The sequence below is a fragment of the Mustela nivalis genome (genome assembly GCF_964662115.1).
Source record: "Mustela nivalis genome assembly, chromosome: 4".
In the NCBI taxonomy this organism is placed as follows: domain Eukaryota; kingdom Metazoa; phylum Chordata; class Mammalia; order Carnivora; family Mustelidae; genus Mustela; species Mustela nivalis.
This window is the reverse complement of record NC_139023.1, coordinates 149,242,010-149,527,323: the sequence shown is the minus strand read 5'-3', so window position 1 is coordinate 149,527,323 and position 285,314 is coordinate 149,242,010. Positions and strand designations below refer to the sequence as shown.

At 40.5% G+C, this 285,314-nt stretch overlaps 2 protein-coding genes and 1 long non-coding RNA gene across 14 annotated transcripts in view; 2 read left to right on the top strand and 1 right to left on the bottom strand.

Annotated features, from left to right (window-relative positions):
• Positions 1-75,825, top strand: part of INTS9 (integrator complex subunit 9) — a 106,512-nt gene extending 30,687 nt beyond the window's left edge. For 2 of the 3 annotated variants that reach the window (XM_082726881.1, XM_082726882.1), the window contains exons 2-17: positions 4,663-4,790; positions 13,181-13,241; positions 16,522-16,584; positions 20,168-20,307; positions 22,714-22,800; positions 37,794-37,914; positions 38,551-38,685; positions 54,353-54,464; positions 56,851-57,031; positions 60,786-60,846; positions 64,638-64,809; positions 67,693-67,817; positions 70,102-70,269; positions 72,331-72,429; positions 73,426-73,563; positions 75,078-75,825. In XM_082726881.1, coding sequence (XP_082583007.1) covers positions 4,663-4,790; positions 13,181-13,241; positions 16,522-16,584; positions 20,168-20,307; positions 22,714-22,800; positions 37,794-37,914; positions 38,551-38,685; positions 54,353-54,464; positions 56,851-57,031; positions 60,786-60,846; positions 64,638-64,809; positions 67,693-67,817; positions 70,102-70,269; positions 72,331-72,429; positions 73,426-73,563; positions 75,078-75,254 — 1,968 coding nt within the window. In that variant the 3' untranslated portion in view covers positions 75,255-75,825. The remainder of the gene's footprint in view (positions 1-4,662; positions 4,791-13,180; positions 13,242-16,521; positions 16,585-20,167; positions 20,308-22,713; positions 22,801-37,793; positions 37,915-38,550; positions 38,686-54,352; positions 54,465-56,850; positions 57,032-60,785; positions 60,847-64,637; positions 64,810-67,692; positions 67,818-70,101; positions 70,270-72,330; positions 72,430-73,425; positions 73,564-75,077) is intronic. The other variant, XM_082726883.1, reaches the window with a different exon arrangement.
• A 13,532-nt stretch (positions 75,826-89,357) lies between these two features.
• On the bottom strand, positions 89,358-231,915 carry EXTL3 (exostosin like glycosyltransferase 3). Of its 10 annotated transcripts, none has more exons than XM_082726870.1 (9): positions 231,787-231,911; positions 214,750-214,811; positions 211,760-211,913; positions 127,615-127,713; positions 123,413-126,041; positions 110,268-110,395; positions 102,565-102,709; positions 96,673-96,801; positions 89,358-92,560 (listed from the first exon to the last, which is right to left on the bottom strand). In XM_082726870.1, the coding sequence occupies exons 5-9, from the start codon at positions 125,558-125,560 to the stop codon at positions 92,351-92,353; spliced, it is 2,760 nt and encodes a 919-aa protein (XP_082582996.1). In that variant the 5' UTR covers positions 125,561-126,041; positions 127,615-127,713; positions 211,760-211,913; positions 214,750-214,811; positions 231,787-231,911; the 3' UTR covers positions 89,358-92,350. The 10 variants fall into 10 exon arrangements, with proteins under 10 accessions (XP_082582996.1, XP_082582997.1, XP_082582995.1 ...); XM_082726871.1 differs by having other exon boundaries at positions 214,750-214,829; positions 231,787-231,902; XM_082726869.1 differs by lacking the exon at positions 214,750-214,811 and having other exon boundaries at positions 231,787-231,915.
• Positions 165,034-191,962, top strand: LOC309862711. The gene is made up of 5 exons (XR_014310669.1): positions 165,034-168,676; positions 168,888-172,189; positions 174,458-174,547; positions 181,737-181,784; positions 191,396-191,962. It is a non-coding gene; the product is annotated as an uncharacterized lncRNA (long non-coding RNA).
• Positions 231,916-285,314: the final 53,399 nt, after the last annotated feature.

The window sequence follows — 285,314 nt, the reverse complement described above, 5'->3', positions numbered from 1 at the left end:
GTCATGATCCCAGGGTCCTGGGATTGAGCCCCACATGGGGCTCCCTGCTCAGCAGGGAGTCAACTTCTTCTCCCTTTCCTGCTGCCCCTCCCCCAGCTTGCGCACTCACCATGCGGTCTCTCTCTCTCAAATGAATAAATAAATAATATTTTTAAAAATATTTTTTTAAATGGCAATATTCCCTAAATTAACATATAGATTGAATGTAGCCTCCATTGACATCCTTGGGAAAATGTGTCTTTAGAACGGAAGTCTAGTCATTCTAACTTACTTGAAAATATTGCAAAGTATAAACATTATAGCATTAGAAGTAAAAATAAAAAACAAGCCCCATGGACAAAACAGAGGCTTCAAAATATAAACTGCTATAGGACCTGGAGGTGTAAGTTACACACTAAGGATAACTTAAAGGTGAAAGGAGTCACCTTTCATGAATTTTGCTAGGGCATTGAGGAATATGGGCTTAGGCTTTTTGTCCCAGTTATGGATAAGAGATTAATTTAAGACTATTTATGAAAACAGTATTTTCAGAGATCAGTTGTTTGTCACCATAATAACTATTGTGAAATTTGTTAATATCAAAAGAAAAGCAGCAAAGAAAGAATACAGATAGTTGTTAAACTCATCCATGTTGAGTCATGAGCATTTGTTATACTAATTTTGCTTACTTGTATGTTTGAAACTTCCCACAATTTATTTAATGAAAGTGAAGAATGGGAAAAATATGTAGTATGTTTAACTGAAAAAAAATTTTATCGAAAAATAAATGCTTATATATATATATATATATATATATACACACACATACGTATATATAAGTTCCATAAGCATATATATATAGATATATATACATATATTGCATAACCACATTCCATTTATTCCATATTAAAAGGAGATCAACAGGGAGACAAGTAAATGTTGATAGTAAATCTTTACACAGAAAAACCTGCAGCTTTGTTACTAGTTAGGAATAAAACTAACAGGAAAGCATTGCTCTGAGTTTATTAAGCTAGAAAAAGATTTTAAAACCTTATATTAGCTAGATTACTCATTTCTGTACTCGGTAGTGACTGTCTCTTCCTAGAGGGAAAACTAGCAATAGAAAGTATTTATAATTACTCACTTCTACTTGACCTAGTCTGTGGGATACACAAGTGTCTGAGACATTAGTGAATGCTAATATAGAATAGAATTTCTTCTCTAAAATGCTGTAAATTTAGGTGACCCTCCCAAATATAGGTGGCCTTTTCAGCCCTTTCATTGTTCTGTGACAACTAGCAGTTAACACATACTACAGGTCAGGTAGTTTCCATGCTTTCAGTCCTCCAAGCTTGAGGAGAGTAGCTTCTATTACGGTATCTTAGAGATGGGGGAACTCAGTCTTTGCAGAGTGAAGCGATTTTCCCCACATCACGCATTAATAATGAGCTCACTCAGGATTTGAGCCCAGGCAGTCTTACTTCAGACCCCCTGCTTTTTGAATCATTTCTCCAAACTCCTCTCAAAATGAAAGCCATGTATCAAGTAGTTGACTTTTCCTGTGTAGGGCCATTTAATTGCTTCAGGATAGCTACTACTAATATTTCAGCTTCATTTTACTATAGATTCTAGATGGTTTTGACCATAATTCTGATGGGAATAAGCAGTGAAACAGATCTTCTGATATATAACTGATGACATTGTAAATAGGTACAGCCTTTTTTGGAAAGCATTTTGGCAGCATATTTCAGGAGCCATAAAATGCTCATATTTTTTGACCTAGTTAATGCCACTTCTGGGAATCCTCTAAAGAAATAGTCTAATATGGAAAAAGCCATAAGCACTAAAGTGATCACCACAGCCATGTTTGTAATAGAGCAACTGGAAGCAACTCTAAATGTTCATCAGTAAAGGAATGATTAAACACACCATGGTACATTTACTTAGGCAGCCAATAAAAATGAAGTGTGATGCAACATAGACAAAGAAAACAGAGTCATCTTGAGCTTTCAAAGCAGCATACAGCTGTATGTTCACTAAAATTACAGCTTTTACAAATAAGAAAAAAGACGGAGGGGAGCCTGGCTTGGTCAGGTAATCTTCTGCTGTTGGTTCAGGTCATGATCTTGGGGTCCAGGAATCAAGCCCTGTATCCGGCTCCGTGTTCAGTGGGGAGACTGCTTTTCCTTCTGCCCCTTACCCCGCTCACGTTCTCTCTCACGCACACTGTCACTCAAATAAATAAATAAAATCTTTAAAAAAGAAGATGGCATAGAACAGTGGTAGTGGGTGATTATTTTTCAGGCTTTTTGTAATACAGATTTATTCCTAGTTTTAAGATTTAAGTCACATGATTACTTAATGTTTTTGTGTATTCATCTCCTAACCTTGACTAGATTATGAGCTGCGTGTTTAAAAAGAGCATCACTGGACACAGGCAAACTTCAAGCACCTTGTAGGTGCCCCATTTGCTGGTTGCGTGAACCTCCGCCAGTCAGTCAGTCTCAGCTGACTCATTTGACCCATGAAGTGAGCGGTGCAATTTGCAAGACATGAGTGGAATCTTTGGAGTGAGGAGACCTTGCTGTATGTCTTTGGCTCTTAGACAAGTGGCTCAAACTTTGTAAAGCTCAATTTCCTCATCCATAAAAATGGAGCTAGTGAGATCAAGGTCTGGCACTCCCTTAGTAGAAGCTCTAAAAATGTTCCTTCCATTTAGTCACAGCCCTTACAAAGTGCTCCTCACCTTTCTTTATCCTTATGTGACAAGAACAAATACAAAGTCTTCAGCTAACTCCTTTTGAGCAGCTTTTACATGTCCATCTTCCGGCATAACTTGTTATCTATAATTTAGAGTTAAGGATGAAGGACAAAAAGCTTTGTCATTCAGCGTGGCCCAGAAAGTTTTCAGTTTTGTTTTAGTCTTTTTTTCTTCCAACTGTACAAGTGTAGGTAAATGGTCATTGTCAAATATTTGGAAAATACAGAAAGCTGGAAGAAGAAAATGATACCATAATCTTTCCACCTAGAAGTAACCATTATACATTTCATTTTATTTCTTCTTAATTATTTCTGAATATCAGATTTTTTTAAAAGAGAAATAGAGGAAAGCTCTTATTAGAACATTTGTTATGTTTGGGGCAAGTTTAATATGATGTTTGTGTTTGTTTTGAGATAGTTTACCTTCAGTAAGTTACTCTTATATAGGGATAAAGACCAAGCTAGCAATAAGGAAACAGATAGAGGATGGGGATGGGGATTGTTCTGTCTTAATTAGTAGGACAGGTGTTTTGTTTTTTTTCTGTATTTCTGATACCTGTCAAAGAATGAACTTAGGTAAAGTCTAACTACCCAAATCATGCTTCCTGAACTTTTTTTTTTTTTTTCAAGGACAGTTCCAATTTTAAATAGCTTGTGATGTTTTCTTCATAGTTATCCTATACTTTTTCAGACCATGAGCTGTGAATTTTGGTTTGGAAAATATAGTCATCATACATAAACTTGGAATAAAGAAAAAGCTTACAGAATAACCACAATTTCTTGGCTCTTGTCCTTATCATTTTTAGAACATGCAATTTTTAAAAATTATCAGTCCCTGTAATATCCTCTGGAGAAAAGGAGGAAATGTATCCAGTGACAGAACCAACAGAGCAGCAAATACCTAGAAAGACAGCCTGAGCTACTGTGGCCATGTGGGGCCAGGCATTGATGTCACATTACCCAGACTTGTGTTGGACTTGTACTGAAATCAGAAAGGACTTGTACTTGTTGAAGGATTAAGAGCATTGATCCCTACGTTTTCTGGACTTTGCTGTGCAAGGGTGGCTTCTACAGGATGACTGTAAGAGTAGGGGAAAAGGTCTTTTCCCTCTCTTGTTTCTTTTCTTCAGAGCAGCAATAGAATTATGAAAGGTGACAGGGTACATCCCATATAAATAATTTTCAGTGTGGCATATCTGTCATTCCCACTACATCAAGGAGGACATGAGAAATGTTCGAGGTCAGTGTATTGTCTTGCCTCATCACTCTCCTTTGAATATGCTGCTGTGGCTTGTGCCCCTTTGACTGCTGAGGTCTGCTGCCCCAGGCTAGAGACTCTTGATTAGTTGGGAGTAGGTGTCCCTCATTCCTGTTTAAGTATCTGCACATCAGGGAAGTCACTTGTCCTTTTGAGTCATTTCTTCTGACAAAGATGGACCATAACTCCTTACTGATACTTGGCTTATTAGCCCTTTCCAGTCACTTCCTCTTTGAGGAAAATCACTTGACCTCTTCACAGGAGAAAAGCTAACCTATAGCACTGTTTGAGGATCCAGCTTGGACCTTAATGGACCTCTATAGCTTAAGGCAGTACTTAGGTATATTGGGACAGTGAGGATTTGGAAATGTCCTGTAGGGGGTTGGGGCAGGGGCAGATAACTAAACCGTGTAAACTTTCTACTTAGAATAATTTTGGTCCCTCCAAAAGTGTGCTTGCCTGAGATAGGACTCCGTGCCCTATGAAAAATTATGACATGAGCCTTTTGAACTGCTGAGGGAAGTAGTAGCCAGAAGCTGCAAAGAAAGTTAGCTGAATTTACACACTGTTCTTATAAGAGAAGTGATCAGTTTTACTTAATTCACTGGACTCTTTAGACTTTTTCTATAATTGATTATTGTTAAAAATGATTTAATTTTTTTCAGTATTGCCTGTCGGGGCACCCGACCTTACCGTGCAATGTGCTCAAATTCAAATCAACTACCATTATGTTGGACTGTGGACTGGACATGACTTCCACTCTCAATTTCCTTCCTTTGCCGCTTGTTCAGAGGTATGTGCTGCTGCATCTGGGACAAAATGAGCTTTAGTTTGTTGAAAAATGGTGCTGCCTAGCATAAAGATTACCAGTACCTTGTGTGTTGTCCTTAGTTTACTTTGTTCACTTAAAAATGTTCTTCATCAGAATTATTTCTTTGGCTGGGTTGATGGAAAGTGTTATATTGATTTATTGATTGACTTCTTTATTATAACTTCTTCTGAGCATCTGTAAAATGTTCCTGCAACTGCTCTGTGCAAGTGAGGTCATGTATATTTCATCTTTCTTGCTAATTCATGTAAGAGCTGATAAATGGTCAACTGATGAGCCCAAGAATTGAATTTTAGAATCCTTTAACTGCCTTTGCAGGGACTTGACATCACAGAGCCTGACATTTCTTTCTGATAAGTATCTATGTGTTATTTTCATAATAGGTATAGATATCATGGAATCACATATGAAGCCAAAGTCCTTGTCTTAAAACAGATTACCCCAAACCTATAGTCACCACTGTTTACTCTTCCTATGACTTTGTCTAAAAAATTGTTTTCCCAGCTTGCTGCTAAATTGAAATTTGTAAGGGAGGTAACTTAGAGAAGCAAATATATTTCCAGTAACAAAAAGTATTTTCACATAGGAGAGACAGAAAAGCTATCGAAAGCAGATTTAAGAGCTTAAAAGCATAGCAAACTGGGCAAACCCTAATATATCTCATTCATTTCTGAAGACATCACTGTGTGCAATGATTATTCATAATGATAATCTTCTAGAGAAAGTATAATTAAAACTCAACCTTTGATTTTCTTTCTGAGATAAGGGACATAATAAGGTGAAGGGGACAGAAGGAATTCTAGATAATTTCAGATTACATTTTATGCAAAGCTGATAAAATTCAGTTATCACACCCAACACTTAGAAATACATTTATTATCCACAGATATTATCTGTCTATATATATAATTACAGTTGCTTCAGAAACTGTAGGTATCATATTTCTGTAAAAAATGACTGACAGGTTATTTCTTACTGAAATAGTCTGATATTATTGTCTGGTTCCCCCCAGAGATTACAGTTTTAATTTATTTTGTGTTTATTAAGAATCTGCACTGTGCTGGACCAGAGGATACAGATGTAAATAAGACAACTTTCCTTTCCTCATGGAGCTTTTATTCTGTTGGGAAGGAAGTATTCCACAGCCAAAGACTTCATTACACTTGTTTTAAGAGAACAACTACATGCTTGTGATAATTATTAAAAAAAAATTTTAAATAAGGTATTACAAGAGTTTCCAAAAGGGGGCCTGCACACTATGCAAGGTCATGAGTTATCTTGCTGCTCCAGTCCTGAACTGGGCAGACAGTTCTTAGCTGCATATTTTCCCTTTCCTGTTCATTCTTGTCTTTACCTAATTCTTTATTCTCACTGACTCAGCATTGGAATCCTCCACTCTCTTCCCCTTATCATTGTTCTTCTGTCACAGGGAAGTTACGCTAGTGGGATGATTGGCAGCCCATATATATAGTTCCTTACAAAAAGTATTTTCTGTTGCTCAGGCCAGAAACTTTGGAGATGGTCTTAGCTAAAATAGTACCCCCAGTCCCTTCCTAACCCCTTGTCCTGCTTTATTTTTCTTCCTGGTACTTAAACTATTACATTATATGTATGTATTTACTTTATATATTATTTATTTTCTCCACTAGAAGTTTTTTAAGGGCAAGGATTTTTTCAGTTCCCTTCACTGAATCCCCAGGGCCTAAAATAGTTCTTGGCATGTAGTAGCTACTCAGTTAAGATATGTCATATGAATGAATCCTTTTATCTTCTCCAGATTCCAACCCTTCTTGATAGCAGTTTCGCTTTTAATTGTAATCTTTTCTTTATCTTGAACCTTTTCATCTTGATTCAGTTCTTCCCATTTAATTATGCTTGATTATTTCTAACTTAGTATTTAAAAAAAAATTTTTTTTAAGATTTTATTTATTTATTTGACAGACAGAGATCACAAGTAGGCAGAGAGGCAGGCAGAGAGAGAGAGGAGGAAGCAGGCTCCCTGCCGAGCAGAGAGCCCGATGCGGGACTCGATCCCAGGACCCTGAGATCATGACCTGAGCTGAAGGCAGCGGCTTAACCCACTGAGCCACCCAGGCACCCCTAAAAAAAAATTTTTAACCTTCTCCCGACTCCACTTTCCCCTTCAGCATTACTAACTCCTCTCCAGTCTGTGATTTGCCCATATCACCTATCAGAATGCTGCTCTCTAGAGTCACCAGTGACTGCTATGTCACTAGATGCAGTGACACAGTTCTCATCACACTTGGCCCTTTGGCAGAACTGTCCTCCATTATCATGCATTTCTGCTTTTCCTCTTTTCTGACTCTTTTTTTCTATCTGCTTTGGAGATTGACCTTTCTATAACAATAGTCACATATCAGAATTCTTCAATATCCAGTGCTTGGCCATCAGATACTCCATCAAGGGAATTTCCTAAGTGCTCAGGGCTTTGATAATCATCTAAACAATAACCTACAAATGTGTGTCTTTAGTTACTAATTTTCTTCTGAGTTCTAGATTCATGTACCCAAAATGCCTGCTGAGTTTCTTTCTCTCCTTGGATGTGCTTTGAAGGTTCTTCAAAACTCAGCATGCCCCAACCTGAGCCCATGAGTAGACTTCATTCAGAAGAGGAGAGAAAACCCTCCCAGACCTAGGTTTCCTCCACAGTGTACCCTATCTTAGTGACTGACATGCTGATATGAGAGCGAGAAAATTGGAAAGTAACTTAGATGTGCCACTCTTTCTCTTTGCCCATATCCAATCCTATATGAAGCCTTGTTATTTTTACCTTCTCAAAGACCCTGGAATCCAGTCTTTTCTCTTTAGTCCTCCTGTAGGCATGACCATCTTTATAGGCATAATCGTCAATGCTTCCTAGTCAGTTTCTTCAGTCCTGAACCTGCCCTTGTCTGAATCCAGAGCCATTTTTGTGTAACTTTTTTATTTGAAATCATTTCAGATTTATAGAGAAGTTGCAAGAATAGTACAAACAACTCTCAATTACCCTGGTTAATATTTCATCACATGTACTTTATCACTTTCTCTTGATATGTATGCATGCATACAATTTTTCTGACTCATTTGAAAGATTTACTTTTACTGCCTAAATACTTGAGGGCCTATTTGCTAAGAAAAAGGCAATTATTTTATATTACCACAGTACACTAATCAAAATCAGTGAATCAAAATAATTCGCACGGACACTGTGCTAGTATCTAAGCTGTATACCTCTTTCATATTTCCCAAGTTAGACCAGTTTTATTTCACTATAATGCCTTTTATAGCAAAAAAGAAGAGCAGTTCTGGTCCAGGATTCAGTCCAGGTCACAGATTGCATTTAGTTATCCTGTCTTTAGTCTCCATTAATCTGTCATTTTTAGAAGTATGGGTTAATTATTTTATATAATGTCTTTCAGTTTGGGTTTGTCTGATGTCTCCTCATGTTTAGGTTGGGGTTATTTTGATAGGAATACCACACAAATACTCATATACATTATCAGATTGTACATGATGTCCATTTTCTTCAGAATCATCTTTTAGAAATAGACATCTAATCTTGTCTCTCACCTGTTTAAAACCTTTCAGTGGTTTTCATTGCTCTCGGGATAAATACCAAGTTCATCTTGGCATATTATGGTTTATGCTTACCCCTGTAGTATCTCACTTTTTATTTCCTTTCAGTTTCAGAGAAAGCCTCTCTCCTGCTCGGGAGCAGTCACGCAAATTTTTCCTTCAGCCATAAAGGCTCTTTTCCCCCTCCTGCAACCCCCCTTCCCTTAGACTACTTAGCAAGAGCCTTTATGCCTCCAATTTCTATATAGGAAGGAGCTAGAGATAGCGCCTGGTTGGATGTGGTGAGAGAGGGTAAATGGGCCTCTTCTTCTTTTTTTTTTTTTTTCCCCAAAGATTTTACTTTTTTTTTTTTTTTTTTATAAACATACAATATATTTTTATCTGTGAATCGCCAAGATTTTACTTTTTTATTTGACAGAGAGACAGCGAGAGAAGGAACACAAGCAGGGGGAGTGGGAGAGGAAGAAGCAGGCTCTGAGATCATGACCTGAGTGGAAGGCAGATACTTAAGGACTGAGCCATCCAGGCACCATAAATGGGCCTCTTCTTGAAACTTCATTTGAATAACCTTCTATGTAAGATGTCCAGGACAAAGGTTGGTCAGAATGACTTGGAGGAAAGTATGGGCCTTGTAGCTGTCTTTCTCTCTTCCTGCCAAACCTTGCCCTTTGACTTAGTTTCCCCTTTAATCTAGAACTGTCTAGATCTCAATCATCATAGACCCAGAGAAGTCTTTTGATGCTGCCTTGACCAGTCCCTCTTTAGGGAACTTTGGACTAGACTGCATCATCATTTTTAACATCTGGTGCTCTTCTTGTGTGATTACTTAGGAGGACAGGTATGTTGTGTTCATGGTCACATCACCAGTACCTACATGCCTGACACATAAAGAAAGATTCATTATTGAATGAGTGAAAGTGAACACCTCATTCTCCTGTAGTACTATTATTACCACATGTTGAGGCTATTGCCTCCCTGTTCCCTCTTTATGGAAAACCTCCTCCACCCTCACCTCCTAATTCCTATTCCCAGCTCTCCCACAGCACCCCATGCTGTCAAAGGTGCCCTTTCTGTATGAACCCGTAACATTTCTGCTTACCCCATCATAGCTTTTATTTTATTCTGTTGTGATTGCTTTTTACCATTTCCCTGTACTAAAGTGCACACTCCTGAAACTCGAGGGTTATTTTACGTACTGTCATATCCTTGCACTTTGTATACTTTGTTCAGAGTAAGCTTTTACAAATATTTTTTGAATGAATAAATGTAGTCATGCCTCTTACATTCTTTCCTGATTATAAAAGTAATGCATTTCAAAGTAAGAAGCTGGAAAAATGAAAAGTTAAAAGAGAAAATGAGTTGCATACCATGTTTTTTCTACCTTCCATTATTTTTTTTAGGCTATAGATTATTTTTAAATGCCTTAGGCTATTTATTTACTTATGAGAATATTTTATCTATTTTTTAAAACAATAAGTGGGAAAGGGGATTTAGTAGTCTGGATATGTCACGGAGATGAATAGTACTGCATAAGGAATATGGTGATTAATATTGTAATAATGTATGGTGATATCCAGTGACTACAGTTATCGTAGTGAGCATTTAGTAATGTATAGAATTGTTGAATCACTATGTTGTATACCTAAATCTAATGCTGTATGTCAATTGTACTTTAATAGTGTAAAATAAATAGCAGATCTTGTATACATGTGTTTTGGACTATAACATTTTTAATGGCACTTTTCCCTAAGAAATTATTGTTAATAAGAGATGGAAAGATGTTTTATCCATAATCATAATTTTTCTAATATATTCACCTACCATATTTTTTTTTATTGTGTTATGTTAGTCACCATACAGTACATCACTAGTTTTTGATGCAGTGTTCCAAGATTCATTGTTTGCATATAACACCCAGTGCTCCATACAGCACGTGCCCTCCTTAATACCTATCAGCGGACTCACCCATCCCCTCATTCCCTTCCCCTCTAAAACCCTCAGCCTATTTCTCGGAGTCCACTAGGAGATGGAAAGATTTATCATCTATAATCATAATTTTTCTAATATCTTCACTTCCCATTTTTTATCTAAGTAGATTTCTGTAGAGACTTCTGCCTCCTAATTTTAAAAAATTTACACAGTTGAAGGCCCCTGGGTGGTACCATCAGCTAAGCATCCAACTCTTGGTTTCGGCTCACATCATGATGTCAGAGTCGTGAGATCAATTCCCATATCAGCTCCACACTGGGTGTGGAGGCTGCTTAAGATTCTCTCACTCTCCTTTTGCCCTCTCCAGCCCCCATGTGCACATGCACGCTTGCACACTTGCTCTCTTAAAAAAAAAAGTACACAGTCACATTCTGTAATACTAAAAACAATGTAATAAATCCCTTCCCCTTTGGTAACTTAAAAGTATACGGACTCTATGATGTAGTCATTAACTGATCAGAACTCAGTCACCAAATATTTTTATCTCTGTTGTCAGCATCCCTTTGCCATTGGTGACATGTTTCTGTGGCACTTCATCTGTGGCACTCTTGTTACAACATGGTCATTGCTCTTCTTTGAGCAATCAGTCCCATCAACTGGCAGTCTCTCAAATCCAGAATAACTACAGGTGTTTTGTAGAAGGCTTTGATGTTATTTTAAAAAGCGCTTAACAAGAACTAAAACTACAGTATCTGAGGGGCTCCTGGCTGGTTCAGTTGGAGGAGCATGTGACTCTCACCTCAGGATTGTAAGTTAACAGCCCTACGTTGGCTGTAGAGATTACTTAAAAATAAAATCTTTAAAAACAAAACAAACCTACAGCATCTGAAAATTTTGCTTTTTACAAACTTATTGTCTGATGAACAGTGTAGCATTCTAATCAATTGTTGGTAGACAGCTAACTGAATCAGTCATCTGTAATTTGAAGGCTGATTTGTGGGTGTATGATAGGGAACAGACAGAATATCATGTCCTGTGATCCAGTTCTCGTTATAAAGGGAAGTGGGTATTTACAGCCTTCCTTTAGAGAATTAGTGTGCATGAAATGAGAGCAGTATTCACGTTGTTTTGTCATTATACTTTCATTTGAGTGCTTGGTTTTTTTATTTGATCTGACAGTAAGTATATTTTTCAACAAGTCTGGAAGTGAAGACATCCAAGTCTGAAAGAAGACATACATGTAACTATGAAATGAGATGGGAATTAAACAGCTAATGATAGAATATTTTTCTGAGAGGCTAGAGCAGAAAGCTCCCAGAGTTTAAAAAACAAGTTTATCAGGTATAACTTATACAAACCAAATTTACTCTGCTACTGGTAGTTTTCATTCCCAAGTATGAAATCCAAAATTCTCACTTTTTGATAAATAAAGAGCAAAATGTAAATAGAGAATAGAGGCAAGGGACCTGTGGGACTTCATTATCCTTATATTCGTACAACTTTTCTGTAAGTTTGGAGTTACGACAAAAAAGTTATCCCCCAAATTCCTATTTTTTTTTCTAAAATTAGATGAATATGTATTTTACGCAAGTTTTTAACCTTCCTTGAAGATTGGAAAATAGTCACAATATTTATGGGTTTTTTTAAGATTTCATTGATTTGAGAGTGAGCTAGCGAGCACAAGCAGGCAGAGCAGCAGGCAGAGGGAGAGGAGAAACAGACTCCCCACTAAGCGGGGAGCCCAACATGGGGCTCAGCCTGAGCCCAAGGCAGGCATTTAACCGACTGAGCCACCCAGGCACCCCAATATTTATATTTCTATTTGACTTTCATACCCTTTCACCTAACTACAAAGTCAGAACTTGATAAAAAACTATTTTGGCAAGAGGATGAGGGACTGTATACTAACTTAATTTCTGATATGGAGTCTTTCAGTCCCACGCCATTACTTTGCCCTTACTTTCACTTTACAAACTAATTTTGGGATGAAGTGCTAACATCCTCTTGCCATCCAGCTTGTACTTCCGATGTGCCTTTCTTCACATAACACCTTGGTCATTAAGGTTTTCTTTTTATCAGCATTTTTTTCCCCTAAGTTATTTGCATTTTCAGCCTTCAGCATAATTCTAGTCAACTAATAGCATACACTCAAATCCTGAGATTGCCAGAAGTGAATGATTTCTGAATCTGGACTTTTTTAATGTAACATATATGTGAAATTAGCCTCATCTTCTGGAGATTATTCTACCAATGTATGTTGTCACTTTGTAATACTTAGGAGAACTAGGTTTATTTTCCAGAATTAGAAACCCAAGCCACAGGTGAGAAGTGACTAATATCTTTATAAACAGTGAATCCAGAATGTGGACTTGACTGAAATTCAGGTATTTTTATTTGCCTTGAATTCAGGCTGATAAGCAGCTAAGTATTCTTGTCAGAGCACCTGACCCCAGCTGCGTCTGTTTTCTCATCCACAATATGATGATCCTGTTCAGCCCTCCCCTCAGGCTTATTGTCAAGCATAAGCAAGGGGCAGTCAGGGGCAGTCACTGGGAAACGATAAAATGTTGTAGTGTCTCATCTTTCTTTTTTCTCTTTATTATTCTGCATAGGAGTCTTTTAATTTTCCCAATTTAGTGCTAAACTACTTGTCATTTTAATGTTCTGTTGCTGCATAATTCTTAAGCTTGTTACAACATGGTTATTTTTCATCTTTTCGATTAGTATTTTGGGTGGACATTGCCGCCAGCAATTTCAAACTCTTTTTAACTTTATGGAGATGATACAGTCACCATGAAATCACTGAGGACTATAATCTATTTAGGATAATTTAATCTTTTGTTTTGCAGTCCCAGGCTGTCTAATCTTCCTGGCTGGTCCCTAAAGGATGGAAGTGCTTTCTTGGACAAGGTAATAATAACTGAGGCATATCTATACCCAGTGGAAGCCATCTTGTCATACCAGAGCCACCCAATAAAAATGTAATGGATGGGCTCATTTTTTTTCCTTTGTATTCTCTGAAAATTCCCAAGATCCATGTAGGGTCTTCAGTACTTGGTGATTATTTTTAAGAGCCTTTTAGGGAATCTCAGTGTTCAGATTCAAGTCTGTATAAAAATCTAAGAACTTCTGCTGCAAATACATTTTATCACCACAGAAAGAAAAACTATTATTTTTAGAATTGCGATGAGAGTTTCAAAGGTATTGCCTATAGAGACTTCCATCCAGTTCGTTCTATTTTCAGGCTGTTACTGACTCCATGACGGGAAGGAGTAAAACTTTTTTTAAAAAACAACTTTAAAATCCTCAAGAATGTGAGTTTTAAACTGCTTCCGTCAGCAGTTAGGTAAGGTAGGGCTTTGAGAAGAGTTTGGTTCTCACTCTTTGGGTGAAGAGAGGCCATGGAAGGAGGGCAGTGTCATCGTCTGATCAGATCACTCTGGCTGCCATTGGAGAACAGACTGCAAAGCCAGTGTTAACTTTCCAGGCGATGTGTTCTTGGGGGAGTAGGAAGGGAAACATGTTCTTGGGTAAATTTAGGTAGAGGGCCTTCTAAACTATGAGCTATCATCTTCTCATTCCAACCTTTCCCAGTAGCCTAGAATGGACAGCCTTATATAGGTCATGAAAAAAGAGCATAGTTCTAGGAATCTAGGATTTGGGATTTTATTGTGACGAGTCACTGACTAGGCCTACAGTAAGTGACTTAAATAACTTTTTTCTTCGAGGCTGTTGAATTTTTGACATTAAATTGTCTTCACAGTAATTCCTTCTTCAGATCAGTTTTTAGGCAGTTAATTTATAAAGAGAGACCAGAGGTATAAAAAATTTAAAACGATCATCTAGTTGCATTTTCTACTAAAAAGATCAGAGGTAAAAGAAGGTTGAAAACTGTAAAGCTCATCCATGCCGTTCTTAGTCCTCTAAATCATTCTTTCTGTCTCAAATTTCACAATTGAAAGACCGAAGAAATTTAAAGATCCTTAAAAAGAATCATCCATGTAAGGCATTTCCTTCTAACAACAGGTATTGTTAAATAAAGAGTTGCTCTTCTTACAGAATTAATTTCTTTAACTGCACCCCAACCTCCACTGTAGGGCAAATGCATAATTTGAAGCCAGATTTCCCTCCTAGCTAGTCACATAAAATTATGTGACATTCAGGAACCTGTGCACCTGATTTCAGTCTAACTCTCCTGCTGGCTATAAATCATTGTTCCCTGAGAAAGACTCAGAAGCATCCCATTACCGGTGCATTGTGAGCGAAAATGACTTGCATGTGTATGTGGGAGCATTTCATTAGAAGGGAGTGGTGAATAAAATACAGAGACACCGTAAGTGCGGGGAATGGCAAATATGCTTCTCCAAACCAGGAAGGATGAGAGCCTCAGAAGAGGCTTGTCACGTGAGGTGGACATGCCCTGATGTGTAGCATTACGGGGAAGAAGGTTACATGGGCAATTTAAGAGCAGGCAGGACTTTGAAATTTCCATGATTTGTCTTTAATCATATTTAGCCTCATCCTGAGGGAGTTGGGAGTCTTTTCCCATTAAACATAATTGCTCTTTTGCTTTTTGCTAGCAGGTACATTGTAATTAAGAACTGTTTTCAGTCCGTTTTTGGCTCAGTCTTTCACTGTTTAAATGGTAGTCCTATAAGAAGAGGAATCTGTTTATTATAGTGAAAGACAAGGAGATGAAGTCTTCTGTCAGGGTTCTGATAGAAGACTTGTAAAATTCAAAAGGAAAATCACATATAGTTAATACCCTAATTTCAGATAAAAATTGAGAGTGGAACCATGCAGACTCTAAAATATAAAGACATACATAGACTATATAGACATACATGTTCATTGAGTAATGAAAACATGATGGAACAAAATTCTAACAGCATTTTTCTTTTTCTGGAAAGAGCAAACTATCAACCAAACACTGACTTTTACTGGTTTCCTTATAACGTCTTAGAAAACTTTAACCTTAATGATCCAAAAAAATCCTCCACAGATTTCAGTGTAAAGTATGAGTGAGGGAAGACAACAACTTTAGTGGCCTTCAGGAAGCACTGTAGCAGCCCCTGTTGGCGGCCCTCTCATGCCTCTTCTCTGCATTGCTCTGTCATAATTTCAGATGCCAATACCTGTATGAGTCTGCCAGAGAGATTTTCTCCCTGAAGTCGCATGAAATGCAGGAGCTGCCATGTAAATATCCCTTATCACTTGCCCCTGAGAATGATGACACCAAGGTGTATGTTTTATACCATTTCTTCGAGTTCCCAGTGGGAATAAGTCCCAGCTGTACGCAGTGGTATGTAGCTCAATAACATACCATTGTCACCCCTCTTCCTTTCCCCTTATCACTTGCCTGTCCTCCAGCTTTTTTCTCAGCACTTCCTCTTAGCTCATACTCACCCTTTTCTTGAGATCTGTTAGGGAATCCAAACTAAGGCATATTAAATATCGTAGGTCATGAGCAGAGTGGGAATTGTAGTATATCTCTTTCTATATAAATATACTTTTTTCTTTTGATTGAATACATTTGGTTTACAATCCCAAATAAATTATATGCTCTGCAAGGACAAAGATTATATTCACAGAGGTGATAGCGATCATGGTTGTTTAATCCCTACCCTCTACTCTTAATTTCCCTCCTTGTTTGCCCCTTGCCCCTCAAACCTTAGTAGGAGGAGGAAAAGGCTGTAAATCATTTGTCTGGGGCCAAGACTCCTAAGGTGATTACATAACAACATCACTTAGAAGTGCCTCATCCCCAGATTTCTGTTCTCTTGGGTCTTAGATGGGACCCAGGAATGTTTATTTCCATCCGAGTTCCCAGATTATTCTGGTATTGCTAGTATGAACTGCAAAACTGTGCTGGAAACTCAAGATGCAGTGCTGGAAAGCACTGCATCATGAGTTAGAAAGCAGCATATGTCCATACATGCCTTAAAAAGGCATGTACATTTAGAGAATGTACATTCAAATTCTGAGTTAGCCACCAACCAGCGTTTTAAGGCACTTAGCCTCCCTGAGCCTAAACAGGAAAACAGTTGACCTGAGTAACCTTCTGGCTGCCCTCCAACTCTTTGGAAGTCTGTGATTCTTCATGGAAAGTTTGATTTGGGAATGAAGTTTCTTTGGTGCTGTGTCTGTTGGATATCTCTTCCTAGAATTTTTTCCTTTTTGTACCTTTTAGGAGCTAAAAGAATGCTCAGGTCATGTATTTGTGGATTCCGTGCCTGAATTCTGCCTGCCAGAGGTAAGATGAAAGTGATTCTTATTGTTGAAACAAAACATCTCTCTCAAAATGAAATCAAGAATTAATTCTAAGGGGCTTAGTAGCTTTCTGTTTTCAAATTGAAATGAATCTCTTATTCTGGTACAGTATTATACAACTAAAATATAATCATTTAGGAGCTTTTTATATTATCTGTAAGAAATTTAACTCTCCTTTTTGCATTCCTTGCTCCTTCTACAACCCCACTGACACTTTGTACCAGGGCATAGTTTTGAGCAAGGTACTGAAATAACTCAAGTCTTTCAGCTTTATAATTATATGCCTGTGCCTTAGATAAGCCGTACTTTTTGTAGTCTTACTTACAGTAGGTAATTGGGAATTGCTGTTATTCAGCCAATACAGTAAACTGTAAAAATTCTTGCTGACTTGAAATATCATATCAAATATTGCTTGAAATTCACAGATTCTGAATTGAGCCATGGATACCTATTGCTTACATATTATTATCACAGTGAGACTTGTTATAAGAGTCTGGGGCCAGTTTTATCATTTTAGAGAAAATGAAGATCAGTCACCATTCATGTTAAAGGTATTTAAGCCCAGCTAACAATCCTCATCTCTAGAGCGGCATAGATGGCATTCTCAACAGACAGATAATGTATAGGGAGGCCAGGTTCCTGAGGAAATCCATGAGAGAAGCTACCATCCTGTTTTTTCCATGCACCCAGTGGATTACAGTGCTTGTAGGAGATGCTTTCACAGTTCGATGCCAAAAGAAAATTTGGAATACTTTTTCCCCTATTTTTGTACTCTCTTCCTGCCTCTCTTTCCATTTCAACACTCTCTGTAGATAAACTTTTTTTCTTCAAAGTATGTTTATGTGTCCTTTTGGGATAGTGGAATGAAAGAGAAGAAAGATAAAGTAATTGAAGGTGGCAGTTCAGGGAACAAGTTTGAGATAAAGTCATAAGAATAAGGGTGAAGATAAAGCATTACCAAGAATCCTGAGCTCTTCTAACTGCTATTCAAATCTTTTGTCCCCTTCATTTGTCATTTAGGAATTAGTGGGGCAGGTCCCCATCTGTTCAAAGATTCCTAATCCCAAGTGCTACATTTATTTTCAGTTTTCTACATATGGCACTGACTGGTGCAACCTTCAGTTTATGGACAACAGCGTAGAATTTATGAATTGTTCTCTAAAGACTTTCTGACCTGCTCCATGGAGCACTAAAAAATCAGAAATTGGAATTAAACAATGACCATTTCACAGTTCATCTTTCATTGTGCTAAAGGATTATCAATATATTTAGGCTTCTAGAGCTGTTGTGTAAGGTTTTTCAACTTGTATTGTCTTGTGGTTGGTATCAAATTAATAATAGTCACTATTTTAAGGTAGAGGTAGGGTATTTATGACTGGGAGAAAAAATAGAGTCACAGGATCAGGAGAGAGGTACTTACTCCAGTCCAGTCTTCACAGCCTTGTAGGTGAGCCAGGCAGACCTACTTCCAGCTTCAGTGAATTTATAATCTAGTGCAACTACCTGAAATATTTTTTGTATCCCCCAAAGTCCACACTGTAGACTGAGTTTGAGGTTTAGGGCAGTATAGTAAGCAGCCAGTAAATTATGAGTGTTTGACCCAGTTCATGGTCTGTAGAACCCAAGTGTATCTGTATACAAGTTGAATATTAAAATAATCCTCATTGGATTTCATCAAGTGAAAGAATATAAGCAAATATATAAATGTGGGTATATAAACATGGATTGGATGTTAAATTTATTTCTCAGAGGAAAAATGTTTGTATAGGCACTCTTGATAGATATAGATATATATAGATATAGATATAAATTTTTTTCCCCCTTCCAGCTGTCCTCACCAGATTTCTCATGATTCTAGACTCTGTGGGCTGATTCTTACATATTATAAAGAAATTTCAAACTCACCCAGTTTCTATACAGAAGAAGGAAAGTGGAGATGCTTTTGAGCTTTCTTGTTGCTTCAGCTATTGTTCCCTTGTTTTCTTCTGGATCTGTCATCCTGTGATTATATCTTGATTTTCTTATTTGTTTAAAAATGGTTCTAGAGAGGTTGTAGGGAACAGAACTAGTGGAATGTTACATGACCCTTCGTTATGAGGGTACTGTCTTGGAAGTGCCATGCACCATGGACTTAAGGGTGGTATAAATTGGCTATTACTGTCATTAGGCATTTTATTCACACAGATTGCCATTGCCCTAGCAATGAGTAGCTTCTGACCTCTGATCTACATGCTGTCCTCAAGAGCTGATTTTGTCTTGGTGGCTTTATTAAATTAACTTATTTCATATGTGAAGCCATTGAACTAGAAAATACCCACAGCCCAAATGGCACACCGTCTCTATTATTTGCAAAGACGGAACAGATATCTTTGTTACTACCTCTCTGTGGGAGACATATTAGCTCAATAACCCACTCTCCGAGCTAAAACATTTCCGTGGCTTACCCCATGCTGTCCTTAGTGCACCATGCAGTTTCTCAGAGGGAACTTCAGTGATCAAGATGATGTCTGTGAGCCAGAGTGACACGTTTTCCCACAGAAGGTGCAGTTAAAATGCTGCATCGCTCCAATGACAGGGCACCAGGCCTTGCTTTGCACTGGCTCCCACAGCTGGGAGGGGACAGAGATGAGTCACACAGGATCCTTAACCTTAGAGACATTTAGTGCTGGAGGGACAGAGCAGTACTTTGAGGAGCTTTGAGGAACTTTTGCGTAGAAACTGTTGTGAGAGGGACGTCCATAAAATGCATTAGCAGTTCCGAGGAAGAGATGTTGGGTTTTTTGTTTGGTTGGTTTTTTTTCCTCACCTGGGCAAATCAGGAAGGCTTAATGGAAAAAGAGAATTGAGCCTTAAAAGACAGAAAGGACTTAACTATATGGGAAAACAATCTCTTCTACGCAAAGAGTTTTTATAAAATTTACTAACCATGACTGGCATTTTCCCTTTTCATGGGACCTTAATAAGGGAGTAAAAGGTAAATTTGTGGTGAAGGCTAGGGCAGAATATGAGAGTATAGTTTCCTTTTGTGATTCTGCCACAAAATTTTTGTTGTTATTGTTCTCTGTCCAGCACCAGTAGTCAAAAGTTATCTCAAAAAAGGAAAAAAAGTTTCCGCCTGCCTTTGACTTGTGAAGAGCTAGTTTCGGCCTGCTTCTCCCGCTGATACCAGTAAATCCATGGTGGTCGTGCCTTATGTTCTCATTCCCCTCACAGCTTCTGTTGTGCACTCTCTGCTTCATGGTAACTGGTTGCACTTGCCAGGCAGCAGCTGCTGGAGTGTCCTGTTGACGTTTACACTCGTATGTCAAACTCAGAGCTCTATTTTAGTAAAATCAGAGTGCTGCCAGAGCACTCCTGCGTTCTCATTAGCCATCCTGCCCTGCTACTTAATGTCAATATTAGGAAATACCCTAAAATGAGAGAACAGAAGTGTTGCAGGAAAGGCATCATTATTCTGTAGTACAAAAATGACTTCTCTGCATTCTGACAGCATCATTTTTCAGTCACTTCTTGCTGATCTGTGTGCCCTGAACAGAAATGTATCATTCCCTCCCCTTCCTTTGCAGACCGAGCTAATAGATCTGTCTACGGTAGATGTGATCCTCATCTCTAACTACCACTGCATGATGGCGCTGCCCTACATCACTGAGCACACTGGTTTCACAGGCACGGTGTACGCCACGGAGCCCACCGTTCAGATCGGCAGGTGAGAGCCATTATTCTTACCCCAGGAGAAAGTGGCTGAAGCACTCCTTTCTTCCCTGGGGACCGTGTAATAGTGTCCTGCCACGAGTGATTGCTGTCTCCTCCTGAGTAGCTAACCCAAAGAATTAGTATGAATAGATGACTCTCTAAATAAAACAAGTGCTCACCGGAATCGCCTTGAGGTTAATGCAGTGAGTAATCTTGGTCTTTTTGTTGTTGTTGTTGTTGTTTTTGAAACAAAGATGGGAGGAAGGTGTTGGCGGAGACAGCTCCTCTGTGCAGGTGATACTAATTAGGGAAGGTAATGTTGAGTAAGACACCACAGAGTTGCAAGGTGAAGAGCTTCAGGAGAAAGCAGCATAACACATTTAAAAAAAGAAGAAATTTTATTACTTTTTTTGAGAATTTCCCTCCTTTATGATTTAGCACAGACTATAAACGGAGACAGCTTGCAGAAAACAGGGTAAGTAATTAGATGGTTGAGTTGAATGCTTTTGACAGAGTGCAACTCAGAACTCTAAGGAGCAAAAGGAGCCTTCCTTTGACTCTGAGAACACTCCGCCATCCGTCCCTCTGCTCCTCCCAAGCCTTCATGACACAGGTGGTTGCTTCAAGTAGCCCTAGCATCATTCTGTGAGAGAAAAGTTATGTGAAGAAAATCACCAGTACATCTGGGTGGCTTAGTTGGTTATGCAACTGCCTTCAGCTCAGGTCATGATCTCAGGATCCTGGTATTGAGCCCCGCATTGGGCTCCCTGCTCAGTAGGGAGTCCACTTCCCTCCTTCCTGCTCCCCCTACTTGTGCTCTCTTTCTCTCTGTCAAATAAATTAATAAAATATATATATATTTTTTTTTTTTAATTACCTACCCCTGAAAAAAGCTTTGAAGCAAACTAACAAGTATGGTGAAAGGTAAAGATATTAAGACTCAAAAGGGGGGATCAAGGTGTTGATACGGACTCTTAGCTTTGGGTACCAGTGTCTTACAAAAGTGCAACAAGGTGGAATTAAACAGAGATGAAACCAAATATGCCTTGATTTATGTGTCAGCTCCCATTAAAGAGCATGTAGTGTGTACAGAGAAACATCAGGGAATCTGAGGAAGAAACAGTACAAGGAAGTAAAACAGAGACGATGGATCAGTTGCAGGGAAAGGATAGGCTGAAAACATGAGATTCTAGTCTGAAAAAGTTACAGCATGAGGAAGGACACACGAGACTCCAGAGAGCTACAGCCAGAATAATAATGCACCTCGATCCCAGGTCTTTGAATGCTGGAACTAGTGCTGCTCCTTCAAGATGAAAGAAGGAGATGGGATTAGGAATAAATAAATCTGGTGAAAATGAAATGGAAGTTTTTCAATATTCAGATGCTAGTAAATTGATGGCTTTGCATGTCTCTGTGCTCATTGGGAGAGGATTTAAGTTAATATGGATCATCTGTACTGGATTCTGAAAGGGGATTCAAGAGATTAAAAAATCTATTTCTTGTTTTTTGATCATTCTCTAGCCTTGCAGGAGTCTAACTGTCTCTGTGCCATGTCATTCTCAGAGCACATGTATCATGGATCCTCTCGAGTGAGGCATTTCTTCAGTTCCCTCAGTTATGATTCCATTGTAATCCATCTTGTGGTCTGCACACACAACCTGTCCCTTTGCAGGTGCTTGAGTTAGGCTTTTAGGAGTAATCCTTAGAGTATTTTTCCACATGGAATTTTGTAAATCCCCAAAATACATGTCAAGAAAACATACTTTTCCAGTTTAAAATGTCCAAATTAATATTGTCATTTAAAAAATCTGCCCCACCCTGCTACCACCACAATCAGGTACTTCACAGTCATTTGACTTTTTCCCCTTTTATATTTTTAGTTATATAAAGGCAGAGATCTTAAGAGAGAGAGTTAAACCACGGTCTTGTGTATTTCAGTGTTCAAAGATAAGATGCATGTGAGGCTTGTTTTAAAGGTGAATTAAATCATTTATGTTTGAAATGTTTTTTTTTGTTTTTTTTTTTTTTTAAATATTTTATTTATTTATTTGACAGAGAGAGATCACAAATAGGTAGAGAGGCAGCAGAGAGAGGAGGAAGCAGGCCCCCTGCTGAGCAGAGAGCCTGATGCTGGGCTCGATCCAGGACCCTGAGATCATGACCTGAGCCGAAGGCAGCGGCTTAACCCACTGAGCCACCCAGGCGCCCCTATGTTTGAAATGTTTAACATGGAAGTTCAGTGAGATGGTTGGGGTTTGGTTCAGGTTTATGTAGAAGAGTGTCCAAGTTTATATGCAACAGAAAGAAAGATGATTGGGATGGAGGGAAGGCAGGCCAGCCCATTTGTCTTGACTGCAATGTTAAGAGTACAGTGTTTTTCTTCTCCTTTTGTGACGTTCACCACTTTTTTCTTTATCAGGCTTCTCATGGAAGAGCTGGTGAATTTCATTGAGAGAGTGCCCAAGGCTCAGTCTGCCTCCTTGTGGAAGAACAAAGATATTCAGCGGTGAGCAATAGGCCTGTATGTTCCTCTGGACAGTAGACCCTAGGTTTTGCAAAACAGTCTCATTTGTTTTCTTATATGTTACGCTTTAACATTTATACTGTTAGAACTAGAGATTCTCTTTTCCTTGTTTTAGGGAAGGGCTGTGTTTGATTCAACCAACACACAGTGGGAGGCAATCATGCCTTGTCCAAGGTACTGTGCTGTGTCTGAGTTTTTAAAAATTAGTAAAACAATTGGCACTGTCTTTGAGGTGCTCAGGGGTTGATGGGAAATCAGATCATTAACAGTTAAATTGCAGTCTTCGGTGGCATATATTGTAAGAGGTGCTTTTCATGGTGCTGTAGACTGTCAGAAAATGAAGAACTTTCTGTGTATGGAAGCTGAGGAGGACGTCCCTTAGGAGATGACAATGAAAGTGGGTCTTGGAGGAAGAAGAGGACTCTGCAGGATAGAAAAGATGAGGAAGTGTGTTCAGACACAGCATGATGGGATATAGTGTATTGGAGGACCAGGGAGAAGTAGATTAGAGTGGGAAGGCGGAGAGAAGAGGTGAGAGTTGAAACTAGAGAGGTACATTGGAACAAGATAATGAAGAATCTGATATGTAAAGTTTGAGTTTTATAAGATGGAGAGTGGGGAGTCCCTCTGTGGCTTATAAGGAGAGTGATGTGATCACATATTTGTTTGGGGGAAAGTAACTCTGGAAGCAGCATGGGGGATCAATGGGGGTACAGAGACAGGAGCAGAAGACCAGGGGTCGGACTGTCAGAAACCCAGGCAAGAATAAAAGCCTGAACTGAGGCAGTAGCAGTGAGCATGAAGAGTCTGACTTAAAAGACATTTCTAAGACAGAATTGAAATCAATTGGTAAGAACTGTAAAAGAGGCTATGAAGTCAGCCTTAGGAAGATAGGAGAAGAGCTGAGTGGAAGCCAAAGCAGAAAAGAAGTTTCCCCAAACCTGGGCTTGTCAGTGGTATTAGATGCTGCAGAAATATCCTGTAAAATGAAGATGAGACCCTTGGTTAGGAAATCCTAGAGAGATTCATTTTATTTGAGTAGGAAGCCAAACCAGATTTTAAGAGGTGACAGAAGTAGAAATACAATGGCAGAGGGAAGGAGGCAACTTGATTCTACTTCCAGGCTCTCGTATTTCATTGGATACCAGCCAGTCTTTAGCTTACTGCAGTTTCTCTGAGCCTCCCAGCTGCTGCCCTACCTCCTAGCCCCACAGTGGTCCCAGCCTTCCAGGCCTCGCATCCAGGGTCTGGAGTAAAAACTTGTCTTTGGCTTTTTAGGTAATGGGTATCCCATATGTGCCTACCTAGGTCCACTGTTTTCCAGCCACCTTGCCACTGACTTCTCTTTCCCTCTAGGTCAATAACTTGTTAGCTCTCTAGTTATCTGAGCTTTGGAATGTCTTAGTTTTTGTGAATGTTGTTCTAAGAGAATATATATGTATAGGGGCATCTGGGTGGCTCAACCAATCAAGCTTCCTACTCTTGAATTCGGCTCACGTCATGATCTCAGGGCCCTGCAGGAAGTCTGCTTCTCCTTCTCCCTCGCCCTCTGTGCTCTCTCTCACTCGCTCTCTCTTACTCTCTAATAAATCTTGTTTTTTAAAAAAAAGAACATGAATGTGTAGCTAAGAAAATATGCTTTGTTTTTATACTGTAACTGTTTCAGAGTCTGAGCATCTGTGTGTCCTCTGTGCATTCCTTTGTGTATGTGTTATTTGTTTTATTTAACTTAAATAGCACTTGCTGTGTGCCAGACATTATTCTCAGTGTTTTACTTAATTCATGTACTTCTTTAACATCATCTTGCAGAAGAGAAAACAGCCACAGACAGGTTAAGTAACTTGCTCAAGGTCAGCCAACTAGTGAGCAGTAGGATTTGAATTCAAACCCAGACAGGAAGTCTAATCTAATTCCAGAGTTTGGGCTTTAACTATTACGCTGGGCTGCCTCTTAGGCACACGTGTCTCTTCTCAAGTGCATGTGAGCCCCTTCATGTGAGGGGAAGTATGTGTAACTGTGCACGTTTTCTCTTCTGTTGGATGGATCTTCTTTGTATCTCTATTAACCCGATTATGGATATCATGTCTGTATGTCTTCATGGTAGGAAATGTTGGAGTCTTCTGCGTGTATGTGAGTGACTTCCTTGATCTAACCACACACCTACTTATGACAAGGTCCCTTCCCCTTCTCATTTTGCATTCTTATTCTCAACTGCCTTTCCTCCTGCCCATTGCTGTCCCTCCTTCTCCTGTCTTTGTCTCTACTGTGTACCCGCTGGGCCACATCAGACCTAGTTGTCTACATTTCCCTCCTTAGAAATTTTAGGACTTTGTTTTCTTTCCCTGTGGAACATGTATGCCTTGGCTTCCCTTACTTCCTCCTTTTAAATTTGTACCCTTTATAATATTCTGCCATAAATAATTTTGGCACACCAGAGGTGATGTTCAAAGGTCACTATTTCCTGGCTCCGGAACCCTGGGCCAAGTCTTAGGAAGTCCCACTTCCTTATTTTGCCTTTTCTACTGTGACCTTGAGCAGAGTCCTTGGCATTTTTCCTTTGCCTCCATTTTTTGTGAAATACAGCAAGATAAATGGCTTACTAAAATGCCATCATTTATTAGGGAGAAGGGTGAATTGAACTAGAAGGAGCAGAGGGTGAGGAGGGTGGGGTTCCTTTTAAAAAAGGATGCTCCTTGAGATAAAACCTGAACTTGCTATCTCGCCACCTGGTGGGCAAAAGTCTGAAACTGTTGAACACTAACTTGGTAGAGAAGCAAAGAGAATAACTTGCTCTATTGGAGAAGACCTTATTTCCTTAATTCATATACCATAATCATATTTCTGATTCTGGGCAAGTATTTTGCTTTGTCTTTTGAGCATGAGATGAGCCACAGTTACTGACAGAGAAAGGGAAGAGTCTGATTATTAGAAAGAATGTCCTACAGTGTTAAGATAACCAAACCAAGCAAGCTGTGTCCTCTTTTTCCCCTGAATAAACTCACCATAAATATTACAAGTGGTAAGAGGAATTTGAAGAGCTATTTTATAATTAACATCAGACAAAAGAGTTCTTTTGAAATATTCACCTAGAATTTAACCTTGGGCCAGAATACTAAAAGTGTTTCATTTGAATAACATTTATGCCAAAGGATTTACATCACTTTATAATTTCTCTCTGTCACGTGCCAGTTTCTGTCCAGTGTCCCAAAGTACTGTGGCAAAACTAAACTGAGAAACACTAGTTTTTAGCTGTCCATTACAGTAGACATTTTTCCCAAGTGCTATGAGCTGTGTCTTTTTTTCCATTCCCTCTCCCCCCCGCCTTTTTAATTCCTGTACTCACCTTGTCAAGAGAGGCCTCAGGTAGGGATCATAGACTCCGCTGTCTCCAGGGATGGGGAAGGTAGATACAGGAGTAAGGTGGACCAGTGGCCGCACCCGTCTAAAGGGGCAGCTGACACACAGCTTCAGCAGATTATGGCCAGATGGAAACGTGAGCCCATTGCTGCCAAATACCCCCCCCTTTTTTTTCTTTTCTTAAGTTAAACTCAAAATCTGGATGTTTTAAATGTGAGGGTTTTTTTCATCTTTTTAAGATGTTGGCTCACACGTTAAAATAAAATCCTGTATGATCCAAGCAAAACACCTCTGAGTTGAATTGGAGACTCAAGTCCCCGGTTTTTGACTTAAACTTTACACAGGCTGTCTCTTGGTTAAGTGCCTGGAATTGATGCATTTTAGTAGCTTAAGTTATTTAATAAGACTGTGAACTAAAGAAACTAATAAATTAAAATCTTTCAGACTCATTGGTCAAAGGGATCTGACAAACTCTCTTAAATCATTTGAAATTAGTTTGAGTTAGCTTTTGATTTAGTATTAGTATGTCTACCAAAAGAAGCTATTACTCTTGCTTTTTGGCAGCTATGGGACTCCCTGCCTTGGTTGACACTCCTCCTGAGATTTATTTAGAAGTTAGCCATCTTTCTTCCTTATTTTGATGCTGCAGTTTACTCTTCTTGAAAAAGAGATTTTGAAGGGTAGGAAATGGAGACTGCCTTGCAATGTAATTTTTGAGTCTCTGACTTTCTCATACCCACACTAGAAGTTTAGGGTTTGCAAAAGGAAAATTTAAAGTGGAATATTCCACTTAAGAAACTAAACCAGCTAGAAATCTAGTTATAATTAAGAAGAAATCATTACAGGATATTGTCATAACCCTCTTGCGAGCATTAAGGAATTGTGCACCGATATATTCCTTGCTAAAATGTTATAGCCATTTTCAGTAGTCACTGTTACTTAAAATGTGGATTCATACCTTACCGAAGACATGAAAGAAAACATAGTTGAAGTTCCTCTGCTCTGATGCTCCATGGGCATTTATAGAGGAATTTATCAGGTCTAACTATATGGTAGGGAAAAAATTAAAGCTATGGGTTTAGAGATCAAATAGACCAGTGTTTAAATTTCGTATCTGCTTCTTAGTAGTGGTAGCAGTTTATTTTTTCTAGGCTCTGTTCCCTCATTTATAAAAATTTTATAAAATAAGAATAATATTAGCAACTTTGCAGGGCTGCTGGGAGGACCAAATCAGCATGAGAGTCCTTAAAACAGTGCCAGGCACATAGTAGGTGCTCTGTAAACATCAGCATCCTTTTTCCCTTTAATGATAGACTTGGCTGACATAACACCCTTTGAGTAATCAGCACACCTTTGCCTTCCACAGGCTAATTTATCTTGAGACGCCACCTTTCCTGATGAAAGCAAGGTAGTATATGAAGGAAACCGTTTTTCTAATCCCACTCTTGCCTCCTGTTAGCCCTGTCATCCAGACACTGGGACTCATTTTCTTTTTTTGTAAAACAAGGAAACTGAATTTAAGTATCTCTGGGTTCACTTCAGTTATAGTTTTTTAAAGATGTTCAAGGGAGAGAGGCTCCTTCAGCCAGCGTTCATTGAATGGCAAGTACTTCAGTGAAGTCATCAGCACTTGTCTTTGAGCTTTGCAGTTCCAGAAACTTAATCATTTCATTTCACTCAAGGTTGATTAGCCTCTGAGGGGCTGATTCGGACTAACTAAACTCCCAGGATATTGACTGACAAACAAAAATCCCATTTAATTACTTTATGCTGAGACATCTGCCTGGCTCCAGAACTAAAAAGGTTAGGACACTCTGGTCTGGTCAGCAGGTTCACTTAAGAGATTAAGATAAGAGGAGGGGTTTTTTTTGTTGTTGTTTTTTGTTTTTTGATAAGAATAGAATCAAAGCAGAGGTAGTTTAGGTATTCTGGAGAATTGTTTCTATAGCGCTTTTGTAGCCTGAGCAATTGCCTTTGTCCCTTTTAGAGATAAATTGATCTAAAACAAAAATCAGGCTTTATATAGTTTCAGATTAGTATTGAGAAATGCTTGATTATCAGGCTCCACTTCAGTAAACTCTGTAAAAATCACCACTCTGCTAACACATTTCCACTCCATCCCATCCACATGTATTTTAAGCACACTTTGCTGTAATGAGAGGAAAAAGACTTCTGCTTCTTATATTCTTTGTGTGCTGCTCTTATATTCATTTTGCAGAGTCCTTCATTCATCACACACTTAGAAAATGCCCAACCAGTGTTTTATCTACAAGCTTTTAAGTGGTCCTTGTGGACTTTAAAGTCTTCATTTTTAACACAAACACCTGGTCTTTGCTGCTTGTTGGATGCTGGTAAGATGGAAGAAGAGACAGCAGAGCTCTGGCATGATGTTGGAGCACTGGGGAAAGTTTATTAAGCATTCAATATGATAAGAAAAAACAAAACAATGAAATCTTTTAGAAAGTACTTATTAAACATTTAGACTTTGGGAACTTGACTTTGATAAGTTAGAAAGCCATAAAAATTAGAACTAGTTCCCACTGGGTTTCCTTATCCATCTTATCCTGAATCAGCCAATAATCTTAATGGCTTCAAATGGTTCTAAAAATGCCACTCTGTAATTATGGCCTCAAGAAAGCATAAGCAGAATTTTAGGGAAAGCTGGGTTAGAATGTTAGGGGATAGAAGGAAATAGTGAAAAAGTGACTAAATATCTCAAAGGAGTAAGAAAAGGCTGTTAACCAAAAGAATTTGTGTGTGTAAATATGGAATTCAGATGACTTATTTGTTGATTAACTGCCAAGTGCCTGGCATCGTGGTAAGTTTGCAGGAAAGTGCCCAAAAAAGTTCAAGGCATAGTCCCTGTACCCAAGGAGCTTATCAAGCAAAGATTTTGTACTAAGTGGCAAGACTTAGCCTGGACTTGGCAGGTTAAGTAGGGTTTCGAAAAGGGAAGAGAAGATTCTAAAATAAGGGAAGGGTATGGGCAAAAACATGGCAACATGGGATGATGATGGAGAGGTGGCTGAATTAGTTAAAATCAGCCAGTGCACACCAGGAAGGAGAGAAAAGAATTGGAAATTAACATTATATAAAAAAATATTGAAGCTTTGGTCTTTTGAAAAAGTCAGCAGCATTTTTGACTAATTCCTAGTGGGGTTTTTTAGGGGTGTTTCTTTTTTTTAAAGATTTTATTTATTTATCAGAGAGAGAGAGAGAGAGCTCAGGCAGACAGAATGGCAGGCAGAGGCAGAGGGAGAAGCAGGTTCCCTGCTGAGCAAGGAGCCCGATGTGGGACTCGATCCCAGGACACTGGGATCATGACCTGAGCCGAAGGCAGCTGCTTAACCAACTGAGCCACCCAGGCGTCCCTTGAGTAATTCCTAGTTTAAGTCTTTTCTCTAACTGATAGGAAATTCACCAAATTGTGAAAATTTTGTCATCAAACATATATGAAAAAGGAAACCTCTGGATTTTTCACAAAGTGTCATAGGGCCCAACCTCTTGCCAAATTTGCTGGTACACTGCAGCCAGAACTTGTTAGTAATTGGCTCACTGGTTCGTACCTTTCCTGGGGCAACAAATGAACAGGTGTTTTGTCTTTTGTATTGGGTACCGCTCAGTGCTGAGGATATGAAAATGCAAAAAGACACTACTATGTGAGTAATATGATATGATAGAATAAAGACATATGTTGTTTTTGTTGTTGTATATAACAAGGCTGTTGTCTCCAACAATGCTGTAGTAAACTGGTTGATAAAAATCATCATGAAAGTTTCTCTAGAAACAGATGATTTCTTTAGTTTCTTTGGAACATAAATTTATTATTTCTATGCCATCTACTCTGAAGAGAAGATGAGAAAAGATCCAAGTTGAAATATATCTGAATTTTTCACATGTCCTTTGTTTGACTTAAGGAAATCATTTCCCTACCTGAAACACTCCAGTAATTTCTCTAGAAGTAGGTTCTGAACTGTTAAAGACAGAAATAGTAAATGTTTCATATCTTAAGTCTTCCCTTTTTCCCTTACTGAGGGCTCAGAGCATTTGCTGGCTTAATCTGGAGGTTGAATATATGACTGTTTAATCTCTAACAGAGAGTGGAAACAGTAGCCAAATGCCTCATTTGGAGAAAGACTACTCCAGATTTTAATCTGCTTAATTTTTGTAGGACCTTGTCCTAGGTGGGAAGGGGGAGAGTATGCTGGGAAGGGACAACAAAGGGAAGAAAGTAAAGCCCAGATGTTTGCAGAATGGCAGTGCTGATTGTCAAGGGATGGGAAAAGGAGATCCATAGTAAAGAAAGAGGATGTAATATAGAGAATGGAATAATACTCGGCTATCAAAAAGAATAAAATCTTGCCCTTTTCAACAACATGGATGGAACCAGAGAGTATTATGCTAAGTGAAATAAGTCAGAGAATGACAAATACCTTATGATTTCACTCATATATGGAATTTAAGAAACAAAACGATTGAACATAGGGGAAGGGAAGGAAAAATAAAATAAGATGAAACTCAGAAAAAAATAAAATAAAATAAGATGAAACTAAGGAAAGAAGCAAAGCATAAGAGATTCTGAACTCTAAGAAATAAACTGAGGGTTGCTGGAGGGGAGGTGGGTGGGGGGAAGGGGTAATCGGGTGTTGGACATTAAGGAGGGCACCTGATATAATGAAACTGGGTGTTATATGCAACCGATTAATCACTAAATTCTACCCCTGAAACTAACCATACAATATATGTTAACTAAATTGAATTTAAATAAAGAACTTAAGAAAGGGAAGGAAGAAAGTAGGAAGAAGGAAAGAAGGGAGGGGGCGCCTGGGTGGCTCAGTGGGTTAAGCCGCTGCCTTCGGCTCAGGTCATGATCTCAGGGTCCTGGGATCGAGTCCCGCATCGGGCTCTCTGCTCAGCAGGGAGCCTGCTTCCCTTCCTCTCTCTCTACCTGCCTCTCCGTCTACTTGTGATTTCTCTCTGTCAAATAAATAAATAAAATCTTTAAAAAAAAATAAAAAAATAAAAAAAAAAATTAAAAAAAAAAAGGAAAGAAGGGAGGAAGGAAGGGTCTAATCTAGCCTTGTGTATGACTTTTTGCCCACCCTCTAATGGAGGTGACTCAGTTCAGCAGCCAAATTCACCTAGGTGGAAAGATGCCGTTAGGCTGCAGACATGTGCAGTCTAGGTTCAGGCCCCACCCTCTCGGGCCACTCCCGTAATAGCCTTCCTGCTCTGGCATAAAGTTAAGAAACCTTTCTGCTCCTACCCAACCCAGAATAAGTCTTTATTTTTAATGAAGGTCAGCTCTAGGGGGCCCAAGCCCTGGTGCTCCCTGATCCTGAGAAATTTAAAGGAGGAGCTAAAGCAGGAGAGTAGCTTAGATTTTTCCTTGAGAGCATGTAGAGCAGTGCTTGGGGTACTCAAGTTCAGAGTCATTGCTGCTCATTGAACTAATTCACCCCAGGCTGAAGTTTATTTACCATGGTATTGTGGGAACTGCATATACTCCTGAGCTGTAGTGGCTGCATCTGGGGGTAGGGGGCAATTAGAGTCCGTCTGTGTTCAGCATCTGTTCTGTGTCAGAGACTCCCATACATTATGTCATTTAACCCTCACAGAACGACTCTGAAAGAAAGGTGCTGCTCTCCCTATTTCACAAATGAGTAAACTGAGGCTCAGAGGTGAAGAGGTAACACTGGAATTTATAGGCAGACAAGTCTGTAAATCCTGTTTTTTTCCATCCTTTGCCTGGGAGAGAAACCTCTCCTTCCTCTGAGGAGTTGGCAGAGAGTCAGTAGGAATGTAGAAGGAGAAGAGAAGTGGTGGCAGCAGCCCTCACTGGGAGCCGTCCAGAGGGGCCTTCTGTGCCACTTCCCTGTCTCTGATACACAGTCAGGCCATGTTCCCAAAGACCATGTGAGATGTGCACCTGGCCTTGACCGCTGTCACAACACCTGAGAAAAAGTGACAAATGGTCTAGATTTTAAAGGAGTAAGTGTTGTCCACGCAAAATCAGAAGACGACAGTGTGGTGGGTTACAGGCTTGAGGGAGCCTGGCACCGAGAGAGCTGTTGATAGCCCAGTTTATAGAACAAAGGGTGAGGCAGGACCCAGATAAAGAAGGGCCTTATAAAGTCATGCTAAGAGCCTTTGATTTTATCCTGAATTTAATGGAAAGCCATTAAAGTGAAGGAGAGGAGGGTTGGATGTGTGTGTGTGTGTAGATTTGCATTTTTAATGTACCATTTAAACCCTTTGGTGAGGAAAGGCAAGTCTGCAGGCAGCAATGACTCATGACTTTTGACATCTCTTTATTGCCTTGTACCACTGTAGAAATTTTCTGGACTTAAGCTCCTTATGAGCAGAGACCTTTCTGTTTTTCCTGTTAATATCTCTTACAGGACTTCAATGCTATGGCCGTAGTCAGGGCTAAATATTTATTGAATAAATATTATAAAACCTAAAGCAATCCGGTGTACATAGGTTAGATAAGCGAAATAAAATCTTGTGTCTGTTTATGCAGAAGCTAAAGGGAAGAATTATTAGTATTTTGTTGCTGGAGAAACAAAGGTGAAGAGGATTGGAACAATGTGATCTGTATGCTAGGTTAGCACAGGCCACATAACATTGTTAGGGTTATTTTTTCTTTCTTGCACGACTTTTTGTTTTCCCTTGAGTTAATAGGGCTCTTGTTTGCTTATTTGCTTAGTTTCCTACATACTTCTTACTGATATATCTTCAACCTCTCTGCCATTTGTATAGGTCTCTCCTTAGTATGTTCAAACTCGCTGGGTGTTGTAACAATTTTATCTTCTTGGAAATCTTCTCCCAGAGCCTTCTGTCTTTTCCCAGTCTGATCCCAGCTGCTCTTGGACTTGCTGCATGGCTCCCAGTTTTGGATTTCCTTCACCATTATCCTGAAGATATCTTCAGCTCTTTATTCTGTTGGAAGCTCTATTTCCTGGGTCTTTCTTCATGCCTTCATTTTGCTGGGGACATCTGAGAAAGAATGCACAGAAGGTCAATTTTCTGAGCCCCTGCCTGTCTAAAATGCCTTAGTTCTACCCTTACCTTCCGGTGGGTAGAAATCTAGACGTGATAACAGTTTTCTTTAGCTTCTGGAAATGCCACTGAAAAGTCCAGTACTGTTCTGAGTCTATATCTTTGGTATGTATCCCACTTATTCCTTTGTGGAAACTTTAAGAATTTTCTTGTTCCTTAAATTTGTGATGATGTGTCTTAATGAAGGACAGTTTTCACTCATGTGCTGAGTACTTAGTGGGTCCTTACCATCCAGAACAGAGGTTCCAGCTGTGTCCAAGCCCCTGTTCAAGGGGCCAAATCTGGCCTGCCACAGTTGTTACAGGTAAAGTTTGATTGGCAAAGAGCCACACTCATGCATATACATACTGTCTGGGGCATTACACAGCTAAGTTGAATGATGTGACAGACTGGTCTACAGAGCTTAAAATATCTGTGGCTTTTTACAAAACATGTTTGCTGACACTCCCCCGCCCCCCTGCCGCCAGTCTAAAAAAACAAGGACTTCAGTTTTGGCCAAAAAAAAAAACCACCAAAATTTTTTTTGTTTGTTTTTAAAATTTTCTCTGTCATGTTTTGTGTTTCCCTCTTTCTAGAACTCTCACTACTTAGATTTTGAACCACCTGGACTGGAACTCAGATCTGTTTTTCTGCCCTCTCTTCCCTCTCTTTGTTTATGTTTGCTCTTTTGCCTGAAATATTTTGTTTGCCTCCCAACTGAACCATGAGTTTTTCACTTCTGCTGTCATAATTTCTTATTTTGGCATAATTTTATTTTATTTTTTATTTTATTTGACAGACAGAGATCACAAGTAGGCAGAGAGGCTGGTAGAGAGAGGGAGGGAAGCAGTCTCCCTGCCGAACAGAGAGCCCGATGTAGGGCTCAATCCCAGGACCCTGAGATCATGACCTGAGCCGAAGGCAGAGGCTTTAACACACTGAGCCACCCAGGTGCCCCATAATTTTTTTTTAAATTAACCTTTTTATTATAAACAACAAATAATAATAATACATAGTTAATAAATTTTTATAAAGCAGCCATCCTTATAAATGCTACCCATGTCTGAAATAAATGTTTCCACTAACTCAGAAGCCCCTCTCTGTGCCCCAATCTAATTACAGCCCACTCTGACACATATATCGTGGATTTCGACCCATTGCAGCACTGTCTTTTTTGCAGCTCAGATTATCCTGGCTTTGGACCGTGAGCCTCTTTGTGCTGTCCACTGTGTCCTTTTATTGTGACCTTTGTACCCTTTGATTGTTTCCTTGCTATGTACTTTAGCAAGATGTTTAGGACTCCTCTTGTACATTCCTTGCCCTACATCTGGAGTCACCCATTTCTCTAAAAAAAACTCTGTAATCTTTTAGTGGGAAATGGAATTGTCAGCTCCTGATCTGGTTGCTAACAATGCTTATTACTCCTGCATTCGTCGTTATTTCTAAGTCATCATTTGGAGGAAAGAGTATGTGTATTTTCCTTCCCTTTTTTTTTCCATGCTCATATTATATTATCAGATATATTACAGCCATTACATACTATCTTCCCTCTCTCTTTTAATCCTCATTTGGTCTTACTTCTACATGACTATATATTTAATACTCAGTACCAGATTATGTATCGATGTTTCTATAGTCATTTAGGTTGTCTGAAACTCATTCTTCACAAAATACCGCAGGATGGGATCATGAGAACAATATTCCCTGAGTTCTTGCAGGTTAATAATAGTTTATCTGTGCTCTGTAAACTTGAGAGTCAGTTTTGTTAATGTATTATCTTTGGCTTGCATTTTTTTTCTTTGAATGTCTTCAATATTTTACCGTTTTTTTCTTTGAGTAAAACAGCACTGCTGTTGAAACTCTAGTATTGTATTTTTCCCTTGTAAAGCATTCACTCTTTTTGCCTAGCTGCTCTAAAGTTTATTTAAAGTGTAAATATTTTCCCAGAATATATCTGGTGTTACTTCTTCTGGGTCAGTATTCTCAGGTATGCAGTGTGTCCCTTCAGTATTTAACTCCAAGCCTCCTTTTATTTTAGCAATTAGAGCTTTTAGTATTTGTTCTGTTCCCTTGTTTGGATTTCTGTTAGGGACTCCTGTTCTCTATATTTTGCTTCTTCTTTGCCTGTCTTCATTATCTGCCACTTCCTTTCAAAGTCTTTTTATCACTTCATTTCTTTTTAGCATTTAATCTTTTCTTCCTATGTTCTTCTTACCTGTTGTGTGTTTATCCACTCATATTTCTATTAATTTAGTCTTCATTGTTGAAAAAATTTTTTAAATTTCTAACTTTTTTAAGTTCCGTCACCTTGTTTTGAAACTTTTCTGATTTTTCTTTTATGTGGCTCTTTTGTGTCTTGTGTAATTTTTTTGTTTTTACTTGAAATTTTGGTAGGTTTCGGTGGTATGCTTTCGTTGTCTGTATACTGTCATATTTTTATGTCCAAGAGCTATTTTTTTCTCTTAATGCTCCCCCCTTTTTTTTTTAATAGAAGTCACTTCTTATTTCTTAGTCTATCTTATTTATCTCTCTAAGGATAGTAATGATACTACCTTTTAAAGTTTTATGATGGGCGCAGGGATGGCTCAGTGGGCTAAAGCCTCTGCCTTCAGCTCAGGTCGTGATCCCAGGGTCCTGGGATTGAGCCCCACATCAGGCTCTCTGCTCAGCGGGAAGCCTGCTTTCTACTCTCTCTCTCTCTGCCTGCTATCTGCCTACTTGGGATCTCTCTCTCTCTCTCTCTCTCTCTCTCAAATAAATAAATAAACAAATCTTTTTAAAAAAATAAATAAAGTTTTATGCTACTAGCCTAATTTACTTCCTCTCCTCCTCCCTTCATTTGTGTTAGCCTTTATCATTTTAGAGACTTTCTTCAAGCGTATGGTGATCCTTGGTTATTGGCTATGTTTAGGAGTCGGACAGTAAAAAACTGATTAGACAGTCTGTGCCATGAGTTAGGACTTATTGAATTCTAGACTTTACCATACTGTAAGCGGGTTGGGCCATTTTATCACGAAACCTCCAGTGTCAGTATCTTTTAATTGATTTTTTTCTTTGCTGCCGATCAAATTCTTCAGAGAAGTTTCTTCTGATCAGCTACCCTGGAGGATATAAGCCTGACTAATAGTGTCCTGAGAGCCTTATGAGAAGAAAATTGTTACTCTTGGTATATAAACTTTTGCTTATTAAACAAAGCTGCCTCTAGGTATTAATGGTTTCCCCTAGTCTAGACTTTCATTTTTAATTTCTCCAGAGAACAACCTCTAGCAACACGTGTGGGAAGGGAAGAGGCAGTCGCTGAGCTGTCTGGACTAAGTGAAGAGAACTGGAAGGTTCTATTTCTTATCAGTATTTTTTTTTCAACAGATCCTCTTGTTTTTAGGCTCACCTTCAACCTCACTTCCACATGTGCCTATTGTTTCAGATTGCTGAGCTTTTTATGGGTTCTGCAGTATAAATTAATATGAATTAAATTTTCCTGTATCTGCTAAGTCAGTTGTCTTTTTACTTTCCACTTTCTAAAATGCTGTTGCTGTTGCCTCTTATTCTCTTTGTCTTGAACGTGTGTGTGTGTGTGTGTGTGTGTGTGTGTGTGTGTGTAAAGCTCTTTACTATGTTTAGTGGTATTTCAGGAGAGAGAGCAAAGCTAATGCACACTTTTCAGTTGACCAGAAGTTCCTTGACCTATTTAAACAGAGAATCTCAGGGAAGTCACTTACCCAGGTCTGTTCCCAATTCTGTTAGAACAAATGATACAGTCTTTTTCTAATGACAAAGTTTTGTTTGCTTGTTTTAAGGGATACTCCTGATGCTGATCTGAAAAGTCACAAATTGTGTTTTATTCTCCTCCTTTATGCCAGGCCTCAACTATGTTTAACTCAGTCCTTTTCTATAGCTTTGCAGGCCCATGAATGAAGTATATTTCACTTATCATTCATGAACAGAAAAAAGAATTTGAAATTTCATGTAGAAATGTTCTGTGTTAAGACATACATGATAAGTCCTAGAACAACCACTAAGGAAATAACTCAGAAAAATATAGTGAAAAACCATGAAGGAAATTAAAAGGCTACATCAGAAAATACTTACTTAGTATCAAAGGGTAAGTAGAAAAGGAAGAACAAAGGAACAAAAAGGACATGAGACATAGAGAAAAAAAAAATTGGTAAACATAATCTAGCTGTATCAATAAGAAATGTGAGTAGATTAAATAGTCCAAATGGCAGAGATGACCAGACTAGATTAAAAAATAAAACACACACAATATCTAGCTATATGCTGGATAAACAGAATAAAAAATATAAAAAGAATAGAGAAAAGTTTTTTGGTTTTTTTTAAGATCAACAAAACTAGCAAACCTCTAGCTAGATTGACAAAGAAAAAAAGAGAATACTCAAACTGCTAGAATCAGAAATGAGAGGGGGACAGTACTACCAAACTTAGAAAATAAAAATGATTACAGAAGAATCCTATACACAGTTCTATGCCAGTAAGTTGGACAACTGAGATGAAATGGACAGATTATTTGAAAGGAATCCGCAATAACATAAAAAGTTGGCATTGTGATGCATTTACAGGCTGTTGCCTTCTCCACTCAAGGACGCAGTGGAAGTATCAACCTGGAGAAGATGCTATACAATGCAAGAGGTGAACTCTGCCCTTAGCAAAATCCAGCTGGTGGGATATTCTCAGAAAATTGTGAGTGTTAAATTTTAAGTGATACATGAATGCTTTCAGTTTGTATTGTTACCCTTTGGGAGGAGGACATCTCACCCTATTCACTTCAGAACGGTGGGTGCAACTTTATAGGTTTTGGACAAGTGAAATAGGAAATAGGGAGTATAAAACAGATCAAGAAGCAGTTTGGCAAGTAAAATTTTTGAACTCTGACCAGGTAGTTAAGGATTCCCATTTTTGTTAACTTGTGCCCAGAGCCACTCAGTGTAGAATGACTGAGAGATTAATGCCTAGCCTAAAAAAAAAAAAGAAAGAAAGAAAGAAAAGAAAAGAAAACCCAAGTATTTCTCTCTTTGGTCTTTCTGGTAATCTGTCATCTCTTTCTTTTGATGAGTAAAGCCTGGGAGCCTGGTATATGTGGCTAGGTTGAAACTCAGAGAGGGGGCAGGTCAAAACTGTAGGATTGCTTTCTGGGTCTGCCTATCTGGTCTCCATTGTTTTGTTTTGTTTTTTTGCTTTACTTTATATTTTCTGTTTTACTTTAATTTTCTTTAAGTGGACAAGGATATTTCTGGAGATTTTTCCCTACAAAGAGTTACCTGGTGTGACTGCACTGCTGAAAGCTCATCACACATTCTTACTGTGGCTCTTTTCTAGGAGCTTTTTGGTGCAGTCCAGGTGACTCCGCTAAGCTCAGGCTATGCCCTTGGAAGTTCCAACTGGATTATCCAGTCCCATTATGAGAAAGTATCGTACGTTTCCGGATCCTCCTTGCTTACCACACATCCCCAGGTAATTCTAATTCTCTTTTAACACTCAGGTTTTTGGTTATTTAACCCAAATTCATAATGTATCCAGAGTATCATCAGTTGTTTGTTTGTTTGTTTGTTTGTTTTTCAATTTTTTAATTAACATATAATGTATTATTAGCCCCAGGGGTACAGGTCTGTGAATCTCCAGGTTTACACACTTCACAGCACTTACCATAACCCAACCCTACCCTACCCCCCTACCCAATGTCCATAACTACCCCCCTACCCCCCTCCCCTCGGCAACCCTCAGTTTGTTTTGTGAGATTTAAGAGTCTTATGGTTTGTCTCCCTCCCGATCCCATCTTGTTTCATTTTTTCCTTCCCTATCCCCCAAACCCCACACTTTGCCTTTCAACTTCCTCATATCAGGGAGATCATATGGTAATTGTCTTTCTTTTTCAGTTGTTTTTAAATCTTACTAATTTTGGTTTCTACATGTATCCTTTTTTTGTTGTTGTTAGGGTAGGAATGCTGAACATGAGATCCATCCTTTTGATAATTTTTGTACTATACCTTATTGACTCTAGGTACGGTGTTACATAGCCCATCTCTAGAGCTTGTCTTGCTTAACTGAAGCTTTGTATTCTGTAGACGCTCTTCATGAAAGTTAGACTTTTCACATCCCAGTATTTAGGATTGCAAGTTCCTCTGTGAGATCGGGCTGTCTTTAGGTTCATCTCTGGAATTCTGAGATTTTCCACCACTTGCAGTTACCATGGCCTGATATAGAACAGAAATGATCACTCATTTACTGAGCAAATATTATTTATTTCTTTATTGAGGATCTCCTCCGTATCAAGCACTCATCTGACCCCAAAGGCACAGTCCCAGCTCATGAATCCATGTTCAGAAGAGCCGAGAGGCCGTTGTGACTGCAGTGTGCTGAGTTCAGTCAGTAGGGATGTCCATGAGATTCGCAGAGCCAGGTCACATGGAACTTTGTAGACCATGATGAGAAATTTGGACTTTATTTTATTTTTAAAGATTTATTTATTTATTTTAGAGAGCATGAGTGTGAGGGGCAGAGGGAGAAGGAGAAAGAATCTCAAACAGACTGCATACTAAGCACAGAGCTTGATCTCACAACCCGGAGATCCTGACCTAAGCTGAAACCAAGAGTCAGATGTCCAACTGACTGCACCACCCAGGCGCCCCTGGGTTTTATTTTAACATGTAGAGGGAAGCTATTAGGAGATTTTAAGTTGGTTGTTCGTTAACAGTCTTATTTGGCAAGTAGCTAAGTACATAACCGTTGTTACAAATATATTCTTTATTCCTTTTTAGGGATTATTGTTCATTTCATAAATCTTGATTCTTTTCATGTTTGTAAAGGAGGGGCAGAGAAGATTAGATGTCAGCTGACGGATGGGTACATACATAGATAACTTGGGGAAGTCCATATCCTTTTTTTTTGGCTTTCACATAGATTTATTGTGACAAACAGAAAGCACACAATTTGCTTGAATCTACCTCTGACCTAGCAAAGGCTAAAATACTTTTTTTTTTTTCATATCCTATTTTAATATGAAGGAAAAAAATAACTGCTGTAGGTCTAGAACAAAGGATGCATCTGAGCTACCACTTTGTATTGGCTTATTTCATACCTTCTTTTATAATCAAGTTTCATCTCAAGGTCTAGAGGGGACAAGTTGCTATTTTTTCCTATAGCTAGCAGAATTCTAGGCCTTTCCCGCTTATTGAAATCAGAAGCCCATCAGTGTCATCTTAATCTGCTTCATTAAATCAAAATACTTTATTGGCAGCTTCTATCATTCTTGATATATTCTTCCATAAAAGACAGAAAGATTACTTGGCTGCCAACTCTTGCGATTTGTCCTGCTTAGATCAAAGCCTTTACAGTACTACTGATGTAATTTCCAGTAAATTATTCTTCCAAGATTCGTAAATTTAAAGGAAAAATAAGGTCTTGAAAGTGATGAGCAACATACCTAAGTAATTAATTTTAATTTCTAGCTGGTAACCAGGGTTGTATGTAAAAAAAAAATAATGAATTAGATTTTCTTTTACCCAGATAATTGGATTCTATATTGAATTAGCAGAGATAAGAAAAGTTAAGGTTTGGAAAAACTTAATAGTCCGCTTTGTAGGTCAGCAGACTATGGCCCATGGACCAAGTTTGGCTTGCCACCTGTATCTGTAAATAATGTCTTATTGCAGTAGAACCACATTCATTTAGTAATGGATTGTGTATGACCGCTTGCACAGTGTAACAGCAAAGTTCTGCTTTAGAGTTAAACTTTACAGGAAAGGCCAGCTGCTGACCTACTTGAGTGGCATCTCCCCAGGTGGGAAGAATAGGCTGCTGTTGTGATCTCATAAGCTAATAAGTAGAGGGGAGTGGCACTTTGGATTAAGCCTGACATGGGAAGAATGGAGTGACAGAGAAGACACTGACAGGTCTTTAATTCAACAAATGCTTACTGAATGCTTTCTGTTTTCAGGGAAGGAAAAATACAGGCCAGAGATTTCTTGCTTAGATGATACTGAGAATGATGATGATGACACTAATCCAGTCGATGTGGAGTTGGCAGAGGGGGTTCCAATTTCAGGAGGGGGTAGTGGGTATGATGAGTAGGAATTTGAGTGGACACTGGCGACAGATGAAAATAGAGAACTGGAACTTGGATGTGATGGCAAGCCTGGAGACAAAGTAGAGGAGCAGCAGATTTTTTAAAGTCTGTACAGAGCTGAAGGGGAAAGACTGAGTTGCAGGAACATTTACCCATAAAAAGTGGAAGGAAGAAAAATGATCTTGAATAAGAATGGAGAGTTAGAGTGCCTGGGTGGCTCAGTACTTAAGCAGCTGCCTTTGGCTGGGGTCATGATTACAGGGTCCTGGGATTGAGCCCCACATCAGGTTCTCTGCTCAGCAGGAGACCTGCTTCTCCCCCACTCACTCCCCTGCTTGTGTTCCCTCTCTCACTGTCAAATAAATAAAATCTTAAAAAAAAAGGAAAGAAGAATTAGAGAATTGACGCCCACAAAAATATAGTATCCCAAATGGAAGAAGAGAGGTAGCTTTTACTGAGCAGAACATCTCAGTATTAATTTTTCTGATTGATCTGATATTCAACAATGTACTGAATTCTTATATTCTAATATTTATCTATTGATGGTGATATTATCTGCAAAGAAGTAACAGTTTTGTCACTTCTCTTCCAATCCTATTTTCTTTTCTTTCTTTGTTCCTGTCTTACCAACTACATACTGTAGTCCCAAGTAGACAGAAGTGATGATAGTGGCAGCCTTGTCTGTACTAGATTTTAAAGGGAATGCCTTTGTAGCTTCTTCATTAAATAGCTGGCTTACCCCTTATTTTAGCTAGCAAGGTAAAGAGTTTCTCTTCTGTTCCCAATTTTCTGATTTTTAAAGATCTAATGTAGATGTTGTACTTTGCCAAATGCTTTTTTTGAGTCTATAGGATGATCATGTGATATTTTTCGTTTAGACCAGTAATGTAGTGAATTACAATATTAGCTTCTCTTATATTTAACTGTCCTTGTAGTCTTGGGATAAGCCATATTTGATCTCAATGATCTTTTTAAAACACTCCTGGAATAAATTGGTAAGTACGTCTGCATTAGTGATTTTCTTCAAAGAATAAGTTTTTGCTTTTAATTGTTGTATTTTTATTCTCTCTTCTGCCCTTTATTATTTCCTTCCTCCCATCTTTGGGTTTACTCTGTTGCTTTTCTTTTAACACTTACCTCATTGGTTTTCATCCTTCTGTGCTTTTCAATAACTGTGCTTAAAGCTATCAGTTTCTCTCTTAGTATCATTTAACTCTGTTAAATTGTTGATACATAGTGCTCTGTCATTCATCTCTAAGTATATCATAATTTCCTTCATAATGTTCATAATTTAAGTAGCCAAAGTTTGTTTTGTAGTGCTTGTCTCTTTGTTTCTAGTCCATCCAATATGATTAGACTTAGGGTTAGATGAGAGACTTTTTTCAAGTCATACTTAAATGTTTCTGGATTTCTCCCTCCCTTTCCTTTCCTTTCCTTTTTTTAATTCCTCCTTCCTTCCTTTCTTCCTTCCTTCCTTCTTCCCTGCCTGCCTTCCTGCATTTGAATAAAAGTTTACTAATTCACTGAAGTTACATTGAAACACAGTCTGTTTTTTAAGTGTCCTGTGTATGTTGGAAAAGACTGTATTCACTGTTGAATGAAAATTTTTCTATATGTATTTACTCATTTGAGTTTATTGTGTTATTCTGGTCTTTCATATTTGTTTAGCTTCCAGTTTCTGAAAGGATGTGTTTGTTGATCAGTTTCTCCATGTACTTTCACCGGTTTTTGCTTCTTCTATTTTTAAGCTCTGTAGTCAGAGGTGTATATGTTCGTGATCATTATGTTTTACCGGGTTGCATATTTTTTTTCCTATCAAAATTGCATTAAAAGCCGAAAGACTTTCTCCCCACTCCATATTTGCCTAGTATTCTTTTCCATCCCTTTCTTTTCATTCCTTCTGTATCCTTTTCTAGTGAAATCCTTGTAGACAGTATAGTAAGGGATTTCTTTTCTTTCTTTCTTTCTTTTTTTTTTTTAAGATTTATTTATTTTAGAGAGACCCTCATGCAAGTGGGAAAAGAAAGCAGACTCCCCACTGAGTGCAGAGCCTGAGGCAAGACTCAGTCCCAGGGCCCCCAAGATCATGACCTGAGCCAAAACCAAGAGTCAGACATTCAACCACCTGAGCCACTGAGGCGCCTTGATTCTTTTTTCTTTTTTAACCACAAGGGCCTTTTGATTATTAAAACTATTTGTTTGTTTTTAAGATTTTATTTATTTATTTTAGAGAAAGAGAGCACAAGCATGAGCAGGGGGAGGGACATAGGGAGAAACAAACTCCCATGGAAGCAGATAGCCCAAAGCCGGGCTCCATCCCAGGACCCTGGGAGAATGACCTGAACCAAAGGCGGATGCTCTGCCAACTGAGCGCCCCCAGGTGCCCCAATGAAACTACTTATGTTTCCTGTAATTACTGTTGTATCGAGGGCTTATTTTTGCAATCTTATTTCATGGTATTTTTAGTTTATTCTTTTCTCTGTCCTTTCTTCCCTTCTTTTAGATGGCTAAATTTCTTTCGGTAAGTTTGAACACATGTATTTGATTATTATTCTTCTGGGTTTTTCCTTAATTTATTTTTCCTTTGAGTATCCTGAGCCTATCAATATCTTTTTCTTTCCCTCCAGAGCCACGTCTTCCTCTTTTCTCTGCCATCTTTTTCTTCTTCCTCCCCACCCCACCACCCTCCCACCGTGTTCATACTGTCTGGAATTTTAATTCTGGGTTATTTAGAATGCACGTAGAGTACTGAATATATTATTATAGACAACAGTGAACCTTACTGAGTTTTGAGTTTTTTTCCCCCAACCTTACGTCCTGTACATCTCATAGTCCTTCTAGATTTACTTTCCTTCTTCCAGGAATACTTGAGGAATGTTCACCAAGAGAGTCCTAAAATGGTAACCCTTGTGAGGTCTTAAAGTTTGAGAACATCTTTAGTATTTCCTCACATGTAAATGATAGCTTGGATAGATATAAAATTCAAGGAAAAGAACTTTGGAACTATAAAGTTTTGAAGGTATTTCTTCTTTTTCCACTTGTACCCTTGTTGCAGTTAAGAACTGCAAAGCCCTGGGACACCTGGATGGCTCCCTCATTTAAGCAACCAATTCTTGATTCTGGCTTCTGCCATTTCAGGGGTCCAGGATTGAGCCCTGCGTTGAGCTCTGAGCTCAGCAGGGAGTCTGAGGATTCTCTCTCTCCCTCTGCCCCTCCCCCTGCTTGCTCCCTCTCTCTCAAAAAATAATGTAAATCTTTCAAAAAAACTGCGAAGACCTTTAGATTTGTGTTCCTTTATACGATCTGCTTTTAGAATTTTCACTTTGTCTTCAGTATTCTTAATTTTTGCTATGATGTATCTTAAATGTGTATTTTTTTTCTATCAGTATAATACTTTGAGAAATCTTGCAGTTTCCTTTAACACAGAAAGAATCTTAATCATTGTTAAAATTATTTATTCCTTTTTTTTTTTTTCAAGATTTTCTGTATTTACTTAATATATATAGAGAGATCACAAGTAGGCAGAGAGGCAGGCAGAAAGAGAGGAGGAAGCAGGCTCCCTGCTCAGTGGGGCTCGATCCCAGGACCTGAGATCATGACCTGAGCCGAAAGTAGAAGCTTAACCCACTGAGCCACCCAGGTGCCCCTATTTATTCCTTCTGGTTAATTTTTTTTTCCCTCCTTATGAAACTTCTAGGTATTGACACTGTGTTTTCCACCTTGCCCCCCACCCAACCCCCCCATCTCCTTCTTAAAGCCTCCTGAAAGGACTCCTCAACTTGATCTTCCAGCTCATGAATTCATTCTTTGGCTCTGTACATACTGCTCTTTAACCTATGTGTTGAGTTCTTTGTGTCAATGATTATACTTTTAGACATAGTATTTTCAAATATTTTTCTTTATACTTAATCATTTTTATTTTACTAATTTTTATTTGTGTATGGACTTTTTTTTTTTTTAAAGATTTTATTTATTTATTCGACAGAGAGAAATCACAAGTAGGCAGAGAAGCAGGCAGAGAGAGAGAGGAGGAAGCAGGCTCCCTGCCGAGCAGAGAGCCCGATGCGGGACTCGATCCCAGGACCCCGAGATCATGACCTGAGCCGAAGGCAGCGGCCTAACCACTGAGCCACCCAGGCGCCCTGTGTATGGACTTTTTTAATGCATATTCTACTGTCCCATCTGGTTTATTAATTCTCCATGTGGGGTCAGTTTTCAGCTTAATTGTATTTAGTAGGTGTTGCTTTCCTTAGTGGTCTTGTTTTATTTCCCTGTCAGCTCTTACTACCTGGACTTCAAGGAAATCTTTTGTACCTCTGCTATAGGCACTGCTTTTTTCCCCCAGAATTTGCCTTCCTTACTTGTTACCACTGAGCCTTGTTATTACTTAGCCTCATAGTATGAGGGAGCAAGGAAGGGCTGGTAGGGCTGCCTATCCCTTTTTTAAACACTTACCCCACTGTTCTGGTATTTTCTGCCTCACAGTGTGTTGGAACCCGCCACAGTCTGCCAGTGGTAGTATGGAGGAGAGAGAAAAGGACAAAGAGTTCCTTGCCAGCCTGTATTTTTCCTGCAGTGCCCAGCCCTGTTTGGCTCTTGCTTGCCATTTTGTCCCCATTCCAGCACCCATGGTTTCCCCAGGAATTCATGATGGTGATTTATTTTCTCAAAATTGTCAGATGCCCTTATTTCTTTGCTTTCTCTCAACTTAGATTCTACAAGAAAGCCAGCAGCTTGTGTTGACTCTGTCTTGTTGAGAACTCTAGTGGAATTTTTGTTTTGTTTTAAAATATTATTCCTTATATTTCTGATTAGAAGATTAATTTGTATTTATTGTAGTAGTTATGGAAAGTAACAGAAATCTCAGAGAAAGCAATAAAAATTGTGATAATCCTACCATCAAGAGAGAACTCTTTGCAGCCTGGTTTTCTGCTTTTTTCCATTAACTATGTAATGAGCACTCCTCAGTTCATTAGTATTCCATACATGTTTGATATTTGCCTAGTATTCCATCATACGGATATGCAAGAAGGTATCTGTTTTCTCACAGTTAGACATTTAAGTTATTTTAAGTTAAAAAAAATTTTTTTTCCTGACAAATACCTACTCCAAATAGATGTGCATTCTGCCCAAAAAGAAGGCATAAGACACAGTTTAAAGACGGTAACTAATAGAACAAAACAGATGGTGGCTGTGGGTAGATCCCATAAATGTGTTAGCAGTAACTAGTGCGCACTTTTGGTTAATATTAGAGCCCAAGCCTTCCTGGCCTTAGGAGTCAAATTAATGGATTTGCTTGTGGGTTGTGAACTTATATTTGCACACCAACTTTTCCATTATGATGGTTTGAAAAAGCAATGTGGTACACATTATTTCAATAGCTTCCTATCTATGCTGCCTCACTTCAGGAGTAGGACTTGAGTTTAGATGTGAAAATCACCAGCATAATAGAACAAAACTACATATACCTGAACATGAGGAGCTACAGGATTTGGGGTTCGTTTTAGAAACTAATCTAGAACAGGACTTGGATTTCCATTTAAGGCTGAGATTTGAAATACTAGAAATTGTATTGTGTGGTAGACATTTTGTTGTTGTTACTATTGATAATAGGTTTCGGTTTGGTTTTTTTATTGTTTTTCTTTTTTTCCCCATCCTTCTTCTGACTGTTAAAAGAGACCCAGAAAGTTTTCTGTCCCACTGCTTCAGCCCTCCTGGCCTTGAAGACTCCCCCACACTCTTGGGACTGGCAACAAACCTAGGAGACCAAGCTCTTCCAGTCACCACACTGTTCCCATTTGACCTTTGGCCTTGAAGGCAAGACAAGTAGTTCTGTCCTTTGCAAGGTGGGTGGTAGCTGTGAGGGACAATGAGAAGAGAGATGGCTTGAAAGCAAGGGCTGTGAATGGGAACTTATGCCTTAGGGCAGTGGTTCTTAACATTTTGTGGGTCAGGGACCCAAAAGCCTGGTGGTCAAAATCTGGCAAAAAATGATTAAAATAGGGTCACCTGGGGGGCTGTTAGTTAAGCCTCTGACCCTTGGTTTCAACTTAGGTCATGATCCTCAGGATCATGGAATTGGGTCCTACTTCAGGCTCCACACTCAATGCTGAGTCTGCTTAAGATTCATTCTCCCTTTGCTTCTCCCCCTGCTCACATGCTTTCGCTCTAAACTAAATAAAATTTTTAAAAAAGAACAAAGAATGACTATAATGACTTACAATGATTATGACTTATAATGATTATAATGACTATAATATACCATATATATATATATATATATATATATATGCCACCTACACAATGTTTTGCATTTATTTGGCATCTGTACATTTATAGAGCCCTCAGAAGCCCATTGTTATGTATCAGGCTGTTATGTATCAAACTGAGAATCTCTTTTACATTAGAACTTGGAAGTAATTTTTTTAAGAAATAAAATTAATTTAAAAAATTAATTGGTGGGGTTGGGGTATGGGTGGCTCAGTGGGTTAAGTGTCTGCCTTCAACTCAGATCATGACCTCACATCAGCCTCACATCATGACCTCACATCAGCCTCCCTGCTCAGCGGGAAGCCTGCTTTTCCCTGTCCCTCTGCTTGTGTTCCCTCTCTCGCTCTCTCTCTCTGTCAAATAAATAAATAAAATCCTTTTTAAAAATTAATTAATTAATTAACTGGTGGGGCAGCTGGGTGTCTCAGTCAGTTAAGCATCTGCCTTCAGCTCAGGTCATGGCATTGAGCCCCACGTTGGGCTCCCTGCTCAGAGGGGAGTCTGTTTCTCCCTCGCCTTCTGCCTCCCCACCTTGTGCTCTCTCTCAAATAAATAAATAAAATCTTTAAAAAAATTAATTGGTAATTTCTACTCAGTCAATTCCCTTAAGCCTATGGTGTTCACAATGGGAATTTCTTCTTGTTGTCAGCGCTGGAAAAGGTTGGTAGCTGGCCTATGAAAGTCTCCTCTGAGGCACACACTTCCAGCATTCACTCTGCCTCTCCTTCCTCATCCTTCTCCCTTGGGAGTTCAGGATGAACTGTTGATTTGTTTTCCTGAGGTCTTAAAGACTTTGGCAGTAATAAATATATATTCTTCTCTTAATCTAAAGAAATTATCTTAAATTTGGACTCCTTGAATCAGGTTTCTAGAGCTAAGGCAGTTTCTTGGGTAGGCTTTTTGTTTGTTTGTTTTGCTCTGTTTTGTTTTTTATATTCTATCTCTTCCCTCTGAATTCCCCAAGTGTTTTGTTGTTATTTATGCAGAGCTTTGATCTGGATCCTCTATGGTTTGGTTTTGGGTTTTTTAATGTATTTTGTTTTGTTGTAATAAATATGTGACTTGTTCCAATCTTCATGTGGATGTATATGTTCAGCATTTTCAGCCATTCCTTAGTCTTCTGATGTAAAATTAATTTCCTTCTAGATATCCCTGGGAGATATCTGTAGGCCCTGCTTCTCCCTCCAGGCCTGGCCTTCCAGGGCTCTCACAATCAGGTTTAGTCCTTGCAGTTTCTGGGAGTGTTTGTCTTTCTCCAGTATGGAACTGTGGAATTAAAGCCACATGGTCAGCCTTAAGAACAAGGCAGAGCTGGGGATGTAGTGTCAAAACAAAGACATTTTCCTGCTTCCACAGAACCCTGACTTTAACACAGCTGGTTGAAGCTTCCTTTGCACCGCTGGTCAGAAGTTACAGGCGGGTTTCCCTACCCCATGTTGTTCAACAGCCAACTCTGTTTCCTTCTCTCAGAAATAATGTATGCTACTGACTTATTTGTTCAATCACTCCTTCCATCACTTAGTCCATGGCAGCTCTTAAAACGCTACTTTGGTCAGTGGAATATGCTAGGCTGGAAGGGGAACAAAGATGCGTAGGTTTTACATTTATAGATGTTACACTAGGGGAATATGATGACCTGCAAGACTTTTTTTCTTCAGGGTGCAGGTAGTGAATCCTGTCAGATTAGGAATCCACTGGGAAGAGCCATGGAATTCTCCCCATTCCTGGGGAGTTAGTGAGACGTCATAGGAGACCGGGTTTTGATTTGGTCTAAGAAAGCTGGAGATGATGTCCTTCACGATCTCAAGTTTATGTCTTCCTTTCTGTCATCAAAGAAGTGTAGGTCGTTGGGTTATTCACTCATTCCTCCTTTTCTGCCTTTAAGTAAACTTGAAGAGTTTTAATATGGGAAAGGGCTTTCAGTGGACTGTCTCCTTGCTTCACCACCAGATTCTTTCTTACCCATGATGAGATTTCTCCTGTCGTCTTGCTCAGCTCAGTCTTGTGCACCTGGCTTTCTCCCTCTTTTACCTCCTAGATCTGTTTCACTTCTGTAGCCCAACAGCAATCAGCCTCCAGCCAAATTTACTCTTTTCCATTTTCCCCAGCATCTCACAGCTGCATTTGACACTGTTCATCATTCACTTGCTAAAATTCTTTTTCATCTAAGCTTTTGAGGCATTCTTGCTGTTTTCTTACTCTGCTTGATCTTTTGTCATATTATAGAGTATAAGCACCAAAAAGCTGTCTTTCCCGAACCGCCAATTTTTACAGGCAGGGAAGCTCTGCACTGCATTATGTGCTTGTTATTTACTTGCTTCTATCCCCATTTACCTTAAGGGGTCCCACAGCCATGGTCCTAGACACACTCTACTTTCCTCACTCCAACAAACTGGCATTTTTGTTAAATACTTTGATAAAGGTACCTAGCAAATCTCCATATCTGTCATGTACCTTTATTTTATCTTTTATTCTCACAATCCATTTTGTTTTCCCCCAAATGTTTGCAACAGTCCAACACTGGACTTATTATTGCCTCCTTATTCTTTTATTTATTTATTTATTTATTTATTTATTTTAAAGATTTTATTTATTTATTTGACAGAAAGAGATCACAAGTAGGCAGAGAGGCAGACAGAGGGAGAGGAGAAAGCAGGCTCCCTGCTGAGCAAAGAGCCCGATGTGGGGCTTGATCCCAGGACCCTGGGATCATGACCTGAGCCGAAGGCAGAGGCTTTAACCCACTGAGCCACCCAGGTGCCCCGCCTCCTTATTCTTTTAAATCGTTGTGTCCAGATTTCCCTTTGTCTGCATTTCTGACAAGGTTTCACTTTGTCCATTGTCCAGTATATCTGGTCCATTCCCACCTGTCTATTAACAGTTTTCTGTGATGTTGCTGGATCTGCCCCTTCTGTCTCCTCAAGTTCTATAAAATTGTAGTTTTTCCCCCTTTATGTCCAGGCTGCTATAGAGGACTTCTGAGTACTGTCTCTCTTTTTGGTCTTACCCCCTCCTCAGCTGTCACTTATAATTATTGTTGCCAGAATGTCACTCTCCTGCTTCAGACTGTTGATTTCTTCCTACCAACTCTGTCAGTTTTCATGATTCTGACCTTTTTGGTTCTTTACTAGTTACACTTTCCCTCATTTTTACTAATCTCTTTCTCAGCCCCAAAGTAAACTTTCTATTCCAGCCAAATAAATTCACTTGACACCTACAGGTTATCTTTCTCTGCCTTCTGCCCAGCCGGTCTCCAGCCCTCCTGCCCAAGTCGACTTGCTGATTCTCACCTTGCTGACTTCTAGTGAACTATTTCACATTATAGAATGCTCTCACATTTCTTACCAGACCGTGTTTTTTGTGCATTCATTTATTCAGCAAATATTTGTTTACTATTTTTTTGTGTGCCAAGCATTTTGCTAGGAATTAGGGATGCCAAATCCTTGCCCTCAGAGAGCTCCATAGGCCTGTTGGGGACACAGACAAGTAAATAGGCAGTTACGATGCAGTTTGAGAAAGTAGAGATGCTGGTAGAGAAAGTCTTAGAGGCCCCAGGGGCATATGTAGAAGGGACATCTTGCTGTGGGAAAGAAGGGGTGTCATACAGACATTCCAAAGGCTGTCTTAAATTGAGACTTAAGTTCCTTAGCCAAAGAAAGAAAGAAAACCGAAAGCAAAACTTTATGTGCCAGAAAACCTTGTATAAGTGGTCCCACCTGGCCTGGTGGGGCCCTCTACTATGCATTCCTCTTGGCCTTCATGGACCCAGTGTAAATTCTTGAAATTCGCATTAGGTTTTCTATGGCTTTTTGAATAATCCTCTTTAAAAAAGGGGGGGGTAAAAAAAATATTTATTCATTTGAGAGAGAGAACTGGCAAGGGGGTTCAGAGGGAAGAGAGAGAACCAAGCAGACGCCATGCTGAGTGTGGAACTTGACATAGGGTTCAGTCACATGACCCTGAGGCTGGACCTGAGCCAAAGCCAAGAGTCAGACGCTCAACCAACTGCTCTACCTAGGCGCCCCCCAAATCCTCTTTTTTGACGATACATTTTTTTTTTCTTCAACTGGATTATAAACTTCTTTCAAGGACCTAGAGCCTGAGTCTCCTTTTTCTCATACTCTGTGCAAAGTGTCCAATGTAAATTCACCAGCAGAGAACACAGTGACCACAGCCTTCTTGGGCCTAGGGTTTTTCAAAATTTTATTCTGCAAGCTTGATTGTGACTGTCAATTTAGTAAGGTATTTTTATTTGAATCTTGGACACAGTGGAATTTTCTGTTGTGTATGTTGGAACAAAATGTTCCCACTCGTAGCACTCAGTGAGTTGCCATTGACACCAATAATATGTACATTTGCCCTTTGGTAGTGAAATGGAGATGTTGGCAGTGTCAGCTTGGTTTTGAGAGTGTCACTAAAAAGCTTTTAAAGCTGATTCTTTACAGTAGCCTTGGGAATCAACAACAAGGGTCTCCCAAGTATAGGGCTAAAATAACAAACACGTAGTCTGACCTGATCATGAACTAGTTCTCATAATTTCCAACTCCATAGTATTCATATTGTAGTACTGCTTTTGGCTTTTACTATGGGCATTTAATTTTCAAAGGAAGGCAGCATTGATGGCTGAGGTTCAGAGGTAATGTTTTCAGGGGCACATTTGTTCTCCATTATGTTTTCATTTCAGCCCCATATGACAACCCAATCAAATGTGTGAGAAAGTGTTCACAGGCACACAAAGATTGTATATACTATTTAGGGGCTTCCTAGACCCTCTGAATTCACCATCAGCCCTGTGGATCATTGTTGGCTTGTTCTAATAAGGTTCTTACAAAATTATTGTCTTTTCTAAATAGGCCGTCTAACAAAGTTTGATCCCTTTTGTCACTATTCCGGTTCCTTCTGTTTGACATATGCACATTTCTCCAGGCTCACTGCACATCTATTATAAGCCATCGTCCTGTACTTCTTCCTTCTCTGGAAACAGTGAATGTATATGTGTTTTTTAGAGAACTGCAGATAGATCAGTTCTGCCCAAGCAGAGGAAAAGCTCTTGTATGCCTTAGTGTAATACATCCATGCAAGTAGGAATTAGAATCTATTCCGTATAGCTGTCACAACCATACTTTTCAGCCTTCGTGTTAAAGAAATGTTTCTCAGGTTATAAAGCAGCTTATATAACTATAATCCTATTATTTAAAAATAATGAGCCCTTATATCCGTGTTTATATAAAGTGCTAAAAGAGTGTACATCAAAAGGCACGTATGTTCAGGTAACATTGCAGGTGATGGGTCTTTGCTGTGCTACCGTTTGGAGTTTTCTTTATTTGAAAATCTGGGTGGAACAGAGAAAGGAGGTATGAGGCTTCTTACTAAACTGGGTTTCTGGCTTTTTTCTTCTTACATTCCAGTGAGTATGTGAAATGACAATGAGGAGAAGATGGGTTACAAAATAACTCCAGCATCTCAGTCCATGGGTCTGCATTTTTGTTTCAGTTTGAATCCTGATTTCCTTAGAAAAGATAGTTAGTGTTTTGTTTTTTTTTTTAAGTGCTCTGGAGACAATAAAAATTAAATTCAAATTGTGCCAAGTAAAAATAAAAATATGACATCCTAAGTATCCCATAATAGTGCCCCGTGGGACTTCACAGTTTACAAGAAGACTGTGTATATTAGTTCTTGAGACTCTCAGAAATCCGGGAAGGAAGATGGGTTAACAAATATGCCCATGTGTGATCTCTATGCCTAGCTCAGAGCCGTAGCTGAGGTCCCATGGCTTTACAAGGGAATGGGAGTGAGTCTTTATATTTCTGGTTCCTAATTCAGCATTCTTCCTGGCTCCTTTGCCATGGAGACTTGGGAAAATCGCCTTGGCTCTCTGAGTCCCAGCTTGCATTGTCATAATGTAAACTTATTTCGTGTGTTTATTTCAAGTTTTTACACGTGTTTTCATTTTGCAGAGTTGTGTTGAGAATCAGATTATACGGTGCAGTGGTTCTCAAAGCACAATCCCTAGACTAGCACCAGGAGCATCTCTTGGGAGCTTATTAGAAATGCAAATTTGTAGGCCCACCTCAAACCTGAGTCAGAAACTCTGGGTTTGGCACCCAGCAATCCCTGTTTCGGGAGACCCTCCAGGTGATTCTAATACACAGTCAAGTTGGAGACCCACCACTGACAATGTGTGAGATAGCATTTTGAAAAGAACAAAGCGTTCTAGAAATTTCAAATGGAAAGCTCTTTTTTTTTCCTTTTTTAAGATTTAATTTATTGAAGAGAGAGTGAGAGAGAGCATGAGAGCAGGGCGAGGGGCAGATGGAGAAGCAGACTTCCCGCTGAGGAGGGCTCTATCGCTGAGGAGGGCTCTATCCTGGGACTCTGGAATCATGACCTGAGCAGAAGGCAGACGTTTAACTGACTGAGCCACCCAGGTGCCCTGCTCTTTTTTTTTTTTTTTTTTTTTTTTAGTTAGTTAGTTGAGGTAAATTTATATGTGGTGAAACCCAAAGATCTTAAACATAAGTTCTGTGAATTTTCACATTATGTGATCATCACACCAGTCGAGACATGGAGCTCTTTTGTCCTTCTGTAAAGTTCCCTTGTCCCTCCGTGGTCTGTCCTCATCCCCACTGAGCAACTGCTATTCACTGAACAGACTTCATTAGAGGAAGTAAGAGGACATGACGATGATTTGATCACAGAGCAATGACTATATTCTCTTTTCCCTTTACTACTTATACTTGCCATTTCTTTTTGAATTACTAAGCAGAGTTCTCTCTGGTGTTTCAGCCCATGGACCAAGCTTCTCTCAAAAACAGCGACGTTCTCATTCTGACAGGCCTGACCCAGATCCCCACCGCGAACCCGGATGGCATGGTGGGAGAGTTCTGCAGCAATCTGGGTACGTGGCTGGCTCGCACTGTGAATGGGATGAGGTGTTCTAGGTTTACTTTTTGGATACCTTGCTTCGGTAGTATGTGGTCCTTCCCTTCACAGTCACACCCACTGATGCCCCTCCAACCCCATTCAAAGCTTTTTTCCCCATCTGCTTCACCCGTCTTGCCTATCCTTCAAAGCTTGCTGTTGTCAGCAGAAGCAATTCTTAAGCAACACAAATCTGAAGAATGTCAGAATGACTGTCCTAAGAGTCAGTTCAAGTGCTTTATGCAACACATACTCAACGTTCTCCCACTTGACTTACGTTGGAAAATTCTTATTTATTCTTCTTGCTTTGTGGTGGGATTTGGGGGCAGGACTGGCATTTATACAAGGTAGCAGCTGTCAAAAAAGGGAAGAATTGCATCTTTGCTTTGCAAATAATAGCATGGAAAAGACTGTAAATGCTTTGCATTCATAACAGCGAGACACTGAACAGATTATTTTTTTCTTTGAGAGAAGACTGAATTTGGGGGAGAGCCCTGGGGGGGGTATTTGCTACCTAGAAGAAATATTTGTGTCTTTGGATATAATTGTTAGTAAAATCTAAAAATCCTGCCTTTCTTTATAGAAAAGTATGGGTTGCTTACTGTCTTAGCTTGGGCTGCTGTAACAAAACACCATAGACTGGGTGCCTTGAACAATATTTATTTCTCATAGTTCTGGAGGCTGGAAGTCTTGAGATCAGGTTGCCAGCATGTTCAGGCTCTGGTGAGGGCCGTCCTCCTGGCTTGTAGATGCCTACAAGAACTAAGTTGGCAGAGGGAAGCAACTCTCATGTCGCTTCCTGTTCTTGTAAGGGAACCAGTCCCATCTTTAGAAGCTGTCCCCTCATGGCCTCATCTAAACCCAGTTACCTCCCAAAGCACCCACCCCCCAGTACCATCACATTGGGAGTTACGGCTTCACTATATGAATTTTAGGGGGACACAGACCTTCAGTCTATGACAGTTACCAAAGGGGTTACTGAGCTCAGACCGACCACCCCTAGCAACTGTAAGTGCTGTCACCTCTGCTCTGGGGAAAAGAAATGGTCATCATCTTACATTTACGTGAAAGGCAGTATCCTTTGACATTTCACTTGCCCATGCCAATCATCATAGTTTGTTGTTTGCTGATAGTAAACCAGACATAGTTTATTCTTCCTTGAAAAAATTATTGGACTTGTCTCAAATAGCATCTTTGATCTGTATGTTTGTTTATAATCTGGAATCATAGACTCAAAGAACTTTAGATCTGAAAGGAACCTTAAGCTAATCTACTGTTTTTCAAAGCCCACACTAACTACTTGCCTCAAGATCAGTGAGGCCACTTATTAAAGATTCAATTTGGAGGCCCTGCCACAGATCTAGTAATTCTAGATTCTAGATCAGATTCTCTTAGGAGAGGAAAGACCCAGAAGAAAAGCTGCATTTTCAACATGTTCCCTGGCAATATTCATGTACACTAAAGCTTAAAGACCCCTGATCTAGTTCAGTCCTCTCATAACCAGTCAGAAAACAGGCCCCACCAGGTATCAGTGGCTTACGTGAGATCCTATAGCTTATGACAAAGGTGGGAGTAGAGCCAGGCCTCTGGAGCCCTGACCACTTTCTCTCTCCACGCTACCATACTGTCATAATGGCAAGTCAACCAGTGCTCAGGGTACAGTGTTTGGGAGAGTGTGTGTGTCAAACATGGGAACGGAGGAGGATCCAATATACCAGAGGCTTCAATATCTGTACCCAAAAGTTATGTGTTTCAGTTTGTTTTGGAAACCAAACAAAAAACAAAGTTAGGAGAACTTGGATTTTTTTTCTTTTTTAGCCAGGTATAACTTCTAATATGATTATTCCCATAAGTTGCAATTGCCCTATTGGCTAACTTCTTTTAAGTATTTAAAGTATGAAGGATTTTCTTACAGATAACACATTAATGAAAGAAAATGCCACTAAAATGAGTCAAACGGAAAAACTTGGCCTATTTCCTTATAGGTCATTCAGCAGTGGTCAGACAGAACAGAGACAAATCCAGCAAAGTTTTGAGCAGGACCTAAAAAGAGAAGGAGCTTGGAGGGTCTCTCCTGAAGCTTGGCTGCCATTGGTAACCTTTAAAACCCAAACCCTTCACGGCACACCCTGTTCCCAGGGACTGAGATATCCAGTAAAAACCCAACTGATGGTTAGCCTCTGTATTCTCCCACCCCCTTGCTGTTTCTCAAAAGAAGCAGATCATTATCCGTGGGAAATGAATTATATGAACAGAAATAGGAAAATGAAAGAAATCCAAATATCATCTTTAAAGTTTCCTTCTACCTTTATAAAACTATTCTTCTAATGCCCCTGTTTTCTCTCTGGCTTCAACTTTTCTAGCACTGACAGTCCGGAATGGAGGAAACGTGCTGGTGCCCTGCTACCCTTCTGGCGTGATCTATGACCTCCTGGAATGTCTGTATCAGTACATTGACTCAGCCGGCCTCTCCAATATTCCTTTCTACTTCATCTCCCCTGTGGCCAACAGTTCACTTGAGTTTTCTCAGATTTTTGCTGAATGGTATGTCTGTGTTCTCCATGACTCAGTACAAGAATAATAAGAATGAAAATGTAAAAAGTTTTTTTAATTAGAAAAAGAATAGAAATAGGTTTTTTTCCTCGCATTATTATGAGACTTTCGTTTTGTTATCTTTCTATGTCTGAGATGTGAAAATTGTATTAATGAAAGCCAAGTCTGTTATATTGCTAGGATGTAGAAGAATAGTTATCAAGAAGAGAAGGATGAAAGACAAAGATTAAACTCAGCCAGCTCTTTCAAAATCAGTGACAAAAATATTACGCATTTATCTTCTCACACGCTACCCTCTGCCTGTTACAAAGTGAAGTGAAGTGACACATTCTAGAAGCTCAAAAAAAGCCCAAGCTCATGTTGTCTGGAATTTACAACACCAGATCTTACAAGAAAGGCTGGATTTTTTTTTTTTTTCATTTCAATAGCTTGATATTTGACAAAATTAAGTTTTACTACAGTAGGAAATTATTTGATTTAGTCCTAAGGTGGGTAAATGATTGTACAGGATGAAATTAGTGAACCCTTCCTGAATTATTTAGATGCACGTCTGAATCTAACTCACCTGGCCAAAAAAAGGAGGGATGGGAAAAATACATTAACTTTTACAGTCGACCGAACAATACCTTAGAGTGGAGTTTCTAGATGGGGGTATGACACATACTCCGGTATATTTAATCCAATGTTGTGTGGGAGCCTAATAGACACAGTATTCTACTGAGTTCCTCATGAAAAAGGAATTTGTATGTCTTTCTGTCATAACTTGTTCCATGTACTGCCTCCCCCCCGCCAACCTTTTAAAGGGTTTTTTTTTCCCCTCCCCTTTTAGTTGTAGTCAGGGTCCTTTTTTCTTTCACTCTATTCAGACAAGCTTCTCTATTCCCTGTGTGTGTTATTCATGTTTGTCCTTAGGACTGTCATTTTTATTGGTACCTATGGAATTTTATCCTTTTCTCCCCCAACATAGGAAGTTAATCTTGAATAATTAGCAGTCCACCCTAAGTATCACTTGTTCAGTTAGTCAGCATATACTGAATTTTCTCATCCAGATCTTTAATTAGAAACTCCAGGGCCAGCCCTGCGAGGCCCAGGGGCTCCGCCAGGCTTCCCCTCCCCCACTGTGTGCTGTTCTTATCAAAATATCTAATGGGAGAGAAGGCAGGACCATGAGAATTAATATAGGTGGTTTTTGTGTTTCTGGGTATTTTTATTTGTTCATTTCTAATACATGTGTAAATACATTTACTATAGGAAACAATATGGGTTACAGAGGAAAAAAACTGAACCCATAAGCCCACTCCAGAAGTAATATTACTGTTGGCAGTTTGATGGATTTTTTTTTCTTTCTATATGGGGGTCATGCTGATTATTTAATTTTGGATCCTGCTTTTAAAAATTTTAATATGATATTTGAGCATTATAAAATGTTCGAGGGGCACCTGGGTGGCCCAGTGGGTTAAGCCTCTGCCTTCAGCTCAGGTCATGCTCCCGAGGTCCTGGGATCAAGCCCCACATCGGGCTCTCTGCTCAGCGGGGAGCCTGCTTCCTCCTCTCTCTCTCTCTCTCTCTCTCTCTCTCTCTCTGCCTGCCTCTCTACCTCCTTGTGATCTCTGTCAAATAAAAAATTAAAATCTTAAAAAAAAATAAAATAAAAAATAAAACGTTCAAGAACATAATTTTTACATGACTGCATTATTATATCATTTGTACCTTATTTGTATATTGTATGATTTTCTTAACTGTTGTCTTACTATTGGACAGACAGGCTTTGCCCAGTTTTTTCCTTTTAGTAATAAATCTTCAGTTAATATCATTTTTATGTATAAATGACTGCATCTTCTGCTTAAGTCAATTACTAAATGTGAAATTACTGGAACAAAGATTATAAACATGTTTTAATGTTTGTTATACAGATCTAAATGGCTTTCCAGAAAGGTTTTTGGCTTCTGTAAATTGTCCCTTTTTTTACATATTTAGAGGTGTTATACTCCTCTTACCAGTTTATCTAAACTCTGCTCTTTTGTTATATTTCTGCAGACAATTTTTCCCCATCTTTGCACTTTGGATTTTAAGGTCTTTGTTTTTTAAATAATAAAGTTGTGACTTTGGAATATTTTGAGGTTACAGAAAAGTTGCAGAGAGTGCAGAGAACTCCTATATACCTTCTACTTAGCTTCTGCTAATTTTAACATCTTATGCAGCCATTTACACATGCCAAAACTAAGAAGTGGACATTAGCATATTATTATTAGGTGAACTCCAGTCTTTATTCAGATTGTACCAGTTTTTCCACTAATGTCTGTTTTCTGTCCCAGGATCTAGTCCAGGATACCACAAGGCATTTAGGTTTCTGTTTTTGATTCATTTCTTTTTTGTTTTTGACAGAAATATTTTGGTTTTCTATATTGATGCTAACTAATGCAGCATAATATCCATTGCAATTGCAACAACCTAGGAAATCTTAATTAAAGATCTTATATTTGTCTCTCTTCCTGAGTTTAAGAGTTTTATCTTCCTGCTTAGAACTATATAATATAAAGTAACCCTCCACAAGTATTTTCCTCCAAAAAAGATATAAAGTGATTTTTTTAATCAAAATTAAAGGGAAGTATAAGAAAAATTAAATAATAAATTGTATTAATGAAGTCAGTATAAAACCCAAACCTTGAAGTCCTAAACTACCCTCTAAAAGTCATATCTGTTAGAACTGTTGAAATACTTTAATACTACTGTTTTAGTAGAATTCTCACAAATGGGCATTAACAAACATACATCACTACATATATTTTTTGTAACATTTAAAAATGCCAAACCTATAGAACACCCATGGCTCTTAAGTTATCAGTTGTTAATTTTTGCTACAGTTGCTTTTTTCAGACATTTCCATATTTTAAAGGTCAGATCTAGCCAAGAAAGAGCATAGTACCTAAAACATTCACAGTGTCTTCAGAGCTGAGATACTGCATTGCTCTCCAGCTAGAGTTACCAGTGCTGCTTAGTGGGTGTGCAAACGACAAGTTGTATGTCTGAATAAAAGTCTGTCACTTTGTCCTCAAAAGCAATCACAAGTGCAATAGCAGTCTTTGAATTGGATCCTGGAACGGGAAAAGGACATTAGTGGAAAAACTGGTAAAATCCAGACAAAATTGGAATGTAGTTGGTTGTAATGCACTAATATTAATTTTTTCATTCCCCAATTGGATCGTAGTTATGTAAGATGTTAACATGAAGGGGACACTGGGTATAGGGCACAAGGGAAGTCTGGACTGTCTTTGCAACTTTTCTGTGTAAATCTAAAACTATTGCAAAATTACAAGCTTACTTTTTAAGGCAAAAATGTATTGAAGAATTTTAACAGTTAAAAAATGCACACAAGGGGCATCTGGGTGGCTCAGTTGGTTAAAGCCTCTGCCTTCAGCTCAGGTCATGATCCCAGGGTCCTGGGATCAAGCCCCGCATCAGGCTCTGCTCAGCAGGGAGTCTGCCTCATCCTCTCTCTCTGCCTGCCTCTCTGCCTACTTGTGATCTCTATCAGTCAAGTAAATAAATAAAATCTTTTAAAAATGCACACAAGACATTTATGTTCTGAATACTCTGTAAACGCTGACTTAGTCACAGTGAGATTGGCAAGCAGGAAGATTTTAAATAACCTTTAGTATTTAGTGTTTGCACTGCTACCACTAGGTGGCAACAGATGCCCTGGGCGCCCTACCTAACAGGCTCTTTTGCTTTTCCTCTTCAAAAGGCTTTGTCACAACAAACAGACTAAGGTGTATCTCCCGGAACCACCTTTTCCTCATGCAGAGGTAAGAAAATGGCATTATTGGGTCAGAGCAAAAAAAATTATAGATAAATAGTTCGAGATAGAGATAGGAGGTCAAGAGGTTTTAAAAAATCCTGGGGCACCTGGGTGGCTCAGTCAATTAATTAAATGTCCAACTCTTAATTTCAGCTCAGGTCATGAGACCTCTCTTTGGGTTCCATGCTGGGCATGAAGCGTGCTTAAGATGCTCTCTCTCCCTCTCTCTATTCCCCTCTGTCTCCCTCTTTTTATATATATCTCAAAATAAAAATTTTAAAATCCTTAACAGAAACTCATATGGCCCTTTGTTTCCCATTTAAGACGACAGAGAAGTACTCTAACTCAAGATTCGCTACTTTCTCTTCTCATTAACACATTATAGTATCAGTATGTGTCTGCAGTTCATAACTTACCTCTGTTCTTTTGTCCGGGTGAGGAATTTGATCTAACATCTACTGTTAACCTTTTTGCATAATGACAGATTTATTTACTGTCAGTCTTCTTTCCAGTTAGTTATGTTGATCGTAGATGTGATGCTTTAATGATGAAAATAATAACATTTTAAGTTTTTGGAAAATAAAGGGTCAGAAGGAACAAACTTTCACTTATAAGCCATAGGATGTAGCATATAGTGTGACTGCAGCGAGCAGTACTGTGGTCCGTGTCTAAATGTTGCTAAGGGAGCAGATATTAGAAGGTCTCATCACAGGAAAAAAAGTTTGTAACCACACATGGTGATGGGCTTTAACTAGGCTTACTGTGGTGATTTTTTAACGATAGATCAAATGCTGTACAGCTGAAACTAATACAACATTATATGTCTATTATACCTCAGTTTCTTAAAAATGGAAAAATCATATCTTTCTCTCAGAACAGATGAGTGTTTTTATATAAGTTTATACCCAGTTTTGTTTTCATTATGTTTTTCACCAAATAATGTATCTTGGACATTTTCTGTGTGCCTCACATTGTAATTATTGCTGCCTCGTATCCCGGAGGCACATCATATGGGCATTCTGTAATACACTTAACCATTCTCTTAACTGTCTGACAAAAGAGTTATGCCCAGTTTTTTGTTATGTTTTTTAAAAGGTTGTTTAAATTGGTATAACCACTTTAGGAAACTGGCAGTTATCTGCTAAAGCTGAACACATAATGTACTCTCTGCCTCAGCAGTTTGATTCCTAATGTATAAACCAAAGAGAAATACGTAGGTGTGTCACCAAAAGATGCACAGGAGTCTTGAGAGCTCTCTTAGGCGTAGTTCAGAAATACACCCAAGTCTGGTGGATTTTGTGGCATGTTCCCACAGTCTACTGTCTTACCCAATAAGAATGAACGAACTCCCAAGACACGCAGTCATGTATACAGAGTTCACAGACACGGAGTGAAGTAAGTCAGACATAAGAGAGTAGGCACCATGTGATTTTCTTTATATATAAGTTCAAAAACACACAAAACTCATGAAGCCAGCACAGTGGTTACCCTGGAGGTAGATAGTAATTGGAAAAGGACAAAGGGGGATTTCTGAGAAAATTGCAATGAATATCCTGCTAGCTATTTTAAACTTAACAACTTGCACTATTCTTACTTATTCCTACTCCAGAGGACTTTAACGAACCAGAATCTTACATGGAAAATTCTGAAAAATTCTTTTTTCAATCCACACACTCTGTTATAGGAGCCAAGGTATCTGCAGGCTCTGCCATTACCACAGTGAAATTCAGGCTAGAAATATGTAATGTCAGAAAATTAAGTGTGGGGCGCCTGGGTGGCTCGGTGAGTAAGCCGCTGCCTTCGGCTCAGGTCATGATCTCAGGGTCCTGGGATCGAGTCCCGCATCGGGCTCTCTGCTCAGCAGGAGCCTGCTTCCTCCTCTCTCTTTCTCTGCCTGCCTCTCTGCCTACTTGTGATCTCTCTCTGTCAAATAAATAAATAAAATCTTTAAAATATATATATATATATTTAAAAAAAAAAAAAAGAAAAAAGAAAATTAAGTGTGGCAAAACATATTTTGTGGCAGACTTTCCCACTGAAAGTCTGTTTTTCTCCCCTCCTGTCAACAATTAGCCTTTCTTTGTTTTCTAAGAATGTTGCTATACATTCATACCCACATATGTCACAGATGATCTTTGTCCCGTTTACAATTATGAAAAGACCATAGTGGCGTGAACAGGGTTCCTGAAGTGCACTTGCCAACATTAGGGCGTGATGGAGTTGACTCTGGGTACTGTGACCAATGCCCGTATCCCCATGCAGTGCTGCCCTTAGTACTGATAAAAAAGAATTACAGAATTCCTCCCCTGCGGCTTCGTCGCCTGTACAGTTTAGACATTAAATAAGTGCAGAGGTAATTCTGGATGGTCAAATGTAGCAAGTCAGCTGGAAAGGTAGATCCAGTTGGCAAAAAAAAGAGAGAGAGAGATGAATTTATCTTAGTTCCTATGCATTGATCAGAAGAAAGAACTTTAGGAACTGTAGGTAATGACTAAAAAATGATTTAAGATATGTGCCAAGACCCACTGCTATTCTTAGAATCCCATTCATCTCCTTGACAGCAATGGATACAGTAGGCTTAGTCTTTTAGACATCGCTTACCCTTATTTAACTGGGACAAGGAATAATTTTGGCTATAAATCGGTTATAAAAAGAATGTCAGTTTACTCACATACAACTTGGAAAGAAGGTGGGAATTCAGCATTTGCTCCATCTTTGCTATGTATAACCTATCCAACCTTGGATGCCTGGTTAGGATCTCTGGGGTAGTGTTGCAGTGCTACCAGTAAAAGCAGTCTCTCTGAATTAAAGGTTAAATCTTTAACGTGAAGAGAATTTGGCTTCCCTTTGGGGATTGTCCCATTGCGGCCACCTGTCAGTATTGGGATGACTTCAGATGGAGTTGGGGTTGTTGACTGGGCTCCCCTCTTATGCATTGTGGCTTGCTTCAGGATTAAGTTGTGTCACAGACCATTTCTTTATCCATTAGACAATATCTCAGAGCAATACTCCCTTCGCCCTAGCTGGTATTTAGGGCCTCTGAAGTCTGGATGTTTGCCATCTGGCCTTTCATTGCCAGAATGGGGGATGTGGGGGCAGGGCCGGGGCAGAAGGAAGAGCTTCTGAGCCATGTCACAAGATGCCATCTGTGGCTGTAATGGTCTGTGGTGTTGCCTTGGGTTGGGCATGACTTTGGGAGAATAGTGCCAGGTATTGTGCTGGAAGGGAGATTTTTTTGGTTCAGAACATACACTTTTAAGACAAGTTTGAGGCTGCGCATGGCCCCACTTACCACAGCTCTCTGTGTCGTGAGCATGTCATATCCTAAATTTCTGAAAGCCAATTTGGCCTTCGTCTTTATTAAGTTGCTGCAGTAACTTTACAGCTGTAACTTCTCAAGAGGTGGTCCTTTGTGGGTAAATAATTTTTCTTGTGTGAGATGTTTATTGTTTACAGAACTTGGTGATCCACATGTTTTGGGAAAGTTATTTGTACTTCAAATAATACTGGGAACTTCTGGGGCCAGGGCTCGCGGTGTCAGGAAGCTCTAAAGGAGGACTTAGACTACATCAGGCCTTAACAGCCTGAACAAAAGTATCCCCTGAGTATGTTAATACGTACCAGAAAGTCTCATCTGTCCAGAAAGTCACCTTGTAGATAGAAAATCTCCGTTTTCGGCAAATATTAACCAGATTATGTGTATTTTTAATTTCCTTCTCCCTCTCGCATGCTGTGTGGTTCTTCCCTCCGGCTGCACAGGCTAACGTCTCTTCATGTGCTTCTCTGTGCATCTTGCAGCTCATTCAAACCAACAAGTTGAAGCACTACCCCAGCCTCCACGGAGACTTCAGCAGTGATTTCCGCCAGCCGTGTGTGGTGTTCACTGGGCACCCCTCCCTCCGGTTTGGGGACGTAGTCCACTTCATGGAGCTCTGGGGGAAATCTAGTCTCAACACTGTCATATTTACAGGTAAACAAACAAAACCTTGCCCTTTCCACTGAGACCGTCACTCAGAGCACCAACCAGGTGGAGACCAAGGGACGAATTTTACAGTCAGACCGAAATATGAACAACACATCTGTCGTAAATACCAAAGGGTGAAGAAACCATGGGGAAAGAGTAAGAATAGAGCAAGATGGACTGTGAGGAAACTACCGGGCAAAGCTTTCATAGCGGTTTTGAGAGATTTTTGCCTGGAGGCAGATTCCTCATGACTGCTTTTGCAATGATTTTGTGTGCTGTTTCAAGAATGGCAGTAATTCTAGGAACCACTTTTGTTTTACCCTTTAGGAATTATTCCCTGAATTGGGTCTTTCACCTTTGGCTATAGTTTTCTCTGGCTTCCAGTTTTCCTTCTGGAGACAAACCCCTCAGAGTAGAGCAGATCCTTTCATGAGGTCAGGCCAGGGGTTTTACCTTAATCGCTACATTATCTTATCAATTTTAGGTCTTCAGTCAGAAATCTTATGGGCAGTGAAGTAAAAAACCTTGATCCAAATCTGGTCCGAAAGACTATAACTTAAGCCAAGTTACCCCATGTCTCTGAGCCTCATTCTTCTTCGTTATCAAATGGGGTTAATTGCTGGCTCCTTCCTTGAGTATCTCTGTGCATTTAGTGTAATGTTTAAAAAGACACTTCATACAGTGCCTGGCACATAAAAGCTTTTGAGAAAGTTATCAGTTGACTTCTTTCTCATTGCTTTTAAGACTTGAATGATGGAAAAGAATCTACTCCATCCCCAAAGCTTCAGGATTAGGGACCCCGGGCCCTTCCCTGTGTTCAGCCTGTTGTGAGAGTGTCAGAGGCCTCCACCACAGCAGTAGTCAGACAGAGTTGGCTTAATGACTCGGTTGCAAGTGGTAAGGACGCACAAACCATGGGGAAGTGGAAGGCATCTCAGACTATGTTGAACTTAATGGATTTGGGCTTATGTTGGGTGATTTTGAAGTGGGTTCATGGCTGTGGGACATTGCGCTGGATTAGCTGTTGTCAAGAAACAGGAGTGGTTATATTACTGAGTATCTTAATAATTCTTATCTAGAAGGCAAGAAGAATGGAGCTAGGAGAGGGTAATGTTTGCTCATTTTGTGGTGTGAACAGTGTTGTGGTTTTGTGTTCAGACATGATTACAGAGGGGTTCTTGTTTTTTGTTTTGATCCATTCTGGTCACCAAGTGGTCATGTCTGGTGTTAGTGTTCTGTGAAATTATGTGTGTCCAACAGGAGAGCACCGTGGCCTATCCGTGAGTGACAGGCTGGCTCTGGATATCACCAAGGCCTAATGGAAAGTGCCCAGATTGCTGGGGCTGCTTCTCTCTTTCCCAGGCCCCCTTTGGCCAAGAGGAAGTCAGGCCGTAAGACTTGATTCACGGTACCCAGAACCTCACTGTTGCCAAGTTTTGCTAAGCAGGAGGTGATCTGGAGAGCATTGTCTGTAGTAGGACCAAAGGTGGTGTCTCCTATTCTTTTTGAGGAGTTGTTAACCCTGATGCAGTAGTTGGTACAGTGTTTACATAGGCGCAGTTAGACGATTGTGGATGTTTGGTAGACATCTACAATGTCTATGGTAGACGTTTTACTTTAGCCAGTTAGGAAGAAATCAGAGGCTGTGTGATGGTCCATAACCATCCTGGATAATGAATTTAAATCTCAGCAGGTTTTGAGGGGCTTTCAGAACAGGAGTTAGGTCATTTGTGAGGTTAGGTAGTATCAGAGAAGCGTCTCAGACCACTGTTTCGGGTCATATTACAGCTGTTGCACAGTTGAAGCTTACTTAGTCCACGTCAAAAAGGTGTCTGTCATCTCTCCCAGATGCTTGCCTCCTTTGGGGGTATTCTTCTTGGAGAAAAAGGAGCCACTGGAGGGGGAGTAATTTAAAAATCTGGAAGTTCCATCAGTTTTCCCAAATGCACTGGATAAGTTAGTGGGACAGTGGTGAGTGTAAGCCTGAAGGCTGTAAGAAGTGATGTCCTCGTGGGGCCACAGGCTGTTGGGAATCTTTTAAGTATTATTTTTCACACCAGAAATGTGCCAGTTCTTCTGGCTCAGGGTGGTCAGCCTCCTTGAGTGGGTAGACCATCCCTCCAAGCAGCCTGCGGGGAATGCTGCTGGAGGGAACAGATGGGCCATTAGGGCAGATGTGGTTCCCAGTCATGCTGTCACCGGCTTTGCTGATGGGAGCACAGCAGCAGCAGCAGAAGTGTCTGGTGACATGGAGCCAGGGTCCTTTTCTTTTCTTGCGGCATCCTCTCAAGTAGGTGGTGTGTGGTTTGTCTCATACCTGCGTGTTAACTCTGAGCACTCAATTCGAGTGGCCTGCACCAGATTTCCCCACTGTGAGGTCACTGTTTTATATGTAATAATTATCTTGGGGAGCTAGGGGAGGGACTTCCCCCAAACTTTTCTCTAATTTTTTTAGCATCTATTGATGATCCTAGTCAGAAAAAATTATTACTGTGATGATTGCCAAATGATGATTTTTTTTTTAACCTTTACTGTTCCTGTTACATTTATTTGGCATTCTTTTGTAAAGGGGTTTTCTTCCTCCCCCATTTACTTATTTAACCCTTGTTTATCTCCTCGGTCTCTCCATGTTGAAACCTTGAGCTCACACCCATACCTCCAATCCCACATCTACTCTGTACTATTCACTCTGGCCTCTCCTTGCCCTTAGTTGTAGATTCCTCCTCCCCAGTGATAAGGAATCTGGTCCCCCCAGCCTCGGACACATACACTGCCTCACCCTCCCACTGGTGCAGCCATCTGCTCACTCTTGACCACACCAGCCGCCTCCTCACTTGGCAGCAGCTCCGTTGCGTGCATCTCAAATTTTGGTTCTTGTGCTCTCATTAGAACCTGATTTCTCCTACCTGGAAGCACTGGCTCCCTACCAGCCCTTGGCTATGAAATGCATTTACTGCCCCATTGATACACGGCTGAACTTCATCCAGGTGTCCAAGCTGCTTAAAGAAGTCCAGGTAAGGAAGGGAAGTGCAGTGTCTCCGCAGCCCTGTCACCGCTGGGGTGTTCGCGGGCTGCGGGCAGAGGGCCGGCTGCATTTCTCGCCTCGCTTACTTCCCATGTGTCCACAGCATGCTGACGCATGCGCCTTAGTTATCCTTCACAGTACTGAGCTTGACACCTGGAAAGTCCTTTCCGTTCTAAAGAAGTCAAAAGTGGAAGGAAAAGAAAGCATAAACAGTCTATTTTGATGAGGACCACCTGTGTCTGGTTAAAAGCAAATTGCCCCCTCTCCCACAAGAAAAGTTATTCTGGAAAACTACTCATTGAGCCAAAAGACAGTTTAGCTGAAACCTGGGCTGGGCCCTGGGCCACATGTGGATGAGCAGCACACGCAGAGTTACTGTGCCTTTTTTTTTTTTTTTAAGATTTTATTTATTTATTTGACAGACAGAGATCACAAGTAGGCAAGATAGAGAGAGGAGGAAGCAGGCTCCCTGCCAAGCAGAGAGCCCGATGCGGGGCTCAATCCCAGGACCCTGGGATCATGACATGAGCCGAAGGCAGAGGCTTTAAACCCAAGGAACCACCCAGGTGCCCCTCTTTTTTTTTTTTTTTTTTTTTTAAGATTTTATTTGACAGAGATCACAAGTAGTCAGAGAGAGAGAGGAGGAAGCAGGTCCCCTGCTGAGCAGAGAGCCTGATGCGGGGCTCGATCCCAGAAGCCTGAGATCATGACCTGAGCTGAAGGCAGAGGCTTAACCCACTGAGCCACCCAGGCACCCCTACTCTGCTTTTTTAATGAGAGGTTTCTTTTGGTTTGGCTTCTGTTGCATTTGTTTGTTTTTTTCCTTTTGCACTTTCTGCCATAGGAGAAAGCCAGAAGTAGTTGGGTAAAGGCGTGGGTGAAAGGAAGGCCATCCAGCGGGAGAATGGAGAGGGAGAGTGGGGAATAAAAGTCATCCCTCTGGACAGCACATCTGACAGTGGGCACGGGGAGGCTGCTCGGGAATGGCCCAGGAGTGAGGCCAGAGGAAGAGTTCTCATTCCCCATTGCTTTGGGAGCTCAAATGAGCACCATGGGGCCTTGGCACATCTCAGATCAGAAGTGTGCTTTTCTCCTCTGAGAGTTTTTGACCTCAGGATGGGAGGCAGTAACACAGAACTCTGAGGAAGGCTAGTGAGTAATGGGAAACTCAGGAGCCTCAGGAATGCAGAGAACATGGCTGACGGTGATGGCTCACTTGCTGGCCCCACAGGAGGGAAGATGGGCTTTCTCTAGACATGATTCGAGCAGTAGATGAGCTGGGGCAGGTTTGGCAATTCGCTCCCCCACCGTGTACATATTGGCATATGGGCAGACATGGTTAAGAGCCTATTGTTTTCATCATTAACTGTTCCCTACAACAGTGCTGTGCTCTGTGCTCGTGGAGCCCTGGCAGCACAGGACAGTGGGGACAGGAGGCCACCTTGTCTCCACTGTGGGAGGGGGAAAGCTGGCTGGAGGCCTCAGGCTGGGACCTCGCAGTCAGGTGGCTCTGAGAGGAGTTACAGGATACCACCCAGGTCAGGAAGAGGACAAGTCTGAGCCCAACAGAACAAGCGCTCCTTTGAATGCATCTGGTGGGCCTGCTGGAAGGCCTCCCTCCAGGAACTGGAGGTGAGCTCCAGGCTCTTCAGTAAAAGCAGTGGCAGTACAATAACTCAGGGCCCCTGGGATCAGTTTTCAGTTGTGTGGTATTTGTCCCAAGTAGACGCTGGTTTAATACTTCTATCTCTCAAAGTAACAAAGAGGGACATTTTGTAAACAAGCTCTGAGTCAGTCTGTCCTACACAATTGAGAATGTGATCTGAGCAGTGCCCACTGCAAAAAAAGAGCAGACCTGCCGATACTGGAAAAAAGCCCAACCCAGAACACCAGACTAGCACTACAGTCAGTAGTTCCTGCCCACTGGCCTCCAGCTGTGTCCACCAGTCAGTGATGGTAGGGGTGATGAGAAGACTATGCCCTCCAGGGGCTTAAGGACCAGCTGAGAGCAGACCCCTGGAAGTCACTGTCAAAGTGACTTAAAAAGAATCAAAAACAAATGCAAATAGAGGCAGTGGATCCCCACTAGTCCACGTGGCTAGCAGTTGAGGACTTTGCCTTGAAATTTTTATTCTTTCCCCGCACGGCACTCACCTCTCCTGCTTCCCATTACTCGGGTTTGAGAGGAGGAGAGAGAGGTCAGATGGCCCGAAAGTGGTGAGGCTGAGCGTGCGTGCTCGAGGCCTCACCCCGCCCCATCCCCTGGGTTCCAGCCGCTCCACGTGGTGTGCCCCGAGCAGTACACACAGCCACCACCTGCGCAGTCCCACCGGATGGACCTGATGATCGACTGCCAGCCGCCCGCCATGTCTTACCGGCGGGCCGAGGTCCTCGCCTTGCCTTTCAAGCGTCGCTACGAGAAGATCGAAATCATGCCAGAGGTGAGCCATTCTCTCTCTCATGGTCAAACCCAGGCTTTCCACGTGAGTCTTAGAAAGAGGACTGTCCCAGAAGTGGCTGTCTTCTGGCCAAAGAATGCAGATCCTTTAAGTGAGGACCTGGGAACGGAGCCTTCCCAGGGATCTCTGGGATCTTCAGAGCCTTCTCGTTTTTTGGGTAGTGAAGTAACTGCTGTTTACATCACAAGTACATCATAACTATGCCCTCAGGGGTGGGCAGTTGTGATTTCTGCCCTTTCTGTAGTATAAATCATGCTATAGTACACACAGTACCAGCATGTAGTATAAATCAGAACCATCCATTTACAGAAATCCTTGTCCATGTGTGGAATATAGAGAGCTAAAAGCATCATTGAGTTTTGCCGGGAGAGGCCTGCATGAGATACAGGGGTTAAAAGTCTCACCATTCTTCAGTTTTCGCTACTACTAAAGGATGCTTACTTCCATCCCAAATGAGAGTGTGTCCTCTGCAGCTTCCTTCTAATCCTCCTCCTTCGTCCCTGTAAGTGCAGGAGGGGAGACCTGATGTGCCAGCCCTCGTGGATGTATTCTGGTGGGAAAACTCTGGTCTCTGGCGGCAAGGGACACATCTCCAGCTCGCAGACATGTGTGAACTGAGGGGTGGTTGTTGTGGGCTCCGGGTAGACGTCCCTCATGGCACAACAGAGTCTTAGATTTTGCTCACGGGGCTGCCACGGTTCCCACAATGCCATCCCCAAACCTCCCAGACAGTGCCACCAGGCAGCCTGACCTGTGGGGGGAGTAAGTGCGGTGGAGGAAGGAAAAGGCTGTGTACGGACGGGCATTGACAGGAACCCTGAGAAGACATGGGTCGCCCCGGGGGGAGCATTTCACACTCGTGCCGTGTGTGTTTCCTTATTTCATGAAGCAGTCCTCATTCCTTTTAAATATCCTAAGTGGCTTCCTCTGTCCATGGGATATTGATCTTCATATATACGTAAATGACATTTTGCATATTTATTCACTTTTGTTTTTACATAAAGGAGTCTTGGACAGATCAGGGTCTACATGTGTCAGAGCAATAGTCAACTAAACCCAGGAGCGAGGGCTTCTCACAGGATCACACATCGCTGCTGGTAGTGGAGTTGGGGAGCTTCAGAGCGTCAGACTCAGATGGTAGGGAAAGACATGGCCCCCTAGGTAAAGGCTGGGTGTTCCACTTTTGGAGAAGTCAGATTTCCAGGAATTAGCTCACTCAGTTCAAATGCTGCTGTCCCTGTCCTTCCTGCCTGACTAGTCACCTGGTGGTTATGAGGACAGAGGCAGAGGCCATTGTGGAAAGTCAGCACCTGTTAGGTATTCAGAGTAAGAAGAAGCCCTTAGCAGTTTCCAAGAGATCCTACTCAAGTGTCAGGAGTGGTCTGGAAGCCACCCAAAAGGTGGGTTGTGGCGGTTCAGGTGATGAGCCCGTGGCAGGATGTTGGCGGTGCATAATTTGGGGGTTGACTAATAACAAAAGGGCAAAGCAGAAGGGTCAGCACCCTGGGGTCCCAGTGTGTGACGGCACAGGCTTACATGAGGTGCCTGCTGAGAGTTGTGGGCCACCGCCAGGAAGAGCGCCCCAGACAGGCTCAAGCTCATTCTCCTCCTCTTCTCAGCCCAGTTTACCCGCCTCCAACACCCCCTTCTCTCTGTTTCTCTTACCTCCATTCTTTCTTGTGATCGTTGTATTATTTGTATATGTGATATATTTTTGATTGAAGGTATTTTTAAGTTTTTTTACCTTCTTACTTCCTTAAAATTATGTGTTATTTTAGACTGCAATGATATAAACAAAAGATAAAAGAAAGTGAGGAATGGCGGTCACAAAGACTCAGCTTCCCTGCGCCATACGTCGCACCCTTCCCTCCAGGCTGGCAGGGGTGCGGCGCTGTGAGCTGGTGGCTGTGGAAAGCTGGCCATGGCCGTCACCAGCCATCCGTGAGCTCAGTGTGGCCTCCCAGTCCTGACTTGGGATGGCGCAGCTGCAGCACCTGGTCCCACACATGTAGGGGAGCCCAGCTGACACCCGTTTGCTTCCAGCTCGCAGATGCGCTGGTGCCCATGGAGATTAAACCTGGCATTTCCTTGGCGACCGTCTCGGCTGTGCTGCACACGAAAGATAACAAGCACGTCCTTCAGGTATGGGGGTAGGTGGGCTGGGCTTGCACCTCCGAGTTGCCACTGGGGCTTGTGAAGATGAGGAACCCCCAGGCCGCCCCCATCAGTGGTCCTAGCACTCCCACCAGCACAAGTCAGAGACCAGACTCTTAATGGATTGGATTGAAACAGAGAAGACATTGATATAAATTCTTCCCTACTTATCTCTCTGGCCACATGCCTCAGAGAGAGAAGCAGGAAGAGCAGCTATTATTCATGGAGCTGGGGCCGCACTGCATCCTAAGTGCCTTTCCCGGCTCCCAAGGACTGGCGTCTCTCAGCGCACCTGCGGGCGCCTTTGCTAGACCTGCAGTGCAGAGTGCGGGCGCGGGGAGCCCCCAGAGCAGCAGGGAAACCCACCCCAGGCAGCAGCTGGGCACCTGTGAGCCGCGAGCCACAGGGCCTTGTCCCCGGCACCTCGTGCCCCAGTTCACCGTGTGTTTACTGCCTCATGGCATGGCTCTGTGAGCCCTTGTCCTCACTCCCCTTCTTGAGAAAGACTCCTTTCAGACTTGGACTGTGCTGCCACATAAAACATGCAAGCTCCTTGCCGTGAGCATTTCTCACCTTCCCACATTATCCTCACCAGACTCGGTTACCGCCGCTCTGTAGGCAGTTTCTCTGACCTTTTACCCCGTCATTCTGGGTTAATCCCCCACGATGGGTGGCCTGGGCCACCGCGCTACTGCTACCCGAGCAGCTGCCAACACAGTTTCTCATTTGAAGAATTTAATTGAAAAATACCGAAGTGAATCCTTTAAAACTTAAAAATGAGTCTTGATCAAAGGAAGATCTCTGCCAAAAAAGTCCCAATGCTGTGTGGATACTTGGTGTTAGTTTATGTTGGGAGAGCCCCAGCTGGCGCGGGGCCCTGGGTGGGACCGACAGACAGGCTCGTGCTATGGCCCCACAATGGCCTCTGCGCTCGGCCTCTGTGCTCTCGGTGCTTGACGAGACCCGCCCGGTGTCCTGCTCTAGCCCCCACCCAGGCCAGCCCAGCCCAGCGGCGGTAAGAAGAGAAAGCGGGCGAGCGAGGACATCCCGGACTGCAAAGTGCTGAAGCCCCTGCTGAGCGGCTCAATCCCCGTGGAGCAGTTTGTGCAGACACTGGAGAAGGTGAGCGCTGCCCCGGCTGCAGCACTGCGGCCTCCCCACTCTTCGCTCACCTCAAGGAACGCCATGTCGCTGCTTTTTTCTCCAGCTACACTTCTGAGCTGCTGTCCCTGTAGTATCTGCTTGAGTCAGGATCAGGGCAGAAGACAGAACTGGGGGAGGGTCCCAGAGAGTTGGGAGAAGACCATGCTCTTCTTCCCTGTAGGTCCCCCCATTTCTTCTCTGCCAGCCCCTTCCTGTCAGATTCAGGCCACAAGAAGACTACCTCACCACACCCCGTTTCTTGTGGGAACTAGACCAAGCGAGCCCTTCAGAAACTTAGAGGCGACCAGTGGGTGAAGGCCAGATAAAGGAAACTCTGTAAGTCTGCTCCTTAGAGACTTACTTTTCAAGAAGCCCCTTGCTGATCAGAGCGCCAGCATGGATGCTGGCCGTGTCACAAGAGACAAGAGGCTTATACTGGGGGGCGGCGAGGGCAGAGGCACCCATGTGTTCAGGTCCCTGGGAGAGGGAGAAGCAGGGCCAGCAACTCCCAGATGGGTGGGAAGAGAGGGAAGAAGTCGGTGGTCCTCGGGAGGACCCTGGCCCCTCCCCGAATCAGCAGCCAGCCATCAGTGGTTTAATTTTTCCCTGAAGGGAAGACTGTGGCCAAGTTGTGCAGCCCTGCTAGCCCCTGAGCGGGGGAGTGACTGCTTCCTCCAGACCTTGTGCTCCTCCGGCCCCTATTGGTAGGACTCAGCTTGACCTGTTTTTTAAAAGCCTAAAACAGCTTCCTTTTCCAGAAGCACCTTCACTTGGTTCTGCCTGGCTCGTGTAGAACTTGACCCTTAGGATCTGCCCCAACCTGCACATGAACTTTCTGGAACTAAGGGGAGAGATTCTCCCTAGCCCATATTCTTTACCTATCCTGTGTCCTTTTCAGGCAAATCAGTGTTATTTCTCCTTTTCCTCTTCTCAACTTTATGTGTGATATGTAAGAAAATTCTATAACTCACGTTAAGGTACTTAAAGAAGGATTTGCTGTCCTGCCTTGTCTCATTCTCCCTTGAGAAGGATTTGCCAGATCACAAGGCTATTGATATCTTGCTTTTAGGAATGGCATTTTTCTGGGATGGGGCGAAGCTTTTTTTTAATCAGGAGCCTTTGGCTGGTGATGGATAGCCCAGCACCCCAGACTCCTGAACCCAGGCGCTTGGATGTGCTCCTCAGATAACTCAAAAGCTTAAGCGGATTACAGAAATTTTGTTGTGTTTTGCATGAGAATTGGCATGTTTGGAGGCTTCTTTTAAAGTGTACGAAGCTGTTTTTTAATTCTGTTGCTGTAGGAGATCTTATGACAAGTCTGAAGAATTGTATTGGGAGCATCAAAAATGACAGTTTCTAGAATGTTCAGTTTGGCCAAGCCTAGGAAGTATCCTTTCTTAAAACCATCAGTTGCTGCAATATCCTCTGCCTTTCAGTCAGCCTCTTGTTTTCAGAGTACCCATCATCTGCTTTCTCTTCTTCTTTTGGAGCAGCATGGCTTCAGCGATATTAAGGTGGAAGACACAGCAAAGGGCCATATTGTCCTACTCCAGGAAGCCGAGACACTCATCCAGATTGAGGAAGATTCGACTCATATCATTTGTGATAATGATGAGATGCTCAGGGTACGACTGCGGGACCTCGTTCTCAAATTCCTACAGAAGTTCTAAAAGGAAGGTCTAAAAGGAACATCTAAGCCGTTTCTACTTCACCGAAATCCTGCAGTCCTCTGCTGGGGCTGCCGGCACAAACTGAAGAAGAGCATAAAAAGTTGGCTGTGGCTTGGTGGTGTTCTCTGGCTTAAGGAATAAAGAAGTAGCCCTTGAGGGACCTGATTGTCAGCAGTAACAGCCAGAAGCTCCTGGGCTGGATTTCCACTCTGTTTTGAGCAAGAACTTTTGCTTTAAACTTGAACTCATTCTCTTCCCAATTTTGCCTCTCTTGGGTGGCCAGGATGGTAAGGCAGCAAGCTAAAACATAATGTAAGTGGAACAGATGCAGTTTCCAAGAGGTTAATGGTGGAAGGGGAGGTAAAAAATGATTGACTTAGCAGTCTTCATTTTTCATGGTTTCATAGGCCTTGGGCAGGAGGAACAAATCTTTGCTTGTGTTTTATTTACTTGTCTACAGTGCTACACCTATGAAGAAAGATGATTTAAAAAAATTTTGGTATAATGAACCATATATATGTATTTTATACTGTGAGCCCATTTTGTTAATAAAACTTATTTTTTTATAGAAGTACATGTGCTCTGTTGAACCTAAAATGTACACATTGATTGAGTATCTGAAAAAATAACTATACAGAACAGCATAAATTGAGAAAATAATAATAACCATAATAATAATAATAATATTTAATAAATAAATAATAAAAATAAATAATAAGTAATAATAACCATAATGGGGCACCTGGGTGTCTCAGTTGGTTAAGCATCTGACTCTTAATCTCAGGGTTGTGAGTTCAAGCCCCATGTAGGGCTCCATGCTGGGCGTGGAATCTACTTAAAAAAATACCATAGCATGGGGCACCTGGGTGGCTCAGTGGTTAAGCGTCTGCCTTTGGCTCAGCTCACAGCCCCAAGGTCCTGGAATCAAGGCCTACATCGGGCTCCCTGCTCAGCGGGAAGCCTGCTTCTTGCTCTCCCATGCCCCCTGTTTATGTTCCCTCTCTCGGTGTGTCTCTCTCTGTCAAATAAATAAAATCTTTTTTTAAAAAAAAGTCATAGCAAATTTTAGTTTGGTGTGTGCAAGCATATAACCCAACATTATTTAGAAAAATCAGATATATGTTTCCTAAATTGTATGAAAAGTTGCCTAACTTTATCTGAGCTGTGTCTGTATATAAAACAACACAGGGGCACTTGGGTGGCTCAGTCTCTTAGGCATCCAGCGCTTGATTTTGGCTCAGGTCATGATCTCAGCACCCTGAGATCTAGCCCTTTGTCGGGTTCCATGCTGAGCACAGAGTCTGTGTGTCCCTCTCCCTTCGCCCTACCCCATCCCTGCTAGTGCACTCTCAAATAAACATATAAATAAAATGTTTAAGAAAAAAAAAAAAAAAACACCAGCACAGATTGGTCACAGCAGCCTTAACCTTTTGAGGAAAGATCCAGAACACACAGCCCAGGCTCCATTAATTAATCCATCTCACTGCTGCCCTTGCCACAGATGATCAGGATTCTCTGCATTAAGCAGAGCATTAAACTCAGATACCCACAGACCCTTATAATAATAGTAAGCTAATATATTTACAATAATGCTGCTTCTTAACTGCTTAACACAGATGTTTACCTCATCTAAGATAGCATCAGTTGTAACGCATGTGCCGATTTTGCAAGTATTATCATTGGAAGAAGGAGGATAAAGAGCACAGGTCTTAGAATTGGTCAACTGTGGAAGTAGGCCCAGTTCAACCTGCACCTACGATCTCTCTTAGACTGGTTGAAATTACTCAGTGATCAGTCCTCCAACTTGGCCAGAAGCTGTGCATCACAAAGGGATTTAGTGAGCCAAGAACTATGTACAGTTCTGTTACTGGCTCAGGTTTTAGAGAGAGTTGACAGACCATCCGTTCTCTGGAGTGGCCCTGCCAATGGAGGAATTCTTCATGAGGAAGAAAACAAGCAGCTTCCCTTGACAGGCGCGGGCACAGGAATGCTCAGCTTTGACAGGCCTCTGTTGTCTATGGTACGGGTCATTCCAACCAATCAGGGGGCCTAAGATGCATCTACAGAATGAACTGGAGGTACCTATAGCCTTGGATGGGGACTGACGTTACAGGAGATTTGTTGCTATGAAAGCTTACCTGTGTTTTTAGGAGGAAACTCTAAATATGCAGCACATGTAGAAGACCTCCTGACAAAACTTTTGTGAGAAATCAAGTTAAATTTCAAGGATCTTTTAAAATGTGAAAGCAGTATAAACTCAAGAAAATCAAAATGCTTATTTTACTTGGATTTGTTCAAGTTTGATTTCTATTAAAGGGCTTGCTCAGAGAGCCCAAGGCATTGCTCCCTTGAGAGGTGATTACAGAAGAAACAAACAGTATATAAGTGCAAATCAGTCTGTAAATTGACAAGCCAGTAATAACTTAGAAATTCTAAAAACTGTAATCAAGTCACCACCACCTACTGAGTGGCAGAAGCCAGAGAGGCAGGAAGAAGCAAAGAATCATTTGTTAGAGCAGAGAGAAAATCTGGAGCTGGAGCAGTTACAAATAACTGCCTAGAGTTCAGAGATTTGGATATTAAACTAGGTTGGTTAGTAGAAGATCCAGAAGGAACAACAGAACCTGCCTTCCCGCGTCATGATTATACTGATGGGGGCTCTATTGGAAATAGCGCACTGACTATTGGCAATGACCTGCTGAAGAGTTGGACATCTAGAACAATTTCTACTCAAGCCCAACAAAATCCTAATGATGAAATAGTCATTGAAAAACCAATACTAGTGAAGAGGAACCTATTTTTATTATTTTTTTAAATCTGAGAAGTGGTGTGTTTATTATTGTGTAACAAATTACTCCAAAACTCAGTGGCTTAAAGCAACATTCATTATCTCACCGTTTCTGTGGGTCAGGAATCTGGTGTGGCCTGGCTGGACATTCCTGCCTCGGGGTTGTCTCTCCACAGGGCTACAAATAAGATGTTGGATGGGGAAACTGAGGTACAGAGATTAAGCAGCTTTCCCCAGAACATGGCCAGTAGGTGGTATCTGCCTTACCATAATGTCACATGTTGGTACCAGGAGCAGCAGCAGGCCTGGAAGCAGGGGCATCCCTGTTAGTCCACTTCTTTTCAAGTAAAGGTAACAGCTACTGCTCTTCTAATCCCTTGGGAGCTTGAAGCTTGTGGACTTCACAGCTGTCCTACACAGGCAGGAGTTGGCTCTTCCAAACTGCTGTGAAGTAGTACCAGAAACAAGAGTGAAGAAGCCTCCAAAGCTGTCTGATGATAACATTCCTGTGAGCAAGCACACAGGTGGATACGAAAAGGAGACGCTTCTTCTCTCTGGCCCCGAGTCCAGTTTTCCGCTGCGGCTATAAGGAGAGTTGACTATTGTCTCATCGTTTCATGCCACATTTTGGGTAGGTAGGAAGCATCTGATGTTCTCCAATTCACTGCAGTGGAACTATGGGTAAACAATAATCCTCTTCTTTAAACCCAGAATGAGGTTAGAAATAACCAACTACAACTCCGGAGAAAATGGCAAAAAAAAAAACCTAGAGACGGGCCCTGTAGAACTTGGCCGAAAATGTCTAATCTCACCAGAGGCTAGAGCCAAAGTCAATCATGAGTGTATTTACTAAAGATTAAATACCACAGTCTGCTGCTGCTTGGCAGTGCGTTACAGGTTTTAGTTGCATCATAAAAACAGTATTTTCCCATCTATAGATTCAATGAAATCCTTAGCAAAATTCCAATGACATTTTTCACAGAAATAGAAAAAAAAAAAACACCTAAAATTTGTGTGGAACCACAAAAGACCCTGAATATTCAGCTAAAGTAATCTCGAAAAAGAACAAAGCTGGAGGCATCATAGTTCCTGATGTCAAGCTTTATTACAAAGCTATTGTAATCAAGACAGTATGTTTCTGGCATAAAAATAGACACATAAACCAATGGTACAGAGATCCCAGAAATAACCCACACTGAAACAGTCAACTAATATTTGATAAGGGAGCCAAGAATACTCCTTGGGAAAAGAGTAGTCTTTAATAAATGGGAAGCTATAACCACATAGAGAAGAATGAAATTGAGCTGCTATCTTACACCACTCAATAATTAACTTGAAAAGGATTAAAGCTTTAATTTTGAGGCCCGAAACTACTCGAAGAAAACGTAGGAAGTAAGCTGCTTGACACTGGCCTTGGCAATAATTTTTCAGATAGGACATCAAGCACAAGCAACAAAAGCAAACATCAACAAGTAGAACTACATCAAACTGAAAAGAGTTCTGCACAGCAAAGGAGACTCTCAGTAAAAGTAAAGGCAGCCTACTGAATGGAAGAAAATATTTGCAAACCATCTATATGATAAGGAATTAATACCCAAAATATATAAAGGACTCATACAACTCAACAGCAAAACAAAACCAATTTGATTTTAAAATGGGCAAAGGACTTAAATAGACATTTTTCCAGAGAAGACATAGAAATGGCCATCCGGTCACTCGTTGTCAGGAAAATGTAAATATTCAAAACTACAATGAGACACCGCCTCACACCTGTCAGAACGACTATCCTCAGCAAGACAAGAAATAAGTATTGGCGAGGATGTGGAGAAAGGGGAACCCTCGTGCACTGCTGGTACAAATGTAAACTGGCGCCGCCACTGTGGAAAAACAGTATGAAGTACCTCAAAAAATTGAAAATACAGTGTGATCTGGCATTCCACTTCTAGACATAGAGACCAAGGAAATGAAGTCATTCAGATTTGGGCAGCCTGAGTGTCTATTGATGGATGAATGGATAAAGAAAATGGACACACACACACAATATGGGATATTATTGAGTCATTAAACACATACACACACACACACACACACGGAAATTCTGCCTTTTGCAACAACATGGATGGACCCTAAGGGCTGTATGTGAAATAAATCCAAGAAAGACAAACACTGTCCAGCCACACCTCACCTTGCGCTTCAGAGATACTGCTATTTGGACAAGCTGAAGTTTCCAGACTTGAGTGGAGGAAGTGACTGCAGACGTGGTGGCAACAGCAAGACAACTAGACTTAGAAGTGGAGTCTGAAGATGGGACTGGGCTGCCGCAAGCTCATGATCAAACTTGAACAGGTGAGGAGTTGTTTCTCACACACAAGCTAAGTGCTTTCTTAAGATGGAACCTACTGGTGAGGATGCAGGGAAAACTGTTGAAATGACAGCAAGGAATTGAGCATATGACAGAAACTTGGTTGATAAAGCAGCAGGAGGGTGTGAGAGGAGTGACTCCAGTTTTGAAAGAAGTTCTGTGGGTAAAATGCTATCAAACCGCATCACGAGTTGCAGAGAAGTCATGAGAGGAAGAGTCAGCTAATGTGGCGAACTTCACTGTAGTCTTACTTTGAGAAATTGCTGCGGCCACCCCAGCTTTCACCACCCGCACCTTGATCATCAGCAGCCACTGGCGTCAAGACAAGACCCTCTAGCAGCAAAACTATTACACCTAGCTAAAAGCTCAGATGATCGTCAGCATTCTTTATCAGGGAGGTATTTTAAAATTAAGGTGTGTATTTTTTTGTGCACTTAATAGACGACACTACAGACATAACTTTGATATGCCCTAGGAAACCAAACACCTGATTTGACTCGCTGTTGCAATATTCTCCTTACTGCAGTGGCCTGGAACTGAACCCGCAGTATCTCCAAGGTATTCCCATCTGTTCTCATTCTATGTGCAATCTAAAAAATGCAAACTCAAATAGTAGAATAGTGCTTGCCAGAGCCGGGAGGGGAGGACATGGGGAGATGTTGGTCTAAGGGTACAAACTTCAGCTATAAGAGGAGTAAGTTCTGGAGCTCTGATAGATGTATAGCATGGTGACCAATTAACAATACTATTAAAAAATGTACTCGAAAGTTAGAAGAATGGACCTTAAAAGTTATCACCACAGGGGCACCTGGGTGGCTCAGTGGGTTAAGCCGCTGCCTTCGGCTCAGGTCATGATCTCAGGGTCCTGGGATCGAGTCCCGCATCGGGCTCTCTGCTCAGCAGGAAGCCTGCTTCCCTCTCTCTCTCTCTCTGCCTGCCTCTCTGACTACTTGTGATTTCTCCCTGTCAAATAAAAAAAAAAAAAAAAGTTATCACCACAAAAATGATCATTATGTGAGGAGATGGAGCTGTTAGCTAATTTTAGCATGGTAATCGTTTTTCAGTATGTACGTGTACCACATTGGTACCTTAAACTGGCATGGTATGTATGTCAATAATAGCAGTAAAGCTGGTGAAACATTATTTTACATGTATTAAACTTAAGCATTTTTTGAGTCATGGTACCACAGGATGTCAAGAGCATTTTGCCCGCAACTTGTCATTAGACATACAGGCTACTTCTTGTTTTCTTATATTGTTATGTGAGACCACAGTAAAAAACGGAGGGCACCCTGTGCACAATAATTCTTGTGCTAGCAGGGTTTATCTTTTACCCTTCTCTACGACAAGCCATGGTAATAATTCCTAACCCATTTATGAGTCTTCCTGACGTCCGGCTAGAAAATCAATCACAAATAAAAAGTAACTTTAACTTGAATATACAAATTTTGGATTACTAAAAACATGATCAACTAAAAGTTTGCTGACATTTTTGAGATGAGCTAATATAAATGTTTCATCTAGTAACTAGTTATAATACTCGTGGTATTTTGAAAATAGTGAATTTTGGTGTTATGAAGTCTTTCCCAGTCATCAGTAGGCCCTTCCGATCATCAATGAACATTTTTTAGGCACCTGTTATAAGCATTGTGCTCCTTTGATTTTAGCTTGCAAGAATAACAGATAAAAACTGGAGTTTCTCCTAAATTTCTCATTAAGTACAGAGGAACAAATTTTCAGGACCGTGTGTGTGTGTGTGTGTGTGTGTGTGTTTGTAATATGGAATATTACCAGTCATAACCAGGAAGTTCTGGGGGCCCTGGGGTGGCTCAGGTGGTGAAGCGTCTGACTCTTGATCTCAGCTCAGGACTTGATCTCAGTGTTGTAAGTTCAGGCCCTGCATTGGGTTCCATGCAGGGCATGGAGCCTACTTAAAAATTAAAGAAAAAAGAAGTTCTGACACATACTACAGCATGATGAACATTAAAAACATGGGGAGTAAAATAAACCAGACAGAAGACTCGCTGTTATATGAGTTTGTTTATATGAATGTCCAAAAAAGATTCATGGAGACAACACTGAGGCTGTCAAGGGCTGACGGGAGTGAGGAATAGGGAACTGCTGCTTAATGGGCACAGATTTCCTGTGGGGAAGATGAGAAAGCCTGGGAATTGCCGGTGGTGGCGGTCATAAACCGTGAGGGTGCTTAATGCCACTGAACTGTGCACTTAAAAATAGGTTAAAAGGTCATTTTTAAGTTATGTAAATTCTACCAGAATGAAAATATTTTAATTCTAGGGCTGCCTGGGTGGCTCAGTTGTTAAGCGTCTGCCTTCGGCTCAGGTCATGATTTTAGGGTTCTGGGGTCGAGTCCCATATCGGGCTCTTTGCTCGGCAGGGAGCCTGCTTCTCCCTCTGCCTCTGCCTGCCTCTCTGCCTGCTTGTGCTCACTCACTCACTGTCAAATAAATGCATAAAATCTTTTTTTATATGTTTTATTTATTTGACAGAGAGAGATCACAAGTAGGCAGAGAGGCAGGCAGAGAGAGGGGGGAAGCAGGCTCCCCGCCAAGCAGAGAGCTCGATGCAGGGTTTGATCCCAGGACCCTAAGATCTGACCTGAGCCAAAGTCAGAGGCTTAACCCATGGAGCCACCCAGGTGCCCCTAAATGAATAAAACCTTAAAAAAAAAAAATCTACCTTGAACAGACACATTGTTAACAGTCATGAACTTCATATACGCCTGAGTTGGCATTGGTAGTAACTTGTCTTCCAAGAAGATACACACCTGTTGAACAGTTTCTCAGCAGTTGCAGTAAGGATGAATAGTGGTACCCATGATTCTAGGCCCAGCACTGTCCAGTAGAGATACAGGTGCAAGCTACAAATGCAAGCCATGTGTGTAATTTTATATATATAAAATTACAAAAAAAATAAGTATAATTAATTTTACCAATATATTTTAAGCAACTCGTTATATTCAAAGTTATATTATTTTAGCATATAACCAATGCAAAAGAGTATTATGTTCTTGGGACTTCATCTTTGTACTCCAGAGTGAATTTTACACTTAAACAGCACATCTCGGTTCATACTGCCCATGTTTCAAGTGCTCAATATGATACCAGGCTTGTGACTATCATACTAAAGGCACAGGTCAATACCATTGTAGGTGCTCTGTAGTAATTTTATCTAAAATAGGATTTGTGGTTGTTTGTGTTTTGTGAGCAGAGTTGCTTGCACTAGAATATATTTTTATGTGTAGTGATCTGTAAAGCTGGTTGTGAACTTGGTTCCTTTCCCTTTATTGTAAATTTAAAGGTCACGTGACTTAAACCAGTTGATCTCAACCAGGGGTAATTTTGTCTCCATAGGACATTTGACAGTGTCTGGAGATAACTGGCGTGGGATGGAAGGGGCCTAGAGGAATCTAGTGGGTCAAGGCCATCGATACTGCACAGGTCCCCCGCACCCCCACTCACCCCAGTAATGAATCATCCGGTCCAAATCTCAACAGTGCTGACAGTGAAAAATCTTACTCACTCAACTTTGTCCCAGGTTACAACTAGATAAATTGCTACTCTTTTGCTCTGAGAATAAACCATATCTTTGTGCTGAACTACAGTTGTTCAGATCATGGAACTTCTTTCCACATGTCTTGATATGGGCCAAAATATTTTGTTTTCTTCTAAATCTCTAATTATATTCTCTGCTAAAATAACTAGTGTGTTTTTTGTTGTGTTGCTGGGCCTTGACTGGCAAAATTATTTTATGTCAAAGAGTTGCCCCTTTGGTTATTTAAATAAGAAACTACAGATTTTTCAAGGCAAGAATGTTTATTTTGCAGCATTAAATGCCAGCATATCGTTACAGTGAAATCGGGGTAAGGCTGTCTATGACCTTTCAGACATACCTGTGCTTCATGGCTTTTGCAAAGATGAAAAGGGATAGTGTTTCTTCTTCTTCTTCTTTTTTTTTTTTTTTTAAGATTTTATTTATTTATTTGACAGACAGAGATCACAAGTAGGCAGAGAGGCAGGCAGAGAGAGAGTTGGAAGCAGGCTCCCCACTGAGTTGAGAGCCCGATGTGGGGCTCGATCCCAGGACCCTGGGATCATGACCTGAGCCGAAGGCAGAGGCTTTAACCCACTAAGCCACCCAGGCGCCCCCTTCTTCTCCTTTTTAAGTAGGCTCCATGGCCAGCATGAAGCCCAGTGCACAGCCTGAACTCCTGACCCTGAGATCAAGACCTGGGCTGAGATCAAGATTCAGACACTCAACCGACAGAGCCACCCAGGAGCTCCTCTTCTTATTACTGAGTGTAAGAAGCAAATGAGAGGTACAGTACTATCACTTTAAGTCTGCCCCATTACCCATTCCTACAGTGGCCTTCCTGGCTAACTCCCCCAGGAGAAACAACCACCTCACCAAAAGGGAGGTGCACTTTTTCCCTTGATTATGTAAGAAAGATAATTCTAGGGGCACCTGGGTAGCTCAGTCAGTTCAGCGTCTGCCTTTGGCTTGGGTCATGATCCTGGGGTCCTGGGACCTGGTCCCGCATTGCGCTCCTTGCTTACTGGGGAGCCTGCTTCTCCTTCTCCCTTTGCCTGCCGCTTCCCCTGCTTGTGCTCCCTCTGTCTCTGTCAAATAATAAAATCTTAAGAAAGAAAAAAAGGACAGACAATTATATCCTGAATGCTATCCTGATCCTTTTGAAGATTTTTTTTTTTAGGATCTGGGGAGGGATAGAGAGACAGGGAGAGAGGGTCTAAGCAGACTCCATACTGAGGCATGGAGCCTGATGTGGGGCTCGATCTTTTGACCCTGAGATCACAACCTGAGCTGAAACCAAGAGTTGGACACTCAACCAACTGTGCCACCCAGGTGCCCCATTTTAATTGTTTTTTTTTTTTTTAAGTCTGTGAATAAAGTAGAGTAACATTTGAAAATCTGGCTGATAATATTCCAATGGGAGTTTTGTTTTTTGAACAGATGTTTAGACCCAGCATATAAATCTGCTAAATAATGGTGACTTTCTATTCCTCCAAAAATGATCTGTTGAAGAAGTCACTTTCCATTCAGTCCTGGTATAGATGCCAAATTAGTGTTCCAAGATCTTACATAGAATTTATTTTAACCTGTTCTTTAAAAAAAAAAAAAAAGAAAGAAAAGAGAAAACAGAAGAAATGCTGGTTTCTGTGTTTATAAACACCCACAAAACCTATCTTTTATAAAATGCTGACATAGAACTAACACTCACATTAAATGTCCTGCTCCTGCTATAAGATCACCTTAAAATCAGTCAACAAACCAATTACTGTGAGACAATGAAGACATACTAACCACAGTCCCTTGCCTTCTAGGAGTTTATCATCTAGGAGAGAAGTGAGATCCAGGGAACATAACAGTGCCATCAGATGTTCCCTAAGAAAAAAGAGTCCCATGAATAAAAAAGTTCAGGAAACATTAAAAAAAAAAAAAATCCCAGACTGAAATGTAAAAGCTAACACCATAAAGCTCTTAGTGGAAAATGTAAAAGAAAACTTGTGGCATGGGGGCACCTGGGTGGCTCAGTGGGTTAAGCCTCTGCCTTCTGCTCAGGTCCCGGAATTAAGCCCTGCCTCGGGCTCTCTGCTCAGCAGGGGCCTGCTTCCCCCTCCCTCTCTGCCTACTTGTGATCTCTATCAAATAAATAAAATCTTAAAAAAAAAAAGAGACCTTGTGGCATGGCTTTCTTGAGTCATAGAAAGCAATAACTAAGAGACAGTTAGACCATATCAAAATTACAAGCTTCTGCTCATCCGAAGAGATCAAGAAAATGGATAGGCAATCTACAACTTGGGGGAGTATCAACAATAAAAAGACAACGTATCCATACAATGGAATACTATCCAGCAATGAAAAGAAATGGGCTATCAAACCACGAAAAAGATGGAGGAAACAAGCATTCACATACCTGAATGAGAGGCCCATATGTGAAGGCTACATACTATATAATTTCAATCATAGGACATTCTGGAAAAGGCAAAACTATGGAGACAGTAAAAAGATCAGTGGCTGCCAGGGGTCAGAAGGAAAGAGCTGGTGAAGCAAAGAGGATTCTGAGGACAGCAAAACTTCTGTAGAACATTGTAATACTGGGTACAGGTCATCATACTTTTGTCAAAACCCAATAAATATACCACACAAAGAATGAACCCTAACATAAGCTAGGACTTTAGTTAATATGTCAACACTGGCTTATCAATTGTAACACATGTGCCCCACTAATGCAAGATAATACTGAGGGCAAGAGAGAGCAGAAATTACTCTTCCTCTTCTACTCAATTTTTCAGTAACAACAAAAAAAACTCTGTTAAAAATTTTTGGGGCACCTGGGCAGCGCAGTGGGTTAAGCCTCTGCCTTCAGCTCAGGTCATGATCTCAGAGTCCTGGGATTGAGCTGCGCATCAGGTTGTTTGCTCGGCGGGGAGCCTGCTTCCCCCTTTCTCTCTGCCTGCCTCTCTGCCTACTTGTGGTCTCTCTCTCTCTCTCTCTCTGTAAAAATAAATAAAATCTTTAAAAAAATGTATTTTTAAGCAATACAGAAAAGACCAATATTGTCCAGATATTTTACAAAGAAAATACATATAAATGGTGTAAGCATGTAGAAAGGTGCTTAATGTCACTAGACTTCAGGGAAATACACATGGAAAAGTAGGAGATACCATTACTAACCCACCAGAATGGCTAAAGAGACTGACAACAGCATAGCCCGGTGAGGATGTGAGTAACCGGAACTCTGAATCTTTTTGTTTATTGTAGAGAATGGGTACAAACACTTAGGGGAAAGGTCCAGCAGTTGTTGTTGTTGTTTTTTTTTTAATAAAACTAAATGTGTATTATACCTACCTTATCTGTCACACAATTTCACTCCTGAGAGAAAATGATAAATCCACAAGAAGACTTGCGCATGAATGGTCATGGCAGTTTTATTACTGATAACCCAAAATGGAAACAGCCCAAGTGTCTAGCAACAGAATGGATGAATATTGCCATGTGAGGCCATACTACCCAGCAATAAAAGGAACAAATCACTAATAAACACAATATTGGGTAGATCTTAAAAATATGCTGAGTTTCTAGAAGCCTGGCACAAAAGAGTAAAAATTGCATGACACCATTTACATGAAATTCTAGAAAACGGAAAACAAATCCAATGTGAAAAAGAAACAAAATCAAATCATTGGTTTTCTCAAGGGAGTGGAGTGGAGAATGACCAGGAATGAACATAAGGGACCTTTCTGGGTTTAACAGTAATGTTTTTTCTTTTCTTTTTAAAGATTTTATTTATTTGAGAGAGAGCCAGAGAGAGTGCACACAAGCAGTGGGGAGAGGCAGAAGGAGAGAGAGAAGCAGACTCTCCACTGAGCAGGGAGCACAACATGCTCGACTCTAGGACCCTGGGATCAGGACCTGAGCCCAAGGCAGATGCTTAGCCGACTAAGCCACCCAGGCCTCCCTGTAATGTTCTCTGTCTTGACAGGGGTAGGATTACACAGGTAGATGCATTTGTCAAAACTCAAGAGTGTACACTTAAGTTTTGTGCATTGCAGGGTATAAATTTTATATTTAAATTTTATATTAAACACATAGAAATTAATATTGACCTCCAGCTAATAATATGTGTATTTGGAAGGATGTATATTAATGTCACTAATTCACTTAGAAATGTGCTCCAAAATAGGATGGATAAAAGGATGAAGAGAAGACGGACACATGGATAGGGGGATGGATACACAGACAGCAATAAACCAAGTATACAGTAAAATGGTTGGTAAGTATATGGGTTTATACTACAAATAATATACTTAATTTTTCATGGTGAAATACTGGGACCAATAGTTCAAATAGAATCTAAATAGTTCAAGCCCTAACATGACAACCCTGTGATATGACCAGGATTTGTACTTTCCCAAATACAAAGACAAATTGAGAAAGAGAAAACCATTTGCTGAATTAAAACAAGTCAAGGGTTTACCAACTGGAATTTAAATTAAAACTTGAAAAGTAAACCAACCAACAAACCAAGAAACGGGAAATTTAATAACAGACAGACCCAGCCTACGGTTGGGCTTCCTGCCCTACTTTGATGGTGTCTTCTGGGATCCAATCTGCATCTTCCATTCTCCTTGGCATGCTTTCTTGTCTTCCTTTGTCAATAAAGATTTAAAAAATAAAAATAAGACTTCTCAGCCAGTGTGCGGCAGGCTCCTTTAACTCTCTGGTAACACCACATCAGCTCTATTCCGAAAGCACTACAGGTCTGGCTACCAATTCAGCTTGTTGCCTGCTGGGATTCCCGTGTGACCCTCTTTGGATATTTTGTCAAGTCATTCATTCATCCAATGGAACAGGAGATAGGGCAAGCGGTGGCTTCCGGTGCGTCCAGAATCTCCCCCAACAAGCCAGCATTAAGACACGCGGAATGCAGAGCCAGCCGCTGAAAAATTCTCAGTACATCACCCCAGTGAGCAGCATTTCTACTGTGGGTCAAATGGCGGATGCCTCGCATTATGTTAACTTCCACCTCTGAGATCTAAACACACTGCTAGCTCCGCAGTACCACACCACACACACATTTTTAAAATGACCATGAAGAAAGGAAGAAGGGAGAAGCTGGCACTTGCCATCCTAGATCCCACAGCCATCAGTTAAAGGACACCTGAATTCCTCCCTGTGCCATCCAACCACGGATCCCAGGACCAAGCCCCGGCAAGGCAGCCCACGTCCACGCATGCTGACAGCATCACACAGGTTCAAGTGGGTGGGCTGCTCCAAGACCAGTCACGCAGCCCACAGGCTTGTGCGGGGAGGGGGCCCAGCTGGCGGCTCCCGGCAATCAGGCAGGCCCCTTCTCGCAAGTCACTCTTCTGGCCCTGTGGAGTAAAAGCACACAGGACCTCCACACTGCTTGAGTTAAAGTCTCCATTTATTTTATTTTTTTACAAAAATCCAACATAAGACTATTGTGCTCATGACTGGAAAAGGGGGACGAGGTGGATGGACATGGCATGGACATCAAAGAGCTTCCCCCTGCAAAATATCATCATTTCAAACCAGGAGCTCCCTGAGCACACACACAGGCAGCGACTGAAGAGACGACCCCCACCTGCCCAGACAGGGCCTCCCCGACGGTGCGCAGGCCTGGGCTTGAGGAGCAGTCCACAACACATGGAAAACCACTGCCAGGGGCACAAAAACTCAGAGCGGCCTGATGAGCACCTTGGGGAGGCTCTCACATTGGTGAATGCCCCTCAGGGTTAAGAGCAAACTGGCTAGCCGCGGACGAACACATCCTGGGCCCTGGCAGCAAAGACCAGGCAAAAAGGTGTGACCTGTGAAGGGTGGGGGAAACCCATGTAAGCTGCAGAGCTGTTTTCCTGTTCTAAATGAGTCCCAGTCACGTGGTTTAGATGACATCTGTTTCCCCCAATGGGACAGATCAGCATCAAGGGCATTTGAAGCATGGAGCTGGGCCTCCCCCAACCACCCTGCAAAAAGCAGCATCCATTCTCCAGGAGCACCTAACAGAGTAACGTAAAAGGTCTGACTGCCCAGCCTCTTGCTCCTGAGGAGCATCGCTTAGGAACATGGCCGGTGCCCACCAGAGCCTACTGTTTGGAGCCCCTCTGGTTAGTGTCCTGTTAGGTCCAAGTAGTGTTCACCTTGAGGCTCTGACAGCATAAGCCTTCCTGTGGTAGACTTCAATGTCATCCAGAATCTCAGACCACTCGGCTACTCCTGGATCTCCCAACAGCATTTGGGGACCCACCGGCCTGGCTCCACAACAGGGGGTCCTAACAGACTGCTCTTTTCTCACGGGGTCCCACTGAAAGCCAGTTTATGAGTTCCTCACATGAAAATAAACAAGATAAAAATAGCAGCCACGTATATAGCTCAAAACACCACACTCTTTGGCTCCCTGGAGGGAAGAAGGCTATACTAGTTAGGAGTCAGGAAAGCGGAGTTAGAAAGTTAGGGTGCCGGGAGTCTGGACCCCTCTGCTGGGCTGCTGAGAAGCAGGGCTGAATTTCCTGGGTAGCTGCCTCTATAGGAGAGCAACAAGAAGATGCCAGTGGGAATCCCTGGAGGCCACAAGTCCTGGGAGCAGCCCTGGTCTTGCCTGCCAATAAGGAGAGGTCCTTTAATCCAGCTAGCCCTCTACCTGGGTGGGATCTACAGGACAGAATCTTGCTTCAGAATGATACTTGAAGAGACCCAATGAGATAGGTCAGAGAAGAATGTGCCCCCAGGAAAGAGAAGCACAGGGTGTCAAGGTCTGGGGAAGAAAGAACTGGCTTAAGGCATGTACATGACCAGGACAAACCTGAGCTTTTGTCCAGCTGTGGGAAACCACCTGTATTCAACTCCACTGCAAGAAAGTGGGGTCCAGGAAAATGGTAGAAGTCATGGGTTAAATCCCTGCCAGATGCCACTAATAGCCTCTTCGGGTCCCCTACTGCCATCACCACCAAAACAAAAAAAAAGAAAATTAGCTTATTTCCATTTCAGCCAGGGAATAGAAATGTAAACCCAGAGTGGGAAGTGGTAACATGGGTATGAATGCCTATGAAATCTCAGGCTGGACTGGAGCCTAACATAATAAATGATGTCTTCTTCTCATTCTGGCACATAACAAATCTCAAGGGGTTCTGGAACAACCTGGCATAAGGGATCTAAAAACTACAGGTAACATAGGGTATAGGTCCAGACAAAGGTTGAAGGAAGGTGAATTTCACCAAGGTATTTATCCCAAGGCAGGTGCCTTGCTATAAGACTTCCCGGCCAGCCGGGTGGGGGTCCACAAAGGATGCTCGCTCATTCTACACCAGAGAGAGCAGGCCAACCTGCAGACCACTTTAGATCACAGCTGGAGGTGTGGCCTGCCAATTCTCTGTTCTCTTAACAAGAGAGAACTTTCAGGAAAGCCTGAAGCCAAAGCACAATGTGCGTTTCAAAAGGAGGGCCGAACAAGAAGAGTCATCTGGGAGCACCATCTTCAGGTCTCACTCCTTCCTCATTCTTCTGTTTCAAATGGGAGATAATGGGAGCTGGGACAGCTCAACCTAGCAATTAATCCTCAAATAGCACTGAACCCAGCACAGGGAAGCCTCGCTGTTCCCAAATGTGCAGGTCCTCCCAACGTACTCAAGCAACAGGAGGACTCAAGCTCCAGATTACCAGTTGGCACAGATGCAGGAAAGAACAAACCAAGAGGGTTTATCTCGTCCAAGAGCCCCCTAGGAAAGCCAAGCCTGGTCCTTTTTTGCTTTTGCACATAGACGCTCTGGGGAATACGGAGATGATCTTTAAGGATAAGCCAGATACCATAAGGTCAGGATCCATCTCCACTAATGTCCAGAACATCAGAAAACTTAGTGGGTCCCTCACTTTATGAAACAGGCAGAACTCTCAAACCTCCCCCCCCAAATCTATCTATCTCTCTCTCTATATATATATGTATATGTATGTGAGAGTGTGTGTGCATATATACATACATATATATACACACTTATATATAAATAAGCCTCGAATGGCAAATCTCAAACTTTCTCCTTTTAAATAATAATAATAGTTGTTACTGAATTTAAAAACCACAAACCAGCTGTCCTGGACTTATGAACTGCTTGAGCAACTCCCCGGAGTCCCCATTGTCCTCAGTGTAAGCTATCAGTCAGTGCCCTGTGTAGGGAACCTCCGAGTCCTCTGACCAGGGTTCCAGGCCCAGTGTGGCCGACTTTAAGAGGAAGAAGACTACTTCCTTTCCACTCTTCCCGCCTCCTCTCCCAGTAGAGGGTTTGGGTCACCCACCCAGCGGATGTCCCTGGGGTCCTTCAACGTCTAGGAACCGTAGAAGCCATCTCCCCCACTCTGCTCATCCTCTTCCCAGCACTTGCAGTGTCCCTAGATGAACTTGAAGCACTTGGTCTTGTCGTGGGGCAGGCGGGTCTTGAAGAGCACAGAGTCCACCCTGAATTGAGTGTAAAGTAGGGGCATATAGCCATACACCTTGACAAAGAAGTTGATACATTTGTGCCGCTCATGGAAGTGGGAATCGTCGTGTGACAGGGCCTGAGGGCATCCTGGGCATCGGAAGGTCCACCGAGAGGTCACCTGGGAATAGGGAAGAAAGAGCACAGTGAGAATCGCAGGGACCAGGACAGACAGAAATCCTGCCACCTAACCAATCCGACAGTTCCATTTTCCCAGGGAAGACACTGACCGCAGGTGGCCATGTTCACCCACAGAGGGCGTCAGAAGCCAGAGCCTTGGCTCCTTCCTGCCACATACGTAGCTGTATCGCCGGAAAGACTGCTCTTTCCAAATGACCTAAACTGTAGATATCAAAAGCCTTACAAGGTTTAGTATTACTTGTTTCAGTAACTCAACCTCTAGTACTTATCTGGGTCACACGGCAAGACGTAGCTATAAAGGTGTTCATTCCATCAACATTTTTAGTAGCAAAAACTGGAAAAGTGCCCATCAAACGGGGACCAGTTAGATAATTATTAAATACTACACATTCACTAGAAAAGTTATTTAGGAAATCTCTATCTGAAGACATGGGAAAGTTGTTATATGATAGTAGCAGTAGTTAGTATGATGCTGAGGAAATTTCAAGCAGTTAGAACAGAATAAAGAATAGTATTACAGCTTCACTTCCAGCAATGTGGCAGACCAAGTAACCTAAAACTCCCTTAGCAGAGAATACCTGAAAATGCAGGACAAACTATATAAACAAACTCTTTAGAGACAGTAATGAAAGAAAACCTGTAATCAAAGGAATGGAAATAAAAGGAAAGAAATTAAATCATCAGAGGCCAAAATAATGAAAAAGCCTGAATTCAATGAATTAACCAGAGCTTTGGTTTTAAACAGGCTGGGGAGGCAAGAGCCACAAAACTACTGGAGATTTTTCAGAATACCCGGACCCAATGGAAGGCTGCGTGGGTTGGAGGCAGCTCCACAGAAAGCTGTCTTCCGAGCCTTCGCTCTAAGTGGAAGAAGAACTATCACCTGTGAGAATGGAAAGCCACACACTGGCCCTCACCCACTTGGGGCTAGGGTTTATGTCACCTGTGTGTTCTGAAAAGCCCCAAGATGCTAATTCAGCTTAAACAGGTCTCAACTAGGTCTTGACCCAGGGTATGCAGAAGAATCAAGTGCAAACCCTCTCAGGTATAAAGTCAGGCCTCCCAGAAATGCCATAAGTGAAATCCTAAAGAATACAATTTCACAATCAAATTCACAAAAAAGGGAATGAATCACATGAGGGAGAATCTGCAGAAACCAACAAGAATCAGACCCCCAAACCTTGCAGTATCCAGGATTCTCAGATGGTGATGAGAAAGGTAAATGTATATGTGCCCTGAAATTCTGAAAGACTACTTAAGGTCTGAGAAAGAAAGCCAGGACTCTCAAAAAAGTCCTAACAGATATGAAAAAGAACCAAAAAGAACAAGAATGAAAAGCATACTGAACTAAATCAGACAATGGATGGGTGTGAAGAGAAAATTAGTGAGGAAAAGTATACTAAAATAACTACCCGGAATAGAAAATATTGACTAAAAGCTTTAAAAAATTGGAAAGAATGATTGAGAGACATGGAGAGGAGATATTGTAGGATTCCATTTCGATAAAGTTCAAAAAGAGGCAAAACCAATCCTGCAAGAGAAAAAAAAGACCTTGACTGGCTGTCATTCTGCCAGCTGAGCTCCCTGGCCTGCAGGGAATTCACTCAGCCTCCATAATAACCAGGCAAACGTAAATGAAAATAGTAGGATACAGTTTATACCCATCAGATAGGCAATAATGGAAGTGTGGCAGTACTGAATGTTAGTAAGGATATGGAGAAGCTGCAATTATACAATGCTGGTAAGAATATACACTGGAACATCTATTTCCAAGAAAGTTTGGTACTACCAAGGTACACATACCCCATGACCTCACAGGAGAGGAATGGATGGAGGGAGGGTGATATAAGACATCTACTCTATTTGTAGTATTTTAATTCTTTTAAATTTTAATTTTTTTTTAAATTTTATTTATTTATCAGAGAGAGAGAGGGGGAGAGAGTGAGCACAGGCAGACAGAATGGCAGACAGAGGCAGAGGGAGAAGCAGGCTCCTGGCTGAGCTAGGAGCCCGATGCGGGACTCGATCCCAGGACGCCAGGATCATGACCTGAGCCAAAGGCAGCTGCTTAACCAACTGAGCCACCCAGGCGTCCCTAAATTTTAATTTTTTTTTAAGTAGACTCCATGCCCAGCATGGAGCCCAACACAGGGCTTGAACTCATGACCCTGAGATCAAGACCTGAGCTGAGATCAAGAGTTGGATGCTTCACCAACTGAGCCACCCAGGGGCCCCTACTGAGATTTTGATTTTTAAAAAGTCATCCTAATCTTCAGTTGAACTCTTATTATATTCCCATGAAGATTGAGAAAATTCTCAAAGAATACTCATTTTTCAAGATTTCACTTGGTAAGGATCATGTATACCATGTGCAAATTATTTCTGTCTCATTCTCTACACTGAATAGACAGTTCTGGCTAATGAAACACTGGCCTAATAATATGGTAGACAAACACGCTTTAATAAGGACAAAAAATTCATCATGTCTGTGAGTGCTTCAGGTGACTAATGCTATTATTAGGCACCTAATCACTCAGATACTTTAAATTTTCATGGATAATGTCTTCTGATCTACTAGCAAAGTATAAATAGAAGCATACATGTTGGATGAAGTTTAGTCCCTGGCCACGTAAGAAAGGATAAAGAAAGAAAAGAACATTGCACCAATCATTAATTTCTTTCTAAGACCCCTATCTCCCTATCTTAAAGTTTATAAGGAAGTGTGCCTTTTCATTTAACATCACACAGAATGAAAACAAATATTTTCATTTAATATTTATTTATTTTAATATCTATCACTGCACCTGAGAAACACACACTTTTATTAAAATAATTATAACAATTATTCCATTTTTTAAAAATTGGAATATTATTTTGCTAATTATTTTTCTTTTATGAGACTTTAGCAGATGGCCCAGGAATAGAAAAAACTATGGGGTAATCAGGAATTAAGTTCTAATGCTGAGCTATACTTGGGAAAAGGTATGATTAGGTATAAATGAATCATAAGGCCCACAACTGTTTTTCTCTCTTTTTATGCTTTTTTTTATGAACCCAATGTCCTCTGTTTACCACTCTACCACCACTAAAGATATCATTAGCATAGGTTGATGATTACTTAATCTATAACTTACCTTCAAAATATAAGAAGAATGAAATACCCATCCAATTATTATTAATGATATACATGGAGGTAAACTTGTTATTTTGTAAAATTAAATAATATGTCTTTTTAATAATAATAACATTAAGATCTGACTCAGCTTATTAATCCTGAGGACATCAGGTATGAATCCATCACATAAATACTGACAGACCATGGTCATAGATACTATTACTTTGAACTGACAGATTCTCAAGTATTAACTGCTGCGAGGTCCTTACCAGGCCTATGCTAATTCCTACCAGAAGAGCTTCCACTTGTCTGAACCTGCAATGATGACACAGAAGGTGATGTAACTGGCCCTTCTGTGCACTGAATATGAAATTATTATATTCTGGTCAAATATATTCACTAACTCGAAGACAAAGACAGAACTCAAATTTCTAGAATTCTGAGGGTACTTGTGGTTTTGTTTTTTGAGTAAATTGTCTTTCATAGTATTACTTATATGCCTGGCACTATTTTTAGAGCTTTACATATATTAATGCAGAAACCTTAAATTTCTTGTACCAAGGGTCTATGGAAAACTTAATAATTTTAAAGTCTTGATGGACATAAATAATACTTCAAGATGTAATAACAAAAGTAATGTGATATGAAAATATCTGTGAGTTCTATTGGTGACAATCACAGTTGCTGCAAATACTCTTAGAATGGTCACATGTTTCCTAACTGATGAAAATGTTAAATCCCAGTTACAGATTAATAAAAATTAAAGATGTTACATTTTTCCCATCCAAGTTCTAAACCCTCTGACTTCTGTCCATTTAACCTTAGTAGTTAAGAGTCCCTATATTCACAATTCATTTAACCCAAAGACAATTACAGATGAGGACTCTGAGGTATGGTGAGTCTCATACTGCACTACCGCCAAATAAGTGAATTAAGTAAGCATGCACCCCCAGTCCCTTAAGTACTGGGACCCTCACCTTGATGGGGGGTTTCCGAGTGATGTGGGAGACAAGGAAGTTCATGGCAATGTCCTCACAGTTGATGTATTCATCCACCATATCTCGGATGGCCTGGGGCATCACGTAAGAATACAGGTAGGCATAATACTGTCAGGGGTAGAAAAAGAATCACATAATCTGTTAGAGTCCACAGTTCTCTGGCTCTCAGCCAAAATATACATGGATCCAGGGGCTGTTAGGAAGTGTAGGGTGGGGAGAAGGTCGGGTGTGATGATCAGTCATGGAATCACCACTCCCTTTAGGGAGTTGGAGCCAAGGATGCTAAACATCCCACAAGGCAGATACTCTGTAATAAAGAATTATCCCATCCAAACTGCCAGTATCACCCCCCTTTTGAGGTCCTTCGTTCCTCAATGACTTTATAACAATATGAAGATTCATCAAAGTAGGTGAGACGGTGGTTTAGATGAACAGCACCCTATGGGTGACAATGGCAATAAGGGATAAGTGAGGGGAAAACCCGACAATAGAGCCATAAGACATCCAATCCCTCAGTTCCTCCACTTAAGGATTCTAGAATCAATCACTTCTGCACGCTTGCCCCTGGCTACTCCCTACTCCAAGCTACAAACATCTCTTGCCTGGATTATTCATGCAGTCTCCTAAACAGTTTCCCTGCTCCCATATTTTCTTTCCTCCAATCCATTCTATGTACACCAGAGTGATCATGTTCAAATGTAAGTTCAACTGAACATGTCACTCCAAACCCCTCAATAGCTTTTTATCTCGCTCAGAGTAAAGGCCTATGTTCTTAAAATGTCCTAAAGGCCCACAAAATGGTGTGCTAAAGCTGGCTCACACCTGCTAATGAATGTCGATTGCAAAATTTTCAGGAATTTTGTGAGGCCATTTAGAATTTTGTGAGATTATTATGAAAAATAGCCATTATTAAAAAATATAATTACATAAAATTAAATAAGCTATATTAAAAACCAATAAAAACCTAAAGCACATCATTTCTTAACTAATTAGCTTCATTTCACTATTGCTTATTACATTTTACTATTGTCTTATTTATGTCTATCATATCTATATGGTGAAAATATTATAGAACTGCCCATCCCTTCCCATCTCCAAATTCAGTGACTCATGTGCATAACTTCAAATGAGCCATGCTAAAAATATTTATACCACAGAAATGGACAAATGCCATAAACACGGCACATATTAACTATGATATGTTGCAATGTTGCTGCTGCTGAATAAATAGGTGAGGTGCCCAATAAAACTGTTTTATATGTTAGAATTAAAACTGATTTAAATAGTTAGAATCTATGTAATGTAATAATGATCATAAAATTTTTGTACTACCCACTGGTTTGCTGGTTATTTTGTGGCAAAGTACTTAAAAGGTGGTGAACTTAAAAGGTGAATTACAGGGACGCCTGGGTGGCTCAGTGGGTTAAAGCCTCTGCCTTCAGCTCGGGTTATGATCCCATGGTCCTGGGATCGAGTCCCACATCGGGCTCTCTGCTCAGCAGGGATCCTGCTTCCCTCCGCTCTCTCTGCCTGCCTCTCTGCCTACTTGTGAGGTCTGTCAAATAAATAAGGTGAATTACACGTATTTCTTTTATAAAAAGACAAGATGAGGGGCGCCTGGGTGGCTCAGTGGGTTAAGCCGCTGCCTTCGGCTCAGGTCATGATCTCAGGGTCCTGGGATCGAGTCCTGCATCGGGCTCTCTGCTCAGCAGGGAGCCTGCTTCCCTCTCTCTCTCTCTCTGCCTGCCTCTCCATCTACTTGTGACTTCTCTCTGTCAAATAAATAAATTAAATCTTAAAGAAAAAAAAAAAAGACAAGATGATTGAAATTTGTTGACACTTTAAATGGCCAGTGGCTGTCATGAGTATGCTAATGAGAATATATTTACTGAACACAATCTATATCCTCAACAAGAACTGCCTTTAGAAAAATGGAGAAAGCACTATGAAAACAAATGTTTAGAAGTATTTCCACCATTATGTGACTGTGACTGATGCCATAAATCAATAAATACTTTGATATCTGTATATTTTAAAATATATAAAAACTTTGTAACCTATTTAAAAATATTTTTTTTAACTTTTATTTTTATTGATTTTTTTGAAGATTTTCTTTATTTATGACAGAGAGAGATAGCAAGAAAGGGAACAAAAGCACACAAGAGCTGGAGAGGGAGAAGCGGGCTCCCTGTTCAGCAGGAAGACTGACATGGGGCTTGATCCCAGGATGGTGGGATCATGACCCGAGCCAAAGGCAGACACTTAACAACTGAGCCACCCAGGCACCCCTGTTTAAAAATACTTTAAATAAAGTTTCAATGGCTTTAGAACCTACTGTAAGAAAAAAGTAACACTTTCTCATTAGTTTGCTTAAAAAAAAAAAAGTCAAATGGCATTACAGAAGATGAAAATTCTAGTTCAATTTGAACACAATTTAGTGGATGAGTATCATGACTTAATAAGCACAACAATATGATATTTCTTACAGGGACAGTAACTAAAACCAAGTATCAAAAACATGTTTAATTTAGAAATAGAGCTCTGATTTGCCATAACACAGTGTCAAATCAAGACTTAAAAAAATAATACACTGAATCTAATATAACACTGTATGTTAACTAACTGGAATTAAAACAAAGAGTTAAGGGGCACCTCAGTGGCACAGCTGGTTAAGCATCCAACTCTTGGTTTTGGCTCAGGTCATGACTTCAGAGTTGAAAGATTGAGCCCCATGTCAGGATCCATGCTGGGTGACAGCCTGCTGGGATTCTCTCCCTCCCTCCCTCACCCTCTGTTCCTCCCCGCTGCACACACACACACTCTCTCTAATAAATAAGTAAATCTTTAAAAAAAAAAAAAAAAAACTTAAATGAAGCACATTCAATCATATTGCTCTCACTAAAATTTAAGAATTCACTGAAATTATTTTGAAACTTTATTTCATTTTATCTCAACATTATAAAAATTTCTGTAAGTACAGTAGTATATATATAAATTTAATTTATAAATAAATATACACATCTGTGTGGTACAGGTTTAAAATTTTTTATTGATAGGTATTTATAATTTAAAAACTTCATCTTTCAGAATTAGGGATGACCAACTTCACTGTTTTCAAGGACCAAACAAGTAAGGTAAATAAATGACTTTTATTTTTTAAAGATTTTATTCATTTATTTGAGAGCGAGCGAGCAGTGGGGGAGAAGTAGAGGGGATGGGAAAAGGAAAGGGAAAGAATCCCAAGCAGACTCCCTGCCAAGCGCAGAGCTCGCAACAGGGCTCAACCCCATGACCCTGAACCAAGACCAAGAGTCAAATGCTCAACCAACTAAGCCACCCAGGTGCCCCAGTGACATTTTAAAGAAACTGATGAAAAAAAAAAAACAAAGAATCATGGGGCAAATAAACACATACATGTCCATCTATGGAGAACAGTAGCTATGTAGCTCCAGCCAATTGGTGCCTGACAAGAACAATGCCCAATGTGACCTCATCTTCATGGTTACTGAGGTCTAGATCTTTCTGTAAAATTCTATGGTACTGAAAAAGCCTGACAGCGTATGGGATAGCACTGGAGGACTAAAAAAACATTTCTGTAAACCACAGGCTTGAGGGCTACTACTTTATAACCCTTGCTCTAGATTTCAAATAGAAAATAAAAACTATAAGGTATATTAAGTAAATGATTTATTACTTGAAAGTAAAGGGATCTTGCTCTAACTTTTAAAGAGCAATCAGAATTTGAGAAGAAGCAGACTTCTCAGAAGACAAGTAAATTCTCAAGGTATGAATAGACAATGCTGAAATTAGTGGCTCTTTCTCATGACCAATGTGAAAATAAAGGACTCCTAGTTAGGTATGGTTTCTCAGTCAGAAACTTCCTAATCCTAATCCTACTGGCATCCCCCATCCCAACCAAAACTCAACTGTGTTTGGAAAATAAGCACAAGGGTAAGGTTCAAGAATGGGAAAAGCATACCAGCTTCACACATTAAGTTGTAAAAAAGAAAAGAAAAAAAAAAAGCTAACAATGTAATGATTTCTTAGGCTGGTTCAAAATGTCCCTAGCAAGATGACTTTCAAGATTCTGTTTGAGGTGGGTCACAAGATCCCACCATCTGAAATATGAAATATATGAGGGATAAAGCCTGGGGAGTATTGGGATATCAGTTTAAAGTACCAGAGGGACATACAGGGGAGTGGTGCCCTGAAAACAATTAGGTATATGAGTACAGGCTTCAGGGAACAGCCAAGGTTGGAATACAGACACAGAAAATTACCAGCCTGCCAGTATTCAGCCCCAAGATCTTGAGATATGAGAGAATGTCTAGGGAAGACCAAAGTAAGAAGACCACTAGATAGAGAAGCTAGAAGACTAAGATACTTCAACATTTATGGGGAAAACATCATGGCAGATGGGTCTTCCATGAGGGCAATGAAGTTGCCCAGAATGAGAGAGGGCATTGCAGGGGAGGTCAAGAGAATGGGCCATGTGCCACATTTTCAATGACCAGGAAGAAATGGCTAGGAGGTGCTAGATGGCAGCAACAAGACAGAGGCTGTGAGCCACAAATGAAATTTTATATAATAGCTGAGAATCATCTGGAAGTGTCATCAATAAGCAATAATGGTTCTTTATATCTTCCCTGCTCCAAAGTACATATCTGGTGAAATGAGTACACTCAATCACTGTCCCTGGAAGAAATACAGGAACAAGGTAAAGGGGAAGTGCTGTCCTCAGAGAAAAGTCAGGTTTTAATCAGGTCAAGAGATAGAGGAGACATCCTGTGAAGTGGGGTGTGCAGGCAGCTTGACCTCAGAAGAGGGATTCTTCGGAGCCCAGAAGTAGTACTTGGGAGAGAAGGTATAGAGCAACACTATCTAAGATATGTGAGTCACATCTGTCACTTCTCTAGTAGCCACATTTTAAAAAAAGATTTTCATAATTCATTTGTGAGACAGACACAGAGAACACAAGCAAGGGAGAGGGACAAGCAGATCTCCCACACAGCACAGAGCCTGACACAGGGCTTGATCTCAGGACCCTGAGATCATGACCTGAGCCAAAGTTAGACATTTAACTGACTGAGCCACCCAGGTATCCCTACAGGCCACATTCTTAAAAAGAGAAACAATAAAATTAATTAGAATACATTTTATTTAACCCAGTGTAACCAAAATAATTGCATTTTAAAATATAAAAATCTGGTGTGCACTTTACACTTACAGCTCATCTCAATACTGGCCAGCTGGATTTCAAGTGCTCAATAGCCATGTGTGGCCAGTGGCAACTTTATAGGACAGAAAAGGTACAGATGAAAGATAAGTCAGAAGCAAAAAGAAGTTAGCAATAGCAATACAAGAGAGAAGTAATGACTAGAGGGGTTTGCATTTTAGATATGCAATAAAAATTGGGATGTGTGCCATGGTGAAAGCTCTAAGGAATAAACAAAACTTGTATAACCATAACAGAGGCTCGTGGTGAAGCCTGAGATAGCAGTGGGTTAACCCGAGTGAGAAGAGAACCAGCCTTCTGCTGGGCAGGCCATGTCTGGGATGGCAATGGCAAAACAACAGTATTTTAGCTCAAAGCTCTCAATTTTACAGAAGGAGAGCCTATGCCCAGAAAGAACAAACTAATTTTCCTAATAGCCTACATACAATTGTGCAGGGAGCCTTCTCACTCTGACTTTATTCCAGAGTTGTTCTAAGCATCTTGAACAGTCTTTAAAAACAGAAATAACTTAAATCTAGCATGCAAGGGACATATAAGAAACATTAGAAGGCCTAACTTTAGGGCAGCATTTCACTACCACACAAAGGCTCAACTCTTAACCAACCTCACACCAATCTTACCAAGCTTTTTCTTACCTTGTGAAAGAAGGCAGCACCTGTCAGCACCATGGACAGCTCACAGGAGTAGTTGGAGTTATAGAGCCAGGACTGATGAGGAATGTCCCATGCATGGTAACGGCCAGGGAAACCCACAATGCGATCCCGTGCTTCTCTCCACACCCTCAGAAAACACAAGTATATGCACACACCTGAGTACAAAGCTCTAAGATTATCAGAAACATTTAAAATTATTGCTCTATCTTGCAAAAAAAACTCTGGTCCTTGGGCTATTCTTTTTTCCTCTTAAAAATTTTTAAGCAGGCGCACCTGGGTGGCTCATTGGGTTAAAGCCTCTGCCTTCAGCTCAGGTCATGATCCCAAGGTCCTGGGATCAAGCCCCACATCAGGCTCTCTGCTCAGCGGGGCGCCTGCTTCCCCCCTCTCTCTGCCTGCCTCTCTGCCTACCTGTGATCTCTGTCAAATAAATAAATAAAATCTTTAAAAAATTTGTTTGAAACAAAATTAATCACAGGCTAAACAGGATAAGAACAAGCAAACAGTGCTACATGTAGCTTCTTTAATAAGCACCCACTTATTGCTCTTCTAACTTCTGCAGCCAGGACTTCTCTACCCTTTACAGAAAGAACAAGCTGGAATAACATGTGAAGGAGGTAACTGAAGTTCAGAAGTCTCCAAAATGGGGTATGTACATCATCAAAAGAAGTGATCTACAGGACCATACAATTGAAAGACTCATAAATGCAAGAAATAATAAGCTGACGGGTGCTTGGGTGACTCAGTCAGTTAAGCATCTGCCTTCGGCTCAGGTCATGATCTCAGGGTCCTGGGTTCAAGCTCCACCCATTTGGGGATCCCTGCTCAAAGGCAAGACCGCTTGTCCCTCTCCTTCTGCCCCTCCTCCAGCTCATGAATGCATGCACTCTGTCTCAAATAAATAAATATTTAAAAAAATAATAAACTGAAAATTCAGTATATTTCCAGGATAAACTTTTATATCATCCCTAAATTTATTGAAAAGGTAGAACAAATAAAACCAGTTCCCCAATTTCACAGGTAAAAATCAGAAAGCTGAAAGCACTTATGCACTACAAAACCCTACAGCCCTGTAGAAGGGCTTCAGGAGTCCTATAAACAATGAACCACTACATCCCCACTCCACTTCACTCCCAAACAAAATATAAACTGCTTGAGAAACTCTCTCATCACGTACATGGAACTTCAATTCCTAAAAAATGAAAGAGTTTATTCCCAAAGAGTTCCCCTCCTATTAGGTTTGAAAGCAATTAATCTAGTAGGATAGATGAGAAACCACAACTTCTATCACAATTTAACAGTCTTCTAGATGGGCCTTCTGCCATGTCCTATCCAAGCTCTACCTCAGTCCTAATTTATTTCCTAAGAACAACTCCAAATTACTAACCTTTAGTACCTTTTTAGTACCTTTTAGTACCTTTTTAAAGCTAGATTTGAATGTAAAAACTGCCAATAAATACCACTGAGATATCCAAATGTTATCATCAATATTCCTAAAAATACTGATGTCTTCAAATGCCTATTGTTCTTAATAGTACTACTAGGCTAGCAGAATAGGAAACTGAATATTTCAATCATCTGATTTGGTTGATTTAAATAAATATAATGTAATGTATTTATTTAAATAAATATAATGTAATAAATTCTTAATAAGGCAAAATCTATTAGCTACACACATGATATCAAAAGATACCATCTAATTTGTTAAGGGCGGTCAACCACGATACAGTCAACTGGGTGTTAATTATTTATTAAGTAATAAGGGGGAAAACCAATATGGAAGGAATTGTAGAAGATAAACACAAGGAACAGCTTAATTAAATTTCTGGGACAACACATCAGTAGTTTTAGATAGTATGGTCTCAGTGGACATTTGAAAGTTAGGCATTTTAAAAGATTGACAGGGACATCTGAGTGGCTTAGATGGTTAAGCATCTGACTCTTGATTTTGGCTCAGGCCATCATCTCACCAAGACACTATATACTTTTGTTAAAGATGTATTTATTCACTTTAGAGAGACAGTGCAGGGAGAGGCAGAGGGACAGGGAGAGAGAAACTCCAGCAGACTCCTGGCTCACAACTAACCTATGGCTCAACCCCAGGACCCTGAGATCATGACCAGAGGGGAAATCAAGAGTCCAGCACTCAGGGGCGCCTGGGTGGCTCAGTGGGTTAAGCCGCTGCCTTCGGCTTGGGTCATGATCTCAGTGTCCTGGGATGGAGTCCCACGTCGGGCTCTCTGCTCAGCAGGGAGCCTGCTTCCCTCTCTCTCTCTCTCTGCCTGCCTCTCCATCTACTTGTGATTTCTCTCTGTCAAAGAAATAAATAAAATCTTTAAAATAAATAAATAAATAAATAAATAAATAAATAAAGAGTCCAGCGCTCAACCAATTGCACCACCCAGGGCCCCCCGCAACATATAACATGAAAAAAGTTTCAAAGGTAATTTATAGCTCAAACTTCAAAATAAAAAATTCGCTAGATAAATGAAAACTTAAAAAACTAAGGAAAATTTTAGAAATAATGAAATCAAGACAGAATTCCACTGAAGAATTTGAATCATGAGTAATACTTTTCTATTTACATTTCAAACTTAAATACTATCATCTTGGAAATAAGTGCATCAATTCAACCTTTTTGTGGTATGAAGTTTGACACATCATTTACCACACATCATTCCCAAATTAGTACAGCCAGTTCAATAAAAACAAAAAACTGTTAACAGTTAAAACACTACATATTTTAAATAAAGACATATTTTTAAGCAAGTATGCACGATCTAAATAATTTTTAATGAGTTGCCTGAATGAAGATGTTAACTTTTTAAGATTTTATTTTTCTATTTGTCAGAGAGAGAGCGCACGCACGCACACAAGGAGGCAGAGGCAGAGAGAAAAGCAGGCTCCCCACTAAGCAAGGAGCCTGATGCGGAACTCAATCCCATGACCCTGGGATCATGACCCGAGCCGAAGAAGGATGCTTAACTGAATGAGCCACCCAGGCGTCCCTACTGTTAATTTTTAAGATTTTATTTATTTCGTTGAGAGAAAAAGCATGAGCAGGGTGAGGGGCAGATGGAGTAGCAGACTCCCCAGTGAGCAGGAAGCCCGATGCTGGGCTTGATCCCAGGACTCCGGGATCACAACGTGAACTGAAGGCAGACGCTTAACTGACTGACTGATCCACCCAGGTACCCTTTACAATTAATTTTTTAAAAGATTAATTTGAGAGAGCAAGCGAGCATGGGAACGGAGATGGGGAGGAACAGAAGGAGAGGGACAAACAGACTCCCAGCTGAGCACAGAGCCTGATGCAGGTCTCTATCCCACCACCCTGAGATCATGACCTGAGCCAAAATCAAGAGTTGGATGCTGGGATGCCTGGGTGGCTCAGTTGGTTGGACGACTGCCTTCGGCTTAGGTCATGATCCTGGAGTCCCGGGATAGAGTCCTGCATCGGGCTCCCAGCTCCACGGGGAGTCTGCTTCTCTCTCTGACCTTCACTCATGCTCTCTCTCACTGTCTCTCTCTCTCAAATAAATAAATACGATCTTTAAAAAAAAAAAAAAAAGAGTTGGATGCTTAACTGACTGAGCCACCCATGTGCCCCATTACTGTTAATTTTTAAATGAAAGTTGATTTTATGACCTTTGAAACTTAGGCATAACAGTTTTGAATAAAGATCAGTAAATATTTATGATATTACAGTATATTTACATTTAATATAAATTTAATAATAATGTACATAAAGGTTAAGTACTACATTTAATGTATATTTAGTACCTTAAAGTCCATATTAAACTAATATGGACTTTATTATACAAAGACACATTCTTAATCTTGTTGGTTATACTTCCATGTTTTTCCTTCTGGTTCATTAAGAATCAATTTGAAATGCTGTAAGAAAATAAACTGTAAAATTAACTAATAATCCAAAAATGTATAAAAAAAAAAGGTGAGATTTTGCTTCCTACTTAAGAAACAAGAATTTCTTTTCCAAATCCCATGTTTCTTATATTATGATAGTACATATAAGCCTTTTCCTCCTCTCCAAACAAAATACTGAGGCAAATCATGGCAAAGGAAAAGGTTTTGGTTAGTTCCCTTTGGAAAAGAAAACCTATAAAGCAGAGCCATGAAATACAGAGAAAAAGATCAATGTCCTGCTTCAAAACAAGAGACACTTGGACCCAGGAAGAGAAACCTACCTTACAGTCCAGACTCCCATACCTTCTCTTAAGCTTGTGTAGTCTTGTCTTTCTTTCTTTTTCCCAATAAAGTTTACTGAGATATAAATCACATGCCATAAAATTTACTCATGTAAAAGTGTTTAACTTTGGGTTTTAGTATATTCACAAAGCTGTGCAACCATCACCACTATCTAATTTGAGATTGTTTTAATCACTCCAAAAACAAACCCCATACCCATGAGCAGTCGCTCCCCATCTCCCTCTGTCCCCAGCCATAGCAACCACTCATCTTCTATCTGACCCCATTGGCCTACTGTGGACGTTTCACATAAACTAAATCAAAGAGCAGGTGGCCTTTCATACCTGGCTTCTGTCACTTAGCCTGGTTTCAAGATTCATATGGTAGTTCATATCAGTATTTCACTCCTTTCTATTGCTAAATAGTATTCCATTGTATGGATATCTCACTTTTTTTTTTAAATCCATTCATTCGCTGATGGATGTCTGGGTTGTTTATACTTCGTTTATTTTTTTTAACAACTAATTTTTGTGTGTGTGGCAAAATACATGCAACATACATTTACCATGTATTTTTATTTTTATTTATTTGACACAGAAAGAGAGAGATCAAGAGTAGGCAGAGAGAGAGGAGGAAGCAGGCTCCCCACTGAGAAGAGAGCCCCATGTGGGGCTCAATCCCAGGACCCTGAGATCATGACCCCAGCCGAGGCAGAAGCTTAACCCATTGAGCCACCCAGATGCCCCTACATTTACCATTTTAATCATGTTTATGAACACAGTTCAATGGCATTAAATACATTCACACTGTACAACCATCACCTCCATCCATCCCCAGAAGTTTTTCATCTTCTCAACCTGAAACTCAGTGCCTATTAAACACTTAACTCCACATTCCTGCCTTCCTCTAGCCCCCTAGCAACCACCATTCGACAATCTGTCACCGTGGATCTGACATATAAATCGAATCATATGATATTTACCCTTCTGTGTTGCTTATACTTGTTCACTATTATAAATTATGCTGCTTCTGTATGGGCATACGTTTTCAATTCTCTTGGATCCCCGTTGTTTTACCTGTCCATTAAGAACCTATCTGCCTTTTTCTTTGCTATATAAGTTGAAATTAGCCAAACCCCTATTATCCTTTGCCTGAGGAGATAGTTCTTGTTATACCTGCTTCTTCCCTTTTGAACCTAGGTCTGTTCCACTCCCATTCGGATGAAATAAGCACACTGGAAAGAAAAGAAAAAGCTTTTAGGGACGACTGGGTGGTCCCAGGGTTCTGGGATGAAGCCCCACATCGGGCTCTCTGCTCAGAGGGAAGACTGCTTCTCCCTCTCACGCTCCCCCTGCTTGTGTTCCCTCTCTTGTTGTCTCTCTCTGTCAAATAAATAAATAAAATCTTTAAAATGAAAGAGAGAGAGAGAGAAAGAAAAAGAAAAAGCTTTTAGATCAAAGGATGCCCAAATAAATGAGTCAAGGTGATGAAAGACTGGGTAGTATCACCAGAAATAATTCTCCAGTTCCATATCGGAGGCTAAACCACAAATTTCCAACGATTGGTAAGAAATTCTTATAACTCAATAATAAAAAGACAAATAATCCAAATAACAATGGGCAAAGGATCTGAAAAGACACTTCTTCAAAGAAGATACACAAATGATTACTGCACATGAAAAGCTATTCAACATCATTAGTCTTTAGAGAAATGCAAATAAAAACTATACTGAAATACCACTTCACACACAGTAGGATGGCTATAAACAAAAAACAAAAAATAGCAAATACTGTCAAGGACATGGAAAAATTGGAACCCTTATACACTGATGATGGCAATACAATGGTGCAGCCTCTGTGGAAAACAATACAGTAGTTCCTCAAAATGTCAGAGTGATCCCACCCAACGTATATATCCAAGAGAAAAGAAACATGAACACAAACACTCGTACATGCATTTTCATAACAGCATTATTCAATAACCAAGAAGTAGAAATAACCCAAATATTCATCAACAGATAAATCGACCAGCAAAATGTGCACATCTAGACAAAATAAGTATCAACATGTGCTACGAGATGAATGAACCTTTTAAACACTAGGTTAAGTGAAAGGCGCAGGTTACACATCAGCACATATTATATGGTACCGTTTACAGTCAAAGTGTCCACAAAAAGCAATTTATGGAAGCACAGGTAGATTAATGGTTGCCTAGGGCTTAGAGCAGTTGGAGGGAAGTGGGAAGTGACGAGTTATGGGTACACAGGATTTCTTTTGGCCGTAATGAAGATAGAAATCTTTAAAAAGATCAAGATGACAGTTGCAGAACTCTGTAGATACACTAAAAACCACTGAATGAGACATAAATGAGTGAATTGTATGACATATGAATTGTATTTAACAAATGTTACCCAAAACGAAATTGTGAGGAAATGATCCCAAACCCGGATGTCACAGTAAATGTCAAACTGCTTTAAAATTAAGTCTCTAAGGCCTACCCTCAATTTTTGTACTTACCTCACTGTGGAAAGATGCTAAACTGTCCATGGCCTGCATTCTAGTCCATGATACAGTTTGAACAGTCCTAATCTACTCTGTTCTCTAACCTGTAATGCTCCCTCAACTGGGATATATAAGCCCCAGTAAGAACTACTAAGAGTCAAGAAAACAAAATAGTTAAGTCAGTGGGTACTACAAGTTCCAGAGTCAGACAAACCTGCACTTGAATTCCAGCTCTGCCACTTACTGTCTAGAGTCATGGTTTGGTTCTCCTGGATCTCAATTGACTCCTATGTAAAATGGAGATGAGTACAACTTGTATCACCAAGTTTTTGGGATGTTAATGAGATAAATTGTAGAATGCTCAGCCAGTCTCCGGCACACAGCCTGGGCTCACCAATATCATGCACTGTCATTATCAGAACCACTTCCACCAACTCCTCTCCCTCTTTTCCTCTGGATCTTTACATCTAACCCCATCCTTCCCTATGTCTTTTAAGCCCCAGGACTCTGGCACTGTTGCATTGCCCTAACACACAGCAACATGTTGCTTCTGCCTGACTGGAAGCTATTCCCCATTCCTGTAAACACAAAAAGCTCCAATTTCTCTCAGGAAACTACCCTTTGCCTCCACTCAGTCCGTGTGGTTTGTGGTTGGAAGATGATGTACTTGCAGCTCCAGGGCTAGGCAGATAAGCCTGGTCTAGCCAATCACAGAAGCCATCTCCCTGGCCTCAGAGGAAGAGTCTTTGTGAAATCAAAGGCAACAAAGAGGAAAGCAGAACCTCGAGATGAAGAGAAATGGAGTTCTCCAACATCACCTATGACCTAAAAACCAGCTATGTCCTAAGTCATCTATCTCTGAGGATTTCTGTTACTGACAGCCAAGAAATTCATTTTGCTGCCTAATCCAGGTTTGAGTTGCTTTTCTGTCACTTGCAAACAAAAGTGTCTCCTGATTGAAAATCAGCTGCTCACCGAAACCCAAACATGATTTCATCATGGCGGAGGTGAGCATCATCATCAATAGAGAGGATGGCCTCTGTCTCAATTTCATTCCAGGGCAAGAATCGATTGTTCAAACTGTTCTTCTCAGTACGGACCACCTGTAAGGAGGAAGTAAAAACACTAATGGTCAGTGCTGCATTACAGAATACAAAACCCAAACTGCCTTGAGGTCAAAGGTAAATTTACTAAATAATCTTGCCCGGTTGCCTACTGCCTATAAACCCTAGCATATGCCTTTCAGGAATAGAAACTGCCTTATAATTAGCAAATGTATAAAGATTTCACATTTTAAGCTTTATTCATTTGCTAACTAATTTTCTTGTGAAAGCAGTTAAAGCTGAGGATTATTTTGCATAAGCAATAAACACAGTCTAGGGAAATGAAAAATAACTTTCCCAAGAGAACACAAGGTGGCAGAGTAGAACTGAGATTATAATTCCCAGCTCTGAAATCCCCAGGCTTGCTCTTGAATTTTAAAACCCAATTCAGAAATCCCCTCAGTCTGTGTCATTTCTGATGCCTAATTTTAAGGTCTTTTATCTGGTATTTTAGGGGGGCAAAAAAAAAAAAGGAGCCCACCCAGTAGAGGTTAATTACCTAACCCTTTGCAATTTGCAATTTCCACCTGTGGCACTGACTACACATAAAAAACTTTCTTTCAGGGGGTACCTAATTCAGAGAAGTTAACAGCTGTGTCCGCAGCAAATCCCTATTCAGAGAATCTCTACCCAAAGTGACCCATATATGCAAAGCAGTATTTTCTTCATAAAACAAAGATTAGTGCCCAAACAGAACTACATTATTTAAAAACAAACAAACAATTTTTAACTCAGACGTTACCTTAGATGAGCATAGTTTATTACAATGCAGGCAGTAGTTTTGCTAATCACCTTGCCCAATACTCAAATGAGGATGACCATACTCAGTACTTTAATAGCTCATTTTATTTTTATGGTATCTATATCTAATTAATCCAACTGATGAGGAACTATCATTTTATTTCAAAAAAATAGAAACCAAGAACTTCCTGAGAAATCATCTTTTTAGAAAGACTGGAAGAGTCACCTTTTTTTTTTTTTTTTTTAAGATTTTATTTATTTATTTGACAGAGAGAGACTCAGCAAGAGAGGGAACACAAGCAGGGGGAGTGCGAGTGGGAGAGGGAGAAGCAGACTTCCCGCCAAACAGGGAGCCTGATGTAGGCCTCGTTCCCAGGACCCTAGGACCACGCATGACCTGAGCCGAAGGCAGACGCCTAACGACTGAGCCACCCAGATGTCCTGAGTCGCCTTACTTACAACAGAAGCTTAAACTGAGAATAAGCTCTACCTAGCTTGATCAATGGAATTATACACAGGGTCTAGAAGTTTATGAGTGGTTTCAAAGGTCCTCCTATGACCTCACAAATATGGTCTCTTCAGTTTAAAATACTTTTTCTCCTATTCTTCGACCGAAATTATTCTCTCCCTAGAGACTGAGCTCTCACACCTCCTGTCACTTCCTCCCTTTTCAAAATTAATCACTTCTATATTCTTAGAGCACAGTCCGCATACTTCAATTAAATCATTCTAAGACACCTAGAATCCAATTAGTTCAGAGCTCAAAGGGCCTTGGAGATCATATGGTCCAATTCTCATCCTGTACACAAACGACAAATGGCAGAGCCAGACGCTAACGTGTGCCTTCTAACTCCAAAGCAGTCTTTTTCTGCTAAACTCCTATTAAATTTAGAATGCTCATCAAATCAAAGCCCTATGGAAAATGCATTATTAACTGTGTACCATCAAAGAAGAAAAATGCTGCCAAACAAGAAAGCATGTGAAATAGTTTATCACTTAGAATGTTTACTCTATTAAAGAGCTTTTTAAGACTTTGCCTCACCCCCAGAGGAGCTCCTCCCAAGTCAAGACAAGAGAGGATCTATAACAGATTTGCTACTACAGAAAACAGATGTCAGAACTAAGCGATAGACACAGATTCCACCCTGCCCTGAAGCATGTTTGACCAGTGTAAAAATCCTCGTCTCCCAAGCTCAGATTCAGCAGTTACAGAACAAAGCACTGGGCTCTGGGGGGGGGGGGGGGGGGGGTAAAGATCAAGGAGGGGGAGATGATCAAGTACTCACAATAGAAGCTGCTGGGCTCCATCCCCAAGGAGCAGGAAAGTGACCAGAAGTAGTAGAAGCCAAACCCCAACCTTAGCAACCATAAAATGCCATCTATCTTACAAGGCACCTAATTTCAGAGATGTTAAAATGTTAATAATGTCCACCTTACAATCAATGGACTATGGCATCTGTCTGCTCAATCACATCCAACAAACTACCCCTGGTCCTTCATTTTACTTTTCAAACATGCCTAGCATTCAGTTAATACAGAACTGCAATTTTGCCAGTTCAGGGGAACAAAGCTGCCCCCTCAACTCTAGCAACAATGCACATAGCTTAAAATGAAGAAGAAATAATTGAAAAATCCATTTCTTGACTATTCAACTGTAGATTATCAGTTTTGCAAGTCAGACACCAGGAGGATTATCTATAGCAAAATTAGTAATCCAGGAACATAGCACAGAGCTTTAGTACTCAGAGTGGACCCAAAGATCAGCAACAGGGGCCTCGCTGTCCTCCTGAGGACTCTCTTAGAAATATGCAGGCCTACCCCAAACCTACCAAGTCAGAACCTGCAAAATCCCCAGGTGATTCCTATTTTGAGAGGGTCCGTAGAGAAAAAAGGCAGCTTTGGAGTCAATCAGAAAAGCCTGAGTTCAAATTCCAACTCTACTACTTACTTGTTGTGTGAAGGTAAGGAAGCAGCCTCTCTGCTAAATGTATATAGCACCATGTTGTGTGCAGAAATGGAACTTGCTTATTAGCCAAACTTGACAATCTTATAAACAACCTAATTCACTCTAAAAACAGAAAGCAACAGCAAAAACTAAAACAGTCGTGCTCTGATGCCTAGATCATATCCAAAATTTTTATCCAATTTACAAAGTAAACCAAATCAAGAGGATCTACTTGTTCACTTTAAGACTTGGAATTGAAGATCTAATACCAAATGTGTTTTAGCCTAGATTTCACATCCACGTTTTTATCAAGTATATTAAAGTCCATTATGAGGCAAGTCCATTAAGAACAATTACTATGGGGGCGCCTGGGTGGCTCAGTCTGTTAAGCATCTGCCTTTGGCTCAGGTCATGATCCTTGGGTCCTGGAATCAAGCCCCACATCAGGCTCCCTAAGCAGCGGTGTGCCTGCTTCTGCTTCCCCTTCTCCCTCTGCCTCTGCCTCCACTGATGAGTAGCTTGCTCTCTCTCTCTCAAATAAATAAAATCTTAAAAAAAAAAAAAAAAACTACTATGGATTCCAGAAATAGAGTACACATACTACTTCTGCTCATCCTGGCACAACTCCAATGGGCTGAATGGCAGCAAGATTTTAAGGATTAGGGAACTGGTGCAATAGCCATCAGAATAAAAGAAAAAATTTAAGGATTCATAGAAACACAACATCATGAGTTGCAGCAGCTTATTTCTGGTTAACTTACAAACAACTGTGGTCAATAAGTCTGCTTTCAGAATTCATAGCAGGGATTCTCAATTCTGAGTGATTTTGCCCACCATGAAACATTTAAAACAATGTCTTTGGACTTTTGTGGTTGTCACAACTGGTGGAGGAAGGAGGTAAGCTACTCGCGTCTAGCTAGCAGAGGCCAGGGGTGTTGGTAAATCATACAAAGCACCAGACAAGCCCCACAACAGACTCATCCGACCCTAATACCATTAGGGCTATTGCTGAGACACCCTGATTTAGAGTCAACAATCAGGAAACAGTACACCAAACTGCAAAGAATAAATGTAGTTTGTTATTTAAGAACAATCACCTTTTCCTCCTAACCAAAAGGATTTCTGCACTTATAAACACTGCACATATAAACTAAAATTAAGGAGGGGAAAAGAGTAAAAGCTTTCTTCTAACAGTTCTGCCTCCAAGCTACAGTGCTTAATGGCTGTAATCAGCAAACCAACCGTTATCCCTTCTGGCACCAAAATCATAAGGACAAAAAAACTTAAACATTTGTAATGCAGACCTGCAGAGGAGCTTGGCCTCTAAGAGTCTGAGAAATGACAGATCATACATGAAAGAAATGAGTCATCCAGAGCAGTAGTCGTGTTTACAAAATATTCTCATTTTTGTTGACATTCTTTGTTTTGTTTTTCAAATTAAAAAACTCCTTCTTCCTCAATTGGCTATTTTTTTCATGCCTTATGATTATACGTTAGTAACCTGTGAACATGAAGACTGACCTTCACGTTACTGAGTGAATTACTGGTTACAACACTGACCAGAATGTATAGACTATGGTCCCTGGAATCCAACAAGTGTTCAACAAACATTTTATAAAGGAATGAATGAACAATTGACTCGGAAATAAGACCTAATTTAGCCCTGTCCATTCTATTTTCAGAATATGGAATAAAGACGATAAATTTATATATCAAAACCACAACATTATATATACTGAAACTTCCTTGTATTTAACCTAGTTTTCCACAGCAAAACAATCCATCAACCTACAACTATCAAGTCAGGAGCAATGCTCAGTAACATTCATTTTTCTTGTTTCGCATACAATGCTTCCTGGGGATGCTTCACTAGTTCTCCTGTTTACCATCATTCATAAAAGCCTTGACTTTCTCTCACTGCAACTCTCTTCCTGTCACAATGGAACAGTACAGCAATCATAGCCTGGAGCCCTACCATATGCAAATGTATGCAAGTGTATGTATGATCAAAAAACAGTTTTAGTAACCTCAGGTAACATTCAAATTGGTTCTTGAGCTTTGCGCAGTGGCAGTATCGTAGCCAATGAGGTTTATCCGAGGCGCGATTATTGCTAATTGAAAACTTTTCCCAAATTGGTTCTTGAGGAATTCTGGAATTTATGAATGATAAAGAGCTACTATTCTAATAGGATCTTTTCTTCTAGTATGCTAACTAGGCATTTGGCTTCTAAATCCAGACAGAATCAGCAAACCCACACTAAGTAGGAAAGTATCAATTTATATAATAAATACTTAATTAGTTATCATAATAAATGTGATGTCCAATTAATAGTTAGCAAATATCTCTTAATATGTAAGGTGTGGAAATATAAGTAGTTACTGCTGTTAACAAGGAACAACAGCACATGTCAACAATTATTAAGTGATAGTTGCTTAAATATAGCAGGATAAATTTGGATTCAAATAGAGTAAATACTTAAATATGGAATCTTTTATAAAAGCAGCTCATGAACAGCCATAGGTAGGTCTTTGAAGTTGGTAAGCAAGAAAAATAGGGCTTGAAGAGATTATGTGAATTAACACAAGTCATAAAGCAGACCAAGAACAGAGAGCACAAAAAGGTAAAACATACCTAGGAAGTAATAAAATTAGAAAACGTATGTGGAGGGGCTCCTGGGTGGCTTAGTTGGTTAAGTGGTTGCTCTTGATCTCAATGCAGGTGATAATTTCAAGGTCACGAGATGGAGTCCTGTGTCAGGCTCCATGTTGAGCAGGGAGTCTGCTTGAGACTCACTCTCTCTCTCCCTATGCCCCTCCCCTGGCTCACACGTACATATACATGCATGTGCGCTCACCCACTCTCAAATAAATAAATCTTGGAAAGAAACAGAGAGAAAAGAAAATGTAGGTGGAAAATATAAATTGATCATGCAAACACATAATGCCACCTACTAAACTCAGCAATTTAAATATCCTTATAACATTATCCTTTCTCTCCTTTTTTCTTTTTTTTTTATAGAGAGGGAGAGAGAGAGACTCCTAAGGAGGCTGGCATGCCCAGCGCAGAGGTGCACTGGTGCGGCTCCATCTCACAACCCTGAGATCATGACCTGAGCAGAAATCAAGAGTTGGGACACAAGCAATTGAGTCAGTGGGGTGCTCCTTTTTCTCTTTAAGATCAAATTTTGTTCAGCCAAAGCTAGCAATGTTCAGCCTCAATACATACACATGTATAATGCACTTCTGTAATGAATACATTTCTGAAAATGAACCTTATGTCAAGGCATCATATAGACAGGTAAACACCATCTAATTTTTGTCCTCCATCCTTCCCTTTCCTCCAATTTAAAAAAGTAACCCATCGCAGAGCTCAGGAATCAAGAAAATGAGGTCCAAAAGGAAGCACATGGTCATGTTTACCTACCTGTGAGGACTCACATGAAACAGCTTGAGGGGATGGTGATCAACAGATAAAGGCCAAGGAGCATTAAGATATATTAGTTTTTCAAGGAATTCATTCAATAAACACCAAGTGGTGGGGACAAAAAGTTAGGAAGTGCACAGAAGGAAGAAAAAAGATAAGAAGGTAACACACTGAACTGGATTTCTATTTACAACTTTCTTTAAATTTGGGTCAATTGCAGTTTTAAAAAAACTATATATTTTAGGTTATAAGTCTATTTTAACTCATATAAGAGAAGTTACACATGCTCCCTATGAAACTGTAGATAAAGAACTGTGGATAGCATAGGTTGGAGGTCTGCTATCAAATCAGAGAATGCATAGCAAGACCACAACACAGTGCTGAACACAGAAAATGCTCAAAACTTATTAGCTCTTACTATTACACAAGAGTAACACAATCTCTTCCTGTTTTATTTTGTGAACATTTTATATACACACATATATATACATACACACACACACACACATACATACCGTGCCTTTTCAAGAAATTCAAATTTGGTAAAAATATGCACTGAACATGGTTCAGAAGTCCTAAGTTCTAATTTCAATATTAATTAGTTGAGTGACCTAAAGTAATAAAATTCTCAGTCTTAGATTCCTTACTTTGAATTAATAAAAAAGAGCACATATAGACTAAGAGGGGAAGATTCTACCTAAAGAACTGATTTGTAGCAATTAGGAAATCATTTATGCAACATGACTTTTCAGCAATTCCTTTATGTTATACATTTATGATTCTTGCTATCAATTTCTGATTTTTGGTAGCTTTGTCTTACACAATTCTCCTTTGCAGCCATGCAGCCCCTTCTCAAACAGAAAAAAGAGGGCCACAGCTATAATTACCAAGTTATTAAGTAAAATGATGTCCCACCCCCCCCCCAAAAAAAAACAGATACACCAACACCTAATGAAGTATACCAGACTTTGTATAATCTTGGACCTAGAAAAGCTAGGCAGGGTTTTTCCTATTAGCTGTGCCTCGAAATCAAAATTTTAGGAAATTATCATCTGATATACTCAAGTAATATATTTTTTTAACTATTTTATTTATTTATTTGACAGAGAGAGATCACAAGTAGGCAGAGAGGCAGGCAGAGAGGGAAGCAGGCTCCCTGCCGAGCAAAGAGCCCGATGTGGGGCTCAATCCCAGGACCCTGAGATCATGACCTGAGCTGAAGGCAGAGGCTTTAACCCACTGAGCCACCCAGGCGCCCCTCAAGTAATATTTTTTAAAGGTGAGTGGACACAGATAAAAATAAAGTGTATCAACTTTCTAAGGAATAGCCTTTGGAATTACCTGTACTGTTGCCTGAGGTCTAGCCAGAAGTAAAGCCTTTAACAGCCTGACTGGCAGAGACCCAGGCCTGAATATTAATGACACTGAATTCTCTTCTAGTCTTGCTTTGTCTTCCCTTAGCTTACTACTGGCATGATGACTGACAGCACAATAATGACTCTGGCATGACATCAGGTTCCCAAAACAGAATTCTCCTTTTCCAATTCTAATATCAAGGGCTGAGAAGGAGGGGAAAAGGCAGTGAAAAATACTCTCCTATCTCTATATATAGTTGTCATTTGGAACAACAAGCACATTTTGGCCTTACCACTCCCACAGAGACCTTGAAGTCTACAAGGGAGGTATGATATGCTTAAGTCATCCTCTCCACCACGACTGCCCTGGTCCAAGCTGCCCACACCCTCACCTAGGCTCCTGCAATAATAAATAGCCTTTGAACTGTTTATTCTGCTCTTTTCTCCGTAGTCCAACACACATCATATTACTCCTCACTCAAAACCCTCCAATGGCATCCTAACACACCTAGAATAAAATCTCCAATCCCTACCATGACCTACCTGGTCCTACATGTGCTGACTTCTACTCTCTCCAACCTGCTTTCAAGTGCTCTCCTTGCTCACTCCACCTCAGATAACACAGGGCATTCTTGCCATGTCTCGAGCACGACAAGCTCCTAGCATTTGCTATTCTCTATATATTCCTCCAGAATTTACATAGCCCATTCCCTCACTTCACTCAGGCTTCTGCTCACATGTCACCTCTTCACGGAGGCCTTCCCAGGCACATTATGTAAACTGACTGTACACTTCAATGGAGAAGAGAATTAAAAACTAAGAATTGGAGAACTGGCGGCCCACAAGACTGTCTGAGAAATGAGTAAGTATGCAGTGTGAAGATGAGTGGGGTTTTGAGTGAGCAAGACCACACCACTAATTACTGAAACGTGTCCTCCTTCATAACAACCCAAGTTTTCAAACTCAAAAAGGACAGATTTTGATGTTCTTATTTCCACAGAAAGCTCCAAACAAGGCCACCCTATTTATTACTATTATTCAGAATACAAAGCAGAGTGAGGTAGATGTGTTAACTAATCAGAATGAAGTAATAACTCAAACCAAAATTTGGTGTGGGCTATGTATCAAAAGGATTACTTGGAGGTTTCTGTTTTCAGGATGGCTGAAGAAGCTCCTAACAGACCCAAACCTCCTACAGATGGTAACTATAAACTCTGGACAAAAATACCCAGAAAGCAATTACCTGAAGGCACTGGACAGTGAACAGAGGATGGCAAATTCCAGAGAGGAGCTGAAATTTAGGAAGGAATGACCAACATGAGTAGAATCACCATTGCTTTTATCCTGACAGTAGGCCAGTCAGCAGCATATAGAACAGCTAAACTCACATACAACATCCAAGTCTTTTTTCTGGCCTGAGGAACAAGAGGAAAGAGTGGGAGTCAAAAACAGCCCTCAGAAAGAAAGGAGATTCCAGAAGAGAGCCAGATAGAGGGAGCTCTAAGTTCTATGTATAAACTATCCAGTCTCTGGCCCCCTCTAAGCCACATGTGCATGCTTGGTGCTGTCTGTAAGCCAACCAACAAAAGATAAAAGGATCAAACTCACGTTTGAGTTGCAGCTCAAGAGACAGAACTTGCAGTCTAAGTTCAACTGAAGAAATTGCTTGCAAAAACTAAAACATCAATACTTTTCAGAGAAATAAAACAAAACCCACAGTCTTCACAGTATAATATTCACACTCTACAAAACTATGTGATGTACCAAGAACCAGAAAAACATGACTCTCAAGAAAAAAGAAATTCAGTTAAATCTACCAAGTGACCTATATGTTGGAATCAGGAGACAAAGATGTTAAAGAAGCTATTATAATTATGTTCAATGAAATAAAAAGCATACTCAGAATGGAAAAAAAGAGATCTCAGCAGAGAAACAGAAACTATTATTTTAAAAAATGGATAGTCTGGAATTGAAAAATATATTTACAATTTAAAATTGATTGAATGAGCTTAACTGTAGAGATGACACAAAAGTCTGTGAACTTATCAATCAAGAAAAATGATCAAGGGTGCCTGGGTGGCTCAGTGGATTAAGCCACCGCCTTCAGCTCAGGTCAGGATCTCAGGGTCCTGGGATGGAGTCCCGCATCAGGCTCTCTGCTCAGCAGGGAGCCTGCTTCCTCCTCTCTCTCTCTCTCTGCCTGCCTCTCTGCCTACTTGTGATCTCTGTCAAATAAGTAAATAAAATCTTTAAAAAAAAAAAATAAAAATGATCAAAACTGCAGAATAGGAAAAAAAAGTTAAAAAAAAAATGAACAGACACTGAGAACTGTGGGACACAATCAAAATGTCTAATATACATATAATGGAGCCCCCAAAGGTGAGGAAAGAATGGAACAGAAAAAAATACCTGAATAAATAATGAAGTAAAAAATTTCCCAGTATATGCTAAAAAAAAATTGATAGATTTAAGCATCTTAGTGAATCCCAGTCAGAACACAAATCAAAGAAAACCATGCCAAGGCATATCATACTCAACCCACTGAAAAAAAATGTAAAAAAAAAAGTGTTGAAAGCACCCAGAGAAAAGAATATATTCCATATGGGAAACAAAAATTTGGAAACCACTGACATACCATCAGAAACAAGGGAGACCTGAAAACAGTGAAACAGCCTTAAGATGCAATGAAAGTGGTCATACCCGACCCAGTAAGGAGTTTTTGGAAGGACCAGCTTTCAAATCCCTTGGCATACTACTTCTCTCCATTTGACTTCCATTAGATAGTCTTTGTTGTTATGTTCCCAGAGCTAAGGAACCTGATTCAACTGCTTACGAAACAGGCAAGAGACAAAGCGGTCATCTACCATCACCACATCTGTTCAGCAGCCCCACACCATTCTGACAGCTACTTCAACTAATGGCACTTCTTCCATCTCTCTGGGTGGAGTCCAGGCCCTATCCTATTTGAACTGATGAGAATTAAAGCAATTGGGGCAAGAGTATCCAAGGCTGGTAGCAGTAAAGGTCACATATACTCTAAGCCATATCTAATTCAGTTTCCCTTGTTATCTAAATAATAGACAAGAATGAGGAATTTTAATATACATATACCAGTAGGCACCCCTAAGACAATCCCTCTCTACCAAAAACCTAGGGCTCAATAGATTTCATAGCCCACAGATATTTAGCATTTATGCCTAATGCTTAGATAAGAACCTGAGCACAAAAGAAGCACAAATTGTCCATCGTTTTCCGAAATGGTATGTGGGGTTCCTGGGTTGATTCAAAAATGCTGACTTCAAATCATTTTCTCTGAAGGACTGGAATCTGAGCGACTGCCTGGGAATCACCCTACTGTTAAGTTTATAAGGACCTGTTAATTATAACATAATGGATAAGGTACATCTGCATCCCGGGTAGCAAAACTACTCCACGACATCTCATTATAGTGCCATTTCTCCAGAGGGGAGAGAGCTGCCAGTCCCTCCTTGTTAATGTTGGCTCCATGCTAAGAGGCCAGCAATTCAACCACTGCCACCCCCCCCCCAAAAAACCTGCCTCTCTTAAATAGAAAATGGAGTCAAAATATTTAGAGAATACAGTGTTTTCTCCAGCTTGAAACTGTTTCTTCTTTTTCAGAAGAACTAAAAAACACTGGTACCGCTAATATGAGTAAGCTATTCAGAATGGCCTCCCATTTGGAAAGTTTCTGGCATTTTCCAACTAGGCATTGTATTATGGCAATGAGCTACCCAGTAATCAAAGAGGACTACTTATTTCCCACCAGAGTTAAAAGAAAGGATAATTTCAGTCACTGTTAACAAGGTGGTGTCGGCTTCTCTACATTCATACCAAATTCAAAGAAAACTCGGGAAAAATGGCAAACAAAAGCTGCTTTATTATTGTATTTGAGCAGCATCCACCTTTCATAGAACAAATGCTTTCTTTTTTTTAAATTTCAGTGACACTTAAAAAGTTGTAACGGAGAAAGAAAAAAGTGAAATTTATTCAGAAAGAAATCTATAAAGAAATCTTCCCATTCACAACACTTTTCTTAATATATAAGATAAATTCTGGAATCAAAAGTTTTTAGAACCCCACATAGTTTGAAGAGCCTCAGATTATAAATTCAATTAAAATTTAAAAAAAGAAAAGACTAGCAGTGGTTGAAAAAAATTTAAAACAAAGATTTGTACAGGAGAAGGTAAATGGTAACAGCTACAACACAAAGGGAAATTATGCAGAGGACAGACAAGGCCTTTACCAGTGAAGTGAATTAAAGTTGTTCATAGCACAGGCAGCATATCCATACTGCCTTCCATCTTCTTAGACATAAAGGGATAAGTAGGAGTCAAACAGTTACTGGGTACCTTTCTAGATTCCTTATTTGTATTATTTTATTTTCCTCTCTAAGCCTTAATTCAAAGAAGTTAACTCATCAAAGATCACAAAACTGACTACTTAATCCCAGGTCTCTATTACTCCAAAATTCATACTGCCCTATTATACCATGCTGCTGCTCAGGAAATATTTCACATGAATCAGTTTCTTACTGATACAATTTTAAAAACCAGTCTGGCACAAATATTCCCCTTCTAAACAGATTCTTCCTAAAAACTACATTAATTTTCTTTAGCAACCTTCTAATAATGCAGGGCCCATGGGAACTTCTGCCTGTCCTTGCTACCTTTTTCTGAAATGTATCTGTGCCACAGGATAAATAGGGGCAGTTTGTTTGCTTATGACATGCTCTAAGGCCTCACATTTAAGATAAATAGGTAATCTTCTAGATTGCTAAATTCATGCCAAAAGGTGGATAAACAACAAAGCTCAGAACTAAAGCCCTATCCTACCATTATCTTTCCTGTAAAATATGGCATCCAAATCATGACAGAAAGAACAGAAAGAACTCTGAGAGACCAGGACCTCCAACTCCCAAATATTTCAAAACCCAACTCCAATCTTCAAAAAAACCTCTACAATATTCTGATAAATAGTCTTCTTGCTAAGTATGGAAGGTGATTAAAGCTGCAGCTTCTGCAATCAGACAACACTGAAGCTCAGTTTGTCTGTGACTTGTCATGATTATGACCTTGGGCAAAAAGTTAACCTCTTGAAGCCTCAGTTTCCATAGAGATAAGGAGAAGAAACCATAATAATGATGTAAGTTTATAAATCCTAAATTACACTGCCTGGGTCATACGCACTTCCTAAGCATTAGTTTTGTCATCATCATTTGCATGAACATCTTTGTTATGACATGGAAGACATCAACAGGGTAACTGAAGGGCTTTTGTAAATCTTCATGGGGCCAATATTGATTTCAGTTTTGGAGAGTCTTAGGAGATTTAGGAAGTGAGTAGCAGAGATGGAACTGGCAAAGCCTGAAAGGACTGAAAAAGAAGCAAGTACAAATTCCACAGGGAAAGGAAATCTGTACAGTTTAAAAAAAAAATGTATCTACAAAGACTTACATTATATATATTTGGAAAAGGGATTACAAGTGAAACACTATCTCATGCAGTAAAACAAACTGCTCATTTTTCTATTACCATGATAGGGACGCCAATGTCAGGCCACAGAAGGTCCTCCGACGGTAGCTTGGGCGAATTCCATACCACCACTACCTTGTTCAGGTAAGGGAGGCCATTCAGTCTCTCTAGAGAGTTCATAAGCACTTCCTCCCGCTCATAGGTCAACATCACCACTGTGAACTGCTCTCGTGGAACATTCCCTCCAAGTGCTGCCTGAAACTCCTTGCCAGAACCCCCAGCTCCACCACCAATAGGCCGAAATCCAGTCCCTGAGCCCAAGAATTTGGCTTCTGAGGGCAACACAGGGTCAAAGGGTGTGTGGGGGAACAGATGGAAAGGCCCTGGAGCAGAGTTCCAGCTGCGGTAAAAATCAGTGACAGTCAACGTAAAGTTGCGGAGGTATTTGGGTGAGGCATAAGGCGGCTCCGTCTCTACTGGCCCCAGGTCCAGGTCCCCGTTGTCGGCCATGTTAGGGTCAGTTCCAGCCGCCTTGCCTGACCGATGGGGGATCTCAGCGGCTGCCTCTTCCCGGATGGGAGCAGCTGGGATCTGTATGCGAGTCCTAATCATAGCCAGCACGGTATTAAAAATACTGTCAGCGGTTGAGAAGTAAGTCTCCCAGAGAAAGCGGCCTTGCCGCCGCATAGCCAGCAGATCACTATCTGAGAGGCTTCGTAACAGAAAATGAACCTCAGTAACGCGTGGCTTGGGTACCACCAGGGCAGCCTCATTCCACTGCAGCATGTCCTGGTAAGGAAGCTGTACCTGCTCCCCCAGCACAACTGGGACAGCACCGACTTCCAGGGCTTCAAAGAGCCGTGTTGCACACCCAGATGAAATAACCAAGTGAGGGTCCCCAGGAGTGATAATGAGGGCAAAGGTGGAAAGCTTCAGCAATTCCAAGCGGTCCTCACGCTCACCACACAGTGCCCACTCAGTAGGCAGACTGGGCTTCGGCTGGTTTTTGCAAGTAAATTCTACCAGGACCTGATCTAGCCTGCTGTCCTGTACAGCCTTTAAGGTGGCAATGATTCGATCATCATAGTCAGCTGGGGGGTCACCTTCCATTTCTTCTTCAAAGGAGCGGGCCTCCTGAAGGCTGGACCTCAGTGATTCAATCTTCTCACCCTGGAAGGTGAAAAGATATTTCCGTTTAACTGGCACCTGTGGTGGGATTTCCATGAAGTTGGGCTCCGACATGGCATGGACTAGTGGCGACACTACCAAATCAAAGCCAGGTCTGTATTGGGAAGCATAGAAAGTAGACTGAGCCACCATGGCACGGCCTGTACTGACATTATATAGTAAGTTCTGTGTATCTGACTTCCGCGACAGATTGATGATGACATGGTTGTGTCCATCTGTCCGCCAATGTGGTAGGGAATAGAGCTGCTTCTCAAGTTCGGCAGGCCGAAGAAGTACTGGCTCCTGTATTTCTCCCACTAATATCACATAAAGGCAGGCAATGTCTGCATTTTCTGTAACATATACATTGGCTCGTGCTGTAGCTTGAAAAGCCTGCTTGACTAAGGGATCCAGGTAGCTGCCAAAGGCAAACTGGTCACTGTCATACACATAGACTGGAAAACCGGAGGTGAGAGGACAACGAGAATAATCAAAACAATTGTGAAGCCGGCATCCCCGTATGACCTTTGGGGGAGGAAGACCAGCATCATCCTTCTCTGGAAGGAGCCGGATAGGCAGAGAAAGTTTGGGCTGATTCTGAGCCATCAGCTCTTTATACGAGTGCTCAGTCTGGCTAATGACATTCTTGAGCTGAAGCAGGTCCTGCTTGGCATTCTCAATACTCTTCTTACAGGCTTCAATCTTCAGATTCAGCTTGGCAATTTCACTGTTCAGCTCTTGCCGCTTGGCTTCCAGCTGCAAGAGCTCCTCACTCACAGACTCACGAATCCGGCAAAGATCCAACACGTGCTTTACCTCGCAGAGTTCGTTACCAGCCCTTGGGCCAAAAATTCGCTTGCCGGCCTCATCAGCCTCATCCAGAGTGGTGAGATAATAGTGAGCAATGAGGGGGAAGAAAACCAGAATAATGAAGAGCGTAAAACTGAGCCATGTGAGTCGGATCCGGTTGGACCACCGTAACATACAGGTTTGACCTCCATTCCCCACTCCCCCATTCCGCAACATGGTATAGCCCGTCATGAGTTCCTGTGTGGCTTTTGCCCCCTCTAGTCACGTTGGGTCACTCGCCATAACCATGAGTTTCTAGTAAACAAACTCAATCTCTTTTGACTCACACCTTTCTGTTAAGAGTTAGTGTGCTCCCTCTACAAGGCACGGAATAAAATGGAAATTTCATTTTCCTCAGCTGTAACTGAAATGGTCTCTGACCTTATTCCAGCAGATTTTAAGTTCTGATTGCTGACCAGTGGACATGTCCTTACTCTTTAATGAATGGTAAAAGGTACCATATTGTTGATGAGATGAAAAGGAGAAGGTCCCTGATGATGAAAACCAGGAAAAACAACCTGGAATCAGACAGACTTTTTCAACTGCCATAGCTCTTGTTCCTCGATTTTGCTGACCAACAAATACACATAGTTACTATTCACAGTTATAAAGTAGCTGGTTAGAACAGAAAGAAATGCCAGCCTCTTATCGATGCCATTGCCAACAATCAGGCCTGCAAAAAAAAAAAAAAAAAAACCATGTCAGTCTTGAAAAGATTATGTCCAACAACCCCGCCTTCCCTCATGTTTCTAGAAAATGCTTCTATCTTAAAAGGTAAAGGAACAGCTGGAACATTGGGCATGTGTCTCATAGAACATTTGAAGTTCAGTGTAGTTGCCTTCGGTATGGATATTTTCCTTGTGGTTAATAAGAAATGGATAAGGATAAGTGTCCAAAAATAGCCTCAGATTTTATACACACAGATATACATACCCCTTCCTCCTATTTAACTGGATATAAAGCAGAATAAGAGCTCTATAAAATGAAGATCAACCACATTCAACAGAGTACAAAGATGTCTGCAACAATTTTTATTCAAGACTGAAGCAGCATCTTTAGATGGAGAAACACCACCTTATCCAGCCTTGATAGCCAGTTCTACTCCTAAGAGGAGTCTCTTTTTGAATTACTTAGAAAAAAAAAAAAGACTCTGAGAAGCTCAATGTTTTATATTCAGAGTTGAAACGAGAATTCTTTTGATCTCTACCCAGTAGTAGGTGCATTAATCCAGAGACAAAATGTATTTCCCAGGTTGCTTCTCATTTATCTTCTGCTAGCAGACATCATGTGCTCCTTCTTAAAATATAAATAGTAATTTGGTCTTTTAGAAAGACTACTATACTTAGAAATGAGGGCCATTATTTCTTCTCCTTTGGAGACAGATTTGCTATCAAACTTTATACCTCAGTTTCCTAATCTCCCAAAATGAGAGAAGTGTACTGAGACAGAAACAATATATTGTGTTGCTATGACAAGAAAGGACAGAGGATGTTAGAATACTTTCAGCTAATAAATCTTAAAACAACATTCCCACTCCTGTTCATTTACCAACTTTAAAGCTACAAAAGCTTTTCACTTCTTTCATCTCAAACTTAACAAATGTAGAACTGAACTCCTAATATTCTGTGCCAAAGAATACTCCCAATTTCTTCCATTCATTTTCTCCAAAAAGTATTTATCATACTTTTGACATGTCTGAGACATGTTCAGTATAGCTGGGAGAAGGTAGAATGCAAAATAAGCTTTGAGGGAACCTCCTTTAAGCTAAGATATAAGATGTAAACGAACAGCAAGGATATTACTACAAGGTAGGATAATGTACATAACCCATCAACAGGTCTCATTTCACAATCCTCTCTAGCTTCTATGTTTGGTATAAAATTAATAAAGTCTGGATACAGTTCTCTCTCCTTTAAACAAAAAAAGTTGCCAATATTAATAAAAGGCTTGAGTAAGTAGAACAAGAGATACAGACAACAGAAAACCAAACTATTGATCACAAAAAATTTGTGATTAAATTTGGTGGATCAAACCTTGGATAATTAACAACTAATAAGCAAATACCCCAGAGAATGTTAAGTCAGTATTTCTAAAGTACTATCCTTCTAATTCAAATGTTAAAAACTCTCTGTTTCCAAAAAAATACTCTATGCACCTTACAATCAGATTATAACAAAGAAAGAAGAAATGGAGGAAATAAAGGAATTCATAATCAAGGAAATTCAGTTGATTCATTCCCTCCTTACCATGTGTTTCTGGATCCTTTCATCTCTAACTCATGCAGCATTTTACTTCAGTATACAGTTTCTTGAAATAGTGAACTCCAGGTCCCAGGGCTTGCTCTCCTGATAGAAAATAGAAAAGTGACATGCCATTAGAAAAACACTTAATACTGGGCAGCCTGGGTGGCTCAGACAGTTAAGCTTATGATCGGCATAAGTCATGATCCCAGGGTCCTGTGATTGAGCCCCGTGTTGGGTTTTCTGCTCAGCCGAGAGCCTGAGCCCTCTCCCTTTGTTGGCCGCTCTGCCTACTTGTGCCTTCTCTGTCAAATAAGTAAATAAAATCAAAGAACAAAAGAAAGAAAGAAAAATACTCATAAACTAAAGATGCTATTAAACAATGTATTTACTAAAGGGAGAAGATGCTTTGGGAATAGAAGAACCCTAGGCTTGCCTCATCGTCCCTTGAACTCAACTAGATAACTACCAAATCATCCCAAAACACCAGAAATCAGAAATTGACGGGAAGACTGGCAGAACAAACTCCACAACTAAAGGTAGAGAAAAACCCATGTGAAGAAGGTATGAAGTGCAGAGACATGGTTTGGGAGAGAAGTGGATCCTGGCCCCTACAGAGAGCAGTGAGCCACCGTGGCGAAGAAGGGCAAGAGACAGACTAGCACCCACATGTGGAACACAGATTCCCATAGCAATAGCTTGGAAACCAAGAGGGGTCAAATTTCATGAGTTCTTGCTAACAGTGGAACTTAAAGCCTAGAGTTCTAAAAGTCTGCAGGCTTGGCTCAAGGAGAGCCTAGTGGGCACTGGGACTGTTCTTGGAGAGAAGGCAGGGTGAAGAGCCCATGGAAACAACAATCTGAAGAGCATCTGGGGCACACAGTGGGGAGATTATTTGCTCATCTAAATGGCAGTGTTTGCAGAGAGACCTCTCCAGAAATGAAGGAACTGGCCTGCACCACCACCCCGGCCCCTGCCACTCAGCATGAGCACCAGGTCACCTGCGGAACCAGCACACCCCTCACTGCTTAACTCGCTTATAGCAAGCCCCACCGCACCCACTGAGCTGAACTGGTACTCCCTTCAGGCTTGCCTCAATCCCAGCACAGTGGGCTCCCTACCCCTAAAGACTGGCACAACCTCCTGCCCACACCACATCTCCCAACCTGGGAGTTTTATAGGGCCTCAGTTCAGGCAACAGTGGCAACAGGTCTTATTTCACAAGCAGATGAGAGCACATTTAGTAAAAACTCATCACATTCAGGCCAGGGACTAAACATTGCTCACAACAGGCAAAGACAGTCTCTGCAGATGGCTGGCCTAAAGGATAAAGTAACCAGAACACAACAGGAGAGAGAAGGCAGCACACAATGGAGACAGTCCCTGAAGTGCCAGACCCTGGGGAACTGGGGACACTACATTGTAGGGCAGTACTAGACCAATTTCTTCATAAGGCCATTACTGTCAAGAACAAAAGACTTAACTATCTTCCTAACACAGAGAAATAGGCACAGGACCTAGAAAAAATGAGATGACAGAGGTATGTGTCCTAGAGGAAAGAACAGGACAAGGCCACAGCCAGATATAAGCGATATAAGTGAAACAGATATAAGTAAGATGTCTGATAAAGAATTTAAAGTCATGATCAGAAAAACAGTCACTGAACTTGGGAAAAGAGTGGAAAGCATCACCAGGAGGATTAATACAGAGATAAGGAATACCATAGCAGAGGTAAAGGGCTCAATAAAAGAAACAAGAAACACCCTTGATGGAATGAACAGCAGGCTGGAAGAAGCAAAGGAACAAATGAGTGACACAGAAGGCAGAATAATGGAAAGTAATCAAGCTGAACAAAAGAGAGAAAAAAGAGCTATGAAAATGCAAACAGATTTAGGGAACTTAGTGACTCCATCAAACAAAATCACACTTGTATCACAGGGATCCCAAAAGAACAGACAGAAAAGGGGACAGAAAATTTATTTGAATAAATAAGAGCTGAATACTTTCCTCATCTGGAGAAGCAAAGATATCCAGATCCAGTAAGTACAGAGAACCCCCAACAAAGTCAAGAGAATCCACATCAAGAGATACTATAATTAAAATGGCAAAATGTAGTGATCAAGAAAAAAAATTTAAAGCAGCAAGACAACAGAAAACAGAAACAGAAGGGAAACTCCATAAAGCTGTCATTCGATTTTTCAGAACTTTGAAAGCCAGATGGAGTGGCATGATATATTCTAAGTACTAAATGGGAAAAACCTCCAGCCAAGAATAGTCTATCCAGCCATGAATACTCTAAACAGCAAGGCTATCATCCAGAATACAAGGGGAGATAAAGAGTTTCTCAGAGAAACAAAAATTAAAGGAGTTCATGACCACTAAACCAGCCCTGCTAGAAATATTAAAGAGGATTCCCTGAGAAGAAAGGAAAGACCAAAAATGACAGTATGATTCTAGGAAACATAAAAGTGTTAAAAAAATGAGTATTTCTGTAAAAATTCAGTTAAGGAACTCACAAAATAAAAGGATTCGGAGTATACACCATATACTTAAAATGTGGGGAGGAAAGGAGTAAAGAATGGTTCCAATTTAAATGATCATCAACTTAATATAGACTGACATATGCAAAAGATGTTACCAATAAACCTAAAGGTAAGGATGCCGGGGTGGCTCAGTTGCTTAAGCGTCTGCCTTCAGCTCAGGTCATGATCCCAGTATCCTGAGATCAAGTCCCACATTGGGCCCCCTGCTCAGCAGAGAGCCTGTTCTCCCTCTGCCTGCCGCTCCCCCTGCTTGTGCTCTCTCTAACAAATCAATAAATAAAAATCTTTTTTTAAGTATAAATAAATGGACCTAATGGTAACCACAAATCAAAAACTACTAATAGATAAAAAAGAATAGAGAAAGGAATCCAAAAATAACACTAAGGTAAACTAGTGAGCCATAAACGAGAAAGAAAAGGCTCAGAGAAAAACTTCAGAAACAATCACAACACTAGGACTAAAACAGTAATAAATGTGCATCTGTCAATAATTACTTTTTTTTGTTAAGATTTATTTTAGAGAGAGGGGGAGAGAATGTGCAAGTACAGACACAAGCGTGCAGAGTAGGGGCAGAGAGGGATGAGAAAAATCCTCAAGCCAGCTCCTCACTGTGCACTGAGCCCAATATGGGGCTGACATCATGACCTGAGCTGGAAATCAAGAGTTGGACGCTTAGCCAACTGAGCCCCCAGGTGTCCCTATCAATAATTATTTTGACTGTAAGTGGACTAATTGCTCCAATCAAAAGACATACAGTGACAGAGTGAGTAAAAAAACAAGACCCACCCATATGCTGCTTACAGGAGACTCATTTAAGACCTAAAAACACCTGCAGACTGAAAGTGAAGGAATGGAGAAACATTTATCATGGAAATGATATCAAAAGAAAGCTGGAGTAGCAATACCCACATCAGACAAAACAGATTTTAAAACAAAGACTATAACAACAGACAAAAAAGGGCACTATACCATGGTCGCCAAACTGTGGAAAGAACCAAGATGCCCTTCAACGGAGGAATGGATAAAGACGACATGGTCCATATACACTATGGAGTATTATGCCTCCATCAGAAAGGATGAATACCCAACTTTTGTAGCAACATGGACGGGACTGGAAGAGATTATGCTGAGTGAAATAAGTCAAGCAGAGAGAGTCAATTATCATATGGCTTCACTTATTTGTAGAGCATAACCAATAACAAGGAGGACATGGGGAGATGGAGAGGAGAGGGGGTTGAGGGAAATTGGAAGGGGAGATGAACCATGAGAGACTATGGACTATGAAAAACAATCTGAGGGTTTTGAAGGGGCGGGGGCTGGGAGGTCAGGGGAGCCAGGTGGTGGGTATTATAGAGGGCACATATCGCATGGCGCATGGAGCACTGGGTGTGGAGCATAAACAATGAATTCTGTTACACTGAAAAGAAATTTTTAAAAAAGTTAATTTCATCCCAAAAAAGGGGGGGCAATATATAATAATAAAGAGGACAATCCAAAAAGATACAAAAATAGTAAATATTTATCCACTCAATATGAGAGTACTCATATGTATAAACAGTTAATTACAAACAAAAAACCTAATCAATACTAATGTAATAATAGTAGGGAAATTTACTTACTTGCTTATTTATTTACTTATTTATTTTTCAGCAAAATCTACACCCAGCATGGGGCTTGAACACACAACCCTGAGATCAAGAGTCACATTTTCTACCAACTGAGCCAGCCAGTGCCCCAATAATAGTAGAGAACTTTAACACCTCATTTACATCAACTGACAGATCACCCAATCAAAAAATCAACAAGGAAAAATAGCTTTGAATGACACCAGATCAAGGGGATTTAACAGATATATTTAGAACATTACACCCTAAAACACAGAATACACATTCTTTTCAAATGTACATGGAATATTCTCCAGAACAGATCATATATGAGGCCAAAAAACAAGTCTCAACAAACTGAAAAGGACTGAAATCATAACATGCATCTTCTCTGACCACAGCACTACACAACTAGAAACCAACCACAACAAAAATCTGGAAAGACCACAAATACATGGAGGTTAAATAACATGTTACTAAACAATGAAAGGGTCAATCAAGAACACAAAGGAGAAATCAAAAAGTACACCGGAACAAATGAAAATGAAAAAACATGGGGTCCAAAACCTTTGGAATGCAGCAAAAGCAAAAAAGGAGGGAAGTTTACAAAAATATAAACATACCTAATGAAGAAAAATATCACATGAACAACCTAAACTTACATCTAATGGAGCTAGAAAAAGAACAAACAAAACCCAAACCCAGTAGATGGAAGGAAATAAGATCAGAGTAGAAATAAATGATACAGACACAAACAAACAAACCCCCCCCAGTAGAACAGATACATAAACCAGCAACTGGTTCTTTGAAAGGATCAGCAAAATTCATAAACCTCTACCCAGACTACTCAAAAAACAAAGAGGGGGTGCCTGTATAGCTCATCTGGTTAAGCATATGGTTCTTGATTTCAACTCAGATCAAGATCTCAGTGTTGTGAGCTCAAGCCCCACATCAGGCTATGTGCTCAGTGTAGAATCTGCTCCAAAATTCTCTCTCTCCCTCTCCCTTTGCCCCTCCCCTTACTCTCTCTCTAAAATAAATTACTTAAAAAAAAAAAAGGATCAAATAAAATTACAAATGAAAGAGGAGAAAAAAACCAACATCACAGAAATGCAAACAATTTTATTTATTTTTTTTAAAGATTTTATTTATTTATTTGACAGAGAGAAATCACAAGTAGACAGAGAGGCAGGCAGAAAGAGAGAGGAGGAAGCAGGCTGCCTGCCAGAGCAGAGAGCCCGATGCGGGACTCGATCCCAGGACCCTGAGATCATGACCTGAGCCAAAGGCAGCGGCTTAACCCACTGAGCCACCCAGGCACCCCAGAAATGCAAACAATTTTAAAAGAATATTATGAAATACTAACACCAAAGAATTGGACAGCCTAGAGGAAATGGATATATTCCTAGAACATATAGCCTACCAAAACTCAATAGGAAGAAACAGAAAATTTGAATAGATCAATTACCAGCAAGGAGATTGAATTAGTAATCAAAAATAAATAAATAAATTCCCAAAGAATGAAAGTCCATGACCAGACAGCTTCACAGGCAAATTCTACCAAACATTTAAAGAAGAGTTAATACTGATTCTTCTCAAACTATTCCATAAAGTAGAAGAGGAAAGAAAACCTCCAAATTCACTGTATGAGGCCAGCATTAATTACCCTGATACCAAAAGCAGATAAAGATATCAAAAAAAAAAAAAGAGAGAGAGAGAGAGAGAGAGAAAGGAAGAGAGAGAGAAGAGAGAGGAAGAAAGAGAGAGAGAACTATAGGCCATAATAACTTTGATGAACATCAATGCAAAAATCCTCACAAAATATTTGTAAACAGAATCCAACAATACATTAAAAAAATCATTCACCACAATCAAGTAGGATTGAATCCTGGTATGCAATGGTGGTTCAATATCCACAAATCAATCAATATCATACATAACAATAAGAGAAAACACAAAAACCACATGATCAACTCAAAAGATGTAGGAAAAAATCTGACAAAGTACAGCATCTATTAATGATAAAAGTCCTCAACAAAGTAGGTTTAGAGGGAACATACCTCACATAACAAAGGCATATATGAAAAACTCACAGTTCACGTTATAGTCAATGGCAAAAAACCAAGAGCTTTTCCTCTAAGGTCAGGAATAAGACAAGGATGTCCACTCTTATCAACAGAGTACTGGAAGTTCTAGACTCAGCAATCAGACAAAAAACAAAAGGTATCCAAATTGGTAAGGAAGAAGTAGAACTTTCACTATTTGCAGATGACATGTTACTCTACACAGAAAACCCTAGACTATACCAAAAAACTACAAGAACAGATAAATGAATTCAGTAAAGTTGCAAGATACAAAACAAACGTAGAGAAATATGTTGCATTTCTATACACCAATAATGAAGCAGCAGAAAGACAAATTAAGAAACAATCTCATTTATCACTGCATCAAAAATAATAAGATACTAGGAATAAAGCTAATCAAAGAGGTGAAAGACCTGTACTCTGAAAACTATAAAATACTGATGAAAGAAACAAAAAATGACATAAAGCAATGGAAAGATACTCCATGCTCATGGAATGGAAGAATATTATTAAAATGTTTATACTACCCAACGCAATCTACACATTTAGTGCAATCTTGACCAAAATACCAACAGTAATTTTCATGAACTAGACCAAAAAAAAATCCTAAAATTTATGTGGAACCATAAAAGACCCTGAATTGCCAAAGCAATTTTGGGTGGTTGGGGGCGGGGGGAACAAAGCTGGAGGTATCAAAATTTCGGACTTCAACTTACATTACAAAGCTGTAACAATAAAAACAGTATGGAACTGGCACAAAAACAAGACACATAGATCAATGGAACAGAACATAAAAACCCAGAAATGAACCCACAACTGTATGGTCAATTAATCTTCAACAAAGCAGGAAAGAATATCCAATGGGAAGAAGACAAACTCTTGAACAAATGTTGTTGGGAAAACTGGACAGCAACACGCAAAAGAATGAAACTGAACCACTTATTTACACCATCCACAAAAATAAACTCAAAATTGATTAAAGACCTAATCCAAATGTGAGACCTTGAAACCATAAAATCTAAGAAGAGAGTACAGACAGTAAGGTCTCTGACCATCAACTGTTGCAACATTTTTCTAGATATATATCCCGAGACAAGGGAAACAAAAGCAAAAATAAGCTATTGGGATTTTATTAAAATAAAACGCTTCTGCACAGCCAAGAGAAATAATCAACAAAACTAAAAGGCAACCTATGGAATAGGAGAGGTTATCTGCAAATGAAATATATGATACAGGGTTAGTATCCAAAATATATTAAAAAAAAAAAAAACCTTATACAAATCAACACCCAAAAACAGATAATCCAATTTAAAATGGGCAGAAGAAATGAACTGATATTTTCCCAAAGAAGACACACAGATAGCTAACAAACACATGAAAAGATGCTCAACATCACTTATCATCAAGGAAATGCAAATTGAAACTATAGTATCACTACACACCAGTCAGAATGGTAACAATCAACACAAGAAACAACAAATATTGATTAGGATGTGGAGAAAAAGGAACATCTTGCATAGTTGGTGGGAATACAAACTGGTTCAGCCACTGTAGAAAACAGTATTGAGGTTCCTCAGAAAGTTAAAAATAGAACTATCCAATGGTCCATTAATTATGCCATCGGGTATTAACCAAAAAAATACAAAAATTCTGATTCAAAGGGATTCATGAAGCCATATGTTTATAGCAGCATTATTTAAAACAGCCAAATTATGGAAGCAGCCCAAGTGCCCATCAATAGACGAATGGATAAAGAAGATGTGGTATGTGTGTATATCTATATAATGGAATATTATTTGGCCATAAAAAAGAATGAAATCTTGCCATTTGCAATGACATGGATGGAGCTAAAGAGCATAATACTAGGTGAAATAAGCCAGTCAGAGAAAGACAAATACCATATACCATATGAGATTTCACTCAGATGTGGAATTTAAGAAACAAAACAATCAAAGGAAAAAGAAAGAGGTAAGCCAAGAAACAGACCCTTAACTATTGAGAACAAATTGATGGTTATCAGTGGGGAGATGGCTGGTGGGGGTGGGTGAAGTAAGTGATGGGGATTAAGGAGTACATTCTTTGTGATGAACACTGGGTGATGTATAAAATTGGTGAAACACTATTATATACCAAAAACTAATATAACACTTTATACTAACTATACTGGAATTAAAATAAAATGAAATTTAAAAAAAAATGAATGTATTTACTGACAACTATGAAAAGCCTTCCCTTATGTATATTAGGTGACCACAGAATTTAATATTCAAACAGAGACATTCTTAACTGAAAAGGGTTGATATTTGATAATTATACTGGAACAAGAAGCATATAAATTGACATTCGAAGACAAACCATCCACATACACGGTTACTTATTTATCTGACAGACACACCAACAGAGGAAACATAAGCTGGGGGAGCAGCTGAAGGAGAGGGAGAAGCAGGCTCCCCGCTGAGCAGGGAGCCCGACGCAAGGCTCTACCCCAGGACCCTGGGATCATGACCTGAGCATAAGGCAGATGCTTAACAACAGAGCCACCCCAGGCGCCCCTATATGGAGATTTTTACAGAGAAAACAATTTATCCAGAATTTGCTTAAAAATAAACAGGATGAGTGCGGGTGGTAAAGTGTGTTTGGAGGTACAGATGAAACAAGATTAACCATGAGCTAACTATTGTTGACACTGCATGATGAGGATATATGGAAGTTTATTATACTGTAGTCTGTATTTACATATGTTTGAAATTTCTCATATTTAAAACTCTGAAATATATTACACAGAGTCTAAACAATAATTTTTTAAAGTCATTTGCTGACTTACTATACTAAATCTGATATTGTTAGTGCTAATAACTTACATGATCACAGGTGGAAACAGAAACAAATGGAAATCAATAATTCAAAAGAATTTTCCCATCAAGTTCCATCCCTTTTATTAGAATAAAGTAAAACTATGTCAGTGTCCAAGAGCATGAACTTTCTTTCCTAAACAGACAATTAAATTATTTCAAGCACAAAAGAAAAAGAAAATCCTCAGAATCTCTTCTGTAAAAAGAAAAATGAATCTCTTCTTTCATTCTCTGTAAAATGACAATGAAGTTCTTAGTATATAGAAATAAATGTCACTGAAACACTAATAAGGAACAATCTCCAGAGATTTTCTTTACTCCAAATACAATATAACCTGCCTTATTCTCTGTCATCTGCCCAGCAGTGAACACCTAGCTTGTCAGCCTGCCCCTACAAAGCATTCTATACATAGCAACCAGAATCATCATCTTAAAACATGAATTAGAATTTTGGTGGTTCAAGAGTGCAGTGTAAGAAGACACTGAACTCACCTCCTACCAAGGTCACACTGAATTTATACCTACATATAAAGCAATTCCTCCTGAAGAAGAATTGAGGGCTCATTAAAGAGCTTCTGCACCAAAAAAAAAAAAAAAAAGAGGGAACACACTTAGAAAACGGAAGGAGACAGAAACACTGCAACAACAGGAATCCCACCCCAAAACACCATCCTGCAGTGGGGAGCTATATTACTGAGGGGCCTGTGATTCATGTATCCCAGGGCACAGCGAGAAAACAGTGACTTCAAGGGCAACTACACCACACGTGAAAGAAACTCATTTACTAACTCTTGAGCATACACGAGACAGAAGGAAAATTGCTCGAATTCTGTGGGTTCAGAGGCACTAGAAAGCCTCTCCACCTTGATAGCATGAACAGGAGCAAGGTATACATGCTCTAGCTAGGGTGCTAAGGTCTCCCAGCACACTCCAGACCCCAACCCACCCTAGCTCCAGGTGTCCCACCAGGGCAGCTCCTGTGCAACATGCTACAGGCTACTCCAGCTGGCCTTACAAGAAATGTTAAGGAGTCTTTAAGTGGAAAAGAAAAGGCCATAACTAGAAATAAGAAAATCAACCATAACTACAATAAGTAGTTAAGGGATAAAAAATGAACATATAAAGTATGAAGTAAAAAACATAAAACAGGATAAAGGGTAAAAACAGCGTTTTTAGAATTTATAATGTGTCTGAACTTAAGTGACTATCAACTACATATAAAGATCAATATGTATGAACCTCACAGTAACCACAAACCAAAACCTACAGAAGATACACAAAAAATAAAGACAAAGGAACCCAAACATAACACTAAAGAAAACCATCAAACCACAAGAAAAGGGACAAAGATGGGGCACCTCGGTGGCTCAGTGGGTTAAAGCCTCTGCCTTCGGCTCAGGTCATGATCTCAGTGTCCTGGGATCAAGTCCCGCATCGGGCTCTCTGCTCAGCGGGGAGCCTGCTTCCTCCTCTCTATCTCTCTATCGTCTGCCTCTCTGCCTGCAGATCTCTCTGTCAAATAAATAAATAAAAATCTTAAAAAAAAAAAAAAGAAAAGGGACAAAGAGAAGAAAAGGGACAAAAAGAGTTACAAAAACAACCAGAAAACAATTAACAAAATGTCAATAAGCACATATCTATCAATAATTAATTTAATGTAAAGAGACTAAATGCTCTAATCAGAAGATATAAGGGTGGGGGTGCCTGGGTGGCTCAGTGGGTTAAAGCCTCTGCTCAGGTCATGATCCCACAGTCCTGAGATCGAGCCCCACATCGGGCTCTCTGCTCAGCAGGGAGCCTGCTTCCCCCTCTCTCTATGCCTGCCTCTGCCTACTTGTGATCTCTGTCGAGTAAATAAATAAAATCTTAAAAAAAAAAAGATATAGGGTGAATAAATTTAAAAAAAAAGATCCATCTATATGCTGCCATAAAAGACTCCAGATCTCAAGACACACAAAGGCTGAGAGTAAAGGGATAGAAAAAGATATTCCATGCAAATGTAAATGAAAAGAAAGCTGAAGTAGCCATACTTATATCAGACAAAACAGACTATAAAACAAAAACTGTAACAAAACACAAAGAAGGAGGGCGCCTAGGTGCCTTAGTCAATTAGGCATCTGCCTTCGGCTCAGCTCATGATGCCAAGGTCTTAGGATCGAGCCCCAAGTCATCAGGTTCCCTGCTCAGCAAGAAGCCTACTTCTCCCTCTCCCTCTGCCTGCACTCCCCCACTTATGTGTTCTCTCTCTCTCTGACAAATAAGTAAAATCTTAAAAACACACAACACACACACATACACACACACAGAAGGGCATTACATAATGATAAAGGAGTCAATCTGATAAGAGGATATAACATAGGAGTTGTTTTAATATTAATAACAAATATTAATGGATATAAAGGGAGAAATGGACAATAATACAATAATGTAGGGAAAATTATACTCCCAATTATATCAATGCATAGATCATCTAGGCAGAAAATCTGTAAGTAAACACTGGCCTGAACCACCACCACAAAAAAAAAAAAAAAAAAAAAGAGTAAGTTACAGGTCAATATCCTTGATGAACACAGATGCAAAAAACTTCAACATGATATTAGCAAACCGGGGAGAGAGGTAAGATGGTGAAGGAGTAGGGGAGAGTCATTTTATCTGGTTCCTGGAATTCAGCTAGATAGCTATCAAATCATTCTGAACACCTGTGAACTCAACTGGCAATCTGAGAAAAGAATTGCTGCAATTCTACAAATAGAAAAGCAATCAATTTTTGCAAGTTAGGAGGTATGAAAAAGTGAATCTGAGGCAATATATCATCAGAAGATAAACTGTAGGGGGAGGAAGCCTCTATAAGTCTCAAAAAGTGATATAAGCAGTGGAGAACCAAAAGCAGAACTTTTAGAAGTCTGCTCCATTAGGGGATGCCCCTGCCTGAAGGGCGCTCAGGTGGCAAAGAACCCAAGGTGCGACAGTGTGATCTCAGGATACCTGGGGTCACAAAAAAACGGGGTTATCTGAGTGTGGCAGAGTTTCCAAGTATCGGAGCAGGGAAGCCAGCTACAAGTAGTAAGCACAGGTTTGAACTTTGTGCTCAATGTTGGCATAAACTGTAAAACGAAGCCCAGTCGTGTGACTGCTCTGCAAGCAGGAGCCCAGCAAGAGGCAAGACCATGGCAAGACCCCATTCCCTCCCCCAGGAGACCAGCACTGGCTTGCACCACTGGAGTCCATAAAGTTTGGAGAATTGAAACGGGGCACATGCCTGAGATTAAAAACACTTGATCATGGGACGCCTTGGTGGCTCAGTCAATCGGCTGCCTTCAGCTCGGGTCATGATCCTGGGGTCCTGGGATTGAGTCCTACATCGGGCTCCTTGCTCAGCAGGAAGCCTGCTTCTCTCTCTGCCTTTGCCTGCCACTCTACCTACTTGTGCTCTCTCCCTGACGAAAAAATAAATAAAATCTTAAAAAACTAAACAAAATGCTTTATCATAGGCTGCTTGAACACTGAATGCAGACAGAAACCAAGGAGACAAGAGTGATTGCTTTTCTCTGAGGGCACACTGAAGAGTCAGGGGTGCAAACTTTCAGCTCCAGGGCTGGATATTGGGAAGCTGCAATTTTCATACCCCAAATTGGTGCTGAAATCAACCAGTTTAGATTTTAGAGAACAAAAGCCACACACACAGAGCAATCTGGGGTTGCTTATACTGAGCTTGGCCCCCTGGTAAGGGGGATGCAATTCCACTCAGGCAAAGACACCTGAGAATCAGCCCAACAGGCCCTTTCCCCAGAAAACCAGCAGGAACTTCCAGCTAATACCAAGTTTACTGATCACAGAGAACTGTAAAACTCCGGGGAAAATCAGAATTTGTGGTTTTTTTCTCACAATTCTTTAGCCTTTCAGTTTTAAGTTTTTTCCTTTTCAGCCAATTCCCTATTTTGTCAACTTTTTTAATTTCCATTTTTACATTTATGTTTTTTATATATATACATATATATATTTCATTTTTGGCTTCCTTTCATTGCATTCAGTTTTATTTTTGTATATGTATATAAGCTTTTATTTTATAATTTTGGTATCTAGTTTCTAGTTTTGAATATTCAAACCAAAATACACCCAGGACCTACTTTAATATTCTGTTCTGTTCACCTCTGTTTGATTTTATTCTCTATTATTTCTTTTTCGCTTTCTCATCTCTTCAAATTAGTTTAGTATATATTTTTCTGGTGTCATTGTTGCTATTTTTTATTTTTTTCTCTCTATCACCTACTCTTCTCTGGACGTAATGACAAGATGGAAGAAGTCACTGTCAAAATAAAGAGAACAAGAGGCAGTACTCACTGACAGGGATTTAATCAATGTGGGTATAAGTAAGATGTCAGAACTAAGAATTCAAAACAATAATTATAAAGATACTAGCGGGGCTTGGAAAAAAACACAGAAGACACTAGAGAATCCCTTACTGGAGGAAAAAAAAACCCTAAAATCTAAAGAGGTTGGTATCAAAAAGGCTATTGCTGAGATGCAATAAAAAATGGAGGTCCTAACTTCTAAGATAAACGAAGCAGAAGAGTCAGTGCTATAGAAGACAAAATGATGGAGAATAAACAAGCTGAGAAAAGGAGATAAACAAATACTAGATCATGAGGGGAGAATTCAAGAGATCAGTGATAGTATAAAGTGAGACAATATTAGAATAATTGGGATCCCAGAGGAAGAGGAAGGGGCGGGGTTAGAAGGTTTATTTGAGCAAATTATACCTGAGAACTTCCCTAATCTGAGGAAGGAAACAGGCATTCAAGTCCAGGAGACATAAAGAACCCCCCTCAAAATCAATAAAAATAGGTCAACACCTTGACATATAGTGAGATTTGCAAATCTCAAAGACAAAGAGAAAATTCTAAAAGCAGCTCGGGGACAAGAGGCCCATTACCTACAAGGGTAAAACATAAGGCTGGCAGCAGACCTATTCACAAAGACCCAGCAGGTCAGGCATGACATATTCAGGGTGTTAAATGAGAAAAACATGCAGCCAAGAATACTTTATCCAGCAAGGCTGACATTCAAAACAGAAGAGATAAAGAACTTCCAGAACAAACAGAAACTAAAGGAATTTCTGATCACTAAACCAACCCTGCAAGAAATACTAAAGGGGATCCTTTAAGTGAAGAAAGAGTCCAAAAGTAACACAGGCCAGGAAAAAAAAAAAAGACAAAAGCCCAAAAAGAGTGACTTCACAGGTAATACAATGGCACTAAATTCCTATCTTCCATTAGTTACCTGAATGTAAATGGGCTAAATGCCCCAATCAAAAGACACAGGATATCAGAAGGGATTGAAAAAACAAGACCCATTGATGTGCTGTCTGCAAGAGACTCATTTTAGAACCAAAGACACCCCAGATTGAAAGTAAGGGGGTGGAGAACCATTTATCATACTAATGAACCATCAAAAGAAAGCTGGGGTAGCAATTCTTATATCAGACAAATTAGATTTATTAATTTATTACCAAAAACTGTAATAAGAGATGAAGAAGTATACTGTATCATAATTAAAGGGTCTATCCAACAAGATCTAGCAACTGTAAATATTTGAGCCCCTAACTTGGGAGCAGCCAGTTACATAAACTAATTAATAAAAAAATTAAAGAAACACATTGATAATAATACAATAATAGTAGGGGACTTTAATACCCCACTCACTGCAATGGACAAATGATCTTAGCAGAAGATCAACAAGGAAACAAGGGCTTTGAATGATACACTAGACCAGATGGACATCATAGTATATTCAGAACATTTCATCCTAAAGCAACAGAATACACATTCTTCTCAAGTGCACATGGAACATTCTCCAGAATAGATCACATACTGGGTCACAAATCAGGTCTCAACCAGTACTAAATGACTGGATTATTCCCTGCATATTTTCAGACAACAATGCTTTAAAACTTGAGCTCAGGGGCACTTGGGAGATTCAGTTGGGTAAGTGGCTGCCTTTGCCTCAGGCCATGATCCTGGAGTCCTGGGATTGAGTCCCTCATTGGGCTCCCTGCTTGGTGGGGAGTCTGCTTCTCCCCTTCCTCTCTTACCCTCTGCCACACCGCTTTGTGCTTTCTCTAATTAAAAAAAAAAAAAAAACAAAACCAGACTCAATTACAAGAGAAAATTTGGAAGGAACACAAACACATGGAGGATAAAGAGCATCCTACTGAAAAATGAATGGATCAACCAGGAAATTAAAGAAGAGTTCAAAAAATTCATGGAAACAAAAGAAAATGAAAACACAATTGTTCAAAATCTTTGGGATGCAACAAAGGTGGTCCTAAGAGGGAAGTATATAGCAATACAAGCCTTTCTCAAGAAATAAGAAAGGTCTCAAATATACAAACTGAACTTATACCTAAAGGAGCTGAAGAAAGAATAGCAAATAAAGCCTAAACCCAGCAGGAGAAGAGAAATAATAAAGATTAGAGCAGAAATCAATGAAATAGAAACAAAAAGAACAGTAGAACGATAAACAAAACTAGGAACAGGTTCTTTGAAAGTATTAGTAAAATTGATAAACACCTGTCAAGACTTATCAAAAAGAGAAATGACCCACATAAATAAAATCATAAATGAAAAAGGAGAGATCACAATCAACACTGAAAAAATACAATTATATGATCATATTATGAGCAACAATATGCCAACAAATTAGGCAATCTAGAAGAAATGGATGCATACCAAGAAACATAAATTACCAAAACTGAAACAAGAAGAAACAGAAAACCTGAACATACCCATAATTAGCAAGCAAATTGAAGCAGTAATCAAAAATCTCCAACAAACAAGAGTCCAGGGCCAAATGAGTTTCCCAGGGGACTTCACCAAACATTTAAAAAAGAATTAATACCTATTCTTCAGAAGCTGTTTCAAAAAAGTACAAATGGAAGGAAAACATCCAAACTAATTTTATGAGATCAGCATTACCTTGATCCCAAAATCAAACAAGGACCCCACCAAAAAGGAGAATTATAGACCAATATCCCTAATGAACATGGATGTAAAAATTCTCATCAAGATACTAGCCAATGGGATCCAACAGTACATTAAAAGGATTATTTGCACAACAAAGTGGGATTTATTCCTGGGCTGCAAGGGTAGTTCAACATCTGCAAATCAATCAGTGTGATATAGCACATTAATAAAAGAAATAACAAGAACCATATGATCCTCTCAACAGATACAGAAAAAGCATTTGACAAAGTATAGCATCCCTTCTTAATGAAAACTCTCCACAGTGTAGGGACAGAGGGAATATACCTAAATATCATAAAAGCCATATATGAAAAGCTCCCAGCAAATGTCGTTCTCAATTGGGAAAAACTAAGAGCTTTTCCCCTAAGGTCGGGAACACAGCAGAGGTGTCCACTATCACTGTTGTTATTCAACATAGCACTAGAAGTCCTAGCCTCAACAATCAGACAACAACAAAAAAATAAATAAATAAAAGGCATCCAGATGGGTAAAGAAGAAATCATACCCTCACTCTTTGCAGATGACATGAAACTCTATGTGGAAAACCCAAAAGACTCCATTCCAAAATTGCTAGAAGTCATACAGGAATTCAGCAAAGTGGTAGGATATAAAAGCAATGCACAGAAATCAGTTGCATTCTTCTACACTAACAATGAGACAGAAGAAAGAGAAATTAAGAAATCAGTCCCATTTACAATTGTATCAAAAACTAAGATACCTAGGAATAAATCCAACCAAAAAAGCAAAGAATCCGTTCTCTGAGAACTATAAACACTCATGAAAGAAATGGAGGAAGACACAAATGGAAAAATGTTCCATGTCATGGACTGGAGGAACAAATACTGTTAAAATGTCTATGCTACTCAGAACAAACTACACATTCAATGCAATCCCTATCAGAACACCATAACATTTTTATAGAGCTGGAACAAATAATCCCAAAATTTGTATGGTACCAGAAAAGACCCCCAAATAGCCAAAGGAATGCTGAAAAAGAAAACCAAAGACGATGGCATCACAATTCCAGACTTCAAGCTCTATTACAAAGCTATAATCATCAAGACAGTATGGTACTGACACAAAACAGACACAAAGATCAATGGAACAGAACAGAGAACCCAGAAATGGACCTTCAGCTCTATGGTCAACTAACCTTCAACAAAGCAGGAAAGAATACCCAATGGAAAAAAGACAGTCTCTTCAACAAATGGTATACGGAAAATTGGACAGCCACATGCAGAAAAATGAAACTGGACCATTTTCTTACACCACACACAAACATAGACTCAAAATGGATGAAAGACCTCAATGTGAGACCGGAATCCATCAAAATTCTGGAGGAGAACACAGGCAGGAACTACTTCAATCTCAGCCACAGCAACTTTTTACTAGACACGTCTCCAAAGGCAAGGGGGAAAAAAGCAAAAATGAACTACTGGGCCTTCATCAAGATAAAAAGCCTTTGCACAACAAAGGAAACAGTCAACAAAACCAAAAGACAACCTACAGAATGGGAGAAGATATCTGCAAATGTTTTATCAGATAAAGGACTTGTATCCAAAATCTATAAATAATTTACCAAACTCAATACCCAAAAAAGAAATAATCCAGTCAAGAAATGGGCAGAAGATATGAATAGACATTTCTCCAAAGACATACAAATGGTCAACAGATACATGAAAATGCTCAGCATCACCTGGCATCAGGGAAATGCAAAACCACAATGAAATACCACCTCATTCAGTCAGAAAATTAACAAGTAAGGAAACAACAAATGTTGGCGAGGATGCAGAGAAAGGGGAACCCTCTTACACCGCTGGTGGGAATGTAAGCTGGTATAGCCATTCTGGAAAGCAGTATGGAAGTTCCTCAAAAAGTTTTAAACAGCTACCCTATGACCTGGCAATTGCACCACTAGATATTTACCCAAAGGATACAAACGTAGTGATCCGAAGGGGCATGTGCACCCCAATGTTTATAGCAGCAATGTCCACAATAGCCAAACTATGGAAAGAGGCCAAATGTCTATCAACAGATGAATAAAGAATATGTGCTATATATATACAGTGGAATATTAATTAGCCATCAAAAAATGCAATCTTACTGTTTGCAACAACACAGATGAAACTAGAGGGTATTTTATTGCTAAGAAATAAGTCACTCAGAGAAAGATAATTACCATTTCGTTTCACTCATATGTGGAATTTAAGAAACAAAAGAGGATCATGGGGGAAGGGAGGGAAATATAAAATAAGACAAAATCAGTGGGGTGCCTGGGTGGCTCAGTGGGTTAAAGCCTCTGCCTTCGGCTCAGGTCATGATCCCAGGGTCCTGGGATCGATCCCCAAGTCGGGCTCTCTGCTCAGTGGGGAGCCTGCATCTGCCTCACTCTCTGCCTGCCTCTCTGCCTACATGTGATCTCTGTCAAATAAATAAATTAATTAAAAAAAAAATAAGACAAAATCAGAGAGGGAGACAGACAATAAGAGACTCAACTATAGGAAAAAGACTGAGGGTTGCTGAAGGGGAGAGAGTTGGGAGGATGGGTATCTGGGTGAGGGGTATTAAGGAGGGCACATGATGTAATGACCACTGGGTGAAGTGACAGGATACAAAATTAACATACAAAAATTAGTAGCATTTTTATACACTAATAACGAGTGATTAGAAAGAGACATAAAGAAAACCACATTTATAATTGCAACAAAAAGAATAAAATGTCGGGGCACCTGAGTGGCTCAGTCGTTAAGCCTCTGCCTTCCGCTCACGTCATGATCCCAGGGTTCTGCGATTGAGCCCCACATCAGGCTCCCTACTCATTGGGAAGCCTGCTTCTCCTTCTCCCACTCCCTCTGCTTGTGTTCTCTCTCTCATTGTCTCTCTCTCTGTCAAATAATAAAATCTTAAAAAAAAAAAAAAAGAATAAAATGTCACTTTTATTCTTGCCTCTGCTCTCTGCTGATGTGTTATGTTGGGGGTTCCAGAATGGTTAAGTGGTTCAGGATACACAGCCTCTTGAGCACCAGGCTGGGAAGGTCTGAGGATCCCTTGACCTAAATATGTGGAGGGCAGCAGCCTGGCCTAGGCCACATTGTTAATGGAACACTAAGAGATCCCCAACAGGTCCCAGTCTGAGATCCCATGCCAGGATAGGAGGAGATTGATTTTAATGCATCTTAGTTTACTGGTCATCAACTGTATGCCAAGGAGTTTATAATATAAGCAGAGATTTCTTCCGTGTGAAAGAGAGGCCTCACTGTATAACTGCATGTATGCCTGCCCTATCGCAGCATGAAATCAGTCAACATTCAAGTAAAGTGCATTTAAGGTTTTAGATCTTGATAACTGTTTCAAGTTGTAAAACTTTGCAAATATCAAATGAATATCATCAACTATGCAGGTGAAAGATGTATGCTTAAAACACAGACTCCTGCTAAATGAATGCTTTCTGGGCACACGAAAGCTGACTGGAGGATGTTCCTGGTAAAAAATTTGAAAACTTGATCTTCACAAGAGCTTCTTGGATCATTTAAAATTTCCAGAAGTCTGAGGGGTACTAAAACTATTGTTTTTGGACAGTCCATAAATATACATTTAAAACAGTGGGACTACTGAAAAAATATTTCAGTAAGCTTCTTGGAAAAAAAGAAAGAATAAAATACTTAGAAATAAATTTCACCAAGGAGGTAAAAGATGTGTAAAAGAAACTAAAGACAACATAAACAAACAAAAGATGGTCTGTGCTCATGGACTGGAAGAATAAGTGTTGTTAAAATCTCCATACTACCTGAAGCAATCTGCAGACTTGATGCAGTCCTCATCAAAATACCAATGGCATTTTTCAGACAAAGAATGAACAAGTCTAAAATTTGTATAAAACAACAACAAAAAGCCACCTTCAAATAGCTAAAGCAATCTTTTTTTTTTTTTTAAGATTTTATTTATTTATTTATTTTGACACAGAGAGAGCGAGCGAGCGAGAGCAAGAGAGGGAACACAATCAGGGGGAGTGGGAGAGGGAGAAGCAGGCTTCCCATCAAGCAGGGAGCCCGATGCAGGGCTCAATCCCAGGACCCTGGGATTATGACGTGGGCTGAAGGCAGATGCTTATCAACTGAGCCCCCCAAGAGCCCTAAAGCAATCTTGAGAAAGAAAAAGCTGGAGGTATTATGCTCCCTGATTTCAAACTACACCACAAAGATATAGTAATCAAAACAGTATGAAACGGCCACAAAAACACAATAAAATCAATGGAATAGAGAGCCCAGAAGTAAACTCATGCATATATGGTCAATTTACAATGGAAGCACCAAAAATATACAATGGCTAAAGGATATTCTCTTCAATAAATGGTGCTGGAAAAACTGGGCAGCCACATACAAAAGAATGAAATGAACTAGGTCCTTATCTGACACCATACACAAAAATAAATTCAAAATGGACTGAAGACTTGAATGCAAGATCTGAGACCATAAAACTCCTAGAAGGAAATATGGGTAGTAAGCTATCTCACATCAGTTTCAGCAATATTTTTTCAACCAATCTCCTTGGCAAGGGCAAGAAAAACGAAAATACACAAATGAGATTATATCCAATCAAAAAGCTTTTGCACAGCAAAGGAAACCATCAACAAAATGAAAAGGTAACTAGAGAATGGGAGAAGATATTTGCAAATCATACATCTGATAAGGAGTCAATACTAAAAATACATAAAGAACTTATAAAATTTAATATCAAAGAACCAAACAACCTGAATAAAAAATGGGCAGAGGACTTGAATAGCCATTTTTCCAGAGAAGACATACAAATGCCCAAAAGGGACACGAAAAGATGCTCAACACCATTAATCATCAGGGAAATGCAAATCAAAACCACAATGATATATCACTTCATACCAATCAGATTGGGTATTATCAAAAAAGACAAAAATTACAAGTGTTGATGAGGATGTGAAAAAAAGTACATCATGAGAAGGTAAACTGATGTAGCTACAATGGACAACAGTATGGAAGTTCCTCAAAAAATTTAAAATAGAACATACCACCCAGTAATTCCACTTCTTTGTATTTATGCGAAGAAAACATAAACAGCAGTTTGAAGAGATATATACACCTCCATGTTCACTGTAACATTTTCATAATAGCCAAGAATATGGAAGCAAAGTGCCCATCAACAGATAAATGGATAAACATGTGGTGTATATATATACAATGGAGTATCATTCAGCCATAAAGAAGAATAAAATCTTACCACCTGAGACAACATAATAAACCTAGAGGTATAATGCTAAGTGATATAAGTCAGACACAGAAAAACAAATACTGTATGATTTCATATGTATATAATCTAAAAAGCAAAATAAACAAAAGAGAAATGGATTCAAATACAGGAAACAAACTGTTAATTATAAGAGGAGGCCTTGGTGGGGTAGGGGTGGGCAAAATAGGTAAAGGGGGTTACGATGTACAAATTTCCAGCTACAAAATAAATAAGTCATGGGGTTATAAAGTACAATTTAGGGAATATAATCAATAATATTGTAATAACTTTGTAATGTGACAGATATAATCAGCTGTATTGTCATCTGATTCATTTCAGGAATCATTTCACAATGTATAAAAATATCAAATCACTGTGATGTACTCCCAAAACTAATAGGATATTATGTCATTTACATATCAATTAAACAAATAAATATGAGTTAGACCATGTCTCTCCCCTCCTTAAAAATATTCAGGGGCAGGGCACCTGGGTGGCTCAGTCATTAAGCATCTACCTTCAGCTCAGGTCATAATCCCAGGGTCCTGGGATTTAGCACCGCATTGGTCTCCCTGTTCGGTGGGAAGCCTGCTTTGCCCATTCCCTCTGCTTGTGTTCCCTCTCTCGCTGTCTCTTTCTGTCAAATAAATAAATAAATAAAATTTTTTTAGAAAAAAATTTTTTTCAGTGGCTTCCCACTGTACTGCCAGGCTCTTCATAACTAGATCCTGATCACCGACTTAATCTCATTTGCTATCACTATTCCACTTCCTTCCTCAACTTTAGCTACACTGGCCTCCCTTCAGTTCCTTAACTACACCAAGCTCTTTACTGCCTCTCAGAACTTTTACATCTGCCACACTTTTAGTCTCAAAGGCTCTTCCCCAGGGTTTCTCTGGCCAACTCTCATCCTTCAGTTTTTAATTTTCTTGCTACTTCTGTTTAAAGCAGTTTCTTACCCCCTGACACTTTCTGGCATTGATCTACTGATTTCTTTTGTAACATCTTTCACTTAATTCATTTAATTCTTGAGGACAGGAATCTCATTTGCTTGGCTCACTGCTATATCACCAGTACCCAGCAGAGAGTCTGGCACACTGTAAGTGCTCTATAAATACCTGTTAAATAAATGAACTATATCACCCATCATCTTCTCAATTCTACTTTTTACTTGATTTCCCAGGAAACCATACTTCCTGGTGTTCTACCTATTACCCTGACTTGTTCTTTCTTTCTGCTTTGTTGGCTCCCAGTATTCCTCCTACCTCATAAGGAAAATGATCCCCAAAGGTTTTCAACATGCCTGATAATGAATCCATCCACTTAAATGGCGTCAACCCCCAGACCTATTACTCCGACCCTACCCTTTCTGCTTTGTAGTAGACCAACTTTCCAACCCTAAAGGATACCTCTCCTAGGATATATATCACAGTCATGACTCCCAATATCTCATCTCTCCAGAAACTTGCAGTTCTGCCCATACTACTACATTCTTCCAGTCTTACCAACTAGAAACAGTGGGATATATAGGTAGGAGTATAGACCTCAGGGCTCACCAGACCTGGATCAAATCCCAGCTTTATAAGCTATTAGATGGTCACTTAACCATTCTGAGCCACAGTTTTTCATCACTAAAATGGTAACGATAATGTTCAGGATTGTTGTGAGAATTAGAAATAGTAAATAAAAATTAACCTGCACAGTATCTGACATATAGTAGGCTATTTACCAGCCACAAGTCTTAGAATTATTTTTATTTTTTTTAAAGATTTGAGAGAGAGAGAAAAATGAGAGAGAGAGCACTAGTGGGAGGAGCAGAGGGAGAGAGAATCTCAAGGAGACTCTGCACTCAGCATGGAGCCTAACATGGTGCTCAATCTCATGACCCTGTGATCACAACCTAAGCTGAAACTGAATCAGATGCTTAAACAACTGTGCCACTCAGGCACCTCTTAGAGTTATTTTTATTCCTCCAACTGCTTATGTCCACATCTGACCTCATGCCAAACTATATCCATTCCTTCTTATAATAATAATTATGGTAGTATTATTTATAATAGCAATAATAATTTATAATAATGTTTGCATTTATCTCTACTGCCTGCACTCTAGTATAGGACCATAAGAAACCACAGTCCCTAATTTCCACGCTCCATTAACTTATCCTGTTTCACTCTAACTGAATATTTTTTATTTCACCTAATAGTGCTTCAGCTTGAATAATTTCAATTGACCTTTGAATTCACCAAACCATTCTTCTGTTATGTATAGTCTATCATTCATTTCATTCAATAAATTCTTTTTTAAAAGATTTTATTTATTTGAGAGAGAGAGCACGAGTGGGGTGAGGGGTAGAGGAAGACAGAGAAGCAGACTCCCCACAGAGCAGGGAGCCCAACACAAGGCTCAATTTCAGGACCCCAGGATCATAACCTGAGCTGAAGGCAGATGCTTAGCTGACTGAGCCACCCAGGAACCCCTACAGATTTGATTCTAATTGACTATTTCCTCTCTTAATCAAGGGCCATATTTACTTGTTTCTTTGCAATCTTAGAATTTCTTATTATGTGGTAAAATATATAGCACATAAAGTTTGCCAACTAAATCATTTTTAAGTGTACCACTCAGCAGCATTAATTATATTTACAATGTTGTACAACCATCACCACTATGTATTTCCAAATCTTTTTCATGACCCTGAACAGAAATTCTTTATCAAGCAGTCACTCTCTCCTTCCCTCTCCTCCCAGTCCCTGGTAACCTCTAATTTACTTTCTGTCTCCATCAATTTGCCTATTCTAGATATTCATCTAAGTAGAATCATACAGTATCTGGCTTATGTTACTTAGCATAATGTTTCAAGGTTCATCTACATAATAGCATGTCTCAGAACTTCATTCCTTTTTATGGCTGAACAATATTCCACTGTATGTATATACATTCATTTTGTTCATTCATTCATTTGTTGATGAACACTTAGGTTGTTTCCATCTTTTCAGATACTGAGGTATTAGTTAATATTGGCCTAGTTTAACTTTTTCCATTCTTTTTCTAGCAAACATTCTACATCCATGTGTTTCAGGTACCTCTCACAAATATTTGAGAATGAGATTTTTTTTTTTAAGATTTTATTTATTTATTTATTTGACAGAGAGAAATCACAAGTAGACGGAGAGGCAGGCAGAGAGAGAGAGAGGGAAGCAGGCTCCCTGCTGAGCAGAGAGCCCGATGTGGGACTCAATCCCAGGACCCTGAGATCATGACCTGGGCCGAAGGCAGCGGCTTAACCCACTGAGCCACCCAGGTGCCCCGAGATTTCACTTTTTAAATAATATTCCAATATAATAATCTTTGCCTCTAAACTAGTGTTTGGTCTGCTTTTGCTTATTGTGATACATTAAGATTTACTTATAACAATCTTAATCTGTGTTATGTTTGTCAATGCTCCTCACCGCTATCCTGTCTTGTTAGTTATCAAGGTTTTTTCTTCTTTTTAAACCCCTCCACCAATCTGTAAGTTATACATTCAAATTTATCTTCTTTAGAGGTTACTCTTAAAATGTAACATGCATCCCTGACTTAAGTCAAAAGCTTACCATATCTCTAATATTTCCTCCCTCTTCTCAATTAATTAAAGATCTTCTTCACCGGGGCGCCTGGGTGGCTCAGTGGGTTAAGCCGCTGCCTTCGGCTCAGGTCATGATCTCAGGGTCCTGGGATCGAGCCCCACATCGGGTTCTCTGCTTAGCAGGGAGCCTGCTTCCCCCTCTCTCTCTGCCTGCCTCTCTGCCTACTTGTGATCTATCGAATAAATAAAATCTTTAAAAAAAAAAAAAAAAGATCTTCTTCACCTATGCTGATCTACCTCCTCAGTTCTTCATCATCACTTGCTAACATTTTATTGTTTTTTGCCTTTACTATTATTAGAATTCACACGTGTTTAGATTCACTCATATATTTACTGGTTTCCTTACTCAAAATTCCATTCCTTTTTGCATCATTCCTTCCCTCTGGTTTTCTTTTTCCTTAGGTAGTTCTTCTCAGTGACAGACTGTTGGTGGTGAACTGTTTTATGTGAAAACACTTTATTTTACCTAAATCATGGCGATGATCTAGCTGGATATACAATTCTTGGCTCACAATTCTTTTCCACCAAAAGTGAAGAATTCTCTGGATTTCATCACTGTTGCTGGGAAGTGAAATGTCAATCTAATGGATGTACCTTAAAATCTGACCTTTCATTCTGGTTGTATTTAAGATCCTTTCATCTATGGAGTTCTGTATGTATCTACATATACAATGGGGGCAATAGGGGTTGGGACACTCAGCATTCATTAAACATTGATTCTTAAGATTTATGTCTTTCATTAATGTAGAAAATTCTCTGCCATCATCTCTTTGAATTTTGGCTATCCCTCATTCTCTCCTTGAACTCCTATTAAATGACTAGATACAAGTTAGACTTTTTCATTCATTCTCCATGTCCTTAAGTCTCTCTTCTAAAACTTTTCTTTGTCCTTTGTGCTACCTTCTGGAAACTTTCTCAGATCTATCCAGTTTAGGAGTCAGGAAATTTTTTAGGTAAAGAGCCACAAACTAAATATATTAGACTTTGGGAGCCACATACAGTCTATGTAGAGAGAATATTTTCTTTTGTTAGGATGCCTGGATGGCTTGGTCAGTTAAGCGTCTGCCTTTGGCTCAAGCCATGTCTCTATAAAGTCCTGGATTTGAGTCCTATATCAGGCTCTTGCTCAGAAGGAGCCTGCTTCTCCCTCCACCTACAGCTCTCCCTGGTTGTGTGCTCACGTGCTCTCTCTGACAAAATCTTTTAAAAAAAAAAAAAAAAAGAGTATTTTCTTTTGTCTCCCTTTTTTAAAAAAAACAATCCTCTAAAAATGAAAACACCATTCTTACATGCAGGCTTTACAGAAACAAGCCAAAACTCAGATTCACCCAATAAGCCATAGTTCGTCAAATCCAGATCTAGTTCATTAATTCTCTCTTCTGTATGTAAGCAGCTGTTTATCCTACCCACTGGATTTTTTTTTTCCTACCCCCTGGGTTTTAATTTCAATGACTATTTTATGTTTCCAGAAGTTCTACTGGCTTCTTTGTTTTCTAATATGCCATTGTTTATGATTGCAGCTATTCTTTCTCACATTTCCTGTACCTTTCCTTCATGTGTTTAGTTTGTTCTATCTGCTAATTCTTGCTTAAAGACAAATAATGGATTGTTTCCTCACATGCTGTATAATTCTATATTGAGTTCATTTTTGGTAGTGCTTTATTCTAGGAAACACACATGTTCTGGGTTGAGGATATGTGCCTCTAGATGTCTGTTTTCCAGACATCTCTGTCATATTAACAGGCTTAAACCACTTTCTTAATATCACTTATCAATCTGGAGATTCTACCAGATCCCACCGGTATTGAAAATTTGAACATAATAACCATATGAAGGAAAGTCATGGTCTTGAGCTCTCAGCAGATATTCCCTTCCCCAGTGAATCCAGGATTCAGGCTAACAGAAACATCTCTGTGCTCACAGGCAGATATATTTTTTTTCAGTTTTTTTTTTTTCTTTTCAGCGTAACATAATTCATTGTTTATGCACCACACCCAGTGCTCCATGCAATACATGCCCTCTATAATACCCACCACCTGGCTCCCCAACCTCCCAACCCCGGCCCCTTCAAAACCCTCAGATTGTTTGCAGAGTCCATAGTCTCTCATGGTTCATCTCCCCTTCCAATGTCCCTCAACTTAATCTACCTACTCCTTCAGTGAATGTTCAGCCCTTTGAATATCTACAGTCTTATGTGGTGTCTCAATTCTAACACTCACAGGCCTAAGGGTTTTTCTCTTATCTCTATGAAAACTAAAATGCAAGTTACCAAGATTAGCAAACAAACACTCTAAGGGGGCTGTAAAATCAATCTGCACACCATATGCTTTTCCAATTCCAACACTCCCTGCTCCCACCATACTTTTACTTTTTTTTTTTTTTTTTATCTTGAGAGCAAAATATGCATTTTGTAGCAGTGGGGATTTCTATTTATCTAGCCTGCTATTTTGCCAAAACCAGAAACCTCTTCCAGTCTTTTCTCTAAGCATGAATAGACATGCTTCCAAAAACATACAAAATGTTTCAAATCGTGACTCTTTTAAGCATTGTCCCAATACAAAGAATGAGCTGGCTCAAGCTGTGCTCTTTTCCAATCTTCATCTCTCCTCCCCAAAAACCATGCCAAAAGACACTTGGATTGGTATTCTTTGTCTTTTCCATTTATGCACTAATTTTTTTTTAAAGATTTATTTGTTTTTTTGACAGACAGAGATCACATGTAGGCAAAGAGGCAAGCAGAGAGAGGGGGGAGGCAGGCTCCCTGCTGAGCAGAGAGCCTGATTCTGGGCTCGATCCCAGGACCCTGCGATCATTATGCAAGCCAAAGGCAGAGGCTTCAACCCAATGAGCCACCCAGGTGCCCCTATGCACTAATTTTGGGGGGCCATTTTTAAAGACTTACCTCTTTCATAAAGGTTTCTCCAACTACACTAGATTATTCAACTCTCTAAACACATACTCTATTCAGTATCAGAGAATTAAGAACTTAATCACTGGTTTTATTTAAGTAATTTATTTCTCACCAGCTGGATTAAATCTCTTTATAGAAAGAAACTATTTTTCTCACCACTTCTGAAATCCCCTCTACTAAACTCTACAAAGTTCAGGTACCTGATCACTGCTCAATAAATGGATGATACTAGCTCTAAGTCATAATTTATATATTCACTCTCCTTCAAGTTTAAGATTTACAGCCTAGATAGTCTTGGTCCAAGGAAAATAAAATATTGTAAAATAAGGGAATTTCACAGCCAGGAGGAGGCTTGAAGTCCACCTGGACTTGTTCAGGAGTCCACACATTTTCATAATTTAGGAATGTTACATAATTTCCTCCTTAAAGTGATGTTGAAAATCCCTACCTACCTCCAGAGGATTCAATAACATTCATGAAAAATATTTGTGGGACACAGCTAAAACAGTGGTGAAAAGAAAATGTATGCACGGAGAGCCTACATTAGAAAAGAGGAAAAGTCTCAAATCAATAACCTAGGCTCCTACCTCAAGAACCTAGAAAAAGAACAAAATAAACACAAAGCAGAAGAAAAGAAATAAAGAGCAAAAATCAATAAAAACCAAAAATGAAATATCAATAGAACAAAGAGGTTTGTCAAGAGTTTTGACAAACTTTCAAGACTGACAAAAAAAGGGGGGGGGCACTTGGATGGTTCAGTTGGTTAAGCATCTGCCTTCAGCTCAGGTCATGATCACAGGGGCCTGTTATCAAGTGCCACATTGGGCTCCCTGCTCAGTAGGGAGTCTGCTTTTCCCTCTGCCCCTCCCCTCTGCTCCTGCTCTCTCTCACTCTCAAATAAATAAAATCTTTAAAAAAAAAAAAAAACTAAGAAAAAAAAGACACAGATTACCAGTGTCAAGAACGAAATAGGGAATATCAGTACAGTGCCTATAGACATCAAAAATGTAATAAGGAAAGAATGAAAAAACTCTACACACATAAATTTGACTTAGATGAAATGGAACAATTCCTTAAAAAACACAAACTACCACAACTTACCCAATATTAAATAATTAATTTTATAATTATTAAATAAATTAACTTTATAATTCTAAAACTCCCCAAAGAGTAATCTCTAGCCCCAGATAACACAATCTCTACCACAGGGAACACTTTCTAGTTCATTTTATAAACCTAGCATTTCCCTAATACCAAAACCAGACAAAAACAGTGCCAAAAAAAGGAAGCTACAAATAGCTCTCATGAATATAGGCACAAAACTACTTAATAAAACATTAGTAAACAAAATTCATAATATATTTTAAAAAACTAAATTGTGTTGCATTTAAGTAGGGAAGTATTATTTTCATATAGCTAATCTTACCCAGAATAATGAAAATCTTCTCCATTTATTCACACCTTCCTTGATTTCTCCTATCAAAATGTTCTGCCATTCACAAACACACGCTGTCTCATACTAGTTAATTTTTATTTTATGTTTTTAAATCATCTGTTCTCTTGGTTCTTCACCCCAAAAGCTTTTTCTCTGACTCCTTCACAACTTTTTTTTTTAAATCTTATTTATTTATTTGGCAGAGATATACAGAGAGAGCCCAAGTAGAGCAGCAAGCAGAGGGAGAGGGAGAAGCAGGCTCTCCGCTGAGCTTGGAAGCCCAATGTGGAGCTCAATCCCAGGACCCTGGGATCATGACCCGAGCCTAAGGCAGCTGCTTAACCAACTGAGCCACCCACGTGCACCTCCTTCACCACTTTTAAAGACAGTGGTTCTTCACCAGTTCCTCCTTTGTCCTCCTCTTTCAGTCTTCACTTACTAGACCTAGCCAATTAGCTTCAATTAGCTCTCCTAACTGGATAACTGGATGACTCAAATTTACCTCTCTAAACTTGACCTCCTCCTGATATCTCTTTCACATGGTCAGCAACAGAGACATCCGTACCTTAATGTTCCAATGGCAGTAAGAGTACATCTATGATTACAAGGAGGGTACAGTACCAAGTTTCTTCTCCCAGCAAAGAGAGAGAGAAAAAAATTCTAACTACTTTGTACATAGAGATTTACCATGCAGATCATGGCTGATGCCCTACTTTCTACTATTTCCCTCCTCAAAAAATTCTGCTGGTAACTGCAAAGTAGAATTCTTCATCTGTTAGCCACTCACTCCAAGGCTTGAAACAAACTATGTTCCTGGAAAGCAGAAGTGGTAAATAACTCAATTCAAACGTCCAAGAGATAGGGTGCCTGGGTGGCCCAGTCAGTTAAGCATCCATCTCTTAATCACAACTCAGGTCATGATCTCAGGGTCCTGGAATCAGGCTCCACACTCAGCAGGAGTCGGCTTGAGGATTCTCTCCCTCTGGCCCTTCCCCTGCTCATGCTCTCTCTCTCTCTCTAAAATAAATATCTTTTAAAAACAAAACAACAACAACAACAAAAGAAATCAAAGTCCAAAAGGTAAGCTGAGAAGTTGGGGTTCAGTTCTAATTTAGAATTCTGCATGCATTTGTATTCCCCCTCTTATCTTCTCATGACTGTAATTCAATATACCAATGCCCTCTATGACTGCTTTTTCTTTGCAGTGGCCTTCTAGCATTCCTTACCACAACTGCCAAACTATCAGCTGGAACATTACCTGTAATCAGGACTCGGCTTTCAAGAGTTTGATGATACAAAACTATCCTACCAACTACTGACTGGACTTTTCTTCTTTTAAAACCAAACACTCTGATACTGAAACTCCTTGTCATGGACCTGGGATATCTCTGCTTATTCAGGTCTTCTTTTATGACTTTCAATAAACTTGTATAATTTTCTTCATGCCAGAAAAAAATCAGCAAAACTAAACTAAAACACTCAATGAAAGATTAAAAAAAAAAAAAAAAAAAAAAAAGCAGGAGGAGGAAAGAAGGGAATGGCGGGTTCCATTTGGGCTGCCATCATAGATCATATCTGAAAAGTATGGGGCAAGAAACAGAAAAATTCAACACTTTCCAGATTTTCTCACATGAGGAAACCAAAGCACAGAGGTTAGGTAATTTGCCTAAGATCACCCATACTAAATAAAACTTGGCTTCAAATCAAACTCTTAGACCTGCTTTGATGTGAGGGTTGATTTTAGAGTTGCCCACACTCTTAATCCCTTAACCATTACGATGAACTGCCTGTGATATTAACTCAAGGAACACACATAAGGAACATGCATATTATACATAAATTATTTTAAAATTATCCATATTCTATTGCTTCACTGTAATCGTGGATAATAATTATAATTATAACACAGTAATACTAATTCAGAACATAGAGCTAACACTACATTCATATTTAAAATATTTAACTGCTCTATCCCAGAAACTAATAATACACTGTATGATAACTAAATTGAATTTAAATAAAAATTTTTTTAAAAAGGAAAAAGGTATGTATCTGCTTTAAAAAAAAAAAAACAGAGAGAGACAATAATATACTCAGAAGAAAATATCTTTGCCAGTGTACCTATGATTTACCTGTGTATCTGGTGCACTATTTTTTTTTCATGTAAGACAAACTGGCCCATCAACGAAGCAGGATTTCATTACAACCCAGGTGCAGGTTCTACAGATTTGTTTGTACGTTGTTGCTGTAACTGCCACAAGCCCTTCAAATAAGGTAAACATAATTCTGTACAGGAAATCACTTCAGCAAGGTTGCTGAAAGCAGTATTTCAGAGGTTTGTTTTGTTTTTAAATACTAACAACCCAAAAGAACATCATTTCCTGATTTCCTACCAAACACAGGCATGACAAATAGCCTGTTACAGCAAGGTAGCACCTAGTTCAAAAATCAGGAAGTATGTTAATAATTAGTAAAACAATTCTCCAATACTAGCACTACTGTTAAGAGTCTGACTACTCTCCTCTCTCTCTCTCTGCCTGACTCTCCGCCGACTTGTGATCTGTCAAATAAATAAATAAAATCTTAAAAAAAAAAAAAGAGTCTGACTACTCTCTTTTATTGTTCAAAATAATAAAAGGCACTTTTCAGAGAAGCTAACTATAGATAAAAAATGACTGGTAAGAACTGCAAGTAGGCACTTCACAAGGTAAAGGAGATAGTGGCCATGTGTTGTTTTTTTTATTTAAATTCCAGTTAACATATAGTGGAACATTAGTTTCATGTGTGCAACATAGTGTTTCAACACTTGCATACAACACCCAGTAACTCATCACACCAAGTGCACTCCTTAATCCCCATCTCCTATTTCACCCCCACCCACCTCTCCTCTGGGAACCATCAGTTTGTTCTCTACACTTGAGAATCTGTTTCTCAGTTTGCCTCTCTTTTTTTTTCCGCTTTACTTGCTCTGTTTCTTAAATTCCATATGTGAGTGAAATCATATGCATCATATTTCTTTTTCTCTAACTTAGTTCACTTAGCGTAATACTCTCTTGCTCCATTCATGTCACTACAAAATGGCAAGATTTCATTCTTTTTTATTGCTAAGCAATATTCCATTGTGTGTACACACACACACACACACACCCCTCATCTTTTTTATCCATTCATCAGTTGATGGGACACTTGGCTGACACCTGGGTTTATAATTTGGCTATTACAGGTAATGCTGCTACCTGTAAACACTGGCATGCATGCACCCCTTTGAATTAGTGTTTCTGTATTTTTTGGGTAAATACCTAGTAGTGCAATTGCTGGACTGTAGGGCAGTTCTATTTTTAATTTTTTTCAGGAACCTCCATACTGTTTTCCAGAGTGGCTATACCAGCTTGCATTCCCACCAACACTACAAGAGGGTTCCTCTTTCTACATCCTTGCCAACATCTGTTGTTTCCAGTGTTAATTTTAGCCATTCTGACAGGTGTGAGGTGATTATCGTATTGTAGTCTTGATTTGTATTTCCCTGATGATGAGTGATGTTGGGCATCTTTTCATGTGTGTTAGCCAACTGTATGTCTTCTTTGGAAAAATATGAATTCATGTTTTCTGCCCATTTCTTAACTGGATTGATTTTTAGGTGTTGAGTTTGGTAAGTTCTTTATAGATTTTGGATACTAACCCTGTATTAGATATGTCAAATATCTTCTCCCGTTCCACAGGTTGCCTTTTAGTTTTGTTGATTGTTTCTTTTGCTGTGCAGAAGCTTTTTATTTTGATGTAGTCTCAATAGCTTATTTTTTCTTTTGTTTCCCTTGCCTCAGGAGAAAGATCTAGAAAAATGTTGCTAAAGCTGTCAAAGAGGTTATAGCTTGTGTTCTCCTCTAGGATTTTTTTTGGATTTCAGGTCTCACATTTAGGTCTTTAAGCCACTTTGAGGGTTTTTTGTGTTTGGTGTAAGCCAGTGGTCCAGTTTCACTCTTTTGCATGTAGCTGTCCATTTTTCCAACACCATTTTTTCAAAGAGACTATATTTTTCCCACTGAATATTCTTTTTGCTCTGTTGAAGATTAATTCACCACACAGTTGTGGATTCATTTCTGAGTTTTCTATTCTGCTCTATTTCTATTCTATTCTGTTCCATTGATCTGTGTCCAGTTTGTGCCAGTACCATAGTGTTTTCTTCACTACAGCTTTGTAATATATATTGAAGTCCAGAATTATGATGCCTCCAGCTTTGCTTTTCTTTTTCAAGGTTGCTTTGGCTACTCAGGGTCTTTTGTGGTTCCATTCAAATTTTAGGATTATTTGTTCTAGCTCTGTGAAAAATGCTGATGGTAGTCTGATAAGGACTGCATTAAATGTGCAGATTGCTTTGGGCAAAATAGACATTAAGCAATATTTGTTTTTCTAATCCATAAGCATGGAATATTTTCCCATTTCTTTGTGTCCGTCTTCAATTTCTTTTATCAGTGTTTTATAGTTTCCCGAGTATAGGTCTTTCACCTCTTTGGTTAGGTTTATTCCTAGGTATCTTATTGGTTTTGATGCAACTGTGTATGGGACTGATTCCTTAATTTCTCTTTTTGCTACTTCATTATTGATGTATAGAAATGAAACACATTTCTGTACATTGATCTTGTATCCTGCGACTTTACTGAATGCATTATCAGTTCTAGCAGGCTTTTGGGACGTGTGTTTTCACAATACAACAACCACAATAGCTTATTTACTGGACAAACCTAATTTGGATATAAAAGAAGGGAAACAGAAAGTTGTCACCAATTAAAAACCAAAATGAGGTAAGAAAAACTGACTGTACTCTGATCTACTGAGTTGAGAGTTAAGATAAAGATCCAGAGAACACCATCGGTAAGCCACCCTTATTACAGAGCTTTTAGAAAGAGAAAAACATGGGGAGGGTCTGTATGGTGAGTGCTGTGAAATGTGTAAACTTGGCGATTCACACACCCGTACCCCTGGGGATAAAAATATATTATATGTTTATAAATATAAATAAATAAATAAATAAATAAATAAGAAAGAGAAAAACAGGTATTCTTTGGACTCAAGAGCAGATTTCTAAGGCCAAAGATGTTCCACAAATACCACTCACAGACAAATCAAGGTATTAACAAGTAAACAAAGATTCTTGATTAACCCAGGTCACCTGTTTAGTCTGTGATAAACCTGAAACCTGAAGTCTCAATACCTTGGTAAGTCTTCAATTGAAAATTATCCCATTTCCTATTATCTATTTCCCTTACCACCAGTTTGATAACATCCCACATACCAAAAACATATTGTCTCACCAGTCACTTTTAACTAAGGTTACAAACCAGATTCACGACTCACTCAAGAATTTCTTTCAAATGACAGACCCAGGCTCAGTCTACATTAACTGAATCAGAACTTCAAAGCATGGGGCCCAGGTTCCCATGCTTTGACAGAACTCCCAAGTGATTTTAACACAGGGTACTCAACTCTAACTCAAAACCACTGGACTAACAAAGAATTAATGACAACCTCTATCCTGATCAATGACATCTGACTCAATGTAATTATAGATAACTAAGGAAGACAAACAACACCACACCTTATTCATGTAAGAGTTCAACAGATTACATCATACACCTTTGGAAGACATAGACAGTATGGCAGACTTTCATTTGTTATAAATTATATTTATTTATATTTACAGCATACTCTAGATAACATACTTTATACATATTATCTCATTTCATCCTCACATCAACCATCTGGGGTTGGGGATTGTTATTTATCCTTTACAGATAAAGAAGTGGGAATCATTGAGGTTAGGCAACTTGTTCAAGGCCATACAGAAAGCAAGTTGAGGAGCCCAGGTACAAACCCAGGTCTATCTGACCTATAGCCTACTTACTACTCACATGTTTACTCTTTATTTACTCAACATTCATTTTGCCTTCATTCATTTAAAAATAAGCATGTACTAGTTTTATAAAGAAAAATATTATCTTGCTGCAGTCCCTTCAAAGTACACCACACTAGATTTTTCAATAAATAATGTAACAATCAGCTTTTTGGAAAAAATAAAGTCAGATTCCTGCATGACAAACCAAATCCAAAAATAAATCCCAATGGATTCTAGAGGTAATTGTAGTAAGTGAAACCATAAAAAGAACAAAAAGAAAACATGTAGTATCATCTCAAAGTTAAGTACAGCCACTTCTATAAGAAATCAAAGAAAAACAATCTGTAGAAGTTCCACAGATGTGACTACATACAAATCAAAGGCTTCTATGTATTTTTAAAAAAGGTTTAGATTCACTAAAAAGACTGGGAGAAGCATCTGCAACATGACTTCACTTTAAGAGAAGTAAAAGCAATACAACAGTGATTAAAGGAAATAAACAGGAAATTACAACGCATACTTCATTTTATTTTGCTTCATTTAATTGCACTTCACATGTACTATGTTTTTACAAGGGGAAGGTTTGCTGCAACCCGAGTCGATCAAGTCTATCTGCCATTTTTCCAACATTTGCTCACTTCATGTGTCTATGTCACATTTGGTAATTCTCAAAATTATTTCAAACATTTTCATCATTATTTTATTTGTTAAGATGATCTGTGATCAGTTGATGTTACTACTGTAATTACTCTGGGGCACCAACAAACTGTGTCCAGCCAGAACGGCAAAATTAATAGACAAATGTGTGTGTATTCTGACTCCTCCACCTATGCTGTTCCCGTCTTTCCCTCTCCTCAGGCTTCCCTATTCCAAGATACAACAATACTGAAAATACGCCAGTTAATAACCCTGTGATGGCCCATAAGTGTTCAAGTGATAGGGAGAGTCACACATCTTTCACTTTAAATCAAAACCCAGGAATGATTAGCTTAGTAAGGAAGGCATACTGAAAGCCAAGGAAGGCATGCTGAAAGTTGAGACAGGCCAAAAGCAAGGTTCCCTGTGCCAAACAAAACAAGCTGTAAATGCAAAGGAAGAATTCTTAAAGGAAATTAAAAATCTTCACACAAATAATAAGAAAACAAAATAGCCTTATTGCTGATACAGATGGAGCAAGTGGTGTGGATGGAAGTTCAAACCAGCCATGTAACATTCTGTTAAACCAAAGCCTAATCCGGAGCAAGGTCCTACCAGTCTTCAACCAAAGCCTAATCCAGAGCAAGGCCCTAACAGTCTACAATTCTGTGAAGGCTGAGAGAGGCAAGGAAGCAGAGAAGAAAAGTCTGAAACTAGCAGAGGCCGGTTCGGGAGGTTTAGAGAAATAAGCCATCCCTATAACATCAAAGTGCAAGGTAAAACAACAAGTGCTGCTGTAGAAGCCGCAGCAAGTTATCCAGAAGATCTACCTCAGATAATTAATGAAGATGGCTAAGCTAAACAACAGATTATTAACGTAGATGAAATAGCGGCCTATTGAAATATGTCACCTAGGCCTTCCATAACTAGAGAAGTCAATGCCTGCCTTCAAAGCTTCAAAGGACAGACTATCTTGTTAGAAGCCAATGCAGCTAGGCTGAAGCCAATGCTCAATGATCACTGTGAAAATCGGAGGGCCCTTAATTGTGCTAGATTTACTCTGCCTGTGCTCTATAATGGGAAAAAATGCCTGGATGACAGCACATCTTTCTCCAACACAGATTACTGAATATTCTAAGCACACTGTTGAGACCTACCGCTCTGAACAAAAGACTTCTTTCAAAATATTACTGCTCATTGACCATGTTACCTGGTCACTCATGACCAAGAGCCCTGATGGAGATGGTAAGATTCATGTCGCTTTCATGCCTGCTAACACAATGTCCATTCTGCAGTCCACAGATCAAGAAGTTATTTCAATTCTCAAGCCATATATTCTTTTTTTTTTCTCAAAGATTTTATTTATTTATTTGACAGAGAGATATCACAAGCAGATGAAGAGGCAGGCAGAGAGAGAGAGAGAGAGAGAAGCAGGCTCCCTGCTGAGCAGAGATCCCGATGCGGGACTCGATCCCAAGACCCTGAGATCATGACCTGAGCCAAAGGCAGAGGCTTAACCCACTGAGCCACCCAGGTGCCCCTCAAGCCATATACTCTTAAAGAGTACATTAAATAGCTACCAGAGATAGTGATTTCTCTGACAGATTCCGGGCAAAGTAAATTGAAAACCTTCAGGAAAGGATTCACCATTCTAGGTGCCATGAAGAACACTTGTGATTCATGGACAGAGGTCAAAATATCAACAAGAGCTAAGACTGGAAGAATCTAATTGCAATCTTCATGGAGGACTCTGGGGAGAGGGTTGGGTTTCAAGACTTCAGTGCTGGAATAACTGCAGATGTGGTGGAAACAGAGAACTAGAATTAGATGTGGAGCCTGAAGATGGGAGTGAACTGCAGCAATCTTGTGATGAAACATTAATGGACGAGGAATTATTTCTTACAGATGAGCAAAGAAAGTAGTTTTTTGAGATAGAAACTACTCCTTGTGAAGATCCTGTGAAGACTGTAGAAATGACAACAAATGGGTCAGAATATTACAGAAACTTAGATGATAACATAGCAGTAGGTCTGAGAGGACTGACTCCAGATTTGAAAGAAGTTCTACTGTGCATAAACTGCAAACAGACAGCATCACATGCTACAGAGAAATTGTTTGTGAACGAAGAGTCAACTGATGTGGCAAACTCCACTGCTGTCTTATTTTAAAAAACTGCCACAACCACCCCAGCCTTCAGGACCACCACCCTGATCCATCAGCAGCTGTCAGCACTGAGGCAAGACCCTTCACTAGCAAAAAGACTGACCTGCTGAAAAATCAGATGACAACATATTTTAGCAATAAAGTATTTTTTAATTAAGGCTTATACATTTTTTAGACATAATGCCATCATACACTATTTTAATTGACTATGCTACAATGTAAACATAACCTTTATATGCACAGGAAAACAAACAAACAAAAAATCATCTGACTTGCTTTATTGTGGTATTCATTTTATTGCAGTGATCTGGAGCCAAACCTGCAATGTCTCTGAGGTGTGCCTGCATACAAAAAAAGGGGCCCAAATAATAAATAGTTTTAAATGATTAATTATCCTGGCAATCATAGAAATGTTCAGATAAACAAGATACAATGACATTTTCCACATACAAATAAACAAAGAGTTGTAAAATTAGAATATATGGTGCTAACCAGGATCAAGGATAACATTCCCACACTCTGCTGCTGGGAGTGAAAATTGGCAGTACTTCCAGAACACAATTTGGCAGGAAGTGATAAGTGCCCTGAAACTGCCTCCACTCTAACCCCACAATTCCACTTCCAGAAATTATTACTAGGTAAGAATCACAAATGAGACAAAGGATTTAACTTCAAGAATATTCACACCACAACATTAAAAAGTATACCACTTAAGAGTACTATACATCCCTGCACTACATTGGCAGCTACACACTGTGGCAGGAACTCGCTTGTATTAGTAAGAAGGTAAACAGAAAAGTAATTTGCCACTTGTAACAGAAGTCTTTAAAGTGTTCAGCAATTTCACTTTCTAGGAATATATTCCATGTGAACACAGCTTTCTTTTTAACAGAATACAGAGAAAGAAAAGTTTAAATTAAATGTTCAAAATGAGAAGCATGGTTAAGTATTAAGTATGATAAAATCCATGTCATTAAAATGATTATCAAGCTGTCAATAAGCTTTTCAATCACTTTATATAAAATTGCAAAATGTTCACAATACACTGCAAAGTGGAAAAATACAGATTCCACTATACTGAAGAGAGGGGGAAGAAAGACAAGCTTTCAAAATTAAGGTCTTCAGGGGCACCTGGGTGGCTCAGTGGGTTAAGCCTCTGCCTTCGGCTCAGGTCATGATCTCAGATCTCTGGGATCGAGCCCCACATCGGCCTCTCTGCTCAGTGGGGAGCCTGCTTCCCCACCTCTCTCTGCCTGCCTCTCTGCCTACTTGTGATCACTTTACGTAAAATAAATAACTAAAATCTTAAATAAATAAATAAGGTCTTCAGCTGGATTTTGCTAAAGTGTCTTCCTGGAGCAGTCACTGACATGCAAGCGCCTGGAGTATAAACTAATTTCTCCAAGGTTTTCATGTCTCGAGAAAACATGATTTTTATTTTACACTATGAATGAGACAGAGAACTGAAGTAAAACTGTGTGAAGTCATACATAAATCAGCTTTATGACTCAGGCATCCAACTGCAACCTTCATGGGTGAATTCAAATCCAGACTCCACAGTTTTGCTGCCCCTTTCCTATTACCCCCTGATTCACTGGGTCCCCCTAACTTCACAATTTCTTGTCCTTCTGGACTCATATTCTCTTTATCCTTTTTTAATTCATAAATTAAAGGACTGAACTAAATGACCTCAAAGAGCCTTTTAGATTCTTGGACCCCACTGATTTACCACCAACTGGCACACAAAAAGCACATACATACCTATTTTACTGTGGGGTAAAATTTTACTCACATGTCAACTTAGGGCAGCAAGACTCTTCCCAAGACCTCCTTTTGTTTCACCTCCAAGGTTTTAAGCATAATGCTTTCTTTGAAGGCCCCCCTTAATTTTCCACTGAACCCATTAATAACAGGGTGCCCATCAATTACTTTCTAAGCCATAGTGCTTCTATATTTTACAGCTCTACTTCAGAGATAAAAACCTCACATTGGGAAAAGTAAGTCAAGGCTGGAAAAAACTTCAGGATACAAAAAGATTTTATCAGTCTGGACTATCCAAGCAGATGAAATTTAATAGAGATAAAGGCAAAGTTCAGCACTGTATCTTAAAACTACATGGAAATGACATGGTTTAACAGTAGCAGAGACAAACAGAGCTGTGATTTCAGTTGATGAAAATTTCAGGAAGTCAAGAATATAGGACGGGTTAGGGAAAGACAGTCCTTACCATCTTGTTTTTCTTTTCTTCTTCTTTTTTTTTAACCCAGTGTCAAAATGGAAAAGAGTAATGGTTACTCTCTGCTCTGTAAGGTAACACTATAGGTTGACTACCGTAAGCTGTGCTGAGTCCACTTTAAAAGGGACAACATTAACAAAGTAAATGGAGGGCAGAGGACTAAGAAGCTGATGAAGGGATTTGAAACTGTCAAATAAGAAACATCTGAAGGAAATGGGAATATTTACCCTGTGCAATAGAAGAGCTAGGAAAAGGAGAGCAGTAACTACAGAAGCCCTCAAAGTAAAGCAAAAGAATGAAGTCAGTAGGTAGAGACTTTAGCAAAATGGACAGTATATTACCATGAAAGGGAGATTACCACAGTTAGAAATGCAAGCTCTGTATCACTGAATCCTCTAATTTTCTTTCCTCCAGAAAAGCCAGAAATTTTTATCTGAAATCTCCCCATTTCTGAAAGTCCACTCCTAATTTAAGTTTTTGCATAATCTGGGCAGCCAAATGATATGTATGCAGACCTCTTTTGACAAAGCACACCAGTTTGCAATTTGTGTCTTGGGAAAACATGATGGCTACCTTCCAACATCTGAAAAACTGTCACAAAGAAGAGGCAGAGACATGTTTTACACTGCCCTAAAAGGTGACAATTACAGAGAGGCCAACTGCATGTCAACAAGGGAAAAGAAAACTAGTCTACAAATTCCAATGGGACATATTCAAATGGAGACAGGTCAATAAGTAGTATTGGCCGGGTCAAGAATTCTGCACTTATTACCACTGACCTTGGTCAAAACCTCCCCACATCTCAGTTTTCTTTCTTTTTTTTAAAGATTTATTTATTTATTTATTTAACAGAGAGAAATCACAAGTAGGCAGAGAGGCAGGCAGAGAGAGAGAGAGGAGGAAGCAGGCTCCCTGCTGAGCAGAGAGCCCGATGTGGGACTCGATCCCAGGACCCTGAGATCATGACCTGAGCCGAAGGCAGCAGCTTAACCACTGAGCCACCCAGGCGCCCTCAGTTTTCTTTCTTACCTTCCCTTCCCCTCAAAAGAAGAAACAGTATTAACATTTAGCCGTCTATCTCTCAGAATTACTGTAAAAATCAAAACCCATGTAACAAAAAAAGAAATACATAAAAGTACTCTATAATGGCAAAGAACAATAGTAATTATGACATTATCATAACCTGCCATCGTAAGGTATTTATCTATTTCTTTTATTATACAAGCTAAGGGTATACTCCCAATCTAATTCATTTCCTGCCACAGAATATCAAACATTTGTTGAAAAAAATGTTTAAAGTGTTTTAAAAATGCTAAATGTTGAGAGAACAAAGTTAAAATGATAACAATATAAGAAGATAGGATAACAGAGAAAACAGTCACCAAAGCAAACATCCAGGATGTTAATCATTAACATTACCAACTAGTCTAAAAGGAACTGCACACAACTGAAGGAACACACAAAAGTAAGGACACATGTATGAGGGGCTGATGCACTAGGGCAGACAGTGATAAACTACAGCCAGCTGCCTCTTTTGTAAATAAAGTTACACTAGAACACAAACTGCTCATTCAGTTATGTTTGTACTACTGTATGTATTCATTGTATATATGTATTATGTAGATGCTGCTTTCGCTCTGCAGTAGCAGAGCTGAAGAGCTGCAAAACCTAAAATAGTTATTATTTGGTCCTTTACAGAAAAAATTTACCTACTTTTCTGTAAAAGTACTCTTCGGCTGCAAACCACACAGGTGGCTGAATGATGAGATACCTCATCTTCCTGTGGCTCCATCCCTAGGATTTTACTGGGTCGTTTCGATGCATGTGAGCAAAATCCCAAACTAAACATTAAAGCCTGAGTATAGGGGAAGTAAATGTGCGCTAAATGGAGACCCCATATTCCTCTACACACTCAAGATTACAAAATTTTTAATACTATCTCTCTTCCACCTAGTAACATCACCAAAAAGATGTGAAAAATTCCCCGTGTACAAGGAGTGTGGGACTGATTCAGGCAGGAAAAGATCATGCTACCTCCATCCCTCTTAAGTTCTCAAACTCTCATATGTCTAAGCTCCACTATTTGCATGGAACATACAAATGCATGAAAAATCTTTTGGTTATCCTATCATTATAGGTTTTCAAAGTAGTTACCAAAAATTAAGAGGGAATAAAAATAAAATGGAAATAAATACGCTAACAGAAGTTTTCTGATATAAACTTAATATCCAGCAGAAATAAGCGCAGTTTTAGGACTTCATGGAAGATTCATATTCTTTGGCTCATTCTGAACTTATTACCACATGCAAAGTCGCTCAAATCTCTACCAACGGTAGATTGAGACAGATCTTCATTTTCCTAATACCTGACTCTACCTCTATTTCTGGCAATATTTCCAACCCTCCTCCAGGGCATTACTTGCCAGTCTCACCTCAGATAGGGAACACACACACACACAGCCCTTCCACCATTCTCTCCTGCACCGAGACTTTTCACTCAACAGATAGCCTAGTGCCCAGAGGGAAAGGGCAAGTCCTTATCTAATCCCCACATTCTTCTTACAGCTTCCAACCATCCTTTGAACCTTCCACAGTGTTCTGTAAGTCCACTACTCAGGCTTACTCCATGTCTTATTTCTCTCTAACCTGCTCATTTAAAGTCTTTTTACTCATAGGTTAAAACTCTGAGACCTAATCATTAAGAGGTTCCAACTACATGCCAAACATTTAATGCCAGTTTGTTGGGTTTTTTTCCCCCTAGAAAATGAAGAGAAGGGGCGCCTAGGTGACTCAGTGGGTTAAGCCTCTGCCTTCAGCTCAGGTCATGATCTCAGGGCCCTAGGATTGAGCCCCCCCCCCCCCACCATCGGGCTCTCTGCTCAGAAGGAAGCCTGCTTCCCTTCCTCTCTCTCTGCATGCCTCTCTGCCTACTTGTGATGTCTCTCTGTCAAATAAGGAAATAAAAATCTTAAAAATAAAATAAAATAAAATAAAAATAAAATTTAAAAAAGAAAATGAAGAGAAATATGAAGGAATGAAGACACACTCTTGACAATCATTTGGTTAATAGGCATGCCCCCTGAGACCACAGACCACATCTTCAGGTATTAAATAAATATCTCAAGATTCTAACGATCCACAATTCTAATTCTCCTCCAGAAAGCATTTAAGCGAGTTTCCCACATACTTTTATGTACTTACAATTCCTCCCCCAGAGGTGGAAGATCAGGAAATTCCCACAGGATAAGGTATTTTTAACTCACCAAGTAACAGTTTTAGATGAGGAAATATTTAAGTCCCCCTGCTAAATAAGTTGTTGAGAATGTTTAGCTTTACTCAAGACTATCAAGAACCCACAGGTTACTATCCCAGGCACTTCAGATATACCCTATAATAACTGGATAGAACACCAAAACTAATCTTGAGCAAAACAGGGTAAAATGCTGATAGTCTCCATGATCGCAACACACAAAGATCTTTTAAAAACAAGGAAACATGAGGAGCCCAGCCTTCAAAACTGAAGCTACCTAAATTAGAGCGAAAACAGGACAAAGTGAGGGGAAGAACCGCTAAAGACACCTCTTAAGTAAATCACATAATGCGGGGGGGGGGGGGGGGGGAGGTCATACGCTGTTCTGATTTCCTCCTCCTCTTGCATTGGAGTTGAACTAAGAGGACTTGTCAGAAGCCCTTAAGAATTTGTTAAAAGGAAAGAAAAGAAGTCCAGGCCAACAAATTCGAGTCTTTTAAGAGCTACAGATAACAAAGAGGAACTGAACCACTGGCTCAAAGTGGAGAAGAGATATACACACTATCTGCAGTCTGGCAGCCCTGCCTGATCTTCAAAGCGCTCGGATTCGTCCTGTCCCCTGCAGCGCGCGGGTCGGGTCACCGGCTAAGATTTCAGTAGTGTGGACAGGCACTCCGCAGTCCCTCTCCTGCCCAGGCAGCGTTAGGCCCATCGCTATAGAGCTGGGCCTGGGCGCAAGAGTCTCAGATGCAGAGAACAGCGGCCCCTGGACCCTCGGACAGGAAGTGGCTATTCCGACTGCAGGCTTATGATCAAAGGAGGTGAACCCCTGAAAAGAACCAAAGCAGGAGCAGCTGCAGGCGACTGTGTGTGAACGCGGCGCGAAGCAGATGGTGGGAGTGTGTGCACAGGGAACAAGGGAGGGGGGCAGACCCGGGCTGCCCCTTCGTCCACAGAAGATGCCCTTACCCAAGCAGCTGGACAAACACAGGGGGCAAAGGAAGGGTGGAGGGCTTAGGCAGAAGACGCTGCACAGCCTGAAGACGAGCTTCCAGAAAAAGGGGTGGAGGTGGGTACGCGGCAACCCCAACGGGCTACCAGGGACGCCGGGGAGGAGGGAGGGTCGCGTTGAGAGCCCCCGGAGCCCGGTTACCCCTCCTCGCTGGTGGCTAAGGCCCTGGAGATCCTCCCCCCCAGACCCTCGAGAAGGCTGGGAAGGCCTACTCCGAGGCTGCACGCCCCCGCCGCGAAGGGCGGCAGCCTCCCCGCGGCTCCCGCGGCCCCGGCACTGCCGGACCCGGTCCCTCCCGCCCCCCTGCCCGGTGCCTAGCGCTTGGGGCCAGCCCCCGATCCCTACCACGAGCGCTTCCGGGCCGCCGCCCCCGGCTGCTCCGAGCTCCAGCCGCCGCCGCCGCCGCCGCCAGGAGTCCGACCGGCTTCCAGTTCAGGGACGAGCCGCCGCCGCCTGCGCGAAACTCGGGTACCCCAAAGCCGCTCTCGCCGCCTGCTGTCCGCCTTCCAGGCCGCGCCGGATCCTCCGCTCCCCCTGCCGGCGGGCAGCCATTTCCGACAAGCGACTGCGGAACTTGCCGAAGTGCGCCGGGCCGGAAATGGCCGAACCTGGGCGCTCGGGAGCCCGGGAGGCGGGGGACGGTCGCCACTTTCCGGACTGAGCCCGAAAGGCCGCCAAGGCCTCGGGCTCCGCCGCCGGGCTCGCCTGAGTCCGGGGGCAGCGGCGGCGGCGGCGCCGGGGATTGTGGGAAACGCGCGGCGAAAGCGAGGGCGACGGCGGCCAGCCGGAGGAGCGGGAAGGAAGGACGCGGCGGGCTCCGCTGGGCCCTCAGACCGGCGTCCTACGGATGCCCCTCGCCCCTTAGAAGAACCTACCTACGGAGTGCCGAGAGAATGCCTCCGACAGCTCTGGAACGGGTTCCGACTCCGAGAAGCTCGGCCGCTTCGAGCAGGCCCGGTGAAATCCAAGTCCAAAAATAAACCCAAACCGGTAGAAAAGGCCCTCCTCAAAGAACGGACCGTCCCCAGCAACAGTCTGGAGTTTTGAAACACTTTGAATGTAACAACAAAGAAAAGGCCTGGCAGCTTGGATGCTTAACAAAACAAACAACAACAAAAACCCCCGGGGCTTTACAAAAACAATAGCTTAATCCAATCCTGTAGCAAAATCCACCAAAACTAGGAGGAAAAAGCAATACCGTTTGCAATACTGAAGAGCCAAGCCCTGTGAACCTGCAAGGGCCCCCTATCCTACAGTCAGTCTTAAGAGACCCTCACACCTGCAAAGTCAGCACAGAATCTGAAACAATGGGGGTGGGCGAAGCAACTCTACCAGTCTGAAAAGACCCACCTGATCATTATTGTTAACTCAAGAAGGAGTTTAAACATTATTTAAAATCTGTAAATGGATTCACTATTTTCTTAACATGTTTTTAATCCTCCAGATGGGCAGGGCTTCTGCTCCAAGGTTTCCTGAGCAGGGAACCCAGAACACCCAGAACACACCAGAACCAAGAATAGCGGGGCACCTGGGTGGCTCAATGGGTTAAAACTTCTGCCTTCGGCTGAGGTCATGATCCCAGTGTCTTGGGATCGAGCCCCGCATCGGGCTGTCTGCTCCGCGGAGAGCCTGCTTCCTTCTCTTTCTCTCTCTGCCTGCCTCTCTGCCTACTTGTGATTTCTATCTGTCAAATAAATAAATAAAATTCAAAAGAAAAAAAAGAACCGAGAATAGCTGGGGAGGGCCAGCGGTAGGCTCCTATCCCTGTGCGTGGGTGGTCTGGCACTCTAGCCAAGCTGCATCCCCAGAGACAGCTCCACAGCTGCCATATCCCACCCATACACCCTTCCCGGTAGAGCCCAGGCCCACGCTCTAGCTAGGAGGCCTAGAAAACACTGAAGATTGATTAGTTTCCCACAGGGGACAGTTTGAGCTGAGGATTCCACCCCCCAAAAAACTTTAAGAAACCTAGCAAACTGTTTTCCAGAACACACCCTTCATTCCTCCTTCTGACCCTCCTTTTTCTTCTTTCCTGACACCTTACTCACCCCTATTTCCCTTTTTCCTCCTACCTCACCGTTTTCCTCACCTTTATTACTCTATGCTAGTAGTTTATCACTATGAGCAAATATTCAAAGTCCTACCACTATCATGTATGTACAACAACCTTTCTAACTTTTAACCAGTGTGTTCAGGAAAGGGGGGGAGCAAATTTTTAAAAATCAGAAGCATTCCAGGAAATGAAAATGAGGAAGACTTGCCCAAATAACCCTGAATAATCTAAGGTTGTCTTTTTTTCCTTTCTCTCTCTCTTTTTTTAAACAGCTCATCTTCTTGGCTCTCCTCCAGAGCTCTGTGGCAGCAGGCAGAAGTCTGGCAGTGTGGGAGGAGACAAACAGAAGCCCAGAAGCCATGGTAAGTATTACCAGGTATTGGTTCATCTCCACACAAGAGAGGGCCTGCAGATAGCTGCTACCTAGAGGACTCAGCCTAAATGTCTCCTGCACATCCAAGTGACTTAACACATGGTTTTCCCTATGGTTGATTTCCTTGATGCTGAAGATAGATAAACTTTAAGAAGAAAAATGGCACCCAATGGAAATTTGGTGTCTCGACTTCAGTAGAGCTCTGGGTGCTAACCATCCTCTTACTTTGGATCTTTTGAGCCGGTCCCCTCTCTCGCTTTTTCTTCTTCCTTTCAAACAGTTCCATATTCAGTCTCTCCCTCTGGCTCCTGTTCCTTCTCCTGTCTCCTAAGAGATGTTGTTCCCTGAAAAGTAATGACGGGCCACTTTCTGATTCCTCTCCACAGTCTCTTCGTTGCCAGTGTCAACAGCTCCCTTGCATTGCATGCATGCTCCTCTGAGCAGATTCCTGTCTGAGTCCCTGTCTTCGAGCTGCACTCCAGACATAAGCACACCATCATCATCATCCTATCAATACACGTTTTATGAATACTTAATTGCCAAACAATAAGCTAAACCCTTTGTAGGCATTGTCTCATTTTAACCCTTACAGGGAGCTATCAGTGGGGAACAGAGACTTAAAGAAGCCAAATAAGTACAGTGCCCAAGATCACAGAGTAGGGTACAAAGTACAACAGGAACTCCAAGTCCTCCGAACTCCAAAGCCAGTATTCTTGACCAGAACAATATGACTGTCTCGCCAGGACTTTAAATTTACTATATCCCGCACTGAACTTCTTTACCCCCTCCCCCTTTGCTCTCCTCAAATGTCCCTGTTTATAATGGTGTTACCATTATCTTTCCTAACATAGAAACTCAAAACCTGGCACCATTTTCATTTTTCTCTTCACCCTCACATTAGATCAATTTCTAAGACCTAACAATTTCATGTATAGGATCTCTACCACCTCTTCTCTGCAGTCCCACACTTAGTTCCTTGATCCAAGTCCTCATTATTCCTCTCTTGGGCTGTTGCCTTAACTCTGCAGTTTCTGGCTTGGAAAATACAATCACATTCACAGTAACTGTCCTCAAGAAAGAAAACCAAGGGAGTAAGATATGCAATGAAACTAGTTTACTGATCATCCATATTGTGACCTTTTACAACATTTATTGTCTCTACTTTGCATTTTGGAACTCAATCAAATAGTTTTGCTTTGTTATTTAACTGTCATATATGCAGATCTTTATACGCTTCAAGGAACCCAGTATGCCTTTGGTACCAAAGCAGGAGCCTGTGGGTCTTCTCTCTAGAGCACAGTCACAGGGACTTTGCAGTGCCCAGTCTGCCTCTTTTTGTTCCAGATTTTAAGTTCCTGGAAAAGAGACACGATTGTCCTGGCTTGGGTCCTGTGCTGACCCCTTGATCAATCAGCTTTGGCTAAGCAGCAGGTCAGCCTTGTCTAAATACAGCAATGAGAGCCTCTCCTATAAATACGGCATGTTCCCAGAAAAGGAAAAGGCATACACCACTGTTTATTTGTTTATTCATTCATTCCATCAACAAATAGTTGAGCATTCTCTCCAAATATATGCAGGGTTTTTTGCACGTATGCAAAATGTTTAAAATATAACACTTCCCTCACACCATGAAACTTATAATATAAAAAGATAAGAAATCACCAGATAAAAAGCATAACAATATTCACCCGTAAGAGACCCTCAATTCAATTATATATGTTGGAAAATAATTCAACACACCCTGCATGAGCCTGTGGTGGTAAAAGTAATCAGGAGTAATGTGTGCACGTCAACAAAACAAATTCACAACAGCACCACAAGGAATAGACAGATACAGAAAACAACCTCATGTCCATCAGGGATAGACTAGATCAACAAAGTGTAGTGTACTCACCCAAATGAATACTTTACAGCAATGAGAATGCCCTACAAATATATACAACAATACTGGGGAAGCTCGCAAACAACATTAAGCAAAAGAAGCCAGACAGGAGGAAAGTACCTGGGCTGTGATTCCATTTATGCAGAGTATCAACACAGGCAAAACTAATCTACCCCAAGGAGCAGTGACCAGAAGAGAGTGTGAAAGGAGCTACGTGTGTGCTGGCCACGCTCTGTTTCTTGAGCTGCACGCTGCTTACACCTGTTTTCAGTTTGGCAAAATTCATTAAGTTGTACACTTGTGTTAGTGTCCTTTTCTATATGTATATTATCCTTCAATAAAAAGATTTTTCAAGTAAGTAATTCAGTCCACAACATGGAGCCTTTAAGCACCTTGGAGCTTTGTCACTATGAATATCCCAGCGTTGCCAATACATCACCCTACCCCCACCATTACACCACTTCCTTAGAGACCCTTTGGAAATAGCCACCATTCTTATCTCAGAGCTTCAACCTTTCTAGCCCCAGCTGATCAGACTTCTTCTTATCTGGAAACTTGGGAGCAGGAGTCAAGTGATAAAAGTGCCTCATCTAATAAATTGTATGGATTTGGAGGAAAGGATCTCTGGACATGGGCACAGTGATAAGCCAAGAATGCTGGTCTGCAGAAAATAGAGCCAACACACAGAGTGAAGCAAACAGTCCTGTGGGAGATGGAGAAGCCTCAGAGGTTGCGCACTCTCCAGCTCTGGTCGCATAAATCCCAGGTGTCACTGGGTATCCTTGGGATTGCTCACGTAGCCTTGCTATTGAAAAACAGAAAAAAAGAAAGGCAGGCAGAAAGGCCTTACTTATTTAAGCTAGTGCAAATACGTTTCTGTTTGTGGAATGTATTATCTCATTTAGTCCTAACAACACTACATAGTAAGTACCGTCACGATTCCCATTTCACAACTGAGAAAACAGAAGCCCAGAGAGGTTATGTAACTCGCCCAAATCACACAGCTGGTCAGTGGTGGTGCCAGGATCTGGACCCAAGTACTCTTGACTCCAAAGGCTGAAATCTTAACAACCATATTACACCACATTGCAAGAGAAATGCTGGAGATGGCAATGCGAATTGTATGTTGCATTAATGGATTGAACAAACAGAGGCATCTGATTCTGTTAAATGAGTTCAAATGGTACAAATAATTGAAAGATTGACTGCTTAAGAAGTTGGTATTTATTTCTTTCACAAGGGAATTATACTTTGAGTCATAGATGTTAGAGAAATAGAAAATGCATGGAGTGTGACAGATTATACTAATGAGACTGTGTTGTTACATCAGGAAATTTATTTTATAGATTTCAGGAAAGAACTCCCTTAGAAGATCCTCACTGATGATCTGTTTTTCCCAAAATGTAAATATCCAGGAGAAAGAGGCTTTACTCCTATAGAAGGAGAAATCGATAAAAGTTAACTTCAAGTCATAGAGGGAAAGAGGCGCCCGTGGTCACTTTGCATGATGATGGCTGCCAGACCCACAATCCACTCAGCAAGGCTTCCAGATCAATCACCAGCAAGCCACTGGTGACCCCCAGCAACCTTCAAAAGGTATGATTCAGGAATTATTGGTGAGTTTAAGTCAGATAAGAACTCGTCCTATCTGTAGTGCTTTGATTTTAAAGGAAAGTGCTGACAGCCACTATTCAAGATCTTTTCTAAATATAAATGATTGAGCAGTTTTGTGGCTTATAATTAGAACAATGCATGACAATTCCTAGATTAGAGTTCCAAGGTTACTCTTTTCTTTGGTCCATCAATGCCAAAAAGACAAAAGGTCATCTTCTGAGGCTCCATGGATGGCACTCACTAGCCTGCTAAGTGGCTCACTCTGAAAGTTCTGGCTTTGATGTTATCTTTTAAAAGAGGCTCTTTTTTATCTGGCAAAATCTGAATAGGACAGTTTGCAAATAATTTGTAGTAAGAATACTGAGTTAACATCACCTCTAAAACAGAGCACACATTACTGTCAAAAAAGGATTTGTTGGGGCACTTGGGTAGCTCAGTCAGTTAGGTGTCTGCCTTTGGCTCCAGGCATGATCCTGGGGTCCTGGGATGGAGCCCCATGTCTGGCTCCCTGCTTCCCTGCTCCACAGGGAGCCTGATTCTCCCTCTCTGCCCCACCCCCCATTCATGCTTGCTCTCTCTCTCTTTCAAATAAATAAATAAAATCTTTAAAAAAAAAAAAGGATTTGTTAACTCCTTGCCTCATGTCATAGTACTCACTACCTTCTATGTGGCTGTGAAAAAGAAATTTTGTACTAGTTTCACATTCATTAGGATGCTTAGCCTGGTTCAAACCAGTTATCTACATAAGAAGTGTAATCTGTAATGACGAGTTAACATTTCAAAAATTAGCTGTCATCCCTAAAAATAAAATGTATCTGCCTGTAAGGTCTCTTCTTCCTTCAAGTGCTGTCTCTTCTGTGACTTCTTATTCTCTCCCTACCATGTCAGCATAGCTTTGCAGGGGCAGTCATGTCTGATGATCAGTAAGTATCAAAATGCCATCAAAATTTCCCAAGCTTGTTCCTGGAAGTTCCAAGTAATGATACATATGTTCCCCGCCACAAAAATACAGGTTCCTAACATTTACTCTAAATTATGCTAGTGAGTGCAAAAATGTGCTCAGCTAAACACAGCATGCCTCAACATAGCATGTCTGAGTGTTTGCAGAATTTCGCACAATGAGAGCTGTAACCAGAAAAAAAGAAAAAAAAAAAATTAGGGAGAGCACTGACAGCTGAGTTCCAATGTCACACTATATGCAGCTCTATGACTTCAGGAATGTCCTTACACCAAAAAAGCTACCCATAGATTCAAAAAAGCAAACGCTTGCTATGCTTTCACTTAAAAATACCTCAAGTAAACAAAGCATTCCAATTGAAAATTGGCAAAATGTCAAAGAAGTACTTACAGAACATCAATTAATTTCTTAGTTAGCCAATTTGGTTATAAAATCAAAATTGAAGGGCGCTTGGGTGGCTTAGTGGGTTAAGCCTCTGCCTTCAGCTTAGGTTATGATCTCAGGGTCCCGGGATGGAGCCCTGCATCAGGCTCTCTGCTCAGCGGGGAGGCTGCCTCCCCCTCCCTCTCTGCCTACTTGTGATCTCTCTCTCTCTCTCTGTCAAATAAATAAATAAAATCTTTTAAAAAAATGAAACCAAATGAAAATGTGGTATTTCTAAAAAAAAAAAAAAGAAAATATGATAGTTCTACAAATCCATCAGTTCTGGGGGCCACAATTAACAATCCAAAGCTCACCTCTAAAGGATAGTGTCTGATACGTCATCTCTTTTAAGTAATCTCTACACCCAACATGGGCTTGAACCTACAACCTCCAGATCAAGAGTCACGTGCTATGCCAACTGAGCCAGTCAGTGCCCCCAGAAAGTTCATTTTCTGTAATAAGGGACACAAATAATAACATTGTTATTATTATATCATTATAAAGAAATACACACCTATAAAATGAAGAGGTGATTATTTAGAAAAAGGGTAAATGAGATAAATGATGCAAGTAATCAAAAAATACATTAATTATATGTAAAATATACTAAATATGAAAATATTTTAAAAGTTCAAACAGCACCATGCATTTCTATTACTTTTATGTACATTTAAATATGCTGTAATGTTCACTTTTTATATATTTCCTCTTTAATTAGCTTAAATAATAAACATCTAAATACCAGTAGGAATACAAATTAATAGCAAAAAACACAGAAACTGGTAAGTATTTGTCAGTTCTGTGGCTTCCAGCCTACGAGCAAAATTTTATAAAATTGCTATCTTTACGTATCAGCCATTTCAACTTCTTTTTGCTTTGTTGTGTTCATTCTCATCTCTAAAGGTACTAGAACATTCTATGTCTGTTCTCAGTGGTCCCTGAATGACAGTCTGTGGACCAAGATTAGATAAAATTTTTGTCAGTCCACAGTTCAATGAGAAAAGCAAAGGCAAGTTATTGAGCTTTTAGTAAAGCTAAATTTACTCAATTTAAAGATTGTCCTTTATTTTGAGATTATGTCCCTTCCCCTTTCTTATGTTAAAATTCCTTCTTAGAAAATAAAAATGGTGGTACATGGCAGCTTTTTAAAAATCTTCCCTACATGGGGCGCCTGGGTGGCTCAGTGGATTAAGCCGCTGCCTTCGGCTCAGGTCATGATCTCAGTGTCCTGGGATCGAGCCCCGCATAGGGCTCTTTGCTCAGCGGGAGCCTGCTTCTCTCTCTCTCTCTCTCTGCCTGACTCTCCGCCGACTTGTGATCTCTCTCTCTGTCAAGTAAATAAATAAAATCTTTAAAAAAAAAAAAAATCTTCCCTACATGACAAAATCCTGAGACATACTTATTTTGGTGCCCCCCCCACTAATTATTTGTTATTTTACCAGTTCTAATATTAAAGCCAGAAGTCAGATAACTATCTAACTATACCCTCTTCCTGGCATTTTAAGGTATCAGCCCACGCAGAGATACACACACACACACACACACACACACACACACACACAAAACGTTTTTGGAAAGACTTCTCTGGTAACCAGCCTCCAAAACATCCCCAGCAATCTCTAGCCCTAGTATTGACAGCCTCATGTAGTCCCTGTCCACACTGTACCACAGATGATCTCTGACCAACAGAACAATGCAGAAATGATGGTAAGTCACTCCTGAGATTAAGTTATATAAGGTATTTCAGCTTTCACTGTGGTGGGTTTCTTTCTTCGATCACTCGCTCTGAAAGAAGCTAGAGGCCATGTCATGAGCAACACTGTAGAGAGACCCATGTGGTAAGGAACTGAAGGTTCCTGCCAGCAACCATGTGAATGGGATTGGGAGCAGATCCCCCAGCCCCAGTCTGGCCTTCAAATGATGCAGCCCATGAAAGATCCTGAGCCAGAGCCAGCCAGCTGAGTTGCTCCCGAATTCTTGACCTACAGAAACTGAGAGATAATAACTAGTTATGTGTGTGTGTGTTTTTAAGATTTTATTTATTGATTTGACAGAGAGAGAGAAAGCACAAGTAAGCAGAGAGGCAAGCAGAGGGAGAGAGAGAAGCAGGCTCTCTGCTGACCAGGGAGCCCTATGCGGGGCTCAATGCCAGGACCCTGGAATCACAATCCGAGCCGAAGGCAGCCACCCAACCAACTGAGCCACCCAGGCACCCCACTAGTTGTGTTTTAAATCACTACATTTGAGGTCATTTGTTAGGGGACAACAAACAACTAATGCAACTCCTTTGTCCTTTTTCAGCTGCAAGATGAACAGCTATCTAGGCCCAGAACAATGCTGAAACTGCATGTATGTATTCATGCCTGTGTTGGGGGGATAGAAAGGATCAGCAAGGACTGTGATCTCCATTATCCTGACTTTAGTTTACTTACACTGACTTTTCCCTTCTCTGTTGGTTTTTCTACTTTTCTCATATTGACCAGAGCACTCAGTAAACTGAATAATTCATCTCCAGCCTGAGAATCAATTCTACTCATTTGTAGGCTTAGTTTAAGGAATCATTCTATGTAAATATGGTATTTTATCATAGTTTAGAAACCTGGTAAATTTCTTTGTCAGAATCCCTCACCTTAGTTGTCAGATCTCTCCTAGACCCATTCCTACCTCAACAGAAAAGTACATCTCATATTCACTGAGAAAAGAGAAGCAACACACATAATCCCTTTAAGTTCTCTTCTCCCACATTTAAGCCATCTGTAAGTACTGAGTGAAAAGATTATTGTTTTAGCAGCTGATGCAAAGTTCCTCTCAGGGATAGACAATGCCTTCTAGAGGAATCTACCTCAATATTACACTTGGAGTATGGAAGAAGAAAGCTTGGCTTGTAATAAAACTGTGAAACAAAGAGATTGCTAAACAGATCTGCATTTTAAAAAAGAGGAAGACTATGAAGTCTGGAACAGAGCAAAGGGGAGAGGAAATGGGAGGAGTGAAAGGAGAGCTGGTGCTTAAATAATGGCGTGGGAGCTTGGGGAGAGAGTTCCCGGGAAGGGGGAGCGGAAGTCATGTTTAAAATAGAATCTTCTATTACTGGACTTCACATTGTTTTGTGTTGCTAAGGATATAAAATCCCTGAAGCCTTCAGTAATATCTGACACATGCACAAATGCCTTTTGTGAGTGATTTGGGGGAAATCAAGGAAAAAGATGCAGAGGGGACAGGTCTGAGTTCTACAGCTGGGTCAGCCTGGAACCAAGGAATAGAAACAAGGAAACTGAATTACAAGTGAGATGAAGAATTTAGTGGAAGCAGAAACTCAAAAGCCAAAGAAACCACACGATGAACTTCTAGAAATTAACAAAAATCTTGGAGAAGACACTGACCTTTCGAAGGAAGTCCCAAAGTGGAATGGGAACTTTTTTAAGTAAGCCAGTTTTTCCTCAAATCTCAAAAAAAAAAAAAAATCTACCTTAGCTGACATCTGGTCCATATTCATCGATTCTTCTCTCATCTGTTCTGGCCTTTGACGAAAAAGAGGTGTCCAAAAGTGGGCACTCTGTTTTTTAACATGATCTGATATTCCTCCTTTCTGTGACCTTGCTCCATCAATCATTCCCTTTATACATATAGTCAATATTCTCCTCGCTATTGGGATTCCCCCCACTGCTTATACACAGGCTCCGGCCCCAACTACCACCATCTTGCAACCCTAGATTTGAACTCTGAAAGATTTAGATTTTGAATCCTTGATCTACTGTTAGAAGTATAAACCTTGGGCTTATTACTTAACCTCTATAAATTCTCTTGGCTACAATTTCCTTGTAACAAAATGGGGATAATAATAGCATATACCTCATAGAGGTTATGGGTTAACTTGGTTAATGAGAGTAAATTATCAGCCCAGTGCCTGGCCAATAGTAAGCTCTCTTAGTTAACTGCTGTCATCATCATCATTCACCAGAATTCTCAAGAGTCATCTCTACTCTATGCCCACTCCTCTCCCACCACTCACTCTATAACATCCAGAAGGCTGACTTCCGCCAAGCTACTAAAATTGCTCTCATTATGGTAACCAAAGACTTCCTCATTGAGTAAATGCCAATGAATCTTTTTAGGCCTCCCTTTGCAATTCCTCTTCAGTACTTGGTAGTTCTCATCACCCAGCTTCTTAAAATGGTCCAATCCTGGCTTCTCATCACATCACTCTCTCACCACACTTTCTCTTTTCTCCCACTGACTCTTCTTTCCCCACCACCTTTAAATGAAGGTGTACCAAGAATTCTGCCCTTCACCATCTTCTGTTTTTATTCAGCACTCTTCTGGCTATATGCGTTCATGACTTAAGCAGCCACATTTCTACCCTAATCAAGACCCTCCCAAGCTCTTGAGCCAAACTGCCCACTAAGTATCTTGCCCTAAGTATTTCATATACCCAGCCACCCAAACCACATTTATAGCTACTGTTATCACAATCACCATTTTCTCTGACCTCCCCAGTTCTTTCCCTTCCCTAGTAGTCATTTTCATGACTAACACCAGCTGGGATCCTTCTTGTCTCCATTCCTCATGACCTCACTGTAGTTCTGAGTGAGCCTTAGAGTCACATGGGCCTGGGTCCAAATATTAACTAAAATAGTTCTGGGCCAAATTACTTAACCTCTCTGACCTCTGGTTTTGGTGATAGTGAAATGAGATATCACATGCAAAATGGCCAGCACACAGTAGGAATTCAGCAAACATTCCCCTCCACCCCTTCCTTCGGGTCTCTTCACCAGCTGTTTCAGTGCATTACCCTCCTATTTTGTTTCTCTTGCCCCTTCCTCCTCCACAGTGCCCTAGAGTTAATCTTCCTAAAGAAAATGAATGTGATACTACTATCTCTTTGCTTAAAAAATCTTCAACATTTTCTTTTTTCTTATGGAACAAAGTCCAAATTCCTTAACATGGTAAGTTCCAACTGGCTTTCTTGTCCCTTCTCCTCCAGACCAGTTACTCTAAGATATTGGCGAGTCACCAACTATTTCATGTACATACTGGTTTACATCTCTGCACATTCGGAGCCCTCTGGCTATAATTCCCTTCCCATGCCCAAGTTCTTCTGTCCAACAGGCAAGCTTCTTCACCCCCTTCAAGACCTACCCGAAAAGCTGTCAATTATATGACAACAAAAGCTCAGTCACCAAAGACAGAAGTTTCTACAAAGCAAAGAAAACAATCAATAAAATGAAAAGGCAATCTACAGGTTAGGAGAAAATATTTGCAAACCATATAACTGATAAGTGTTAATATCTAAAATATATAAAGAACACCTGTAACTCAGGGGGGGGGGGAGGCGGGGAAACAAAACAACCCAATTAAAAACTGAGAATAATCCTGAACAGACATTTTTCCAAAGATGATATACAAATGGTCAGCAAGTACAAAAAAGGTGCTCACCATCACTAATCATTGGGGAAATGCTTATCAAAACCATAATGAGATATCACCTCATACTTGCTAGGATCACTATTATCAAAAAGATAAGAGATAACAAGTGTTGGCAAGGTGTAGAGAAACGGGAACCTTTGTACACTGTTGGTGGTAATATAATTTTGGGGTACAGACATTTTGGAAAGCAGTATGGAGGTTGCCACTCCCCACTCAAAAGAACTATTCCTTAGAAACAAAACTACCGGGAAGCCTGGGTGGCTCAGTCGGTTAAGTGTCCAACTCTTGATCTCAGCTCAGGTCTTGATCTCAGGGTTGTGAGTTCAAGCCCTGTGTTGGGCTCCACGCTTGGTGTGGAGCCTACTTTAAAGAAATTATTCAGTTAAATTGAATCAAAAATCAAATTAAATTTAAAAAATCAGAACTACCGCAGGATCCAGCAATGCCTAGTCTGGGTATATATCCAAAAGAACTGAAGTGCAGGTACCTAGAAGAGATATCTGCACTCCCATGCTCATGGCAACATTACTCAATAGCCAAGATAGGGGGAAAACCTTAATTATCCATCCATGAACAAATGCATTAAAAAGTAGAGATGTATATATATATATATATATATATATATATATATATGCCACAGTTGTATTATATGTGTGTCTATGTGTACACACACACACATACACACACACAGACATGCACAAACAATAAAATATTATTCAGCCTTAAAAAAGAAAGAAATCCTGCCATTTGTGACAACCAGGATGAACCTGAAGGACATTAAACTGAGTGAAATAAGCCAGATGCAGAAAGAAAAACACTGCATGACCTTACTTACATGTAGAATCTAAACAAGTCAAATACATAGAAGCAGAGAGTAGAATGGTGGCTGCCAGGGGTGCTAGGGGTGGAGGAAGTGGAGAGATGTTGGTCAAAGGCCACAAAGTTGCAGTTATGCAAGAGGAATAAGTGTACAGATGTAATGTACAGCATAATGACTATAGTCAATAATACTGGATGTGAATACTGGAAATTTGCTAACAGGTTAGATTTTTTAAAAAAATATTTTATTTATTTATTTGACAGAGAGAGATCACAGTAGACAGAGAGGCAGGCAGAGAGAGAGAGAGAGAGGGAAGCAGGCTCCCTGCTGAGCAGAGAGCCCGATGCAGGACTCGATCCTGGGACCCTGAGATCATGACCTGAGCCGAAGGCAGCGGCTTAATCCACTGAGCCACCCAGGTGCCCCACTAACAGGTTAGATTTGAGGCGCTGTCACCACAAAAAAGAAAAAAATGGTAACTCTTTTCAGGTGAAGAAGTGGATCTGTTAATTAGCCTGACTGCAATAATCCTTTTACTATGAATATACACACAAAATCATGTTATATACCTTAAATGTATAAGTTTTTTAATCTAAGCTGTCATTACAAAGGTGACACTTTTTCTTTACTGGTTCAGAATTTTAAAAAACAACAACAACAAACACAACTATTCTAGGGGGTGGGTGGCTGGCTCAGTTGGTGGAGCATGTGACTCTTGATTTTGGGATTGTGAGTTAGCCCCATATTGGGTGTAGAGCTTACTTTAAAAAAAAAAAAAAAAAAAAAACTATTCTGTACACACAACACACACACACAAACACACACCAAACACACAAAAAGGGAGAAGGAGAGAGGAAGAAAGAATGATAATGTGGATGTAGCACATGTCAAAAATTGGTGAATCTGGGTAAGAATCATTTGGAATGGGGTGCCTGGGTGGCTCAGTCGTTGGGCGTCTGCCTTTGGCTCAAGTCATGATCCCACAGTCCTGGGATCAAGCCCCACACCAGGCTCCCTGCTCAGCTGGAAGCCTGCTTCTCCCTCTTCCACTCCCCCTGCTTGTGTTCCCTCTCTCGCTGTGTCTCTCTCTGTCAAATAAATAAATAAAATCTTAGGGAAAAAAAATCATTTGCAACTTACAAAAAAGTTGCAAAACTCCATATAATTCTGGCTTTTATGTAAGTTTGAAATTATTTCAAAAGAGAAAAAGAAGAAATCATGAAGCAATCTAACCAGGTGGTAACAATCAAACAAACCCAAGTCGAGGAACATTTCACCAAACAACTGGCCTAGATTCTAAAAATGTCAATGTTGTGAAAAAAGAGAGGAAGCCAAGAGGGAAGGAGGGAGGTGGGGGCTGGGCTGAGGAAATACCAGAGATCAAAGGAGACTAAAGAAACATGACAACGAAATGCAATGTGTAACCCCGGGTTGGATGTTAAATTGGAAAAAAATTGCTAAAAAACACATTATAGAAACAGGTGGTGAAACTTGAAAATGGACTGTTTATTATAGAATAGCATTATAGTATTATTAAATTTCCTGAATTTAAAAATTGCACTGTATGAGTATGTAAGAGAATGTTCTTGTTCTTAAGAGATATATCCTGAGGGATTTAGGGAGAAATTATGGTAATGTCTGCAACTTTATTTTGTTTCAGCAAAATTCATAGTAACAACTAAAATGCAAGTATTGAAAGAGAGTGTAGCAAAATGTTAACAACTGGTGAATTTGAGTTAATGTTCCCTTTCTTACAACTTTTCCATGTTTGAATTTTTTTAAATAAACAGTTTTTTAAAAAGCTATCTTATTTTAAAAAGCTATCTTATTTAAAATCTTTTCCCCCTCTCCCAGATAGAATTGATGCTGCCTCCTCTAAGCTGCTATAAATGTTTTAATTTTAACTTGAAAATGCTCAGATTGGGTTGTAATTATTTATATAGGCATTTGGCTTATTCCATTAGATTGAGAGCTTCTTGGGGCAGGAACTAAAATTGCCTTTTGGAAATTAAAAATGGCAGAAGTATTTTAATTCAGGGCCATTTTATTTGCTGGCATGGTATTAGTAGAGTACTCTAACACTACATTTAGCTCAGGGCCAAACACGGCTGGACATTCCTGAGTGGAGAACCAGAACAGAGCATAGGAAAGTGCTGGAGTTCATCTACAACATAAATCCCTTTAGGAGACTTCTGCTGACTGAGCTGGGCAGCCCTCTTGTCCCAGGCAGATACACCAGGGTGCTCTATGTTTGAGGTAGAGTCCCATGAAAGTGGAGCCAGATTGCCTCTAATACCTGGAACACACCCACCCACATATCTGCCTTATCACTTCCAACACGTGTGTAACAAGAGAGCAGCCCCATCCTCAGCTGGCCATGGGGCTAATTATAAAACCCATGCATCAGAGGATCAAACTATTGGAAAGGGGAGACCATGCTTTTCCCATCTCCCCAGTGCTTGCTTTGATCAAGAATATAGGAAACTGTCTTTCTCCATAGTACAAAGAGGAGAGCTTCTAACCTTCTCTCTGCCCACTTCCCTTACTTGCTCAAGGAAAACACAAATTACTTCTATGATGGACGAGACCGTGTACAGGGTCATTATGCACACACTACCCAAGGGCCATGTGTTCTCTCCTCATGCAGCGGCAGGTAAAGCCGGTTCCAATGACCTTGCCTATGTCCAGGGGGACAGTTCAGGTCCTGGAGGAAGAAACAAGAAGCCAGTGTTGGCCTCGGGTGCAAGCCACATTGTCCAAACCAGCTTTAGCAACATGAAAGGTGGTATTTCAGTCCCAGCCTGTTTCTTCTAACTGTATCGTTTTGGTTGATATAGCACTTAGAAAAGAAAGGGGCATGAAGGTCCTCTCTGAATCCCCACAGTATTTTACTAATCTTTGGATCTCAGTGGTGGCTTGTTTTATGAGAAGCCCTCAATAAATCGTTGTTGTCTAGAACTCAGACAATGTGACACGCACGCAGGCATATGACGGCTCACAGCTATCCTTGTGGTGGGGGTTGTGTTTTTCATCGTACAAAGTGGTTTTTGAAGCTTTTCTAGTTTGAGGGCTCGGAGGCTACAAGGAAGCAGGCTTTCGTCAGTAGAAGAGAGACAGCTGCGTCTCTCTGCTTCACTGTGATTGCAGTACCGGGCTGTGATAGCCCAGGGGAGCTGTCAAGCAGCTCTTGATGGCAATTCTAGCAAGAAGGTGGTAGAAACCCAATTTTAGCAATAATGATCAAACAGGTTTTGAAATTTTCCTTTATCCTTGAAACGCCTTGTGTTGCTGAAAGTCTATTCATTACTGATCATTCATCTGTAGCAAGTCATCTCTTTATGTATCCGTGCACGGAAGTGACAGCGCAGGGAGGATTTTGACAGAGAGATAAAGGCTCCTAGGCATGGTGGGGGAGCCAGAAAGGTAAAAGTGAACAGCAGCTCTAGGAGGCAGGTGATGGAAACACAACAGAGGAAGGAGAAGCCACGAGAAAGTCCTCTTACTTGAAGGGGGCTTTGGTTTTAAAAGTGGACACCACAGTCCTTTAATATGCTTACTGGGACCGTCTCTGGTACCTCCATCTTCTTTTGGGTTCACTCCCCTGATCTCATCCACGAATCACTGCTTTTCTCTCCAGAATGTCCAACTTCTCCCATCTCTCGCCTCAACTTATAAATGTGCCCAAGGTTCTTACATCCCCAGAAGTCTCAATACCCTCCAATGACCACTCTCTTGCCTCCTCATTGTGCATTCTAGTGCCCCCCCAAAGCTTGGCTTGTGGCCAGCAGTATCAACAATGCATGGAAGGACATTCAAGGTTCGATCCTCAGGTCCACCCCAGACCTACTGACTCAGAATCCCCACAGGTGTGGGTGCAAGGTCTTGTGCTTTACGTTGAGGCTCTCCAGGCGATTCGGAGGCACAGCTGAGTTTGTCAAGTGCTTGCTGCCGGTCTGCCATGGCTCTGCTTCCTCACCATTTGGGGACGCCTTCTTCTGTCCCTTCAAAGTTTTTCTCCAAGGCTCTGTCCTGGTCTCTTCTTTTCTTGAGTTATATCCTTTCTCTTAGTGATCTCAGCCATCTGAAGAGTGATTTAGTTATTTGAACACAGGTGTGCATAAACTTGAGAATTACTCCATCCCTGGCCTCCTCTCTGAGCCTCCATCATGTCCAGCTGCCTTCTGGACCTTTCTACCAAAATGTGGCACTGTTTTCTAAACTTGGTCTGTCTAAAACAAACCCAGTATCTCCTCCTACACCCACTCTGCATCTGTTTTAACACACTGGGTTGTAGGGTAGCACTACCACCCACGTAGTCACCTTGAACTCCTCAGCAGCCTGCTTCCTTTCACCCACCCCTGGCCGGTCTCCAAGCACAGCTCCACACCCACCACTTCCCCAGCCTGCACCCTGTCAATGCCCATCTTCACAAATCAGTCCAACCCATCACCTCACTTAAATCCCTTTCATGAATCCCGACTGTTTATCTAATAACTTCTAAGCCCCTTACCCTGGCCTCATCTCCAAACATACATCCCATCCATTCTCCCCTTCATCAACACACAAGTATTTCAGTAATAGTAAATGACCCCTTGTTTTTGGAATGGCCTGTGCTGCTTCACAAGCTTGTGTCTTGGCACCTACTGGTACCTGATTCTGATATACCCTTCCTTCTGTATGTCTTCCCACCTCACCTGATCTTCCTGGCAAACTCCTATTCAACCCCTAAAACCCCATTCCAAGGTCAAATCCTCTGTGAAGTCTTCCTTACACTATATATAGAGTACTTACTAATGTGTGTCCCCTCAATAAGACTAGATCACCTTGATGGCTGGAAGCCTGTCTTATTTGCCTTTGTATAAATAGCACCAAGCTCATGCTCTAATATCGAGAGTGTTTTAAAGATTTTTTTTTTTAATTTATTTAACAGACAGAGGCCACAAGCAGGCAGAGAGGCAGGCAGAGAGAGAGGGGGAAGCAGGCTCCCTGCTCAGCAGAGAGCCTGATGCGGGGCTCCATCCCAGGACCTGGGACCATGACCCGAGCCGAAGGCAGAGGCTTAACCCACTGAGCCACCCAGGCGCCCCTTGAGAGTGTTTTAAAAAACATTTTTTTCTCCCTTAGGTTGATTCATTCACCCAAAAAAAATCCACTGAACAGGGGCGCCTGGGTGGCTCAGTGGGTTAAGCCTTTGCCTCTCTGCCTACTTGTGATCTCTGTTAAATAAATAAATAAAAATCTTAAAAAAAAAAAATCCACTGAACATATATCATTCAAGGAGCACCATGGATACAATGGGCAAGACAAAAACTCTCGGCCCTCTAAGAATTTATCATCCAGTAAGGAAGCTAACAAGTAAGCCAATAATTTTAACAGTGTACTCAGTGCTACACATGAGGGATAAGCTTAGGGAGTTATGTGGGATGACACCTAAATTAGTCTTGAGGTAATCTTATTGTATGCCCTTGGTAATACAGGCAGTCTTCGGATCTGCAAGGAAAAATGATCATATATATTTTTAAAAGAATATCACAGTATCAAATTGTTAATGTTCCTGCCAATAACAGGCATATTTGTCCTTCTTGAGTAGATCTCCCTCCTTCTGCTTAAGTCTGAAGAGGGAAGACGTGAAAATAACTCTCCACATGCTTTTCTCGTTGGCAGCTGCCATGCAGGTGAACGAGAGCCCCTCAACAGCTTTTCTTTCCAATAGGACTGAAGAAGCAGGAAGACCTCTGGTGGTTGACTGACACTGTGCATCCCATCACTACCCACCCCCACCCCCACCGTTTCATGAGCTTCTTGAACCTAACCTTCAGAAGCTCTGTCAGCCGGCAGAGGTAAGACAATGCTAAAAAGGCATAACGTCAACAACAAATCCGCCTGCGTATGTCTCTTCTCCCTCATCCATTTCCCACCATTTGAGCCACAGGAAGTGCAACCTGTGTTTCGTGACTAAAGGACATCAAGCTATGACAAATTCTATTTGTGGATGATCCTGCCTTCTTCAAACTGACAGCCAATAAAAACATATGAAAGAACAACATATCAATAAACTGAGCAAGGCTTATATTCACCATACAGTCATGACAGTATCTGCTTCGTGGGCGCCTCGGTGGCTCAGTGGGTTAAGCGTCTGCCTTGGGGTCAGGTCATGACTCCAGGGTCCTGAGATCAAGCCCTGCATCAGGCTCGCAGCTCAGTGGGGGAAGCCTGTTTCTCTCTCTTCTACCTCCCTGCTCGTCTTCCTGCTCTCGCTGTTTCTCTCTCTCTCTCTCTCTCTCTCTGTCAAATAAATAAATAAAATCTTTTTTTTAATGAGGAAAAATGTTTTCTGTATAGTTTTGGAATTCTTTAGAGTGATGGTTTACATACCTGGCTAATGGTTATGGTTGCCTTTCTTACTTTTTGCTCAAATTCAAGATATACACATCACCACCAAGCATTAATTGCCAACATTCTAGATCAGCAGTTCTCAAATCTGAGCATGCATCAGAATCACCCAGAAGGCTTATTAAAATGCAAACTCCTGGGTCCCATCCCTAGAGCTTCTGACTCAGGGGATGGGACCAAAGATTTTCTAGAATCAGTAGACTGAGTCAAACTCCCAGGCGATGCTCCTGCTGCTGCTGACCCAGGGACTACACTTCAAGAACCAGTAAAGTCAAGGGTATAACTGTCAGCTGTACCCAACAATCTTTACCACCACGAAGACAGATGAATCTGATGTGCCTCAAGAAAACCGTATTGTAAGAAAAGCAAATAATCGCTCTAATTATACATTTTTTAATGATTGTATTTATTTACCTCAGAGGGAGAGAGTGCAGCATGAGGAGGGGTGCAGAGGGAGAAGCAGATCCCTGCTGAGCAGGGAGCCCAACAAGGGACCTGATCTCATGACCCTGGGATCATGGCCTGACCCAAAGGCAGACACTTAACCGACTGAGCTACCCAGGTGCTCCTACGATCAGACATTTTAACAGCCTCTGCCTACTCCATGCTACTTAAGGGAGGAAAACATCATCTGGTATTAGCAAAGCTAAGTGTTGGAAAGGCAAGAGGAACACAGGTTCCAACACTCCCAATTCTATTCTCTTCCAAAAAACAATTACAGCAAAGGCAGAATACACCTATAATAAAGAAATCACTCCCAGAGGATCCCATTCTCCTGAGGTTTCCTTCTTCTCACAGAGTGGTGCTAGTGAAAAGAAGAATTTTGGTAACTACTCCTTTTATCCTCATTTAGTGACTGATGTGTTAACATCAGGTGAGTTTAAGCAAAGGGTCCAACTAACATTTAAAGCAGGTGCTATGGTGCTCTCAGGAAAGAATTAAGGATTTGCTGTCACACTATTCACTCCTTTATGTTTCCAAAAGTTGAAGGGACTATCCAAAATGCCAATGTAATAAAGAGGAGGAGGCATTTGTGATGGTTAATTTTATGTGTCACTTTGACTGGGCCTGGGGGAGGGAGTTGGTGGGGGGTGGGGTAGGGCCCAGATGTCTGAACATGATTCCAGGTGTCTCTCTGATGGTCTTTTTGGAGGAAATTAACGTTTGAATCAGTAGACTGAGTCAAACAGCCTGCCCTCCCCAATGCGGGTGAGCCTCAGCTGAAGGCCTGAACAGAACAAAATGGGTGAGTTAAGAAAGACCTCTTCCTTCCTGACTGCCTTGAGCTGGGACCTGGGTCTTTTTCCTGCCCTCAGACTCAAACTGAAACATTGGCTCTTTTGGGTCTCAAGCTTGATGGCTTCTGGACTAGAACTTACACCATCAGGTCTCCTGGGTCTTTGGCTTGCTGCCTGAAGATCTTAGGACTTGTCAGCCCCTATTACTGCATGAGCCCATGCCTTACAATAAATCTCTCTCTCTCTAAATATATATATATATATCAAACACACACAAACACACACTTCCTGTTGATTCTGTTTCTCCAAAGAACCCTGACTAATACAGCACTGGACAAAAATGTCTTTCTAAATCATGGGTTTTCCGCTTTAATTTCTAGTTCACTAAAGATCAGCGCCATTCCCAGCAACCTCTACCGAAGTCCCTTTATAAAGGATGTCTGCATCTTGACATTTCCATAGAGGTGATACTGCTTCAGTGACTCACTGGTGATCTCAGCCCTGTTGTGCTGTCAGCCCTGGAAGTGACATCAAGGTTGGGACCTGCTGAAAGGGGAACACGGGCTCATTTAAGATACCCACTGGAAGAAGCTGGCTAGTGTAGAGTTTCCTTTGTTACTACCAGAGAGTAGAGAAATTAGAGAAGCGATGTCAAAGGCAGAAATAATATTTTCAGTCACAATCATTTGCAAGGATCCTGTTCCATTTCTGTGGATGCACGTGCATGTGCACACGCGCGCGTGCACACTCACACACACACACACACTCTCTCTCTCTCTCTCCTTTTCAAACTTCTGAAAGCTTTTACTTGTACTTTTCAAAGTAAAGAAGCCATGGAGGACAAATCAATTCATTAAAAAGAGTACCAGCATTTTGCTGGAGATGGCAACTTGAAGAGAAGCATTGTATAGGCATGAAAGAGCAGATAAGCTACATTAACACTCCACTCTAGGTACTGACATAGTAATTATGCCATAAACAAGAATGTTCCAATGGCCTTGGTATGCAACACTGTTGGAATAAAGTTAGGATGCTTTCCTTACAGCTACCACTGTGAATACCACTAGAATACCACTCAGATTAAGACTGCTTCCACTGAGGGGCACCTAAGTGGCTCAGATGGTTAAGTGTCTGCCTTTGGCTCAGGTCATGGTCCCCAGGGACCTTGGATCAAGCCTTACATCAGGCTCCCTGCTTGGCAGAGAGCCTGCTTTTCCCTCTACTTCTACTTGTGCTCTCTTGCTCTGTCAAATAAATAAATAAAATCTTTTTTAAAAAAATTGGTTCCATTCAGCATTTCACAGCAAACAGGACTACTCTATAGGTTACTGGTATCTACTAGATATTCACCAATCTGCCAGGCCTAGGAAAATTTGTATATTAGTCATGATATAGGGAATATTGTTGGGGCTGCTTGAGGAGATCCAGATGATGTGAGTAGTATTATTTTGGGTCAAATAATACTAAGATTAGGGGTACCTGGGTGTCTGGTCGTGAGATCAAGCCCCTCATCAGGCTCCATGCTGGATGTGGAGCCTGCCTAAGATTCTCTCTCTTCCTTTCTGTCCCTCTTCCTGTCCCTCTCTTTAAAAAAAAAAAAAAAAAAAATGGGGCACCTGGGTGGCTCAATGGGTTGAGCCTCTGACTTCAGCTCAAATCGTGGTCTCAGGGTCCTGGGATCGAGCCCCACATCGGGCTCTCTGCTCAGCAGGGAGCCTGCTTCCCCTCTCTCTCTCTGCTTGCCCATCTGCCTACTTGTGATCTCTGTTTCTCTGTGTCAAATAAATAAATAAAATCTTTAAAAAAATAAAAACAAAAAAAAATTAATGGTAGTTTCCACGTAATGAACAGTGATAATTACATTAATAGTTAACTCTAAGAAGGTATTTTTAAGTGACCTGTTCAAATTCATACAGCTAATAAGTAGCAAAGATCTGACCCTAAGTGCTTCTAATTCCAAAGCGTATTCCCTTTTTTTAAATGATTTTATTTATTTATTTGAGAGAGAGAGAGAACAAGAGTGGGGGTAGGAGGTAGGGGTAAGGAGAAGCAGACTCCCTGCTGAGCAGGGAGCCAGACATGGGGCTTGAACCCAGGACCCTGGGATCACGAACTGAGCTGAAGGCAGCCGGTTAAAAGACTAAGCCACCCAGGTCCCCGCTCAAAGCATGTTTGCTTAACCATGATTCATTTCTGCCTTCCAGAGGAATGACTAATCTTTAAGGAAATGTCACCAATCAAATATACATAAATAAATAAGAATGAGGTATCACATTACATCTAGGCTATTTATCCACTTAGGGTGATAGCCACTTGGTCAGGAGGCCAAGAATCCCAGTACTAAATAGAAATACTCTCAGTACCTATACACAGAATGAGGAAGGGGCTGACGAGGATCCCTTTTTTTGACCACACTTTGGTCCCGCTCTTCTGAGCTCTCATCTTGACCAGGCTGTGTCCCAGTCCTCAGCCTGCTTATAACCAGTTCCACACAATCCTGCTAAGCCAGTTTAGCAAGAATCCCCCAACCCTTAGTATCTGCCCAAGTTCCTCTTAGGAATTTTCCATCCATTGATGCCTCTCATCCTTCCTGTTGGCTATAACCCCCCTGCCCCGCCCCACACTATTCCTGTGTATTCAGAGTTGAATCCATCTCTCACCCCTAGCCTAAATCTTGACCCCTAATGCATTAGTACTGAATTAAGTCTTCCTTGCTGATTTAAATTTGTCTGATACAATTTTCCTTTGACAGGGCAAAGGAGGAGCTGTGAGTACAATCATATTCCCTCATCCTTGCAAACACAGAATATTCGACAAACCTCCCAAGTCCAGCCTTCCTAGAGAATTGTCCAGAATTCTTGGCTGTGAGAACCTTCCTGCGAGCTAAGAAGATAAGCCAAATAGTGGGAAGAAAGGGAAGAGAGAACCAGGCTTAAGGAAGAAATGAGACTTCCAGTCTAAACCAAGAACTGGGTACAGGAACCCTCTCCTCTCCCATCCAAAATCCCACTGAAAGATGTTTTGCCAGAAAGATTTTTTGAGAAAGAATGAATAACAGAAGTACAAAAATAAGAAAGGTAGCCCATCAGAGGACCAGAAAGCCTGTGAAAATAGAAGCATAGAGAACATATAGGGCATAGAGAGCATCAGAATGGGGTTAACAAAGACAGCTGAAACACCTCAGGGGACCACAGGTCTTGAAAAGAAGTTCCACAGGAGCTTTAAACTGGGTGGCAACCCGAAGTACAGAAGTGCCCCACAGACAATCATTAGGATAATTTGTTAGCAAGCAGCATTCGGAGCCACTGGGGAAGCTGGGAATTCAGGTGTTCTCCACCTAAACAAATTTAGCTTTTGCCTTCCAGCTATACATGGAAAACAGATCAAGAAAAGAACAAAAAAAGAGCACTTGGTAATTAAAGTATAATTACAGGGGGTAGGAAATCCAATAGAAGGAATGAATTCATTAGAATGCACACAGGCAAGGACTCAATCTGTGAACTGGATGTAAGGGAGAACTTTCAGATTAAGGAGCAAATAGACCAAATTGTGGAAATAAGAGACCAAAGATAAGGCTCATGGATGATAGATTCAGGTAGCCCAATATTCCTTCAATAGGAATTCCAAATTGAGAAAAAGAAATAAGGAAAGGGAAGAAGGTCATCAAATATATTAGAGAAAATATCTCTGAGCTGAAGACAGACCCAAGTCTTCAGATTAAAAGCCCAATGAGCACTGCGCAGAGTGAACGAACAAATACTCAACTTAGTGACCTTGCTAGGAAAGTTCAAACTTCAAGAAATTTTAAAGGGACACCTGGGTGGCTCAGTCAGTTGAGCGTCTGCCTTCAGCTCAGGTCATGATCCCAGGGTCCTAGAGTCGAGTTGGTGTCAGGCTCCCTGCTCGGCAGGAAGTCTGCTTCTCCCTTTCCCATTCCCCCTGCTTGTTTTCCCTCTCTCAAATAAATAAAAAATATTAAAAAAAAGAAATTTCAAAATTTTCCAATGAGGAGGGAAAACGTACACGAAGAGGAAAGAGAATTAAACTAGCAAACTTCATCAACAATATGAGTTGCCTGAAGACAATGGAAGAATATCTTCAAACTCTTGAGAGAAAGACTACTTGGAGCTCTGAATTCTGTGGTTAAAAAATCATTCAAAATACATTCAGGTCTATAAACACTCATCGTATCTGAAAAAATTACTTCAGGTGTTTGCTCACACAAAACGAAACAAATCTAAGAGAGAGGGTGACATGGGTTTCAGAATGAAATCACAGCAGGCGATTTTAGCCGTATTCTTCTGTGGGTCATTTGTTCTTTCTTTCCACCCCGGTGCTCGCTGAGAGATTAGTTGCCAAACTCAAACTTGGACTTTGGCCTTACTCTTTAATCAGTTCAACCCTATACAGATTCTCCCCTCTTTTTGTCATACTTTTGGTGCTGGCATACTATAAAATCCTAATTATCAGAGGACTCTCTGGAAAATTGAACTTTTCTTACTAATGCCTTAAAAATTCTGGTTCTCTTTCAGTTGTGAGTAAATTTTAAAAATAGTTTTGAATGTATCTGTCCTCTCGTTTGCCAGGATCATATACTCCTGTGGAACAGGTCACCATTCCCCAGAACCAAAACGTTTGCCCGAAGACCCAGAAAAACAAACAAGTGACATGCCCGCCAGGCCCATAGCCACTTACTGGCAGATTCTGGGTGAGACCCTCCTATTCTGACTCCTGGTGTTATGGACTGAAGTTTGCCACCACCACCAGCCCCCACACACCACCAAATGCATCTGTTGAAACTCTAACCCCCAACGTGACTGTAGTTGGACACAGGGCTTCTAAGAGGTCATTTAGGTTAAATGAAGTCATAAAAGTGGACTCTTCAGGGTGCCTGGGTGACTCAGCTGGTTGAACATCCGACTCTTGGTTTCAGCTCAGATTACAATCTCATGGGTCTTGGGATCGAGCCCCGTGACCCGCTCTGTGCTCAGCATGGAATATGTTTGAGATTCTCCCTCTCCCTCTGCCTCTCTCTCTCTCAAGTAAAGAAATAAAGAAATAATTTTTTTTAAAGAAATAAAATCTTAAAAAAAAAAAAAAGTGGGATCCTTATCAGATGTAAGGACCGGTGCCCTTACAGAAAGAGGAAAAAAGATCTCAATCTCTCCCTCCACATACACACACACTGAGGAACGGCCAGATAAACCCACAAGGTGAAGGGGGTGCCTGCAAGCCTGGAGGACAGCTCTTACTGGAACCGAAGCGTGCTGGCACCTTGATCTTGGACTTCCAGCCTCCAGAATTACAAAAAAATAGATTTTCTGTTGTTGAAGCCACCTAAGCAGACCACTACTGCCCGCGTGTTTGTGTTCCTCCAGATTCATGCATTGAAACCTCATCGCCAGTGGGATGGTATGAGGAGGTGGAAACTTTTGACGGGTGAAGCCCTCTATGAGCCGGCGGTTAGGGCCCTTATGAAAAGATCCGAGAAAGATCCCTGACTCCCTTTCTGCTGTGAGGTTACAGCATCCATGAGGAAGCAGACTCTCACCAGAGAGAGGCCCCTGCCTCAATCTTGGACTTTCCAGCCTCCAGAACTGAGGAATAAATGCTTGCTATTCCTAAGACACCCAGTCTATCTTGTTCTCTTACAGAAAGCCAGACTCAGACACTCAGCCAAATCCCATTTGTTTCATTCTCTCTGCTCATCTCGAATGAGTTGTTTGTGAAGTGCATTTTTATCTGTCACAGATAAAGAAAATGTTGACTATCTGAAGTGAATAGCTCTTTCCACAAAATAAACATTCATATTTTAGTATTAGCTTACTTACTATGTCTCTGCCTCTTTTGCAAGCATCCCTAAAAGAGCCCATATTCATAAATTCATAACAGAGTTATGGGATTAATTTTTCTTCCTTTACCTCCCCCAGCAACTCTATTTCTTCTCAATTTCACCAAACTGTTTTTTCGCTTTGTGGTGAGGTAACTGTTTTTCCATCACTCAACAGAACATCTATCATAATTTTATTTTATTATCTTAATTGAGATATAATCGACATTAATATTATATTAGTTTTAGGTATATATCTGTCATGATTTTATTTTTTTATTTGTTATTTGCAAAAGAGTGAACACAAGCAGGGGGAGCAGCTGAGGGAGAGGGAGAAGCAGACCTGCCACTGAGCAGGGAGCCCAATACCAAGGGCTCAATCCCAGAACCCTGGGATCATGACCTAAGCCAAAGGCAGACGTGTAACCAACTGAGCCACCCAGGTGTCCTCTATCATGAATTTAAATATCAAACTCACTCTTCTGAAAATATCCATGGCTAAACAAGTATACAAATGCTAGAAATGAAAATGTAATTTTACTTTTCACTGCATTTCAGCCATGAAAATCCATTTAAATGGAGAAGTGAGCACATTCACTCTGTTGACAGTGCTAAGATAGAAGACTGAGCTAACCCCAGGTCAGGCCCTACTTGTACTTTGAAGGGATAAGGAGACAGTGATATTTTCTAATTTATTTTCTTCTTTTCCCATGAGTCTCTTCGTAATTCCTGTCTGCTGGAGCAGCCAAATTCCGACGTCTGCCTTTTTAAGCTTAGAGAGAATCAAGAGATCAAGTGTCTGCAGTTCTGTGACCAGCCTGGACCACCACTTTTGCGGAAAAAAAGAGATAACCATAGCCTCTATCTGAAACATGTTCCACTGCTGGGAGGCTTAAAGGAGACCTTGTGAAGTGGAAGAAACCAGGGGTTCTGACAAATGGTGGTCTTCAAGTGGGGGGGCTGCGAACACCTTCTATATGGGACGAGACACCAGCAGCTTAGCAAATCGGTGTCCAGATATGCAACATAAATTCAACAATTTCCCAGCCTGAGCTCTTGCCTATGTGGCACAATCAGATTCTTCCTTTCCCCAACAGTCCTCCTTCCACTCTACAAAAGACGAGAACACCTCTCACCTATGCCAGTCTCACCATGGTGCACCCCCTTGGGCACCAAACAGAAAGAGAAATGGGAACACTAGTGTTGGTGCGGAAGTAACAAGACTGAGTAACACATGCATGTACAAATCGGGGGAGTTTCCGATGCTTTGGGTTCAACAAAGCTAAAGGAGGCCTAAGAGTCTCAGACTTAGAGAGCATTCAAAATGACTTTTGACAATAGGTCAACAGAGGATTTGGGGCTCAGAATGAGCTCAAAGAATTAACTGAGGGTGCTATAACACAATTCTTTCCATTCCTATCTTCTTTTCATATGAACGAGATTCCTTGGCATTTCCCCTGAGAAACACAATTGCTACTGAACCCTGACCCACTCTAGCAGTGAAAATAACCAAACCCAGATACACAACCTCACTGTGGTAAAAATCTCATCTCTCATTAAAGGATATATTTCCGCTAGAATATAACTTTACATTTAGTAATTACTTACTAATTTGAAGGATACATTGTTGTTCTGACCAAGTATATCGCTGATAATTATAATGATAACTCCAACAGAAGACAGTATTCAATGGTCATAGGAAATACAGTCACAGGAAATAAAAATATTAAAATCTATTTTTATATGTATTTATTGCAATACAACAGGGTGACCATGGAAAGATTTTCAAGCATAAAAATATATATGAGAGGAGCGCCTGGGTGGCTCAGTGGGTTAAAGCCTCTGCCTTCTTCTCAGGTCATGATCTCAGGGTCCTGGGATCGAGCCCCGCATCGGGCTCTCTGCTCAGCAGGGAGCCTGCTTCCTCCTCTCTCTTGGCCTGCCTTTCTGCCTACTTGTGATCTCTGTCTGTCAAATAAATAAATAAAATCTTAAAAAAAAAATACATGAGAAAAGTCCATATAGGAAGTGGAATGGAAATTCAAACTCAGGGGAAAAAAGAATGATGTAAAATTTCTGAGGTTTAAAGGAGAGTTTGTTCCTGTAGTGTTTTAATGGATGATGGTGAGTATCAATCACTATTAGTTTCCTCCTCAGACATATAAAAGAATAATGCCACAGTTTTGAGTGGGTGTGTGTGTCATACACACACATACATACATACACATACATCTGGATCAATCGACCTATCTATATATTTGTGTTAATGCTCTATATTTTATCATCTGTAGTTTATATAAATATATTTATATTTTATATTGTATTATATATATTATGTATATATGTACACAAAATATAAATATATTTTTATATAATTTATATGCTCAATGGGGATATGTAAATGTGTGTGTATATATATACACACACATTCCTATATATGCACTATAACAAATATACCATACATATATGTGTGTCTACATATACATATGTATATGTATACTATATACATAGCTCTATCTGCATCTATTCATGTTAAGACTTTACATTTAGGTGTGTCTATTTTAATAAACACACATACACATACGCATGCATACATATATGTGCATTTATATTTATCCTAAGACTTCACACTGTATATAAATACATACATGTATTATGCACACACACACACAAAAGCCTCAACATGAATATTCTTTGTGGTAAAATATGTAATTACATGCAATTACCAAAATTTATTAAAATGTACACTTAAAGTTGCCAGATTGTATGTAAACAAAACAAAGAGAAGCAAAGCCTCCCCATTAAGATGCAAATAGAAAAAAAAAAGCAAAAATTAGAAACAGGATATTTCCTTGGTATGACTGGTAAATAAGTATCTCGTGTGAGTGTGTATAAAATGGCTTAGCACACACATATGCAGGTATATGTATATTCAGTAATTTTTTTAAGTCAATATTGACAATAAACTATAAAATATATCCTTCACAACTATTTAAACCTAAAATTTTAGATACAGACTATAAAGATGTGAGGGGGGCATGTACTTTTCCAGAATCCCTCTGGAGGATGTATAAGCCAAAAAGTCTGAAGACCCCTGGGTGCCAAGACGGGACAAGACATATGGGTGAAACCAACACGGTAGACACGGAGAAAACAAAGAAAGAGTCAGTACATTTTTGCTACTAGGATATAGGAAAGCTAGATTACAATGACATAATGTTTACATATGCAGTAGACACAAAATTTTAAAAGGAGCTCTTTGTTCTACTTACTGTGGGGCAGGCACTGGCACATATGAAGAAGGAAAAGAGATGACTGGACAGGCAAGGAATTAGACTTGCTGATGCTGAGACACCACCAGATCAAATCTGGTAGATAGATGACCCTGGGTTCCAGGATAGAAGCCCACACACACGCATGGTCCCACCATAAGCCCAGGTCACAGAACCTCGTCTCAGGACTCATTCCATAACTACATGAAACAAGCCTCATAATTACTTCGGGGTGGGGGGAGAGAAGTCAGTTCTGCTGAACTCATACCAAGTTCAGAAATCTTTATCATTAAGGTCTAACTGGATTCTTTTTCCAAATCACACTGCAAACAAATTTTTGTGCTCTTAGGATGCCATATAAATAGTATTTTATAAATGCAGATGATTCAAAAGTGGTAAACACTGGGCCCTTGCTCTCAGTAAACTTGCATCTAACCAGGAGGACAACATCCAAGTTAAAACAACTGAAGAACAATTCAAAGCCACATATAAGAAACACGTAATAATCCCGCAGGGGAAACCACTACTCTCATACTTTCCCAGTGGCAGTATAAATTGGTACAATCCCCTGTGGAAGGAATTTGGGCACATAGATCAAAATTACAACTAAGTGTCCCCTTTGACCCAGTAATTTAACCTCTAGGAACGTATCCTTTCGGTCATACTTTAGAAATAACATATATACAAAGTTTCTCATTGCAGCATTATTCAAAATAACAAAAAGCTGTAAAGGACTCAAATACCCTTGAATAGAGGACTGGTAAAATAAATTATGCTACATATGCACAATAGAATATTTTGAAGGTATAAACATGCACGAGGAAGCTTTGAATGCACAGACATTTTTTTTTAAGTCTCCAAAGTCTATTAGGTGGGAGAAAAAAAAAACAAGCTCAGCAGGTTGCAGAAAATGTATATAAGAGGCATCCTTTTGTTTATGAGGAGAAAACAAGAATGCAGAATATATTTGTATTTGCTTTAATATTCATAAGTAAACTCAAGATAAATACACACAAAAGTGAAAAACTGAGACCAGCAGTGAGTTGAGGCAGGGTGAAAAAAGAGTGATGGGGAAGGAAAGGAGGGAGACTTTTGCAGCATAAAGGGCATAGATCTATTTGGAATCACGTGAGGGTCTTCCCATTCAAAACAACTATGAAGAGAATAATGTAAAAACACCCTCAAGGAGGCTCAGCAGAATGAGGATGAAGCTGATTTTCGTGGGACTCCTCCTCGCCCTGTGTCGGGCATGGAGCATTGGGCAGCTCTGTGAACAGAAGGGAAAGAAAGGGAAAAAGAGCACAGAGTTTCTGCACAGCAGCACAGGGATGTTTCTACTGGTGCCATCATGTCTAAAAGCCTCTGAGCCACTGTCCAGCTGAAATCCTTCCCCCACTGGGGTCTCCCCCTCACCAGAGCCTGGATCCCATTCCTCCCTGCCCTCCTTGTTGCCAGGATGCTTGTGCCCAGCCATCCACACCAGTTACCAGAATCCTCAAGCAGCTGGCTTTAATCTTTACTTTGGGAGAGTAGGAGGGGGAGGGCAGGGTCGATTAAGTAAATTTCTATTAAGGGAACAGTAAAGTGCAGGAGGTCAAAGAGTCTGGGACAGATGCCTGGCTGGCTGCCAAGCCAAGCTTAGAAAATACTCCCTAAAGATACCAGAGAAATCTGCCCAAATGTGAATGCTGCTGGCTTCAAGTCGTGTAATCATGGGTGATGTGCTTTCCAATTTTATTTTTATTTTAATTGAGAGAAAGAGAGCAAGAGAGAATGAGAGAGAGAGGGAGAGAACACGAGAAGGGGAGGAACAGAGGGAGAAGCAGACTCCCTGCTAAGCAGAGAGCCTGATGCAGGGCTCAATCTTGAGACTCCAGGATCATAACCTGAGCAAAGGCAGATGCTTAACCAACTGAGCCAACCAGGTGCCCCTCCAATTTTATTTTTAAATGGAGCACAGATTACACTTAGAAAACAAAACAAAACAAAAATATTGCACACAACGTGAAAGATGTATACATTAAAAAACCAAACCACTGTTATTACATAGTTCAGAAACTTTGGAAGATAAAGAAAGGCACTCAAATGGGCAGCGTAAGAATTTCACAGCTGTAGGGGCACCTGGCTGACTCAGTCAGTAGAGAATATGACTCTTAATCGTGGGTTCATGAGTTCAAGCCCCATGTTGGGCACAGAACTTACTTTTGGAATAATAAAATAAAATACAATTTAAAAAAGAATTTCACAGCTGGAAACAATCAAAATAAGAATACCATATTTTGTGGAACATGAAAGGAATAGCATGGAGGACATTAGGAGAAGGAAGGGAAAAATAAAGAGGGGGATATCTGAGGCGGAGATAAACATGAGAGACTATGGATTCCGGGAGACAAACTGAGGGTTTCAGAGGGGAGAGGAGTGGAAGGATGCGTGAGCCCAGTGATGGGTATTAAGGAGGGCACGTATTGCATGGAGCACTGGGTGTTATATGCAAATAATGAATCATGGAACACTGCATTAAAAACTAATGATGTACTGTATGGTGGGTGACTAATGTAACATAATAATAATTTAAAAAAGAATACCATATTTTTAAAAATCTTCCTGTAATGCTGAAGATGTTACCTGACTGGATGTCAGTGCGACCTGCCTGGTCAGGCTGAGCAGAGTGGAACTGTCCATGGTTCCAGGGCAGGAAAGGGCAATCATTTAAGAGGTGGCTGCATCAGTCCTAGCTCTCCAGGCCACAGCCAGGGACCCCTTTGTCTTCCTCTCACTGGGTTTGAAACTCAGTATCTAGCACTTTGAACCCAAATGATGGTGATGGTCCTATTCATCTCAGAACCTTAACAAACACATTTTGAAAATTGGCCAGTTTTTCTCTCACCTCCTTAGTAATCGTGGGAAACATAAGCTAATATTCAAATTACTTGGGTAGGTTTGGGCATAGTTGAAGCTAATAAAGTTTCTCACCATTTAAAAAACAGTTCTATTTAAAGGAAAGTCAGTAGAATTAGATGGAACATCGAGCCCCTCAATACTTGGAAAAACAAAAAAATAGACTGGACCTTGGTGAAGGGGTCTATCCTAAAACCTTCCTAAAACCCAAATGTGAGAACTGCACTATCGCATAGAACTTCCCCCTTTATTTTTTTATTATAAATGATGGGCACACAAATGACCAAAATGAGAGTGCCCTGGAGGACAGAATTCAAGGAATGGCTAGACAACAAAATCTTTAAAGGACAGGGGTGCAGTAGGCGACCGCAAGAACAGGGCCCAGGGACACATATACCAGCAAAACTCTGTCCACCTCTCACTTATGCTTCTCCGTGCAAGCCATCTTCACCACCTGCTATACATGGTAGGAAATATGGCCATTGAAAGGCAGCTAAAGTATCACCACTCGCAAGGAATTGCTCAAATTTTTTCTGGTTTTAAGCTCAAATATCATGAGAAGAGTCTTTGATTGACCTGCAATAGTCAGGTGTCCACCGTGGACCAATGAGCTATAAAAGCATGGCAGCTCCTTCTAGACTCATGTGGTTGAAGGGAAGAACACCTGATCTCAGTACTCAGAAGGTACTAGACAGACCAAAACAAACAAACAAACAAACAAACAAACAACAAAACCAGAGGGCTACTACACTGCAGTATAGAATAATATTCTAAAACTCAAAAGTGTAAATGACATTTCAACCTTTTTGGGAGTCCCTTTTTATTTTTTATGCAGCAAAGCTGCAGTGAGATAAAGAGGCTAGGCCTTTGTCTGGGTACTCTCAGAAGCAAAGAGTCTCCCTCCGACATACCAGCCTCACAGCACACACAATTCAAGATCAGTCCACCTTAGCTCAATCCAAACCACTATGTGTCATGGACTTCTGATTGCTCACAGGTGGTAAATTATAAATAACAAGGGTCTAGAATGCCTCAGAGAAAAGCATTTTTAATGGCAGGTGCTTCTCTGAAATGAATAGATTATATAAAAAGGAAGAATGGTTCTCAATGAGCCTGTGTATTCTGACTCATCTAGACACCACCTGCTCCTTCCCGCCCACTCGATCACCAACTAATTCCTATTGTTTCTACGTCAATAGCAACCCTCCCTTTAGTCCATTCCCCTTATTCTTCCACTGTCCTGCTTCAGGACATTATAACCAGGTTGAATCATTCTATAAATAGTAGAAAGAGAAATAGGGTGCCTGGGCTCTTGTTAGCCAAATACCTATTGAAGAATAAATGACTTTTAGTGCCAAAGTTTAAGAATAATGAAGCCAAGACTAGGAAAATGACAAGAGCATGGGTGTTGGAACAAGATAGCTCTGTTCTGAACCCAGCCCTGTCATTTACTCTGCATGACCATTGCCAGTTATTCAACCCCTTGGAGGCTGATTTTCTTATAAAATTGGCATAATAATATTTGTCTTGCAGACTTACTGTAAAAATTAAAATAGATGACAGATTTCAAATTGCCCCAAATATTAAGGGAATATTTTGTACTTGCTTCTGACAGTAGAAGACTCGTGCTGACCTTACAAAGGTCAATAAGCAAAAGCAAAGAGAATACAGGGGTCCAGAGACTAAATCTGTTCCCCTCCTCCCATCTTGCTGTGGCTCACAAACAAAGAACGGCCATTTTTTCCCTCTAAGCCTGAAGGGTCTGACTAAATAGTAGCTCTTGGTTTTCCTTGTTTAGCACTGCTTTGATGCAGAACAGTTATCTGAAGAAAAAACATTTAGAGTCACTCTTCAGATTGCGTATAGCCGGACTCTGCATTTAAGGAGACAGAAAAGTTTGGGAAAACTAATTCCCTGAATGCTTTAGTAAAGTTTGAGTAACTTGAGTAATTTTCACAGCATACTGTGAACTTAATGATAGGGTAGGAGGGGTGAGTGGCACGTGCCAGTAAATTTAAATGTTTGAAGGATTACAACTAACTTGGAGTATGAGACAGAAGATAGGGCTCCGGATCAAACACCTGGAGTATTTTGTCCTATACTATTATATGATAGAGACTGCTATGGGAATATGATGACAGAAGATGGAATTAGTGAAGATTCTGCAGTACTGAACATGGATTCAACAAGAAAATCTTCCTGAAAAATTTTTTTTTGTTTTAATCAAATTCAACATAGAGGAAACTAATCTCTTGTGACCTACTAAGGATAAGGAGGTCAACAAAATCTCCTGAGAATCTGTAAGCCAGAGAAATTTTTATCTCTTTCTCCTTATTCAAGAATCCTAAAAGATCATCACTAGGGAAACCGATTCTGGTGCTAAAAGTAATACTATGTTGCTTTCTCTCATGTTAGGTAACATTTATAAGACTTTACATCTCAGGAAAATCCTTTTCTGTTGTATTACAGAGATTTGTTACTATCTTACTAACAAGTATCAGCAAACAACCAACATAAGTAATCTGTGAAAAGAAAATGTGAAACACTCTAGAAAGAACGTAAAGATCTTCATAAATAGAAAAACACCCCATGTTCATGGATTAGAAGATTTAATGTTGTTAAGAGAATAACACTACACAAAGCAACACATAAATTCAATGTGGTGTTTATCAAAATCCCAAGGATCTTTGATTTAAAATGGAAAACCCCATCCAAAAACTCGTATAGAGCTTCAAGGGACCCACAATAGTGAATATAACTTGAAAAAGAAGAACAACTTTGGAAGATTCTGCCACTTGATTTTAAAACTTATAAAACCACAGTAATCAGAACTATAGTACTGGAATAAGAATAGACATATAGACCAATGGAATAAAATATAGAGCCTAGCAATAAACCTCCAGATGGATGGTCAGTTTATGCTGATAAGGATGCCAAGACCTCTCAAAAGAGAAAAAACAGTCTCTTCAAAAAACAATCCTAGAGCAATGTCCACAATAGCCAAACTACAGAAAGAACCTAGATGTCCATCAACAGATGAATGGATAAAGAAGAGGTGTATATACATACAATGGAATACTATGCAGCCATCAAAAGAAATGAAATCTTGCCATTTGCAATGACATGGATGGAACTAGAAGGTATTATGCTGAGCGAAATAAATCAATCAGAGAAAGACAATTATCATATGATGTCCCTGATATGAGGAAGTTGAGAGGCAAAGTGGGGGGCTTGGGCGGGGTAGGAAAAGAATAAAGGAAACAAGATGGAATTGGGAGGGAGACAAACCATAAGACTCTTAATCTCACAAAACAGAGGGTTGCTGGCAGGAGGTAGGTAGGAATAGGGTGGTTGCGTTATGGACATTGGGGAAGGTATGTGCTATGGTGAGTGCTGTGAAGTGTATGAAGTGTAAAACCTGGCAATTCACAGACCTGTAACCCTGGGGCTAATAATACATTATATGTTAATAAAAAATTAAAAATTAAAGAAAAAAGATGTTGGGGGGGGTGCCTGGGTGGCTCAGTAGTTAAGCACCTGGCTTCAACTCAGATTGGGATTGAACCCCACATCAGGCTCCCTGCTCAGCAGGGAGTCTGCTTCTCCCTCTCCTACTCCCCCTGCTTGTGTTCCTTCTCTTTCTGTCTCTCTCTGTGTCAAATAAATAAATAAATAATATATATATATATTTTTAATGATGCTAGGAAAACCAGACTCCACAGGCAAAAGAATGAAGTTGGCCCTTACTTAATACATATTTACAAAAATTAAGTCAAAATGAATCAAAGACCTAAATTTAAGAGCTAATACTATAAAACTTTTTGAAGAAAACATAGGGGCAAATTTGTATGACTTGGATTGGGCAATGGTTTCTTAAATATGATACCAAGAGCACAGACAACACAAGAAAAAAATAGATAAACTGGACTTCACGAAAATTTAAAACTTCTAGGCATCAAAAGACACTATCAAGAGAGTGAAAAGAAAACCCACAGAATAGGAGAATATTCGCAAATCATATGTCCAACACAAGTTTAATATTCACAATAAAGAACTCCTAAAATTCAACAAGACAAAACAAACAACCCAGTTTTAAAATGGGCAAAGGGCGGGGTAGAAGTGAGAGGGATGAGTAAGTGGGACACAGAGGATTTTGGGGCAGTGAAATTATTCTAGATGCTACTATAATGATGGATATATGCCATCATACATTGATCAAAGCCCATGATCTCTGATGTAAACTCTAAACGTTGGATGGTAATGAGGCACTGATCCAGGTTCACTGACTGTAACACATGTACCTCTCTCGTACTAGATAAGCTGATCCTAAAATCCAATAGAAGAATGAAGAACTAAGAAAAACAAAAAAAAATTTTTGAACAAACTAAAAACAATGTAGGCCCCCTCTCCCTCTGAGATATCAAGATGTAAAAGATGTTACAGTATGTAGGCAGTGTGATATTAGCCTAGGAATAGACAACTAGATCAATCAAGCAAAGACCTCCCTGGATGAATCCAACTGCATGGAAACTTGGTTTCAGGCAGACGTAACAGATCAGTGGGAGAAAAACAGACTATACAGTGAAGGTGCTGGACCAACCAATGATCTATATGGAACAAAAAGAAAAATGGACCCCCAGCTGATGCCAACCACAAAATAAATGCTATTTAGATTACATGATTAATGTGAACATCAAAACTTGAAAAAAAAATTTAGAAAAAAATACAGATATGATTTTGGAGTGGGAATAAAACTTTTAAAATAATACTTGAAAACCCAATAAAGACAGTGAAATCATCGACTACCTTCAAATTAAACTTGACTGTATACCGAAATACCCTATAAACAAAGCAAAAGACAAGCAAGAGACGTGGAGATCCCTGCAAAAGATATGACTGGAAAAAGATTAGTAACCAGAATATACAGTGAACTACTTCTACCAACAAGACAAAGAACTATAGGACAGACAAAAAAGACAAGAATATGAATAAATAGGTCAACCAGGGGCGCCTGGGTGGCTCAGTGGGTTAAGTCTCTGCCTTCGGCTCAGGTCATGATCTCAGGGTCCTGGGATCAAGCCCCGCATCAGGCTCTCTTCTCAGCAGGGAGCCTGCTTCCTCCTCTCTGCTTGCCTCTCTGCCTACTTGTGATCTCTCTCTCTCTGTCAATAAATAAAATATTAAAAAAAAAAAATAGGTCAACCAAGAGGAGACATGAATGGCCAAGAACCACATGAAAAAATGGTCAGCCTCAGTATAAGGAAAATACAAACCATCATGAGAGATCATTTCACATACATCCAACTGGCAAAAATATTTTTAAAACTAGACAAGAGTAAGCATAACTAAGGCAGCTCAGAAGCTGTCACACACGCCATCAACTGGTACAACCATTGTGGAGGTAAATTTGGCCGTACCCGTGTGCATTCAATAGAACCCAGCATTGCAGCTCCAGCCAAACACGCTAGAGAAACTCCCATCCCCATGGGTGAGGACACAGCTACGAAACTGTGTCTCAGAGCATCAGGTAGAAGTGTGTTTATCCATGCATTTATACGTAGCAAGTGACAGGATAGAAGCACACACCATAATGGTAATTTCGAACAGTGGTGGCCTCTGGAAGGGAGGGAGGGGGAGAGAGAATGGAGAGGTACACAGGGGGTTTCAAATACATTCATATTTTTAATCTAAAAAACAGAACTGGAACAAAAAGGCAAAATGTTAAGATTTGACCAAACAATTGTGAGTACATGATATTCTTTACACTTCTCTAGATCCTTGAAATATTTCATAATAATAATTTTTGAAATTCTAGCAGTAGTTACCCAGCATGGCTTTGAGGACATGGACATTCCAGATAATTGGGCAACAGCAGAGGAGGAGAGATATTTAGAGCTGGAGGATCCAGGAAACGTAGATGAAGAAACACCATGAGGTACAAACTGGAGGCATCAACTTTGTTTCCCTCCTGGTACAATGATTGACATCAAGGGAATTCTCCTGAGAACTCCCCCAAATCCTATCCACATGTCTCTCTCAAGGCTTTATCTCGACTTCTTTCTCCCACTAATTATAAGCCCTTTTCTACACATAGAGGAGAGTCATTTATTCGTTTTCAGCATTTCCTGCAGAGATAATTAAGTATTTTAATACAAAATAAGGGAAACTCAAACACTGTTCCCTGCAGCTCCTACTGCAATGCAAAAAGTGTTGGCAAGGATGTAAAGAAAAGAACCATAAGCAAAAATAACAATGACCAATGAATGACTCACCAAGTGGAGGTAGAAAGGTGTGGTCAAGTGGGTTTGCATACCAACTCCTCTACTTATTTGCTGACTTAATTGATTATATCTCTGAAGCTCAGTTTCTACACCACCAAATAACAACAATAATTCCTACCTCACATGGTTAATGAGAAAATAAGATTATATATAAAAACCACTTACACGGGGTGTCTGGGTGGCTCAGTCGGTTAAGCGTCTGCCTTCAGCTCAGGTCATGATCCCAGGGTCCTGGGATGGAGCCCCAAGTTGGGCTCTCTGCTCAGTGGGGAGTCTGCTTCTTCCTCTCCCTCTACCTGCCGCTCTGCCTGATTATGCTCTGTCAAATAAGTAAATAAATAAATCTTAAACAAAACATCTTAAACAATGGCTAGAATATGACATATTAATAGTAACAACAAAAATTTTTATTATCAATAACCACGGGTTGGACTACATTGTATTTAGTCTTTGCATTTGCTAGAATGTAAACTCCACAATAATCGGAAAGTCTGTTTTGTCTCTTTTGTTCACTGATGTGACACAATCACCTAGAACTCTGGCCCATACTAAATAATAAATGTTCATTGAATGAATGAATGTGAATCTCAGGATTTGGCACATATTAGGCACTTAATAGTTATTATTTATTGAGAGCTTATTATGTGTCTGGCATTACATTTTTTTGTATCTCCTTTAATCTCTACAACAACAATGTATTATTTGTTTTATACATGAGGAAGCTGAGGCTCAGAGAAATTAACTTGTTTCCTCAAGCTCACAGAGTTAAAGGGAAGAGCCAGGATTTAAATCTAGGCTGTTAATCTTCAGATATTTGTTAAATTCATTAATAAGTAACGGCTCAGAGTTAACTTGGCAATATAGAGCATGTTCAGAGTAGTTAGGGTAAGAAAGACAAATTACCCTTGGTGGCCATGTGAATTCTTATGAATTTTATCATAAAATGGTTACTTTTAATTTAGTATTTATTTTTTTTTAATTTTATTTACTTATTTGACAGAGATCACAAGCAGGCAGAGAGGCAGGCAGAGAGAGAGAGGAAGAAGCAGGCTCCCCGCTGAGCAGAGAGCCCGATGTGGGGCTCGATCCCAGGACCCTGGGACCATGACCCGAGCTGAAGGCAGAGGCTTTAACCCACTGAGCCGACCAGGCGCCCCTTAATTTAGTATTTATTATGTGTATCTATGTTCCAGTCCAGGGGTGGAGCCCCATTATATTTCCAATATCTCTGCTGGGGTAGGAATAAGAAAGTTCTCCACATTTTACAGGGAGAGTTACTGGACAAAAAGCTGAAAAATAAATGTCCCAAGGTTATAAGGAGAATTAACAAGTAAACTAGAAATAAATTCCAAGTCACCTGCTCTCTTCTCCCAAGACTCCATCTAGCATAGCTATTGATTTGGAATCCACTGCATCTAGTAAAAAACGGTATCAAGGCAAGAAAGTAAAATAAACCCTTTCCTTTTCATAAGACCTCAAATATTTCCATATTTATCTATAACCAATTACTTCTCAAGAAAAAGGTCATATAAAATAACTTTTGGGGAAGTTTATTGTAGAAAAGTTTAAAACACAGATAAAAATTAATTTCATTACCACCATATAATCTTTGTCTTCCTAGTCATTTTTGCAAATTTTTCTTCTACAAAAATGGGATGAAACTCTATCCACTTTATAGCCTTCATTTTTCAATTAATAAATTATAACTATCCTTATACGTCAGTAAATACATTATTTTTAACTGAGGAATCTCCTTGTATTTATAATATTAACTCCCCATAGCTCAAAATTCAAATTGTTTCTAATTTGCCTCCATTATAAACAAGGCTGAGCTGAACATACTAGAGCTAAATCTTTTTGCATGTGTTTAATTATTTCCTTAGGATAGATTTCCAGAAGTAGACTTGCTGGGTCAAAGGGCTGCATTTGGAATTTTTTAATTCAAGCACAAACATCTGTTTCAAATACTTGTCTTTCACTTCATTTTTAGTTTCTTTTTTAGAATCAAGAACTACAAATACAGGCGAAGGCCCCGATAGAGACTGGTTGACTAGACATCTCCTTATTCCATTTCTCTCTCTTCTTTTTGGAAAAAACTGCCTGCAAGTTAAAAAAAAAAAAAAAAAAAGGAAATAAAGATGAAAACAAAACAATAGGGGTGCCTGGATGGCTCAGTGGGCTAAGCCTCTGCCTTCTGCTCAGGTCATGATCTCAGGGTCCGGGATCAAGCCCTACATTGGGCTCTCTGCTCAGCAGGGAGCCTGCCCCCCCCCTTCTCTGTCTGCCTCTCTGCCTACTTGTGACCTCTCTCTCTGTCAAATAAATAAATAAAATCTTAAAAAAAAAAAAAAAAAAAGAAAAGAAAAGGGTATGGCCAATCAAAGAAAGAAAGTAGGAAAGGAAGGAGGAAGGAAGGAAAGAAGGAGTGGGCCCCACTAATACCTAGGGAAATCAAATTCCATCATTAGAAGCATATGCAAGATGTTGTATCAGGCACACTAAAATTTAGAAGAAATGAAATATATAGGGCAGGCTCTACCCCTTGAGAAGCAGGGCATCATAATGAAAAGATATGTTGTACATTTTATTCTAAATTAACGTTTGAAAAACATTTATGCACAATCTCTGAATGAATTGTCAAGGAATTTCTTTTGGAATAAGTCCATTAACTAGAGCATCATAACGCTTTAGTAAAGTGGTTCTATTTTTGGTTTCCCTCAATTTTTTAAAAAGTTGTTAGTAAATTAAATTTTTAAATAAAAAAAATTTTAATTCACTAACAATTCTCCCTCATATTTGTTTTCTCATCTATATCCAGTTCTACTATAATTATCCTTAGTAAGTTACTCTTATCCAGTCCTTTCCACACCTCAGCTTGGTTTTTATAGAAGCAATTCCCTTTCCAACTCCTGTTACATAATGGACATCAGTCAGTAAGCCTCAGAGAGGCAATGGAGAACAGAGTTCACACGAGCTAAACAGAAGTCTGTTACTTCCTTTACACATATGCGTGTACCTCAGATCAAATCCAGATGGCATCTACTCAGTAATTACCCTTCTGAGACAAACAGGGAAGCCACCAAATCTGAAGTGTAACTTCCAGTGTTTTGTGGGCAGTGCGTCCAAGAGCCAATGGGATACGCTACCAACCCTACCTGGGAGGTGGGGCTCCAGAAGACACTTGGGCCTCTACAGACCGGGAAGTGGTTTTTTCATCCTGAGAAACAGTTGGAATCTATTAAGATATACAGAACTAGCAGGTACATTTTAAAAAGTGGAACATGTGGGGTGCCTGGGTGGCTCATTGGGTTAAAGCCTCTGTCTTCGGCTCAGGTGATGATCCCAGGGTCCTGGGATGGAGCCCCACATCGGGCTCTCTGCTCAGCAGGGAGCCTTCTTCCTCCCCTCTGTCTGTCTGCCTCTCTGCCTGCTTGAGATCTCTGTCAAATAAATAAATAAATAAACAAAGAGGCAACCCACGGAATGGGAGAAAATATTTGCAAATGACAGTACAGACAAAAGGTTGATATTCAGGATCATAATGAACTCCTCAAATAAAATCTTTAAAAAAAAAAAAAAAAAGGGACGCCTGGGTGGCTCAGTTGGTTAAGCAGCTGCCTTCGGCTCAGGTCATGATCCCAGCGTCCTGGGATCGAGTCCCACATCGGGCTCCTTGCTCAGCAGGGAGCCTGCTTCTCCCTCTGCCTCTGCCTGCCATTCTGTCTGCCTGTGCTCGCTCTCTCCCCCTCTCTCTCTTTGATAAATAAATAAAATCTTTAAAAAAAAAAAAAATGAACTCCTCAAACTCAACACACACGAAACAGGCAAACATATCAAAAAATGGGCAGAAGATATGAGCACACACTTCTCCAATCAAGACATACAAATGGCTATCAGACACATGAAAAAATGTTAATCATCACTAGCCCTCAGGGAGATTCAAATTAAAACCACATTGAGATACCACCTTACACCAGTTAGAATGGCCAAAATTAACCAAACAGGAAACAACATGTGTTGGAGAGGATGTGGAGAAAGGGGAACCCTCTTCCACTGTTGGTGGGAATGCAAGTTGGTGCAGCCTCTTTGGAGAACAGTGTGGAGATTCCTCAAGAAATTAAAAATAGAGCTTCCCTATGACCCTGCCATTGCACTCCTGGGTATTTACCCCAAAGATACAGATGTCGTGAAAAGAAGGGCCATCTATACCTCAATGTTTATAGCAGCAATGGCCACGGTCGCCAAACTATGGAAAGAACCAAGATGCCCTTCAACGGATGAATGGATAAGGAAGATGTGGTCCATATACACTATGGAGTATTATGCCTCCATCAGAAAGGATGAATACCCAACTTTTGTAGCAACATGGACAGGACTGGAAGAGATTATGCTGAGTGAAATAAGTCAAGCAGAGAGAGTCAATTATCATATGGTTTCACTTATTTGTGGAGCATAACAAACATCATGGAGGACAAGGGGTGTTAGAGAGGAGAAGGGAGTTGGGGTAAAATGGAAGGGGAGGTGAACCATGAGAGACTATGGACTCTGAAAAACAATCTGCGGGGTTTGAAGTAGAGGGGGGGGTGGGAGGCTGGGGTACCAGGTGGTGGGTATTATAGAGGGCACGGATTGCATGGAGCACTGGGTGTGGTGAAAAAATAATGAATACCGTTTTTCTGAAAATAAATAAATCAATTTAATTTTTTAAAAATTATAAATAAATTAATAAATATTTAATATTTAAATAAATAAATAAATAGAACATGTGAGGCTAGAGGCAATAATTAGTTCTTTCAATTAGTATAAAAATCATACCACACTAGTCTGTTAAAAATGCTTATATAGGGGCACCTGGGTGGCTCAGTGGGTTAAAGCCTCTGCCTTCGGCTCAGGTCATGATCTCAGGGTCCTGGGATCAAGCCCCGCATCAGGCTCTCTGCTCAGTGGAGAGCCTGCTTCCCCCTCTTTCTGTGCCTGCCTCTCTGCCTACCTGTGATCTCTCTCTGTCAAATAAATCTTTTTTAAAAAGTGCTTACATTATGAGATCATGGAAGAAGAAGTCACTCTGGACTGAAAGTTATGAGCTCTGAGTTCAAGTCCAATTAGGTCTGTGGCTTGTACAAGTTACAGGCCCTCTGAGCTCCCTCTTCCTCAACTACCAAAGTGAACTAGTGCTAGATGATGACTAGGATTCTCTTCAGTTTTAAACTCTACTATTCTTTATGGAGGAACAATAAGCACATTTTTAAAAAGGCCATAGACAGGGGCACCTGGGTGGCTTAGTGGGTTAAGCCTCTGCCTTTGGCTCAGGTCATGATCTCAGGGTCCTGGGAGGGAGCCCTGCATCAGGCTCTCTGCTGAGTGGAAAGACTGCTTCCCTCTCAGTTTCTGCCTGCCTCTCTGCCTACTTGTGATTGATCTCTCTCTCTCTGTGTCAAATAAATAAATAAAATCTTAAAAAAAAAAAAAAAAAGGCAGTAGACAAGGGCACCTCGGTGACTCAGTCTGTTAAGCCTTCTTGATCTCAGGGTCCTGGGATCGAGTCCCACCTCTGGCTCTCTGTTTGGGGGAGAGTCTGCTTCTTCTCACTCTCCCTCTGTGCTCATATGTTCTCTCTCTCTCCCTCTCAAATAAATAAAATCTTAAAAAAAAAAAAAGGCAGTAGTCATTGTATTCTAGTATTTCCAGTAGTTTACTGAATCACTCTAGATTCTAAAACCTAGAAGTTAATTGGAAAATCGCCTCATACAATAATTAATACCTCATTTTCTCTCACAATTCAATCAAATATTTATTGGGTGTCTCACTCTGATGCTGGGGATATTTCACCAAATAAGGGAAATATCTGCCTTCATGGACTTTACGGTCTGCTGAGGGATTCGGATGACTTAACATTTACAGTAGAGTATGATCACTGCTAAGATGGGAAAACTAGAATGTTCTAACAGGAAGAAATATGTACATCATACAGGATTGACAGCTCTTCTCAGTACAGTCATACCTAATGGGAGACCTGAAAGGATAAATAGAGGTGCACAAGGAGGACGCTCAAGAGGGAAATAGTCCAGGTGGAGGGAGCAGTATGTGAAGAGGATTATAGCTGGAGACAGATGGCTAATCTGGCATCTATGGCCAAACTGTCTGGAACAAATGATGAAGTAAAAAGTGCAGTAACAACACCCAAAGAACAAATAATCCAATCAAGAAATGGGCAGAGGACATGAACAGACATTTCTGCAAAGAAGACATCCAGATGGCCAACAGACACATGAAAAAGTGCTCCACATCACTCGGCATCAGGAAAATACAAATCAAAACCACAATGAGATACCACCCCACACCAGTCAGAATGGCTAAAATTAACAAGTCAGGAAATGACAGATGCTGGCGAGGATGCGGAGAAAGGGGAACCCTCCTACACTGTTGGTGGGAATGCAAGCTGGTGCAACCACTCTGGAAAACAGCATGAAAGTTCCTCAAAAAGTTGAAAATAGAGCTACCCTATGACCCAGCAATCACACTACTGGGTATTTACCCTAAAGATACAAACGTAGTGATCCAAAGGGGCACGTGCACCCCAATGTTTATAGCAGCAATGTTCACAATAGCCAAACTATCGAAAAAACCTAGATGTCCATTAACAGATGAATGGATAAAGAAGATGTGAAGTATATATATATATACAATGGAATACTATGCAGCCATCAAAAGAAATGAAATCTTACCATTTGCAAAGACGTGGATGGAACTAGAGGGTATTATGCTTAGTGAAATAAATTAATCGGAGAAAGACAACTATCATATGATCTCCCTGATATGAGGAAGTAGAGATGCAATGTGAGGGGTTTGGAGGGTAGGAAAAGAATAAATGAAACAAGATGGGATCGGGAGGAAGACAAACCCGAAGAGACTCTTAATCTCACAAAACAAACTGAGGGTGGCTGGGGGGTAGGGGAGGTAGGGAGAAGGTGGTGGGGTTATGGACGTTGGGGAGGGTATGTGCAATGGTGAGTGCTGTGAAGTGTGTAAACCTGGTGATTCACAGACCTGTACCCCTGGGGCTAATAATACATTATATGTTTATTAAAAAAATTTAAAAAAAAATTTTTTAAGTACAGTAAGCAGTAACGCTAGCACTCAAGTACTTAGAGAATATAATAAGGAGTTTCCCCTTTAACTTCCTGCCAATGCAGGGGGTCATCAAAGTTTGATAGGATCAGATTAACGTTTTCAAAAGATTACCCTGGGAGTGCCTGGATGGCTCAGCTGGTTAAACAGCTGCCTTCAGCTCAGGTCATAGTCCCAGGTTCCTGGGATGGAGACCCACTTGGCGCTCCTTGCTCAGCTGGGAGTCTGCTTCTCCCTCTGCCTGCCAATTATCCTGCCTGTGTTCTTTCTCTCTCACTCACTCACTCTCAAATAAATAAATAAAAACCTTAAAAAAAAAAAAGATGACCCTGGATGATGTGAAAGAAAAGATTGAGAAAAATCACTGTGAGGCAGTTGCAAGAATCTAGACAAAAAGTGGTGACCTGAACTAAAATCCTGGCAGCAGGGAGGGAGAGAGATTTAGAAGTTGGGATAGGACTCAGTCATTAAGCAATGGGGGAAGAGGGTTCCAAAAATGATTCCTAGAATTCCAGATTAAGAAATCGGGTAGAAGTTTTTCCATTGTTTGTTAAGAAAATTGGATATAAGCCGGGAGTTGCTGACAGGCAGTTTGCCATCATTTGGAAAGAACATGGAGCCAACAGAGAGGAAAACAAAGTTAAGAGACAGAGAGAGTGAGACTGTTTGTGATGTCCTTATCTTATGTCTCTGGACCTGCCATCCCCGCTTGACTGCTGGAATTTGCAGGCACATGAATCAATGTATTTCCTTCGCTGTGGTTTTTGGTGGTGATAGTGGTGATGGTGGTTTGATTGGTAGATGGTTTAGTTAAATTTGAGTTGGGGTCTTACTACTTGGAATCAAAAAAGCCTTGGGAAAAGTGGGGACAGTGGGAGCACAGAGGCCAGGGTAGAATTGCCATTGAAGCAAGAACACTGGAAGATGTGCCCAAGAAGAAAGCAAGAGGAAAAAGGAACCCAGGAAAATAGAGTACCAGATGAAGATAATTATTCAAAAAGAAGCACGTGGTCAGCAAAGTCCAATGCTTTTGAGAGACAAGACAAATGCACTGGGGTTAGCAGCAAGGCAGTAGCTGGTGGCCTTTATGAGGACAGTTTCAGAAGACTGATAGAAATACAAGCCAGACTGAAAAGAGCTGAGATGCTGGGATGAGGAAGTAGAATTGAAACAATTCTCAATTAAGACGCTAAGTTGTGAAGAGGAGGACTGCCTTAGGGACAGGTTTTCAGATGGATGTGATGGGACCATAAATAAAGGCTAATGAGAAGGACTCCGCAATCACTGAGAGAGATCCCTGAGAAGGAGGAGGGAGAGGGTTCAGAGCACGGGCTGAGACAGAGACTTAAAGGTTGGCCCTACTCAAGGGAAGGATACCTCTTAAGTGGGGACTTTACAGACAGAGCAGAGGATGCACATGGAATTAACCAGATGAGTTCATACAGCAGCAGGAACCCAAGGAGTTACTGCTGAATAGCCTCCATCTTCTCCCAAATTAGTGGGCATGGTCCTTTGCAGAAAAATGGAGCATGGGAGGTTTAAGGAGAATGAATCTGTTTGGAAACTTGCTATGGAAAACCGGAGAGAGATTAGGGTTAAAAAAAAAAAAAAAAGCAGCTGACTGAAAGCTTACAAGGGCCCACTTGTTGAGAGAGACCATTCCCTGGTTTTACCCAAATCTGGTAGTCGAAGAAAGAATGGAATATGAAAGTAAATATCTGCTTACAATGAGACAGTTGATTTATGAAAAAGACCTTTATAAAAGAGTCTCTTATAAATTAAAAAAAAAAGTTAGTACTGGAATATTCTTCATTACTAATCTAAAAGAGGAACTGTTAAGTTTGCTGATATGACAATCAGCCTTTCTTCATCGGAAACTGCCAACATGTTGGAGATAAACCACAGGAAGAGCTCATAAAATGGTGTGACCAGGCCCAGAGCGGCTGCTAAGATTCAGCAGGCTGGAATAGGACAAGTAATCTAGGTTTACAAAACAAATCAAACTCAAACTGTGCTTATAAAATAAAGGTTTTGAGATCTCAGTGACAGCCCAGTGAAGGGATCCAAGTTACCAGCAAGAGTTCTCTCTCTTTTTTTTTTTAAAGATGTTATTTATTTATCAGAGAGGGGGGGGAGAGAGCGAGCACAGGCAGACAGAATGGCAGGCAGAGGCAGAGGGAGAAGCAGGCTCCCTGCTGAGCAAGGAGCCCGATGTGGGACTCAATCCCAGGACGCTGGGATCATGACCTGAGCCGAAGGCAGCTGCTTAACCAACTGAGCCACCCAGGCATCCCCCAGCAAGAGTTCTCTTAAGAGCAGACACAACCTTTGGGTTGACCAAATGCCAAATACCAAGAATCTATTGATAAGGTCCTTTTGCAGTATCAAGACTCTTTAAGTTCCAGTTGAGAGTGATAAGAGCTCACATGAGACATCTACATCAAAAGATGGCCTCTCCCAGCCAATTAGCTATCTATGTGTTCAAGTTCTACCCATTTACCCCACTGTATCCTCATCATGTAGTGTGGGAACTATATTATCTCAGCCCTTCCTGAAATGTCTTCTCTGAATTACAATGTCATCTTGTGGTATCTATCTTCAGGAAGCTATGATACCAATATTCTGAATAGCATTTTTTGCTTTTAGGGTTGAGGGTATCTCCTAAAAAGAATTATTCAGTGTTCCTCACAAAGGACAAAACAAACAACAAAAAAAAACCCCAGAAACCCAGGGTCGCTTGGGAGGCTCAGTGGGTTAAAGCCTCTGCCTTTGGCTCAGGTCATGATCCCAGGGTCCTGGGATTGAGCCCCGAATTGGGCTCTCTGCTTAGCAGGGAACCTGCTTCCCCCCTCTCTCTCTGCCTGCCTCCCCGCCTGCTTGTGATCTCTGTCTGTCAAATAAATAAGATCTTAAAAAAACAAAACAAAACAAAACAAAAACCACAGAAACCCAGCCAGGAACTTTGCCCTCCTTGCCTGGATTTTCATTTATCTGCCTCATTTCTTATCTATCTTTCCAGGTTCTTGAGCTGGAAAGCTCATTCCTCCTTTAGAGTACTCTGACTCTCCTTCTCAGGCTTCACACACTGAGGTTACCAAGTCCCAGAAGTGATTACAGATTCGTAGACAAGTAAATATAACTGGACAGGTACTGTGAAAGTAGGTAGAGGGGCAAAAAGGTGAGAGTGATCACCTCTTCAGCATGGACAGAAAGAGTCAGGAAGTCTTCACAGAGGAGGTGACGTTTTAGCAGAGTCTTAAAGGATGAGAATTTCTCCAGGAAGGGAAGGTGAGGAGGAAGCATGGAAAGCAGAACAGTAGAGAATAAAAAAACATGGCATGTGGAACAGGCTTACTTCTGGGGGCTGTAAGTTGCATAGTATTACTGGAGCACAGAGTATAGGAAGAAGACAGAAAACAAGTCTAACAGGTGAGAAGGGACCAGACAAGACACTACAGGGATTAAGAGTAGTTAAGAGTTTGGACTTTATCCTAGCCCAGGTGTGAATCAGTATTTTTTCCGTTGGCTTACATTGGATAAGATTTGAAATTTTAAAAGAGAGGTTTTGCTGAAACACAAAGGGAAAAGCAAACAAATATAAAAACACAAAGCAAACATACAAAAGCATAAAAATGAACAGCTCACAGGTCCCACCCAGACTGCAGTTGCAGATCAGCTTTGCTCATATTTCTCACAGACAGATGGTCCACCCCAACCTTTCTCTCCTCAACCCAACTAAGTTGGCACTGGAACAGCCTACTGAGCCTCTTGTCCACTACCCCAAACATGAGGCCAATGGAAGTTTTGTTCCTTCTAGAGCCAATCTCTTAGTATTCACTCGGGCAGTCCTGTTTACACTGAGATTGACTTGAGTTTCTAACCTGTAGCTTCCTTGGCACCTGGAGGTCTTATTTTAGATCTGGAATCAGCAAACACTTTCTATAAAAGACTCGTTAGTAAATATTATATGCACAGCGGGCCATAGGTATTTCTGTCACAACTACTTAACTCTGCTGTTGTATCATGAACAGATAATATGTAAACAAAATGACATGGCTGTGTTTAGATAAAACTTTATTTATGGGTACTGAAATTTGTATTTTATATCATTTTCATGTGTCATGAAATCTTCTCTCTCTTTTTTTTTTAACCATTTAAATATATAAAAACCATTCTTAATTCTTAGCTCAATAGCTGTACAAAAACCGATATGGGTTTGATTTGGCCTGTGGATGAAAGTTGCTGAGCCCTATTCCAGGCACTAATTCCCAGGACAAAGATGGCCTCTTTCACTATTATCTAATCAGTCTATTATTATAACTCATACTAATAATACTAATATGTGCCATGTGTTGAGCACCTAGGTGCCAGGTAGTATGAACCACAGGGAACTGCTTTGAAGAATAAACAAAATAATGGACATAAAACTCTTAACATCATGGTTCAGCTGAGGTAAGCATCAATAATTGTTAGCTAGTATTATTATTTTGGTTTATACATCTTATCTCTGATCAGCAAAATGACTCAGAAAAGGATGATACTAAAATCCAATGGGGGATAAGAAAAATCAAATAATTTGTTAAATCACATAGTAAGTAGCAGAGCTAGGATTTGAACCTGATTTATCTGACTCCAAAGTCCACGGCCTTTTCAGTACCTCAAAACCTCCTGTTCAGTGTCCATGAAGTAAATTCATTGGTTGCTTGTTAATTGTTGGTCTATCCAAGAGCAGCAGCCATTACCATCCCTGAAGCCTGCCATCTTGCGTCAAGGGTAGCACAGTGCTTACTCTATTCTTACTTCAAAGCTTAAATGCCTGTTGGACCTCTTAGCACTTGTCTTCTTCCAAGGGATACTCTCCTTTCTAACAGGTAAAGATAACTAAGCTCAATGGTCAGTTAACTCTTTTCCGCTCATGTGTCTGATTCTGCCCACTTTCCTAGGTTCTTCTAATGACTCATCCTTAGGTAATTTCCTAAAACTGTCTCCCAGGGATCCTACTGTGACAGCATTCTAACAGAAAAATACTTTACACTTCCAGGGATAACTCCACATAGTGTCTACACAAAGCTAAAAGTGTTGTTGCATAAAAACCATTCATCTGCATGACGTTTTCAGAGTTGACCATTAAATGGTATTGAAGATACTGTCCACAGCTTCAAAATTATATTCAAGGGAGCTCATGTGATAAATCCTTCCTTTAATTTAGTGCCAGGGGAAAAAAATTCTTCTCTAAAGTTGAATCTGTATATTTTATCTTGCCAGAATAAGAATATGATGTAACCCAACCTGTTTCCTTTTATATCATGGCTTCCAAGAAACATAAAGCCAAATTCCATGCCAAAGTGTCTCATCCCAGGTGCCTAGTAGAATCTATTTCTGCTTCACTGCTATGGCCACTTTAATGTTTTACAATTTTAAATCTAGTTAGCATATACCCTGTGCCTCCTCTATGCCAGGCACTGCAACTTTCCTAATGTGCCTTTCCTTCTTAAGTGGTTTCAAATCTTGTGCTTATTTTACTAAACTACCCTAGGGCCTTAATTTTTTAAAGATTTTATTTATTTATTTGAGAGAGAGAGAGATAGTGACAGAGATAGCAAGAGACAGCACGTGCAGGGAGGTGAGGGAGAAGCAGGGAGCCTAACTCAGGGCTCGACCCCAGGACCCCAGGATCATGACCTGAGCCAAAGGCAGACACTTGAGCAACTAAGCCACCCAAGCATCCCTTGTGCCTTATTTTTTAAGTTCTGTTTTACTTCATATCCTATATCTAAGATCTCTTGAAAGCAGGCAGGTCCAAATATTGGATTTAAAAGAAACAAGGCACCGTTTGCCTTTATGGATATAGTTGTGAAGAGCCAACCTGGCTTTGTCCTTACAGGCCACCTGAAAGGGGTGTCATACCATGACCATAAGGGCTTTTCTGGGTTGCACTGGCTGCCACACCTCTGTCTTTCTACCTCTACTTGTCTCCATGTACCACTCATTTTGTTTATCTTCTGGAGTTCCCACTGTGGGCATCACTGATCCTCCGTGTAGGCACTAAGAACTTTAGGCAGTCCAGTCTGAGCCAGGGGCGAGTTACATGAGCCCGACTCTCATCCTGCTACATCCATAGCCCCCAGACACATATCCCACTGAGACTCCTTTAGCTTGGTGTGGCTTCCTTGCTGGAATCACAACTCTCTTGGGCATCTGCCACCCTCCTACTTCCCCTCATGTCACTTGCTCTCCAATTACATCTGCTCCCCTACTGACCTTTCTATAAGTCGGTGAACATTAATCTAACTTATAGTATATGTCCAAGGTCAACTCTCAGGGCAGCATTCAGAATAAACTAGCAGACAGCTGTTATTGATGAAAAAATTGGAAACTGGAGAAGATATCTGGCATGACATAGGCCCTCAAATATTTGATAATGAATGAATGAATGAATGCACGAATTCTAACTCATGGCCACTTTCCCACCTTGCTACCCAGACAAAGCCAGCTACCAAACACCAATTCTAAGCACACAGATTTCTTCAGTAATTATAATCCTATGAATTGACTACAGTAAGACTGATCAAAATGGAAAGCTTGGTTTCTCTCTCTACTTAAAAAGAAAGCCAGATTTTAAAAAACGGGGGTGGGGGGGGCACCTGGGTGGCTCAGTTAGTTAAGAGACCAATTCTTCATTTTAGCTCAGGTCATGATCTCAGGGAGAAGTGGAGCCCCACGTGGGGCTCCACGGGGAGTCTGATTGACATTCTCTCTGTCCCTTTCCCTCTGGCCCTCTCCCCTCCCACCTCTCAAATAAATAAGTAAATCTTAAAAACAAAACAAAACAAAAACAGAAAGCAAGCAAGCAAGCTAGAGCAAACCTCTGTTAGCTCAAAGAGATTCCTTGTCAGTAGCAGGCATAAGTGCCAGGCAGAGGCTAGGTTTTGGCTTGAATTCTCCGTTTGCCTGAACTTGCTCTGTGACCCTGGACAAGTCACTCAATGACTCTGGGCCTCACTGTGCTCGTCTGTGAAAAGTGGAGGTTGAACTAAATGGTGGGTGCTTCTGGAATCTTCTAACTTTATACTTCCGTGATCTGTCCTCTGGGAATTCAGCCAGCATTCTTTTCTTGGGCTGGGTTTTTTGAGATGTCTGCTTTAATTTTTGACTCGCACTTCCTAGTCTTCTTACCACAAATTTATTAAGTTTCTGGACTTTGGTCATTTGACCATAATGTGATGCTCAGTAGGACGTATGTGTGTATGTGTGTGTGTGTGTGTGTGTGTGTGCGCGCGGTAAAGTACAATTGATCACTTCAGCCATTTTTCAGTGTCTAGGTCAGTGTCATTAAGCACATTCACACTGCTGGACCACTATTACCACTGCTCATCTACAGAACTCTTTTCAGCTTCCCAAACTGAAACTCTACCCATTAAATGGCAGTTTCCCACCCACCTCCTCCCCTGTGCCTGGCAACCACCAGCTTCCTTTCCATCTCTATGATACATGGAATCATGTGTTTGTTCATGACTGACTTGCTTCACTCAGATGTCCCCAAGGCCCAGCCATGTTGAAGCACATGTGAGAATTTCCTTCCTTCTTTTTTTTTTTTTTTTTTAAGATTTTACTTATTTATTTGACAGAGAGAGATCACAAGTGGCAGAGAGACAGGCAGAGAGAGAGAGAGAGAAGCAGGTTCCCCGCTGAGCAGAGGGCCCCATGTGGGGCTCGATCCCAGGACCCTGAGATCATGACCCGAGTCGAAGGCAGAGGCTTAACCCACTGAGCCACCCAGGTGCCCCAATTTCCTTCCTTCTTAAGGCTGAATAATATTTCATTGCATGGGTGGACCACATTGTGTTTAGCCATTCATCCACTGGTAGACACCTGAGTCGTTCCACCTTTTGACTATTGTGAGTAATGCTGCTATCAACACAGGCCTTAGAATATCTGTTGGAGACCCCGCTTTCACTTCTTTGGGGTGAATACCAGGAACTGGAATTGCTGGGTCATATGGTAATTCTTTTTACTCTACTGAGGAACTGCCACACTGCTTTGTTCAATGGGACTTGGAAATGCAGAGACAGAACCGCTTAAGAAGCTGGGCATTGCAGGCTCATGACCATGCTGACCCCTGACAGGTGTTTCTAGGGTACAGATTTGCTGAGAAGGGTCATCTTGCCTCATTCTTGAGAGAAGCAGGATCCACTTGCTGTTCAGAATGAATCCCACACTAGACACTCGACCTGGTCTCAGTATCAGCTTCTGTAAAGTGACCTAATAATACTGAATTTGCCGAGTTTTCATAAGGGTCGAGGATGATGCTGCACAAAGCACTGAGGTAAGCACTTACAAAATGAAGATATGAATCTTATCCTACTGATTGCAAAGGGTGGTTCTAAAACCCAAATGGAATAACATATAATTCATTCTACAGATGCTAAGCCCTCATCATTGCTTTTCTATTATTTTTTTTTTAAGATTTATTTATTTGTGAGAGAGAGAGAGCATGAGCAGAGAAAAGAGGCAGAGGCAGAAACTGGCTCTCTGCTGAGCAGGGAGCCCGATGTGGGGCTCGATCCCAGGACCCCGGGCTCATGACCTGAGCTGAAGGCAGATGCTTAACTGACTGAGCCACCCAGGTGCCCCTCATCAGTGCTTTTCTAATCACTATCACATCCATCTGTCTCCTGGCCTCCTAGGTCTAACCTTCACTCAGGCTTTGGAGGGACTGTCTAAAGCACATAAGACCCCATTGTTCTCCCACCAAAGATTTCAGTGGCTCCCTTCACCCTTACCAAGCCTCCTCTCATCTGACCCCTCCCTCTCTCTTCAGCCTTATTTCTAATTTTTCCAGGCCTCCTATCTTGCCACTTTACCCCCATGATTTTGTTCATAATTGTCCCCTCTCCCTGGAAAACCCCTCTGCCATTTCTGGCTAAAAGTCACCCTTTAATACAAATTTCAGGCACTGACTTTTTCAGAAGGCCTTTTCTGACCCCACCAGACCAGGAGAGGAGCCCACAGCAGTGGGAGCAGATATTACCATATCAAGCACACACTGTCTTATAATTATCTGTAAGGTGATTTCCTCAACTAAATCAGCATCTTTTTTTTAAAGATTTTATTTATTTATTTGACAGAGATCACAAGTAGGCAGAGAGGCAGGCAAAGAGAGAGGAGGAAGCACGCTCCCTGCTGAGCAGAGAGACCCTAGGATCATGACCTGAGCTGAAGGCAGACACTTAACCAACTGAGCCACCCAGGTGCCCCCTAAATCAGCTTCTTAAAGTCAGCAGTTAGATTATTCTTTGCATTTCCAGTGTTAGCACATTGTTAGGATGTTAAATATATGGATATGAATAAATAGGGTGGTGTTTTTATTATTACAATGTTGGGATTATTACAAACTCCTATTACATGACTCTACTATTAGAATAATTCTAGTATCACACTATATAATGAAAAGGGTTTTTTGTTTGTTTGTTTGTTTGTTGTTGTTGTTGTTAATTGGCACCACAAGGGATAGAAGCCACAAGGGAACTATTTAAAGGTACTATCTCTATCCCTTTCTCCTTCCAAAATAAATGGTGTGTTTTTAAATTGAAGTCCTCTGGTCTTCACAGTTCTTCTGAAAAATGCTTTTCTTCCTGAGTGAGCGAGAAATAGCCTGGCCCCTAATTATATGGTCCTTAAGACACAGCCCCCAATAAGAGATCCCCCTACATCCATTTTTCACTAGGAGTGACTAAAGCAGGGAGTCCAGTCTTGCATCTAGTAGATACTTGATAGATGTCTGCTCAAGAAAAGAGTAAATCATGAGTTGCTCACAATTTGTGCTAACTCCTGTAAACTCCAGCCTGTGGCTAAGGGTCAGTTTTTTTTTTTTTAAGATTTTATTTATTTATTTGACAGAGAGAAATCACAAGTAGATGGAGAGGCAGGCAGAGAGAGAGAGAGGGAAGCAGGCTCCCCGCTGAGCAGAGAGCCCGATGTGGGACTCGATCCCAGGACCCCAAGATCATGACCTGAGCTGAAGGCAGCGGCCTAACCCACTGAGCCACCCAGGTGCCCCTAAGGGTCAGTTTTTAAATTCACCTCCTTCAGAATTAGGAACTGTGTCAGCTGTGTTGTTTTTGAAACAATAAGGACACTGGAAGATTGTAAAAGTAATGGGCTAACTGTTTAAGTTAACCTAAATTGCATAAATGTACAGTTGGTGTGGGAAACATTTGATCTGCTTATTTTTAGTGAGCCTATGAATTTGTATTTAAGTTTCTTTCCGTGGGTGTCAGTGTCTTTCCATATGACTCTCTTGAGGCTGTGGGCTCACCAATGCTTATAACCTACTGCACAGAGTCATCTGTTTAGCAGTTTAACATCTCCTTAAACTGTTCCTTTTAAGCCTCAAACAGTGCCCTCTAGTTCTTATGGGTGTTGGTGACTATTAATCACTTAACTAGATTTTGGTTTTATGTTTTGGGTTTATTTCCACTAACTAAGGATCCTGTGATGGGAAGCGCTAATGTATACTAACACAATTTTTTTCTTGTTTTTAGTCTTTTAAAGATTTGTATCTTTTTATTCATCCATACACAGAGCTTTAAAATAAATATTAATGTTGGGGTGCCTAGGTGGCTCAGCCGGTTAAGCGTCTACCTTCAGCTCAGGTCATGATCCCAGAATCTCACAATCCCAGAGTCTCAGGATGAAGTCCCGCCTCAAGATCCCTGCTCAATGGGGAGTGTGCTTCTCCCTCTCCCTCTGACATTCCCCCTGCTCCTCTCTCTCTCTCTCTCTTGCTTACTGTCTCTCTTTCTTAAACTAAATAAAATCTTTAAAAGTTATTAATTTTAAAAATTATTTTAATAATAATGTTAAATGTGGAGAATACAAATCTTCTCCAAAAAGAATTTTATACATAATGAGCAATTCATAATTTCACATCGTGATAGAGAACTAACACTCTGGACCAAAGTATCCAGAGACAGGACCATTAAGGACCATTAAGAATTTCTGCTTAACAAAAATTTAGAATCCTAACAATTTTTAGACTTACCCTCTTTCCTTGGACATAGGTAAGGTGATAACAGTTGGAGGGGCGCCTGAGCAGTGCAGTCAGTTAAGAGTCTGACTCTTGGATGCCTGGGTTAAGCCTCTGCCTTCAGCTCAGGTCATGATCTCAGGGTCCTGGGATCGAGCCCCACATCGGGCTCTCTGCTCAGTAGGGAGCCTGCTTCCCCCTTCTCCTCTGCCTGCCTCTCTGCCTACTTGTGATCTCTCTCTCTGTGTCAAATAAATAAATCTTTAAAAAAAAAAAAAAAAAAAAGAGAGTCTGACTCTTGATTTTTGGCTCAGACCCTGATCTCAGGGTGGCCAGATCGAGACCCTTGGTGGCTCTGAGCTCAGGGTAGACTCTGCTTCAGATTCTCTCTCTCCCCCTCTCTCCCTCTCCCTCTGCCCCACCCTCTTGGACATGCTCATGCAGGTTATCTCTCTCTTTCTAACTCTCTAAAATAAATAAATATTTTTTAAAAGGTGATAACAGGGGTGTCTGGGTGGCTCAGTGGGTTAAGCCTCTGCCTTCAGCTCAGGTCATGATCTTAGGGTCCTGGGATTGAGCCCCACATTGGGCTTTCTGCTCAGCAGGGAGCCTGCTTCCCCCTTTCTCTCTGCCTGCCTCTCTGCCTACTTGTGATCTCTCCCTGTCAAATAAATAAATAAAATCTTTTTAAAAAATAAAATAAAAATAAAAAGGTGATAACAGTTTGAAAGACTTTCCCTTTTTTTGATATCTCCAGTCAGGAGCTGTATTTAGCAAAAAAGGAATCTGTGTTCATTTGTAGCATTTTACATTTGGAAGGAATAAAGAAAATTTTAATCATACAACGTTCTCTTCTTAGAGGCAGAAATGTTCTAGAATCAAGCTTGTTGGACTTCCCATCTTCTGCCTTTTATGATGAGCTAAGTTGCTACTTAGGATCATGTTCATCTGAAGAATGTATCTTTAAGTTTTTAAAATCTTTATTACAAAATAATAAATGAAACTGCTTGGATTTCACAAGTAAAATGAATCAATTGATAATTACTGGAATGGCTGTAACACAGGGTGAGGGGATTTTAAACATATATATCTTGAAAATATATAATTTACTTTACACTGGGGATAAGGATCAGAGGACTAAAGAGCTTTTCTGAGCCTTTAGATATGGGCAAAAGGACTTCATTTTAGAATCGCAGCCTGGCGTTTTCCAGGTTGGGATTATTTTGGGTTGGCATTATTACCAGGAAGTGAGACTGAATGAACGGAGCCTTGCGGGTGTTGACCCAGAAACAGACTGAGGAGGACGGACACCAACAAGCTTTAAGCTATCGCAGGTGCCCCCCTATCCCAGGGCATGCTGTCTGCCAAACTTTATTTTTTGGAAATCTCAAATTGTAGGCTCTCCAAACTAGAGTGAGCTGTGATGTGAGGGGGCTCTGGCTGTGGCAGCAGGGACTGCCGGGAAGTGGTGTCCTAGGCAGCCGTCCTGGGGTACAGTGTGTCTGGGTCTGTTAGAACTTGAGGACACCCACTGGCTTTAGATCACAGGACAGCCACCTCCGGATCGGGTGGCGCAGGCGGCACACGTGACAGACACCGCTCCCCAAGTACCTGAAACCGCGGGGGCTCAGGGTCCCCACGCACACCATCAAACAGACCCCGACAGACATCTAAATTTTCCTCTGTTCTCACACATGCACGCATCCGAAGAAACCAGCCCACACCCACACAAGTTCTCCCAGTCTAACCCCACCCCGGAGTTTTCATCCACACACAAGGCAGAACGGTGAACCGAGAGCTTGAAATTAACCAGGCACAAACTCCCCAAATCAGGCTTCCCACAGCCCCGCAGGGTGGAGGGAGCCGAGAAAGGGACCCAGACAAAAGAGTTTTAAAACAGACCTCTGCGAGCCGACCTGATTGCTCCCTGGCGAAACGCGGGCCGCGTAAGTCTTCTCCAGTTTGAATAAGAAAATACTCTACACCTACAGCCCCTCCCCCCCAAAAAAACGATGGTCCTGAGGAGCCCCCCTACCTTGTCACAGCTCCGGGTGGACAGGTCTCCGAGGCTGAGAATGGTGCGACCTAAGCCTCGGCGGCTGCCCGCAACAGCCACACAGCTGCTGCCGACCGCGGAGACGGCGGCCTCTGGCCCCGCCCCGCCCCGCCTCCCGGACGCCCCGCCCCCCCCCGGACACCCGGCCCGCGTCCCGCAAACCCTCCCAGCTCCGCAGCTGCGGCCGCAGCTCGGTCACCTCCCGGAGCGCGCACTTCAGAGCCCGGTGCATTGTGGGAAACCAGAGCCCAAAGCTGGGCGGACGCTGACCCCTGGTGGGCGCCGTTCCAAAGGAGCCCTGGGACTCGGGTTGGGGGCGCTCGCAGCTGGGGGGGGGGGGGGGGCGAGTAGTTGCAGCCTGGAGAGAAGGCCAACCACTCAGGGCCACCCACGCGAGCTGGTGTCCGTTGCATATCGCTCTTATCTCAGTAAAATATCAGAATAAACCCAAATGCTTTAAAAGTCCCCGAGGACCGCTCCCCACCCCCCACGCCTCCCTAGTAGTGACAGAAGTCAAAACTAAAGGAACTTGGAGACTAAGGAAAGCTTTTTAAACTAGGGAAAATACTTTTTTTTTTTTTTAAGATTTTATTTATTTATTTGACAGACAGAGATCACAAGTAGGCAGAGAGGCAGGCAGAGAAAGATTTTTTTAAAGATTTTATTTATTTATTTGACAGAGATCACAAGTAGGCAGAGAGGCAGGCAGAGAAAGAGAGAGAGAGGGAAGCAGGCTCCCTGCTGAGCAGAGAGCCTGATGTGGGGCTCCATCCCAGGACCCTGAGATCATGACCTGAGATCATGACCTGAGCCGAAGGCAGCGGCTTAACCCACTGAGCCACCCAGGCGCCCCGGGAAAATACTTTTTAATTGTAAGACTAAATGACGTCAAGATCATGGAAAAATCTGCACTTAATTTTTATTTCTGGTAAAACCACAGATGGGCTCAATCTGTCTACAGAATTTGGGGGGAAAATGTTACAGGAACTAGGAAACTGGAATCCAGGGCTTTCTCTTCTGAGCTACACCTCAAGGAAATAGTTCAAGGAGTTTAAAAAAAGGGGGGGGGACTTACACAAAAGTATTCATAGTAAAAATTAGAAAATAAGTAATGACTAATAATACGTGAAAGGCACAAAAACAATATGCAGCTCTTTAAATAAGACTATGGGGAGCTTGGGTGGCTCAGCGGATTAAGCCTCTGCCTTAGGCTCTGCCTTCAGTTCAGGTCATGATATTGGGGCCCTGGGATCAAGCCCCGCATTTGTCTCTCTTCTCAGCAGGGAACCTGCTTCCCCCACCCCTCCTGCCTGCCTCTCTGCCTACTTGTGATCTCTCTCTCTGTCCAATAAATAAATAGAATCGTAAAAAACAAACAAACAAAAAAAAAACTATGCATAGTATCATTGTGTGGAATAAAATAATATTAACCAAAAAACATAGAACACAACGAACTACAAGGTTGAGGTCTCTGAGGAGCTCATTGGATCAAGCACTTGACTCTTGGTCAGCTCCTTAGGTACCGAGTTCAGGCCCCGCTTTGGGCTCTGTGCTGTGTTGGACCCTACTTAAAAGGAAGAAGAAGAAGAAAGGAAACACATGGCCAATGATTCCAACGATGTGAGAATATATGTGTTCACAAATATAAAGAAACTTTGGAGTAATGTAAATAGTGTGTAGAGTTTAATATGTTTTAAGATTCCTTTATTTTCATTAAATGACTTTTTAAACATTGCTAAATTGTTGGGACTAGTTCTAATTTTGGATGGCATTGCAATAGTTTCAGCTCACTCTAAGTAATTAAAAAAAAAAAGTTGTCTAAAAAGAATTTCTCAGGCTGTCATGAACCATGAAAATTTTACTTATCTGCAAACCCTGGAAAGGAAATAAATTTACTGGGAGGGAAAAAGGGTGGAGTGGGTTGTGTATCACTCTGCTAAGCAGAACTGTGTGGCTTAAACAGAAATGGATTTTCTCACAGTTCTAGAAGCTGGAAGGCGGAGATCAAAGTGTCAGCAGGGTTGGTTCTTTCTGAAAGCTCTGAGGAAAAAACAAAATCTGTTCCAGGCCACTCCCTTAGTTTGTAGATGGCCATCTTCATATTCCCATTCATTCTCCCTATATGCATGCCTTTGTCCAAATGGTCCCCTTTCATAAGGACAGCAGTCATATCGGATTAGGGGCCCATCTTACTCCAGTATGACTCCATCTTCTCTAACTACATCCACAACAATCATATTTCCAAGTAAGGTCATAATTTGAGGTACTGATGATGAGGACTTTAATCCATTAGTTTTTAATTTAGGGAGCAGAGAGAGGACACAATTCAACCGTCACAGGATTCAAGTGTAATCTTGTGAAAATGGCACCCACCCAATGACAAAAGCAATCATATAATGTATCCCATCTCACGTGTATCAAAACCCAAACAGCTTAAACCCAGTCAAGCCAAACTGATGACAGCTTTCTTCCATCCTTTAACACCACCTAGGCCTTTTTAGTTGAAACCAAGGATGTTAATGAGATAAAATAGCCTAGAGGCTTCATAAATAGTATATCTGATGTGTTTAGCCTCCTGTGGGAAGGGCTTGAAGATGTGTCCAAACGCCTGGGAGGAGGGCAACACCCCTTGCATTTGAACCTCGGGAACGTGGGCAGAAAGAATATGGGTTGAGAATTCCAGGAATCAGGACCCTCGTCCTTGGAGGGCACACACAAATACCATCCTGCTGAAGAAGTCAGCTTTAGTGCAAGAGGCTGAGGAGAGCCCTTGCAGCTTGGGGATGATACCCCCCAAGGGTGGAACGTGGTCTCTCTGAGTGGAGCCAGTCTCTTCCAATTGCCCTTACCACATGGGTGGGATGAGAAGCGGCAAATTTTCACTGAGCCCTGCCTCCTGTCTTCTGAGGTGATGAGGACCCAGAAGATCTCTGAGATAAACAAAGCCCTCTCTAACATGTCTGGATCAATCTGTTTGTTGGTTTAAATTCTGAAAGCACCAGAAGCCAGTTCAGTAGGGTACTGATTAAAAGGACCTCCAGGAAGAAAAGCTCTGAGGTGTGATGTTTAGGGATTTCTGTGGTGTAAACTCTCCCGCCGAGGCTAATTTCAGGCTACAACACAAGGCCACGGAACACAGAGTTGGAGCTCCAGCACATCCCCAGGCCCCAGAAAATTGGTTTAACAGAGTCTCGAGGCTGGGAGCCTGCTGGCACAGAGCCTAGCTGGGAGCACCCCAGTAAAAGGGAGATGGAAGGGGCAGCTCTTGTGGGTTAAGAGCAGAGGCTCCAAAGGGCAGTAGGGCCAGTGAGTGGCAAGCCATGGGCACTGGGGTGGCTCCATAAGATGGGGGTCCCCACACAGCCTCCAGGGCAGTGGGCATGGGAAATGGTCAGGAAGACCAAACACATCAGGCAGAAGGGAGGAAGTGCATTCTTTCAGAGCTGAGAGAGGCTCACCCAGTCTGGGTAGGAGGACAGGCAGCTTCAGGGCACGGGTGAGGCAATCAGAATTTTCTCAGACTGGAGGGAAACACCCCTCCTTTATGTCCCTTATTAGGGCCTTTTCCTGGTAGAACCTTGCCAGGAAGAGAGACATTTAGCTTAGTGCTTCCAGGGCTCACATAGATCATTCTTTTTTTTTTTTCTTTTTTTTTTCTTTTTTAAAGATTTTATTTATTTATTTGACAGATCACAAGTAGGCGGAGAGGCAGGCAGAGAGAGAGGAGGAAGCAGGCTCCCCGCTGAGCAGAGAGCCCGATGTGGGGCTTGATCCCAGGACCCTGAGATAATGACCTGAGCTGAATGGCAGAGGCTTTAACCCACTGAGCCACCCAGGTGCCCCTCACATAGATCATTCTTGTCAACAGAGCTAACTCCCAGATGGACTTCCTCCCTGCTAGAACAGAGCAAAGCTTATGTGAAGGCAGGTCAGAAAACCAAGACAAGCTGCTGGTTCTCTTAATACTTAAACTGGACCTCGGGGGCCTTGTATATGATGCAGATGAATGGCACACCTGGGCCAAATTTATTATTTCTTCCCTAGCCTAACCCAGCAGTGTTCGTGCTCATCACTCTGCTTTCAAGATTATTCTTGTACACTCTGTGCCCCATTCTTGCTGGAGTGCTCTGTATCACAGGCAAACCTGATCAGACACATTCCTCCTACTTAAGAACCCTCTCCTGGATCAAGTTCACTCTCACTCAGCACACAGGCTTTTGCTGACCTGACGTCTTCTCCCCCCTCCAACTTTACCTGCTGCTCTGCTCCTGGTAACTTCCGTTTATCTAGGTTGCCATTCCCAAACAAGCAATGTTTTCTTGATTTCAGGCCTTCATGTTTGTGTTTCTGCTAAGTTTTTACTCTTTTCCCAGCTCTGTCAGTCTATGCCCATGTCATGCATCGTAAGTCACATCTCTAGTTTTATGATTAAATTCCTAGGAGTTTGGGTTTTTTTTTTTTTTACTAGCTTTTTATTGTGGCAAAAATGTACCTAACATAAAACTTACCATTTTTAGGGATGCCTGGGTGGCGCAGTCAGTTAAGCGTCTGACTCTTGGTTTCAGGTCATGATCTCGGGGTTGGGGGATCGGCTCAGGCTCCACATTCAGCACAGAATCTGCTTAAGAGTTTCTGCACCCCCCCTTACCCCCACCCCGTCTCTCTCTAAAATAAATAAATAAATAAATCTCTTTTTTTTTTTAATGACCATTTTTAAGTGAGAAGTTTAGTGCCATTAATTACATCATTCACAATATTGTGCAACCATCACCGGTACTTCCATAATTTTTCATAACCCTAAATAGGAACTCTCTGTGCCTCTTAATAATTCCCCACACCCCATTCATCGAAACTCTGCTAACATCTAATCTACTTTCTATCTCTGTGAATTTGCCTATTCTAGATACTCAATATAAACAGAATCAGACAATATTTTGTCCTATTGTGTCTGGCTTCTTTCACTTAGCATAATATTTTCAAGGTTCATTCATGTTGCAGCATATGTCAGAATTCCATCTCTTTTCCATGGTTGAATAATATTCCATTGTATAAATGTACTATATTTTGTTTATTCATTCAAATGTTGATAGACACTAGGGTTGCTTCCAACTTTGGTCTGTTGTAAATAATGCTGCTTTGAACACTGGCATATTCTTCCCATGTTTTTCCCTCTACGTGGTAAGATCTTCTTTCCCTTGTAGACCTGGTTAACTTCTATTTATGTCAGAGAATCCTTTATGTGTAGAAAATTGTGGAATAAGAGGCCAAACCCAATCCCCCTGACTGTGACCAGGGATATTTCTACTTTGCTCCGCTGAACGACAGGCTTCCCTAGATGGGTTATCAAAATGCATGAGGGAGGATTTCAGGCAGCAGATCCCAAGAGGGCTGGTTAGGAGGCTCCAGAAATAGGATTTAGAGCCTGGGCTGAGGGTGGCAAAAATGGGTCAGCATTTGATCCTCACAAACATCCACAGGCAACCATTTTCATAAAGGAACGATGTGTGTGGATCACTGTGGGGATATCTCTACATGAACTGCTAATGGGAGAAGAGTAGGAAAAAAATGGGAAACAGATGGGAAGAAGAGAGATTAGAGTAAGTGGTCATGGAAATACTCAGCGGAACTTTAGTCAAGCTGCCAGATCATAGGGTAACAATAAATATGGTCCAATAAAGACAAAGTAGGTAGTGGGATGCCAGCATGCAACTTTATTTCATCTGCTTTTACATGCATATAAGTAATAGAGCACACTAAATACAAACAAGGAGAGTTAATTGACCATATATTAAATGGCATGATCTAGTCTGAATTTGCTCAAACCCAGCTCATTGCTCAAACCCAGCTCAAATGAGCTGGGTTTGAGCAAATTCAGACTAGGTACACTTCCCCATGAAATGATGGGGAAGTGAAAAGTGAAATGTGTATCTTCATCCCCCATGAAAAGTGTATCTTCATCTCCATGAAGATACACTTCCCCATGAAAAGCCATCACTGAAAGCCTCTTTGATTCTCTCTCTCCTACCCCAAAGCCTTGATTGAGGCCTTGTATTGAATATTGCTGGCATTTACCACGAAGTTGTAGGACATTCCAATCTGTGTACTCCGAGGTCTTTTTAGGGGCACCTGACTGGCTCAGTCGGTAGAGCATGTGACTCTTAATCCTGAGATTGTGAGTCTGAGCCCCACACAGGGTGGAGAGATTAGCTACATATAAAACCTTGGGGGGAAAAAAAAGTCCCTTTAGAACACTAGTCATGGGTATTCGTGAAGTAAAACTGAAAGTAAACAGCCAGGATCTTCTTTCTGTGTCTTTTGTTCCAGGCACCAGGTGTAAACAGGTTTGAATCATTAAGGGTGGAATCTTAGGCATGAGTAGAAAATAAATTTTGGAGATGTGGCAACCTTGCTGGCACTCCTCAGATCACACCATCAAGATACAACGCACCCTCAGCCTGGCTGAAAGGCCAGTCCTGCCTGGACAGATCCTCTCAAGCCTGAGACACTGACAGGAAGTGGGCTTTGAAAGAATGTTCTGCTTCTTGGAGTTGAGCATAGCTAGACCTACTGATGCTATATTGAAGTGGTCTGAGTGAAAAGGGTTTAGGATGGAAAAGAGGATGTGGCTAAAAGAAGGAAGCAAAAGGAAACCTTGAGGAGTGAGCCTGGGAATCAATTTTGTCTTTCCCTCAATTTCCCAAGCTTAGGGAGAGAAACCACAGCAAATTCTAAGACCTATGAGGATCCACTAGGTGTCACCAGGTCATTCCTTGGACTCTTGTGCATTCCTGGACAGTGTAGACTCTCCAGACCCAAGTCTACACTCAGTGCAGAACTGCAAAAAAGTCGCTTGGAAGGTAAAGCTCTAAAGCATTCAGGCTATATCAGTCTTGGGCATAAATCTCAAAGAGCACAAGATTTGACTTTTACATCTATCTCTCGAACTACTCTCCTTTCTCTCTGTGGCGCTTCCATTTTCCCGTCTTAATGTCTTACAACTTCCCCATTTCCTTCCATGTAAAATTATATCTACCTTTAAAAGGATCTTAGATACTTATTCATGCTAAAGTACAAATGACTGAAAATAGCTCAGTATACTGCAAGAGTTGTTATATTTCCCAAAGTAATAATTTTACCAGTGATAGAGTTCATGTAATATTTTTTTTAAAAATCCAAGAGATGGAAAAAGATATACCATGCTAACACTAATGAAAAGGAAGCTAAAGTAGTTATACCACTGTCACACAAAGCAGACCTCAGAGCAAGGAAAATTATCAGGGATAAAGAGGGCTATTACATAATGCTAAAGTAGTAAGTTCTTCAAGAAGACATAATCATCCTTAGTGTGTAGGTGCCTAACAACAGTGTCAAAATACATGAGACTAAAATGGATAGAACTGCAAGGAGAAATAGATGAATCCACTATTCTAGTTGGACACTTCAACAGCTGTCTGTCAGAAACAGACAGGTCCGGAGCAGAAAATCAGTAAGGACAAAGTCAAACTCAGTATCACCAATCAACTGGACATAATTGACATCTATGAACTACTTCACTCAAAAACAACAGAAAACATATTCCTCTCAAGGTCACAAGGAATATTCACAAAGACAGACCACATTCTGGGCTATAAATACATCTTAATAAATGAAAAAAATAGCAACTACTCAAAGTTTGCTCTCAAAGCATAACCGAGTTAAACTAGAAATCAATAGCATAAAGATATTCTAAAATATTTAAAGAATAAACAACACATTTTTAAAAAATATTTATTTATTTATTTACTTACTTATTTGACAGACAGAGATCACAAGTAGGCAGAGAGGGGCAGAGAAGTAGGCTCCCTGCTGAGCAGAGAGCCCAATGCAGGGCTTGATCCCAGGACCCTGAGACCATGACCTGAGCCGAAGGCAGAGGCTTAACCCACTGAGCCACACAGGCACCTTAAACAACACATTTCTAATTAACACATGGGTCCAAGAAGTCTCCAGAGAAATTTTAAAATAGTTTGAGCTAAATGAAAATACAACTTATCAAAATTTGTAGGATGTAGTGAAAGCAGTGCATAAAGGGACACTTAGAGCACTGAGTGCATATATTAGAAAATAAGGAAGACCTAAAACCAATCATCGAAGCTTCCACCTTAGGAAACTCAAAGAAAAGAGCAAATTGGGGCTCCTAGGTGGCTCAGCCAGTTAAACATCTGACTCTTGAGGGGTGCCTGGGTGGCTCAGAGGGTTAAGCCTCTGCCTTTGGCTCAAGTTATGGTCTCAGAGTCCTAGGATGGAGCCCAGCATTGGGCTCTCTCCTCAGCAGGGAGCCTGCTACCCTCTCCCTCTCTCTGTCTGCCTCTCTGCCTACTTTTGATCTCTCTCACTCTCTCTGTGTCAAATAAATAAATAAAATATTTAAAAACAAAACAAAAATCTGACTCTTTATCTTAGGGTCATGAGTTTAAACCCTGTGTTGGGCTTCATGCTGGGCATGGAGCCTACTTAAAAAAAAAAAAAAGTGAAGGAGGAGGAGTCAAGATGGCGGAGAAGTAGCAGGCTGAGACTACTTCAGCTAGCCGGAGATCAGCTAGATAGCTTATCTAAAGATTGCAAACACCTGAAAATCCATCGGCAGATCCAAGAGAAGAAGAACAGCAATTCTGGAAACAGAAAAACAACCACTTTCTGAAAGGTAGGACCGGCTGAGAAGTGAATCCAAAGCGACGGGAAGATAGACCCCGGGGGGAGGGGCCGGCTCCCCGCAAGCGGCAGAGCAACCGCGCACAAAATCAGGACTTTTAAAAGTCTGTTCCGCTGAGGGACATCGCTCCAGAGGCTAAACCGGGGCAAAGCCCACGCGGGGTCAGCGTGGCCTCAGGTCCCGCAGGGTCACAGAAGGATCGGGGGTGTCTGAGTGTCGCAGAGCTTGCCGGTATTGGAACGGGAAAGCCGGCTACAGAGACAGAGCCGACAGTAAGCTCACAGCTCCGTGTTACCTTGAACCGGTTGCAGGCTCGGTGAGCTCGGAGCGCGGCCGGAGGTCAGGCAGACAGGAGAAACTGGGCGCTGTTCTCTGAGGGCGCACTGAGGAGTGGGGCCCTCCGGGCCCGAGACCAGGAGGCCGCCATTTGTATTCCCGTCCTCCGGAACTCTACGGAAAGCTCTCAGGGAACAAAAGCTCCTGAAAGCAAACCCGAGCGGATTACTCACCCTGGCCCCGGGTAAGGGCGGTGCAATTACGCCTGGGGCAAAGACACTTGAGAATCACTACAACAGGCCCCTCCCCCAGAAGATCAACAAGAAATCCAGCCAAGACCAAGTTCACCTACCAAGGAGTGCAGTTTCAATACCAAGGAGAGCAGCAGAATTCGAGAGGAGGAGAAAGCAAAGCACGGAACTCATGGCTTTTTCCCTGTGATTTTTTTTAGTCTTGCAGTTAATTTAATTTTTTTCTTTTTCATTTTTTGTTTTTTTTCTCGCCTTCTGGTAAAATTTTTTTTAACTTTTACCATTTTCTTTTTTAACGTTTTTAAACTAGTTTATCCAATATATATATTTTTTCTTTTTTATATTTTTCTTATTTGTTTTCTTTTTTAAAATTCTTTTCTTTTTTTTTCTTTTTTCTTTTTTTTTCTTTTTTCCTTTTTGAACCTCTTTTTATCCCCTTTCTCCCCCCTCACGATTTGGGATCTCTTCTAATTTGGTTAAAGCATATTTTCCTGGGGTTGTTGCCACCCTTTTAGTATTTTACTTACTCCTTCATATACTCTTCTCTGGACAAAATGACAAGACGGAAAAATTCAACACAAAAAAAAGAACAAGAGGCAGTACCGAAGGCTAGGGACCTAATCAATACAGACATTGGTAATATGTCAGATCTAAAGTTCAGAATGACAATTCTCAAGGTTCTAGCCGGGCTCGAAAAAGGCATGCAAGATATTAGAGAAACCCTCTCGAGAGATATAAAAGCCCTTTCTGGAGAAATAAAAGAACTAAAATCTAACCAAGTTGAAATCAAAAAAGCTATTGATGAGGTGCAATCAAAAATGGAGGCTCTCGGGACGCCTGGGTGGCTCAGTGGGTTAAGCCACTGTCTTCGGCTCAGGTCATGATCCCAGGGTCCTGGGATCGAGCCCCAAATCGGGCTCTCTGCTCAGCAGGGAGCCTGCTTCCTCCTCTCTCTCTGCCTGCCTCTCTGCCTGCTTGTCATCTCTCTCTGTCAAATAAATAAATAAAATCTTAAAAAAAAAATGGAGGCTCTCACTGCTAGGATAAATGAGGCAGAAGAAAGAATTAGTGATATAGAAGACCAAATGACAGAGAATAAAGAAGCTGAGCAAAAGAGGGACAAACAGCTACTGGAACACGAGGGGAGAATTCGAGAGATAAGTGACACCATAAGACAAAACAACATTAGAATAATTGGGATTCCAGAAGAAGAAGAAAGAGAGAGGGGAGCAGAAAGTATACTGGAGAGAATTATTGGGGAGAATTTCCCCAATATGGCAAAGGGAACGAGCATCAAAATTCAGGAGGTTCAGAGAACGCCCCTCAAAATCAATAAGAATAGGCCCACACCCTGTCACCTAATAGTAAAATTTCAAGTCTCAGTGACAAAGAGAAAATCCTGAAAGCAGCCCGGGAAAAGAAGTCTGTAACATACAATGGTAAAAATATTAGATTGGCAACTGACTTATCCACAGAGACCTGCCAGGGACCTGGCAGAAAGAGCTGGCATGATATTTTCAGAGCACTAAACGAGAAAAACATGCAGCCAAGAATACTATATCCAGCTAGGCTATCATTGAAAATAGAAAAAGAGATTAAAAGCTTCCAGGACAAACAAAAACTGGAAGAATTTGCAAACACCAAACCAGCTCTACAGGAAATATTGAAAGGGGTCCTCTAAGCAAAGAGAGAGCCTACAAGTGGTAGATCAGAAAGGAACAGAGACCATATACAGTAACAGTCACCTTACAGGCAATACAATGGCACTAAATTCATATCTCTCAATAGTTACCCTGAATGTAAATGGGCTAAATGCCCCTGTCAAAAGACACAGGGTATCAGAATGGATAAAAAAACAAAACCCATCTATATGTTGCCTCCAAGAAACTCATTTTAAGCCTGAAGACACCTCCAGATTTAAAGTGAGGGGGTGGAAAAGAATTTACCATGCTAATGGACATCAGAAGAAAGCAGGAGTGGCAATCCTTATATCAGATCAATTAGATTTTAAGCCAAAGACTATAATAAGAGATGAGGAAGGACACTATATCATACTCAAAGGGTCTGTCCAACAAGAAGATTTAACAATTTTAAATATCTATGCCCCCAACGTGGGAGCAGCCAACTATATAAACCAATTAATAACAAAATCAAAGAAACACATCAATAATAATACAATAATAGTAGGGGACTTTAACACTCCCCTCACTGAAATGGACAGATCATCCAAGCAAAAGATCAGCAAGGAAATAAAGGCCTTAAACGACACACTGGACCAGATGGACATCACAGGTATATTCAGAACATTTCATCCCAAAGCAACAGAATACACATTCTTCTCTAGTGCACATGGAACAATCTCCAGAATAGATCACATCCTCGGTCCTAAATCAGGACTCAACCGGTATCAAAAGATTGGGATCATTCCCTGCATATTTTCAGACCACAATGCTCTAAAGCTAGAACTCAACCACAAAAGGAAGTTTGAAAAGAACCCAAATACATGGAGACTAAACAGCATCCTTCTAAAGAATGAATGGGTCAACAGGGAAATTAAAGAAGAATTGAAAAAAATCATGGAAACAAATGACAATGAAAATAGAACGGTTCAAAATCTGTGGGACACAACAAAGGCAGTCCTGAGAGGAAAATATATAGCGGTACAAGCCTTTCTCAAGAAACAAGAAAGGTCTCAGGTACACAACCTAACCCTACACCTAAAGGAGCTGGAGAAAGAACAAGAAAGAAACCCTAAGCCAAGCAGGAGAAGAGAAATCATAAAGATCAGAGCAGAAATCAATGAAATAGAAACCAAAAAGACAATAGAGCAAATCAACGAAACTAGGAGCTGGTTCTTTGAAAGAATTAATAAAATTGATAAACCTCTGGCCCGACTTATCAAAAAGAAAAGAGAAAGGACCCAAATAAATAAAATCATGAATGAAAGAGGAGAGATCACAACTAACACCAAAGAAATACAAACTATTATAAGAACATACTATGAGCAACTCTACGCCAACAAATCTGACAATCTGGAAGAAATGGATGCATTCCTAGAAACATATAAACTACCACAACTGAACCAGGAAGAAGTAGAAAGCCCGAACAGACCCATCACCAGTGAGGAGATTGAAACAGTCATTAAAAATCTCCAAACAAACAAAAGCCCAGGGCCAGACGGCTTCCCGGGGGAATTCTACCAAACATTTAAAGAAGAACTAATTCCTATTCTTGTGAAACTATTCCAAAAAATAGAAATGGAAGGAAAACTTCCAAACTCATTTTATGAGGCCAGCATCACCTTGATCCCAAAACCAGACACGGATCCCATCAAAAAAGAGAGCTATAGTCCAATATCCTTGATGAACACAGATGCGAAAATACTCCACAAAATACTAGACAATAGGATTCAACAGTACATTAAAAGGATTATTCACCACGACCAAGTGGGATTTATTCTAGGGCTGCAAGGTTGGTTCAACATCCGCAAATCAGTCAATGTGATACAACACATCAATAAAAGAAAGAACAAGAACCATATGATACTCTCAATAGATGCTGAAAAAGCATTTGACAAAGTACAGCATCCCTTCCTGATCAAAACTCTTCAAAGTGTAGGGATAGAGGGCACATACCTCAATATCATCAAAGCCATCTATGAAAAACCCACCGCAAATATCATTCTCAATGGAGAAAAACTGAAAGCTTTTCCACTAAGGTCAGGAACACGGCAGGGATGTCCATTATCACCACTGCTATTCAACATAGTACTAGAAGTCCTAGCCTCAGCAATCAGACAACAAAAGGAAATTAAAGGCATCCAAATCGGCAAAGAAGAAGTCAAATTATCACTCTTCGCAGATGATATGATACTATATGTGGAAAACCCAAAGGACTCCACTCCAAAACTGCTAGAACTTATACAGGAATTCAGTAAAGTGTCAGGATATAAAATCAATGCACAGAAATCAGTTGCATTTCTCTACACAAACAGCAAGACAGAAGAAAGGGAAATTAAGGAGTCAATCCACTTACAATTGCACCCAAAACCATAAGATACCTAGGAATAAACCTAACCAAAGGGGCACAGAATCTATACTCAGAAAACTATAAAGTACTCATGAAAGAAATTGAGGAAGACACATGCTCCTGGATTGGAAGAATAAATATTGTGAAAATGTCTATGCTACCTAAAGCAATCTACACATTTAATGCAATTCCTGTCAAAGTACCATCCATCTTTTTCAAAGAAATGGAACAAATAATTCTAAAATTTATATGGAACCAGAAAAGACCTCGAATAGCCAAAGGGATATTGAAAAAGAAAGCCAATGTTGGTGGCATCACAATTCCGGACTGCAAGCTCTATTACAAAGCTGTCATCATCAAGACAGCATGGTACTGGCACAAAAACAGACACATACATTAATGGAACAGAATAGAGCCCAGAAATAGACCCTCAACTCTACAGTCAACTAATCTTCGACAAAGCAGGAAAGAATGTCCAATGGAAAAAAAAGACAGCCTCTTCAATAAATGGTGCTGGGAAAATTGGACAGCCACATGCAGAAAAATGAAATTGGACCATTTCCTTAAACCACACACGAAAATAGACTCAAAATGGATGAAGGACCTCAATGTGTGAAAGGAATCCATCAAAATCCTTGAGGAGAACACAGGCAGCAACCTCTTCGACCTCAGCTGCAGCAACATCTTCCTAGGAACAACGCCAAAGGCAAGGGAAGCAAGGGCAAAAATGAACTATTGGGATTTCATCAAGATCAAAAGCTTTTGCACAGCAAAGGGAACAGTTAACAAAATCAAAAGACAACTGACAGAATGGGAGAAGATATTTGCAAACGACATATCAGATAAAGGACTAGTGTCCAGAATCTATAAAGAACTTAGCAAACTCAACACCCAAAGAACAAATGATCCAATCAAGAAATGGGCAGAGGACATGAACAGACATTTCTGCAAAGAAGACATCCAGATGGCCAACAGACACATGAAAAAGTGCTCCATATCACTTGGCATCAGGGAAATACAAATCAAAACCACAATGAGATATCACCTCACACCAGTCAGAATGGCTAAAATCAACAAGTCAGGAAATGACAGATGCTGGCGAGGATGCGGAGAAAGGGGAACCCTCCTACACTGTTGGTGGGAATGCAAGCTGGTGCAGCCACTCTGGAAAACAGCATGGAGGTTCCTCAAAATGTTGAAAATAGAACTGCCCTATGACCCAGCAATTGCAGTACTGGGTATTTACCCTAAAGATACAAACGTAGTGATCCAAAGGGGCACGTGCTCCCGAATGTTTATAGCAGCAATGTCCACAATAGCCAAACTATGGAAAGAACCTAGATGTCCATCAACAGATGAATGGATCAAGAAGATGTGGTATATATACACAATGGAATACTATGCAGCCATCAAAAGAAATGAAATCTTGCCATTTGCAACAACATGGATGGAACTAGAGCGTATCATGCTTAGTGAAATAAGTCAAGCAGAGAAAGACAACTATCATATGATCTCCCTGATATGAGGAAGTGGTGATGCAACATGGGGGCTTAAGTGGGTAGGAGAAGAATCAATGAAACAAGATGGGATTGGGAGGGAGACAAACCATAAGTGACTCTTAATCTCACAAAACAAACTGAGGGTTGCTGGGGGGAGGGGGTTTGGGAGAAGGGGGTGGGATTATGGACATTGGGGAGGGTATGTGCTTTGGTGAGTGCTGTGAAGTGTGTAAACCTGGTGATTCACAGACCTGTACCCCTGGGGATAAAAATATATGTTTATAAAAAATAAAAAATTAAAAAAAAAAAGTGAAGACCCTAAGGAGCAAATTAAATCCAAAGTAAGCACAAGAAAAGAACTAACAAAAATTAGAGTAGAAATCAATGAAGTTGCAAACAGAAATCCACAAAGAAATTCAACAAAACTGAAAGTGGATTCTTCTAAAAGATCAATAAAATGGATAAACCTGTGGCCAGACTAACCAATCAAAACAGAGAGAAGATACAAATTACTAATACCAGAAAGGAACATTAATTAGTATACATTAATAAATAATTATGTAAATACATAATTAAAAACCATAAATACTGGGGCATCTGGGTGGCTCAGTCATTAAACGTCTGCCTTCAGCTCAGGTCATGATCCCAGGGTCCTGGGATCAAGCCCCGCATTGGTCTCCCTACTTAGTGGGAAGCCTGCTTCTCCCACTCCCTCTACTTGTGTTCCCCCTCTCACTGTGTCTCTCTCCTGTCAAATAAATAAATAAATAATAAAAATTTAAAAACAGTGGCTTCCCTGCCAGGCTCTTCATAACTAGATCCTGACCACCACCTAATCTCATTGACATCTACAAACTACTTCACTCAAAAGTAGTTCCTTAACTACACCAACCTCTTTATTGCCTCAGAACTTGTGTTCCCTCTCTCACGGTCTCTCACTCTCTCTCTCTGTCAAATAGATAAATAAAACACTTAAAAAAAGAAAAACAAAAACCATAAATACTGACCCCATGGACATTAAAAGGGTGATAAAGGAATATTATAAATAATTCTATGGTCACACATTTGATAACTTAGATGAAATGGGTCAATTCCTTGAAAGACTCAAGTTTCTACCAAAATAATTGCTACCAAAACTTACACGAGGAGAATTATATAATCTGAATAAGCCTTTATCTAAGAAAGAAATGGAATCAATAATTAATAACTTTTCAAACCTGAAAGCACTAGGCCCAGATGGTTTCTCTGATGACTGCCAACAAACATTAAAGGAAGAATTCATATCGATTATCTACCACCTCTTCCAGAAAACAGAGGCAAACGGCATGCTTCCTAATTCATTCTGAAGGCGGCATTATCCTAATACCAAACCAGACAAAGACATTGCAAGAAAGGAAAACTATGAACCAATATCACTCCTGAACATAGATGCAAAAATCCTTTAACACGTTATTAGCAAATTGATTCCAGCAATGGATAAAAAGAACTATACACCACAACCTAGTGGGTTTTATCCCGGGTGTACAAGTTTAGTTCAACATGCAAAAATCAGTTAATGTAATTCAAGGTATCAACAGACTAAAGAAGAAAAATCATATGATCATATCAATAGAGGCTGAAAAAGTCCTTAACAAAACCCAACATCCAATCATGACAAAAGATATTCATGTTCGATCTTATATAAAAAATAAGATAAGGGCACCTGGCTGGCTCAACTGGGGAAGCAAGCAGCTCTTGATCTCTGTGTTGTGAATTGGAGCCCCACGCTGGGTGTAGAAATTACTTAAATAAGTAACCTTTAAAAAAAAAATTAACAAATAGGGGCACCTGGGTGGCTCAGTGGGTTAAAGCCTCTGCCTTCAGCTCAGGTCATGATCCCAGGGTCCTGGGATGGAGCCCCGCATCAGGCTCTCTGCTCAACAGGGAGCCTGCTTCCCCCACGCCCCCCACCCCCACCCCCCGCCTCTCTGCTTACTTGTGATTTCTGTCTGTCAAATGGATAAATAAAGTTTATTCACAAAAATTAATAAATAGATAATAAATTTAACTGGAATAAAGACTACTCAGAGAGAAAAGACTTGCCTTTCTAGAGTTTTAAAACATGTTATAAATGGACAACCACTTATTCAAACCCTAAGATAACTTTGGCCCTGAAGACAGGTTGTGACCAAAACGTCTTGCCGCTAGGCTGGCACTGCTCTTCCTTTCAGCCATCTGGCCCCAAGCAGGCAAACATCAATTAAGAAAAGAGCCATTTGCCCTTTGGTGATGACAGAATCTAAAGGGAATGATGACCCCGGAACGTCAAGCCTGCGTCCTCATGATGAAGGCAAGAGGACCAGCGAGGTCTGGGGGTGATGGTGGCAAGCTTCTGCGGCGGTTAGAAGTGAACAAAATCACTTCTGTATTTAACCCTGTGCCTCCTTTGACATTCCCCTGGCCAACTGGGTCTTCAAAGCGGAAGGATTTAGACAATGAGAAGGATTTTTCCAGGGATAAACTGGAAGAGCTATAAACAAGGGGCACAAAGAAGCTATGACAGTATCCTTTGTATTTCTCAGTAGCTTTTTACTTCTGGGGATCAGAATAACAAACCCCTTGTGCCAGATGCTCCAAATTCAAGGTCATTATCCTCTTCTGCCACAAAGGAGTGGAAACCGTGCTCTGGGCTAAAGCATTTGTCACAGTATGGTTCGAAACTCTCACTCAGAAAACTGACAAATTAAACACACTTAAAGGCATTTGGGATCTAGACTATTGAGCTAGACGAGGCCATAAAAATGGATTTTGTCCCCCCATGTCCGGAGAGGTTAAAAGACTGGCTGGAGGACACACGACAAGGAGAGACAAGGGAGGATGATGCAAGCAAACAAGAGCTTGGCTTGATTCCCAAACTCGAAGAATCATTTCACGAGTCCAAATCCCTGCTTCTTCATCTGTGAAATGGGGATCAGAAGAATCATTGCACGGGATGGGTATAAAACCAAGATAGGAAACCTGCAAAGCACCTAGCATAGTTCTTGCTTCATCAAAGTCCTCAATCACTATTTCCCTTTCTTTAGGTTTCCAGTGTCAGAGCCAGTACTTGGTGCCTTGGCTCTGGATTCACAGTTCTTTCCTCCCTCCCATCCACATGACAGTAGCAGGTATTGTCATGCAGGTATCAGGTCCAGCTGGCAATGGAAGAGGTTACAGTGGCTACAGTGGTTCTATGGTTTGGCTGTCTCCCACAAGAGACGCTCAGCCGGATTTAGCATCTGTCTCTGCCACTGGTCAGCAATGCATGAGAACCTAGAACCACCTACAGTTCAATGCTTCCATCTGAGAAACAGTACAAAGATCATTAAAAATTTATATTATCTGGCATTTTGGAAGCCTTCCCAGCTGTTAAGTTCAGTGAACTTCCCTTAATCTATATTTATGTCTACATTTGCTGCAACAATGAGGTGTGTGTGTGTGTGTGTGTGTATGTGTGCAGAGGTATCTCACTCAGACTGTGGATGGGGAAGTGGGTATTAGGAATAGATGGGGAGGTGGTCCTACTCAAAATGGAAAAAATGATTAGGGTCAGTAAGGACTGGGGTCAGCTTGGGTCCTCGTATTTGTAGAGAGAAGATGGATTCCTGAGCTTGAGAGAGGGGAGTTAGGGGTTTGATAAGAAGAGCACATTGGCAGAGGAAGATTGGGCAATATTCACCCTATTGTCTTATGGCTACTCAGATCTGTATTTTCAGCCTGGACCTCTACCCAGAGAGATCTCTTGAGTCTACCCTCTCCCCATCCAAATCTGCTCCTCTTCCAGGCAGCCCTGTGTCAGAAAAAGGGACCATGATCCACTCAGTTGCTTATGCCAAAGATCTAGAAATTTTCCTTGATCTCTTTCCTTCGTCTTCTTTATTGCTTGTAGGATCTATGTCCACAAGGCACCCAGTCCTTTCTCTTCTCGCCATCTCTACCAGTACGACTCCATTTGCCACCCAAGCCCAGGCCGCCATTAGTTCTCTTTTTCCCACTGCGGTATCAATCCAGTGGTCTCCCTGATTCTAGTCTTGTCCCCTCTTCACAAACCCGCCAGAGTGACCTTTTAAAAACGTATACCAGATTCAATTATCCCTCTGCTTCAAGCTTTTAAATGATTACGCGCCGCACTTAGGAAAAATTCCAAAGTCCTTCCCCTGAGTCAACAAAGTCCTCAGTGACCTGGCCCCAGGCTGTCTTTCTAAGATCTCATACCCACTCCCTGTGCTCACTGTGCTCTGGACAAATTCGCCTTGTGTCTGTTCCTCTAATACGCCAATCTTGGCCTTGCCTTAGGGCATCTGCCCTGGCTGGGGCTCTGCCTTGAATGCATTTCCCTCATATCTTGCATGGAGGGCTTCTTCAGAATTCAGTTTAATGTCACCGTCTCTGATGACCCACAGAAGAAGCCACCCATTCATTATTATGTCACTTTATTTTCATGGTCTGTGCGCTCTTATCGGTTGTGGATCATTTTATTTATTTAGTTACTGTCTATCTCGCTCTACTAGAAGAGAAGCTCTAGGAGATGACAATCTACCTTATTTACTATACCTTAGTGTTCAGACCCTGTGCTGGCACATGATAGGTACTCAGCAAATATTTGTTGATTGAATCAAATCAAAGGAATGAACTCTAAACCACCAAAAGGGAACTAAAGAGCCTTGTTTCCAAGGAATGTTCATTTCAACTGAACCCCAAGACTATCACACAAAAAGCTGGCAAGATTCAGAAACTCAGCAGGTCAACCAGACGGCAGGACAGGAATGAGAAGAGAGTAGCAAGTGCAGAAGTAGAATCGTCTTCTAAAGGATCTCAATCGGCTGGACATCCAGAGGCATCTCTACCAGGAGACCCCTGGAAATGTGGTTCTCTGTATGTTTCTGTAATGGGACCGAATCAAATAACTGTTTAAAGACAGTTAAATTGGGGGCGCCTGGGTGGCTCAGTTGGTTAAGCATCTGACTCTTGATTTTAGCTCAGGTCATGATCTCGGGATGGGAGACTGAGCCCCCCCCCCAACCCACCCCAGTCAGGCTCCATCCTGGGTGTAGAGCCTGCTTAAGATTTTCTTTTTCGGGCGCCTGGGTGGCTCAGTGGGTTAAGCCGCTGCCTTCGGCTCAGGTCGTGATCTCAGGGTCCTGGGATCGAGTCCCACATCGGGCTCTCTGCTCGGCAGGGGGCCTGCTTCCCTTCCTCTCTCTCTGCCTGCCTCTCTGCCTACTTGTGATCTCTGTCTGTCAAATAAATACATAAAATCTTTAAAAAAAAAAAAAAAACATTTTCTCTTTCTCTCCCTTTGTATCCCCCGCCCCCGCTCCGCCAAAAGACAGTTAAATTGTATTTCAAATGCTCTCTGTTATATAAATGCTCTGGTCTCTCTTGAACGAGGTAATTCCAAATGCAAGGGGCTCTCTCGAGCCAGAGTTCAGCAGGTGTTAAGAAAGATCAGTTATCTAAAGCAAATCTGAACTTTTCCTACTGTCACTACGTGCCGCATACTTTCATACCTTTGCCTGTATTTAGGCTCTTTCTCGCCCCACCTCCATTCTCCACCTACTGAAATTCCTATTTCTTCATAATGCCACAGCTTCTGAGAAACTCTTTGAAAAGTCAAGGCTTTCCCATATTCCATTACCCTTTTGTATATAAATCCGTTATATTACTTCTTTTATTTGCCTTATATTATAATTACTTTTATATACCTAGCATTATCCTCTAAGATTATAAGTTCCTTGAGGGAAGAATCATGTCATTCTTTTTTTTTTTTTTATCTCCTCCTAGCAACTATCATAGTTATTTATACAGAGGAGATGTTCAGTGAGTGTTAGTAAACTAAACAAAGGAATTAGAGAAAAAAGTGTTATTCCTACTAAGGTGGGTGGCTAACCACCAATTTAGGACTGAGAACAAGAGACAGAGCGGGGATCTTAAACTTCTGACGGCATTTGCACACACTCATGCTACCTTCTTTCCTCTTAGCACTGGGAGTCTGAAAAGACAAACTGATGCCTTGTTGTGACTCTCTCAATTAACCCAGACAAGAGGAACAGACTTCCCCTAACAGGTGTCAAAGGCACATGATGTCCAGTCATCCTGAAAGCTGAAAGATTAACTGGTAAGATAGGATCTGTCTATCTATACGTGAAAATTTTAGTTAATGAAGAACATGTCTAACTTTACTTTGGTACTTGCTTACAAAGTTGTTCTTATTTTAATCTAAAATAATTAAGTTAAACTGTTTTAATAAACATACTTTTTTTAGGTAAATGAAACTGGAAAATTCACACTGGGGACATTAAATTTTGATCTACAATAAGGCCTCACCATCAGCACCCCAGAATGGCCATAGAACAGGATTTCCAGGGGTCATTATTTTTGTTTTTGTCTTCAGGGAAATGAATTTAGTCATTTAAAAAGGCAAATGACATAGTTCTGAATGATTTTATTCTCTTATAAGAGGCTTACCTTCTCTCTCTTTTTTTCCTTTTGTGATCAGCAAGAGAATATTCAATACTCTTCAGAGTCATGCAAAAACAGCCAGTGTCTTCTCTACCGCCTTCCCTTGCCTTGACCTCAACATCCTACAGCCGAATCTTCAATCCATGTGCCAGAGCCCAGTCTCCTTTTTCTGCTTCCTTTCTTTCTCTGTTTCTTTTCTTTTACAGTCTCCCGTTTGGTTTACTCCTTCTGTCCCTCACTATTTCCCATCCTCTGATAATTTACCGAGTCTTCTACAAAAGCACAGATAAAAATCTCTAGGGAGAGTTCTTCTCTCTCCAGGGTACTTCAGATTAAAGTAGCCAGGGGTTCATTACCTACTAAAGCTAAATATGCCTATACCTTCTGACTCAGTAATTCCACTCCTGGGTATATATGGTAGAGAAATGAGTGTCCATGTCCACCAAACACAAGTACAAAAATGTTCACAGCAGCTTTGTTCACAATAACTCAAAGCCAGAAACAACCAAATGTCCATCAACAACAGAATGGATAAAATATGAATAAATTCACACAATGGAATGCTACACACCAAAGAAAAAGAATGAATTACCACCATATACAACACCATACATGGATGAATCTCAAAGACAATGATGAGAAAAAGAAGCCCAAATACCCAAATCTCTTCTCCACCACTCCCCACATATGCATAAATCAAACAGGCAAAGCCAATTTGTAGGGAAAGAAACTGACAAATGAGGTGACCTCTGGGGAGATCCTGACTGGGAGGGGGCCTAAGGGATCCTATCAAGAGTCCAGAAACATCATGTATCTTAGTTTGTGGAGGTTACAGGGTACTAATACACAGGTAAAAAGCTATCATGATTAGGGTACTTTACATAAGTTACACATCAGTTAAAAAGAAAATACATTAAGATTTTTGAAAAAAATTTTAGGGGAGCCTGGGTGGCTCAGTGGATTGAGCCTCTGCATTCGGTTCATGTCATAATCTCAGAGTCCTGGGATGGAGCCCCAGGTCGGGCTTTCTGCTTGGCGGGAGGCCTGCTTCACCCTCTCTCTCTGCCGGCCGCTCTGCCTGCTTGTGATCTCTCTCTCTCTCTGTGTCAAATAAATAAATAAATAAAATTTTTAAAAAAAACTTTTAAAAAGTAAAGAGGGAAAGTGAGGAGGTATGACAACCTATGGAATTTTCCCTCTTAAAAAAAAAATATTTTAATTATTTATTTGAGAGAGAGAGAAAGTGCTCAAGCGGGGGGAGGGGCAGAAGGAGAAGCAGATTTCCCACTTAGCAAGGAGGCTGATGCGGGACTCCATCCCAGGACCCTGGGATCATGATCTGAGCCGAAGGCAGATGCTTAACTGACTAAGCCACCCAGGGGCCCCAAAAATACATTCAGATTTTAAAAAATAAGGTAACCCATGGATTACCACAACTTCTAAAACAGAAAACAAGCTGTGCTCTATCCCTCTCCCCCACATTCTAATTTCACGTCCTTCTTTTGTATTTGTGCCAGGTTAGCATACGATGGGTGCTATTAGCATATGATGTGGGGAAAATGCGCAAAGCAAGCAGACAGCATGGCAGATGGAGGCATGCTCACCTTGTGAGAGGAATGGATCTGGACCTTCCTTTTGCAATTTCTTCAGCTGTGGGTATAGAAGAGGAGCATATGCCCTGAGGAAGATGCTGGAATAGGGACTTGATCTATGATTGACTCCCCCCCACCCTTGCTTATCCTCTGATTTCACCCTCACACTCTACCCCATAGTCAAGGAAAACTCACTTTGTATTTATTTATTTATTTATTTGAGAGAGAGAGAAAGAGAGAGAGACTGTACGAGCTGGGGGAGGGGCAGAGGGAGAAAGAATCTCCAGCAGACTCCCCGCTGAGCTTCCTGTGGGTTCCACGGGGGACCCAGTCTCACACCCCGAGATCATGACCTGAGCCAAAACCAAGAGCTGGATGCTTAACCAGCTGAGACACCCACGCTCCCCAAGAAAAACTCTCTCTCAAAGCACCAACACCCATGTTCTACTTTCCACCCAATTAATCCACCATGGCGTGTGGTACAGGACCCAGCATGCCTCTCTTCCTCCTCCTTCCCCTTCATCTCTCAGCCTCTTCCTCACAACTTCTCCCACTATATCCCTCTTTATCTTCTTACTGCTTTTTCTGTCCCCACCCCTCTGGGATTCCTTCTCCCTTCCCAATCTTCTCATTCCTTTCTTTCCTCTACAATATGGAAGATGTCACGGTTTTCTACAGCATTCCGAATGAATTAGGTTAAAAGAAGGAATTTGGGAAAATCTAGACTTTGTTTTATAAAACACCTTTCCTGTTCATTTAGACTGATCTCCATTATTACATGGACACTTGATTTTTAAACTGCATAGCTGTCACTCTGGAGTTCGAAAAATGAAGCCTCTTGGAGTTGTGGTATGGTGGGCTTGCTGTTTTCTCCTTAGGAAAACAATTTCCAGCAACACTGTTATTAAGTACTAACAAGATTTACTCAGAGTGAAAGTCACATAAAATTTCTAAATGACCTCAATTTATATACACAATAACTTACAAAATGCCTAGTGGTAGAAAAGCAGTTATGGGAGATTTGTTTCGTTTCTACTTTATGACCCTCAGGGAGAGGAGTAGGAGGGAGTGTGGAGGGGAGGAGAGGGGCTTCCCTTGGTGGTGGCGGGGGGGGGGGCAGACTGCAGAGACTGCGTGGAGACTAGGCAGGTGAGACACAGATGGGAGCCAAGGATGGACTGCAGTTGCCTCAGGAGGCCAACGATTTACCTCGCCTTCAAACCCGCGGTGTTTATCCATTCAATACCGGCAAGGAGGGCGAAGGGAGGCCAGGTGCGGAGGAGTCCGGAGCAGGGGAGAGGGACGGGCGCCCTCTGGCGGCAGCTGCTCAGATTTTCCTCTACTGTCCCGAGGAAGCGAGCTCTACCTTTAACCCAGCACAGCAACCCAGCAAACCAGAACGTGCTTCAGTCAGATCCTCCCCGACACTCCAGAAGGTCCTCTGGCAGCCAGGGCTTAACGGCACCCCACCGCCAGCAGCGCACCAACTATTTGTTACAGATGTTTCCTCAGCTTTCCCCCAAGAGCAGTACTGGAAATAAAGCATTCTGCACTTCTCCACATGGCCAGTAGGTGTCAGCACTCTTTAGAGGATGATGTCTAGGCCGCTATAGTTGGCCCCATCTTTGATTCGGCTCTGCAGAGAGCTATTGTGGGACCTTTTAGAATGTCCACAGTAGGATAGGGAAGAACCCTACCATTTAACCTGATTCTCAGCTCCCAAATGTTCCAAACTAGGAATAGTAACACTTACCCCCTAGGGGTGTCTTGAGAGCTAAATGAGATACAGGGCCAGGTGCTCAATAAAGGTTCCTTCCCACACCCATCCCACTCCACTCCATCCCCTGTCCCTTAAAAATATGAGTTGGTAAGTTTATTTCCCCCCACACTGATTGGCCTGCAATCAAGACATACTGCCCCCATGGTGACAGAACCAGCTTCTTTCTGGCATGGCACTCTCTCCTACTCTATTAGGTTTGTGACAGCTTTCTGCAGCTGCTTTGATGCAGGAGCATTTTAATATGGCCTAAAATGCCATCATTGTTTTTCTACCTAAAGAAACATCACCCATAATGTGAGAAGCAGTTATCCTCCTTTGTTCCCTGAGACTGGCATTGATGACCTCCATCTCCCAGTACCCAGCTGGGTGTCAGCCCAGCACATTACTTAGTAAGAAAACAAACAGACAAGCAAACAACAATTTTACAGCTGGACACTGTTGAGGGATGCGACCAAGTCCCTAAGTCCAACAGCAACATCAGGTCAAAAATAGGTAGGGACCAAAGTGTTCTGTTTTATTGCATTCACATTCAGAAGCTGGCAAAGTGGTGAACCGCTTCAGAAAAATGGGACTCCTGTTAGAATGCATTTTAAAATTATCTTACAAACTGCCTTCAAGAAAAATGGGTCATGCTCAGAGGCAGGTCCTTCTATTCTGCTGAGCTTTTTGATAGTTATGGCTAAGTGAAGGAGGGCCTGGAGTTAAGATCACCCATTAGAGCCAGAAAGTGTCTTACAGACTGTTTTTTTTTTTTAAACCATAGCTCTTATTATTTATACAGTATGATCGAAACACACTTCACAAAACAATACTTATTCTGACTATGCACACACTCCTTTCTATTTTATTTAAAAGAAAATCTCTGTGACTCTCTAAATTGACTCTACTATGCACTAATGGATTATGACACAAATTGAAAAACAGTGGGTGAGGATGCTGAATTACCCTGTAAAATAGAGAAAAATAAATGGGTAATTCCCAAGGATAACTGGGGAAAATCATGTGAGGAAGAGGGACAGGAAAAGGAAGAACCAGAAGAGCTAGAAGATGAGGTTAAGACAAAGTGATAAGGGGGTTAAGATGACAAAGAGCCAACAGCGTGGCTGATGGACCTTTAAAAATAGAAATTTCTTTCTTCCCCCCTCTCCAGACTTATTGATATAATTAAGGTGTCCATTGTGATGATCTAATATACGTACATGTTGTGAAATGAAGACCACAATAAGGTTTGTTAACAGACCCTTTACCTCATATGGTTATCTTTTGTGTGTGTTTGTGGTTAGAAATTTTAAGATCCACTCTCTTAGCAACTTTCAAAGACCCAATACACTACTCTTAGCTGTAGTCACCGAGCTGTCCATTATTCATATTATCAGTGGAAGCTGGTACCCTTTGACGACCTGAGCCATCCTCTTCCCTTGTCCCCAGCCCCTGGCAACCATCAGTCTCTCTCAGCAACAGACATTTCTGACACCCATTTTGAAGCTGTTCGCCTTGAAGCATTGCGGCCCCCTCTTCTTGAACATTCAGTTAGGCCCGTTTCTTACACAAATGCCTCCTGGAAGTAGGTTTGGGATAGAAACAGAGGAGAGGCTGAATCTCCTTGCGAGTGGCTACAGTGTTACTGGATGAGCATGAGACCCACATACTACACTAGTGGGAAGGCAGGATCCAGCATCAGGGAATAACAGAAATGAGGACAGAGTTCTGGACACCTCTGTGAGGGCAGTCGAGCCAATCTTTCTTGGATCTTAAGGGCAGGGTTATGCAGGATCTTTAGACTGCACATCCCAAATCCCAAGTTCTCAAGAGCAGTTTCGTACCTCAGACAGAATCTCTGTCAGAGAACATGTGTGGGGGTGGCAGAGGAAAAAGGCAAGCGAGGAGGTCCCTTCCGTGAGAGGCCATGAGAGGAGAAGGAAAGTGGAGCGGTCAGGAGACGCAGGGGCTCTTACCTGGGAAACAGAGTGAGGGGTCGAAGCTGGGACTGGATGAAAATGGAGGAGGGGTGAAGAGTATGTGGACTAGAGCATGTGGGAGAGAGGCAGGGAAGACATGGAGGTGAAGAGAAAGTAAGGAAGGAGGCATGGGACTTAGGGTGGGTGAAAAGGAAGAGCGTTTGGGGGCAGAGAATTGCAGGGAAACTTGCTATACTTTGAAAACCTATCTATGCCATAAAAGTTGTCCTTAGACAAAAAAGAGGCAGACAGCTTGGGTTACCTCCCAATTGCAGAATATCAAGTACCATTTTGCCAGTGGCTAACCGTAAGCTGGGGGAAATGCTTTACTGGAGACCGTGCCCTATGCGCAGGCACAGCCGCCCCTTCTCCAGGAGCTGCAGAACAGTGGTAAGGCGAGACACAGGTGTTGGCTGTGCAGGCGATTATCAGGTTCACCTCAACATCACCCAAGTGCCTTTCTCAGACATAAATAACACCGTTGAATCCGTGAGCGATCATTTTTGACGGGGTGATAATCCCTCCATCAAAGGGTCGCCGTGAGGAGTACTAAATTGCTGTTACTCTGTGCGTCCCTTTTTACTTGTCTGCAAAATGTGGAAGCAAATCTCTTAAATGTTGCACTGATTATCTGTAAACCACACCTCAAATGAATTTGTGAAGCTTTTGGAATATGTGTCTCTTGAATTGCCAATTATCATCCTGGTACCAGAGCAAAATATAGATATTTATTTCGTGTAATACCGAAATACTAATGTTCCCGTTTTTGGAGAGGCGGTATGACGCAGTGTTTCAGAACATAGCTTTTGGAGCCAGATTGCATAGTTCAAATCCTAGCCCCACTAATACTGGCTGTGCAACCTTGGGAAATGGACTTAATCTTCCTCTAGTTTCCCTTTCTGCGAAATGGAGACAATAATAGAATTGTGAGTATTAAATGAGTCAATACATGCAAGGCATGTAGAACAGTGCCCAGTACAGATTGCACATTTTGTTTTTTTTTAAGTTTATAATTTATGATATTAAATATCAGTGGAACAAAATGAATATGCTTCAAGTTAAAAAACACATAAACACATAAAACCATCAAGTAAGATATGTATATTTATAAATGGTATCTGATTACATGAAATGATAAAAATGAAAATAATCATTAAATATTGAACATGAAATACAATTTTAGCTCTTAAAAAAAGTGAAAAATGAGGAGCACCTGGGTAGCTCAGTTGGTTAGCATCTGACTCTTGGTTTCAGCTCAGGTCATGATCTCAGGGTTATGAGATGGAGCCCAGCATGGGGCTCACACACTGGACATGGAGTCTGCTTAAGATTCTCTCTCCCAAGGGGAACCCTCCTACACTGTTAGTGGGAGTGCAAGCTGGTGCAGCCCTCTGGAAAACAGCATGGAGTTTCCTCAAAGAGTTGAAAATGGGGGCACCTGGGTGGCTCAGTGGGTTAAGCCGTTGCCTTCGGCTTGGGTCATGATCTCAGGGTCCTGGGATCGAGTCCCGCATCGGGCTCTCTGCTCGGCAGGGAGTCTGCTTCCTCCTCTCTCTCTCTCTGCCTGCCTCTCTGCCTACTTGTGATCTCTCTCTGTCAAATAAATAAAATCTTTAAAAAAAAAAAAAGAGTTGAAAATGAAGCTACCCTACGATCCAGCAATCTCACTACCTGGGTATTTACCCCAAAGATATAAATGTAGTGATCTGAAGGGGCACGTGCACCTGAATGTTTATAGCAGCAATGTCCACAATAGCCAAACTGTGGCAAGAACCTAGATGTCCATCAACAGATGAATGGATAAAGAAGATGTGGTATATATACACAATGGAATACTATGATTATTATATGTTATATATTAAAATTATATATTAATATTATACATATTATATATAACATTATAGTATAATATTATATTATATAATTAGTGTAGTAATTATATAATATATAATTATAAAATTAAATATATTCATAATCACTAATATATGTATATATTAAATTAATAATATAATTATATTATGACACTATAATATATATACATAATGGAATACAATATACTATGGTATATATACACAATGGAATACCATCAAAAAACCTGAAATCTTGCCATTTGGAACAATGTGGATGGAACTAGAGGGTATTATGCTGAGCGAAATAAGCCAATCAGGGAAAGACAATTATCATATGATCTCTCTGACAGGGGGAATTTGAGAGGCAGGGCGGGGGTCGTGGAGGTAGGGAGGGGAAAAAAGAAACAAGATGGGATGGAGAGGGAGACAAATCATAAGAGACTCTTAATCTCCGGAAACAAACTGAGGGTTGCTGGGGGTGGGAGGTAGGGATAGGGCGGCTGGGTGATGGACAGAGGGGAGAGTGCGTGCTACGGTGAGTGCTGTGAAGTGTGTAAGCCTGATGATTCACAGACCTGTATCCCTGAAGCAAATAATACATTGTATGTTTAAAAAAAAAAATTAAAAAACAGGGGTGCCTGGGTGGCTCAGTGGGTTAAAGCCTCTGCCTTCTGCTCAGATCATGATCCCAGGGTCCTGGGATCCAGCCCCGCATCGGGCTCTCTGCTTGGCGGGGAGCCTGCTTCCTCCTCTCTCTCTCTACCTGCCTCTCTGCCTACTTGTGATCTCTGTCTGTCATGTCAAATAAATAAATAAAAGCTTTTAAAAAAAAATTCTCCCTCTCCTTCTGTCCCCCTTACATAAATAAATAAATAAATAAATATCTTTTAAAAGAAAGTTAAAAATTTAAAAAACCCCAAATGCTCCAAGAGTATCATTGTTTACTTATTATATTTTGTGCAAATTTTCCCCATAGCTGAGAAAGTATTTTTTAACTCAAACCCCAGTGGGGGGAGGGGAGTTAGAAAATAATACTTATAAGCTATTTCCTAATATTTTCCTCTGAATCCATCTTCAAAGGATATGTATTTTTTGTTATGCTTTATAACTTTGAAAAAAGCTTTTTAGTACCACTTCACGCTTTTCTCCCTGCCCAGGGACAGCAATTATTTCATTGTTTAAGTTTTCTGTCTGGATTTCTTTAACCTTTTTTGCTCTTGTCACAGAAGATTCTAACACAGAGTCATCTGTATCAATTTCCATACTGTCATGTTCATGTTCTGCTTGTTTATAAGTCTTTGAAAACAAAGACTCATTCTTGCCAAAAATTTTTTGTCAATTATTTTTCTTCCTTTTCTGGAACGCTATAGAGGCACAGAGGCATTCTTCCCAGAGGAGTACATGTTTACTCCATTTGAAAATTAATGTAGTGTCTAATTTTCTGACTACATCTCAGGATATACATGTTTCCAATTTTAGTTTTTATTTCTTTCAAATATTGATTTGAGAGAGAGAGAGAGAGCATGGGCACACTTGCAGAGGGAGGGGCAGAAGAGAGGGAGGCAGAGAATCCTCAAGCAGACTCCCCATGGAGAGCAGAGCCCATTGCAGTGCAGGATCCCTCATCCATGAGCTCATGACCTGACCAGAAATCACAAGTCAGACGCTCGACTGACTGAACTACCCAGACACCCCATCCAATTTAAAACATACCATAATGGCAGCATCATGCAAACAGAGATACTGGAATATTAATATATCACATCACTGAAACACCGAAAAGTCAGATTGCATCAGTATACTTGAATGTCAAAGAGCTGCTCTAATTGTTGAGGTAAATTGAGGAGAATCTCATATTGCTCAGATGTCAGACCCTTCCTCGATTCCTCTGCCTTTTCCCTCTGTTTCTCTGCAGACCCTGTCCTGACAGCCCAGCAAGCTGCTGGAAACAATTCCCGCTCATGGACTAAAATCCCATTAGGTTTCTGGCCCTTTGGCTTCCCTCTCCTCCTCCTCCATGTAATAAGCAGCCTAAAAATGTGACAGTAGGGGGAGCAACCGGGCTCTAGTTGTCTAAGTAGGCCAAGGTCAGGAAGCTGTGCTCTCTTCTTTCACAGGTGTGGGTTCACAGGGGCAAAATCAACTGTCACAGATAAGCTAAAAAGTAACTAACCACCACCTTTCATGAAATAATTCTTCTCCCCCCCCCTCCTCCCCCCCCTCCTCATCTTCCTCCCCCCACTTCTCTTCCTCCTCCTCTTCCTTCTTTTTTTTTTGGGAGAAAAATAGAGATTGTCCATCTCAGTCATTTTTAAAATTAGGAAACTAATTAAGGGCCCTACACATTTAGTTACTGAACATTTCAACACATGACAATTATTAGTGTTCAGGTTTGTATTATGGGCAAATTTCAGAAGGAACAAGAGAGACAGCATGGGGCAGGGAGCCAAAGATAGAAGGAGAAAGACAGAAATCATGAGAGAAAAGGGACAGAGAGACAGGAGCTGAGGGAAGGGGGTGAAAAGAGTACAACGGTCAGAATCCTAATGAGGCAGAGGGAGCCCAGAGAGGAGGAAAGGGAGGGAAAGTCTAGGATAATGGTTCTTTTTTTTTTTTTTAATTTTTAAAAGAATTATTATTATTATTATTATTATTATTTACCATATTTTATTTATTTGACAGACAGAGACCACAAGTAGGCAGAGAGGCAGCCAGAGAGAGAGGAGGAAGCAGGCTCCCTGCTGAGCAGAAAGCCCAGGGTGGGGCTTGATACCAGAACCCTGAGACCATGACCTGAGCCAAAGGCAGAGGCCTTAACCCACTGAGCCACCCAGGCGCCCCTAGGATAATGGTTCTTAACTTTTTCCCATTGTAGTCCAGTCTGAGGTTATAAGAAACGATAGGCCTTTCCCATAAAATACACATTTAAAAAAAAAATACACATATGTTTATCTATTCCGGAGCCCCACGAGCCATGGGTTAAGAACTCCTGATCTAAACAGGGCTCCGGAGAAGGCAGAGCCAAGAGGAACAAGTAGAGGCAGAAAGACAAAGAGGCGATGGGAAGAGCCTCATGGAAAAGGGTGGGCCCTAGTTTCTGCCTCCTCTCTCACACCTGGACAGGCACTGAGCTTACTTGAAGCTGGGCCTTCCTCAGTGCTGTTGGATCTCCCCATCCTTTCTGTCTCCTGCAGACATTCTCCCCTTATTACAAGGGGCCACTGTGGTCTTGGAACTTATTAACATGAGTTCTTCTAGAGTAACATCACAAAGGAGGCCACACTCCTGAGCAGAGTTATCTCTGCCAGTCCTTTCCCTCTCTTACGGGCACAAAGAAGGGATTCACGGAGATGAAAATGGACATTTTAAAATCATCACTATGTCAGCTCAGAAGTTGTCCCGGGGTGGGTCAGTAGGAGTCTTAGGTGTCATGGAGAGGCGGCAGGTGCAAAGGCTGCCAGAAAGATGAGCTAAGGCTTCTCTGCCTTCCAGCACCTGTGGGCTACAGAAACGGAGACAGGACTGAAGGAAAACGCCCTTTTGGCGGGAGGAAGGAATCTCCCTTTATGCACTTCTGTACAGTATGGTCTTAGGGTTAAAGAAAGTGGCTACGTATATTGAAAGCATCAGCCTAAAGGATCTAAATCTGACCTTTGCCCTAGGCCTCTTCCTTTTCCTTGGAGAGCTGGCTGGCCCAGGAAAGAATTTGAAATTGAATGCCGTGAATTCCATCTTATCTTACAACTTATCTTTTAATTCCATTTTATACGCTTGGCTCTAGACTTCTTACCAAGAGCTATGAGGAAAAGGTGCTGTAGGGGGTTGGAAGTACGGATAATATAGGAAATGAAGCTTCTGGATTAGGCCAACCTCTTTACAGGAATAGGGACTCCCGACATAATATTCTTAACCTCGTGTTGTTTTCTTAGGGGTTATATTTCCTAAGCATCTGGGGGCTTGGGGGGCAGGAATTACTCAAAAGAACAGAGGCTTTGTTTTGGATGATTTGGAGCAGACAATATCCCCATTCAAGGGATCAAGGTGGACTGGGCAGGGGTAGTGGATTGAGGAAGAAAGGAACAGATCAAGTGTGAAAATTCTGTGCCAAACAACCTCCACAAGCTTCCTTCCAGCCCATCTGACCCTTTTCAATGAGAAGTGTGAACTAAATTGTTGCTTTGATGATTTTTCCACTTTTTCCCACTGAGGTGAACAAGGAAGTCTTATGGCATCCATTCATTTGCAGTCCTACAAGAGAGGGCTCCAGGCCAAAAGTGAGTAACTAGTTCCTCCCCTCTAGTCAGTCAACAAGGATGCTCATTAGGAAAGCTGGCTCGAAACTGCCCTGTCACCTCGCTCCCGCTGCACTTCACCCACCAGCTGGCGGGTGTGGGCATACCTCCCGCAGGCCCGCCCCGCGGCCCTGGCAAGCCACTGCAGACCAAGGGATTCTGGAGCCAAGGGGAAGGGGGGGAAATCTTCTAAAGAAGTATTCAAAACCACTCCTCATCCCCCGGCTTATTTGTCCATCTGTGATTGGGAGGACTGAGAATACTAGGGGATTCAAGAGTAAGGAGAGGGTTTTTTTCCTTTCAAGGTGTGACTCAGGGGCCATAGGCATCAGGATCCTGTGTGCCTTTAAATTCAGATTGGGGGGCGGGGTAGTGGCGCCTGGGGGGGCTCATTCCGCTCAGCGGTGGATTCTTGATTTTGGCTCAGGTCCTGATCTCACCGCGGTGGGATCCAGCCCGGCGCGGGGCTTCACGTTCACCCCAGAGTGGGCTTGGGATTCTCCCTCCCACTCCGCGCCCTCACCATGCAGACTGCTTGTGCTCTTGTGCGCATGTGCTCGCTCGCTTTCTCTCTCTCTCTCTCTCTCTCTCTCTCACTAATCTTTTTTTTTTTTTTTTTAAAGAAGATAAATTCAGATTCCTGGGTCGCGCCCCAGACCAGCTGAATCTTAACCCCTGAGGAGTATGCCTGAGAATCTGCTTTTTCATAATTTCATCCTTCTCTCCCCAAGTGACTTTTGAGCAAAGGAAAATTTGAGAATCTCTGTTCTAAGAAGATGAGCTCTTCTCTGAGACGCAGGAAAAGCAGATTCCTAGTCCTGGCTTTCCTTCATGCTAACCAGGTCTCGGTTTTATCACCTCTTGAGTTGGATCAGGAGTCAGCAAACGTGGACCCAGGGTCCAAATCTGGTCCACTGCCTGGTTTTATAAATCAAGTTTTATTGGCACCTGTTGGCGTGTTGTCTCTGGCCGCTTTTGTACCCCGACCCCGGAGCTGAGTGGTTGTGATGTGGGTGATCACAGTTTGAGATCCTAAAATACCTACTGTCTGGCCCTTTCCAGACAAAGTCTGCCTGTCCTTAAGTTAGATGATTTCTAAGGCCTTTTCTGACCCTGACAGTCTTTAAAAGAGAGTTAATCGCCCCTTCCACGGACGTATTTATATTGTTCCTGTATCAATAATTTCTTTTATTTTAGGCATGCCGGGGGAAAGTGAGGGAAGAGGGGAAAGAAGAAGAAGACAATCTTGGAGGCTGAGAACTAGGTGATCAGTATGAAAGAAAAGACAAACCAAAGGGCAATTCCGGAGAAGGCGGGGGCTTCTCCCTGCGTTTGTTTGTTCCCTAGTTTTAAACTGTCAAAGTTTAAAACCGTGAGATAGATGAAGCTGGTTTGGGCGCCTATGGCCTTTGGACGATCCTCATTGAAAGCATTTTCCCAGCACAGGGCTTACATCCCTGGGCCAAACCACTATATTTCCTTCTACCTTATAGAATTTCTTATCTGCAGCACACCCCGTCAGAAATAAAGTGTCCATCTATAAATGAATCCAGTGAATCCATGCTGATGAGCTAATGAATGAAGAAGCCCACTCTCAAGGAGAAAAAGGACATTTTAACTGCATCTCTTTGTTATCTAATTGTTAGACTCCAACCTATTAATAAGCCTCGGTTACCTCATGCCCAATAACCATCTCCAGGGCTCCCCCTTGGCGACTTACTGTCATAGACACACCTACACTTATTACCTCCATTTTTTGTCCCACCCAAAACAGGTTTTCGGCCTCATTTCTTCACCAAAAGCATTCATTTGAAACTGACTTCCAGTTGCAAAATCAATGGCCATTTCTCAGTCCTCTTCTTTGACTTAGCAGCACTTTTCAACAGGAGAGCTGAGCATGCAGCCCCCCTGGAAAAACTTTCTTCTCTTGCTTTCCAGGATAACACGTTGTTGACTACTCCTTGATCCCTCTTGCTGGTTTCCTCTTCTTCCCACCTTCGGAAGGTCTCAGTGTTCTGGTGAACCTCTCCCTGCTATCTTCAGTTACATAGTGTCAGAATTGAGTTGACACCTAGCAGGTGTCATTGGGAATTGGTGATCAGGAACAAAAGACTGTTTATATAGTGAAATGATTACCACAATAAATTTATTTTTTTATTTTTTTTTACCACAATGAATTTAGTCAACATCATCACCTCATGTAGTTACAAATGTTTTTCTTGTGATGAGAACTTTCAAGATTTACTCTCTTAAAAATAGTCACCATGCTGTCCATTATATCCCATAATTTCCATCAGTTTATTTTTAATGAGTAATTAATCACGTTTTCAGTAATGACTTTGTAGGTATTGGCTCCATAATTAAACTCAATCTGGTTTTTTTTTTTCCTTAGCTTTATTGAAGTAAATTTACCTCAAAAAGTCACCTGTTTAATATTGTAATTCAATGATTTAAAGTTATACAAAGTTGTACAACCATCACAGTAAAATCTTAGAGAGCATTCACATCATGGCCAAAATCTCTCATGCCCATTTCCACTAATCTATTTTCTATCTCTATAGATTTGTCATTTCTGGACATTTCATATAAGTGGAATCATACAAAATGTAACCCTTTGCATTCTGCTTCTTTCACTTAACATAATGTCTGAGGTTCATTTACATTGAAATATATAGCAGTAGTTCCTTCCTTTTCATTGCTGAATGGAATCTCATTGTATGGATTTGCCACATTTTGTTGACCTATTCACCAGTTAATGAGCATTTAGATGGTTTCCATTTTCGAGGCTATTATGAATAATGCTGCCATGAACATTTGCAGGTAAGTCTTTGTGTGGACATATGTTTTAATTTTTCATGGGCAAACACTTAGGAGTGGAATTGCTGGGTTGTATGGTAAATTTTTGTTTAACTATTTAAGGAACATCCCAACTCTTCTCCAAAGTATATATATTATTTTATGTTCTCACCAGCAACATATGACATTTCCAGTTTCTCCATAGTTTCATCAACATTTGCTATTATCTGTCTTTTTGAGAAGAGCCGTTTTGCTAGGGTAGGGTTTAATTTGTAGTTTAACTGGAATTTTCCTCGTAACTAATGAGATTGGCATCTTTTTATGTGCTTATTAGCCATGTATATATCTTCTTTGGGGAAATGTCTACTTAAATCTTTTGCCCTTTAAAAAATTGGTTTGTTTCTCATTACTGAATCGTGAGAGCTCTTTATATGTTCTCAATACAAGATCTTTATCTGATTTTCAAAGATTTTCTCCCACTCCGTGGCTTTTCTTCTAATGTTGTTAGTAGTGTCTTTTGAAACACCAAAGTTTTTAATTGTGGCAAGCCCAATTTATCAATTTTTATTTTATAGATTGAGGTTTAGGTCTAAGAGCTTTTTGCTCAACCCAAGATCATGAAGATTTATACCTATGTTTTCTTCTAGATGCTTTTTAGTTTTGTTCTTACATGTTGGTGAACACTGTATTTTAGCTGAACATTTGTCATTTGTGTATAGTATGAGTTTAGGGTCTAAGTTCTTTTTTTTTTTTTTTTTGCATATGGATATTTACTTGTTCCAACATAATTTATTGAAAAAAAACTACCTTTTCTTCTCTTAATAGGATTTTTTTTAAGAAATATTTTATTTATTTGATAGACAGAGATCACAAGTAGGCAGAGAAGCAGGTGGGGATGGAGGGGAAGCAGGCTCCCCACTGAGCAGGGAGCCCAATGCTGGGCTCCATCCCAGGACCCTGAGATCATGACCTGAGCTGAAGGCAGAGGCTTTAATTCACTGAGCCACACAGGCGTCCCTCTTCTCTTAAATTTTCTTAGAATCATTGTTGAGAATTGATCAACCATAAATTAAAGATTTTTAAAAAAAAACTCTCAATTCTGTTCCATTGCTATTTGCCTATTTTGTTCCAATACCACATGGTCTTGTTTCTTGTGGCTTTATAAGTTTTGAAATTCAGCAGTGCAAGACCTCCAACTTCGTTCTTTTCTAAATTGTTTTTGCTTATTCTAGCTAGATCCATTATATTTACATATAAATTTTAGGAGCAGCTTGTCAAGTTTTATAAAACCCCTGCTGAAATTTTGGCAAGGATTACATTAAATTTATAGATCAGTTTGAAAAGAATTTTAATAATATTGAGTCTTCCAAACCATGAAGATGGAGTTAGCTCTTCATCTTTTTAAGATCTTCTTTAGCGTCTTTTAGCAATGTTTTGTAGTGTTCAGGGTCCAAGTTTCACACTACTTTTGTAGGTTTATTAATATTTCATTTTTTAAAAGATTTTATTTATTTGAGAAAGAGAGAGAGAGCATGAGAAGGGGGAGGGGCGGAGGGAGAGGGAGAAGCAGATTCCTTGCTGAGCTTGGAGCCTGATCAGCACTTGATGAACCTGAGATCACGACCTGAGCTGAAGGCAGCTGCGATTAGCTTACCCAGGTGTCCCACTACAAAATATTTTCTGATTTCCCTGGTGATTTCTTTTTGACTCATGAGTTATATAGAAGTGTGCTCAATATATAAATATTTGGAGTTATTCAAGATTTCTTTGTTATTGATTTCTCATTTAATTCTGCTTTGTTTGAAGAAAATACATTGTATTATTTCAATCCTTTTACACTAATTGAGACTTGTTTTATGTCATAGCACAGAGGTTGGCAAACCATGATCCGCACACAAGTCAAATCTGGCCTGCCACCTGCTTAATAAATAAAATTTTATTGGAACACAGCCATGCCTACTTATTTATGCATTATCTCTCACTGCTCTACTGCTACAAGAATAAAGTTGCACAGCTGCAGCACAGACTCTATGGTTCACAAAGAAAAAAAAAACAAAACTATTCTCTGGTCCTTTATAGGAAATGTTTGCCAATCCTTGCCCACAGCATATGGTCTATTCAATAGAATGTTCCAGGTGCCCTTGAAAAGAATGTGTACTTTGCAATATTTAGATCACATATTCCATGTAGGTCAGTTAGGCTGAGGTGGTTGATTGTTTTCTATATCCTCAATGAGTTTGTGTCTAGATGTTCTACCAATCACTAAAGAAAACCCCAAACTATTACTGTTGAATTGTCTATTTCCCCTTTTGTTTCCGTCAGGTTTGATTCCCTGTGTTTTGAGGATCTGTTCTCAGGTATGTATATAATTGTTATATTTTCTGGATGTACTGGCATATAAATGACCTTCTCTGATTAACATTTATGATATTAGCATAGCCTCTACAGTTCCCTTATGGTTAATGCTTACATGGCATATCTTTTTTCATCTTTGTACTTTCAACCCATTTTGTCTTTGAATCTAAGGTGTACCTCTTGAATAGTATATACTATGACATTGGTTTTTTATTTAGGTTGTTGATTGCTAGCCTTTGAGGGGGTATTATCATGCTAAATATAAGTATTGATATGGTTAGAGTTACATTTGCTACTTTGCTACTTGTTATATGTCTCTTGTCCTTTTTCTACTATTCCTCCTTTACTTCCTTCTTTTGTGTTAAATAAAAAAAATTTTTAGTAGAACATGCTAATGTCTATTTTAACCTTTTTGCTCTATGTTTTTACCATTACCCTCTTACTATATGGATTTTCTTACTTTAGGGATTATACTATGATTATGAAAACTACCTCAAATTAATACTAATTTAATACTAATATAGAATATTTGGTCCAACATAGCTCCATTCCCTTCCCCCTCCTTTGTATTTGTCATATATGCTGTCATAATGTCACATATATATATGTATAATATATACATTATGAATCCCACAGTAAGTTTTTATTATTGTTTTATATAATATAAATGTATTTTTACTCTTTTAAATAAGAGAAAAAATATCTGTGGGATCTTTCATGTTGCAATATGATTATTTGTAAGAAATATATATTTGGCGACCAAATTTATATTTCTTATAAATAATCATATTGCAACATGAAAGATCCCACAGATATTTTTTCTCTTATTTAAAAGAGTAAAAATACATTTATATTATATAAAACAATAATAAAAACTTACTGTGGGATTTATAATGTGATGATCAAAAATATATTTCTCACATATAATTTGTCTTCATCCATAGTTCCTGAATTGCTTCAGAGCCATAGGGTGAAATGGGTGTCTTGTAATGAAGGTGACTTTTGAACCACACCCAAGGGGGGGGGGGCTGGTTGTCAGAAGGACCAATCATGTGATTAGAGGGTTGGAACGTTCAGTCCCACCCTTCTAACCTCTGGGGAAGGAAGAGGGGCTGGAGGTTGAATCAGCCAATGTCCAATGACTTAGTCAGTCATGACTGTAGTAAAGCCTCCATTAAAAACCCAAGAGGACAGCTTTTTTGGCTCTTTTCAGAGAGCTTCTATGCTTGTGGAACCAGAACACTTCCATGCGCCACCGAGCTGAGCCCCTTCTGAGGACAGAAGCCCCCTTGTTTGAGATCTTGGCCTATGCATCTCTTCATGTAGATGTTGTTTTGTATTCTTTATCATATCTTTCAGTAAACTGGTAAACCTAAGAAAGTGGTTCCCAGAGTTCTGTGAGCTGCACTATCAAATTTATCAAAGCTAAGGTGGAGGTCCTTGGAGTCTCCAATGTGTAACTGGTATGTCAGAAGCACAGGTAACTGCCTGGGGCTTGTCACTGGCATCTGAAGTGTGATGGGGTGGGGGCAGTTCTATAGGACTGAAGCCTTAAGCTATGGAATCTGATGCTATCTCTGGGTAGACAGTGTCAGAAATGAGTTGAATTCTTGGACACCTTGCTAGTGTCTGAGAATTACTTGGTGGTGTATGTGGGAAATAGCCTACCCACCTCACCCCTACACCCCAACTCTGTTGGAAATGGATTTGGGAATCTTAAAAAGCATATTAACCCACACATTTACCATTTATCCATTTCTTTCTGTATCTTTAAGTTACTAGCTGGTGTCATTTCCTTTCTGCCTAGTGGACTTCCTTTAGTATGGTTTTTATACAATCCAGCATTTTGACTGCTTTCACTGGGACGGTCATTCAAAGTACGTACAAAGCCTTCCAGCTGCTGGGAATGCAAGTTCACTTACTCTCCAATCTACTCCACACTGGCTTCTCTCCCACCTTTCAATAACCTCCATGTTGTAAAATCACATGGCCTCTCTCAGTCATCATCTTATTTGATCTTTACCCATCACTCAACCAGTTGAGCTATACTCTCTTTTTAGCACACTTTCTCTCCTGGCTTCCCTAACATATTCCCTTGATTTTCTTCTTATCTCACTGGCCTCTCCTTCTTGGTCTCCATTCTTGACTTTCTGTCCTCTACACAACTTCTCTTCTCGACCCACTTTTCTCCAAGATGATCTCATATAGCCTGATTCTCCATCTTGATGAGTCTTAAATTTCTATCGCAGGCCGAAATCTCCACTGGAAATCCAGACTCATGTCCAGCTGCTTACCTGGAATTCTCCACTTGGATCACTGAAAGCGACTTAAACTCAATCTGTCCAAAACAGAGCTCTCAGTTTATTCCTCTAACGTTTATTATTCCTCCGGTCTTTTCCACTTCAGTGACACCATAATGCACCTAGCTGCTTTGACTAAAAAACTAAGAATTATCTTTAATTCATCCCCTTTTCTTCACCTATAACATCCAGTATATCTTTTTGTTTTGTTTTGCTTTTGTTTTTTAAGAGAATGAGGAGAGGATGGGCAGAGGGAGAGAAAATCTTAAACAGGCTCCATGCCCAGCGCGAGCCCAGTGCCAGGCTCGATCTCAGGACCCTGAGATCATGACCTGAGCCAAAATCAGGAGTCTGCCCCTTAACTGACTGAGCCACCCAGGTGCCCCCTGTATCTTGGTCTTAATGACTCTATCCTCAAAAGACGTCCTGAAGCTTTCCTTTTGTGTCCATCTCTACTATACCATCTGCATGCAAGTCACTATTATCTCTAACCTATACTAACTCAGCTGGGTTTTTATTGGTTTCCCTGTGTGCATTCTCAATCCTCATAATCCATTTTCATATATCTGCCAGAATAATTTTTAAGAGAAAACTATGTGATGTTAATCCCTTAATTAAAATGCTTCAATGCACTGTTTTGCATTTTGAACAAAATCCATAATCTTTACCAAAGGTCTTTACCAAGACCTTTAAGCCCCTCCCTATAGGATAGTTATAGCACCTATTATCTTAATCTGTTAATTTCTTATTTATTGTCCGCCTCCTTTTATACTCAACATTCTGATTACAGAACTGTAACAGAACAACTGCCTGTTTGTTCCCTACCATAACCTTAGCAATTTTATGTGACCAATAAATACCTATCAATTAAATCCTTCATATTCTATCAAGTTTCCTTTATGCCCAGTCTTCATGGCAGAAGAAACATCCTCCGCATTTGTGCTTGCATAATAACACTTTGGACACATCAGTACTCAGGTGTTTAAAAGTACATCTTCTCACTAGAGTGTGAACTTTGCAAGCATATAAACAGTGTAGTTTTCATCTTTGAATTCCTGGGTCTTACTCACTACCTGGTAAGGAGTAGTAAACAAATGAGTATTTATGGGATAAATGAATCAATTAGTGCATACTATTGAATCCTCCCAGAAATGTGAAACATCAATTTAAGATTTATTTGAGAAAGCAAGGAGGGGAGGGGAAGAGAGAGAGAGAGAGAGAGAGAATCTCCAGCAGACTCCCTGCTGAGCATAGAACCTGATGGGGGACCCCATCTGGGGCTCAAGGCAGGGCTTGATGTCATGACCCTGAGGTCACGACCTGAGCTAAAGTCAAGAGTTTGACGCTTAACCAACTGAGCCACTCAGAGACCCCTTCAGCAAACACTTTCTAACAAATCTGGTACCAAAAAATTCTTAAAAATATACGTGCTTCGTTGATTCACCACCTCATGTGATGTTAGTTTAAATACTTCTATTGTATTAATTACTGTTCGGTAGCTCATCTAATATTGTTTTGAAGTTGATGAACTTTCTATAAGCCCCTTACGGTCCTTAGTTTTGAGCTGTCTACAGAGATAAATGAAAAACACTCAGCATCATTCTTCAGCTGCAGAATAGAAGAGAGTACCCTACCAAAAAGCTTTTGTTATTTTCAATTATTTGTGAGTACCTGCTTAGTTTTTTGTTTTGTTTAGAATATATTAACTTGTATATAACCCTTTTTGGTGTATGTGTGTTGCTCTGGGGTATCCAGAAACCAGGTAATAAAGCTATGTTTCTTAACCTTTTGACTACTTGGCACACTTGAAAATCTTGCTGTTTTCCCAAGGCATATTCTTCTTATCTCCTCTGACAAATGGGTGGGAATGTGGAGTTGATAATAATATATATTTGATTAACAGAGAAAAGTGAAGAGCAGAGTCGTAAAGAGGAGGAACAGATGGAAGAGAAGATAAGAGCAGGAAGGGGAATAAATGAAAACTGAAAAATTAATGGTGACAAGAATGAAGAAAAGAGATAAAATAGGAAGAGAGGCACCAGGGACTGATTTCTCTTATGACTCAATACCTCCAACCTGTCTCCACCCACAACAATCTGTTTCAGGCAACCTGCCAGCTCCCTGAAATGCTTCTTATTCTTAATGGACTCCTTGGGCCATTTTCCATTACTCAATTATTCACTGCCTACACACTGCAGATGTGGGGATATGAGGCTCAGTTTATTAGTTTTTGAATCCCGCTTTAACAAATTACCCTAAATTTAGGGGCTTAAGCAACACAAATTTATGATCTCTGTAGGTCCGAAGTCTGACATGGGTCTCATGCTGCACCATGAAGATGTCAGTAGTTTCTAGAGACATCAGAGGAATATTAATTTCCTTGCTCATTCTAGTTGTTGGCAGAATTTAGTCCCCAGCTATTGTGGCACTGAGATCTATGTTTTCTTGTTGGCTGTCAGCTGAAAGCCATTCCCCAAAACGAGAGGCCACCCACATTTCCTCCCTCATGGCCTCTGTCCTCCATTTTTAAAGCCAGCAATGTTGGGTTAAGTCCTTCTTGTGTTGCATCGCTCTGATCCTTCATCCCTGTCACTTCCCTAACCACAGCTGGAAAGTTCTCTGCTTCTAAGGACTCGTGATTAGATTGGGCCCACATGAATAATCCAGGATAATCTCTCCATCTCAAGGTCTATAACCTTAAACACATGAGCTAAGTCTCTTTTATCATGAAAATAACACATTCAAGTTTCCAGGAATTAGGGAGTAGACATTTTGGGGGGGCATTACTCTGCTCACCACACTCAAAAAAGTATGGGGTGCTGATCAGTTTGATTTCTGATTGTTGCTCCTGGGAACCTTAGAGAAAGAAGGGGAATGGGAACAGGAAAAATGTACGAAGCACATTAGCAGGGTCTTGTTTTCATGTGAGAACATTAAATTAGGAGAGCCAAACAGAAACTGAAGGATTCCTGGGTAAGTCACATTCTTTCACCAAGAATGTCCTCAAAATGGATCCTAACACGTTCTTTAGAATTAACAGAAGGAAAAAGACAGCTAGGAAATGAATGGGGGCATTAATGGTGGAATTTTAGAAGGTACCTACAGATCACTTAATTCACTAATTTTAAACAAATTGTTAAACTTTTTGAGATAATTATGGATTTATGTGCAGGTTTTTTTTTTTTTTAAATAGATTTATTTATTTATTTGACAGACAAGTCAAATCTCTTGTGACAGAGATCACAAGTAGGCAGAGAAGGAGGAGGAAGCAGGCTTCTGGCTGAATGAAGAGCCCAGTGTGGGACTCGATCCCAGGATCCTGGAATCATGACCCAAGCCGAAGGCAAAGGCTTTAACCCACTGAGCCACCCAGGCGTCCCTTTATGTGCAGTTTTAAGAAATTATTCCCACACCCAGTTTTCCCCAATGGTAGCATTCTTTGTAAATACAGTACATATCAAAATTGAGAAATTGACATAGATTCAATCCATCTATTTTATATGGATTTCACCAGTTTTAGAAGCACTCACTTGTGTATGTGTATAGTTCTATGCAATTTTATCACATTTGTAAATTTGTGTGACCACAGCAATAGTCAAGATAAAGAATGGTTTTGCAATTTACAACGTGGGTTCTTTGAGCTCTTAAGAGTTGCATCTAGGTGATTCAAGGATGCTGTACTGAGGAGAGAGATAAAAGGGCTAGGTCAAATAATTAAGACTTTAGGCAATTTCTCTTTAAACCAAAGTCTGCTTTCATCTGTTCTATGTACTGAGACTACATATACTGTCTGACAAAAGGATCCCAAGGCTAAAAACCAGGGGCTTGGTCCAACAGGTTCATTTTACAGATGAAGAAAGTATATGCATGTGCATCTAGATACCCTGCTACATACACTATGATTAGTACTCAAACTGCTAATGATCAAAATCTGTGTCGTTAGCTAAAGACCAACATAAAATACTCAAAAAAACTTCCCCCTAATTTAGCAGCCATAAAACCAGAATTTAGGATATTTTCCCATTTTTTAAAAAGTATTTTCCCCTCTTTATTAAATGTTTGGTTCACCTTAGAAATAAACTATCAGGAGATTAGTAAGAGCAACCCCATTCTTCTGTGAAAACCTTAATAGAAGTAATAGTGTACTGAATATAGTGCACACTGGATTCTTCAGTAGTTTTACACTATTACATGTTCAACACTATGGCAATTTTAAGAGGGATATTCATAGCTGAAGTCTTTTGGAAGGGAACAACTAGGGTCTGACAGGAAGTCATAGAAAAACTGGAAAATAGGACACAAATTGGAGAATTGGACATTTTTTTTTTTTCGAAGACTTTATTTGAGAGAGAAAGAGAGCATAAGTGGGGGGGAGGGGCAGAGGGAGAGAGAGAAGCAGACTCCCTGCTGAGTGGGGAGCCTGAAGTGGGGTTCGATCCCAGGACCCTGAGCCGAAGTCAGACACTTAACTGACTGAGCCACCCAGGTGTCCTGAGAATTAGACATATTTTGCTGGAGAAAACATACCTTTTCTCAGATGTCTGGAAAAGAGTCCTGTGAAAGAATTATTGTGTATCTGTAGAGCAGTACCGATGTATGAAGGTAACAAAGAAATGCATTTTCCACGTAATAGATGCAAAGCCTTTTATAACAATTCCAGTGGCCTCAAAATGGAATGGAAAGCCTTACAGAGTAGTGAGCTTCCTGTTACTGGAATCACTGAAGCAGAGGCTTCCAAAAGATGGTTTTGAAGGATTTTTGCACTGGGTTGGAAGTTGGACCTTATGATTTCTAAGGTGCCTTCCAACTAAAGGCTGTATGATCCAGGCAAGAATAATATTTTAAATCCTGGTCTGCTTTCTTATGCAAGGAAAAAAATGAACTGATTTGTTTCTGTGGGTAGGCTTTCCTACTGGAAAATCAATATGGATACTTTACATTTTTATCAACAGATACTTATCGAATGCCTATTATGTGCCCAATAGTGTTACATAAGGAGAATAGAACAATAAATAGAGATGGGTCTTATCTATATTGACAAAATAAGTATGAAAGAAAGAGATAGGACACTGGATAGTTTTTGTTTTATATTTCTGTATTAAAGAATAATATGAATTCTGTTATTATAAATGAAAAATGTTAGTAATATTAGAATATAAATATGAAACCTAATTTAAAAACAGCAGTGTAATATGTTAAATAGTCTAGAAGATGACGTAAGGAAATTAAAGGCAATCAGGTACTCATGACAAAATAGAGAACAAATTATTTAATTTTATTAAAAATTTCCAATTTATAACCAAAATATACAACCACTACATTTAAAATCAGTTTGTACACTCACAGTTAAAGTGCTAAGTAAAACATTTACAAAAACTGACATCAGTCTACTGTAAACAAAATAGATCTACAAGAGCAGAGTGCAAAGCACATCCAGCTAATGTGAAAATACAGTTCATGCTCTAATCAAGTGCACTTGCCCTACACGTACCTCAACAACAGTAACTTTCCCACTCACTCAGAAATGAATGAACAATTTTAAGTACATAAAAAAGAAACATGAAGAGCTAATGCCACAAAATACAAGTTTTCAGCATAAACACTTTCTAACTAGATGCTTAATATGAGAAAAGCAAGATTAAGATTTTAGAATCAATTTTAGAATCACCTTATCAATTTAATTCACAATACCATTTGAAAACTAAATTGCCAAGAGCCAGGTGTTTAAAAATAGTAGTTTTTTTTTTTTTAAATAATGAGAAAGGAATATTGTTTCTACCTTTGAATCTCTTGAAAAGAGGAGAAGGTGGTAGTCACATCTATAACAGTAAAGTGAGAAAAGATATTTTCCTACACTGAATGAGCGGAGATGGAAGAGAGATAGGCCTAGCTGGACAGTAGAAAAAACTGAGACTGAAATACAAAGTCTTAAAAAAGAGTATGGGTGATGGATATCTAAAATGCTCCTGATGTAGCTCTTGAGCCGAAAAACAGAGGATCAGCAAGGCCCTGACTTCAATGACCCAAAGATCCAAGGGACTAGCTCCCCTCCTCAAGGTCACTGAAAACACACAGCAGTGTCAGACATCACATAGGTTCCGGGAAAGAGAAAAAGATTCCCAAGTTAGGTCACTTAATGGTATTTCTTGCCTCAAAAGCTCAATATTCTAATTGATAGTAATTTGTGCTCATAGCAATGAGTTTGTCTTTACTGCAGATTTATCTTTAAGACAAATAAAAGAGCTATAGTCACTAACACATGAACAGGAATTAAAGCAAACTTCCTTCTTCTTAACACTTGAAAATAGATTATACTTCCAAGTACTGATAAGGAAGACTAGGGCTAGAAGGCAGATAGGAAGGTCTTAAGGAATGTAGCATTTGAGGAATAGGCCAGATGGAGAGTATGTACCTGGGGCTGCTACCAAGCAGTTACTGAGAGATCCGAGTCAACTTTCTTCACTATTTAAGTATATCTAAGACTGAGACATCTAGATTACTATGGAGTACACTAGATCAGCTCTTGTTGGTTAATCTGTCATTACTATTCATAATAATAATATTTATATGAAGAATATAGTATGAACTTAGAACAATCCAATCTACCTCTTAGATAGCAGCTCTTCTAAAATCCTGGATTTCCTGTGTAGGAGCTTCATATATTTTACATGCATTTTAAAACTCATATACTTTTAGTATATTCAATAGTATTCATTTTAGAATGCCTACCAAGAAGGTAAAATTCTACGACTAGCAAAATTTGAGTTCATTGTACACAACGTGTGTGTGTGGAACGGGTATTTTGCCTCTAAATGATATTTACAGACTAATCAATTGATATATGATAATATCCTGGGTTCTGAAGGTTTTTATGTAATTTATGTATTCCCAAAGGGTATTTGCTTCAATTACTATGATCATTTTTTAAAAATATCTTTAAAACTAAGCAATTTCACTACAAAACAAAGCAGAATGTTCTTGATAGGCTTGTGGTTATCTATGGTTTGAATCTCCTTCATAAAGTCACTGATAGATTGATAGAGAAGTTGGAATGGGAAGTCAATATACCTGTTCTAAAAGACTTTTGTTCACTTCTTTCTTGAATATGTATTATGAAATTACAAACATTTGATCCCTTCTGACAAAACCACCAATTTTACAGAGTTCAGAATAATACTATTTAACTATGATGACACAGTATACATTTTTTTAAACTGTTTTTTTTTTCTGAGAATCAGGCCATCTACAAAGGGTTTTCTGCAGAGATGGCCATGATAACCTAATACACACCAAGAAAACAAGACAAAACAAAGGCTCACACACACACACACACAAAAGCTCACATTAAGTAAATGTGAGCTTCAGGTATCACATTTTATAGAAAGTGAAATAATAGCTATTGTTAATTATAGGTACAAATATTTATATAAATAATCCCTTAAATTCACTATCAGATTAAAATACAGCAAAGTATTTTCTAAATTAAACAATTTTAAATTAGAAGAAACAGTTTCCAAAGCTCTTTCAAATAACAAAAATAAGACAAATTAATAGCTTTTGAGTGTCAAATGAACTTTTCTTTTTGGGGTTGGGGGCGAACAATGGTGGTGGTAGTATCTGTATTATACCAAAGTAAATGTCTAAACTTCAGTCATTCCTTCACAATATGCAATACTTTGAAACTTCAATGAAAAAATAAAACTCTCAAAAATAAAATTTGTATTTGAAAACAAAAGCAGAAAAGTTGAAGTTGGTGTTAAAGATATGTGAAATGGAATAATTCTAGAGAAGTAAAATTTTTTAAAAAGATGAATGATAAAGAATTCAGATTTATTCTGATAACTCACAGTAAAGGCTGAAATAGCACCTGATGACAAAATAACTTCTGGACTAATATTTTCAAGTGAGAAACTCCTTTTTATGATTAAAAAAATAATTTTAAGTTCACATATAAAGAAAATACAGTATTTTCAAGTACATATTCATCTCAGTTCAATGTAAAGAACTTCTGTGTTGATCTTATCCCAGAAATATAGAATTATTTCCTATTAAATGTTTCTGCTGACAGGAGTAGTTCCGGGAAAAATTAGCAGGGCTAAAGGAGTAAAGGAAGACAATTATAAATGTTCTTTTCATAACTGGGTAGGGGAGAAGTAGTTAGAGAAATAGAAAAATGGTGGATGGATAAATGTAAATTAAATCACGCTAAGATTATCTGCTTTATCTTACAGAATATCCCATTATCAAAACCTAGAAAATCTTCAATGAAATGTTCGGACCTCAGATTCAAGTTTAACAAATGTAGTAACAAAACATGCAGAGCCAGAGAACTGAAAACAAAAGTTGTTTTTTCTTTTTTCTTTACAGGCAATCAAAACAATATTGTAATATAGGTATGTCTGAATGAGAGAAGCTGGTCATCTAATTTAAACTCTAGAAGACAGGAAGGTTGTCTAATACAACGAACTGACCAAAGACAAGGAATCAAGTATAGACCAAAAACACACCAGAAATCAGTACATTTTCCTACATCAAAAACTGTCCATTATTCTTCCCTACCCATCAGACACCAAATCCAATACCTAGATTATAAATCTATAGACCAATGTGTTCAACAGATTGATATGAGCTAATACAGACAATCAGAGAACGACAATGATCTTTAAAAGTAACAGGAACCTCCTTGGCCTGGTTCTCAGAGAACACAATTAAATCTACAAGAGAACTCTGCTGAGAGATTGTACTAATGGAATCTCTACATTTTATTAGATAGTTAAGGAGGCTTTAGGAAAACATCTTCTGCATAGTTAGAAAAAAAATTTAAAATAACACATTTATCTCTAATATTTTAGAGCAGGACATTTCTCATGGCAATCTGGAAACGATACTTATTCAATGAATCTAAGAACATTTTAAGAATAATCATGAACAGGAAAATTTCAATCCATTCCTTTGAAATTACTTTTACATTTTATAATAATTTTAATGTTGGTTAAAACCTGAGAGCTTAAAAAAAAACCCCAAAAAACAAACAAACAAAAAAAACCCTGAGAGCTTTTTAATTCGCTATATGGGCCAGCACTATCACTGCTTTGTTCACTAATTCCATCATGAATACATTTGGTTTAAAGTTTAGGCTAACTAGCTATATTCAAATTCAAGAGAACAAAGACCACAAAGTTTTATGCCATTTTTCTCCTGTATATCAGTACTAAGGTGCTAATACTGGTGTTTTAGGAGACTTTTCCTATGGGAAAAAAAAAGTCATGTCAATTATTTGTAACGTTTCTTTCTCTTTTATTTCTTTCAACTTTTATTATATGTAATATAAGTTTCTCCTTAAAATTACTCAAAGTCATAACTGGAAAACAAACTTAATAATGTATCTGAATCCTAACAATTTAAGTATAGATTGCATTAACAGTACAGGCTGATCTAGAAAATATAGTTCACTGGAAGAATAATAAGAATAAAAGTAAGCCAGAATAATGATTACAAAATGGTCAAGGGAAAACCAAATTACAGGCAGGTAGAATTTGAAACACTATCTAATTTAATCCCCTTGTTTCTTTCATTTACAGACCAGAAAACCTGAGGTCCTAAGAGGTAAAATTTCAAAGTTACAAAGCTCATTGAAAACAGGTAATACTAGAAATCAGGTCTCCTGATTCGAAATTCTGTGGTATTTAAAAAATAACATAATGCATTTTTACTAAGCATTAGGGAAAGAAATCCAATTCAGAACAAAGAAATTATGAAGCTCTAAAATTTTTCTTTTAAGTCAATAAGCACAACACAATTAAAGAAATATTTGCAAGTTAGCAAGATAAACAAGCTGACTTATATTAACAAAAACTTCAGGGCTGCTACAACAACAATAATAAAGTAGTTCAACCTACTTCAGAAAACATGATAAAATAACAAACTTAAAAATATCACTGTCTTATAAATACCAAAGTTATTAGTAAATGGTAATTACTATAATAATGGAACAGTGACTCTTCAAATTCTGAATTATTACAAAGTAAAAAACGTATTTATCAGGGAAAACTGGTGATAGTAGTCAATAAAATGATAATAAATTAAGATCAATGCTAGCATACCAATGAAAATGTCCAAGAAAGGACACAATAGATTTCCTGAGCTAAATGATCATTGAAAAAAATAATAATAATCTGAAGGGAACTACAATGCATTTAAAATGACTGAACTACTCTCTTTTGTAAGAAGTAATGTACTGGTGTGGGATTTGACTAACATATAAGTGACACTTTACTTTCTTTCATCTTTATGGCAACAAAATTTTATTTTCTAACGAGAGATCACAGAATAGGAGCTATGTTTATTAACTTATTATATTAAATCTCTGCAAATCAGCCAAATAGGAATGTCCAAGAAATGGATGCTTTTAGGTAGACCGTAACATTTTCTTTCCTAGAAGATTTTGGATCTTGGGAGACAATTATAATCCTGTATCAGTTTGATTATTAAAAAAGTATGGGATTAAAATTAAACCAGAAAAACATCCTAGGAGACTGCGTACAGTTAGATGAAGGGTAAGGGCTGCTTAATCCTCTTATTCTTTACCCCCTCATATCACTGGAACAACAAAAAATAAAATAAAATAAAATAAAAACCCAAATTTTAAAGGGATGTCAATGTATTTCTTTTCATATAAAATAGAAATGACATAAGAATAATATATAAAGGGGCACCTGGGTGGCTCAGTCAGTTAGGAGTCTGCCTTTGGCTGAGGTCATGATCTCAGGGTCCTGGGACTGAACCCCGTTTTGGGCTTCCTGCTCACTGGGAGGCCTGCTTCTCCCTCTCCTACTCCCCTTGCTTGTGTTCCCTCTCTCACTGTCTGTCAAATAAATAAATAAAATCTTAAAAAAAAAAAAGAAGAAGAATGTAAAAATGCGGCTACTGGGAAACAAATTAATTGAATGCAAACACTTTTTTCTTATTTTAATCAGAAAAGGCATAAAAGAAGTTTAGAAGAATCATGAGTTCCTTTGTAAATCTATGCTCCATAAAATTCTCTTTTGTGTATTGATGTTTGGAAAAGAATGGAGAAATCCTTACTTTATGTAGGTTTAAAAAATTATATATACAAACATACAAACAATTAAGATAATGTTACAACTTAAAATTTAAAGTTTTGCTAAGATGGATATCAAGTTATGGTTATTAACTTTTTAAAATTTGTCCTTAATCAGAAAGAATTAGGACATGAAAGTCCTCAAAAAAAAAAAAAAAAGTTAAAGGGACTACACTCCTCTTAATATTTTTCTTACAACTTTCAGTCAGTTTATATAATTCCATATCAAAAGAAAAATATAATGGAGATCCCCAAATTCCTGTTGAGAGTGACCTACAAATTTAACCATATAAATCTGAGAGTGTACTCTGGTATGCATATATTAAAAAGCTAACACAGTTGAAGGGTATAGCTACTCTTGAAAAAGAACCTCATTTTTAAAAGGTTAATTGGATTGTTGATTCAAAGATTATACCAAACGAATACTGGTCTAGTTGCCTTTTTGTTGTTGCTGCTAAATACTACTGAAGACCATATCCTTGTTTTCTATAACCCTAAGTTCTAACAAAACAGATAATATCTGTAGAGCAGTTTATAGGTTACAGAGCATGTTAATTCATGTCATTTCATTTGATCCTTATAACCAAAGTCCAGTGAGGTAGGTTTTGGGACCAAAAGTTACCTTATCCTCATTTTATACTGAAGAAATGGGAGACTAAATGACCTATCTTGCTCACATCATAATTATGGGTCTTCGAATTCTAAGCCTAATAGAATTTTCACTGCACAAGGCTATGTAAGTCATGCAAGTGATAATATGCAAATATACCTTTGGCATGTCAAAAGCAGTATAAATATCACTCTAATGAAATTTTGGCATGTTATTGTTTTCTAAGCTCTGGCCAATGATCCACTAATAAAATTTTTAAAGTAGTTCCTTTTTAATCACAGGGATAGAGCCTCAACCAAGATAGTTACAACTTGTTATATCCAGTTCTTATCACAAAGAAACTAATGAGGTAGGCTAAAATGTAGTAAATTTTTCTAATTTAAAGAGATTCTTAGAATTTTCATATATCTGCTCTAAGAAGCAGAAAATCATTACTAATAAAAGTTTGCTTGAATATTCATTTACCCAACTAGTATACAAAGATCTAACTTCACATAAAACCAACAAGAGCTTAAATACTTCTAAGAATTGCTATTCACCTTTTAAAATTAATAGTGTTGGTACAAGTTTGTGTATATATTTCTCATGCAAGTTATGTTAACTATTTATTATTTATTTATTTGCCACATGTTATTCTTGTAAAGCAGAAACTTTATTTCACTCAATTTAAGTTTAGATCCTCCAAACTCCTTTGAGGTGAGATTCTCACTACTAAGGCTTAAAGTGAGTTTTCTGACATGAGTTGTTCATTCATAAATATTAATCGAAAAACCTACTATGTACTAAGCTCTTTGCTAGTTGTTATTAATCAGTTATTCTTTAAAACCAATTACTGTTTTGAGCTTAATATTATCTTTTGCTTTAATTATTGAATAAATTAAATGGTATTGGTGAAATCGAAGAACTTTTTGAAAGCCTCTTGATTATATATTAACATTTTCAAGAGAACTATTTTCTCAGTTGTCAGCTATCCAAATAAAATGCTAAACATTATCACATGCCAATCAAAACACAAATTAAAGTTAAACATATGGTAAGAAAGCTGTCTCAACTTGTTCAAGTTGGATTAAGGGAACTGAGACTTTGAAATTGCTGGTTTGCCATAGTTCTTTAACAGTTTCTTAAAAAAGAATTCTTAATTTAAAGCACCAGTTTGATAAACAACATGACCCAAACTAAATATAGTTATCTAAAACAATGCATTGATGATATTAAGTAAATTCTGTGGGACAAAATTAAGATACTGAAAGTAACTGAAAGGTCAACATAGCATTTACATATATGCCAACAGTGAGTTTAACAAAGAAGAGAAAATGAATATATAAAAAACAAAGGAGCACAAAGTTAAGATTTTCACAGGGATGTGCACTTAACCATCTATACTTGGCCTACTTGTACAAGAAAATCAGTTAACATTTTGGCAATTGATAAAATAATGCAGATGGCGATGGATGACAACATCTTTGAGCTCAAACTGGTACCTTCTATTTTAACTTCTTATTTTTGTTTCTCAATGTTTGTTTTGGTCCTCTCATGCTGTTCTCAGGAGAGATTCTCAGGAAAAAAGCCTTATGAATTACTGAGTTATTGTATAAATGAGTTGTTGTAAGTCTGGCCTTCAGAGGAAAGGCTTACTAATTGTCAGT

Excerpts from the sequence above, each read along its gene's own strand:
- EXTL3 (XM_082726869.1), bottom strand. The coding sequence starts at position 125,560 with ATGACGGGCTATACCATGTTGCGGAATGGGGGAGTGGGGAATGGAGGT. Across the intron at positions 110,396-123,412 it reads ACATTGGCGTCCCTATCATG|GTGGTCCGTACTGAGAAGAA; the intron begins GTAATAGAAAAA and ends TCCTCCTTACAG. Across the intron at positions 102,710-110,267 it reads GAAATCATGTTTGGGTTTCG|GGTGTGGAGAGAAGCACGGG; the intron begins GTGAGCAGCTGA and ends GTGTTTTCTGAG.